Source organism: Plodia interpunctella, chromosome 11 (genome assembly GCF_027563975.2).
Source record: "Plodia interpunctella isolate USDA-ARS_2022_Savannah chromosome 11, ilPloInte3.2, whole genome shotgun sequence".
Taxonomy (NCBI): Eukaryota; Metazoa; Arthropoda; class Insecta; order Lepidoptera; family Pyralidae; genus Plodia; species Plodia interpunctella.
Window position 1 is genome coordinate 10,276,468 of NC_071304.1, and position 273,438 is coordinate 10,549,905.

The following is a 273,438-nucleotide window of genomic DNA, read 5'->3' on the forward strand; positions in this document are numbered from 1 at the left end:
ACATTGCAGTGTGGTTGTCGTTGCGTCACAATGCGCAACGTGATTGGTTCGCTGCCTCTCACTTCGAATCGACTCGATGATGAGAAGTGAAATGCAAACCCGCACTAAGCCCACAGCTTCAAACTGTCGCCGAACTCAGACACATGCCGATATTGCCTATTGGAATAAATTCGTCCTCCTAATTTTTAATATATATATAAGACCTATATTTGTTAATTGACGTCCTTGGAGAAAAGGCTGCGGTGAAGTTTGTTGCGCCGCTTCTTCTTCACCTGCGCTTTGGAAGCCGGCAGTAGACTTAGTTTAAGTAATTTTTGACGTCAATAAGTGATGTATATCATCCTAAATTGAATAAAAAAATTTGAATTTGAATTTGGAACGAGTGATTTAATTTACCGCAATAAAAACGAGCAATGTATACCGAATCCGGCAAAGTTTGGAAAACTCTTCGTCGACAGTGTGGAGCCGACATTAGCAGTGACCGACCTCCACACAAACCTGATAAGAATTAAATGATCTAAATCTGTGACCATATATGTGGCCGTCAATGAAACGATCACGTTGTTTTTGTCACGTAATGTGACCTGTCGTTTCATTGAACACTATATCTAACTGTGGAAACTATTGTACATATCGTATAAGAATGACTATATGTATAAGCGAGCACAAAAGCGAGTTCAAAATCGAAGATTTCGCCACGACCCTGAAATCTGGCAGGATATAATGGTTTATTCAAAAATTTAAGCTTCACAGGCATTTATACACTTCAAATTTTAAATGACACAGGGTTGGACTGTACCATTAAGTCGTGGGTACACAACGGGCGCGGCAGCACGCACGCGTCGTCGACTCAGGCGCTGGTAATTTCAACCATGGTATTTCCGTCCACAACGTTCCCCGGCCTTACGTCATGTCAGAAATACTATCTAAAATTTGGTTCTAGTCGAAAATTGGATCGTGTTATCAAATAATATTTTTTAATAATCACAATAATTAGCCTTCTGTTACCGAGCTTAACTCAAGTTTCGAATGAAAATATTTCCTAAATATATCTGAGCTGGTCGTGCCTATTAGCAAAGGTCTCCTCCAACTGCCTCCATTGATCTCAGTCCGAAGCCACTCTTAGGTCAAATCAAATCATTTATTCAGAAATTAGGCCTTCTCAGGCACTTTTTCATGTCATATTCTAGACTAGCTTTTGTTAGCGACTTCGCCCGCGTAATTTTCCCACTGGAATAGTTATTTTTCCGGGATGAAAGATACCATATGTCATTCTGCGTAGATACTTCAAATTACATGTAAGTATGCAAAATTTCAAGAATATTGATTGAGCGTGAAGAGGTAACAAAGAAACAAACAAACTTACTTTCGCAATTATAATATTAGTTAAATTACTTAAATTATATTTACCAAAGTTACAAACTACTAGCATTTCAGAACGACCACTGCTGAGAAGAAATGGCGAAAGAAACTCATCTAAACAGTGTTGGTCCCTATCATGCCAGAAGCAGTTCACAACAGTACTTGAAAATTTTAGAAAAAAGCTTTTAATATACATAAGTTTATGTATATCATTGGTTATGTCCCAATTTTAAACTTAGTTCGTCTCTCCACCGTGTTACAGGACTTACATCGCTTTCTTTAACCAACTCTGGGATACCAGAGATACCATTTTTAATAATCCTTCATGTTAAATAGATACGTACCTATATTATATGAAATAGCATATAGGAGCAAAAACTGATTAAATATATATTTCTGTCATAGCATTATGTACTTGACAACGTAAAATAATTTTGGCTCTTTTTTGTTACCAGGCGTTAACTGAAAACTTTTTTCAGAAGAAAATTAATCTCATTAACTAAATTAAAAAAAAACCTTAAACTTAATTGTATATAAAAGAAGATTAATTGTAATAATAATATATATATATGTATAATAAATTTAAAAACAAATGAGAATATTTAAAGATTTTAGACAACTAGATATTTTTTTGTTCACAAATGTAAAAAAAAAAATAAAAATAAAAGAAAGAAACTTAGGAACTTAGAGGTAGATAAATGAATATCTAGAAGAGCACAATTATAATACCTATTACTGCACAATTGCAAATACATTATGCAAATAAAAATATTCAAAAATATTAGGTATAATTATAATAAATTTAACAATTAAATGTTTCGAGGAAACTGCCGAGTTATTGATAGTGAAATTGAAATATTTTCCCTGTATTTAACTATATTTTATTGGCATTTAATCGTTTTAAAAATCGATAAAATCCATTTTATCCTGTTCTGTCCATTTCGACGATTTTATCTTGCCACTAGTGGACCGCTCTGACACTCCGCTCCGCTCCGCTCGGCTCCGCTCTTCCTCGCAAATCACACTATCTATCAAAAAAACCTGCATCAAAATCTGTTGCTTAGTTTTAGAGATCAAAGCATACATAGGAACAGACAGGCAACCGGGAAGCGACTTTGTTGTATACTATGTAGATGACGCTTTGAGAAATCTCTGTTTAATTATGTGGCTGCTACTGTTGCACTTGATCCCTGTGAAAACTTTGGAAAAAATGTAAACTTTTCCAAATTGTACCTAAACTTAGTTTCATTGTGGTTTTAAGTAATTAAAATTTTTTAGAATCACACAATGTCAACTAGTTTATAAATTTAAAAATAATATGGCGGTTCGAAAGAGTTTTAAATATTGCCAGCGTAAATATAGATATTATAGATAGTCTTTCTTTGATTTGATATTTTGGGAGGAAATATAATTTGCAAATAGTTCCACTTTACTATTATAATTAATTGTTACTTTTGCGTGGATGAAGCCACGAATGACATAACAGCTATTTACATCCTTACATGTCATAAAAAGAAGTCTGAGGGGTCTATCTGTCTGTCTGTATAAACTCAAAAACTACATGATGGATTATTGTACGGTTTTCACCAAACGACCTGTGATTCCTGAGGGATGTTTGGTTGTATATTTTTTTATGGTTTTACCCGAATGAAGCCGGGACCGGTCGCTAGACTAAATATAAAAATAACATATTAGATGATATATATTATTACACAGTAAATTGATTATTCAAAACAATGTATACTATTAAAATGTATAGATTTTCCGAGTATATAAATAACATAGTTATCATGAGGAAAACATAATTTTCAAGCAAATTTAAAAACACAATTATCCATATAAACTATAATTATAATTAATATAACGAGAAATTAATAATAATTTATTTAATTAGAGCAAAATGAGCAAATACTGTTCCTGGCAGGAGGAGCGAATTCAAGAAGTGCTGGCTTGTCAAGGATGTTGAGCATCATGGCCAGATAATTACAAGTGCAGTCGAATAATTAGGAAGCATCCTAGGCTCCGACGCTCAACGGCTGAGGGAGTAATAGGGAAAACGTTCAACGAGCGATGAGAGCCAAAATTATAATTCAAAATCTCGAAATATTTCTCGAAAGAAACTAATTTAAACAGCGTTGATCGGTATCATGCATGCTATTGTTTCTTACACATATTTTTTGTTATAGTATGAATGACAAAGTACCTACATAAAGTACATGGTCAAATGGTTAATTCTTTAATTCGTTAATTATTCATTTCATATTTTAGATTTTATAAAAAAAGAATGTTGTAATGTTTCAAGTCAACTGAATTACATCTAAATAAAAAAGGGAAATATTTTTATTTCTTATCTAGTTTTAGACTTTCCTTTTAATTTATCTGTTCAGAAAAGCTGTATTAATTTTATCAATAAATTAATACTAATTGAATTGTGGATTAGCAAGAAACTTTACATTTTGTTCAGGTGAAGTTTTAATTAATTTACACATTTAAACAGAAACCTTGTTTTTTAATAAGAACATTATGCCACACTATAAGTACTACCTAGGAGGATATAGCTTCCAGATATTACATAATGTTTGACAATAAAACTATTCAATTTTAAATATACAAATGCGTTGCGTTGCGCAGTCCCGAAAGGAACTCGGTGATAAAAATAACAATGACCTATATGCGACTCGATTCGCGCTAATCGCCGCATCGATATACTCGATATGATAAGCTATTGTGTGCCCTAATGTACAGCGAGTTCCGAACGCATCTTGTAAACAAACGAAGTATGCCCGTGTTTATCTCTTTGGCGATAGTCATAAGGCGAGTGGGCCGCGGCAACGTCATTCCGCCGCGAACCTCCGGCCGCGTCGCACGCCGCCATGATAGACCACCCGCGCGCCTACGAGCAAAACATGTGCGATATGTATCTCTCCTCGACCTCCCCCGAACCCGTCCGCCTCGCCGACTTCGAAGTGTTCAAAAAGGGAACCTTCATCTACGGAAACTACTACTCAAATCCCACCTACGATGCGTATACAGAGCCAGAGATCGAGAACACCACAAACGTATACCACAACTTGGTCACCCACCGGGAGTGGAACAGAGATGACTGGAGATACAAAGTCGTCGTCGAATGGAACCATCACGACACCATCTCCTGGCTGATCGAGACCGTGCAGTTTGCTGGAATAAGTGAATATGACGTTCCATTTGACAACTTCAGGATTCCCGGCATCGTGCTCAGAGGATTAAAAAGAGAAGACATTATACAGAAGATGTTGACACCCAGTGTTGAAACGTTGAAAAGCCGGCAAATAGCTGATGAAGTTTTCAACAAACTCCAGATTCGTCTCAATGAGGAAATGATGAGGGAGTCGTCTCTCTTTAGATATGCTGAAGGCGATCCCTATCAGCATTCCGAAGCAGTTCAAGTGCTTGACCTAGATTCTTTGGACCACAAGCATAGATTCCCTTCTGACTACAGACCTAATGATGGTAATTTATTAATAGCCGCTTGCGATTCCAGCGACGACGCTGAAGATGCATTCCCTGGTTCCGACACGGCGTCTCCTGGTTATGGAAGTGACAGATCTTTGGATGATGATGACAAGCGCAAACAGTTCAAAAGACCGCCGGGCAGGCCAAAAGGCAGTGGGAGGAAGGTCTGCAAGCGTCCGCGCAGCGTTTCCGTTCCAGAATTTCTGCGGAATCTGCTACTGGACCCGGACTACTGCCCGTCTATCATCAAATGGGAAGACCACTCATTGGGAAAATTTAGGTGAGTTAATTTTGAATTTCAATCCTAAACAGTCAGCCGAGCTAGCATCATTATTGAATTTTTTAATTAAAATGTTCCGTATATCTATCTAGGAATGGTTTTCTAGGATTTAAACTCAACCGCATCTATATGTCAATTAAAATTATTTAATAACAAACTAGACCTTGAGTCGGTGCAAAAAACAGCGTCGTGACTGGTCCATTCGTTCGTCTCATCTCGTATATAGCTCATACGTTTATTTATCACGTCCGAGGCACGTGGTGGAGCACTCGCGGACAATAAGCCATTTTACTATTTGATACTTTTGAAGTAACTGCTTTTGTTAGTGCTCATACGATAAGTATAAACATCATCAGTGGTATTGAAGTGGAACCTTGACTGTTTTCTAAATGGGCAGTGGCCTAGCAAGTTGCCAATAAATAAGAACCATATCTGTGGTTCTTATATTACAAGCATAGATTCAAATTGTACTATTGTGACAAAAAAAATGCTCATTTTTCGTGTTCGTATAAATAATATCTGTGTGGGAGAAGTCTCTCTCTCACATAAGAGTGTTTATAATTTTTTTCCTTCCACCGCCATACAGCGTCGGAGCTGGGATCTACGTTCCCAAATTGGCATCCCTTATTTTTGATCTTTTGTCATCTCATTAAGTTAATTTTGTGAACTTACTTTACGAAAAATATATTAGAAATAGCTGTTCTGGTTATAATTATTATATATTTAATTATATCCCTTTGAAATGTATCAGATAACCAGTTTAAGCTCGCAGCTTGGACCCAAGGTAATTAACGGTAGTTATTAAAATCAGATTACTCCTGACACGGCGATCAGACATCAGTCTAGCTGCAATTATATTGATTGTGCATCGTTATGGCCCGCCTGATTATCTCCAAGGCTGTATGTAATTAACAGGTAGTAATAATACCTACGTTTTTATTGCTGATGATCATTTGAATATATATAAGAAGAAATCCCTGAAACAGGTCAACAAGAGTAAATGCAAAAATACCTTCATTTAAAAAAAACTGATCTAGTTATTTACATTACATATTACAAAAAGAAAATACATATTATATTTAATTTCGTCTGAACATCATTTGTATAAATCGTCTAGATAAAGAAAGTCATAAATTAAAGTTGTATTATGAGGTCTTTAAAATGTAAACAACCAAATGTCATTATTGATTCCGCTAAGAATCTTAACAGACACTAATCTAAATCCAAGTTTAACTGTTGATTTAACCTATCGAAATCCTAGACACTTATTTAATACTTATTTAACCTAGGTTCCAAAATATTTCACAATTACAATAGATAATGAGAGGATGTGTTAAATTAGCTCAAAAGATTGTTGCTTAGTCATTTGTGTTTTTTGATAAAACGATCTCATTTCCTGAAGAAGTGATAATGGTTTTCCTTCCATGACCTACATCAAGTATTTCATCAAGTCTCACAACAATGCATTCAGGAAAAGTGTCTTCACATGCTACTCTTTTTGCAATACTTAATTTATAAGTAACTTAGAAAAAAATTGCCAGTTTTGTTATCTTTGTTGTTGAAAAGGTTTTTTAATATTATAATCAACTTTATCATTCGTATCATTATCGGATAATATACAGAAAATGTTTCTAACTCCAGAATATCATAATGATGTATTCACTTATTAGCTTCACGTGAAAATGTTTTCTTTATTTTGCAAAAATGATCATATACTATTTGTTGTCTTTTTCAAAAATTGGGCAACATCATCGTTGACCATGGCTGTTTGAGTAGTTGTTCAAGTTCCAAAGTGCATTTCGCAAAGAATTTCAATTAAGTTATCAACAAGTCGTGTGTTGGGTCCGCGAGTTCCTGCAACAATGGTGATAATTGCCACAGACAGGTCGAAGTCCATTTCTGCCACTACATCATTGTAAATATCTCTTATTTCTAGACTACTTGAAGAACTTAATTCTAGACCAATACATTTTTTTACTGGGACAACCATTTCATAGCTCATCTTCTGTCATGTCCTTGCTTCCCCTCCTCCTGCATCATAGAAGCCTTAATAAGTTCAATGACAAGGCGAATATGGTGGCTACTTAGTAGTCTACATTTTCGATAATTAATTTAACAATTTGTTTACTTTTTCGATTAAAAAAGAAGAATCTGAAAACCAATCTTCTATTATTACTATCAATTTCATCTACATGAATGATACCTAATGATCGCGATGATTTGTAATAAAAAATGTCTTATTTCGAAGGTTATCACATAAAATCATTACATTGTCGCATGACATTACATTAAATCATTCATTTGAACTAAAGATTTATTCGTTTCATTAAATACTTTATTTAGCATCAATAGAGACATAACTCTTCTAAAAATATTGGAAACGTGACGGAGACACGTGTTTCTAGCACGTTACTTCAGTTTAAGGAATTTTTAATATCTATCTTCGCCATCACGTGAATGTGTACTGATTTTCTTATTGTAGTCAATAACTTATATTATAGCAATTGAATCTGTAAATCCAAATATATAGTTAAAAGAGTTAAATAGTTGACAATTGTCAACAAAAACGTAAACAAAGATTACATCAACCGTCTAGTTTCCTGTTCAAATCCCAAAGTTATCGTGTATGCTAATGACTGTGACGATTCTCTTTCGACCATAAACCTTACTCTAGAGTTTTTATCACCTTAACCTTGCCTTTACAGTTTCGTCTACGACCTTGCGTTACCACGCTCAAATACAACAACAATGTAACTCTTATCTCCTGTATCATAAGGTTTATTATCTTCAATTACTTTGCAGACAAGTTCAAGATTTTTGGTAGGTGTGTCTACATCTACAACATTTATGAGAGATGACTATAGTTTAATTGAAATGTCTTCAGCTATTGTTAATTCAGTATTTTACTTAATTTAACCTATTTGTAATATTTTAAAGTAAATAAATAACAATGTATCATCCAAGGCAAGGACGTACGTAAAATAGTGTTTTGTTACAACAAAAAAATGTGACAAAATTTGCCATTCACAACAGATTCCTTGAACATCTCCCCCAAACTTAAATCAAAGGCAACAAATTAAAATGTATCATAAATCAGCTTCTATAAAAATGTTACAGTCTACCTACCAGTTTCCTTTTTACCTTATGGGTACTACCGTCCCCAACCCAAAAAAACTTTTACGCCTAAATGGCGCGAGAATGAGTGATATAAAGTTCAATTTGTATCGAATTTTGAAAGGAATCAAATTAAAAAGAAGAACACCTAAAGGGACTGATCAGATGCCCCGAATGACCTCAAAATACTTGTCAGTAAGCATATTGATTTGCAGACCGTACCTGTTTGCTCATGCAGTTTTTGCCACAAGTCTGACGGCGAACCGGTTGCGAATCGTTATGTTAATAATATTGTTACTAGGACATTATACACTGATACTACTAGAATTTTTATAGGCGTGTAATTTACCTAAAAAACCAATGTATTAACACGTCAGATGACGTTTATCGACAGCCATTTTAATTATTATAACTATGTGATTGAAAGCTATAAGCAACTAATAGGGATTGGACTAAAATGTGTTATGAAAACAGCAAAAATATTATCATATTACCTATATAACTTCATAGATAAGATAATAATAAAGTGGATTTGATGTGGATAGTAATTTTTTGCCAAATTCATCATGTTAAAAGCGGCAAAGGCAGCACAATCTGAAGGAGGCCAATGTGTTCCACTGCCGCCAAACTTAGTCCATTCTTTGTTGGCAGGCAGGCGTCCATAGGGTTCGGTAACCACTTACCACCAGATGGGCCGCATATGTTTGCTTGCCTGGTAGCAAAAAAAACGCTAAAGTAATATTTTCTTGTAGTATTTATCAAGTCTCTACTGTTACTAGTACACTAAGTTTTTTGATAGAAAAATGCAATAATAAATCATAAGGTATTCTTCATAATTAGACACGAAGTCGAAAGATCCTTAAATTTCCCAACAAGTCATAGAATGACGCCATCCACGGCAGACAGTGTTCTTTGTGATACAGTTAACGGGGAAATCCTAGCTTTGTTTATACGCAGTTTCTGCATTCACAGAAAATCACAATCGAAAAAGTTCAGTCAAACGCATCGATCGATATATGAAGTGTAAGCAACAATTTATGATATACTGTTTCGTGTAAATCCTTTTTCCCAGACCTACGCCATCTTGATAGCGACTTAACGTATCGTCACAACATCAAAAATTATGACTTTTAATCAATATAACAAAAATGCGGGCAAATCCGGTTGATGACATTCTAAAACTGGTTTTTAATATCAATAAGTTTTTTATGTGTTAAATTGAACAGGTTTCGCAAGACGGGTTTGCTTGTATTTTCTGGGCTCGGCTGCGATTGTATACGGGTCATTGAATATTTATCAATTTCGTGTGTAAGTGTGTGTTTATTGGTTTTCAAATTCAACGAACAGTATCGCAGTCGTATGCCAACTACACAAGTATGAAATCTAAGTATCGAAACTCTCATTACATATATTACAAGTTTTATTCAATTTCACTTGTTCCGATTTTTTGCTTGTCTGTCTGTAAATCCTGCAAGTTAGATTTCTTCTACTTCCTGTTATCCCGCAGAGTTGAAATTTCCAACGTCTCTTCAGTTTTCAGTTGCATTATTATGATAAGCATGGCCTGATGGTGCACCCAGGGTCGGCTTGCTAAGAGGGAACTCGTCAACCGTTTACAGCACGAACATAGGTTTTTGTTAGGCGTTAAATGCCACAAGATCTCTCTGACGACTGTAAAAGCTTGTGGCCAAAATGACATTTTTGTAAAAAATATAATTATAATTAATAGTTAGTCCAAAAGTGAATCTGTCAGCTAGTATAGTATATATGAAATCTTTTGAAGGCGAAAATTTATCCTACTTCTACCTTTTTATACCATTTAGGATACTTTTTTAGACCTGAATTATCTATTCCAGAGAGGTAATTTGAGAGCCCCCTACCGTCATATAGGTACTTCATCTGTCTAATACTTCGTTGTTATTGTGGAATGAAACGAATGTTTTAAAAGTACACTTCCTCATAAAATTATAATAACTTTGAAGAATAGTATCAGTTTTTTATTATTATATGGGCCATTCTTAAATTTTATCGTAAAATTTGACGAATCTTCCCAAACATATCAAATTATGAATCAATTATGAATTCTTTGCCGTCTCGATCATGAATTATACTAGAATATTATACGAGCCACATCACTTTTTGCTCGACCTCGTATTTTTTTGCTTCCAAAGATAATAACCATCGTGAGTAGTTTTGCCTAAAATTCGTTTTGTTGTAGTTTTTTGTGAGGCGAAGGTATTAAATGATTTTAGTGTCTGGATCTGAGACTCTCCAATCGCAACCGTAGTAACATTACATTACAGTGTACAGTTGTACAGTACATATCATAAAAGTAATAAATCCACTTTTGTTGAAATACTCTAATTAGTCTATCAAATAATCGTTACAACCTAAAGAAAATCAAAATTTACTTAAACTTCTTCGTGACAGATTACTTTCAAAAATTTCTAAAATCTAATTCAGAAGCTCCACTTGTTATGAACGTTTATAAACAAAAGCAAAGCTATTTTTTATCAGAAGTTGTATAGTGTAATATACTGGTTTACTGGTATCTAACGCGTGACCTTCCAAAGGCGCATAAAGTACATAGAGTCAACATCTTTTGTTCTACGACTTTTGTCTAAACGTATTAAATACAAAAAAAATCCTTTTTTTTATTAGTTTTAATGTCGTTTCTATAAAACGTTAACTCTATGTTCGATTTCGCTACATAACGCTACTGTCTGGTGTTGCTCTGCTATTATATAGTGTTAAGATGTGTAGAATCGCAAATTAGATTTTTTTTATATGAAAAACAAACTATCACGGAAAGTAGTAGAATAAAAGTTGCTTGTTTTGATGTACCCGAGTAGTCTTTAGGAGGTTATGCGTTTGATACGAGTAACCCTGTATATTTAATACATGAAGTGCACACAAATGTTGAGGTCACAGTCCTCGCCAACTTGTAGCAACCAAAATTGTCGTCACAGTTTCTTTTCAGAAGCTGTTCTATTATAGCTATATATAGTTATAATATACTTTTAGTTATTGTGTGGAGATAAAAATACAAAAGAACTGAACTAAAATTAAATTATTTTTTTTTGCATCACATGTTTTAGACGCTAAGTAATAAAGCGCCATTTCTAACTTGTACCAACCAATTTATCGTCGCTTTTTTCAGAAGCTGTACAGTATAATATACTTATAGTTATGTAGGGGCTGAGGGAGCAACTAGGGCGCCCCCCCGCCCTTGCACCGACTAGTATAGATTTTTTCTTTCTTCCGGGGTTGCTACGCATCATTGACCACGAAATGATGAAGATGTGGATATTGTTCGCTCTAAAATTACTAAAAGTATAAATGTGTACGATATTAAATAAATAAATAAATATATTAGGACAAACCACACAGATTGAGCTAGCCCCAAAGTAAGTTCGAAACTTGTGTTATGGGATACTAACTCAACGGTACTATATTTTATAACAAATACATATATAGATAAACATCCAAGACCCAAGAAAAAAATCGTTTTCCATCATGATCCGACCGGGTATCGAACCCTCTCGGTTTAGTGGCAAGAACTTTACCACTGCGCCACCAAGGTCGTTATTAGTTAGGTTTGTTGGTGAGAAGTATCGTTTATATGAGGAGAATGTCTCAGCCGTTGTCGTTTCTAAAAGCATGCTTTTATAAGTTAATACAAAAAAATGTACTTATTATTTTGAAAATATATTTTCACAAACATTATTACCTTGGACTAATACAGAGAACTCTTCTATATATTTTAATAAATATAATTATAAATTTTCCATATACTACATCATAAGCAAAATTAACTTAACTTAGGGAATTATGTATATTAAAATGTACTATTGTATATAATATAGCTACGCATATCACACGCATTTAAACTAGACGCGCAAAAGTGTTCTCAAGTCAGATTTATCATCATGTTATATATTTTCAAATCGATATTTTCCATTTGCTAAATAAATAATTCCAAAGTGTAACGAGACCTTGTATTGTGAATCAAGAATTTTTTTCTTGTGAATAAATAAGAATTTGTTGAGCGAAGATTTTTTTTTAGAAAATAAATAACACATATCTCCTTATATTTGTGATCGGGGGTTGCCACGCGCCCAAGGCCGGGCTTCCCGGGCTACACGTGGCTCACAGCTTGTTTATTCTGAGAAACATTTTTCTTTTTACAGTTAATTCGTCTATACTTAACGTAATTTCGATCGTATTATATTTAATAGCATTAGGGTTATTAATTTTCATGTTTTATTTCATTATTGGAAAATTTATTAGAAAAAAAAACAGGTACTTTATTTGCTACCAACGCGAAGCTCTACTTCTGAAGGGATCGCTGGATTCTCAATACTATATGTATTCGCATAGTGATCGAGATCAATTGAAAAAACTAACATGTATTATTAGATAGCTTATGTGAAAGGTACTTTATGTTACATCAGCACATTTCTTGACCTTATCCCACTCATGTGGGGTCGGCACAGTATGTAAGTTCCTTCCATTTTGTTCTGTCATATGCCATATCCATTGATACTCTTTTCCTGTTCATACTATCCTTGACACACTCCATCCATTTCTTCTTAGGTCTTCCTCTACTCCTGGAACCCTTTACTTCCATCTTCAATGCCCTTTCAGTGTCGTGATTTTCATCTCTTCTTAAAATATGCCCGTACCTTTAACATAGGAAAATTACCTTAATTTTTAGTTTACATAGGTACTTATTCTGTTGTTGAATTTTAAAGGCTTTACTGCTTTACTATCCTTACAAATTATAAAAGTCCTTTGCCGCGCCTGTCTGTCTGTTTGCCATGAACTCAAAAACAACTGCACGGATTATCATACAGTCTTCACCAATATAAGTAAGACTGGCTTTTGCCCGCGGCTTTGTTCGCGTGAATTTCAGTTCTTAAATTGAATGTAAATTTAAATTTCAGTTATTCTTTTATCGCGTATTCTAAGACTTGTAAAATTTATTTATTAATATGATTCAAATTCGTATTCACATTTGTACACTTCTCACACAAGATCACGTGATAATGAATTCTCGAAAACTACTCAGCTCATGAAGATGAGGCAGGATTGTGACTAGAAGTGTACAAATGTGAATACGAATTTAAATCATAGTAATAAATAAATTTTACCAGTCTTAGAATACGCGATAAAATATAACTGACATTTTTATTCGAGTGAGTATTTTTCGCTTTTGTATATATATAGAACATAGAAGTTTAGTGTCAATTAGAACAGTGCGGCCGCAGCGGCGGAAACGCTCTGAGTATCTCCCGCCACCATATCTTGAAAGGAAAAAATTATAATAACTCTAAATTATCAAGATAAGTTTCATCAAAGATTAACAACAAAATAACAAGGAAAAAATAATATTATATCAGTTTTCTTTTCCTTATTTATGTAATTAAATAATTTAGTTTTTCCAAATCCAATAGTAAATTATGATTGATGCATGAAAATGAAACGCGAAAATTTCAGGGTACAGGACGGCGATGATGCCTCACTTAATATTAATGCCATATTAATCAGTCGGTAAAAAATAATATCATTAATAAAAGACATTGTTGTGAATAGCGAAAATTACCCATAAATAGTGAAACATGTAGGCTAGGTTTTTCTTTTATCACCAATTTGTATATACTCATATTTTTTGTTAATATTTTTTTCTTTCTTTCTTTAAAAATAAGTGATTTTAAATATGTAGCGGCCCATGTCGGCCATCTTTGACGCCTGTAATATACCTATTTGGAATGCGCACGGAATTAGTAGGTACTGTTGTACGAAGTACTTACTAAATCCATGGGAATGCGATATTCATAAAAATAATGCCTCATCCAATCGCGAAACTTACCAAAAACAACGATCAAATAGGCCGAGTGAGAAAAAGATGCAATAACCCGGCCTGTTGCCATGGCGACGCTCCCGGGAAGCTAGCAGTCACGTGTCGCGGGAACTTGTTTCCGCTTTTCGCGTTTTTCTTGCCCCCTTTCCACGCATTTTTTCCCCCACCGGGCGCGCCCCCCTCCCCCCAACAGCTCGTGTACGCGACTTAATTGCGCCTGTGAGTGTGGTCCAGAGAAATTAGAACGCGATTAGTTTGGGACAGATTCCGCTTTAGTTCATCTTTTTCGTCATATTTTGGAGGTTGAAATTTAATGACGTAATTTTATGGATATCACATTGTTATGCAAATCAAATGCGATGCGCAATTTGAATCGATGTTTCGATATCTTTATACAACCATAACACCTAAATCTTCCTCAAGAATCTATTGATGAAAACCGTACAAAAATCTGTCCGATACTGATATTAACGATAGACAGACGCGATAGGTGGACTTCTTTTTATAATATATATAAGGATATACGTAAACTAATAAATATTTGCATTTTAAAATCATAAAACGATAGTCTTATAATACGCTAGGTATTTTTGTTTTTTAACTAGATATTAGTCCAAAATGAAATTAAAACAAAATATTTAAATGTGGACGATCATCGGCATATTGCGTCCTTGCTCAGCCAATGAACGATAAGTACAAGCTTGTTTATTGTGTCCAATTAGTAGTGTTATTATTATTGAAGTGTTGGGAAACGCTAATTAAAACCGTACAATCTGACATATTCGTGTATAGTTTCATTCCACCTACGTGTTACTGTACAAATTCCATATTTATTACAAAATGGTGTTAAATTGGTGTCAACAATCCGTTAATTTATGACAATAATAATTGCGGTTCGGGTTTTTTAATAATGTATAATTGATAAAGTATGTACCTATGTTTCCTCCTAAACTTTTGTTTACCATTCACCAATATTATCGCTGGGTAAGTCATAAACATAATTATGTTTTGTGCAATAGTATTATCTTCCTTAAATATTAGCTGAATAAAATCGTACTTTCTAGCTATTTAGTTATAATTTAGCCCGTTCCAGCGTCGCTCTTATAAAAAGATAATAAATTATACACCTATACCTCTGGAATCACACTATCTATTGTTGAGAACCGCATCAAAATCCATGCATCAGTTTTTGAGTTGAATTTGAAGAAATGTTCACTCTGAAACCGTTCGCTACTCTGCGCGGATCTTGCACCAAGCCGCTGTAACATTTCTTTTTCGTAAAAATCTATTTATAACTAGAGCGGCCTCGTGGTGCTACACGTGTCTTAAGTTCCCGGGATAAGGTCGACATTCGCTTGGCGTGTACATTACATACTTATACATTTTTTGCACATAGTGGCTCTATTATATTGATTACTAAGCCCTCCATCCGGACCGTCTTTTGTGAGATTCTTCTTAGCTTGCTTTTGTTTTCAGCGCGTTTAGTTTGCGCTAGTCTTGTGAATGGAACTCTCGCTAATTTTCCTCCACATTATAACAATTCTAAGACACAACTTTGTTTTTACGTATTTGGGTCAATGACTGGCTGTTTCTTTTTTTTTTACATATTTTTCATTAGATTTTGGCAAAATCTCTGTACTGCTACCTACCTATGTCTGTATAAGTATACTAGCTATTACAACAACAAATCTTGGCAAGTAAATTATTGCGATGATCATTAATACACAGTACTCAACTCTTTATTCTTTATAGATATTTCTTCTTTCTCTTATCCGCGGCTTCGCCCGCGTGAATCTGCGAAAGCGGAACAGACGATTTTCATACAAACTTTCAGCCCCTATTCCAGTCATTTAGGGGTTGATTTTTGAAAAAAAGTAGCCTATATTTGCATGGAGTTCTTTAACTACACGCGGAACAGACAGACCTTTCGCATTAATAATATTACGACCCTTAGGGGCGCAGCAATTGAAGAGGGGCTGACTTGTTCATTATTAAGTAATATTGATTATCATTAATCGTTTCAATGATTACTGATTTTTTTCAGTCCACAGACACCGATCTTTTAAACATAAGTGTTATAAATATTTACATATTTCACTACATATCCTTACAAACAGACTTCAACACGTTTTATATAATCTGTGCTAAAATGACGCAACTCAACCATAAAACCAGCAGTTCGGTCCGACCTTGCTTACCATTCAGGTACTTGTGTAGACAAAAACAATTCTATGAAACAAATATGTGTTTCAAGAAACAATAAACATGATATATTAGATGCCAATTTATAACTTTCTTTTGTATATAAGAATTTACTAGGTCACTAGACTAAAAATAAAAAATTAAGTTTTTTTTTAAATTCATATATACAGTTAGAGAGAGAATAAATAAAATAAAAAAATATAAAAAATAAAAAAGCCCTTTATTTCTACTACCATGTTGTTTTACATCAAATTAATGCTGGGTCAGTTGAATCTCTTCACGAGAGTCCGTTTTCTTCTTTCTTGTCGAAATTTGATTTTTAAATTCAAATATCACTTCGTTCAAATATAACTATCGAAGTTCGTCATCTTTTTATTTTAAACGTCTTTTTATTTATTTATTTATTTATATGTCAAAATTATTTTTTTTTAGGTAGTAGCAAAGCTTTCCAATCGTTTCTTATTCTGGCTTTCTGCATCCAGTCTTTCCCCACCCTCTTGCCGAAAATATCTCTCCATCTCATTTTGGGTCTTCCTCTGCTTCTTTTGCTATCTCTTGGTATCCACTCTGTCACTTTTTTAGTCAGTCGAGAATTATCCATCCTGCATATATATGGCCAATCCATTTTTTAGAGAGAGAATAGAACCTATTTAATAGTTATAATTTGCAAAACGTGGTTAGATCTCTGTGACAGATGACAAATAGTTTGAAAATAATACGTCCGTCTCTGTCGCTCACATTTCGAATACATCTGTTCATTATGCTGTCACAGGAAAAAAACCTAAACTTTTTGAATATCTTTCTTATATTTCTAAAATGACTGATGTTTAAAAATTACCTATGTAATTATTGTTAACATGTGTACAGTCAACAGCGCATCGGTATGGCGCTGCGGTAATGGCGGCGAGTTTGTAATGAATTGGGTAGGATCATGTGCTGTTGACCTATACTTAATTTTCTCGCATATTTTAAGAGGATAACGCTCATCACATATGGTACAATGACCCAACGGCATGATATATAATTTTACATAGTGTGTTGTACAGTCAAATAAATGTTAAGTTTTACATAAACCTCCTACAGTGGTAATAGTAGCGTGGATATTATGTAATATTTTAATTCTAACCGCGAATGTCATAATGTCATATCCGTTGTAATCAAGAATTCTAAAATTCAAGGCAAAAATAATACGTCGTCTTATATATTTGTCTTATATATTGTATTTGGTATCTAAAAACTAAAGATTATTTTTTTCGAAATATATTCATATATACTATTACACTATAAGGAATTATCCTCAAAAATATTCTCACGTTTCGTCTTAAGTCTCAAGTAAGTCATAACCAGAAACAACCATTAAGACAACCATAGATATTACAATACATTTTTCCGATTGCATCGATTAAACAAATCGATAAAATTTTCCTTATAGTAACTAGTAGCTCGTGCCACAGATTATACAATACTTCCAGTACTCGTGCGGAGTCTAAGTATCTGTAGAACGCTCCTCTAATTTATCTCAAACGTTCTTTTAACATCCGATGAATTAACACGATATACCTAATATCATATTCATTTGGGCAACCTTGCTTATTGACACGAAAATCAAGTGACTAATTGAAAGTTTGCACGTTGGGAAGCCCCGATCCCACTAACACGTACATATATACACATAGACATGCACGTAATCATCTCACGCACACAACAACGAGTATTACTCGCAGATTCGCACTGCATGGCTACTGGCAAGTTAAAAAATATTTTTATTTATAAAAAATATTAGGTATCCAAATTTAAAATTATGAAAATGGAGAGGGCGTCGCTGCTGTCGAATAAATTCGGTAAGAAAATGACTTTGCAAGTATTTTACAAATTTAACCACTGCTGCGTCGAGTAGTATTGTTTCTCAGTATGCTTTTTTAGAAACATTTAAAAGCCTTGTTCTTGTAGGTGAAGCACTATATTTTATTACTTATTGAGTCACGTATCGCTAATTATGTTCTAAAAGCTATACTAATGATAAGAAACAACCCAGTACAAACGCTCCACCAGGACCAATTTGTAAAAAATAACGTTTAATTAAAGAGAGTTATCAATTTTCTCAAATTGTATTATCATTCCATTATTTTGTATGCTCACGGTGGATGTATTTAGTTTTTGTATTTTAGCTTAAGTTAGTATATATTTTATACTTTTTATACCAATTAAGCATATTTCTATACATTTTTTTTGACATTTCATGTGTGTTTTTTTAACATTATACTGTAACCTAATGAAGCTTGCGAACATTAAACATTTATTAATACATCTTTAGATATAAAATGCACAATAAAGTTAATAATAAGTTTTGAATGCATGTCATATTCCATACAATTAAAACGTTAAATATATATATATATATATATATATGAGCATTATTGTTTACGATGATGTAATAGCAGGAAATAAATGATACAATTATCTAGTTGCAATGTTGCATACCGTTAACCACGCGGCAAGTATTAAAGACTAATATTGCACGGTTTTTCCGCAAAAAGTCAGATTTTTCATCGTAACTGCGACTGGTTTTACGCACACACTGACCGAGCGGCGCGTGCGCCGGTTTTTGCAATCTAAAGGCGTGTTCACAAGTTTAAATTGGACTCGGTCTATGTCATGGCGGTTCTCAGAATAAATAACACAATTATGTTTTAAACACGTGTTACAAAACATGTGCCTTGCGGTTGTCTTCACAAGAAGACAAGATCAGATGGTGAGCCAATCACGATAATGCTAGAGTTGGTGATTTGTTTGCTAATTCATAATTATTTTAACGGGAATATTTATCTATTCCTACATTGTCATTATTCATAATTCCAAATTTGTCAGAAATATGAAACTGCTTATCATAATATAGTCTTTAATAACGGCTCTTAGTGTTCTTTCGTCTTTCCTAGATAATAGAACACAGAGAGTAGAAATTAACAAAACAACTTCCGATAGTGCACCTGTTCACATAGGCGTACCTCAAGGCTCCATTATCGGTCCTTTTTTATTTTTGGTTTATATAAACGACCTCCCATGCCTTGCCCAACATTTATGCGAAGTAGTTCTATTTGCGGAATTCCTTATTATTGAAAGTCGATAGAAAAAGTGAAAACTATAACTTTATAAGTAATAGCATGTCGGTAGTGCTTAACTGGTTTACAACCAACAACTTAGCTCTAAATACAGAGAAGACAAAATGTATTAAATTCTCTCTCTTAAATAACTCGCACAATGTTATACCTTTAACAGTAAATGGTAAAGCTCTAGAATGGGTACATAGTACTAAGTTCCTGGGCATCACTGTGGACGACAAATTAAAGTGGGATAAACATATTGAAATCACGGCTTTTGCAGTGAGAAGGATCAGACAGTGTACGAACAATAGATACAGCTAAACTTGTGTATTTCAGCTACTTTCATGGCATTATGTCCTACGGACTATTAGTTTGGGGTAACGCAGCTGAGATTGGAAAATTTTGTATTACAGAAAAGAGCTATTCGTTTTATTTATGGATTAAAACCTCGAGATTCTCTTCAAGAACTCTTCAAATAAATTAACATCCTCACTTTTGTATCTCAGTATATCTTTGATGTGCTTATTTTTGTTAAATTTAATTTACATTTATATAAAAAATTAAATGAAGTAAATAGTGTAAACACTCGAAATAAGCACAAACTTTGTATGAACAGATTCTGGCTTAAAAAGGTTCGGCGGTCTTTCGTTGGTCAAAGTGTAAAATTATTCAATAAACTCTCTGCAGAGGCTATTAATCTGCCAATGAAAAAATTTAAAACTTACGTTAAGAAAAATTTAATGGATAAAGCGTATTACACAATTAACGCCTATTTGACTGATAAAAACGCTTGGATCCTCCCGACAACTTTGCCACTCCACACATGATCTCCTAATTTTTATTTTAATGTTTTTTATTATTTTATTCATATTTTTTATTTTTATTATAATAATTCATATATTGTGACATTAAAATTTTATTTGTAAAACATGTACGTGATTTGTGATCTTCAAGTGTCTGAATTATACTTCTATTTCGACGAAGAAAATTTGTAATTATGAAGTCATGGGAATCGAGTGTGTCATGCTCACTCAAATGGTCAATCTGGTGGTGGCGTCGTGAGCCGGGTCGTGAGGTTCCCTCTATTATGGTTGAGCTACGCGATGGCTGTCCCATGCGTCAACTCGTGAACGGGTGCTGCCAGAGGGAACTGTTCATCTCGTTTCTCATATATTTTTATGTAAGTTCATTGTGTGTCACATCGATATATATGTATGTATATATATATATATATATATATATATATATATATATATTATAATCAGCACTCGGATCACAATCATAACCGTTCGTTTTGATATACTTTTTGACTATGTACATTAATTACTTTTATTTATTATTAGAAAAAAAAAACATTGTAAGAAACAATAATAGTAAGCCGATCTGGCATGATAGGGACCAACACCTGTTCAAATGAGTTTCTTTCGGCATTTCTTCTCAGCAGTGGTCGTTCCGAAATGCCAGTAGTTTGTAGCTTGTGAGAAATAACTATAAATATAAAAATTGACGAGAAAAAGTGCCTGTGAAGGTCTAATTTCTGAATAAATGATTTGAATTTGAATTTTAAAAACAAATAATCAAAATATTCATCTGAATTGGAAAAAACATAAATGCTTTCTAATATATCTTTGTTCAGCTGTATTATAATGAATTTTAATAAATCTATAAACATATTATCTCTTATCGTCTGTTCGTAGATAAGACTAGTCTCGCTAGCAACGATATAATCTGAACGCTATATATTATGTGTATAAATATTTATATTTTACCTGTTTAATCTAAAGATCCTAAAGTGATATGATTATACAGATATACATTTAAATCATTGTTCGCATTACATTGTATACAATATAAAATCCTGCTAACTATATACTTAGCAGGATTGTATATACAAGTGCAAACAATACACAAGGAATATTACGAATACACGTAGACAAGATATTATTATCACGACGGCTGATCAAAGTCGAAAACTTTGAGAAGTAATTTTCTGTTTTTTTTTTATTTACAACAACAACTACTCACAACTATCATTACAGAACAATCCTTATGCGATAGCGAAGACTTAAAACTGTTTAATTATTGAAAATATACGTTTATTATTACGATGTCATACTCGTATCACAAATAATGACACTCTTGCGAATTCAATCTGAGTAGAATATAAAAAAATATTCACCCTATCAAAGGTTTAATATACAATACATATAAAGTAAAATTCATAATTCCTTTGTGAAATGTAATATAGTATTATAGAGCGACTCCAGATTTCATTGACAATTTTTACGTTTTCCTTTTTCTGTTTTGCCTTACGGAGTCCAAAAAGCAATAAAACACACTTATTACAGATTAAAATCTTAAAAAGGATAGCTCTTATAAGCGTGCAAGTAACCGAAAGCTAATGACCTATAACATCGCCATCTCTTATTTTCTTAAGCTAATTGTGGCGGGGGTTTGGAGAGGGGAGGAGGGGTGGGGGGACACGAGTAACCCACCCCCATTTTATTTACTACGCTACACGTGCCGGCTGTCGAGTTTTTCTCCGAAATTCAGAAAAACCATTCCAAGAGCCAAGGATGTTCGCCCAGCGAGAACTTTTATAGAACCGCTTTGTGATGGAGAAAATAATTTTCGTTATTTTGTTACTTCGTCTAACGATTGTGGCTCAAATCAAATGTCTTTGTATACATTTGGTTATAGGTACATGCACAACAGCCATACATACAGACTAGTTTCATAAAATACACTAAATATTGTTGATATATTGATACCGTAATTCTGTAATCTGGAAAACGATAATCTAATGTGTCTCCTGTACTGGATATTGTAAAAGTTAATCAAGGGAAAGGGAACTGAAGATTCTTTGTAGCGATTTAATAAGGTCAGTTGCTATCATCGTCATCATCATCTCAGCCGCTTTCTACGTCAACCTTCTCTATAAGGAGTCATATCATTAATTTAGCTGCTATTTATCTCAATTTCACCAAGAACCATAAAGCTAAATGTGGTCACAAGTTGGGGCTCTATATACCCCGTAGTAGATAAAAACGTGACAATGTATCTGTATCAATACAGATAGTCATTTAGTAATAGTCATTTATAGTAGAACCGCCTAAATGAGTCCTCGCCCGCGGAGTACAAGGGGCGCGGGGGTACGACGACAAAGGGGACCGAGAGAGGTGCGGGCGGCGGGCGCATTCTTGTAAAAACTCAGTTCGCTCGCTACGCGGTTAGCGATCACACGTGTTGACAGTTGCGGACGCCTTGTGAAAGTTATACATGAGATTACATTCTCAAGATGAGTCGAAATGTTTTCGGACATAGAATTAATAGTCAGTGCAAACAAATGGCGTTTAACGTATATGAATATTTTAGAAAAAAGAAACTCGACCCAAATTCTGATGAATATAAACAAGATATACCTTTAAATAAAACTGTAGCAGAAGTTACTGGATTATCAGAAAAGACTGTATCTAGAATTGTACAACAAGGGAAAGCATTAAATGACAACGAGAGATTTAAATCACCAAGAAAACCAAAACAGGTTCGTAGAAAAAGAGTAGAAATAGACGATTTCACAAAAGGAGTGGTAAGAAGAAAAGTCACTCAGTTTTACACAATTTTCAAAAAAATACCTACTCTGAAAACTTTGAACGCTGTACTTAGAGAAGAGAATATATTACACTGCGGCAGGGAATATTTAAGGCTATTATTACATGATCTAGGTTTTAAATTTAAGAAATGCGGATCTAAAAGGAAACTCCTTATCGAACAGCCAAATATCACATCGTGGAGGTGGAAATACCTAAATACTATTAAAAAATATCGTAGAGAAAGAAGACATATTTTATACCTTGACGAAACTTATGTAAACGCGTCTCATAACGTTTCAAAATGTTGGCAATCAAAGGATGAACTTGGCGTTCTATCTCATATTGGTAAAGGGGACCGTTTGATCATCGTACATTGTGGAGGTCAAATTGGATTTGTAGACGGAGCCCTTGTGATATTCAAATCCAAATGTAAAACAGGTGATTATCACGATTCTATGAATTTCGCAAATTTCAGTAAATGGATAAATGAAAAGCTCATGCCTAATATACCGCAAAATTCTGTCATAGTAATGGACAACGCAGCTTATCATTCGGTTCGAGAAGAGAAAAAGCCAACTATGGCTTCTACCAAGCCAACTATGCAAGAATGGCTACGACGACATAACGTGCCTTTTGATGAAAAACTTAGAAAAGATGACTTATATAAATTAATTAAAAGCCATTTCACAGAAGATATTTACAAAATTGACGAGGTATTGAAAAGAAACGGACACGAAGTATTGCGTTTGCCTCCATATCACCCAGACCTGAACCCCATTGAGTTGGTCTGGGGTGATATCAAAGGACAATTAGCACAAAAAAGTATCGACTCTAATTTGGACCAGAAAAAAGAAATATTAGAGAGATTATTTGCTGAATATCCCAAAGAGAAATGGGAGAATTGTGTTAAACACGTGATTAAAATCGAAGACGAATATTGCAAACATGATGGAGCACTAGATGAAGTTGTTGATTTTATTATTAATGTGCAAGACGATTCTGATGATTCTGATGATGGCTGTTTCGAAAGTGAAGAATCAAGTTCCAGTGATACTGATATTATGGACATAAGTGATTGATTTATAATTTTGATAAATTTTGCATAAATAAATATTACATACATAACTTTATTACCTTTTTTTTACCTACATATCATACCTATATATCATAAAATCACATTTTTATCGAATTGTTTTGTATGAAAAATAAAAATTTGAAAATAACAATAATCGAAAAATGCTTATGCTATTTAATTCATGTACGTGGTCTCGTTGATACCATGGAGATATGGGATAACAAAAGGAACACGTTGTATAGTTTACAGTTGTTTCATTCAAATTTTGTATAGCCATTATTAATTTTTTAATAAAAATCTTCACCTGTTTGCCGCTAACCACTATGACTTCACATATCTCAAGAAATGTCCAGTAACATTTCGCCTCTTGTATTACACGCTACGCTCGACCGCCGCCCGCACCTCTTTCGTTCCCCTTCGTCGTCGTACCCCCGCGCCCCTTGTACTCCGCGGGCGAGGACTCATTTAGGCGGTTCTACTATAGTACCTATCTATATGTAGGTATAATAAAATAATCTTCACCTAGAAGAATTAAAGTAAGCAATAAGTTATAATTGCTGCTAAAATAACCCTTAACTTTATTGAAATAAGTTTTTTGCAAGAATGTAATTTTTGACACAAACTTTTATTGTTGTCAAAGATATTGTTTCATTTGACACATGACAAAAATAAACTTGCAGTAAAATGTTGAGGAGTTCCCTCGTTAGGAGCCGATCCTGGGTGCACAGTCAAGATATGCATATAATAATAGTGTATTGTTATGAAAACTGAAGAGACTTTCAACTCTGTAGAACAAGCGTAAGTAGGTGAAATTTAACTTACAAGATTATATAGATAGAATAAAAGTTTGTTTATAATTAGCGAATTTAATAAATCGTATGGAAGCGCCCTTATAAAAACCGACCAAGTTTAAAATACCGTTTATCATAGTCATAGCAATTATAATGTCTACCTGTTGCGCTCGGTCGCGTACGAGTGAGCGAGATAGCTTGAGGATAACGTGAAACTAAATTGTATCGCGCCAAACACACTTATCTTATCGTCACATCGAGTGACGTTGTGTGACGAATTTATAATAAGATTTATTCATATATATCCAATTTGAATCGATTGATTCCTTCCATCTTCTACGTCACTAGTTTTATATGGGAAGATTCCAAATCACTTCTCTGAAATGATCTGTTGTTGTTTTTGTATCATACTGTTACTGTTTTGTATCATACTGATTTTATTACAATTACTTAGGTTTTTGATTTAAAAAATGAAAATAATTGTTAGTGGACTGTTCTGTTTCTAATAATTGACGATACCTTTTTATATCCTTACAAAAAGAAGTCATATCTTCTAGTCTCTCTATTTGTACGAACACGATAAACTCACAACCGGACGGATTTTAGTACGGTTTTCGCCAATATATATTTCGATTCCTTCACATTTATTACCTATGTTTTTCCCCGAGCGAAGCCGGGACGGGCCGCTTGTTAATACATCGTATTGTGATACCAACAGTTATACATTTTGATATGTTATTTTGACATATAGGTGGGTCATGGCCCAAACTCCTTATGCATCCGCAAGGAAGGCCAGCAGTGGGGGCGTTTAAATGGCTGTTGATTATTTATTGATGTTGATGGGTGGCAAGGGATTAGGGATTTCCACTTGACACAGTCCTAACTAATATTATAAATGCGAAAGTAAGTTTGTTTATTTGTTACCTTATAACGCTCTATCTACTCAATCAATCTTCTTGAAATTTTGCATAGGTACATATAGTTTAAAGTACTAAGAAGGACATAGGACCATGCCTTTCATCCCGGAAAAACAACTGAAGCGACAGCGGGCCGCGGGCAAAACCTAGTCCTATATAAATAATACTTTATGTCAATAAATATAGACAATAATTTATTAATTCACTTTCCGATATACCTACTTATATAGAGGTAAATTACTTAGAATGTCATAAAATCATATTGCATACATTATTATGGTGGTCAAACAAAGATGATATCAAGTGCGGTCGGCCTTGCATCAAGGATGCAGTGCTCTGCTCATTCACAGAGCGGAGGAATCGCAGTCGGGAAAGTTATTCAACGCAGCTTTCGAACGATTGAATGTTTATTCATCAGTGGGACGACTGCCAGTTTTTGCTTTATAAAATTCAGTCTGTGTCATGTTTTATGAATACGTGAACTTAGTTACGAAATTCATGTGAGAAATCGCGCTTTTAACTATATATTATTACAATTAACATTTTTAAGCAATATTTAAATCTACTTAATGATATAATATAATAGAAAACAAGGTATATAAAGAAATTAACTTCATATATATACAACATTATAATTAACTTCATATATATTATACTATGGAACCATAAGGTCGGGGCAGCCGGTAACCTCGACAGGATTTCAGAAAAAAATCCACCATTTTAACATAATATTTTTTTATTTGCTTCGTCTCAAAAAGCAAGAAGCGATGTGACGTACAAAACTCAAACGCTGGTTCTTTTTTATGTTGTCCAATTTGAATAATTAAAAAAACAGGTCTGCTTGCGTGCTATCCTGATGTCAAACGTTACAAATCGGACAAAAAAAAACTATATTAACACACCTTGGTACAAAGGTCGTCTACATGGATACGTCTCACTCTCGTCTATTTAAGCCAACTGTGGCAAAAGATCCTAGGCCACGAAGTAGGCGCGCATGTAACACCCCTGGTATTTAAGGAGTTGATTGTCTGTGGTGACCACCAGTTTCTTTCAGGCCGCATGCTTATTTGCTTGGTAGAATAATAAAATAATAAAACAACTGTGCACAGATTTACAAGCATATGTTTTTATGTGTGCAATTATGATAACTACAAATAAGATCAGTCTTTTGAATTCACGTCTTAAATTGGCAAGTAAACAAAACAAAACGTCCAATCTTGTACAGCACCGTTCTTGCAATTCAAATCTGGAATCCTAAAAAAGTTGGGCGTCAGAAAAGAAAAAAGCTTTTTTGCCAACAGAAGTTGTGGAAAGATTGCGCGTGTGTTTGTTTATTCGTTATTTCTGAGAATACCTGGGAAACATAAAGCCAACACACTGTGAATTTTAAAAGCAAACCGCAACTCGCTACCGCTGGATTTTCAACTCTATTTTAATACTCATTAATTTCAAAATACAGTGACTTGTATTTGCCCCGATATTAAGGTATGCAGTTTCGGTGCCAATTTCAGAAGTGTGTGAGAGGATGATGTCAAACTGGCGGGGTTTTCGGAAATTGCAACATTTTGGAAATGTTGACAACATTTTTTTTTAATCTTCTATATATTGAATGCTCTATGGCAAACTAAAAGTTTAATATTTATAAGCAAACTAAAATTTGCATAAATTAAAAGTAGGGGCCACACCTACGTTGCTAGAGGTACTACATACTGAATTTTACAAGAAATCCATTTTTCTTGATACATCGCAAAATATTTGATTTACTATATCTCATGGACTGGATAAATTTTATGTACTTTATTTGCAAGCATACCATACAATTCAATTTTAAAATTCTTAAGGATAGAATTTTGTACATGTTAAAATGCAAATCCTACTCATTGTTCATGAGAAAAACGTGTAAAGATCAACTGATAGCCCAGTTTTTGTCCACACAGACGTAAACAACTCGGGCCTGTCCCTGACGAGGTTCGGCAAAAAACAGGTTTAGCTCACGTGACCACATTTGCGATGTTGATGCTTATACCATACACAATAAATTGACTACGTTTCACATAATTATTATTTTGAAGTGGAAACTTCTTTAGCGGCGTTGTGCACTTTTTGTGATGGTTAAAAAATATTAAACTCGCGTCAGGACACGTGACCCTGATCGAAAATTCGTAAGATGTCAAAAATGCACAACGTTAATATTCAAGTTTTCTCTTCAGCCGGCACTCCCGGAGTGCAACCCGGTTTTTTTATACTACTAAGCAGGCAAACAGGCATGCGGCACACCAGATGGTAAGTGGTTACCTATCAGCCTATCAACGCCTGCAACATCAGGTGCGTCACACGCGCGTTACCTACGTTGTGGCCTAGAATCTTTTGCCACAGCACCCTGTAATCACACCGCCTCTCTCACCCTTCAAACCGGAACACAACGATGCAAGCGCTGCTGTTAGGCTGAAATAGATGAGAGCGAGGTACCCATGCAGACGACCTTTGCAACAAGCTCTATCTCAAAAACATTTAAATAACTGACTATAAGAAATCCCTTCACGGACGCTGCCTGTATGTTATTCTTTAATTCCTGCCCATATTTGTATTATAAGTACAGTCTGCCACAGAGAAATCTGACCCCCTAAGAGATGGTGTTCAAATCGCGTGGGGGTTAGATTTCTCCGTGGCAGACTGTACATAGAAACTATGGACAAAAATTATATTGTGTCTGCCATTTGCCCGACCGGGCGATGTAGGAATGAATAGAAGAAGAAAGAAAGTCGTCGTTAAACAAAAATACTTAACAATAACCCCTTTGAATTATAGTGAAAATGTCTAGCATCTCCACACCTAGACCGCGGAGCTCAACACATAAGTCTTTAATGCTGCCGACCGCTCCGTTGCGACGACGCAGTACGTAGCAGCTCCGTTTTTCTATAGGTTTTGACACTGACGTGCGGTCATACGTCGGAATTCCATAAAATCGTGTTCTGTGTTTATTGGACGACGGAGCGCAACGTAACAATGTGGCCAGGCTCAAAGTTCCTTGACTTTAGTCTATTATGTACGCGGGCACTTTACCAAAATGACCGTACGTGGATTGTTTGTGAGTTATGTTCTAGCAGATAAACACACGCTGCTTCGTATTCTAGGCAGGTCTGTAGAATGAATGTTACGTGTTCTTGAATTATTGTAAGTACGAGTAGAAATCAAGTTTATAATTTATTTGAAGTTAGTTGAGCGGTTTCTTTTTCACATGAGCTTTGGAAGTAAATACTAAACTTAGTTTTTTAACGTCAATAATTGATGTACCTATGTCCTAAGTTGAATAAATAATGTTTTGTCAATCAAGATTGTAAAAGAAAATTTGTTGTTGTTTCACGACAAGATCACTGCTAATTGGTGAACAGAACGAAAACCCCGTCGAGTTTAAAACATAATTTTGATATTTAAACAAGTTTTTATAAACCTGATCATTAAAACTAACCTTCAAAATTTTTATCTCCACTGTCCATTTTACTGTTCGTGGGCGTAATTTACGTTCGTTATCGGCGTTAATCCCTCGACCTTCGAAATCCGGTTCTGTCTTGGCAGTTGTCGTCACGCGAATTCGGGAGCTGTGGCAGGTCTGACCAAAGGTCGCTGGAGTGGTCGAAAAACTTTGAGTAGGATCCTTATCATTTTGGTTGTAATGCGGAAAAGTTGAAGCTACTCGGAAAATGATCTCCCAAGAAGAGACGCACGTGACAGAAAAGGTGATGAATATTTGCGAATGGATTGAGGTATAAAAGATGGACGGATTGTTTCGGGAACGATACGAAAGTTTTAAAGGTGAATGAGGGGATGACGATAGAGAACGATGGAAAGAACTCCACCGATAAGATCATTGTTCATTAATGTTGAATAAAAATTTGGATATGACATGAAATATACAGTTGTGGTAGAAGACAGACATAACGTGCCGATACCATAAAAAATGGGCGTAAAGAACAAGCAAGGAGGCATATCACTATCTGTCATGATAGCGCTCTCCTAGTTACTTCTTAAGTTATAAAGAACTAACTATTTACTACTTTTGCTAACTATTATAACTGACTATTTAGGTTTCGGAGTCCAGGGCCCGGTTTTCCATTATTTCTTCTCAGCACCATAAATATTTCGAATAGGGACCAATGCAGTCGAACCAAAAGGGAAACAGAGTTTGCAATGATTTCATACATTCACATTTCATGTCAATTTATTCTAATCATCGATCTAATAAACGAAACTTTCCAAGAATTTTTGTTACTTTTCTACAATAATTAAAGTATTGAATACTTATGAAAATATTAGTATACTTTTTGCCGCAAACCGCATGTAAACAAATTTAAGTAAACAATAAAGTCCTCAAACTTTTTGAAACCATGGACCCCACAGCAAGGACATTAGGGAGGTGCCTACCTGCAACAGGTTTCTGAGATACACACATACAACACAACATACAATATGCGAAATGCGTCACGCACGAAGGTTCAACCAACTTGCGCGAAACAAACACGTTTTGTTACAATATTTTGACAGTCACACATACATATACATTATTATAAAGTAATAAACTGGCATTTTTTTCACCAGTCTGTTTCATCAAAATCTGCTCTTAAATTTTGTTTATTTATGTTTAAAAAATACCCATCGCTCGTTGGCTCAGCTTGTGGAAATGAAATTAACATTGTAACTACATATAGTCAAGAAAGATAGAGAGACAAGAATATACAGACAAGAAAGATAATTCCGAGTACAAAATTGTATTTTTTTTTTCAAGAAAATAAATTAATCAAATCCAACATCATTTGTTTTATCGAGTTAGTTTAATTGAGTCGATTCGTGTCCAGCGTGCGCCGACACGTGATTATATTTATGAAGAAGATTTCTAATTAAAAATGATCTTAACCCGATCATAACTAAGCTAGTATATTTACTGCACTGCCATGGTCACTGAAGCACTTAATTCTAATTATTATAAGGCCGAAGCAATAGCCTGTCTCATGAAACAGCGCGAGGTTCTGGTCTCGTGTTTCTTCATTTTATGATGTTACTAGCCAAGCCTAAGTTTTCCGACTAATTCTTAACTTTTACCTATGTACATTAGATACAATGATCTTTATTTTATTTGGCAATGCTGCTAGCCTTCTGGGCACATTACCTCAAGGCAACGAATAGCCGGGACTGGCATTTTTGTAAATATTTAATTTGTAAGTTTTTAATATAACTTCAATTTAGTTCGTCTTAATTTTATTTATTTAGTTTTATTATGTTTATAACACTCTACTCGAATATTCTGAAATTTTTCTCATCTCAATTGATTCAGTAAAACAATAAACCCTACAGCTACTTTTAAATCATAAACGCGAAAGTTCGTGATGGCGACAGAACTATATATTCATTCACGCAAAATTTACTATATTAATTTGGAAGAACACTTTATGATTTCTGGATTTAGCACATTTAAAGGTCTGTACAGCACACCGACTTTGTGTCTGGTCTATCCTAAACATTAGTTAAAAGAAACGAAACTTTAATGAAACAAAAAAATATCAAAGCGACGCGCATTATAACTGGCTGTGGGCTTACTCTCGAAATCAATCTCAATCTCAATTTAGTCTCAATGCAATTCCAATCACAATTTTGTTTGTTACTCTTGAAGTCATTACTATTGCGATTGTATTGGCATTGGGATTGTCTCGTAATTGTCGATTCCACTGTACGTCAACATGACATCAACCTGTCAGCCACGGAAATAGAACAAATGAATGAACGAAAACTTTAATAAAAATTATAAAATTTAAGTAATTTTAAAGAAAATTATTTATATTCAGAGGTATTTACTTTTATCAAAAATGCTTATTTCTTACTAATAACATATTTTTTAGACAAGAATGATCAAATTAAATTTTTGAATCGGCTTATTTGGCTGTATGAGTTTATTCCTGTGTCTCAACATGTGTAGAGTTTACAAAAAAAAGTCATAACATAAAACAACCAGCCGACGGCCGGTTACACTTACTTATTAAACCTATACAAAAAGAAATAAATCAATCAGCTGAAGCTGAAAATCCATATTGTGTTTTAAGTGCTCGGCGCTCTTAAGTTTGTGGGACGAAGTTACCAAAAATGAAGTTTAAAGTTGCTACAATATTCACGGCACAACAACGTTGTTTCTTCTTTGTTTACACTCCGAAATTAAGGTACGTATTTTTATTAGTATGTATGTTGTGAATGTTTATTATTAACTAGCGATTTAATGTTGTAAAAGTGATCTTAAAGTAGAATAATATGCTGGGCTAAGGTTAGCTAGCAATGAAATACTTGAGTAAAGTTAAATATCTATCAATATTAGTCATGTACTAAATCATAATTATTTCCTTTTCATGGTTTAGTATTGGGCAGAAAAGAAGTCTGCCTTGAAGAAGCTGTGCAACGGGCTCAGTCCATGAGGCGCACTGGCGGTAGCTTAGATATGGTGCTAGGGCTGTCACTACTTTTTATTTATTTGTGGCAGTCAGTGGCAGTCATGGGTGGTGGGTGACTCTCTTGCCACAGGTACCAGGGGAATAGCTGTAGACCCCTTTCCACAAAGTAATGTGAGTAAAATAAAAAATTACATTATATTTGTTTATTCATTATAGTATTGGTCTTTCTTATGCCAAAAGGGCTTGAATTTATTTGTAACAAATGTTTATTTAAATTTAAAAAAATACATAAATTATAATAATGATCCGCTGAATACATTCAACATTGAAATAAAAGTTAAAGGAAAAAATTATAGTAAAATAACAGTAAAAAACAAATAATTCATTTTGCACACAATTGTAATATACATCTAATTCAGTTATGTGATATATAATAACTTCCTTTCTTTTGCAGTCTCGCCCTTCTAAATTAATAGACCTGCCATCCACATCACAGGCTGCCACTGAAACCCTGGAAATAGAGCAAGAAATTCATATTCATAATCCACAGCCTCCTGTGGAGGCAGGGCTGCAGGTAGAACACAGCGAGCAGCAAGGTGAAAAAAGTTTTGTAGGCATTATATGATTCCATACTAATATTTATGAAGTTTTGTGTAGATTTTTAAATGTTATTTAAATAATAATTTATTAATTATTACAAATTATATTAGTGTTCTCTGTATTTTAGGTCAATAAAGATTATAAACAATAAATATATTTTTTAAATAATGATTGTTTTTATACTTCCTGTGAGGATATTCCCAACCAAATATTACTCATTATCACACACCACATGCTGCCCACAATTGTCGCACAAGATTTGCTCTAGCTTCTATACCCCTTTGCAGCTCTATAGAAGCTCCATCTCTTTCTTGTAGTGCAGGTTCTACATCAACAGTTAGGTCTGTATGTTATTAGGGTTCTCATCATCTTCCACTATTAAATGTGCCCGGTTACACATATTGTGGAGCATGCAGCAAGTGTTTATAATTTTTGTTGCTACAACAGGGTAATAATGTAACACTCTATATATTATGTGTTTATGCAGAACACTCGGGCTGTTTAATGCTGCACTCACATCCCTCAATGCTCGAGATAATGATTGCTGTGACATGGGAGTACCTAGTATCCCGCCAGTCGCAAAGAATGAAAGTGCTATTAGTATCTGTAAACCAAAACCAATTTATTAAACACAGGTTCTTTTGTGTTTCAGTATCACAAACAAACACATAATTTCAAACAAAATTACCTTGTATTTTTTACTGATATCATTTCTCGTTTTTGTAGTTTGCATCAAGGGTTCAAATTCTTAGCACAATCCATAAAAAAATGCCTTGGTGACACAATAATTTCGCTTAAACTCGTCGTCAGTCATAGCAAGGGTTTTATCGGCGTATCGAGCATTCCTACGCAAATTACGAGTTTCTCGCGAATCCTTCCTATAGACATCACTAAGAATTACGCTTTGCAACACCAAACGAACCATTTTATGCACTTTTTCACAGCTAAAATGTTAACTCAATTCTAACAAAGTTACTCTTTCGCTATTGTTACAATATCCAATAACAACACAATTTCAACGCAATATGGAGCTGTCAAAGTGGCTTCAAGAGTAACGATCTCAAGTTCCAAAACTCAATCCCAATGAAATTTAGTTCATTCAATATCCGCACCAATGTGGCGCTAGTGTTAAATTCAAGAGTGCCAAATGACGTTTCTTGCATTGAGATTGGGATCGTATATTGGGATTGTGATTCGAGAGTAAGCCTCCTGGTCTCACAATTCCGTACGAACAACACACGGAACATTTTTAAAATGCGAATCAGTTTACAGGCGTAATTAAGAGATCTTATGAGAATTATCAAGACATAATACAATTTGTTGCTATATTTACACAAATAACCATTACTATAATTGCAAATATAGTTAACTAATACAGTTGTCCATTAGAACGCTTGACGTAATCATCTAATTAACCTTTGTCTAAGTTCGATCCTCCTCTTTTGTTTTTATTTTTGTTATTTTTTCTTTCTTATCTTTACTTCTTACTATGTTTAGGACAATGACAATAGAAATCATTAGGTGCGTGATGAAAGACGTGCAAATTTAGGTGCCTTGTACGAAATTAAACAATAACTAGGATATATCACAAAACATTCTAAAATATTTCCGCAACCTTTCCATGCGAAATATTTCCACTAAAAGTTTAACAGAAATGAACAAGAGTCAATTTCTCCATAATATTCGGTCCACGCACCAGCGCCAACGCATCCTTGGCCCGCTGCAGCAAGGTCGGCAGCCTTGCGCGCACGCAGCCGGCATCCAAATATCTGAATCACAGCTTTATAGTTCACGCTGAAGGTTAATGGTATGCTGACAACGTAGGTTCAGAGGTTAATGAAGCCGCCATTGTTTCAGATGATATAATTGGGGTTTTAGATAACGCGAGTGAAGATGATATAGAGATACACATTTTACCTGATCTTTTTTCATGGATAGGCTTAATTTTGTTATTTCATTCATCATTAATGGACGTTATTTTATAATGGAGTATGACGCTAATAAATGTACAAGTTAAATCTGTATTGTCATCAAAGAATATATAAGAATATAATCTAATTAAGAAGATGTTGGAAATATAGCCGATGTGATTAATAATCATTCGTATAAAACTATAACTGTGAGAAATTCGTGCTAATAAGTAGTCCCTATAACCATACCTAGCGTTTATAGTATTCTAAAAATATTCTTCAATATGTACATTAAACATCCAGTTTGTAAATACAAACGATTGTCGATAGTAGCAGAGAAAATAGCGTGGCTGAATCACTATTGTATAATCAGGGTTTTCATGACGGAAGCACAACAAATAGTAACGATTAACTTTGTTCAAACGACCTATTGAAAAGAAGAGCTGTTGCAATCAGCCGGGATGGCGTAGCGCTCATAGAAAAAAACGCAATTATGACAAATCTAGATGCAAAAAGTCTAGAGCATAACACGCTAGATATCGACCCTGATAGTGCTGAACCTGAGGTTGTTTATGGAATGAATAAACAAGCATTTGTGTTTTATGAACTTCATTGCATAAGCCGTAAATTATGACAAATGTTGTGTTTCCTTTTTAAAATTTCTTCTGTTCACATAGTAAATGCAAGCAGTGGTGGTCTAAAACATGAGACATTCGGTGGAGATCGGTGGGGAAGGTACCAAGGTCAAATCCTACTCCCGCACATTAATTTGTTTACTAGATCTGACTTAAGAAAACATTGTGAGGAATTCTGCAAATACATAGTGGAATGTTGTTGTTGTTGTTGACTGCATTTTAGTTCAGTGTGTTAATACAGATACACTGAACTTAAATGCAGTTTTTACTGGATGGCATTAGTCGTAAACGTCGTCATTAAAGACTTCATAAAATCTAACACCAGTGTTAGTAAAATTCTGGATAAGAAGAATGCAACTTGCCGATTTACTATTTGGTATTATTTACAGCTACAGTATTTGTTATTAATAGTTTTCTTACCATATCAGTTACTGTGTAAATTAATATCGACCTCAATTTAAATTCGATTTACCGCAGACTCTAGGGTCATTACTGTCATAGTGATTTTAAATGCGTGGGCGTGAATATCCTCCGGCGTAGGGTTTTCAAAATATCCGTTAGAAAATCTACTGACCAACATCAACTTCAAAATCATTCAATCTAATCCATCTTTTATTTAAATCACAAAGAATATTTTGAATTTTATTGACGTTTTTTAGCATAACTTTTGTTTTTCATTTTTTATTTCCTAATCACAGAATTCCAATCTTAAGCACATCTTTTGTCAGTTATTAAGTCTTTGTTATTGTCATCCAAGGCTTCAGAGCTCATAAGGGAAAATTTAGCTAATCTTATTTACTTAGTTGTGAACCCTGCATAAATACTACAATTCCTGTTCATTTGTATAATACCGACGTGTGGTCTCACTTCGCCAATTATTGCAACAAGACAGCCTTGACTTGTACCACAATTATCTGGACACTTTGCATCGGAACTTGACACCGTTGAATCACGCAACTTATGCTTCACTTCCATAACGGCTGCGTACCTTTAATAGCTACCAACAATGTTATAACTCCGGTTGAACTTGGCTTCTTTATTGTTATGTCCATGCGTGGTGTGCGTGCATGTCCATCCTTCAATGCGTGATGGCTTAAGATTTTTTATGTTATAAAAACTGAAACCCGCTTGCAAGTCTGATCACAAATTTGTCTGGTCCGGTATGGACGTCGCTATTGTGGAATAATATGACTTTGCCAACGCACTTTTCAATGATTCGCAGTCATCCAAAGAGGATTTTTGCCTGAGATACTTTTTTTTTTTCGATTTTCTGCTCAGCGACGCTTCTTGCCAGTCGATATAAATTCGACATTAGGAAAGCTTCTAGATCTTTTAGCACTTCATCTATCCATACTAGGTATTGTATTTGTGAAGAATATTTTGACTGCTTTTGAAGTTGTATCATTTTGAAGTGTAATGAATGAAATTGAGTAGACAAATGGAAACATCACCGCAAGCAATGCCATTCCTAAGAAAGCCGTTGCATGTGTCCTTAATAATAATAAGTCGTAATGACTGCTCAGTGCTGTCTGGTTTTGGACATATAGAGATAATAATAAATAAGATATGGTCTAGGTAATAAATAAGGATGTCTTATAGTAATATTATTGAAGGCTTCTCCTTCAATGTCATGTCCTTTATAAAAACTGTCTCGTTAAAGAAAGGTGTAAAACGTGTTTATTATTCAAAACGATAAAACTAAATAAATTATTATTCATAATTCTCTTATATTAAACCCTCAATTTGTTTACAATTGTGGTAATTGATCGATGCAGATTCAATAAAAATTTAATATGCATTATAAAATGATTGTAAAATAAAACAATAATTGAAGTTTTATAGACAATTAATATATTTAACAGCTATTTTACGTAACTATCTCGTCATCATTATCAATGTTTGTCATCATTTTGTTATTAATAATATATAAATACAATTATTTTTCAATTAATGAAACTGTATGTTTAACTTAAAACTTTCTAAAATATTATTTTGGAACGTCTCTTTGTCCTATTCTTTGTTTGTTACGTTTAATACTGAAAATTACCTTCTCAAAAGAGCGAAATACTATACTGAAAAAAATTAATTTTTTATGGTCAAAATTGTATCAAAAATCTTAAGAAGGACTAAGTTACACTGATCAATGGGCAATCTTCTTTCAGTTCTTCTAGTCGTTCACTCTTGACAGACTCGCTTACCATTATTGTTTTTTGTATAAATAGATAAACATTGGGAAACTTCTTGAAGGATTGCATTCAGTTTAAAAAAATATATTGTTATATAATTAATTGTGTAATTTTTAGTCAATAAATTTAAGTACTTGTCTCTTAAGCTGTCGAGTTATCCTCATATTATTGATTTCATATACGAACATAAATATTCTGGTCAGACCTCACTCTTGGCATCGGTTATCGCTGATGCTGTATTTTATTAATGATCTTCAATGGCTTAGTGGTTGACATTGCATAATTATACTTCTTAATCGTCTTACTTATTGCCCATAGCATCTGCATACTAAATAAGATAATTTAAATTAATTGAATGTAACACATCAATCTTCTCATAATATATGTGCATGTAACATCATATTTAGAAAATGTAAGAAGTGTACGCACTTAATTTTACAATGTCTCGTAGACATTAGTGATGACCGTTATATCAATTGTCACGTGTAAAAAATGAAAATTTATCACAAACAATAACAATAAATTTATATCGACTAGTGTAACCACATGAGATAGAAGATTTTCATACAACTTCCTGGCTCAAATTGGCTAATCTTGCAGATTGGGCTAGGCACGTGATGAGGGACAGAAAACGTCAGGGCTCTGTGTGCTTTCTTCTCATGTATTTCTAATACACACATCTCTTTCGTGTATCTATCTATAATCGAATTGGAAGGTATAACGGGTATATAGTATTCTTTATCCACAATTTCAACTGTAAATTTCAATCACACCAGACCATGGAATTAGCAAGTACTACGTACTAAATCCATGCACCAGCCACATTGTCATGTTAGAACTCTTTGAAATCAAAAAAAACAGTACATTTTTATCTCAAATCCTTTAAAGCACCCGGAATTTTTTAGGTTCATTTTTATTTAAGTAAACTATAGACAACATTGTAGGTACCTATCACTGGCATTTGCGTCAATGCCTTTGTCACAAAGTGCTGTACGGTTCTTTTGAATCATATCTGTGGTTTTAATGAAAATAATTTAGACTGTGTCCATCCAGTTAGTCATGTAGGACAATGTGGGTTGATTCAGAATGAAAGTCATAGTTTTACGTAATCGCTCATTCATGTTCTGTTATTGGACTATTAAGGGCATTTGTACTAATGATTATGGTTTTATGAAATTAAGATATTTCTAACAAATTATAACAAATTCCATTGCCATTTCAACAAGTATCACTTCTCTCTTGTTTCTATTTGTTAAAAAAAGCACCCTTATACTATTTTTTATCATGTAATCTAATGATATTTTTAAAATGATTTTAATAAATGATTTTTTATTTTTTTATTAATCCATATAATGTAAATTGATAAACCTCCCCATGAGACAGCTGACTGCGTTTTACCCCTGGATAACTATAAATCCTACATAAGGTGTTACATTATACAATGTCCCTTATACATTTTACCTCTTGCGCCTCCGCAATAACTATTCTAGGTATACCAATAAAACGTTTATTTTCTACCTTCATTTGTAATTCTTTAAGAGAAAGATTTATTCATGTATATTTACTAGTAATTGATCGTTTGTAATCATGAGAAACTTTCAGAAAAAAATTTCTTCGCACGTTACTAAACCAAAATTCCGTCTCTTTCCAGGTTCGTGAAGCCTGACGAAGTCGCGAAACTCTGGGGAAAACTGAAGCAGAACGACAACATGACCTTCGAGAAGTTCAGCCGAGCCATGAGGTACCACTACAGACAGTCAGTCCTCGTCTCCGTGCCCTCGGCCAGACTCGTTTACCAGTTCGGCCACAAGGGGCCCGACATCACCACCACCAATCCTAACTTCTCCAAAGTTAAATCGGAGAACATCGAACAACTGACGTATTCCTAGTTAAATTTTAAGGCTTAGGTTAGAATTGTTAAATCGATGCTCAGTGTACGGTTAAGTCAAGTATTATAGGCAATTTCGAACGTTGAGGCGACGTTGGTAGGATCGCTCGTTGTGAGTTTTGGAAGTTCCTTTTCGCGGTTTCTACCAGTGTTTGGGTGTGTGGTGTCACCAGAAGACATGCCACTAGTTTGACCTGACTCTTCAGCTACAGCACACTTTTCGCGAGGTTATTTGTAGATGTCATTGTTGTCTTTTTGTTTTTTTTTTTGTGGCATTTGTACTTTCCTGGAGATTTTTGAAAGTCATCAAACTAGTGTATGTACAGTCCGTCGTTAATCGACGTGGTCGTTACGATATCGTTTAATATATTAATATTTATGGGATAACAGAATGTACACCAATTTACCGGTGGGCAACGTCGACCCATGTACCATTTAGATGGTTATAATAAATAGATAGGTGTTTTCTGAAATGTTATGGATGTGATTAGTTCTGACAGGCTCAAATTGATGTATCTAAGGTTGTATTGCATTGTTATTGCATGTGGTATGTTACCCCACATGTGACCCACAACGGGGCACGGCTCTCCCCACACGACTCCGTTGTTGGGTCACATGTTGTACTCCGTCAATTAACGGTTGTAAACCCTTGTTAAAGTGTCCATATTACTTTATAAGTGACTTTTAATGTATTTTTTAGAATTTTTGTCTCGACGAGTTTTCTTGGATTGCCCCGGTCCGATGCTTCGAATTTTTGATAGAGTTTTAATATTTTCATTGTTACCATTATTATATTAAAAAACTTAGTCTAATAACTCCAAACATTCCATTTTAATTTATAAATCAATAAGTTATTATAATTAGATTTAACGAAGTTGCCATATGTATTCAGCGTTTGTTAAATGTACTTAAAAATCGAATTTCCTCATCAGTCATTGTCATTGTACTCATCTTCATTAATTTTATATACTTCTATGTATTAGATTTAAGTGTTGTGGGAAACGACAAGTATTGTTATCTCCAATCTCAGTGTTGATTAAAATAATTATAAAATAAAAAGGCGCATTGGTGCAATGTTTAAAATTTTTGACATAAAGATCTGTAGGCCAAAGATTAAGTTCGACAAATTCGTTTTTAAGATTTTACGGATAAAGACATAATAATTTTTGACAATTTTAACGTAGGATTAAGTTGACGTCTCTCAGGCATTTGCTGTGATGTAAAATAAAAGTTGGTCGATTTCTGTATATAGTTTCTTATTCTGTTAGGTGATGTAAGATTATGTTTTATTCTTTTGTTATACATCTTTAGTTTTCCATAATTTTGATGCATTTTATAGATAATCTGAAATTAACCACTGTTTTTAATTTTTTGGACCAACTCGAGGTCACATTATATTATTTGACAAAAGGAATAATTCCATTGAATGATATTTCGTCTTTTCTAAATATTATTCCAGTTTGCAGTATTTTTATATTTGTTAATATTAAAATTGAAGGTACATATTTTTACGCCAAATGACTTGCAGACGGTTATAACGATGATGTTTCTGAAAATAAGATATTTTTTAAAGACGTACATTTAATAAAGGAAAAATGCAATGGTATCAATAGTACAACTATATGAACGAAATGGAATTTTGTAATGTTTAATAATCAACAATTTATATATTATGCAATAACATAATACGTAGATTGTGCCGTGAAGATACGACCTTTGACGTCCTTGGAGAAAAGGCTGCGGTGAAGTTTGTTGCGCCGCTTCTTCTTCACCTGCGCTTTGGAAGTCGGCAGTAGACTTAGTTTAAGTAATTTTTTTTCGACGTCAATAAGTTTTGTATCTTCTTCTCCTTATTTAAGAGCTACGCTCTTGTCGGTGGATTATACGCCACACCTCTCTATTCTCGGCTTTGCTTTTAAGGTCTCGATACGAAACAACGCCTGTCTTCTCTTTCAGTTGGCTTAGCATAGCTTTTCCTCGGTCAATGTAATGGAGTCATGTATATCGTCCTAAATTGAATAAAGAATTCTGAAGAAGATATTTTTTTCAAGACATTTTGTTCCGTTAATAAAATACACAATAATCTAAGCCGGCTGTCTCTGTACTGGTGAATGGTTCTTAAAGTTTAATACCGCGTTGAAATTAAGAGATAAGTATTTAATGGCACAATCTATATATATATTTTATATCTGAAAAGTTCAGTACAAAACTGTGTCTTAATATACAACGATAAAAAATATATACGTAAGTATCTAAAATACGTAAAACCATTTTAATCTGAATAAATGGAAATTTCTATAATGTAATTTTATTATTATTATTATTATTCTGAATTTATTCGATATTCCAATTTGTGTGTATTTATAAGATTAGATAAATTGTATCAATAAATTATTAGTCAAGTTTAATGACAATATATTAGGTATTGAACGATTGAATTCATTTTCACTTGTTTCAAATCTTCTTAGCGTGTCGACTCGGCGAATCACGTCACTGAATACGCCTCCGATACAACATCATAATTTGTTTCTTAATGAACTCACAATCCAAAAGAAACAATATATATTATTAATTTTCTCCACATATGGATCTATTTAAAAATATTAAATGAATTAAAAATTACAAAGGGGTACGAATTATATAAGTAGTTATATACATATGTATATATATTTACAAAAATCCGGAACCGTTATTTGTGCTCAATTTAGGTTACTACCGTGGAGTAATTAATATAATTATTTGTATAATTTTCCGTATATATGAGTAATGGCTTATTACATACTTATAATAATTTGTATTTATCCCTAATCGATCGTTCAAATTTGTCCTTATTTAACATTATTAGACATTTTTGAAGTGAAAACTTCTTTAGCAGCGTCGTGGACTTTTTGTGATGAGTAAAAAATGTTAAACTCGCGTCAGGACACGTGACCCTGATCGAAAATTCGTAAGACGTCAAAAATGCACAACGTTAATATTCAAGTTTTCACTTCAGCCGGCACTCCCGCAGTGCAACCCGTTTTTTTTTACCATTTACTTAGTTACCGAATGACGTCTGTTATATATAATTTGTATAATATATAGGTACTACCAATTTATGAATATTTGGTGGCCATTTTATGTACAGTTGAATTTTTTTGATTTATTTTTCTAATAGTCTTAAGATATTTGTTGTTACTGCATGTGCAATTTGAAGTTATGATTTCCGAAATAATTATGTCAGTAAGAGAGAAATATACGATTTATGAATGTGAGCGATGTTTTTTTATTTGTATTTTTTTCAATCTCCACTTTAAATTTAACAGCGAGAACAGGCAACAGTTTCGTTAAACCTATAATAAGTCAAAATGGCTTTATTTATTTATACTGGACAATATGATTGCCGAAATATGTGTTAATCATATTTTGACAATATGTGACAAACAGAGAATAAAAAGAAACCGACGCAATAATAAAAGTCACTTAAATAATTATCCTTCCGTCGAATAACTCAAGTAGGCTTCACACTATCGCCGATCATTGCGTGTTCATGAACATAGTTTGTATGAGAGCTGTTACTTAAAGCAATGAAAAACCAGCAATGTATGCTGAATCCGCTAACGTTAGGCAAACTGTTCGTGGATAGTGTGGAGGCCAGCATTAAAATAAGTCACATTTCAAACAAAATTCCAGATTACATAAGTACAGAGATAGATGCACAGACACACAGATGGACGTCTGTCCATCTGTCTGTTGAGTTTAGAACCCTAAAAAAATAAGTTAGCGGCTGGAAAAATATGCAAAATAGTTACACTAGAGCCATCTACCATGATCTAAGGGAAAAAAGATTTGCAAAATGCGCCATCTATTGCCACTTCTTCTAATCTATGGCTTTGCGTTTGATATGCTTAAAGAGACTTTGTAGTTAAAACATTGACTACTAGATGGCAGCTATCCGACACACCATAGCTAAACTCAAAGAATCCGAAACGATTTTCCGACAGTTGCTTCGTCTACGAACATTTCGCCGACAGAATGTTTCGACATCGGGCGTTTGAACGACAGAACCCTTAATCTATGAACGATTCGCCGACAGAATGTCTCCTCTATTCTGTCGGCGAATCGTTCAACAGATGTCGAAACATTCTATCGACGATACGTTCACAGACGAAGCAATTGTCGGAGACAGGCGTTAGAACGATTTGTGACAGGCGTTTGAATTGTCGGAGAACCGTTTCAGATTCAAACTCAAATACCAGCCGGTATTTGACCATCGCGGACCAATGGAAGATTCGGTATACATTGTTGGTTTGTAATGACAAATCGCTAAATAAAAGCACTCATATAAACTACGCAATGCATGAAGCATTCACGATGGCATCTGTCCGAGTTCGGCGGTAGTATGGTACCGAAACCGCCAAAGTTCGGCATACTGTTCGACAATCTGAAGCCGGCATTAATTGAAAGTATCACCTACGTCAACCAAATTTCACAAAAAATTACCCATCCGTTTGAGCGCGAAGAAGCAACTACTTATAAACTTTCACCTTTATAATATTAGCAGAAAATAGGTAGATTTCATGAAAATCGGTACGAACAGTCTAACCGTGAAAGCGTAACTGACAAATAGATCATTTGCACTAATAAAATCCGCGACTCCGCCCGTTGTAACAAAGAGGTAACATAAGGTAACGGAGCCTTGTCGACTTGATTTTCTGGAATAATATTATACTCAAAAACTCAACTGGTCAATTGAGTGATTGTCGATTACATTCGTCACAAACATACAAGAACTTTCGTCTTCATAATATTTGTACAGCACTATAGACAATAATACTTCAATCCATAGAGTTATATCGTTTAGATTTATTAGTGGAACTAAGCGGAGAATAATTTAATGTGAAAAACCTAATCTTTCTAAACATTATTACGCTATAACACCACGCTCGTAAGTAATATCATCTCAATTCGCTCTTCCGCGAACTACCTAATTCAACGTTTACGATCTAGACGAACGATTAGCTGCATCACGTCATGATGACTAGGTGACTGCTTACCGTCATTACTGTCATATCACGCGCCGCGGGCGCCGTGCGTCACCCGCGGTCATTGCCAGGGAGAGGCTTTTATGTGACGATGTCTTAATATAATGTAGTAATCTATACTACTATTACAAAGAGGTGAACGTTTATGAGTTTGTATGTTTGAGGCGGAATATCTCCGAAAGTACCGAACCGATTTTAAAAATTCTTTCACCATTACAGTATCCAAGATTGCTATGGGCTATGTTTTGTCTCAAAATTCCCACGGGAGCGAAGCCCCGGGCAACACCTAGTATTTAATATAGTCTTCTTCTACTTAAGCTGACGTCTGTTCATCTTCCGTCTGATCGAGATCGTTTTTTTTTATTTACTGAATCAGTGTCGCCTATTTAAATTGAGGCACGACAATTCTAAGAAACATCTTTGCCTTGAACTTTACAAATTAGAATTCAAAGAAAATATTTCAATTCAATCATTAAGTTATTCAGTAACTGATTGAAAAAAATCGTGGATGTTGGTGTGACTCTAGCCGGGGATAGTTTTCTTCATATTCACATCTGCTACAAAAGAGTTGACTGTATCCAGACGGCTGGACACACATTGTTTCAAATATAGCTAAGAACAATCTCGACGAAATTCTCTTTCAAATAAAAAAAAAACTAAATCAAAATCAGTTCCGCCATGTAGCTACTACGACGCAAATATACACAGACACATTCAGTCGTCGAGGCTTAAAAGAATATAATAGAACAGATCCAGATAATTTTCATCTCGAAATTCTTAACTTTTATTCTTATACCTACTTCATTCACTACTATTACAAAGATTAAATTAAAAATTAAATCTTCGTAATAGTAGTGAATGAATTGGGTATCCCTATGAAGTACATTACGTGTAACCAATTTTTCCACTCGACTGTTTACTTCCCTTGATCAGACATGATAATCCACGTGGGATCCAGCTGGTATATATCATATCTACATATTTTCTTATTCCCACAGCCTTCTGTATTGGTAAACATTATATACGTGAGAACATCGAGAAAGAAATAAAGTTGTCGATTCTCACCGATCTTAGATCCACTGTTTTGTTATGGTAATTTGGAAGAAACCTCGTTTGTGAAACGCCACTCGTCAAATAAAGCCAGATCTGTATGAAAGCTAAGTACAATGTATTTTCTCTTTCCAAAGATATCTATTTCTAATATCTACTAATAAATTCAATCTTAAAAAACAATCTCACACCTTTGTGTCTGTGCTGCAGCACTATTTAATGGCAATCCTTCAGAAATAGTGACAGTGGATAATGTTCTACCTTGGTCTTAATGTTCGCAAAGGATTTTTAAGGAAAAACTAAATCAATTAGATAACAAAAGCGTGAGAAACCATTCCATTGTCCATCTCATCGGGATGATGTAACTTACTGTGAAATTTTACATTTACTAATTTATAAAGAAATTCGCTGCATTAATATTCTCGAGCTAAACTCGCGAGAGATGAGCTAGACTAATATACACGATCTGATACGACGTGATCGTCTGCCGCAGTTGTTTTGCTGTTTAGACATGTCAATTCTGCTCTGAAGGCCAAGAGTTCCAATATCAGGAGTTGTATTACTATAGGTAGATCTCAGTTTGATTTGTCAACTGCCTACTCTAAGAATTATTAAAGCAGTAGCAAATTTGCAACTCATTGATATTGATAAAATAAAATCTATAAACATTTAAAGTTGATTGAAAAGTTGAAAAAATAAAATAAAATTATAAATACCAACTTTTCCAATTAAACACATTTAAGGTGGCTATGGAACAAACACTGCTTTTGTTGCTAAGACATTATTTAATCGTGACGTCACGTTGGAGTATCATTTAGTATGAAGCGTTTGGACGAAAATGTGTGATATAATTTTGTCATATCTTTGAAAGTATTGTCATTACCACAGTAATATATTTCATTGGTGTTTCTAATAAGTAGTCATAAAAAAAAATTGTCATCTACCCTATTCATTCCCGTTTAATTATAGCTAACAATATCGATTTTCCTACAGATAGGTTTTTACTTTCGGGCGGAAGGTGCAAGGTTACCGCGCTTCCGTGTAACCGCCAATTTGCCGTGAAATGGCGCCGAAAGCCGTGACAACAAAATGGCGGACGCACGTTCAGGTGCCCACATTCACACTCGTGACTCGCGAAATTGTGTATTGCAGGAATTGCGCCTATTTAAATTGAAAAATACGAGATTGGCACGGAAATTAAGCAGGATTGACACTGCAAAAGTTTAGACACTTTAGTAATAAAAAATAAATTTAATGTTCAGTTTAAATAATTACCTAAGTAAGCTAGTTGAGGACATTTTTCGAAAAAATCTGTTTGCTATCTTTTTAAGGATGTTTATAGCACCTAAGTACATTATAATTTTTTAGTCGTGTATTTTTATAAACAATAATGACAAAAATAAATTGGAATCGAACGGGAATTGAACTCACTCCCTTGTCTACCCGGCCGGGACAGTGCTCTTATTGTGTGATCTTGTTGTGTATTACCACAGATTATACAAGACTTCCAATCATCATCATCATCATTTTCAGCCTCTTTGTGACCACTGCTCAGCACAGGCTTCTCCACCCTCCTCTGTCCTGTGCCTCTCATCCATATAACCTGCGACTTCCATTATATCGTCCGCCCATCTCATCACATGTCGTCAGACACCTCTCTCAGCCCTGGGCCACCATTCAGTCAGCACTTTTTACTCCACCTGCCATCACGCTGACGTGCCAGTTGTCGTGCCCAGTTCCACTTCAGGTTCATGACCGCGTCTCCAACGTCCCGAACGCTGTCGGATACCTTCCAATACCTTAGCTATTCTAGCCATAGAGTAAATTGTAGTCTATTGACTACAAAAAATGTGTTTCATACAGGTACAACAAGCAATCGTTATATAATTTATCTCAGCAATGGTTTGTTATTTTAAAATTACTTTAACCATATAATATGGTTCACAACAAGTTATTATATTGCTAAAAATATTTGTCCCATCACGCCTTTGCAATCAGAGTATTTAACCTGTCATCATAACAAAAGACCGGTCATTTTCCGAAACCACCGGTGATTATACAAATTATGTTGTCAACAAAAAGCACCATTCGATGCGCCGCAATCGCTTCCTTTACAAAAACTACCCGATACGACACTTGTACTGAAATTGAATTATGTCAATTATCGGTTTAGAATGTCTGGGTCTGGAAGCGATCGAAACAGAATATAAGCAATATAAGCCGCTCCTCGTAGGTTAGCTTACAACCTGTCGCTATTGAATCTCTATTCCACCAATAATTTCGCCATACAAACTAATGTTGTAGTATCGCAATTCTTGGCTCTGTCTGCCCCGCAAGGGATAATGACGTGATACTGTAAATCTCTACCACTATTTAGTACGATAAATAGATCTATTTTTATCTTTGTTAAAAACAATTGTCTTATTCCACATGTAAATCCGAAGATAGTTTTTCCTCTTCCTTTTACGAATAATATTCCAATCATAATATTTGTCTCATGTACTGCTCAGCTGCTGCAAATGCATTTCAATCCATATATATCCAAGGTCATTACGATAAACGTCAAAAGGTTCTTAATCTGAGGTTGCTTTCAAAGGTCATTGAAAAGTTGACAACCATCGGGTCACTGTCACCAGATCAATGCCAAAATTACATAATATCAAAGACATTGTGGATTAAACACAGCTCGAATGCGTGAGGGAATCGGACATTCGCTGCAGCCTTTATGTCCGTGACGCAGCAGACTCCAGGAGTGCTTGTCTTCTCTGATATGTCCACGACCACGACTTCAGTGTGAAACAAATGTCTGGCTATAATCTTCCGCTTAGCTCCATCAGAAGGGGTAAAGCTAAAAAGTGCAGGCTTAATTTTTGAAAATAATATTGAGATGAAAAAATTCTGGAATCGAGCAGAAATTGAACCCGCGCCCCGTCTATCCGGGACAGTGCTCTTGACCACTGAGCTATCGAGACCATGCCAGTTCGACTGAATTAATTCATCTCTTTTCGTCTTACGCCGACGTACAGTATTTTCATTAGAGAGTAGGTATTCTACTAATCAACATACCTTGTTACAAGCAAGAAATTTTGTTTTTTTAAAATACTCAAGCATTTATTTAAATTGATTTGTTATACATGTAACACATTATTTTTATTTTTTTTTTTAATTTAATTTAAAAAACATTTATTTTTGCTGGCTTGATGTCGTCAAAGATACGAGCTAATAGTCTTACAACTAGAGATCCCGACGACCGTGCGAATTGGGGATGATATTGAGAGATTCAATGAACATTAATAAATTTTTACTAGACCCTTTTCTGTGGCATGTTATTATTCTCGCAACGCATCTGAGAATAAATAAACAACAATATTCCGAGAGAGGGGATGTAGCCTCCACACAATCGCCAAACTCTGATAGATGCCGACACGAATGCATGAACATTGCGTTTTTTGTATGAGTGCTTTTATTTACAGCAATGAAAAGTCAGCAATTTATACCGAATATGCCAAAGATTGGCTAACTGTTCGAGGATAGTGTGGAGCCAGCATTTCATATACAATTTAAAATCCCTTAATAGCCTTCTAAAGTCCAATCCATGCTTATATAAATGCGAAAGTATATCTGTCACGCTTTTACGTCTGAACCACTGGGATTTGGATGAAAATTGGAATAGACAATAGTTAACGTACCCCGGAGTCAAAAATAGATTACCGCAGGCGAAGCCGCGGGTAACAGATAGTTATTAAACTCTTCGACAGTGCAAGAAGTATCGACTGTCATAACCTGGAAGAAGATACTTTCTGGCCTCGGTTGTTTATATCAACAAACTCTCTTGTTTCTCTTTGTGTCTCTGTTTAGATTGCAGCAATGTCGTGTCACAGCGCTGACCTGGTCATCATCAGTGTTTGTAAACAACACGTCAATACCTTGGCTAATTAAACCGATAAATAATTCAGTAAAAATTACATTGAAAAAGCCTCAATTACAAAGTTGCTTGAATCATCTCAGCGCATTCGCTATATTGGCACCGAAAATTTACAACAAAATTCCAAATCAATATAAAAGCTTAAACTTAAATCTATTTGAAAAACACCTCAAGTCTTTATTAACTGATAAATGTTATTATACTTTAAATGATTTCTTTAATGATATACTCAGATAGAAATTAGAGCTAGTATATTTTTTTTTTATTTGTAGTGCATAGCACGCTTCTCTTTATTTATTTATATTCGCATATAAGTTTAATTCATAGTAACATAATTTGTATTCATGTTTTTGGCAAATAAATATTTTCTTTCTATTATAGTAAAAAGTGACGGACTGACGGTTTCCAAACGGCTGAACATAAGCAAACAAACAAATAGCTAAGAATACTTTCGAAATTCAACCATATTACGGTCCAATAGAGTTCCACACACAGGGTTCCTTGACATGCGGTGCATTTTTTAAAACTTTTATTCTGTTGGTAGGTATAGAATAAATAAAAATAATGCTTCAACCTAACGATTTAAAAAAAAAAAAATTGATTTCAGAAGATGACCATTTTACTATATCTATTCCTCTTGAATGTCAAGATTTTCTTTTTATATTCGTCATTCAGCTCATTAAAAATGGATGTATTCAATGATGTAATTATAATCATTATGTCATAGTGTCCAATAACCTTGATTCAACGTTAGTTAACTTTATTGAACTTTATAGTATTATGTAAAGCTGTGACGTAAAAGTAGCAAGTATAATGATAAAATATAATAGTTAGGTTTGTAGGTAAGTACCTAAGATTTGATATAACTGAAAGTAACAAAATAAAACGATTATAATCAACACATTCCAAACCCAACCAGTTTTGCTCTCTGTTACTGAAACGATCCGGCCGCAACTAGATGACTATTTCAACAAATTCGACAGAGCCCGGATAGCTCAGTCGGTAGAGCATTGGACTTTTAATCCAAGGGTCCAGGGTTCAAGTCCCTGTTCGGGCGGCTCTGTTTTTTATTTTTTTCTTTTTATTTACGTTGGTTTATTTAATATAATCGCATATTACTTTATAATTACATAAAAAAACATTTTAGTAGTTTATTTATAACACTGTACTATCAAAATAATGTCAATTATTTGTCTTGGCAGTTATTATAGTACACACGTAATCTTTTTATAAGTTACTACCTTATTATTATTATTATTTTTATAAATTAGATGAATAATTTATTTTTTCACAAACGTGGCTTGAAATGGTACTAATTTTAAAAATAAGTAATTAATAATAATAATCAACTGTTGTACGAATACTATATTTGCTATTACATTTTGACAGGCGTAGTTAGTGGTGTCGCAAGTTTAATATACTGGAACTGTTACAAATTTTCGTATTGTCATACTAGACCTTATAACTGAAGTAACTGATTGGTGTTGAATGTTATTTATGTTTACCTACTTATACGTAATAATGACACCGACTCAATTCATACTTGGATGAAACTAATTAAAATCATGACTTACAACTCAAAAATTCTGACAAAATGTCGTATTTATAGTATGGACTGTAAATCGGTATATGTGTTTTATAAATAAGTAAATAATTATTATTAAGTAATGAAATCGCGTTTATAAAAAAAAAACAAATCTCGTAATTTCTTTGGAGAATCACGAGTTTCTTTCAGTTTGAGGCGACCGCGCGATAGAAACCTTATTCATAGGCAAGTAAAAAATTAACATCAATAAAATGTATGCAAGTAAATTTAAATAAAATTCCGCAATTTAAAGAAATTTTAATTTGAAAACCTATCACAACATTTCAAACAAAATTACGGCCTAAGCATTACTGAAAATTGTTATGACAAAGTCAGGTCTCATCACCCTTCCACTCCAGGCAGCCGCCAGCCACCGCACGAGCCGGCCGCGTTGCCTCAGTGCGCCGCTACTACCGCTGTCGACCGCACCTCCCCGCGAAACTGCGACACCGCAATCTACCACTAACATGTCCCGCGCTTCAGTTTACAAAACAATCCTAAAGTGACCATGACGAAATACAAGCTGAACAACACGGTACGCTCGTCTTCCGAGGTGACTTTAACGTCTTATTTAACGGGCAGCATGGAATCTAAGGACGATAAGTTGCAGATAGATTTGGACTGTCAAAATGACAATATGAACACGGAGACGAACAGGAACTTGGCGGTCAAGTCGTGTCACGTATGTCCACATTCGTGCGAGTTTCTGGATAACACGGGCAAGTTGGCGGCGAGTTTGGCGAAACGCGAGTGCGATAGGTTCGGGCTTAATGAACTGAAAGTTGAGGGCTTGGAAAAGAATGTGTGTCTATGCGAAAAGTACAACGGGGCGTGTAAGTTGTGCCCCAAGCTGTCGCCGGCCCCGAGTGTCGGGCTGGACGGCAAGGAGTCCTGTCTGGCCTGCCATGGGAACAACGGCAGCACATTTTTAAGTGAGTAATATTTGTTTATGTAAGCACACATGATAAACTAGACAGTATAAAAACATACGAGCATCGGCCTAATAACAATACCAGCGATTGCGACCATCGATGTCTGCGACAGTACAAATATGTAGATACATAAATGCGGTTCGACTCAACTCATAGGCAAGTTCGAGACAACGTCCTTGTTTGAATCTATATTTTCAAACAAGGACAATTGTCAAGGACAAATTGTCAGCTAAGTTTTGTTTTTATTTTCTTATTAATTTGGGTTATCAATAAATATTTCTAACTCATTCAAGCATCAACAATATAATTATTAATCTTATCACAAAAACTTTCATTAAACTAGAACAGAATAAAATTTTATAATTTTTGAAAGACCCGCTGTAAAAGATTTCAACGAATCGCTAGGTATGTCAAAATTTAATAATATTATAGCTTCTAAACAATTTCGAATCATTATTTTAACAACATCCCAATCGGAAATTAGGAAATGGAAGATTACAAACGTGAAAAATCGGCGACACTCCTTCCTGTTACTTAATATCCAACCCACACATACGAGTATACTGATAAAAAAAATTGTCTAGCTAAAACCTTCCCACATCGTCTGCACCGTATGCAAATTTAATTCAATATTTCGCTGACCAGCAATCACTCCCAGTGTGCATGTAATCCTACCAACCCCACTATACTATAAACACAGAGATGGGTGTGTGCCCGGGCATATACCTACTGGGCACAGATATTTCACCCCAACATAAAAATAATCTCTGTTAAACCACGTTTGTGACAAATTGTGAGTATTTGTTAGTATGAAACCTGACACTAAGAAACATCATTATTCTTTCCTGGTTGGGAACGCAGCGCCGGACGGGTGATCCGCCCTCCCTCTCTGGGACCATTTCACCCACTAACCCAAGACCCCTGTGTCTTTGAGATCATCCTCAGACAAGCAAAGCTAACTGGAGAATAAGCATGGCCCTCGGCTTCGGAGTTAAGACTGATTTGTATTCCTATGCTTTATTTTTGAAATTGTTAGACAATTTTTTCCATAACTATCCCAAGTACCCACATTCATAAAACTTATGTGCGCATGACCGGGTCCAAAATAAGACGAACCGATATTATATTTATCCAGTTTCGATCGATTTAATTATTTAGCCCGTTCAGGTACTCACGGAGCCAAGTGACAATTAATTCTGTGACACGAATCATAGATATCACAAATGAATAGCAACCCCTCAAATAGGGGCGCGAATATAAGACGTCACATCGGAATTGAGTAATACTTACGTCATCGTTTCAAGGTCGCGCGACCCTTCATAACCCTTTTGAGCGACCCCAAACAAGGACCCCAAATCAGGAGCGTAGCTATCCCCAAATCAACTGTACCAACAATACGGGCCACAGAATGGACACTCATGTTGAGTGCTATATATGGTTTGAGGAGAAGGGATTCCCTTAGAGATTTACCTTAGATAACAACTTGTCGTTAATTAATCCACACTTTTTGTTCCAACGTATGTATTAAAAAATACGAATATATTTTTTTATAATACAGATAGTATCATGATTTTATCACTGAACCAAGAGTTACTGACATGTTTGTAGCTGTATATTTGGCCAAATGTTATTCAGAAGCATCAAAAAAGATGTCTTTAACTAATAATAAAATAAAATAAAATAAAAATAAGAAAAAGTGAAAGAAAAACAAAAAAAGGGTTTGATTTTTTAACTATATATTTCTCAGGAGCATTAATTGTAAGTAATATTATAAATGTGAAAATTTGGATGTGAATGAGCATATACAGCTATAATTTAATCTGGAATAGCACACAGCTTCTCCCAAAATTCCCTCAGGAGAAAACCCCTCGTGCGCAACTTATGGGTTTATAAAATCACTAACATTACAAAATCAACTTTTTTGGAATGCAATTTTTGTTCATGTCTTTTGGAGGCCCCCAATACGTTTTGGTACAAGGCTGGTCTAAGGTACGTTACGCTACCACGCTATCTTCTATTGACGACCGTCACCTGGCGGCCAATGATCGTGAAATGCAAGGCGATAGGTCGCCATATTTTGGCATTCGTACCGCCAAATATACTCGTGCGCGAATCTCGAAAAATTGTTGCGCAAGAGTTTATGAGGAAAGAAAGAGAAAATTCGCGATTCTCGAACGAACACGTAGGTATTTGTTGTGCAATAGTTATATTATTTTTTCTAAAATTTCGTGTCATACAAAACATTGGAAACAACTTTTAAGTAATAATTATAATAATTATAAATCACTAGCTTTGCCTGTGGCTTCGCTCGCATGATTTTCCCACGAGAACAATTAGGTATTTTTCCAGGATGAAAGAATACTCTATGTCCTTCTTCGTACTTCAAACTACATGTCTGCAACATTTCAAAAAGATTGGTTGAGTAGATACAATCTTACTTTCGCATTTATAATATGTATTAGGAATAATCTATTAATTAGGATTCGCTTACGAATAATTAAGCCAATTTTTTGATGTAAGTATGTTTGGTTTCATTCTAGGACTTCAGCACCAAATTGAAACATTATTTGTGCGTATATAGAGCCACATGTGCGGTGGTGGTGTAATGGTTAAGACGCCCGTGGATCGAAAGGTCCCAGGTTCAAATTCTACTCGTGCCACATGAGTTTGTATACCAATCTGACTCATGTATATTAATTTTCATCGACCACCACTTGCTTCTGGTGAAGGAAAACATCGTGAAGAAACCTGCACACTGGTTGATTCTTATTAACTTGTGTGTGAAATGGAGAAGGCAATGGCAAACCACTCCATTAATAATGCCAAGAAAGTTGTTGTATGTGTTTCATTCCACGTAATAACCACGACCCTTAGCCATGAGGAAATACGACTATGAAGAATATAGCCACATTCATTAAACGAAATTACGATAAATGTATTTAAAACTAGCAATCCGTCCCGGCTTCGCTCGGGTAAAACAATAACAAATTATACACCTAAACCTTCCTCAGGAATAAATAAATAAATATATAAAGACAAATCTAACAGATTGAGCTAGCCCCAAAGTAAGTTCGAGACTTGTGTTATGGGATACTAACTCAAGGATACTATATTTTATAATAAATACATATATAGATAAACATCCAAGACCCGGGCCAATCAGAAAAAGATCATTTTCCATCGTGATTCGACCGGTGATCGAACCCGGGACCTCTCGGTTCAGAGACAAGCACTTTACCACTGCGCCACAAAGGTCGTCACTATCACTAAATTCATCACTATCTATTGCTGAAAACCGTACAAAAATAAATCCAGTACTTTTTAAATGTATACCGTTCAAACAGATTAGAGGCGACAGGGACACATCTTTTATAATACATACTTATGGATATAAGTTATAAAAAATTAATTATCAATATTTTTTTTATTGTAACTGACACTATTTACTTTGTTCATGTTATTTTTTTAAACTTATTTTTTAAATTTAATTATGCATTACGTCTATACATGTCGTAAATCATATTTGATTTCACGCTCTGAACAATATATTACATGACTCACTGGTAGACACAGCCCATGAAGACAAGCACTATTCGAATTATGTGGACGTATGTAATACGATACTATTTATATGACGAAAGCAAATGTACAACCAGTAACACACACACACGTCAAGTTGGCGTCAACCACACGTCGAGTTAGAGATGAATTTACTTGGTAGAATATAGTCAGTGTGCTGTTTCTTGATGTGCTGATGTCTGTACTAACTATCCGTGTATAAACAATAGTTAATGTTCTATTTTATTTATTATATTTTAATTACATATATAATACAGTATGTAGTGTAAACAGAACTGTAATGAAGAAGCAAGGGTTACTGCAAACCAACCAAACCACATCGGCACGGTTAACCCCGGCGATTAAAAGTCTACTTAACGACGACCTATCGCCGATATCAGGCAAATACGGCTCACGAATACATGACCATTGCATAGTTTGCATGAAAGCTTTTATTTACCGCATTGAAAAACCAGCACTGTATATAGCCGATGGCATAATCAAAATTTCCTACCGGAATCTCATAATTTAATTTCTAGAAAAAAAAACTCTGATGAAAAGGGCGAAAGAAATCCTTCCCTTCTATCTAATCTAGCATCTAATATGCGTACATTGTGCAATAAATGTTTATACCGTCCCTATCATTCACCTGAGCGTTTTCACGGCCGGATTAGAATCTTTATTTTCCACTTCGTATTTCAACAGCCAATCTAGCTACATTTAGTGTTGCCATTTCTGCATGGGCCAGACAATACAATCCTGGTTCATAAGGAAATCAAAATCAAATAATTTTTATTTGCTGTAAAAGTTGTTACAATATTTAGAGAAGTATTCCTCCCATAGCAGTAATTCAAATAGCTCCTTGTTCTATTATTCCACTTATTATATGTACAAAAAATAAAAGGTCTCCTGTAATATTTCCGCGAAATTTTCGCACTATACTCTCTTACGTGAGCGCAGTGGTGATCTCATTGCTGGTATTGATCTGCATATACATCTGTCATTTGACTAAAATAAATCTGTGCCCATGACATATGACCATTCGCTCTATTGGCGCTAAAATTTTAAAATTCGTTGACCTTAAACTAATATACCAGTTATGCGATATAAACCTGTCTGAACTTGGTTCGTAAAATTAGAGTAGGTAATTTTGACACTGCAGATATATGAGCAAATTTAACGAAGAAAGTAACATATAGCGAACACAATAGTTACAGAAAAAGAAAACTAAGAAAGAGATGAATGGACTGTCGGGAGTATGACAGCAAATATAAACTTAAGGAGAGAGAAAACATATTGCGGTGACCACAAATGATGAGAAATATCTAGACAGGGGATAAGTAACATGAGCAGATTTGTATGATGAAAAGAATTTGGTTTCCAAAAAGAATCTATGTCATCAAAAATATTTATTTTTATTTTACATATATTTATATTTACATTAGGATCATGGGATGTCCGCCGTCGCTATCACTATTTATATTTTGTATTTCCTTGTGTTTTTATGCAATAAAGTTGTATCAAACAAACAAACAAACTTTCAAATCGAGTCTCGGGTGAAACCCATCACTTTCTACGGGTCGAGAGGGTCAATAATATAATCAGCAACCATCGACCTTCCTCGCGATCACGTGTGTCACGTGTGTCCGTGTGACTCTCCGCACATTATGTACTTGTGGCAATCGCCTCTTCCTGGGACATCCAGACACAGTTTTCCTTAGATCTCGATCGCGATTCTGCTAAGAGTAAAGTCATAATCATATCCCAATGGTGTTTAAATAGTAATCTTTCTTAACATTAATTGCTATAAACACTACTATTGAAGCCATTGAGACACGATTTTAATTTAACGTCAGCAGAATTGACACCCAGTTGAGTGTGTATGTGACTACTTGTTACTAGACAGCTGTAGGTCATAAAAGTCATATCAAATGCCTTTAGGCGACTTGAATAAAGTCGGACACCAGTGTAAGTGACAAACTTCATAAAGCAATTGTCAGCATCGCAGGAAAAGCCAGATAAGGATACAATTTATTGTTTATAAAACTGCACATTGAATTAGACAATATTTATCGTTATACAAAACTTGGCTTATCATGATATGTTCAATTTTCTTTTGAAATTCTTTTGAAAGAAATGTCACATTGATTTTATAATAATAATTCGTGGAAATAGGTCGTTTATGACAACAACTTTCGCCGATTCGCGTTCGCAAACATCCATCAAGCTAATTTAAATAAATAAATAGAAAATCGTTGTCGAAGAATTTTCGAAACACGACACACGAACTCGTTTTGTTTTGTGAGCTTCCCCAAAACAGTAAAATCAAATGAATTAGCTATCATAATTTAGCATTCATAATACTTCCAACTGTAGTTAAAAATAATAAAATTTATAGTATACAATTCCAAAAAAATAAATAGATATGGCATTTACCAGTTTATTATAAAACCTGTCAAAGATAGCGATAAGATATTGTGATAATAATAAAGTAGTAATATTTTATTAGTACTTATAATTTTTTTTTTATAAAACGAGAGTCAATTTTAAGCGATTCATAAAGATGAATAAAAGGAAGTGGTTGTAATTTACATAATAAGCAGAATTATATATTTTACTAATTGCACATAATATTTAATTCAAATTATCGAAACCATTGGGCTGATTATTACGGAGTAGCCTCATCAGGTATAAAATGCCCTAACTTGTTCATGAGTACTCGTAGCTCCATCGCCCTGTGCGCTACTGCATCCAATCAGGGGTAGATAAACTTGACCTTCATATGGTAGTCAGTTAATTGAGGTCTGGGGGGCTACCATGAAACATAAGACGCGTCCACACGATCTCTCTTTTTTACACTATTTGCTCATGATATGGGTAGAAGAGGCGACATCTAGACGTTAGTAACGTGCAACGTGTTTGTGTGTTTCGTGGTAGGCCTCCAGGTTTATCTGCTCGTGACTGTATATTGTGTGTACACAAAAATCTTATTACACATGTATGATCGTTTGTGATCGAAGGGAGCATACACCGGTCACTGAGGCGAGTACGTACTTCTCTATTGTTTAAGAGATCTACTAATTTACTGAACGCTACCCAGCCCAGCTGTATAACAAACTACGTTGATCAATCTTCTTTGTCAAAGAATAAACAATGACCAGGCGACGTATATTTGTGAAGCACATCTCTCACCACACCATGGACTACAACGATCGTATCCGAGAGATCAGATACGCTGACATTAACTTTGTCGTGTTCATCTGAAGACACACCTCACATATATATTCTGAAGCCTAGTCAATATTTTTGAAACGCTTTCAAACATAGTCATGTTAATAATTGACGACCTCGGTGGCGCAGTGGTAAAGTGAGTGCTCCTGAACCGAGAGGTCCCGGGTTCGATCACCGGTCGGGTCATGATGGAAAATGATCTTTTTCTGATTGGCCCGGGTCTTGGATGTTTATCTATATATGTATTTGTTATAAAATATAGTATCGTTGAGTTAGTATCCCATAACACAAGTCTCGAACTTACTTTGGGGCTAGCTCAATCTGTGTGATTTGTCCTAATATATTTATTTATTTATTTATGTTGTCTACAAGCCATAGTTAGGATAGATTCACACCAAATGTTTAGTCCCTCCAAATCATATTGTAGTATTTGAAAAGTCATTTATGATAGTAAATAGTTTGGGAGAGACGGTATCACCTAAATTCTATTCATATCCTCTTAGGGTATCCCTTGCTGCACCAATGTTTTGATGGGTATGGGATCGGTGTTGAGACGTATATGAATGCCTGATAAAGATTAAGATCCCGACGCTCAACGGCTGACTGAAGAAACAACCGGAAATGCGCTGAGATAAGAGAAATACATTGAGAGAGTTCAACGTGGCCAAAAATCGGGCCAATTTGACTTCTCGTCGAAGGTCATCTCATAATCGACAAAGGCATACGTAATACGATTCCCATAGGATTTGGTCAAAAAGCCTGATAGTCATTGACGCTTTTTAAAGTAGATGGCACTACTTGTGCTTAAATATTAAAACGTATTTTTTAAATTGGTGGATAAACCCGCGTGATGCAGCTAGTTATTTTATAATTAACAAGGAAGACCAAGATTTTTTCAAATCAAACAACAAAAGGATGACCATTGCAATTGTCATGTCTTTTCTAATTAACTCCGGCTGTCATTATCTGTTATATTGATTAGGCTCAATCACGGTTCAATCACAGACCATCGATTATGGAAGCGTAAAAAACACAGATTTTTTAGAATTGTTAGTATTTATACATGAGATGTGTGGGGTCGAAGTGCAAATTTCACAGTTCATTTACATAAATATTCAGTTACAGCCAGCTGTAATGTAAATTGTAAATGCTTGGAACTAATACTTAAATATCTACACATCAAAAACTCCTACTCACAAATAAAACAAGATTTTTTTACATCTCACCCAACAGCTAGTTTTGAAGATTACACAATTAAACCGCCGTAAAAACAGTTTTCTTTTTTTTTCTTCATGTCCCATTGCTGGGCAAAGGATTCCATCCTGGGATGATTTTAAAATTTAAAATATCCACAATTACAATGACAAATTATAAATATATTTTTGTAGTAAATATTTATTTTATCTATGATAAATATAATTTAAATTATTTCCGACCATATCAATCCATAAACTATAGATGGGTACATCAATTAAATTTTTCTTGCAAGATCAATATTATATCCAGTTCCTATTTAGAGCACGGACCAAGAATTATTAGCATAGTGAAAGCGGACTGTGACACACGGCTTGCGTGTATCCGAGGGCTAGAAGTAGAAGTACAACTTGAATATTATTCATATCGCACGTCCTACATCCACTACATACATAGGTTGAAGATGACGTCTTCTTCCTTGCCCGTTCCCATTATTCGCCAGGACGTTCTTCTATCCTGGATTGTCTGTGTGCTGAGCGTTGTCCGTTCTACATCCATCTTGGAAAAAGTTTTCCTCCGCGTGGCCAGCCTCTCATTACCTTTCATTTTGCCTGTATCATCTGTATAATGTTTACGGTGAATGAAACCGGCCCACCAACAGTGTCCATCAATAAGGACGTCCTGAGGACGAAAAATAAAGTATTTTTGATATTGAACCTTAATAAAAACACCTTACAGCGGCGGCAATTAACATAAGGCCGGGAAATCGCGGTAACTAACTAATTAAAATGCAGCAAGCGACCGTCAGCTGTTGTCTTAACGTTACATAAACTGATTAATATTTACCACCAAAATATACGGTGTTTCGACACTCTTCTATACCGCTGTTTGGTGTGATAAAAAAACTGTTTATTCATAATCGCATGATTAAGAATAACTTAAAATTAACTAAGTAGGTATGAGTGAGTAAGATTTTTTTTATTTTTTTTGTTTTTACCACAAGTTTTTAATCAGTGTTTTAGATATTCAGGGACTAGAAAATCCGAATCTTGATTTTGCAGCCCATTTGAACAAACTTATGTGCCTGTTCTTTCCATGGCTCGACTGTTGTCTTGTCAACTGGCCCTGCTCTCGCTCCATAGAATACCTTATAAAGACCAATGACAAGGCAATTGCTGCAACTACTTACTGGTCTAAATTAATTTAATTTGTTCGCTATTTCGACTTGACAAGAACAAAAAAAAGACTAGAACAAGAGGGAAAAGGGCTGTGTTTATCTCTTGTTCTTGCAAATCTTTTTCGTCAGTCAAGATTGTCGAGTATCGTAAAACGTACGTACGTACGTGTAGTCAGGGAATAAGTTCAAATCAAATATTCACAGATACACGCAACACTGTCAAAACTAAACTTGTGATCAAACAATAACATAATAACACTGTATTATAAAGTGACTAATCAATAAGACAAAACAAAAACGCACTCGCGCTATGGTGCGAATTAATTCGTGGATGCGTTGCGGAAGTTACGCATCAGTTACCAACAAGTTTTTATCCATAGAAAACTAATACCAAGAAATTTGTTTTTTTTATTTCAATAATAAAACTGTTGTCAGATAAAATTGAAGGCAGACAACATGAGGTTTACAAGACTTCCATGTCACAGTACTAGTTGGTGTTGGTATATAAAAAAAAACTACCACACATGAGTTGATTGTCTTGATCTTGAGCCCTGGGACATAGATAAAATAATAATATCCTGGGACTTTATTTATAACTTCATCACAAAAAAAAATTAAAGGGCGGACTTAAAGCCTGACGCTTTTTCTACCAGTCAACCAAGAGGTGATGCATATTAGACTGAGTTCCTAGCGCTAATAGAACACTTAAAATTTGCGCACCGTAGCGCACTCATTTGTTCCTATACCACCAGACCAAGACAGGAGCCCGAATCTCATTTTCTCCAAATTTTAAGGTCCAACATAGATTCTGCTTCCACAGAAAATCACAATCGCAAGTTTAATCGATTCGAAATACATGTGAATTTTCCCAATCTTTGAAAATTTGGAAAAAAAATCAATGTAATAAGCTCGACTGCATGAGAATCATGGCTGTAATGAACACGTGGCCAGCTGACACGCTGTGTGACCACCACACGTGATGGTCACGCCAGGTTAACTGATCGAGTTTACGTGATGAAGTGACAAGTTTAAAGTTACATGCGTGTCCATTTCATGTTATTTTTGTATTGGCATATAATAGTTCAAAATAATTCAATTTAATTTTTAGCCATATTTTGGCAGATATAAAACCAAATATTATAAATACATTACAATATACATATATCTATCTCCTTTTCTTGTACATGCCAATACCTCTTTTTTTTTCATTTTTCTAAGAAATTTCTATAGAAATAAGTAGTACTTTCCTACATTGTTTCCTATTTTGTAAGTTTTATATTTACAGTGTTATGTTATGTACTTCAATAAATAAAACTCCCAGTTTAATTAGATCCTATTTAAATATTTTATTCTACAGTAAAACTTCACCACAAAAAGTGAACTTTTTTGTACCTACTGTTTCTGTTACAATCTTTTATCTATGGTTACAATTCAGTTATTGATGTTGCACAATTCCTTGTTTCTTACGTGTTCTTTTTCTACGGATCTCAACACACACTTGACCATTTTAATACCAAAACTACAGCTCATGACTTGAAATTTCTGAATGACAAAAAATATAATTGAAAATGACCATAAGTGCTTAATAAACAAATTTAAAATAGGCAGACCACGGAAGTGACACGCAAATGAGTTATTTTTTGCTTCCCTTCGAATTCTCTTAGGGTGGATTTCACCAGTTAACTTTGACGTTAGCTTTAATCTGCGCAGAAATACATAAAGTGCACCTGCACATTGTCTAAACGTCAGCGGCGCACAGGTTAAAGTCAACGACGACGTCAAACGTCAAAGTGACTTGTGCAACCCCACCCTCGTATAATTGCTTCAAAGGAGACTTGATACGGAGTTATATGCTGAGATCGACATGTCTGTCTACTGATAAGTCTGCACCATTAACGTTTTTCATCGCTGTGTGGCGCTGTCAATTTAAACCTCTCGTGAAATTATTTCAATTGAATATTGTTTCATTATTTAATAATTAAATGCTTATAATTAAAGCCTTGAAGCCTGAATATTTATAGATGTTGTATCTACAACAAATAGCTTCATCGAGACTTGGTTAGTTTTTTACAGAATGTTTCTAATAGGATGTGTTATATAAGACACATTAAGGGCCCCGTCACATTTTTATAAATTTCTCGCCCCACTGAATATGAGCCACTCCCCAATGTCCGAATATGATAGAATTTGGAAAACACCTTTAGTTCTGATGACCGTGCATAATTGTGATAAGCAAGACCTGATAATAAACCAGAATCGGCCCCCAACAACACACCTCTACGGTCAACAGCACGATAATTATTTTTTGCACGTAGCTTTAGTTCCGAAGACACTACATTGCAATAAGCAAGACCTGATGATGAACTAAAGATGCAGTTAATTGTTCACTGGGCACAGACGTTTTAATTTTTTTAATACCTAAATGAACAGCTGACGTCGGCTTATGTAATAATGATTCATGACATTATTCCGATTTTGTGTTGTAGGTGACGATACATTGTGAACAAAAACATATTTTCTGTATAAAAATGAGCAATTGTTTACAGAGTTTGTTATCAAACATATTATATTGTATTTCTTCCAAAAAAGCGAAGTCTGTGAAAGCGTTGCATGTTTCAAAAACCTTTTTACAATTATTTTATGACTAACTGTTGCTGGTGGCTTTACAGGCGAATTCAGTATCATGTACTTCAAACTACTTTCAAATAATTATTAAGTACAATGTCTATTTATGTATTACAAATCTATCAAGGATACTGAATAAGTTTCTGCCATCACAAATGTTCAAATCTGTGATTTTTTTACATGCTTATAATTCAACCAAAAGATATTTTTGAACGAATTTTTTTTAACTTCCTTTATTTACTAAACTATCCTATGCTAAGAAGAGCTTAATTTGAAGCACACATTAAACATAATTAACTTTTTGTCTATTAAACCACGAAAGAAAATCAATTAGCACTGAAAACCGGTGAAGCGTGTATTGCTTTTTCTCCCGATGCAGTTGCAGCACGATGACGCTCAACCAGGTCATCTATGGACAGCTATGGCACATCCAGGTCATAGGTTAGATACAAAAAACAACAATAAAAACAATGAGAGAAGGAAGACCCAGTTGGTTGGCTGCCTTGACGGCGCAATTAGAACTAAAAAAGATAATTAAGCAACTGCCTTTCCAACCGCGCTCAGGAAATTGAAATGGGTGAAAAAAATGCTAATCCTCAAATTGCTGGTCGACTAATATCTATTTGGAATTTCACAATTATAGAATGGGCTGTGCAAGAGACATTCCTTACCTCCTAAAACCATCAATGCATCCAAATGGCAGTTCAACACGAATTCCTCCAAGGATTGACAAAGACATCAATCAGTGTATCATCATTTTCTACGCTCATTTTTTTTTTGTGGTAAATAACATACCTAAAAGCTCTCTAATTAAATACATATGTCTGTATTGTAGGCTTATAAATAATTCCATCCACCATCTTATATCTTAACGACCTCGGTTGAGTTAGTATCCCATAACACAAGTCTCGGACTTACTTTGGGTCTAGCTCAATCTGTGCGAATTGTCGTAAAATATTTATTATTTATTTATTTATCTTCACTAACAGATATAGCCGAAAACGTTTTATGTGTAATTTAAATTTGAATCAAATTAATTTCTACATTAAACATGTTTTAAACATTTTTCGAGTATTATTTTTGTTGAGTCGTAATAGCTATTAAATATTCGACCAGTTAACCGCACTGTTGGTCTGTTTTTGGCCTCGTTTACGTTCTCCATAGTGCAGGATATAAGGCAGTTGTGATACAATATCAGATGCATAATATATTCTATGGCACCTCAGTCACAAAGTTGTGACCAGAAAAGCCCCACTTGTTTCGGTTTTAATGGCATCACTCTACCTTTTCGAAGTCTTTTGAGAGTTTATATTTTTCCAGCGATTTAGCAGCTTCTTTAGGTGAAGAATGAAGACCTATAACCTATAACCCTTTCTAGAAGCTTCTAACCTTTTCAATTTCATGTTATTAGTAAACCTAAGTATTGTTTGTCCTCGTCAATATAATTGTTTGTTAGTTCACGACAATTGCAGCCAGCGGGCCGTGACGCTGGCTGGCAGACACACAAGCCACATTGTAATTGCACAAGTAATACATTTGCCATGCAGTTTGTATTAGATGCAAGTTGATATTTCGAGATTATCAGTACAGGTTTCTAAAAATATAGGTGTATTTAACTTGTTTTGGTGAACACCTTCAAGACCCGAATGCTCCTGTGATGTCCTTGCTATTGCAGTTACTCTTGGAACGCGGTGACCACATGCCCTACTCCATAAAAAAAAAAGATAAAAGGAGTTTCATTATGATTACGTCGATACAAGTGTCTATCTAAGCAAATGTCTTAATTTCATCTTCATATGCTACTTTAAGTTTGGCTCATAAATATGGCTCATAATAAATTACTTGGCTCATAAATATGGTACGATGCTACTTAGAGCATCTTGTAAGCACTGATTCCTGACTGATCAGTATTGCCTGGAAAGCCCTTGTCAAAAGAGCTGCTGGTGCTCACGACCCTCAGCGTTGAGGAGATGACTACGATTATGATGACTAGAACCGTTCTGTCATTTGCTTTATTTTTCTTTAATTCACCAGGAATTATCCTGGTGAATATGAAGTATCTCATTAGATTTCTCGATGTATGAGACATAATAGTTAAAAGATAATAAATAGGCTGTATTGTATTTCTAGGTGTGAACTTTTTAATTGACTCTTGATCTGAACATAAACATGCTTGATCCTAATAGTTCAGTACATGTTAGTAAACATTGTGCCTATAAAATAAATTATTATGTCTAGTGTTGCTAGCCACTTGAAAAACAAACTTTAAATGCAAAATCAGAGTATTTCTGTTTCAAACATGACATTGAAATTAGTTATGTATTTACAGTCTTCCTTACGTACAGTCGACATTATTTTGGTTAAGTTGATATGTCGACAGTACATATTGCTGTTATGGCTGTTAAACTATTGATTTGTTACATGCAATTACAACGACAGAACATCCTATTGTATTTTTTGTCCAATCATTTTCTGACATCAAACATCATTATTATCAATCACTCACTCAATACAGATTGAGTTTATGGTAATTAAAAATTATTTTAATACAAACATAAATATCTTAAGCAGGTCAAAAAGGAAATAAAGTCCTCTGATAATAAATTACGTCGCAAAGAAGGACAAACCGATTTGCACATTACCTAGATAGTTAACTGAATAGAAATGTAAACGATTTATTAGTCATTAATTGTACTTAACTATTGCCACAATTGCAACGGATTTCAACCTCGGGAAAGACCGCTATTTCAAATAATTCAAGTATTAAAATCATCAATAAATAAATAAATAATAAATCAATTATCATTCCATTTGTTAATTAACATTTCTTGCGGTTAAGTTTGTCGTGTCGCTTCTTTTTCACTTGCGCTATGGAAGGCAGTAGACTTTGTATTAAGTAATTTTTGACGTCAATAAGTGATGTATATTATTATTATCCTAAGTTGATTAAGAAATTTGAATTTAATACTATATCAAAACACTAGCAAAGTGATCCACAAAAAGGTAAAAAAAGCAAACAAAAACCAAAGCAGAATTTTGTGTAAATAAAAGGTATCTATTTTAAAAGTACCTAAATATAATTCAAGCAAATTGAAACAAAAGTAGCCATGAAGATTCGTGCCGTCCACACATGCTCCGTTATCGATCAAAACACCGTTGTCATGTTAATGTCATGTTTCTACCAAACTTACAATAGACAGTCGGTGTTGCTCATTGTGGCTGATATAATGGCGTATTGTATCTTTTCCAGTCAGTCACAAGACCCACTGCAATCAGGATGTCAATTCTGATTATGTTAGCCATAATTGTAACAGCCAGACCTCACCTATGTGCTTGCTTATCTATGTCTTCAGTTTGGCAAAAATTTTCATAGTCGTAATTTATGACTATCCAATATAAAATGTGTAATATTATGTTCTTTCCTCGATGCACCACTTATCGGTTGACTGGTAGGAAAAACCTCCGGTTTTAACTCCGCCTTTACATGTTTTTTTTTATAATAAAGTTAAATAAATAAAATTTCCTTTAGCTAATCAACGGTTTGGATTTGATTGATTGAGGAAGTGCATTTTAAACAATTGTTGCTACTATTGTCGTAAATTATATAATCTTATCTATTACATGTCAATCACTACAGTAACTTTAAAGCAATTTAAGTAATCTGACCCCTATTCACAGCAGCTCTAATCCCAAACGTTATGGTATTCATTCCTTTTTCTGGGTCGCATAACTTGACAGTGATTTCTGCTTTTCATGTCAAATAATACTCGAGTACCTAATAATTCCATCACTTCATGAAATTCTAAAACAATTGTCAAAGTTGGAATTGGATTTTGTGAAAGCAAAATAAGCGAGTTATGAAGTTTTAAGTCAGGCTGACGGACTGAGAGCATCTGTATCTCACAAACTATATATAGTCATATATAGTTTGTGAGATACAGATGCTCTCAGTCCTAGTCCTATCTCGTCATTTGTGTGGATCTAAAAGGATCAATTAATCAAAGATGTCACCTTGTCACTACTATTATATCCTCTATGCAGAGAACAACTCGTTCGAGAAAGTAGTAGTACAAAGTAATAAACGTAAAATCAGTGCTGCGAAGGGCCACGTCGTCAGTTTCACAATCGTAAAAATTTCTCATGCGTCATTGCATTACACACCTATTTTAGTTTTGCGTATTCTCAATTCTAACTAAATATATATATTTTTTATATTACTCATTTCGAAAATGTTTTTTTCATTATTATAGTTCCCTTTCGCATTCGGAACCGTGACGCCATGAAGGCCGGGATAAGCGTAAAAAATTAACCTGAAAATTTTGAAGATTCGCCTTTGATTTTACATCCTGGCGCCTGCCTGACATTAACCGTCCTTGCAAATGCTATTGTTTACTATCAGCTGCCAAGACTATTTATCCCTTAGTCGCCTCGTACAACATCCACAACCACAAAGTATGGACTGGTCCTATTCTAGGGCCACTCGCCGCTATTATCAATGTATGTTATTATAATAGGCAATGGTAGCATAGCTAGCACAAGCGGACTTCAACACAATATGAAGAAAGTCGAGAGAAACTAGGTAACTCCAGTGCAGCATTGTCAATAGTTGTGGACAATGCAAAATCTCCCCGGTACTTAGTTTTTGAGTTTATCGTGTTCATACAGACAGACAGACGTAACAGGAGGACTTTTATAATACGTAAGGATTTTTAAACGTTAGTACTGTGTCTATCCTGAATTCAAGTATCTAACGATTAAGTAGTATTAGTATTAGAACAATTTATCTAATTCTAAAGATTTGATTGCTTGTTCTATTAGCTATAGACATGCAAACAGTTTACACAACGGTGTGCCACATACTTCTCTGTCACAGTCATCTGTGCAAATAACGTGGCACCTTCAGCAAGCATGGCAGGATCAACTTAAATATTAGACGATACTCATACCGCATTTTAGATAATCCAGTGTAACTCAACCTGATGTTGAGCCGCACTGATGTATAGACACTGCATGATTGTCGTTATGACTATGTTCTCCGAATCTTTCTACCTTCATCCCATTTTATTTAAGTTAGAATTTTCCTTGTATTATGACTCTTCATAGACGTATTCCTCTTGGCTAAGGGTCGTGATCATTTAGTGGTGTGAAAGAAACACAACGAAATTCTAGGCATTATTAAAGGATTGGTTTGCCATTGCCTTCTACAGTACAGGTTTTCTTATGATATTTTCCTTCAACGGAAGCGAGTGGTGGTATACAATATCGTAATTACCTATTGATAAACTTTTCTAATAATAATAATAATAATAATAATAATAATTAGCCACCCACGTCAATGTGTCAATCACGGCGACTGATTTGAGGGGCCCATCCAGTGAGCGGCGAGTCACCACCTGCCACTTTATAGTCAGTTATCATGATTATGACAGGTGTCCGAACTTTTTGCAATAGCCTATTTTAAGTTCATCCAAATATCATTCCATAGATCAGTACTTGTATCCATTATTCTGCAATGGTGCCGAAGCCTGCTCATGGGCATACCATTTCATTGGTATATCCGGGAGCGGGTCTTGGCGGGAGACCTACATAACATTAATACATTTGGTTACAAGCACTCACCTATGACGAAACAGAGGATTTATTTGTTGTGGTTTCCTAATTTAAAACTATTGTTATTATATTATATACGTAGGATGTATCGTACACGTGTACACTCCACAATTTTTATCATAAAGTGTTTTCTGACTTTTATTTACATTTAGACCTGTTTGCATAGTCCTTAATTTCATGGGTGAGACCTGGTGGCCCGTAATACAGGTTCTTCGGATACCTAGCACGGGCACCAGTTCTCCACAATCTCCTTGTTAATTGTATTGTGCTTGTACATATAAATTATGTTATATTTAAGTTGTTTTTTGTGGAGAAAAATAAAGATATTATTATTATTTTATGTTTTTATCACTTTAAGCTCTCAGCCGAGGCTGGCATTCTAATGATAGACACGGGCCATGACCAAGTGGCTATCATTTTTAGGGTAGATTAAGGGGGTCAGTCCGTGTGTGTGTAGTTGGTATTTATGTTGTAGGTGTCAGTGTCTGTAGAGTCCATAAACTTCCTAACTATTCGACAGGTATTAAGAATTGCTGCTTTCTGCATATTAATATATGTAAGGGGTTTGAGATTGAGTAGCTTGAGGGAATTATGCAAATGCTTGGGAATGACACCAGTTGTGGACAATACAATGGGAACTATGAAAACTTTATCTTGATTCCATATCCTATATATTTCATCTTTTAGGTCTGTGTATTTGTGAATTTTTTCTGTAATAGTTTTTGTGAGATTATGCGTATTCGGTACTGCTATGTCTATAAGGTATGTAGTTTTATTTAGTTTATCTTGTAGTACAATGTCAGGTCTGTTATAGTGTATGGTTCTATCGGTAAGGATGCTTCGATCATAATATAGTTTATGTGTATTGTTTTCTAGGACTGGCTTTGGTAAGTACTCATAGTAGGGTGTAGGCTTGTTTGTAGTTTGTAAAAGGTTATGTTTATGAGCAAGTTTTTGGTGTATGATGTTTGCAACTTGGTTGTGCCTGTGGGTGTAATCTGTTTGAGTAAGGTGAGGGCATGCTCCAGTTATGTGTTGTATGGTTTCTGAATGTATGTGGCATTTTCGGCATTTATCATCTCTAATATGTGCGTCCTTTATTATATATTTTTGGTAGTTTTTGGTGTTTATTACCTGATCTTGTATTGCAATTAAGAATCCTTCTGTTTCAGCAAATAGGGTGCCAACTTGTAACCATTTGTTTGAAGCCTCTAGGTCTATATGGGATTGTTGGAGGTCGTTTGGATGTCTACCGTGGAGTACTTTCCTTTTCCATTCGTCTATATTTTCATCCTCATAGTCGGTTCTACAGGGTTCTGTTTCTGTCTGTCTGTCAGTTAGGTTTAGTGGTGTGTACATTTTGTCGTTATTAATGATTGCACTGTGTATTTGGTTATGTTCGGCTTTTCTACTAAAGAATGTTTTAAGAGTTGTAATTTGCTTTTTCCAGAGAGCTTGAATATTAATAAGTCCACGACCACCATTTTTCCTTTTTATGACCATGCGTTCTATTGCTGACTTTGGGTGTAAATAATTATATTTCGTTAGGATAGTTCTAGTCATACGTTCTATTGTGATTATATTAGTTTTAGACCATTTTATAACTCCGAAAGAGTAAGTAAGGATAGGGATGCAAAAAGTGTTTATGGCTTTAATCATGTTTTTTCCTGTAAGCTGGCTTTTTGTTACTTTAATAATTCTTCTTCTGTACTCATTTTGTAGGGATCTTTTTATTTCACTATGATCTAGACCTCTTGATTGCACGTATCCCAAATATTTATAAACTTCATTGGGTTCCATTGCTGCTATTGACTCTGTCTCACTTATTGCATACCCCCCGGGTTGGGTTTTACCTTTAATTATATGTAATGTACGACATTTGTCAAGTCCGAATTTCATATTAATATCGTTGCTAAATTTTGCTGTGGTTTCTATTAATTTATCAATGTCTTTTTTTGTTTTAGCGTAAAGTTTAATATCATCCATATAAATTAAGTGATCAATATTAGTTTCTGTATTGTCATGTTTAAGAGAGTATCCAACACGGAGACCATTCAACAAATGAGACAGTGGATTAAGGGCAAGACAAAACCATAAGGGACTCAGTGAGTCCCCTTGATATATGCCTTTTTTGATGGTTATCTCCCTGCTTGTGACTTTAGAGTTTTGCGTGGTTAGACAAAGTGAAGTTTTCCAGTTCGGCATTATATTCTGTAAAAATAAAACTATTTTTGGGTCAATTTTATATATATTTAGGACACGTAGTAGCCAAGAGTGTGGGACACTATCAAAAGCTTTTTGATAGTCTATATACGCACAATGTAGGTTCCTTCTTTTTGCAGCAGCATGTTTATGAATTGTAGAGTCAATTATAAGTTGCTCTTTGCATCCCATGTGCCCTTTTCTACACCCTTTCTGTTCTTCAGATAAGATATTATTTTGTTCTAAGTGTGCATTGATCCTTGATGAGATAACTGATGTTAATATTTTATAGATAGTAGGAAGACAGGTTATAGGTCTATATTTTGATGGTTGTTTAGTGTGAGATCCTTTCGGTAACATGTATGTAATACCTTTTGTAACAAATTGGGGTATATTTTCCATACCTTGAAATATATTTGTAAAGGTTTTCGCTATTGGCCTATGCAAAACATGTAATTTTTTATACCAGAAGTTATGAATTTTATCGACACCAGGTGCTTTCCAGTTGTGTAAATGAACAGTGTTCTCTTTGATATCGCTTTCTGTAATGTCTCCGAGGCGCATTTCTTCTATTGTTTCCCATCTTCCTTCTTCTTTTATCATCCATTCCGCTTCCTTGTGTTGTGATTCCGTTTCCCAAATACCAGCCCAAAAGTTTTCTAACTCTTCTGTTGAAGGGATTTCTGTGCTACCATTGTTATCTTGCGAATTATTTTCTGCTTGTAGTTTCCTATAAAAATTCTTTTCATTTGTTGTGAACAATTTGTTATCATTTTTTCTTTTCAAAGATTTATTGTACCTTGCTAATCTTTTGGATTTGAGAGCTAATTTTTGCTTTAATGTATCTAAGTATTCTTCCGGTTTTTCGTTATTTTTATCATATTTGCTGTGGACCCTAAGCTTCTGAAATATTTCTTCTACTTTTTGTACTAATTTTCTAGATCTGTTATTATTGATATATTGAGTAACTCTACCTATGTCTGCTCTAATAGATTCTATATCCTTTTCCAACCTTACTTTCCACGATGGCTTTTTAATCTGTTTAATGTGTCTATGTACTCTTTCTTCAGTATCATTATTAATTTTAAATCCTAGTTCTTGAGATATTACGTACGCAGTGCAGTACACTAATGTGTGAATATCACTTAATTCTACTTCGTTTGATAAAAATCGGTTCAGTATATGTTCATTAAACAGGTTAAGTAACTGACTTAGTTTCTTGCTATATCTTAATTTTGGTAATTTTGGTCTGACTGTAGGATCTATACCTCTATATAGTAATAATGTGGTTTGTAACTTTTCGTACATTTGCTGGACAATAGGATCAGTGTTAATTTCGAGCTCATAGTCCAGGCATTCAACCTCGTTTTCAAGAAGAATATTAATATTTTCTGTCTGTGTAGACATGTTAGATGGTTGCGTGACTTGTGTAGGAACGTCTTCAGAGTTACCACGGTTAGCATTGGTATTATGTATGTGTGTTTGTAATACAGGGGCGTTTCTTGATGAAAGTGTGTGTATGGATAAAGGCACGATAGATGATGGTATATTAGGAGTATCTGTAGTATCATCTCTGTGTATTGTATGTATGGTAGAGTTGTTTTCATTATTTGATTCAATTTCTAATTTTGTTTGGACTTCTTTTTTCAGTTCGTTCAAAAAGCTTTCGGATAAGTATTTGTTCTTTATTATGGCCCTTCTTTGATCAGATATTCTTTGTTCTGACACGTTAATATCTGGATACCTGGCTAAGAAATGTTCATGTAGTTTTTTCCTGTAAATTGTCATGTCTGTCTCTAATTTTGTGATGTAGTAGTAAGTTCGCATGATAAAAATGTTAACTTCTGAGCTCCAACTCATGCGCACTCTTGGTTTCCCAGTTTTGGTGGACACGGGTAAAAGGGAGTTTTCCCCCCGCGCAACATCCAAAGCAGGAGGTTCCTGAACTAAATGATCACTAGGATCTTCATCCACAGAAGCTAGACTTGGGGTGTATGATATTGTACTAGGACTAAAAGGTTCTGTTATATCGGAAAGATTGGGTGAGATACTTCTATATATGTTGTATGTTCGTCTAGTACTTCTCCTAACAGAATTTACTTGTTCAGATATATTGTGAAAATTCTGTGGTTGATTGGGGTTTGATTGATCTACAACAGCTTGAGACTGGGTAGATAAGTTTTTATTTCTTTCGTTCTCCATGTGGTTCCCACGAGCAGCAAGGGATTGGAAGTCCACCACGGCAGAGCCCCGCATACCATGGCAAGGGTAATTGAAACTGGAGGTCCCCCGGTATCCAGAGTTCGCATACTTAGGACTATGCTCTCCCATAGCCATGCAGCCCTCGGCATATGCTGTTCTACCTTGGCTTGGATTGGTTTGGGACCGTTAGTTGAGGAAGAGGACTGTTAAATCCCCTCCCCGTAAGCCCCCCTCCCACGTCAAGGTGGCCCCTTAGGGGATTATTATTATTATTATTATTATGTTTCTCCTCTTTTGGAATTCACGGCACTAAGTCCGGTCCTTTGAGAGGCTTGCGTGGGGATATGGATCCAACACGTAGAGGCCCTTTGGAGAGTTTTGATGTTGTGTAGGTCTCCCGCCAAAACCCGCTCGCGGATATATCAATAAAATGATATGCCCATGAGCAGGTCTCGGCGGGAGTGTGAACTATTGCAGAATAATGGATAGAAGTACTGGTCTATAGAATGAAATTTGGATGAACTAAGAATGGGCTATTGCAAAGAGTTCGGTCACCTGCCATAATCATGATAACTGACTATTCAGTGGCAGGTGGTGACTCGCCGCTCACTGGATGGGCCCCTCAAATCAGTCGCCGCGATTGGTGACAAAGGGGCAACATTGGCGTGGGCGGCTAAGGGTGTAGAGAGGTGAGTCTGCGGGGCGCGAAATCATGGTGATCCAGTCAGACGCCCCCGGCGTTATGACATTTTACACTTCCACCCTTCGAGCATATAGCTCTCGCGACTCCACTCTGGCCGGCCGGTGAAGGCAAGCCAGAGGTAGGGGTCCTGTTACCTCTCGGTTTCCACTCCGACCTTGGGGAAGGAAGGCGGAGGTGAGGAACAGGGGCCTCCCCTGGGAGCACTCAGGTCCGTGGGGTCGCTACTCCCCAACAGCTCGCCACAAGCTGCCCTGCGGGCTTATTATTATTATTATTATTATTAAAACTCTCCAAAGGGCCTCTACGTGTTGGATCCATATCCCCACGCAAGCCTCTCAAAGGACCGGACTTAGTGCCATGAATTCCAAAAGAGGAGAAACATAATAATAATAATCTTTTATTCGACCAACTAGGATCATGGAACAGGAACAATTTATTAATTGTACGAAACCCACCTACGGCCTGCTCGACACAGCACAGCTTTGGTAGAGTTCCAGTCAATAAAATCTTACTGAGTTAGTGTTTGTGGTAGGCAGGCCGCAAGTTGCAAGACAACTGTTTGTCTGTCACAATCGGACATTGTCGCTAAAAGACTCATGTTTTGCTCATGCTAATAGTGTTTTTTTTACTACAAAATATATACTTTCCATTGTGTCTGTCTGTCTTGTATGACTTTACGTAAACTGAGTCGGTATTTAAGATTAAAATTATATACCTGTTTAATTTAGTTTATATATAACATACTAGCTTTTGTCTGCGCCTTCGCCCGCGTGAATTTCATAGCCAAAATCTCAGTAATTTTTTTATCGCGTACTCTGTAAGACTGGTGAACATATATGATTCAAATTCGCATTTTTTCTCATCTTTAGTTCAATTTTCTGTTTCCCGCTGCGTGTCTCGTCCCGCAAACTTGTCCAATCCCGCTTCCTGCTATGTAATGTAAAGTTGATATCCCTTACCGTTTCCTACATATTGTGTCATCATGTTTTTTGCAATGTGTCCCGTCCCGTTTCCCACTACGTGTCTCCTTCCCATTTCCCGCTCCGACTCCCACTCCCGCTTTCTACAACGCGTGCCGACCCATTTTCCATGACGTTTTACGACCCGGTTTTTTATTAACCACAAACGTAAATTAAAGATTTTTTTGTATTTACTATTACTGTTATTTACTACAAAAAGTAAGTGTGCCAATTTTCAGCTTTTTATCTTGAAAATTATATTACGTCTTATTATTATTATTTCCTACAGGACCCTCCTCATTCCGGGATGAAATCTCTATAGGATTTTAACCTGGGATTCCGAGGAATTTTTGATTCATAATTAGTTTTTCAATTATCCTACGGGAACCTGATCATTTACCGGGATGAAATGTATCTAAGATGTTAACCCGGTATATAAGGTACCTACATACCAAATTTCAAGCAAATCAGTCCAGTACATTTCGAGTGATGCACGTTCAGACAGACAGACAGACAGACAGACAGACAGACAGACAAACAAACAAAAATTTCCAGAATTATATTTTCGTCATCTATAACTAAGTATATTCCATGTATATGTAACTAAGTATATTCCATGAAGAATTTTAAATATTGTATAAACGACGGCTCGTGGTGCAGTGGACTGTAATTTATTGTAGTTTTTTCGGAGCCGGTTAAATAAATATACCGGGATTACTTGGGAGCACTTTTTATTGGCACTGGAGACAAAAAGGAAGAGGAGCATTTTTTAAAATGTGAGCGTAAATGTTGCTATAGTAAAATATAAAAATATTATTTAGTGTTGGGATTTCCAACAAATATCCAATGTACAAATTTGACCTCTCTTCATTTTATTATATGTATTGATTGATATACTTACTTAAAATAATGCTCTTTATAAAACATTAAAAAAGGACTTCTATGTTTGTGACTTACTTCTGTATGAAATCTTTCAACTTATTGTTATCTCATTCTCTCATCTCATTTCACTGGTTCATAACAGTACTTAACACTCAATTTCATTACTGGCAATATTCCCTCTTTGGATTGCCAAACACAAACGTTTAGTCAAAATATATATGTAATGAATATAATTTGTATTTAATTGTCCACAGATTCGAACGGCACATACCCGAGCGTGTTCCCGGGCAAGGCGGACAGCGAGGACGGCATCAAGTCCAGGAGCTGGCGCCGGGACGCGGCGCGCCGAGCCCGCGCCTGCTGCTCCGCCAAGACCCTGAAGCGAAGGGTGCCCATCCTCTCCTGGCTGCCCAAGTATTCCTTGAGGAGCGGGCTCGCGGATGCTATCGCTGGTAATACTTTTTGTACTTAATCTGAACGTTTTGCCGTATGTCTGCGTCATCGAGCATCGGAGCCTAGGGTTGATTTTCCATTTTCTCTTCCACATCACATAAATTAAATTTTTGTCAAACTGAAGCAAAATACATAATTTCAAATGTCTTCTTTATTAAATTTAATATTTATTTATTCATTATTCATAGTTAGTGTATATATTTAACTAAACCTTACTTTATAAAAACTAAAGTCGCTTTTATAAGGTGACCCGTTACAGCACACCCGTACCACATACATCGTGAAATCACTTATATACATACAGATATATGTAATGGGGCTCAAAACACTACATAGCATATATTTACTCAGCCCAATCTGAAATAAACGATTAAATTTATTAGATAAATTATAATTTGTAAGATTTATTTATTTGTTACGATTTAGGAAGACTTACAGCAGCTAAGTAACAAAACCATAGAAATAAGAGTAGTAGTAGGAAACACAGAGCCAATGAAAGTCTCCACCGGTAACCTATTAAGTAAGGTAAGATTGGAATACAAAACCTGGAATAGAAAAACTGGAGATCGAAAGTAAAAAAAAAAATATGTAAAAAAAAGTTTGCGGTTTCCGTAAGCGGCCATGAAATATCAACTATTTCAACTGCAGCAAAAACTATGTCAATGCAACTGATAAAGTTCGCTGAACCCAAATTTTTATTCCGTTTTATGTTGAATTAGTGTTGCCAAGTAGGAAACAAAAATTATGGTAATTTGAGTTCAATTTCCGTAGATATAGAAGCCAAAAATCTGTAGCAGGTAGACGAGTGGCCAAGCGTGACACAAACAGGTTTTGTAAGAAAATGTGTGGTCTAGAAAAAGGTAGGTAGTCTGTAACTACGTTTCGTAAAATGTGATGCAAAATAAGCGAAATTAAGTTATTAGATTTTGTGCGCTTTTTATCACTTTTCCCCTCTCCCAATGTCCATTTAGAAAATAAAAAAATATTTATGTGATATTGAACAAAAGCCCTATTCCACTGAACTCTCTTTCAAACGTTTCAAACTTAATCAAAATCGGAATCAGAAAGGGGACGCCTTTGCGCAGCAGTGAAACTTAATTGCTACTTAGAAAAACCCCATTAATTGACACCTCATGACTCGGCGTCATTTGCAATGTTTACAGATACTAAAAACAGAAATGCTAAAAGGTTTCTTAGTATCTGTTGTTAACACTTAAAAAAATCATTGTGTACATATTATATAAGGAAGAAGCTCATAGAGCTACATATCCCAAAATGGGATTCTTAAAATTATAATGATTGTCCTTGTCAACTAATGGTGTGCAATAAAATATTCGCTATTCGAGCTCGAAGACATCCATGAAGTGTAGAGTGCCTAAAAAAATATTCTGACTATTATGTAACAAACAATTGCTAGGAACATCTAGTTTTCCGACTTCCTCGTCTAAAAACTATTCTAAATGGGCACTTTAATGACTACATCCGGCCTGACGACCATTATACAAGAATGTAATGAAAAAAACTCATAATGTGACTACTTAAATCATTTTAAAATACGTACAATCCGTAGATTGATCTGTGTGTGAGTAAATGATAAAATAATACATCGCAACAAATAACAGATTATTATTTTATCATTTACTAGGGAAACTTCTTTTTTTCATGCCTCGCTCAGCAAAACACATGAGAAACGTGAAAAAAAATGCCTATATGTATTAATATTCGTCATCACATTCATTATCACATCATCAAAACCGATTCTAACGCCTCGATGAACACAAGATTCAACAATATGTGATCTAAAACATAGTTCCGTAAGTATACCCTTAAAATTTCTCCTGAAAATGTTCTCAGGCAATTTTCGGGACCAATCAAATATTCCTAGTCAGTACTCTCACATTTATAAGCACTAAATATAATTTCAAGAAGCTGTACTTTTGTGTCAGTATCACCGGCAACGTTCCTGTGATAGAGAGACGAAATATCATAAAACGGATCCCGCCTCGTCCTGGCGTAAGACTGTAGGAAGTGGGACGAAAAAACTGAGACATAAATCCAAAAGAAATAAATATTTTGTAATGTAGTTAAATATAATTTGTATTATGCAATTGTTAAATTGATATAGTAATTAATAAAAGCATTGGTTAGACTGAAAATGATGATAATGAAAGTTCTGTAAATGTTGTCCGCAGGGATCACAGTGGGCCTCACCGTGATACCCCAGGCCATAGCGTACGCGGGCGTGGCGGGCCTCCCTCCGCAGTATGGCCTGTACTCTTCCTTCATGGCCTGCTTTGTCTACACAGTCTTTGGGTCTGTAAAGGTAACTTTTTTACATAATACAAAATTTCATGTACAATGTCAATTAAAGACGATTGCCTATTGCCTGTGTCTTTAGCCAAAACTGAATAGCCAAAATTTGTTTGTCCATTTTATAGAACAAAACGGAGTGATTTCGTAATTTATTCCATCTACAATGTGATGATTTACCGTGCATTCCTTTAGTCGTATTCATCTCATGTGATGATTGCATTCCTTTAGTCGTATTTTACGTCAAAAGTAGATAAGAAACGATACTCAGCTCTGTTTATGCATGCATTGCGATAGAAGCGGGGATAGAAAGTGTATTTGCGCGTAACAACTCTGTAATCAGGAGTACTTCGAGACGTGTGGTTCCGACATAGAGAAAAGGAACTCTTGATAGCTGATGGTCTACGACAGTATTTCCACGAAAGCTTGACGTCAAGCAGGCGGCCAGTTGTAGCATCACAGCGGAATCTTCAAAATGTTAAGGTTTATTTTATCTGACCTCGCATAAACTCAAAAATGATTGGACCAATTTTGTTGTAATTTGGCACGCACATATATAGACGAAACATTCAGGAGTAACATTGCTACCTGAGCGTAGCCGGGACTGGTCGCTACTACTGTATAACGTGAACTAATGTACTGTACTGAAGTGCCATTCTAATTTCTAATTAAATTTTTAATTTAACTTTATATATTCGCAGGACTCAGCCATAGGCCCCACGGCCATAGCTGCCATCCTCACGCGGGAGAACCTGCACGGCCTGGGCCCCGAGTTCGCTGTGCTTTTGGCCTTCCTCTCCGGCTGCGTCGAACTCATCATGGGCATCTTACAGTTAGGTGCGTGCCGTGGAAATGATATGCATGGAAAACTTATGGTGGTCAAGCAAGCAAATGCATTTGTATTATTTGCTTCCACGCCATAAAAACGATTTTCGTGCTTCCAAATTTTCTACACATGTATTTTTTGGTGTATCTGTAATGCCAAATCTGGAGATATCGGATAAAAGTTTATCTGTGGTTCTACTACTTATTGTCAGATCATTTGATAGTCCATGTTCTAAACTCCGTTTGTTAGGTGGTAGGGTAATCTCAGGTAGGGTTGGAGTAGGAATAGGCAAAGGCAGACAGTTATATAATAATATAATTAATAAATAAAATACAGACCCTTCAAGGGTCTAAATAATTTAAGATATTTTATTATTACAGCGTACGTGTGGTATGTGCCGATATCGTTATGGTAATGCATGAGTCAAAATGTGATTTCAAAATATCAAGTGGAACAATAATTTAAAATTTTGAATTTAGACTGAAAGAAATAAAAATCATGCCAGCTCGCTCGCGATATGACTAAAGAGGTCATAATGCGTGGCGTTACACCTTAAAGATTTTTACCCCGGCTCTCACCAATTCTATCAACTTTTTGACAACAGTCAGTATTCTTCTACGTATATTAGTCATAGATCCTGTACAGCACACCAGTTATTTACTTTATTCAATTTTCCCTCCTCCTTTTTCCTCCTCCCTTTTCCCACTTTTCTCTCATCTGAGCGTTTTCCCGGTTTCTTCCTCGGCCGTTGAACGTCGGAGCCCACGGATGGCATTTCCCTCTTGCTGTTAAGTTAACTATACTAAGTTTTGAATAAGTAAATACAACGTAACGACATTTTCCAATCAAACATCAATAATATGGTTAGCCCCTCGACACGCGCCTCTCCGATAATCAGCTGCAATACGTTCGTTCCTTCTCCAATCGCTTGTTACATCTGAGTGTAGGTAATGCTCGTGCGTCATTGCTTGTCCATTACCTAGCTAGGTCAACGATTACCGCACTTCGTGCCTGTTTTTTGGTTGTTAATGATCGACCTGCGGGAATCAATTAGCAGTTTACTCGATTTTGGTACTAGCTATTTACATTATCAGTAAATGGTTATTGACGTAATAACATTAGCCCAAAGGAATTAACTAACTTTGCAGTAATAACTGGTAGTTTGTAGCTTTGGTAACCAATATGACGTGAAAAAATGCCTGGGAAGGTTAATTTCTGAATAAATGATTTGATTTTGTTTTATAAAATTCTACCACTAATGTCACGTTTTATTCAAGTCGCCTAAAGATATCTGATACGATTTTTACGACTATCTTCCGACGCATCATGTTCTTGCGACTATTGTGTAGGTATTAAGTAATTACATTAAAACATGAAAATCTTTGTTTTTTTCTAATTCATTCATTACAATGTTACTTCTTTATCTACATACCAGAAATTAGGAATCATTGGACTGGTAACAACATTCACCAGAGCTTTCGTTTTCGCTGGCTAAACATTACAATGACATCAGTGTCTAGGAATATTTAAGTCTAGTTTTCTTGCTACGAAGTCTGTTTTAATTAAATAAATTGCATCTGAATGTACAGACAGCAGCTTAATTACATTCTAATAGATACATTAGCCATTTCCACAGTGACAATGATGCTAATCCAGTGGTTAAGAGTGTCCGCCGGTGATCGAATGGTCCCAGGTTCGAATCCTGCATTGCTATAGGCTATATTTTATCTCAAAATTCCCACGGGAGCGAAGCCCCTGGCAACATATATAAATTTCGAATGTGACAGTTGTCGCTTACACAGTAGGAAAATACATTCTGGGGAAGTGTGTGTTGTTTTCTTTCATTGTGGCTCCACCAAGCAACCGTATTCAACAAAAATCATTCCGCAAAAATTTTAGTACCTATAACAAAAACTATTTTATGTAGAATACTTTTTGCCATAAAAACACATATGTTATGTCAGGAGTTAGATTAGTTTTTTCTTCTCAATTCGTTTGATTTCGATGAAGCGTTACCTTCACTTTAATTAAATTAGAAAATCTAGAAAATACTGCCTTTTGTTATTACAATGAGTTAAAATACCTACTCTGATTTTATAAATTAATTATAATTTACATTCACAACAGAAATTATACTAAATAAAAATACTTTTCGTTATTGAACAAGTACACTAAACAACCTGTAAGGAGTTACTATTACGATGGAAATTAATAATATAATGACAATACATAATTGTCAAAAATCTCAAAATCCGAGCGCATTTCCGTCATTCATGTGTGAAGAGGAGCATTGTAATTCTCCTGTCGTAACATCCCATTGGCAGGACATAATGCATGTCTGTCTGTAGCATGTTGAATGTCGCACACAACGGTCCACAATGGGCGGTGACCCTTGATCGGTAGCTACGAAAAATCAATTCGTTTCATCATTGTTTCGCTGTTCTTTTCACGCATTCTTTGTGTTTTCATTAAATTAAGAATATGCCATGTGAATGTACTACAGTAGGTACTTTTCGATTTTGCTTTTCAATCATGCCGAAATACAGCAGTGGCCGAGCCAATGCAACGAGCACCGACCATTTAGCCAGGCTACGAGTAAATACAAATACTATTCCACAAAGCTCGAGTTAGGGTGAGTTGCACCAGTCAACTTTAAGTTGACTTTAACCTGCGCGCCGCTGACGTTTAGACAAAATTGCGTACTTAGCAATTTCTGTGCAGGCTAAAGTCAACGTCAAAGTTGACTGATGCAAACCACAGTTAGTGTTCAAAGCTGGGAATCACCGCTTTCGGAATGCAAATACAATCATATAAAACACATAGGAAAGTGAGTCACACTGCGATAAAACGCTATATTTCTAATAGTTGTGATAACAATACATACATACGACATGCCTGTCTTATTTCAAAATAACGTTTATTTGAATACACATTTGGTAGGTACATGCTTTGTTAGATGATCTCATTCCTCGTTATTTATGCGAAAAACTAGTTAAAATTAACACATTAACACGACGTTACACAATAAGTGAGGCAAGTTACAAACACAAACTTTGTTACTTCAAAGTTCATTCAATTATACATAGGTACCTACATGTACCCACAGTTAGGTCAAGTCTAAAATCCATTTACATAATTCGAACGTAGGTAAATAATAAACAAGATTAATGAGAGAATGTCGGCAGATTCTAAAGTTAACTTGGGAAATAAAGTTAAATAAATGTATTTATTAATAAATTTATTTATGACAAAAACGTGTAAGAGAGAGACTAAACGCCTGAGGCTATTTCTACCAGTCAACCATAAATTTCATTTCGAGTGTGTTAATTGCTAACACTATTGTCAAATTATATTCAATTTGTCAGTAATTACGTGGAGGGAGACCGAAGAGTGTAAGACCTTGACTTTGGCCATCTCATGTTCTCGGAATGCGATCTAGAATCATGTCCAATGTCACGGATCTTGAACTAATTGTTACCTGACAGAGAAACGAGATAATCGGTCTGCGGGATGATTACTACAATTAGATCGTCCGTGTTCCACCCAGAAATCGACTCTAAATTTTAATTCCAATTAATTATTTTTAAAGGAATCTAAAGATAGTGAAAATTCGTTTTTAATGAATGTTTCTGCTCTTGTAAGTAATAATCTTTTACCATTACTTAGACAATGCCATCAATTCCAGCTTTTTTTTTCTTTTGCAATCTGGCTGGTGGTTTCATTCTTCTACATATATTATTCATTAATTTGTTGATTATTAATTTAGCACGAAAAAGTGGAAATAATTATGATTCTTTGTAATTTTGCTAGTATCAAAAATATGGGCATTTTAGGAATATTCCTCTGAAATAAACAATATATAGGATGCAAATATCCACCGAATACCTACTCATTTGCTTCTGCTTCCGACCTTGTAGCCTAATAATACCGATGGATACACACTGGAGGTTCCGGGTTCGATCGGAAAATAATCTTTATCAAATTGGCCTGGGTCTTAAACTATGTACAAAACACAAATAATTGAATACAATAGATACCTTAAAACCGGAAATAACCATCTAATTCAAGCAATCAGAGAACACGATAGAGCAAAAGATAAATATTCTATAGAGAAAGAGTCAAAAGAATTTAAAAAAGAGCTAGGACTACAAGGAGACGAACAATACACAGATAAAGAAATAAAAGCGGCTATTATTAGAAACAGAATTAATATAATATATTACAATCTAAACCCTTACATGGACAATTATATAAAACCGTATTAGAAAAAGAAAATATAGATAAAGAGACTTCATTTAAATGGCTCAAGAAGCAACCGGTATCCCCCATTCTTGAATCATCAATATACGCTATACAAGATCAAGCAGTAGTCACGCGACAACATGAAAGAGATGTACTCAAGAGACCCGTAGATGGTAAGTGCAGGGTATGCGGATCGAAAGACGAAACTGCACAGCACGTAGTAGCAGGTTGTGAGAAGCTAGCCGGCACTCACTACACCAAGAGACATAACAACCTTGTACAATATGTCCATTGGACAATACTGAAAAAACACGGTTTCGAATGTGACAAACTATGGTGGAAAGAACATCTACTGCAACCATAAGTAAAAGAAAACGACACTGCAAAAGTCTTGTGGGAAATGCCCATCCAAACTGACATCACTGTAACACACAATAGACCAGATATAGTATACATTAATAAGTTAACTAACCAAATATATCTCATTGACATTACCGTACCATCTGACTATAATATTGGAACCAAGGAAATTGAAAAACTTAGTAAATATCATTTATTACAAAAAGAAATAACCAGATTATGGAAAATGCCCACCCAAGTAATACCAACAGTAATAGGAACAACAGGTATAATAGCGAAAAGTTTACAAAGATATTGCAATTCCCTTGACTCCAAAATAGACATAAATATACTTCAGAAGCAGGCTGCAATTCACACCTCAATTATTATATCCAAAGTTCTGGGGAATAACGTTTATATAGAAGGGATCCCTGATATTCCCTCTCCTTGAGGGTCTCAAGGCGGGTTATCAGGCAAATAAAACCGACTTTAAGTTGAGACGAAAGCGTTTTCAACCATAAATAATATGTTTGAATTATTATCCTGTACGAGTCTCGAACTTACTTTGGAGCTAAGCTAACATAATCTGTGTGATTTGTCCCTATATATTTATTTATTATTCCAGGTTTCCTGATAGACTTTATCAGCGGGCCAGTGTCAGTAGGGTTCACGTCAGCCGCCGCCATCATCATCGCAACCACGCAGGTCAAGGACATCCTGGGGCTCAGCTTCCCTGGCGGCAAGTTTTTGCAGGTCAGTTGTTTATTCCATCTGACTTAAGTAGTACACGATATATGTATAATATAGTTTTAAAAGTTGATACTTAAGTATAGTTTAAAAAGTTACCTACACTTATGATTTTCACGTGCTTAATTGTGGAGTATACACACTTGAAAACTATCTATGGCAATATTTAATGTCGCCTTATTTCATTCCATCAATCCATGAACTGTAAAAGCATACATAATTCCATTCGTCGCACATTGATTACCCTCTGCGTCAGCCACGTGCACTCCAATAATTTCTATGGTTTTCGTCCAGTCACGATTCCGCACACGTGGCTTTAACTTGGTACCTTTAAATGTTAGATTCTTGTACCAGATACCAGTTATCTGCTCATCATTTTGTTCCAAGAACCACCGGAACAACATCTCATCTGTCAGATGTCCACGCCCTGACGTTTATCTCACTAACCATAAGTTAGATTCTAAGTATGTAACAGAAAATGATAGTGTGTCAGTCATGTTAACTGTATAGTTTACTCAATTAGGTGTTGTGGAAAATTTAATGTTTCCTCGGAATATTTTATGGCATAGATTATAATATGTTTTTTAGACATTCTTACCAAGATATATGGTAGCTCGAATCGCCATAGGAAGGTTTAGGGTAGATGTGTCCAGGTACTGGGGTATTATGTAATCTGTGGTCCAGGTAATAAAATGTAATTTTTATAAAATGTATGTTATGTTGCCTTATCATATTTTTTTAGGTTCGACTCTACTGGTAGTTATTACGGTACGGCTCCTTCTATCCTGGGGTTCTTACTCACATAGTTGTTAAAAGACCAGCTTTCAGATTTATTGTGCTGATAAGAAATTGGTGCTTGCTTCATTTTACTAGGTCAACGGGAAGTTCGCATTACATACCAACGACGTAAATGGTCATAACTTTCAATCTCGTTGACTTAATAAATAATAATAAATAAATAAATAAAATAAATAAATATAAAAAAATTTTGATCATGGAATTAGTAGGTACTCCGTACTTACTAAATCCGTGTTTTTGGTACAGTCAAAAAAGACCACACGTTGACACATCTCGTATTTAGTTAATATAAATTTAAACTTGATGTCTATAAGTGTTCTTCAGAAAAAGGGTCTAAAAATTGACAGAGTTCCATTTATACCTTTTGAAGTACGGAACCCTAAAATTAAGTAAACATTTTAAAAGGCTATTATCAAACCCCCGAATTGCAAGCAGTCCAGTTAGTGAGACCGGGCGGCCGCCGGCGAAGGCCGATAGAAAGTGAGCCGCAAGAACTGTCGTAAAAACCATCATCATCGCAAAAACTGAGCGCGATTCAATGCTAGGCCAATAAGTGGCACATTATTGTGGTTTGGTAATTAATTTTTGATTCTTCCAAATGTTTGTGTTTGGTAAAATCTTTTTGTTGGCGAGAAATATCAGTATAGTAGCAGGATCCTGTTATATTGGTAATGAATCACACGAGTCCAAAAGAGACTAGAGAAGAGAAGGCTTTGTGTCCATTCGTAGCATCCGTACATCGATTTAGAGTGGTCCTATTCCACTATCATCATAGATTTGGAGTGGCGGGACCACACGCCACTGTACACCACCATCGGTAACTCTTCGACCTGATTGTCCGCAGGTGTGGACGGGCATGTACGAGCACATCGGCGAGACTCGACTCTGGGACACCGTGCTCGGGATCTCCTGCATCGTGGTGCTGCTACTCCTCAGGGTCAGTCCATTTATTAGCTAATATACTGGGTGTATCAAACGCAATACCTCCTAAAGACTACTTGGGTACATCAAAACAAGCAACTTTTATTCTACAACTTTTCGTGATGCGTATTTTTTTTATATATAAAAAAATCTATCTTATTTGCGATTCTACACATCTTAACTCTATGTAATAGACAAGCAACACGAGGCAGTAACATAACAGTAGCGTTTTGTAGCGGAATCGTTTTATAGAAACGACATTAAAACTTTTTAAAAAAATGTATTCTTATTACGTTTAGACATAAGTCGTAGAACAAAAGATGTTAGACTCTATGTACCTTATGCGCCTTTGGAAGGTTATGCGTTAAATAGCAGTAACCCTGTATAATTGACAACACTCAACACCCTCTGTCGCGTCTGTCTATATGACTTGTGTACGCTCTCCACCAAAAACAGTGTGATTCCAGAGCAAGGTTCAGGTGTATCATTTATAACGATTTTACCAGAGCAAAGCCGGGACGGGCCGCTAGTACAATGTGAAAACGAAATATTAGGTAGGCTTTGCTCTAGCTGTGGATTCAAGTGGAATGAAAAGGAATTTCGGGATAAAATTACCCTTAATGTTATTCCAGGTCTTATTTTTAACCGTGTGTATCGATATACAAAACAATTCCTTGTAAAATAATTTATTACATTTCATAATTCACGTGCAGTCACTCGCGTGCCACTTACGGAGAGCGCCTCGTGCTCTCAATGAATGCAATCCATTAGGAAATTCTATCACTTTGTTTAATCCAATAATTAATAATTAAGTAACAGCCCAGTAAAACTGTTAAAGTGAGTGACAGTAAGTAATGACCATGAAAACTTTTTAGTTAGCATACATTTATCCTGCTAAAACTGGTTAACTGTCAGTTTAGAACTTAATTTCTTTCTGAATATGGGTCAAAAAAGGTTATGATGGTTAGTAGAGACTGCTTTGCAGAAAAAGCGTCGATCATGTGATTCAACTTTCGTCCATATAGGCATGTAATAGAATCGACTAAACTTTAGATCACCTCTGTGACGTAGAAGGTACATGAGTTCGAACCCTAGCGCAAATATTTTTACTTGTTTCCACGGATGTTTGTCTGCGAACTGCGTTTTTGCGTCTGCATACAAGATGTAGCCATGGTATATTGTCCATTTAAAACCTTCATCATATCTTGCCTCATCTACTATGGAATAATCACGACAGAAACATTAGTAACAATTGCAAACACAGGTGTTATGCACTTCCTCAGATGGCAGATAGTATTCTCTCGAGTATAATTTGCATTTCCTATAGAACGTTATCAAAGTGTTTATAGTCGTGACCATACGAAGTATTTATCTGTCATCTTGATGTGACTTCCGGAAAACTTGATGGAAAATGGTGTATTTTTAATGTTTATCATTACATTTGCTATAGTCCTATGTGTTTCAAAATTAACGTTAGGTATCTCCAACAAATCATTGTATAACAGAAGCTGAGCCATGCTTTTATTATTAGTAAGTTATTACTAAATTAAGTGTTATCTTGTAATATGTGTAAAATGTAATTAGTATGGTAATCAAGTGATTTATTATTAACTATCATTAGTATCCCATAAAAGTCTCGAAGTTTGGTGCTAACTCACTTTCTTTATATGACCTTTCTACATCAAAATAAATATAATAAATGTACCTGAGTACATCATCTCGACGCCTGTCCCTAGACATGTATATGTTTACCAACAAAGTTGTTGAATATTAACTAATGCGTTATAAGCTCGAATATACGAGTACTGTAGCTGAATCTCAAAAATGCTGATTAATTTTAAGCTGCTTCGTGCATATATAATCCATATCTGCGTAGGAACCCGACAGAATTGTCCTCATTTAGTGTCGTAGGCGTAATTCATAACTGTACTTACAATGGTTTCTTTTATAACTCATTTTAACACTAATATCCACATAATACTCGTATACTTATTGTGCACGACTGTTGTGCTTATTTCAGTCTTGAGATCAAGAATAGTTATGAAGTAATCAACAGGTGGGAACATTATTTATTTGTTATCAATTAACATAAAAATAAGCAATGCGTCACTTCGAGCATTCAACCGAGTTATTATAATATATAAAAAAACTTTTGAAACAAATGCATCTGCTAAATCTGTTTTATGTTGCATTCATACAATAAACAGCGTGTCAAAAGGGCCATCGAATGCGTCAGGGTTCGATCACATTAGCGTCAATGTTAATTCTTCTTTGCCACTTCTTCTTTCCTGCATTACTAAGTATGTCCGTTACGACACGTCAGTTTCCATTTTACTCAAATGCGGACCCTGTGCTCCGTTTCGTAGCTGTGTACGCAACCGTGTCACCCAACGCTTTGTTCCCTGGTCTTTTGGTTGATCAACAGGTATACCTACTTACCTACTACTTAGTACAAATATTGAATAGCAGTAGTTTGGTGGGTATTTCCTAGTGGAACTACTGTTAATGATTCCACTCACTCGTATTCAAATTTCACATGAAGTAACGAAGATGCCAACCAAAATGCGTTTTTATTCCAGAAAGTGAAAGACATAAATGTCCGCAGCAAGGAGGACTCTGTCTCCGGCCAACGCTGCTGGCGCGACGTGGCTGCGCACGCGCTGTGGTTCCTGTCCACCACCCGTAACATCACCGTGGTGCTGGTGTGCGCAGCGCTAGCTTACTACTTTGACACGCAGCAGCAGGCGCCCTTCGTGCTCACAGGTAACAGATCTTGACAGTGGCTAGAGTCCTCACGAATTTGTACGCCAAAGTCGACTCGTTGTAAGGAAGATTATGGTCACAGAGGATATCATAATTAGCTATAGTCTCCCAATCCCAATAGTGTAATTAAGTCGACACGAAAAAGAATAGAGTCAGAAATGAATATATTCATGTATTCTTGCTTTTCTTTTTTTATATATTGTTGAAGTAATTAGATTTCAGTCTAAATTTTTTCGCACCATTTTTAAACTACTCTCGTCATTAATAGCGAAGACCTGTTATTGGTAACGTTTTATTTAATCCAATTTTTATAGTGTTAAATAATTACCTACTGTAAGGTTTTCCGTAAAATAACTAAATAAATAAATATTTCTAGCGGTAGGTATTCGAACCCATTAAAACTCTAACTATAAACATAGAATACTTGAATAGCGATAGCAATAGAGAGTTCAACAATTGGCTCCAGGCAATGTAAAGGCCGGGCTGCCGCAACTAGCGCCGCCGCCGCTGTCGGCCACCGTCGGGAACCACACCTACACCTTCATGGAGATGACCTCCACGCTCGGCTCCGCCATCTTCGTGGTGCCACTGCTGTCTATCCTGGAGAACATTGCCCTCGCTAAAGTGTTTTGTAAGTGTATCTATAATTTGTAGTGACGAAATGTCTATGTATGTCCTCCTCCTGCACATAGTAGAGGATATCGATGAGGCAAATGCCAATTAAAATGGCTGCTGTAGTCAAAAACTGTATATACATACCAACTGTACATACCACTTCTTGAGAGACCTCAAAGAAATTACGATTTATGTACTGCATTTGTAAACAATATGATAAAAATGACGCCGTTGCTTATAAGATAATCGGTGTTGTTCATACAAAGAAAAAGTACCTACTTTAAATATGGGAGTAGGTAACTTTAAATAGATAATAAATAAGGTAACTTACTGAGTCTAATAATAATCCGAAAGCGAATCCAAAGATATTGACGAGACATATTAAGTTCGTTCTTCATTTCAGCTGAGGGCAAATACGTGGACGCGACTCAAGAAATGCTGGCGCTAGGGGTGTGCAACATCGCGTCTTCACTAGTGGATTCCATGCCGGTGTCAGGTGCCTTGTCCCGCGGTGCTGTGAACCACGCGTCAGGAGTGGCCACCACGGCTGGTGGGCTTTATACCGGAGCTCTGGTACTACTGTCGCTGCAGGTATGTCCTATCCATCAATCATGCTGTTACAAGTGTTCCGGTCTTTTTTGCAATGTGCCATTTTTTCTAAGTCCACAGAAAGACCGCTAAGAGGAATCCGGCTATAACTTGATAAATGAAAGAAAAATAAAGAATATTGAAAGTAAATATGAGAAACTTGTTAATATGATGCTAATATTGGACACAAACACGTACGAGAAAAAACAGAATATGTATAAAATCTGATTCTTGTTTCACCTAAAAGCCTTTGTAATAATAATAAAGAATTGAATTGAGAAGTTTTCTAACGGTTAATATTATTACAGTACTTCACGCCGTACTTCTTCTACATCCCGAAGGCGTCGCTGGCGGCAGTCATCATCGCAGCAGTCGTATTCATGATGGAGTTGCACGTCTTCAAACCTATCTGGAGGACTAAGAGTACGTCTAACATTTACTAACTAATACTGCGTATTTTCCTTGATAAGGAGCTCTATGACAGACGATATTATCGCTGACCAATTATTGCTGGATCTACCTAAAGATAGACTTCAATCTGTTGTCAGTTCTTATCTCGTCAATATGTGATGATGATGATGATAATATCAAAGGTTCACTATCAATGAACGCCATCTTGTCTGGTGGTAGTAGTGCGGCATAAGTGTGACGTTTAGTCTTTCTTTTTTGTGTCAACCTGAAGAAAGGCCATGGGATAAAGACGTGTGAATGTATTCCAGAACTGGACATAATTCCGGCGGTGGTGACGTTCGGCGCGTGCCTGCTGACGCGGCTGGAGCTCGGCATTGTGATCGGGATCGCCGTCAACCTGCTGTTCTTACTGTATGCCTCCGCCAGGCCCTGCGTCAAGGTCACCGAGGCAGTGGTACGTTGACGATCTGTTCGTAATGGTATAAATTAGACTAACGCACGGCTTTTCCCAATCATTAAGCGAATATGCTGAATAGACATCAAAGCGCTCTTATGATTTCAAATGGTTTTGCAAGCATATAAAGTTCTAGTACTTATTTTGGTATGGTTTGGCCTACAATAGGACCATTCCACATACTTCCATGGATGTTGAACGAGGCGTTTAACAAAGAACAAAACCTTGATAGCTGACAAGCAATAGCATTCCCAAGGAAGGTTGACGACTGACAGTGCGATCGGCTGTAAAAATTAGTGATTCTTCAAATTCTTATTTATATTATATAGGCTGCGGGAACCACTTCCCATCGTGACTGTTTCTTTGCTTAGTGAGTAGATAGTATAAAATTAACGCTTAGCGTTATAGTTTCGAATGCAACTGGGAAAACAAGAAGATGAAAAAGAGGTAGGCTCACGAGCTTCAAGATTCGAACATATTTTTTTTTCTTTTATTTATGTTTCGACATGAATCGATTGAAAGTGTACACGTATCTGTTGGCAGTCGTCAGACGGCATCGCGTACCTGGTGGCGACGGTGGACCGCGCGCTGGCGTTCCCGTCGGCGGAGTTTGTGCGACGCGCGCTGCGCAAGGCGGCCGACCGCCAACACAAGCCGCTCGTCATCGACGCCACGCACGTGCAGGCTGCCGACTTCACCGCCGCTAAGGTAATACTCTTTATTGCGACAGAGAGATATACAAAAGAAATAAAAACTAAATTAAAAAGATACAAAAACTTAAAGATATAAGAAACTTATATCCCCTATCGTCGTTAATAAAAATCAACCAGTCAACCTTTGACTACAAAAGCGTGTGCTCAAAGACAAGCTTTTTGTCGTCAGAGAATTCTTATTGCATTCAATTTGTGATATCATGTCCGTACAAGTAGGATCTCCTTACCTACTTGTACGTCTCGTCGAAACCAAACCTGTGAGCTCCATTTATTCATACTAATATTACAAATGGCTATCTGTCACGCTTTCACGGCTAAGCCGCTGGGCTAATATTGATGAAATAGATAAAGTTAGTTTAGACCCGGGGTCAAACAAAGGTGAAGGCGGAGCTGCGGCCAACAACTAATAATGTATACCGTTTTTAAACCGTTGCAGGGCATCAAATCCCTGATTGAAGACTTCCACGCGCGCGGTCAACCGCTGATTTTCTACAACGTGAAGCCTTCGCTAGCAGACGTGATCCAGGGAGTGAGACCCCGGGAATTCCTGCACTGCAGCTCCAGGGCCGACCTGGAGGTGCTCCTGCGGCATTCCTACCAGCGACACAAGCTGCCTACCATCATGTGTCAGTACCGTCAATTTATATTTTGCTGAGTTGCCATTACATTTTTATCTACTTCTTTTAATTATTAGCGAAAACTAAAAAAGTAATCGATGCAGATGCTTTGCAGCACTACACAAAGGTAGTAGTGTAGTCACAATCTTACACATGGAATTTTGTGGCCATTGTTATTGGTTTTGTTTGACTGATAAAATGCTTCACCTAGTGCTGCATAATTTGATTACCTTTCTTCAACAGATTTCTTTTTTGTTACCGAAACACTCCTAAAAACTTTCAAAGTTACAGGTTTCAGTAATCACCTCTCGTTCTGTGCATCAATATCTTGCTGTGTTAGTCTTGTACTAAAATATATGTCCTTGTTTCCACAGAGCGCGGCGCCGCGCGGACAGCGGCAATGAGGACAGTATTTATTGCTTGTATATATGTATCGGACAGACGGACGTATCGTAATATTATTTATATCTAGAATAACTAGCTTTATAGGTTGTGTGAGTTGAGAAAATAAAGTGTTGAGTAATTGTTTTGGGTTTGTTTTTTTTTTGTCAACTTTACTGAGTGGCAACATCTACAGCTGCTCATTATAACATCATTTTCATCAAATTCAAATCATTTATTCAGAAATTACACTTTCACAGGCACTTTTTCTGGTCATTTTTATATTTATAGTTATTTCTCACAAGCTACAAACTACTGGCATTTCGGAACGACCACTGCTAAGAAATGCCGAAAGAATCTCATTTGAACAGTGTTGGTCCCTATCATGCCAGATCGGCTTACCATTATTGTTTCTTAGATTGTTTTTTTTTTTCTAATCAATACATATAATAAAATTGAAGAAAGGTCAAATTTGTACATTGGATTTTTTTTTTCAATTCTTCATGGAATATACTTAGTTACTGATATAGATGACGAAAATATAGTTTGGGAAATTTTTATCTGCCTTTCTGTCTGAAGCGCATCACTCGAAATGTACTGGACCGATTTGCTTGAAATTTGGTATGTAGATACCTTATATACCGGGTTAACATCTTAGATACATTTCATCCCGGTAAATGGTCAGGTTCCCGTAGGATAATTGAAAAACTATGAATCAAAAATGCCTCAGAATCCCGGGTTAACATCTTATAGACATTACATCCCGGAAAATGAGGAAGGTCCTGTAGGAAAATTAGATACATTTCATCCCGGTAAATGATCAGGTTCCCGTAGGATAATTGAAAACTAATTATGAATCAAAAATTCCTCAGAATCCCGGGTTAACATCTTATAGATATTTCATCCCGGAAAATGAGGGTCCTGTAAGAAAATTAAAATAACAATCCACGGAGCCGATTTACTTTAAAATTTTGTAGAGAGGTGTAAACAGAATATAAACAAATTGTTATTATTCTGTTTACATATATAAACAAATCGATTAAAGTCTGACTGATAGATATAATGGGCGCAGTATGTATCAGTATAAAACTCTTCTGTTACTGAGTGACTGACTGGCTGACTGACTGACTGGCTGACTGACTGACTGACTGACAGACAACATACACCCGAAACAGGTGTATGTTGTGCCGCCCAGCAGGGCGGGAAGCTGAGATTTGGTATGTAGGTGAGCACTAAGAGAGGATTTTTGGAAATTCTACTCCGAAGGGGGTGAAAGGGGTGAAATCTGTAAATATGAAAGTTCTACACCGTTGAAGTTAGTGACTTGAAAATTTGGATTTTGGTTATTTACAACAAAGTAATGAATACGTGTTTCAGATTTTTCTGAAAATTAACCCTCTACCCCTTCATAAGGGGGGTGAAAGATTGTATGGGATTTAATACAATTTTCAAGATAAAAAGCAGAAAATTGGCACACTTACTTTTTGTAGCAAATAACAGTAATAGTAAATACCAAAAATGTTTTTACGTTTGTGGTTAATAAAAAACCGGGACGTAAAACGTCATGGAAAATGGGACGGCATGCGTTGCAGAAAGCGGGAGTGGGAGTAGGAGCGGGAAATGGGAAGAAGACACGCAGTGGGAAACAGGACGGGACACATTGTAAGACATGATGGCACAATATGTAGGAAACGGTACGGGATATCTACTTTACATTACATAGCAGGAAGCGATATTGAACAAGTTTGCGGGACGAGACACGCAGCGGGAAACAGAAAATTGAACTAAAGATGTGTTTACCAGACTTACAGAGTACGCGATAAAATTTCTGAGATTTTGCTATGAAATTCACGCGGGCGAAGCCGGGGCAAAAGCTAGTAATATATAAAAGTACATAATGTACATAGTCAAAAGGTATATCAAAACAGGTTATGATTGTGATCCGAGTGCTGATTATAATATATATATCGATGTGAAACAATTAACTTACATAAAAATATATGAAAAACGAGATGACCAGTTCCCTCTGGCAGCACCCGTTCACGAGTTGACGCATGGGACAGCCATCGCGTAGCTCAACCATAATAGAGGGAACCTCACGACCCGGCCCACGACGTTACCACCAGATTGACCATTTGAGTGAGCATGACACACTCGATTCCCATCGGTAGATGGGGCCAAAAATATCGAAATCGAAGGCCACATTAAGTTATATGTGGCGTGCTTATTGGTGGAACTGAGATTAAATAGAAGTTACCTATGAAAAGAATCTCCAGTTTATAACCCTTTCCCTTGATTGACTTTCACAAACTGCGCCAGAGAAGTAGCTGGCTAGGTTGAGAGACCGCCAGACAGCTAAACGTGCCTACTTATGTCCACCATTATATATTATTAAGCAAACTTTCAGCCCATCTGATGGGCAGTGGTCACCGCAGCCTATTACTATAGGAAAACAAAATAAAAAGTCATGTTAGAGATAATCAATTGTGTATTTACTTGATCGCCGGCATTCAATGCGCTGACTGAGCCTATCGCGCACACGCATACAAAACTTTTTGGTTATACTACTTACACTAAGATAGACTGGAATAAAGTTACAAGTACTTAGACTACGCACGCCAGGCTAACCTAGCACCTTTCACTCCGCGATTTGAGCACGATAAATTCATAAATTTTAACTAAATACAATAAAGGTTCTACGGAAAAGTGAGCTCGGTGGTTCTGTGAGCTCGACGTCGAGTGGACCGCTTTTTGACACTTTTTGGCAGTAGGTTTTGGGAACAATAATTTATTTATCCACCAAAGCAGTTTTCAAACTTAATTGTTTACTAAAAATGGTATGAAAACATTTTTTCTTGAGGAGTAACGTTGTTTTTTTGAACAGTAGATACATTTGAAACAAGATATACTCAACACTCTTTGTTATTATTAGTACAGTCTATGGATATAGACCGTTGAAAAAAATCTTTGCTAAATTTACTAAATTGTTTAGAAATCATTCCAAATTAAAAACTCTGCTTTGGGGACTTACAAAACATTTGTATCAAAACATCTTCAACGTAAATACAGACGGCGGCCACACTACGGCACCTAGAGGAAGACGGGCAGCGCATTCGTCGAGAGATCAGTGCCTGCCATGATCGCACAACATTCAGTCATTCGCCGACCCAGTAAGGTCGCTTTGTTTCACAATACCAGCACACAAACAAAACTATCAATTAAAGGGTTTTTAGCTCGCGGCAGCTGGCTCTTGAGACGTAAAAAGCTGTTAATTTGGACAACAGTAGCCTAATTTTAGTTGTTTTTACTCAAGATGATGTCCTTATCTCAAACGCCCTCTGGCGGCAGATAAAAACCCGAATCGTTACGAACGGTTACATCACATAAACGGCACGAAATTATGAAACGACCAAAACCAAATCGGCGAATCTCATGGCAGGCTTCACACTAGGCGGCGAGCGGCGCGCGGAATGTTGAGACAAAGGCAAAACGACGACACTAGCGCCACCGCTGAGATTCGCAACCACAATACATTCAAAACACTAACTACTACATATGACACTAAAATAAAAGTTTGCACTTCCCTCGAGTCAAAAGTTAAAATAATCGAGTAATAATCTAAGCTAATATAACGATGGTTCGCTAATAGAGTATTGGTTTGGCATACATCACGTGCGGACGTTGCGTTGCGCAAGACGCCGCAACTAAATTCTATAAATATAAATGCATTGAAATCTCGCTTACGTGATGTGTGAGTGAATAAACTCCTCCATTACATAATCTTCTAATACTGCCTCCATACTAGTATATAAATCGAAGAGACAGAATACGATATACTTAGCACATAGACACTAAAGGATTCACGGGTACTACAAAGTTCTGACCACCAAAAAAAAACTTATCATAAGTCGGTAAACAAGTAATAATATTTCGACTCTTCGCTAAATATTTAAATAAAAAAATTTGCATTAAACTTAAAATTCATAAATTTCATATAAAATTACACCCAACATTATTTGTTAGTCTCAGCTCTTGATACCCATTCGAGACTCGAATCCTCTTAATAATTATATGCTAACAAAATGGAATCCCGATATCGATATCAACAAACGTTTAACAAACGTATAAAATTGAAATCATTAAAGCCAACAATTCAACTAATCTTGAGCCGAGAGCGGATAAACAGAGACATACAAACACAGACAGTCGACATATGGCAGTTACCGTGGCCTGACTATTTACATATAGACTAACTTATAATATTCGTAGTATACTACATATAGAGGTTGTGACGCAGATCGTCACTTTCACTAAATGTCCTGTAAAAATCAATTGTCACAACTACTTGGCAAAACTACTTTTTTGTTTTTACTTAATGCAAAGATATATCCTGTATTTTTTTGGGAAATAAAACATAAAGTGACATTCTGCGCTACAACTCACATAGACGGTAAAGTAGACGATCACAGCGACACTGACGCCCTCTATGTAAAACTGAGGGCACCAATCGCCGCGCGGAGCCGCGAGAATCTAATGTGTGAGTAAAGTGAATTTGGTATTGTCTATGGACTTAGAGGCGGACGTTTGAATTCCTTTAGCAATACGTTTCAGACTAAATCTTACATAATTAGAATGGGTCCTATATGACATTATACGTAGTAATGGACACACCTCTAACACTGACTACATTGAAATATTGGTTACCGTACTTAATTATATCGTAATGTGCTATGAATGTTCACAAGTATTTTTAATGATCCCGACGTCTTATATAACACAATCGAGAATATTAAGAACTTTTAAATTCTAGAATTACGTCAGTTTCATTATATTAAAATGTTTATTAAACTAACTTAGGCCCTCGCCGCTCCGCGCAAGCGCGCGTATGTTTCCGACGCGCCATTCCAAACGATACACAAAATATATTCGCACTCTGACCTACAATACGATATCGTTACTATATTATAGGTTGCCTGAAGTTTCCAGCGCTGTTGCGCAACAAGTTGCGCGTCATGTTGCGCGCAAAGTTGCGGGGCGGCCTTATCAATACTTCACCAAGTCTTCGTCTAGCTCCGTGAGCGCCAGTTTACTGTCTATCACTGAAAATAAAATAAATTACTTGAGAAATAAGTAATTGTATAAAGCTTATAAATTCTAAAATAAATCTAGACAAAAATAAGTTGAAATTAAAAACTAACTCGCTGTCCCTCATCCTCCCCTTGTCGCTTCATACAACATGCACACCCGTTCATTATTATTTTATTTCTAACGAACGGGAAAAAATATAACATCAAAGTATCAGGATTTTAGACATTTTTATAACGCAGAAATTCTGTCAAAACCAGATCGAAAAGTCTAATATCTATGAGTCAACTTAACCACATAGTCTGGACTATGTGATTAATTACGTACTTTGGTCCGGGATAGTAGTATGGTGGGGGTCGCTCGTACTCAGTAGCCGGTCCGTGGTAGCGTGGGGGCCCTTCTTCCCAGTGCCTGCAATAGCCGTGCTGTTTTACCGACTCCGTGCCAACGCCAGTGCGTGTTACATAAACTTATAGATGAAACAGGAGAGAACTCTCCTAATAACTTTTTGTTGCATAAAACATATACTACCTCTCTCTTCCATCCGTCGCCGACTCTTGCGTGGTGATACATCATAAGTTATACCAACATGGTAATACATAAGGAAAAGAGATCGGACAAGAGAAAGAGATAGCTATATAAGTATGCACCTTAGTTCAAAAAGTTCTTAGGAGTGGTGTTCTTTATAGTTTTATCGTCCTCTCCAGTTTTATCTACAGCTTCATTACAACAAGATGAAACCGCCGGCGTCAATGATGTTCATAGTTTACATGCTCATCTTGACTTTTTAAAATACATTCTTTATCTTGAACCTATTTGTAAAAAACAAGATACATGAAAAGGTACGTTTACTATATATAACGTTGCATCTTCTATCGTTATATATTTGATAAAGAAAACACGTAATAAAACTACTTATTAAATGCTAAACTAAACAAATATGGATTTGTGAGGAAATAATCTATAACATAAATGGTTACTCATATTACACGATGGAAAAAATAATAAAGACAAATCACCTCTTGAAAAAAACCCACATCGAATTGTAAATATTTATTAAACTTGAGAACAGGCTTTAATTGAGTAACTGAAATCATATGAATAGTAGTAAATTTAATTTATGTTAGCTATACAAAAAGTGCGCCTAATGATATTAAGTGTTACCGTCGTCTGATTTTTAACGAGCCTAGTACTAGTAATCAAAACATTATAGTTTAGACTATTCGATCGAAAATTTTTCCTTAAAGTCTCAAGTTGCTTCCCCTTTACAGACGGTAAAGGGGAACCCTAGTGGTGAGTGGTGAAACCTTGCCGTGCGTATGGACCGCGTCACAACTATTGTTTTCGGGTTTTATTTATTCAACACGCTAGGCGGATCTTCCCGCTTTGACCGTGAAGGAATTACTTTTGTCTCAAGGTGCTTATGTTGTCAGATTTTTATGTCGGTGATAATGGACTGATATGAGGAGAAAATGGACCTAAATAAAAATACTGATGAATACTTACTTTGGCGCCATATCATTATATCTGCGCGCGTGGTGTGTGTCGAGAGGCGGCGCCACGGCCTCGCCGCCGGCCCTGGGCGCGGCGCCCCCCGCGGCGCCCCCCGCAGCGCCCCCCGCCCCGCCGCACGCCCCGCCCCGCCCCACCCCGCACCGCTCGCCTCGCGCGACCCGCTTGTCCATCTTGTAGGCGCTATAAAATACATTCGTTATTGTAATAATGCTTTTATTTCTCATGAGAAATGTCCTTTTCTCAAAGGTGATAAAAGACAGCCACGGCTGGATATAAAACCTCTCTCAAAGGCTTTCAGAATCAAAATAATTATTTCCTAGATATTTTAAATGGTGCTACAAATGTTATGGAGACACTTTTTAGAGGAGTCTTATTGAACTTCGAACTCCGTAAAAAGGTCATTAAAATATTTCAATACATATAAAGTATATTAGCAGTGATAAAGCTCCATGCATCACATGAGATATTTACGAATTATATAAGGAAAATATGTATGACTAAACTGTAATAACATACTCAATAGCTATTGCAACAGACCATTGACAACGTAAACGTCAGGTTTTCGAACCATAAGGATTTGTTAATATATTTCCAAATAGACATAATTATAACTATATAAAACTTTACATTGTATTCTTGTAAACACTTGACAACTTGCTTTTACTCTGTACAATAAGACATGCAAAAATAAATAATATATTTTAATTATTAATAAAGTTTAAACGACTAACTAAAACAATAAAATTTCTAAGCTGTCAGTCAAATATAGCTTCATGCACTTCCACCAACGCTTAGCACCTTACCATCAAGCGGAGATTTGCTAGGAAACCTATAGTGTGCATATAGCGTGCCTATACATTTCAAGAACTTACCTACGTCTTCAGTCATTTTCTACTCAACAACAAACAATCTTCGGATAGAGGCATGCAATGTTAAATAATAAGGACTGGTGACACGAGTAAAGGAATTGTAAAAAAAAGTTTATGTTCGTCCAGTTTCTAAGCTACAAAATGAGCTCAGTCGACAAACTAAAATATAAAATGAAGCCCCGACGTTATTGTGTAAAAATAATTTACTAGCTAACAAAGCAGTAAAACTATAATTTTATGATACTGTCATTTGATTATGATAAAATAAATTAAAATTTACTTTCCGCTTTCAGTTTATCGAAATGTTTGTACATTTTGGATGAACAAACTTTTAACAGATTCCAATGCGTGTTAGTTCAACTTATTAACGCGTCCTAGTAAATTTGCCATATAATTAATATGCATTATCCTCGTTACTCGTGTCCCTAAAATGCAGCCATGTTGACCGCCCTAAACAAAAAATACAAAACAACAACATGCAAAGGAAAGACGAAGCGTCTACTTATGGTTGGAGGTTACCACCAGCAGTGTCAGTGTTTTCGCCTGCTTCGTGTCACTCCGGCGAGCTTCTTCGGCAGGCTCGTACTACATGAGACCGAGTAACTCATACACAATAACTGACATATGGCACTTCAGAGACGTAGACGAGACACCATTCTTAAGAAATTATTCATCAAATGTATAAATAAAGTAGGGAAATATGGTCCTCTATGAACAGTATCTCGTCTAACTTTTTGGTATATAATTTACTAAAATATTTGAAACAATCATACAAAACAAAAATGTAGTAAATTAAGGTTATTTGTCTTTTAAATTTAGTACTAATCTGATTGTAAGTTGGTTAATTTGGCTGCGTTAATACGTTACTATATTTATTATGTATGTGACGTCTCCTTTTAAAATTATGATTATCTTACGTATTATGCAGATACAAATGTCAAACATTGGCCTTGCAATCTACAAAATATCAAATAACAATAATGTACACCACACCAATATATACGTCATCGATACAAAATACACTAATTTTGTTCTGATTATAGTTCATCAGCGTGCTTACTCTATTTCAATTCGCTTCAGTGCCAGTTGAAAAATTACATAGGTTAATATTTATACGTTTAAATATGGCACAAATAAATTGCGTTACATTGACGACGTTTGATATGGTTATAATATAGTATTATGCAGACTTACAATATCAATGTGTATATATGGTATACATCACATAAAGTAATTTATAACTTATTCGAAAAAAGCTTTTTGTGTTCTCCTTAACACGAACATTAATATTAATAAATGTAATATCAAAAATTTCAATAATACTCGTTCGCATCTATTCTAAACTAGTGCTGTATTTGGTAACAGCTTTTTTATAATTAACAACAATTTTGTTACAATAACTACATAAAAACTTCCAAATTGTATATTATTATCCCAAAAATTACCATTAATTAAATGAGACAAAAACGCCACAACATTTTTCCTTAATAATTACAATTTCAAATTCCTATCTATCATGGTAAGATTGGACTAATTTGAAAATGCATACAAATATCTACGTACAGTCAATATCAAAATACGAGATAAACTTGTTCAAAATTGTAAATACTCTCGGGTAAAACTCAGCTACAGTATGCGAATATATGAATATTATTATATCAAGTTGTACGAGAGTTGCGTTAGTGTATGCGGACAGAGGAACCATCGACAAATATTGGACAGACGACTAACAGGATTAAAGTAAATTTCTAGAGCTGTCGAATAATGGTTGACTTCAGTGGGTCTAACACGAATATTTGCAATAATATTTCCACAACAACAAGATGTTTATAGAAAATTAATACATAATGTATAATATTTTTTTAAGTTTTCTACTGATGCGGTGCTAGAAATATATATTAATTCATATTTGCAACATGTATGTCAATTGTAACTGACAAGACAAGCTTTATATTACATTAATATTTCTTTTACAGTCTAACAATAAAGGCCGATACATCGCTAAAATCTTTACTTTAATGTTAGTCGTCTCCAGAAATAGTCCAGTGATTGTCAAACTTAGTGAAAGTGCGAGGCACAAGCGTTTGCTGCATGGACGTCTTATGATCGTAAAGCGAAGCGACTGGAGGTAACATTGATTAATACGATAACTGTACCTAAGCTTAATATTATTCACACGTTGACTGCGACGCAGCCTGACTATGGCACAATGCCAATGCTTGTTTGGATTTACAAAACTGTATGTACTGTTAGCAAAATCACGCTAAGCGTGTATCGCTAAACACGCTAGGCATATTTTGACAGAATAAGCGTGTACTTGTGCTACTGAGTGGGTACTTTCAAGCGTTAATGTGGTTTATCATTTGAAACATTGACATCCTTGTCTTTTTGTATATTCCTTCCACTTATCCCGGTCAAAACTTAAGTCTATATTTAGACGACTTTAGAATACTTTTCCTTAATTGATAAACCACTTTAACAAGCAGAAATTATATTTCTGTGTTTAAATAGCATATATTTTTTGGATCGGCGAAGTTCTTCAAGAATGGTTGTACTGTACGTAAGTACAAAGTAAAGTGTAGTTTAGTATAGTATTACACAATATGTTAAAGGATATGGATATGTTGCAATGCCTTATTGGCACGGTTGGAAGACGTGCGCGTCTCACGCTGGGATGTGGCTTCCTCATATGAATAATTATATAAACATTCCAAACCGTATAAAAAAGTACAAAAATGATTCGTTTCAAACTAGTTTATAAAAATTAGCTTAAACGAAAGACACATTATTCTTTTATACCGTGGTGTCCCTATTTAAATAAATCGAGAAATTCATTTAAATACTAGTGATTCTTTGGAATCAGTTCCATGAAATCTTAGCACGAAATATCAAAAATTACATAATAATATGAATGTTACACAAAAATATTTTATCAAAAAAGAATTTGTTGCAAAAGTAACGCGAATGATATTTCTAATCATTTTGTCAAGTAACAAATCATCAGAACTACTCGGACTCATGTATGCCAGACTCGTTGTCTTCGTCCTTAGCGTCGAGCCTGGTCTTGAGATCGTCGATGAGCGCGGCGGTGGCGGCCGGCACCAAGGTGCACATGACCTCGCCGCCCACGCTCACCAGCAGCGCCGAGTCCGCGGCCGCGGCGGCCGGCGGCGAGGGCGAGGGCGAGGGCGCGGAGGGGGCGCTGCGCCCGCGCCACTCCGCGATCTTGCCCTCGATATCCAGCGTGCTCCTTTTCGAGCCGCTGAATGTGTATTAGTCAATATTGACTGTGTCCATTGACATTCGTAAAACCCTATCCGAACTGAATAAAAACTAAAATAAACCAACAGAAAAATAAGTGTCTGTCGCTAGGGGCGGCCATGCGGGTCTCCATGCAACCTCCACCGGATAAATAGTAAGTTAGGACATAATCGAGCTTATCTAGATGCATGCGGGCGCTAGAAGCCATGCGAAGCGGCGGCTACCGGAGCACTTACTTGGCAAGGGGTACGTTATCGCGGTCCGCGTACGCGTCATACAAATATTCGCTGGAACAGACAACACACGCTCAGTGAACCGCTCCACTCAATAATCAACAGGATTTGGAACTAAAAGAGCTAAGAGCAAAAATGGGACGGCATGTGTCAAGGATATAATCACATTACACAAGATGACAAGATTGGATTTGGGAAATACATTCTTGAGAGAAGATAGGCGCGCATGCCCAAAGAGGAAAAATAAATAGGACTGAAATTAAATAAAAATATAATATATACCAAGTAAATTAACATTTAATAACTACTCCTGCCTATTATATAGTAAGCGATAACTTTTGACGCTAAATATACGATGTCAGTCTGAAATATAACTATATTATAGTAATGGATACAGATGATTGAACAAACAAAAGATAAGTAAAAGAAAACATCGCTAAGTGCGCACAACATACAGGGATTTGCAAAGGAAATGGGGTCGACACTACATCAGTTTTCAAGGTGACTACACATCCAGACCAAAGGTTTGGCATATGTTTGTCATGCCTGCCTATGATCGGGCCATTGATATGAGCTAGTCTAGATGTAAAACCTTGAAATACGTGCAGTATGGGGCGCGGCTAGCGGCATGCCTACGGTTACGGACGGCCTAACAACGACTATATATGTCAATGTAAAAATTATAAATACAAGACAACACGGAACACCGAAATTGCGCGAGCTCATCGGGACACTAAGACTTTCTTCATTGTATAGGAACAAATTGATTATGACTTACGTTATAGTACGACAAAATTATTAAAAAAGAGTATTGTCTTGTTAATTGTTACCTAAATTATCAACAGTTCCATGTCAGTAATAGTTCAGTAGATTTTAAGGATCGACTTATATGGACAATCGTTTCTATCGTGTCAAAAAAATATTTAAAAGTAGTATCTATTCTGACGAATAAATAATTGTATGGAATTGAAATGAACTAACATTCCGATGAGCGCGCGATCGAGCGAACGAATGGCAGGCGCTACGGGCGATGAGGGCGCTGACGACTGATGCTCAAACTGGGACGATCTCTACTTCGTTCAGAAATTTGTCGAGAATACGTTAACGATTCGTTTAGAAATATCATTCCCATTAAGTGAGTATATTTTTTAACAAAGTATTACTCAATAATGGCCAAAACACGATAGTTGAATTGCAATATCATTGAGATATTTTTGGTCTTTTTTTACTTGAACATATTATTCATGGCAAAGTTTAAAACTTCAAATAGTAGGCACTCAGTACATACATTTGGTAAGAATAACAGACCTTGTCCCAAATATAAACAATTATAAAACAATATTTATCACATTCAATGTGTAGTGATCGTTGTGGTGTAGCATCAAATCGCCGGCGCCTGATTGGTTACCGTGCGAGGCGTAGGGTCACCGCCACCAGCCGCGCGCCGCGCACATCGGCTCATACTCGCTACTGCCGACAACACCCCGCGTTACAACCCTAGGTACACAGCCGATCGGATGATGGTGAATGATTCAACATAAAAAACAAATCAATGCGCGGTATGCTTCGTTTGCTAATTTACAGGAAAATTAACTTCTACAATCCCATGGAATTTAAATTTTGGCCTACAAAGTCAACTCTTTCATATGAGACATCTATTGTCAATGCATATCAGACTGTGGCGTTGCAAGGGTTGAACACAATATACAAGTGATTTGAACAAAAAATCTAACATAAGACTAATGAGAGGATCTTTTCAATGCCACAAAAATACACCACCATTAATTTTGTATAATTTTGACGAACCACCGTAAGGTACGACGGTGTAATGTGCAACAATGCCAAATAGTCAACATCATGGGCGTTTCTTGAAGCTTCTTAAGACCAATTGAAATATTAGACTGTTAACTCTTCGCCGCCGCGCTGCCCACGCTGTCAAGATAGGCGGTTAGAGCATTTTTGCTTAGCTGGGGTATTCAAAATGAGAATTTCGAAGATTATTCTTTTTGTTTTTCATGTGATTTTTCTAGCTTTGGTGAGTTGCTAACTGGATGTTCCACAAGTAACCATGTAGAGGGACAGGGAAAACACTTTCACAAATAATATGGCATAACCAATGTTTGAATACCCCATGCGGTAAATCATCTCGATAGTCATTAAATCAACTCTAAAATTGCACACAGTGGATAAACATCATAAAAAGGAAGGACTGGGACTACGCTTTCCATAGCGTAGTGGGTCCCATTCCACCTGTCATATTTGACATCTGTCAAACATCTGACAGGCGTGGTCTGGACGGTGGAGCATTCGATGCGGGATGGGGTGCGACAAACCCAAGACAGACACACCGATAATCAGATTAAATTAACGAAACACAGTTCCAAATTATAGAGAACGAAAAGTAAGAAAACAAATCAAATTAATTGAAAATGACACAAAAAAAATTGTACGCAATTGTCATTATAATAGTAGCAGTTTGAAATTCTATACCGACTGTTGAAACTATTTGCAGTGAGACACGGCGAACCAATCCCATTACGGTGTGCATGTATTGGGTCACAATGCCATGCTGTGATTGGTTCGCTGAGTATCGCAGCATTTCGACCATCACGGTCGGACTGCTGTGAGTCGAGCTGCTAGCTTAACTATACTATTGACAGATGCGTACAATAAACATAATGATGGCTGATGAATGATAATGTCTTAAAAGTGTTCACATTCTATACAATTTCTAAGAAAAGTACTGAAACTATCATGACTAGTCAATTAGTGACCTTTTCAATTAAACATATTGTGATAGTTTTATTTCCACTGCACCAGTCCCAGCCAGCGAGACCACATTAATTGAAAAATGAGCTTTAAATCATTATTTTTAGATACACTTTACATTAAGCCTGCCAGAGAGCAGTACGCTAATTTGTTGTAAACTACATCTACAGAGGTCATGTTTCAATGAACGTCACTGTGCGCAAAATTTGGATCATTGAAAATCTATCTTAGATAGTTTCAGAAATTTTCTTAGACTTTAATTTTCTTTTCACTATAATTCTCTTAATGGAATTGCCATAAAGTGAATGTAGGACTTTCAACCATCTATTTAAATACATAACTTGTCATCAGGAGAACCATAGAGTAATGTGGTGGTATAGAAAAACAACTGAAGCTGAAATCATTGCGTGCGCATTCTAAACTTGTGAGAATGTATTTGTGTTCAGTTTCAATTGTTTTAATATGACACGATTCGTAGTTAATAATTTGTGTAGTGTAACAAGAATTTAATCATGAGGCCTTAGCGCGGGATTTGAAATGGATTTGACAGGATTGTCTTTGCGTCACAATGCCGCAACGTGATTGGTTGCGTCTCGTAAAGATTCGATATTGAGAAGCGATTTACAAACACGCCTTTGTGTAGTGATCCCATATGTCTGTTTCTCGCTTTAGTTTTAACCACATCAGAACAGAAACTATTCAACATTGTGCTGAAATTCGATATTGATACATCCCCGTTGTTTTTATTTGGTTATTCATATCCCATTGTATGTGTGTGAGTTGGTGTAGTAGTGAAATAGTATAAGTACTTACGCCTCGACCAGGGGGCCGGGGTAGGGGTCGACCTGCAGATAGAGCCGCGCCAGCTTCGCGCTCACCAGCAGCAGCGGCACCAGCAGCAGCGCGCAGTACCCCACCGACAGCCAGAACCCGTTCTGGCGATCACACGATACAATCTCTATTTAACGCTTGTTTTAACGCAATGATAGGGTGGCTGTCGAACAAACATAGCTTTTTTTGCTAAGATATTACTCAATTGTGACCTTACGTTAGAGTATAATTAAATATTGAGCGTTTTAACGAGTCCAAAAATGTGTGATTTTATTTTTGTCATATCTTTGAAGTTGTCATCATCACAGTATTTTTTCAATGGTGTTTCGAACAGTCATCAAAATAAAAAAAATGTCTTCTACCTATTGCAGGTCATCTGACACTTCTTCTTCCACCTGTCCTAAGTCAGCACTCAGTCAGTGCTTTACTGCACCTACATTACACCGACGTGCCAGTTGTCCTGCCCAATTCCATTACAGATTCATGACTGTGCGTGACTACGACAGACACGGAACAAACTTATCTAACTATATTCCTGTAACCCGATGAGAGACGCAAATGGGCGTAAAAATACGAATGCTAATAGATAAGCTCATAATAATAGGTGTAACTGACGACAGGCCTGAGCAGCCGCACGCACACGGCGTCGGCGGTGCGGTTGTAGGCGGCGGACAGCGCCGCGCAGCGCCCGAGCAGCGACGGCGACATGAAGCTGTCCAGCGCCTCCATCGCGTTCTTGGCTACGAACTTCGTCACGGTCTCCACCAGCTGCAAACACATCCTTTTTTATTTATTTATAATAATAATATTAAGAAGGAAGGAAGGAAGGAAGCGGTGGTGGGGTAATGGTGAAGACGCCCGTCTGTGGATCGAATCCTACTTGTACCACTTGACTTTGTATACAAATCTGACTCATATATAGTAGTTTTCATCGACCACCACTTGCTTCCGGTGAAGGAAAACATCGTGAGGAAACCTGCACACTGGTTGATTATTATTAACTTGGGTATGAAATGGAGAAGGCAATGGCAAACCACTCCATTAATAATGCCAAGAAAGTTGTTGTGTGTGTTTCTTTCCACGTAATGACAACGACCCTCAGCCATGAAGAATACGACTATGAAGAGAATAATATTAAAGTTGCTCATAAAAAAATGCAACAAAACTCAACAATGAAATACTAGTCCTACGATTGTTTTGGATAAGATTTAGCTGATGGGAAATTATTAAATTGATTCACGTAAAATAAAATGTGTTATATCTATTCATAAACGAGTATTTATCGCATCTGACGGAGTGCAGCAATGAGCACCCACCTGCCTGACAGTCTCCTCGCCCTTCTCGTTGAGGAACTCCTCGGCCTGCGCGGTGGAGTGCAGCAGAGAGGACACCGCTTCCCTCAGCGACGTCTGGTTGAAGCGGAGTGTGTCGCGAAGCTTGTTGACTGTTTGCTGTTAGATCACAATTTATTGTGATACATACATTGTGTTACATACACAGAAGACTAGATAGACAAATAGCAGGCGCTAGCCGTCGGCGAAAACTTTTACCTAAAGTTATTTGAGAAGCACGATGAGTCAAAATAGACTATTCACGTTATCAATTCTGTTGATTGAAACTGAAATAGCTGTGAAGTATACAGGTTGACTTTTAATATATTGGCACTATTTTGATTACATGTTCAGTTATGATTCTGAACAACTTTTAGTATGGGGGTAACTCCGAAATCGCGAAAAAAAATTAACTGTTTTATACAAAATATAATACCTAACTTGTGGAAAATGTATGAATCAGCTTTTTTCTGTGATTTCGAAATTGCTTCCATACGAAAAGTTGTTCCGTACCATGGACCGAGCATGTAGATAAAATAATAGCAATGAATAAGAAATCACCCTATATAGCTATTACAGCTATATAGGGTATTCGTCATCTTATCCCTAAAATGTTCAGTGAGGATAAATGTGGAAAAGTTCGATATTATTTTCAAATGATCAAATTGCAAACAGCTATGTTGACGTAGTAGTATATAAGTACGTTGAGCGCGGCGGTGTGTCGCAGCATGGGCGTGACGATGTCCTGGTGCAGGTCGGCGAGCTGCGCGGCCGCGGCCCGCAGCTGCTGCGGCACCGCGCCGTAGCCCGCGCGCGCGTCCGCGCTCTGCGCCGCGCGCTGCAGCGTGCGCGCCAGCGCCGGCAGCTCCAGCGACGTCATGTTCGTCTCCAGCGCCGACAGGATCCTGGGTTAACCGTTACTCTATGATCATCGTGAACGACCTTTCTGGCGGCCTTTATGACGACGGCCAACGTTGTTTACATGAGTTTCTTTCGTCATTCTCGTTTTGTGTATTAAGAGTATTTGAAGCGGTCCCTAGACTCCGACGCTCGATGGCTAAGGAAAAAATTCGAAATACGCTCGAATAGGAAAGAGAAATATATGATTTCTTTTATCTCTCTCTCTCTCATTATTATTAATACTAAATAATACATGTGTACATCTCGATCATTTGAAAAATAATTTGATAGACAACGCAAAAACTGTATGTAGAAACTCAACATACGTCAATGCACAACTTACTAATGATACACAGCTTTGAGCAGTTGATAGAATAGAGTAAGATAGGATGTCACTGACTGACTGACTGACTGACTGACCGATCAAACTGGAAGTCTGAGAGGCCGCAGTCGGCCAGCAAGCGCAGCTTGCGCTTGGCGCTGTCCTTGAGGATGACGACGCGCGCGGTGGGGAACACGGGCGTGAGCTCGGCCGAGCGCAGCGCCAGCTCGAGCTCGATCTGCTCGCGCGTCGTCTGGCTCGAGTTCAGTATGCGCGACACTTGGAACATCTGACCGGAATTACATTATATCATTGAGTTGCGCATTTTCTCGCTCAAGTGTCATTCGCATCGCCTTATACATTGCATTTTTGTTTCTTTGCGCGGATCGAGAAGAATACTGTCATATAATCCGCCATTTAGTTTTTTTTTTTTTTGCTAGAAAATTCTGTCTACAGCGTGCGCACGTGTCCTGAGAAAACACAGTGGAATTTCGATTATAGTCATTCCACCTTATACTCAGGTTAACCCAAGTGATCATTTTTAACTTTTTAAATATTTTTTCATGTAAGTAGGCAGGCGATATTGTATATAGATGTTTGCTAGAGAAACAAAAGTATAAAAATGTTTCAAAAAATTAAATTTTATTGAATGTTTTCAAAAAGCTTTCGCTGTCGACACTAGAAGCTTTTCACTTACATCATAGAGTGTGTCGTTGCGGTGACAGCGCACGATGAGCGAACTGACGTTGAAGCCGGAACTCTCATTCGCCTTCGCCTTGAACACTTCTTGTTCGATGTTCACGAACTTGTCCACCAACTGGAAGATCTTGTTGTTCATCGGGTCGCTGGGGAGAATAAAAATACATAGTTTAAACCTTTGCACTGTAGTATGTGTTAAAAATCTGGCTAACAAAGAAAATATAAGTTGTTAAATATAAGTTTAGTTCGCTCCGTATATGGTGGATCGTCATGTACAGAGCGAACTAATCAAAGCAGCGGGCTAATATTTGTAAATAAATAGTGATATTTGTCTGCATGTCGGTGTGTTGTGCTCGTTTCTATATGTGTGTCCATCGGACGCATGATACAAAGCTTAGTGCTGTCAATTGAAACTAGTGAGCGAAACGATAGTCTTCCTTTCAACTGTATACTTAAAGAATATGTCGGTCGTGCTGCAGCACCAGCAGACAGACAGACAGACTCACCGCAGCGGGTCGCAGAGCGTGCGCTGCGCGCCGGCGCCCAACAAGAAGTACGCCACACAGAACACGCAGAACACGCCGCCCAGCAGGAACATCAGCACCATGCCACTGTGACAGACGGACAGGTTATGGTGGTTCTCAGAGAGTTTCATTACCACAGTACAGATTAATTATGTTAAAGTCAAGAGTAAAACTAATTGTCTTTGTTAAAATTTGAAAAGTTGTAATGACAGTGCGGCTGCAGCTTTCGAAACGCTCGGAAAACTAACCATTAATAAGATTCAGATCGTGCGATTCGCAACAACCGCCAGTGCTTACAATGCAAGATTGTCACAAAAAATTTAAGGACGTGTCTGGTTAATATTATTTTTTTAAAGTTACAATCCCCTATTTAGCTCCCAAGTCCCAACGCGAATGAGAAGCATCAGGAGCGGCCCCTCCTCCCCGCACAGTTGTTACCCAGTAAGTTCAGTATGACCCGAGTAACAGCGTTTGTTACAACAAATATTGTGAATAAATAAATATTTTAGGACAAATCACACAGATTGAGCTAGCCACAAAGTAAGTCTCGAAACTTGTGTTATGGGATACTAACTTAACGATACTACATATATGGATAAACATCCAAGACCCGGGCCAATCAGAAAAAGATAATTTTCCATTATAACCCAGCAAGTGTAAGTATAAGGCGAGTGAGTCACCAGTAGAGGCCGCGTGCGCCGGCGCCCTTGTTGCAGCAGTCGGAGGCGCCGTACACGTCCGGCCGCTTGCCGCACACGCCGCACAGCAGCCCCCACGCCACCACCAGCGTTATCTGCCGCACAACACGACAACAACTCTAACCCTTTTACGAACGTGGTCATACATATTTTAAGCTCGTAGTATGGCTAGTGGTTTCATTCTGTCAATGTTACATAGCCTTATTATATATTACTAGCGACTCGTCCCGGCTTCGCTTGGATTAAACCATAGTAAATTATACTACTTCCTCAGGAATCACACTATCTATTAAAAAAAACTAGCATCAAAATCGGTTGCGTAGTTTTAAAGGTCTAAACATACATAGGGGCAGACAGCGGGAAGCTATTTTATACTATGTAGTATAAAATAGCTTCCCGCTCTGTCTGCGGTTTTGACCACTAGACAATGTGATTTTTCAATGCATAGTGTTATTACCGGAACGCAGCCGAGCCCTGCGACTGCTCGGGGACATGCTCGATGCTCGTTAAACACAATGTCACAGATTTATTCAATCACTCCATAAGTGTATTTATCCCAAATGTATTGACCTATTTCAATACTATTAATTTCATTGTATAACGTGTTATTATTATCATGACTTTATTATACTAACATTTAATAATGATTTTGTAAAATATCTAACCAATTTGACATTGTAATCTAATCACAATTTCTAGTTTAATTTTGTGTTGACTAGCATGCAGGTGTTTTGGATGTTGTCTGTTAATCTTTATATGTCTATATATAAATAAATATTATCAGTAATAATACTATCCATTGAAAAATCACATTTTATATAATATACTTGAATCTTCTTCGGGCAAGGTTCATGGCTTCACTCGGGTAAAACTAATAAAGTATACAATAGGTATATTGTGAAGCCGGGGCCGGTCGCTAGTATTAAATAAAGCCTAATATAGTTTACTAGCTGCGTTCCGGAGTTTCACTCACGTGGGAATTTCCGGACAAAAAAGTTTTACTAAATTTCATGATAATGCCTTCAGTAGATTTTGTGTGAAAATGTAACAAACATACACATTACACATAGACACATTCATCCTCACAGTTTTTCGTATTTATAATATTATAGTAGGATTAAAATAGAGGAATATGTTTTAATGTCAGAAGCAGCAAAGAAGCGGTGGTGGTGTAATGGTTAAGACTTCCATCTGAGGATCGAAAACTCTCAGATTCGAATCCCACTCGTTCCACATGAGTTTGTACACCAATCTGACTCAGGTGTAGTTGATTATTAACTTGTGTTTGAAATTGAGAAGGTAATAAGTCGACCCTCAGACACAGTCACTGACCAGGAGCAGAGAGGAGGCGAGAGCGAGCCCCGCGTAGCGGCGATAGCGCGCGGCGGCGGCGGCGGCGGCGGCCGGCGCGGACACGCGCTGCTGCGCGCGCGCCAGCGCGCTGTCCGCCGCGCGCACGTGCCGCTCCACCGACCGCACCACCGACTCCAGGTCCTTATCTGGATATAATATGTGTATTCAATTCGTATATATTTTTCTTCATATTTGTTTCGGTTAGAATGCAAAAACTTCAATTTTCTTTCGCGGATCTATCGGAAAAAAACATCTATAAAAATATTCAATATCATTGCGCTTAAGTTTCCTATTTGTGAGTTTTACATTTACATTATTATGTTGAGTACAGTCAACAGCACATCAAGTTACCCTGCATGAACCTCAATGATGCGGTAGTAGCGGCACGTTTGCGTAGGTTAATAAGCTGTAGACTGTACATAAAGAATTATTAAAATTAAAGCAATCGAAATGAAAAATTAATTATAAAACTCAATCGTAAATCGACATTTTCACCCCCTTCACACATGTAAACACTCAAAATGTTCAAACATCAACTACATTTGTAGACCGTTAAGTATACAAGTACCGCCACCAAGCGGCAGTGTAACACTCACTGATGGAGGAGTAGACGCTGCGCGCGCGCGGCAGCTGCTGGTCGAGAGTGCGCTGTATGTTGGTCTGAATGTCGCGGAACACTCGCTGGCCCTCGGCCACCTCCTCCTTGATGTTGCTGTCGATCAGCGCCGTCACGTTGTTCAGCAGATCCGTCACGTCCGGCATCTAGTGACAGGCGGACATGAAACTTCTGCTAAATGTGACAATCCACGATAACGATCGAGAGAAAGTTTCATCTGTTAATATTTATAATACATGCGCATAAGATGTCGTAAACAACTGCCCTATATAGAGTGGGTTTATTACCTTCTCTCGTATAAGTCGCCTGCGTCGTTCGGGAGACAGACTGGTAGTGTAGATGAATACGATTGACAGAATATGGTGCTATAATCTTTTTTTCGCGCTTCTCACAAGCAATATGGAAAGTACATGGCATATTATAATCTACAGTTTTAATGCTCCAAACAATATTCTATTTTTGTACTGTGACGACACAACCAAGAGATTTGGCTGTGATTTTACGAGTTAACTACCTAATTGACGTCAACATTCCTTGGGAATGCTGTTGTTGCATAACAATTGCCTGTAAAGTTCGGATTTAGATCGTTCCTTCGAACATTGCCGAAGCAATTTATCGAAGTACTTTACCTATTTATGACATGTCTTCAAATGTAACAAAATTATACAAGAAGGATATAAACAATATGAAAGTTTTATGGCGCACAAAACAATATGATACTTACGGTGGGGAAGTACTTGTCAAGCATCTAGTCCAAGATGGCATGAAATGGCAGGGAATATTATTATTTGTAGCATTGACAGTCATTTACACAATATACATAATTATAAAGGATGGAAATAGATTGTCTAATACTCTAATAGACTAACCTACAGGGCAGCAGCTGTTCTCAAGTGTGAGGGAGACCTACTGCTCCAAAAGCATCTGGTGATGTTCCATGAAAATATTAGTTATAGCATTGTGATGCAATTTTCACTGTTAATATTTAGACGATTTATTATCGAAGATTTATACATACAAAACAGCATATTAGACAGTGCGAAGCCAGGTTAGGTAGCTAGTAAAAATAAGTTCTTTACAAAAATGTCATTTTTAACACAAGCTTTTATTGTTATCACAAATATATTGCACGCAAACTCAATGTGTGCCAAAACAATCATGTCCGTGCAGTAAACCATTGCGGAGTTCCCACATCTGTATCCTTATCATAATGCTCGTAATGCATTGTCATACAAACTAAAATTGTGTACAAAATTTTAACTCAATCGATTGAAGATCTACTTCAAATTTGAGTTGTAAGATTCCACCCGAGACACAGCAACATATATACAACATATATAGGCTGCGGTGAAGTTTGTTGCGCCGCTTCTTCTTTACTTGCGCTTTGGAAGCCGGCAGTAGACTTAGTTTAAGTAATTTTTTTGACGTCAATAAGTGATGTATATCATCCTAAATTGAATAAAGAATTTTGAATTTGAAATTTGAATTTAAATATTGCGAGTTAAATAAAAGCTTGTAAAAATATATGTCATTATGTAATGTAAAATATCACGATGGTGACGAGTGACAGGACTTGACAGGAGCTAGCTAGGTTCCCGTACCCGTACCTGGCTGTACTGTATGTCGGTGTTGAGCTCCCCGATGCGGTGCTTGCGCTGCAGGTTGACGCAGGCCGGCATATCGCAGCTCGCCAGCGTCTGCAGCAGGTTGCGCTTCACCTTGCGCAGCCCTGCCATCACATCACATCGTTATTGTATCGTAGGCTGCGGTCACCACTGACCATTGGAATCTCGTTTGCCGGCTTGGTAGTGTCAAATAAAGAAAATAATATTGTATGCACTCCCAAAACAATTGTTGTGAAGATCAAACTGATAAGTCTTTATTCGAACGTCAACGTCGTTCGCCCGAAAGAACCATATCATCGATGAAAGTAATGTGGAAAAAACTAAGCCATGAAGTCGGCAACAAGCGTATGACACCTGTCATAGGCTGCCGAGACCATTTTGCATCAGGTGATGTTGGTAGTACATTGCCTGTTTGGTAGTACATAAAAAGGAACACACAAACAATAATAATGCTAAGCCCTTCTGGCATGATAGGGACCAACATTGTTCAAATGAGTTTCTTTCGCCATTTCTTTTCAGCAGTGTCGTTCCGAAATGTGAGTAGTTTTTGGCTTGTGAGAAATAACTATTTAATATAAAAATTGACGAGAAAAAGCCTGTGAAGGTCTAATTTCTGAATAAATGATTTGAATTTGGAATCGACAGGAATGCAGACCCGAGTTGAGCTGGCCGGCCTGGAAGCGCAGCGTGGAGGTGGTCTGCTGCACAGAACGCAGCTCCGCCTGCACCGAGTCCAGCTGGTCCACCATCTGGGTCAGCGACGTCACAGCCGCGGCGTTGAACACTCCCAGCCGGCTCGGACCCTTCAGATTGATGCTGATGCCTGCATACACGATAACTTTGTACATCTTTTTTGTACATCTTTATGCTATTTTATATGTCTATAGTCTACTAGTTTTGGGCCGCGCTTCGCCCGCGTGAATTTCCTATTGGAACTTTTATTTTCCGCATAGTAGTAACAAGGAAACAAACCAACTTAGTTTCGTTTTTATATTAGAATCTAATCCTAACGATTAGAATTAACGTCAACCTGGTAATATTATAAATTGATGAATACGAGCTAACCTTAAACTACAGAGTTATAGGAATGTTCCACAACATGCTTCCCTCCTCTTTATCAAGAGTCGCAAGTATGCCATGTCGAATTTTCAATTGTGACTCATATGATCATTTATGTTGCAATTTAAAAAAAACAGTTCATAATTGGGAAAAACTCTCTTTTCTTTTTTACTATAGCCAAGATCCCTATTGTAAAATTATCGGCATCGTCCCTCGGGAAACATTCCTTGGTACACCATTAGAGTGTGTACAAAATTTCAGGTCAAACCTTGGAAGATGGCAGCGATGCCTTGCTGGCTGAAGTTGGAGAACTTGTTGATCTTGAGCTGGACGCCCATGGCGGTGGTGTTGAGCAGCTGGCGGAGCGTGCCCGTGCCGTTGTGCAGCTCGTCCGGCAGCGACGACACGCCGTCCTCCACCTGCTGCTCCGTCGCGAACGTGCACACCACGCCGAACCTGACCATGTACATTTACATCAAACTGGCTACACTTCGCGGTGTTACCCCCGTGTATTTTCCACGGGAACAGTCAGTTTTCCGGGATGAAAATTACCGCAATAAAAATACAGCAATGTATGCCGAATACGCCTTTTTTCTCTCCACTTCGCACGGAAATTGAAAATTAATAATCAATAATATACTTTAACTACTAAAATTTTAAAATCAATTCACTATTAAAAATTTTTATAATACCTATTTTGTACCTCACTGGTGGTTCCATAACTCTGAACCTGCGTTTATATTAAACCTCAAAGAGGTTATCGACGCTAGTCCAAACACTTACAGGAACATGGTGAGGAGAGCAATGAGCAGGATAGCCAGTACACCGCGGAGACAGGAGTCCTGCTTGCGGTCGAAGGGCCGCCGCCGCCGCCCCACGCGGCACATGTGGCAGCAACACCAGAACAAACTGGAAGCAATACACGTTTGTTTATCATATTATACCTTGCCATAACAACAAAGCTATCACAATTTATAAAGATACATATAATAATGCCATAGTTAACTGACAACTTCCCCAAAGCCTTCAGCCAAAGGATTCAGCAATGTATTTAGACCTCGGGCCACAGCAGCAAACATAAGAAAAGCGATTTACGCCAACTAAATACGAAAGTTATGTCACCTCTAGAACGTTTAGATGTTTTACGCTACTGAGCAGGGAAACAGGCATAAGGTCCAACTAATAGAAAATGGTCACTGCAACTAATGGAAGCCACATACTACAGCACCCGAGAAGGAATATTTAAACGCCCTTTTTGAAGAGCCTCATGCTTATTACTTCATACTTGAAATGGCTCATACTTGTTATAGAATAGTTTATAGTTTCTTTGTAGATTTATTCATAAAAACAATAACAATTGTGTTTGAAATTCATTACATTATTTAAATTACATTACATGATTAAATAAATTGTTGTAGTCACAACCACCGAAGATTTTTATTTTGACAAGGATCGCAACTAAACAGTCGCGGTTCTTGTTACAATTCAGTATAAAATCTCATGTAGGCGGGCAAGGGAATCGAAGGATGTGGCAAAATTGGCGTGTTCCGTCGCCGCTCTTCACATAATTCCGTTCATGTCCGGCGAAGCGAGGCATCAGCCGCAAGAGCGTTACATCAAAAAGCCCGTTGGTCCGTGAGAAACAAAAGACCAGTTAAATTATTCCCAAATTCTGGTGTGTCCATGCTAAGATACACCCACTGTTTTAGAGTGTATTCTGCTTTAGTAATTTCAGCAAGCAATGAAACCGCCATGTTGAATCTCCGCTGAGTCATATGCAAAAGGTTACACATGTTCGCTTGTGGTAAAACAAAATGACAAGATGATGATGTAATTTTTAGCAATATATCAATAGCGCTGGTGCACAATGAGCCTTAATTAAAAGTTTATAAAATATTGTCATAATGCTACTTAATAATTAGGATATACCCAAATACCATTGACGACCTCGGTGGCGCAGTGGTAAAGTGCTTGTCCCTAAACCGAGAGGTCCCGGGTTCGATCCCCGGTCTGATTGACCCGGGTCTTGGATGTTTATCTATATATGTATTTGTTATAAAATATAGTATCGTTGAATTAGTATCTCATAACACAAGTCTCGAACTTACTTTGGGGCTAGCTCAATCTGTGTGATTTGTCCTAATATATTTATTTAATTACAAAATAAAATATAATACATTTGCCCATTATACATACTATAAATATTACAGACGATCTGAATGTATCAGCTTAGATCAATTCGGAAGAATTCACATCGTACGTACCCGGCGATGGGCAGCATGAGGCCGAAAATAATGAAGAAGAAGACGAAGCTGATAGGCCCCAAGTAGTGCACCACTAGAGTCTGCCAGCTCACGTTAGGGTCGAACTCCACGTGCCCGTCCGAGATTGACACCAAACCTGGAACAAGATAAGACGAAAATCAATATGTGCATTGCTTTAATTCGATCTTTTTAATACTATAAAAACCACAGACTTATTAACCTCAATGAAAACAATCTCACAAGAACCATTACTTATTATCCTGACGGAGTGGATCTAACAGTGAGGCCCCTTGGGTACAGTGTCTATTACAGGCTGGTAATGGTGAAGAATTACTTGAAGTGTGTGTTTATAATCTATATTAGGGAGGTTACCGTTACCGTTAAGAATTTTAGATCAGCTATATATGTTTCTATCTAACCCTAGTAGAAACATAACAAATTAAATAAAAGCTTTTAAAATAGAAGCTAATAGAGTGTAAAGATTGTACTAATATTGTAGGGATATGATATTCGTGTGTCTATTTGAAAGCATAAATCATTGCACTACTGGTCGATTCAAAAAATAAAACATATGAGCTATCATATGTTTTATTTTTTATCCGCTTGAAATATCGAGTTCTGGATAGCCATCAACTCGATGTTTCAAGCGGAGCGAAGCCGCGGGACTGTTCCTATCCAAATGGTATTTCCAAAGATAATTAAATAAATGTTTATAATATTAGTTAACAGGTCCATACATTTAGATAACAATCATGTTTTTTCGGATGTACCCGTTTTTGCTTTGCGACGTGTTTATCAAAATGCGATAATTTCTTCTCTATAATATATTGCGACATATCTAAACATGATAAAGTTATCAGGATGCTCGAATAAATTACAATAAGAATTAAGAACAGTAACGGTTTCTAAACTGTGATGTTATACGATAGCGTCTTCAATTGCATCTCATCAAAGCGGGGACATGGTACTAGCTAACTAGCCCTCCCCACATCACACTGGATATTGAACCATACAACATAGACATAAGGTCAGTTATGGCAGCGACGAAACTAGGCTGTGCGGAGCAATAGTCTCGAGGCTGTTCAATTTGATCAATTGCCGACGTCGTGATCCACTTTCGGACGAACTCTGTCACTAGATAATAGCTCTTATTAACACGAATATGTTTTCTTAGTTGATAACAATTCTTGTAGAGTTGATACAGTTTAGTACACCCAGACTGATATGCCTCATATCAAGATAAAACGTCGTCGCTTTCTTCATATATGTATAGCTATATTTAAGAAAATTTGTATATGTATTGGTTTATTTAAGAAAAATGTAAATAGTATAATATAGTTTTATGATTTTACTCCTTTTTACACCTTTGTACAAATTCACCTTTGTACACTTCAGCAAAAAATTTAAGGGAAGGCTTCATATCCTGTGTAAAGACAGAAGTATTTAATTTACTTTTAAATTGTTGGTGCCGTTGATCAAACCAAAACACTGATTTGCATTTAGAAAATAGTTAAATACCTATATAAATTGACTAGTAAAATATCTATTATTACAGATTATACAAAGTTTGTCTGGAATAATTAATTGTGAAGATATAAATTAGTTTAGAAGCTTCGAAAATTTTACATTGTACTGACGAATACCTATGTACTTTACGTCACCAAGATCATTAAAATAAGAAACGATATTTCGGCATGTCTAATGTCGGCTCGTTGGTCTAGGGGTATGATTTTCGCTTAGGGTGCGAGAGGTCCCGGGTTCAAATCCCGGACGAGCCCAAATAACTTTTACTACATTTTATAATTTTTAATTACATTTTGATATTTATAATCACAGACTTACTTATAACATACGTTTATTTAAATATTATACCTTGTCGTCCATAAGTCCTAAACTTTGTGACGTTTTTTCGGCGGTCGATTTACTAGATAAAAACAATGGTTTAGTTAATTAAATAACGGTGCAGCGATGCGTAATGCGTGGTTCCGTACCAGATCGTTCGTGACCTTGGACCTTCGTTGGATAATTTATTTATTAGGCAACAGTCAACTCATGGGAATTTGCAATTCCCTTATCTTAATCTTTAACATAATTAACTAAATTAACAAACCTTTTAAAAATGTTTGCTATTATACCTACATAGTTTCATAACAGCAGGTGAACGTCTAGTGACGATATTAAAATGCTATTGATATATGTATGTAGGTAGTAAAGTAAAACTTCCGACGCATTGAACAATCCCGTATTAGGGTTAAGCATTAGCATTTTGCATGCCCTTGCATGATGATTGCTTATCATCAATCAAAATAAAAATCTATGCGCGGAAATGCATCCGTGTTCGCCACACTGGTGTTCTTCCGCAATGAATACAATTGGCTAAATCTGTAAGCACATCGGTAGCTCCACTCGGTTGAGGTGTAGCTAGGGTTATCAGAGGACAGTAATTTACCAGATAGTTCAGGAATTGTCACCCACTACTATGAGGCAAAAGGGGGAAAATTTAAATGTCATAAAGCTTAGAGCACTTCCAGTATATATTTTTTTCATCATCGGGTTGCTGTATGGGTCTAAAACGTGTGATTTCGTCAGGAATATTCGTTTCAGATCGGCACTTTGGGTTTTAAGAGGTAAGGAGGCCAAGGGAATCGAACAATACACACGTTACGTGAGATTGTTCAGGTCATGTGAATAATGCAGTTAGCTAATTAGAAGCTTGCTTTATTGCTCAATCAGAACAAAGAAAACAGAGCTGCCAGTCACGGGTGCACGTAAATAAATCCGAAATATTGTTAGGAACTGGGTAGGTTCTACTGCTACTTCTACGAGACGGGTATTCAAAAATACTATTCAAATATAAAGAAATTAAAATCAAAATGGCAAACTTTCCACGCGATACTAATAGAGGGAGGCTTTGTTTAGACAAAGGCGTGGATTTTTTTTTTTCTAATGTTGGCATTGAGACTTGCATGGTATTGCTTGAAAATGAATAATCGAATTTTAAATGCAGACATGATTTTGATTAACATCTGAAGTGATATTTAGAAAATAATAATACAATTTAAAAAATCTGTAATCGAGTGAGAATTGAACCCACGCCCCTGTCTAATCGGGACAGTGCTCTTTTTTGTGCCCGCTGTTTTTATTATTTAAAAAAATAGTTGGAAAAGCATATTATACGACACACGTACAACAAAAACCATTTACACCTGAAGTAATTTGCATGAATCACCTCGCATCAGGTTAAGAGGTTTGAGTGTGACAGTGGGCAATATAAATTAACACATGTTTTGGGAAATGCTTACCATTAGAGAAAGTCGAACGAGCAACTAACTATTGCAAATTGCCCTATCCGTGACAAAATCCAAACTATGCACCAGTGAAAGCATGAAGCATTATTGTAATGAACAATGGACTAAAAATGTTCAAATCATCATTTAGTAACTGAACAATAGGTGAATTTTGATTTTAAATTTTACAAATCGATTCAAATCTAATTTTGACTCTTGCTCTTAATTCACTTAGTTAATGATGTCATTTTCAATGTCGCAAAAATGACTTATAATTCAAAATTGCTTTCACAATTCGCCAAATTCAACTGACAATTTTATATCACCTAGCGGCAGTTGTAATTAAATATACCGCTATGTTGCATTGCGGGTAAGCCATTCATGCCGGGTCGCTATACGACGTCCGTTTCAATACTGCCTCCAATAGAAATCACCTTCCATGTACAGTCAACCAACTAAATTCACTGGAAATGGCCGTTGTAACTGTCGCATAGAGCTCCATGAAAGGCAACTTGACATGCAGATTGTTGTAAAAATACAGCAACATACCGATACATAAAGATTCTCGTCAAAAGGCTAGCGGCGGCGCCTGGCAGTCTATCCACAATACATTTTTGATCGTTTATATTTTACACGCAGACTATTGTCACAGTTTAGTTTAGACATACAGTTGTCCAACGTAGATATTTGAATAGACAAAACAGCAGCCAGCAACGTCTTGACTGGTACACCGATGTCAATCAATATCCCGTCTTATCTAGTTTACAATTTAGTAGAGTCATGTTTGTTTCGGAAAATAAATATTTTTGATATTTTTAGTCTATTAGCCCTGACCTGGCGTTTTATACAATCTTCATTGACACAAGTGAACCATGTACCCAGTACCAGCCCGTGCATTGTAGTCACACGCAAAAGTTTACTTTGACAGAGAACAGTCGGTCTAATTGCTTGAGAATGTTTTCCTAACAAATAAAGTTGTACCTACATACGATACAAAATTTCCATATACATATAACAACATTTGAGAGTCTTGGTCATTGGTCGGGGTCTATTTATCTAATTATTTACAAAATAAACAGATCAATACACTTGTCCATGCCCAGAACATATTGAAGAACTTCACGAAATAAATTACGCTTGATTCTGACGTTGGTTTTATGAAACTGATACATTTTAGATATGGGCGGAGGACACACGTCAGTTGCTTACACACTTACATGCCAGCTACCGGCACGTGTCGCTGTATTCAAATGCAAGTAGATGGCATGTCAACGTCTAAGTTGAAAGAACTTTGCACATGCTATTTATAGCTTGTAATAAATCATTAAAGGTAATGTTACAATAATTTGTAATTAACTTCGTTAAGATTTCCAGTCCTTACGTTGAGGGAGGATACCTTCATAGAGAAGAAAGAAAAGCAATATGTACTTCCCACAACGATAATAAGAAGAATGCACGTTAATACCATTCCAATGGAACTAGTCAGATAAAAAGTTGCATTAGTCCCAATGCTAGCTAGTAATTACAATAACCAGTCCATTAGGTGATTCGTTATTCTCAGAAATTACTACTTTTGGGGCCCGACGCCGCCCACATTATTATTAACCAGCTTTGACAGCGGACAGGTTTCGTCGACCCACTGCGCCACTTAGTCCACACTGTGTCCGGGAAACTTCTATATCGCATAAACATAGCATTTCAGCTAATGCAAACAAATATGCAGTCTATGCAAATTTCTGACTAGATAAGGTAGAAACTTTTTATTTATTCCGACGTTTGGTTCCACTGCTCCCGTGTATAACTATGGAACGAGGCGACTAATGGATATACAGCTGACAGGCCAATACTTATTCTCAAACAGTGGTTATGTTATGCAAAGGCGGTCGGTCGTAAAATTATGGCCAAATCTTCAACATCAATGTTTATTTTTTTACGCTGACCACGACGCTTATTGGGACGCTTTATGACACTGGCTTCAAAACCTCGTCACCGCATGGAATACAGAAAACACAATCTGTCTATATCAATAGATAGAAGACAGGCAGAGCCCTAGGCTCCGACATTCATCGGCTGAGAAAGAAACCGGGAAAACGCCCAGAGGAATGAGATGGTGGGTAGAGTAATAAATGTCGTACAGAATTAGGCTTCAGCAGGAAGAGCCTTGGCCGCAACGCTCCGCTGCGCGCTGGCAATGCCCATGTAAATATGTAATGTTTGTTACCAGTATTGCGACACAGTCGTTACCACGTGCAGCGCGGAACGGTTCCACTGGCCTGCCGAGGAGGCACTTGAACTTGACAATGCTAACGGATACATTTTTGCGAAGTCTAAAATGTTGTCTTCTGGAGGTAGGTGAGGTCTTCTTTCATTTATTGACTTGCCTGAATAATAAATAAAGACAACACATTGGGGTTAGCCTTATAAATCCCTTAATAGTCAAGCTATTTTTAGTTTTTGTGCATCTTTCAAACTCTGTGAAAACTTGATAATATGGGCAATACGTTGAGAATTTTGGCTGGTTACCAACAAAACCACAGTAACCGGGACGTGATTGCTTTCATAATAAGCGAGCGATGACTGCCATATGTTCGCATTATTGGTGCAGTAGTCAATTCGTTCTTGTTCCTTACCAAATCAAATGTCTTCCTTCTACAACTGTTTACTTATAAGACCCACATTAAATTGCCAATTAGGGTCTTTGGAGAAAAAGCTGCGCACGGTGAAGTTTGTAACGCCACTTCTTTATCTGCACTTTGGAATACGGCAGTAAATCTTGGATCGTTAGATAAATAAAGATGACCAACGAAGGGATCTTCTGCTTCTTCTCCTATTCTTATTGCTTCGATTTCTTCTTTCAGATATCAGATATTAATCAAGTCGTCTAAAGGCACTTTTCATGACATTTTCATCCTGCACCCGCAGTTCAGGGTAGGGCATGCAATACCGGAAAGTTATCAATACCGGAATTGATTTTTGGTACTAGAGACCTAATACCGGAATTCGGAATCCCCCATGTCTTACATGGAGAACACGAAGAATAATCCATAATATGATTAGTTTTGTAATATCGCCTTGATCTGCTTCTTGCGCATGTATCGTGCGCAATGGACATATATCTGGGCCGAACTGAGCAATAGCATGCACCGCTGTACCTCGCGCAATGATAACTCGTGAAGTCCAAAAACAAAAGAATAGTACTCGTATTACTTAAAATAATATTATTATTAAATTTAGGATTTTAATGGATATTCTGGCGACTGCATTTTATGTTTGTGTCCATCGCACCCGCGATACAAGCTTAGTGCTTAGTGTGGGCTGTTGAGTGTTGTCCATTTATTATTTACCTTTGTAAATCATCATCAAATTGTTCTATTTATATATCTCTAGCTTTCTTTAGTATGTTAATGGTTTTTTTTCAACAGGAACTTATATTTAACGTGAAATGACCCGCTGGCCCGTGTACAATTCATATTTCATCTTATATTAGCCCAATTTATTATAACTACAAAACAAAATATATTATAGCTAGTAGTTTGTAGCTTTGGTAAATATCATTTAATTTAGAATATGACGTAAAAGTAGGCCTGTGAAGGCCTAATTTATGAATAAATGGTTTGATTTTGATTTTAATATCGTTAACGTTGAGTATAAAAAAATTCATAATTTATTGCGCGTCACCATAAAATATTATACCATCAGTACTTACCATAGTAAATAAAATTTTTGTTCACAGGATTGGTGTTATGTGTTTCCCAATCGTAATCTTGTGTAGTGAAAACAGATCGGATAACAATTCTTAGTTTAATACTTAATTTCACCCATAATTATAGGTCCCACTTCACGTTTTAGGAGAGGCCTTAACAAAGAATAGTTTAGTTAGAAGAAAAGAAAGAAGAAGTTTTTTAAACATCTATGAAAAAATAAAAATGTAGAAATAGTAAAATTAAATACAAAAATAAATTGTTTCCCGTACCGGGAATCGAACCCGAGCCTCCTGGGTGAAAGCCAGGTATCCTAGCCACTAGACCATACGGGATGTGCCAATCATAATGAAATTAAGCATCACAATAACGTTTGATATCTAGCAATAAAACTGTTTGGTATCTAATATTTTATAGGCAATTGAAATTCAATGAGAAGCGCACCATTGCACTGTGAATTACTTTAAGGTATAACGAGACTATTGTGTCGGTAACTGCAAGGTCGTTGAACCTTTCAGCAGAATTCGTCCGCCTGTTGCTGAATCGGTGGGGAGAGGGGGGGGGGGGGGGGGGGAGTTCAGCGGGGTTGGAGCGGGGCATCCTTTGTGAGGTGCAGGGGATCGATATCTGCCGGCGCTACCAGACGCCGCTCATAGATGTAAACACACTAAATGATCAGAATCTTTATGTATGAATCTTTTCATAATGGTGTCAATTTGATCTGACAGTACGAGAGGTGCTAGTTATGTGTGAGCTGGACCCTAAGAAATTTCTTCAGAAAGCTATACTTCAGGAATAAACATACTAAAAATACCCGCCTCTAAGAGGGGAGCCGGAGTGGGGGAGGGGTTTAAAGTTCCCACTTGTGCGTTTTTCGCTGATATCTCTAAAACGATGCGTCATAGAGAAAAAGAACGATTCTTTATAACGAAAGGTAATACAATTTTCTACAAATTTTATCTTCAACACTTTTTCGAAATTCTGTCGTCGGTCTCGTTCAAGTCCTCTTGCAGGATGTGGGGTGTGGGGCAGTTGGGACAGAACAGCAGGTGAGCCATAGATTGAACAGCACCACAGCCACAAAGTTATTTCTAGTATAGTAATAATATTCATAGTCATATAATGGCTCACTCTGCTTATTCTTTCCACTCCAGGATACAAGGAAAAATCAATGCCCGGACCTCAGTAATGAGGATATTCAAATGGCTAGTGATTAATTAATTTACGCAGTAATAAGGAAAGAGCAAAACATCGCACAGCATTTCTCCGAATTCAGATATATATTTTTCTTTATTCAAACGAAGTAAATAAATAATTTCTTATCATACAATCCCAAATGGATGTATGCCTTTCACCTTTGCACACCAATTCGAATAGCACCCAACGGCTTTTTTAGAGCCCTGATTAATATTTATCACGTGCTACGGTAGTATTCGACGTAGGATTAAACGTGCTCACCTCCTGGAGAATTATACGAGCTAATTAGTGAAAGGTCTATTTGTTTGTATGAAAGAATCAAATAAAATTAACATTAGTACGCAAGAATTCCGCAATAGGATAAGACCCAGACCCCGCACAACAAGACGTTACATTATGTGAAGGAAGGACTCGATCTCGTGTTATACACAATACAATGAATTGTTTGCATGCGTATGTCAATACTACGAGGAAGTGATACGATACTGATGCAGATTGTTTTTACAGGTGCGGCGCTGCACCTGGGTGCCGATTCTGATAACGTGTCATAATCGCTTCTCAAAGGTTTTTCAATGGTACTACTTATTGCTGGAAATGAGTACCAGTCAGATGCGATTTAAAGCATCGATCTCCATTCTTCCTTATCATGATCGAACAATATTATATATCGTAGGATCTACGAATATAACTAAAACAGAATAAATTACTAAAATTTTTAAAAAATAGATTTTTTGAGTTTATTGTACATGTAGAAGGCAATGGCGACGGTAAAAGACGGAGGAAGGCAAATAATAAGACGGGAAGACGATATTAAATACACAGTAGAGCCACTAAGCAAATCAGAAGTTACAGTAAAAGATGGTTGATGAGGTCTATCTATCCCATGACACGCTGGTAGATAATATTAAAAAGACAAAGATCATATTATTAATGGCTGAGCATTCGACACAGGTAAACCACAGAGGGTACTCGTAATTAGCTTTAATGTGACTAAGCGAAAATAAGGTAAATAAACGTTATTAAATTAACTAAAGAACATAATGGCTGTCCAGCGTCGGTCATTAGCTCATTGCTAATAGTGTAACGAGGTGATAATAAACTACACAACGTTTGACCAACTGTCAAGGTTCAATCCTTAGACAAACACACAAAGCTCTAATATATATAAAGGGCAATAAAAAGGAACATCTTTAATTGCTGATTACTTATCTATATTATAGTCACCACGATCAGAGCTGTTGTAGCATTCTTACCTGAAAATAAAAGAAAATTGGTAAGAACAAGGACAAAATAATTAACATCAAGAAAACTTGTCTATTTTCGTTAGACAAGTTTTCTTTCGGGCGTTAGGAACCTTAGCAGAAATAAGATATACAATAAATTTAAATGCAACGCAGCACTCTCCGATGCTGAATACAACTGATTGGACCATAATCAAGAGTTGGTTCACGTGTTGGCAATGAAAGTGTTTTCACGCCTATATTCCCACGCCCATTTTGCCGAATGCTGGTTCCACAATGGCTGGGGCCATGCCATTGACGAACAATGTGGAAAGCGCAGGTAGGCGCACCGCACCTACAAAGTTTGTTACTGTAAGTTCTATTAGAAAACATGTGAAACTAGAAACTAGGATCTTTGTCTACAACGAATTGCCTTCGAATTATCGGATAATTTGACATGCTCCCAATTCCATGGTGATGGGTGGAATGGTAAGGCAGTTATAAGTTTGATCACACTTAATGTGAGTGAATGATTGTTGAAATGCGTTTTCCGCTTTTGTAGCAACTGCTGCAAATGAATTATATCTCTAAGGGGGACTGGTAGAGACCGTTTTAGCTATAAGTCCACGTTGTGCCTTTAATATGTTTATGTTGTATATTTCTCTTTTCTGGCATAGATATTATTTCTATTGTATTGTAGGAAAACTGCAACACACCCAGTGGGTGTTTAGTTGACTAGTGTGTATACTAATACGGCCACTCCATGTCAGTCGTAAAAGTCATGGCATAGTGTGTAGTACCTTACAACACTCGATAAAGATAGGTTAGGTTCATTCTAACAAAATGGCGCATGGCGACTCGTTACTGATGTGACGCGAGTTCGCAAATGGGAATGGAAAGCGGCTCTCAGGTAGGTACCTATATCGCGCCTCTCGATTTCCAATTAAAAAATTACTACAGTACCTGTACGTTCACACTTGAATATAAGTAATTGTTATACATAGAGTAGTAAGTAATTGTTATACCAGATTAATCTGCAAAGAATTAGTGGAATCCACTTGAATTTGACCTACATTACTCGTTTTTCGTTGCTTTGATACAACTCACATTAACATAACAGCCAGCAATGTATGATTCACTTCCAAGTGTGTAGCAGCCATAAGAAAATATGGAAATGCCGAATTTCCTAGCGGAGAACATACTAGGAATGGTATTCCTGGCATTTGCCATGAAATCTCACCTGATCCTATGTACCTAATAATAGTCATAGACGTGCGATGCGTGAACGATACGAAGAAGCTCAGGATATCTACTTCTCGGCCCACTGAGTCATATATGTCACTATAAATTGACCCTGTTCTACACGATTGTAGACTTTATGATTTACACATTAAGAGAGTATATAGCCTTTTCGAGGTTCAGACTAATCACGGTTTATCTTTAGAGATCCCTCTCCTGCCCGAGTCACTCACGATCCGCAAGTACCCAACAGAAATATTTACAAGGGTGGCTTGTTACCTAAAAGGGCATGCCAACCCAAGTGGAAGTATGGGCATCATACAAAAGATTTGGTTGAAAAAAAAACAAGCCACCGACCTGGAATATGTGTTGCAAAATTAGCATTCAATTCAACCACAACACGGGATGGGAATAATCAGGAGCAATCGTGGGTGTGAAACGACAGGTCACAGGACCCATCATGACAGCGAGGGGACAACGAGACAGCATAATCTGTAATGGAAAGTTTACGATACTAGCCGCGGTCCAGGGCTCCACTCCCGTGGAATTTTTGAGAACAACCAGGTGTTATTCCAGGGTTTATTCGACCCGTGTACTGCAGGCTAAGCATTATCGGGAAACAGTTCTCCCAACTTTGGTGGATTTGATATACCTACCTAACTACATTAGTGATTTTTCATTGTGGTACGAGCTCAACAAACTATGCAATGCTTTGCATTCGCGTCGACATCATCCCGAGTTCAAGGTCGGTGTGTAGACGACATACCACACATCGAAATTCACGCATCTTATAAACATGTGACATGGCGCTATGTGGTGTTTGAGGAAATTTTCTATGAACATGATACTAATGGTAAGGTGCGATAATAATATAATTTGTTCATTTCTATTTACTTTACAAAAATATAACAAAACTATTTGATTCACAAATCGGTTTCTTAAAAGTGGGGTGAACGCAATAAAGGGCTGTGTTTGAGGATTGTCTTTGAAATCAGGTGGGTGACTACAGAAGGGGTTTGCTGACATAGTTACCAAACTGAGGGGACGAAATGACTTTACACGAGTGGACGTCGGGATGCGTCCATAAATACGTAATTGACGGTCGAATTCCTCCAAGTACCTACCTACCTATCTTCTCTATTCCATTTATTGTCATCAGAATAAACAATCTGAAACAATTTCATTACTTCTTACCAGGTATGGTCTTGACTTAAATAACAATTATCGACATAACCAGCACTCAGCAAAAAATATGTCCTTTCTAAATCCCAAACAAAGTCTTTATTATGTCGAATACAAGGTCTTCTGGTCCATTCCATTCCATTTCTACTGCATACTGGTAGCAACGTTTCACTATGCTTGTTTTTCTAATTGCAACCGTGACACAGACAAGATTAGGTCGATATTCGATTGTGTCACAAACTGTGAGTCATTGGCTGAGCGAGACATTACGATCGTGGCGTAACTGTAGTTTAACTGTAACCCAATGAACCAGTTAGAATCGCACATCTCACCGCCATCTGGCTAAGCATTATTCAAACAGTATGCAGTAAGGTGGTATTAGATAAATAAACTGCTCCAGACGGATTAACAGTGTTATCCTAATAGACTCTCTTTCATTCTTTCTCTCCAAGCACGATCCAATTACAAGTAGCTTTCAGTCATAAATCACCGGTGTCCAGAATCTGCTTTAGTGCTTTTCCTTTTCGCACGATTTTAATTGTCCGTCCATCGGAATATATATATATATATATATATATATCATAGTATCCTTGACGACGACAAAAAGCCAGCGCTACATGGATTTGCCTTCTATCCAATAGATAAGACTTTTATCAATATAACGGCAAAACTTCTCCTTCATAAGTTTCCTTTCCGTTTACAGGGCAGAGTCGCCATGTGAGGTCGTAGTCAGGGAGGCAAACGTTCCGTTCGACCTTACATTTATTGCCTCCCAATTCAGGACATAACATACTAGGGGAAATAAGGTGGCACCACACGTCAAGTAATATTGGACTGCGTACATAACATCTGGAAACTGGATGTTTCCAGTCTCTAGATGTTATGTGCCATGAAAGGTAAGCATATGTTCTTCTCCGTCCTCCTAACTTTTAACTATTTGCATGGGAATCTTTAAGAAGATTAGATAACGGGTAACAAGCATACTTTTGTGTATATATAAAAATAGGATTAGTGCTCGTGAAGCAGAAAGAGCCTGTTGTGTAATGAGTTGGCCACACTTGGCTGTCATGGATTGTCATACATTGTGCAAGTGCGACCTAATTCGGAGCAGCTGCGCGACCATTTTAACGGGAGCCCAACCATTGCAACACCCACCACGCCACAACATAAGTTAATTCTCGAAGTTACAAACTACTAACACGCAAGATCAACCACTGCTGAGAAAAAATGTTAGAAAGTTTTTTGACGGCAAGGCAATCAATTTATTGGTAACATTCTTCAAATATATACAAATTCAAATAAGAATATTATAATCTATAGATACTTTCCTAATGTGAATTAAAACAGACTATATGGAGTAAGTATGACAGTAATATCCTGTGACGACACAATTTTGGAGTTACAAAGGATTGTTAATAGGTATACTATACATATAATGAGAATAAAAAATAATAAATCCCGTATTACAAACTATAAACTGATGAACCAAAGTGATATTTAATTATCGTGCTTAATTATTTCAATTCCTTCATGCATTTTTTACCCAGTAGTGAGGCCAATTATAAAGAACCTACTGTTAGAAGCAAGTTACGAAGATAGTACATTTATAATAAAAATTCTGAGTATACATATATGCTATTATTATCAACGGCCGGAAGATGTTATCATGGAGCATCTCGACCGTATTATTTGAATAGAATTACATTACTTTGGCCCATTGTTTGCATAACAACCTTATCTACAGAGCAGTCGTTTGTCATCATTATCACTTATCTGCAATTATAAAAACATAACACTATCGTAATATCTTTATTATTTCATCGTTTAATAAATCACGATGAGAAACAATACAACGACTGAGTCAAATGATAACATACATAGTATAGTCCTTTGACTTCATCGTTGTAGATGCTATATATATATAATATGTCTGTTTTTTAGTTACTTGTTTGTATAGTATATCATACTATTGAATAACAGCACATGAAACTACCCAAATTCATTGCCATTTCGCCCCAAATACGGCAGCGTCGGCAGCATAAACATCGTGTCTAATTTGACATGCGTTCAATTGTACCAAAATCTGACTAGCAGTAAGTATTCAAAGACATGCCGAATGCCAGAGAAACAGATACAAGTGGATTTGAAATAAATATCTAATAGTAGTTAATAAAGCGCCTATACACGCATGCGTTGAGACGCCTGCGTGTTGCGTTGTATGGTTGTAATCCCACAAAAGCGTGCAGCAGAGGAGTGCTGCAGATGAATTTCCCTTGGCCTTTCTGCAGTCGCAGTTACACAGTGCACGCATTGCACCGAGTAAAGAGGTCGGGTCGAGAGCGTCTGCAGTGCAGGTGCGACCTAGATCCCCGGCCCCTTGTCGCCCTGTAAACACTCCCAATTGGGCAGCCATGGCAACGCTTCACCATTTCTAAAGCCAGCAATAAACTATCAAACAGGGGGCTTAAGGGGGCTAAATGATCTAAACTGGATTGCATTAACTTATATGTATCGCAAATTAGTACCACTAGGCTATTTTAACACCAATGCTATTAATTTCTGGTTCCTAAATTGAACTGCGCTACGTTTGAATCGTTCCGTAAAAGTTGGCTTGCAGTTTGCCGAACATGGCGGACTCGAGGTACACTCATGAGATTTCCTTGCCGTAAGAAATAGCTCACTCATAAACCACGCAATGTACATTCATATCAATGGACAATTGCGTCGGCATCTGTCCGAGTTCAGCTATTGTGAGTAGGAGCCACATAATGCGCATCAAAATTTCCTAATACAGCCGGATCGAAAACCTAAATCTTATCAGATTTTAATCTTAAGGAATCTGACATGACTTTTACGAATACAGCAGTCAAGTCCCCATTAGTCGCATACACACAAGCGAACTAAATAAATAGACCACTAGTGTGCTGGTGTTCTCACGCTGTTTTCCTTCAAAGGAAGTAAGAGGTGTTCTACAATGTCAACTGCTTTCAACACATGAGTCCGATTATGAGTAGGAGTATGATTCAAACCTGTGACCTTTCCAGTGACAAGCAGCTAACTTGCCACTGGATTACCATTTCCGACCTAAATAAAAAAAATAAACGATACTTGAAAACAACGTAGCAAAGTGCGGGATGTTGACGACACGGTCATACAACTTAAAATTCAAATTCAAATCATTTATTCAGAAATTAGACAGGCACTTTTTCTCGTAATTTTTTATATTTATAGTTATTTCTCACAAGCTACAAACTACTAGCATTTCGGAACGACCACTGCTGAGAAGAAATGCCGAAAGAAACTCATTTTAACAGTGTTGGTCCCTATCATGCCAGATCGACTTACCATTTTTGTTTCTTACAATGTTTTTTTTTTTCTAATAATATATAAAAGTACATAATGTACATAGTCAAAAGGTATATAAAAACTTACGCCTTGGAAGTTGAAGCATTTCACTGACAACAAATTAAGGCGAATCGTTTAAGTAACCAGATTTCGAAAAAATGTGTATAGTATGTAGGTAGAGGAACAATGAAGTCGTAATCAAGGACATGAAGTGCTCAACTCTATTAATATCTCAAGTAAAAAATAATCAAGTTCAGTTTTCCAATTTGCATGCTTTTATCGCGTTTTAATCAACTATCCATGAACCATGAACAAAAATTTTGACGTCAAAAGAAAGCAAGTGCTCAGAAGTAAACGGGATCATCTCCGCATGTGGTAACGTCAGACTGACAGCTCTGAGTCAAATTTTAGAGTTCCGTTCCTCAAAAGGTAAAAATACCCTTATAGGATTACTTACGTTGTCCGTCTGTCTGTCTTTAGGTCAAGACCTTTTTCTCGAAATCGCTGGCGACATGAAACTAAATAAAATGTTTACTTATTATAGTTTAGTATGGCAAAAATCCAAGCAATAAGTATGCACTTAACCCAGTTTTACAGGTAATTTCAAAAGTTTATAAACAACTTCGCAACATCGTCGTTTAATAAGCGTTCACGAAGCCCATATTTGCTTACTTTATACGTGGAAAAATATTCTGCTGAAAACACATTCCCCAACGTAACGCCTGAAAAAGTACTAGGCGATCATGACTCGACAGCAGCCATAGTAGCACAGTAACTGTAGTCATTGTTATCAACAGGCGACGGTGGGGGAGAAGCGCGGGGGAGCGGTCTTCGTGACGCGTCGTTCGTTTGTTAACATCACGTTATCTTATCAGTGATGTTCGTTCGCGTCAGCTATTCGACGTTTATGTCGGCCTAGTACAAAAAGTGAAATTTCTTAATTGACCTCATTTTAATAAAAATCTATAACAATTGCGATTGCATTTCTCAAAACAGTTTACATAGCCTTATTAAATGGCTGTCTATTGTGAAGATACGTTGAATAACTAACGATTAACACATTATTTTTATTACACGATTTGCGGCTTCAAAAGCCGCATATCGATATTACCTATGTATGTACAGAATAATATTTTGGCACTTTAGATAACAATACAAATAATCAATATAACAATTTGGAGCAAAAAAGAAATCCCATGACACTTATAATTTCTGAATTTATACCTACATAAATTTGCGGTATTTTTTGTGCGGTTCATATAATTTAGGTGCACTTGCAATTGTCGGAGAACCATTTCAGACTCAAGTTTATTTTCTTCTTATTCTTAGTGTGTCGACGAGGCGAATCACATTAATGCAGACCAATAAGATGGCATTGAGTAAAGTAGGTGATACAGTCAAACTCAGTATGAGAGTCCTTGCTGAAGGAACACAATTACCACCATTAATGTTACGACGGAAACATTGATAACAAGGCGAGGTCAGCGACCGGCGGCGGACACCTACATAATCTTCGTACATGTTTGTTTGTATACTACGCCATGAGACTACTATTAATAACTACAACATTTCATTTCAATAGATCTACGTAAGAAAAAATAACTTCGTATAAAAACCAGTGTTCCGTCTAGAGCCCAGTCATTCATTGGTCGGCTGTGGGTGGTTGACCCCGATCACGGCAATTCATACTTGCGTCACTCAACCCATGCTTACATACTACATATTGCTTACAGACTTATTGCCCCACTGTACACTTACAGTAGGTACCTATGCACCGACCTGCATCAGAAATGGTGTATAAAACACGCTTAATTTCGCTACATAATCATACTCACTATGATTTTTTAATAGAAAAGATATGTATTGTGACGTTTGCCTAGAAGTGGTGCCAATTTTGTTTTGTTTGATAGAAATACTCACAATTTCAAAATAAAACATCTCTGACGTCTAGAGCAGCAACTAGGACTATAGGTACCTATTGACAAGTCGGGCCTGCTAAGCAAAACAAGGAGGAGACGCCTTAATGCCTAAATTGTGTGACAATACGGGGAGCTAAGACAGTAGATAGTAGAGAAGCGGTTGCACCACGGCTCTTCCCCAATCCGATCGGAAAACTACATAAGGAGCCCCTTTTGACTTCTGTGTACATTTCATTGTGTTGCTTTTTAAAAGTAATTACATCAGTCAAATCCTTCTCTATATTTGGTCCGTGGTTGGCCCATAATGCGCGGATTCGTGTCGCACGACTCGACCGATTTCATAAGCTCGGTCACTGCACTTTCACTGCACAGCTGCAATATTAAAAAATGCGAAATACTGCCGTTTCTAAATGTCTCTTTTATGAAAACCCTTTTCCTGGTTACAATCTTGGCTGTAACGCTCCGAATCCCGCCAAACTCCAGAAGATTTTACAAAGCTACGTCCCGTTAGCGTAAACCAGAAAATGATGTAGGGAACAAATGTCTAGTCTATAGCATTTCCACCTAGTCCTCGCAGAAGAGGAAAAACAAAAAAGTGCTGACATGATGTCATCCAGGATTATATGCAGGTTCTGTTTGAAGCGGTGGTGGTGTAACGGTTAAGACGCCCGACTGTGGATCGAAAGGTCCCAGGTTCGAATCCTACTCGTGCCACATGAGTTTGTATACCAATCTGACTCACGTATAGTAGTTTTCATCGACCACCCTTGCTTCCGGTGAAGGAAAACATCGTGAGGAAACCTGCAAACTGGTTGATTATTAACTTATGTGTAAATGGAGAAGGCAATGGCAAACCACGTAATGACCACGACCCTCAGCCATGAGGAATACGGCTATGAAGAAGAAGGTTCTGTTTGACAACCAAGGATGCCGAAGAAAGTAGTTTGAGGAAAATATCGAAAACTCTATTCAAAAGCAACCAGAGAACCATTCAGACACACACAAATTGACATTATCTGTTATATTATTATAATTTTTCTCCTCATACATTCGAAAAGTTTAAAACCATCTTCTTAACATCCATTTCATGTTTAAAGAATTTTGTACAGGAAGAACTAATGACAAGTGACTATGGACGAGATTTGGGATCTCAATGTAGGCAATTCATGCAAAATACCAAATTTCAGCTCCACTTTCCCTTCAATCCTCTCTGAAGGCATAGTAGTGTAGTGATTAAGAGTCTGTTTTCCTCATCTGCTGTCTACCACCATTTATACATTCATAGTAAGTAATATCTGGCAATGGCATACATTACAATTGTTTTTGTAGGTAAGGTATAAATTCATAAGACTAGAGGTGACTGCCTTTCTAATGAGACTGTATGGGTCAAGGTTGTAGCGGCTTGTTTATAAAGCCTGACCTCATCAACCGCATTTCATTTCATATGTTACCTATAATGTTCATTTGCAATCCTTACATATTATAAAACAAAGTCCTCTACCATGTCTATCTGTCTGTTCATGATAAACTCAAAAACTACTCCACAGATTTTCATTTGGTCTTCACCAATAGATAGTGTGATTCCTGAGGAAGGTTTGGTAGTATAATTTGTTGTTTTTACCTTAGCGAAGCTGGAACGGGCCACTAGTGATTAACACATTTTTGTAAGATCCAAAACAAGTCTAAGAAAATCATCACAGATATAAAAATTGTAACATATAATTTAACTTTGTGTTTGTATGTAAAGCACTGAACTACCTACCTTATTCAAAGAGGTGGTGGTGTAATGGTTAAGACGGGATCCAGCCTGTGGATCAAAAGATCCCAGGTTCGAATCGTTCTCGTGCCATATGAGTTTGTATACAAATCTGACTCATATATAGTAGTTTTCATCAACCACCACTTGCTTCCGGTGAAGGAAAACATCGTGAGGAAACCTGCACACTGGTTGACTATTATTAACTTGTGTATGAAATGGAGAAGGCAATGGCAAACCACTTCATTAATAATGCCAAGAAAGTTTTTATGTGAGTTTCCAGAATGAGTTCCACATAATGACCACGACCCTCACCCATGAGGAATACAACTATGAAGAAGGACCTACCTATAGTGGGAACAAACTTGTTTCACCAATTAAATATAATTATGAATTGAGTAGAATCAATAGGTCTGTAGAAATTCAAGGGTCCATCTTACCATTTTCAATAATTGTGTAAATAAAGGTATAAATTAATATTAGTAAAATGACTATATAGTCTTGACTATAGAAGTTTAAATGCTGTCTGAACTGCATCTATTGCATCAGCAGCCTGTCTTTGTTGCCCTTGTTACAACAAATCTAGTATTAATTTTTATACTACCACATAATATGTGTCACATTAGAAAAATAGACAACACAACATAATTGGGTAGATGACTGGTATAAGGATTTCCCAAAAATGTTTGTATGGAATCCTCTAAATGGCAATGAAAAAAAGTTGTGAGAGTACTAATGTAATCAATTTTTATTGGTGAAAGTGTTTGGAACTCCCAGCCCAATTGGCAATTGGTAGCCTCCGATCTTGGGCAGATGCTATAAAATGGACAATATACCTACCTTCTGGCAAAAAGTCGTCTTTCTTCACAACCGCATCTAAAACCAACGGCGTGATGTTGTACAGCATGCCCATCCCTTTCGGATCGAATGGTTGGTAAGACGGCAAGACAACTTGGTCCACCGGTGTCGAATTGTCGAAAAAGGATAAATTTGCCTTCTCCAGATATTCCGTTAAATTTGCCACTAGCTCGTCGCTCATATCTTGCAAGTTGTCAGCAGCGCCCGGCGCGCTGCATATCGCCGCCATCACCATGATAGCCGCTGCCATCCGCCCAGCATCAGCTTGAAATCTCATTTTGCCAAACATTACACAACACTTTATTCACAATTATATCTATACAAATCAGTATTACACAGCACGAAAACAGTTTATGTTAGATTCCAAAATAAGGGGAATTTGCAAATTATTAGGTAGGTAGGTATACACACACCCTACCCTGTCCATTTGAGGTCGATATTTCCTTGATGAATCTACGCCACAGAGCACTACGCACTTCTAATTTTATGACATAAATTTTGTTATGTTTCATCTATTTATTGTTTCTTTTATGTCATAATTACCAGTTTGCTTTGTTACGGAAATTTATAAAACAACATCGCGGCGGCAGCCATATCGTCAGCCGTCTCACTACACACTACTAACTTACTCTTACTACAACACAACACACACACAAACAAAACGAACGAACGAAACTGAACGAAACGAACGACTATAGGAGGAGGAAGGGGAGGAAGGTAGAGGTGGGAAAAAGTAAACACAAAACAGTGCTGCCTGTTCAAATATTTACATTACCCTAGACTTGTTGTCATTTTCCATCAAAATCAGATTATTCTAAAATCTCAATTTATTTAGTACTAGCTATTTAGCCGCGGCTTCGCCAGTATTTTCGTCATATTCAAAATAAGGGATTAGGGTAGTTGACTTGTCCATAGCGCAATTAAAATACACACAGCGCCATCTAGTAGTTATTTTTGTTGTAAAGTTTTATTTTATTAAATTAGCTTTTTAGCGCCACTTAAAATACACAACGCCATTTAGTATTTTTATATTTGGCGCCACTTAGAATATAGGTTTTTCGCAGACACCACGAGAACAATAGTTTTTTTCCGGGTTGAAAGGTTCCCTATGTCCTTCTCCATAAACTTCATTAAATATTATGCTAAATTTCAAGAAGATTGGATGAGTTGATAACGTCAGGAGTAAGTCTACTTTTTTAACGGGTTTTACCCGAGCGAAGCCGTGACGAGCATCTAGTGTCTTTATAATTCAAGTCTGCGTTAGGAGGGCGCTGCTTGTAGGTGTGCCGTGTGCCGCTATAATGGTAAATTGCCCAAAGTTGGCAACATACATTTGAAAAGACAGGAGTGTGGGACCATAGACATATACACACTTTGCAATTTTAAAAAATGTTGCATTGCTCCTCGCCAAATCACAGCTGTGTCTTGGCCTGCATTTATTTTGATTAGTGATTAATGCAGTGATTAGGAGAAAGTTCTATTTTTTGCGTGTGGGTAGACTGCGACTAGCTATGTTCCACGCGCCCTCCTTTTACCTTCTTCCTTACTGGCAGCGTGCACGTTAGTGTTGCCGAACTATCGATAATTTTACAATCGATAGTTTCAATCGAAAAGGTCATACTATCGATAGCTATTTTGGAGCAATACTATTGATATAAAGCAATATTATCGATAGTATCAATTGTATCGAACCGTAATGATGATTAAACAATCAAACTATTGATGGTATCGGCAGCATGTGTAATATCACAGAGCAATACTATCGATAGTATCGATGGTTAAATGTCGCAGTCCGGATAGGACCTTGTTATTTAGTAGCTCCACGCGCGGGGTCTTTCTAAATCTCCATAGATATTTTTCTAGAAAAAAGTGATTTGAATATTTTGACAGGATTCTGATATGAAAATAAAATAAGTGTTTAGGTAGTAGGCACCTATACCTATCTATGGATAGGTACTCAAAATCCCTGTGATGCAAAATTAAAAAGTGGGTTCGTAGTGCTTTTTACGAGTGTGTACTTGCAGAACACAATGTACCGCAATGAAAGCTGATACCGACGCGTGGTGGGCGGCCGCGCTGCTCGTGGCCGCCGCTCGCTGGCCCGCCGCCGCCGCCGCCGCTCCCAACCAAGCGCAGGAATACGATTGGTTCGACTGCGACTTCAATGACATAGACAACTTAGACTGCGTTTCTCTGATCACACAGAAAACGAACGAAATAGAAGATGAAATTAATGCCCATCCGCTGGACGATAATTTGACCGATAGTGTTCTTAATTTTAAGCTTGAAGATAACGATTTCTTCTTAATGTTTGTGTTAGCACTTAATTCAAAAGAGCCCCATATACATACTCGCAGAAAACGTTTCCCTTATAAATATTATCCACAATTAAATCGGAAACTTCCCATATACAACACTTCAGAAATATTTCCACCGAGAGATATGACTTTCGTGCCGAGATCTCGCATGATGAATTTCCTGTACAAGTCGGTGGCGCCAAGTATCGTCCAATTCACAGCTCCCATGCCGACCACAGCCGCTATGACACATGGTAGGTAGGTCTGTTATCTATTTAAAGGGAATTAATCAAGTACCTCTTTAGTATGCCAATTTAATATTTGGTAAGCAAAATAAAAATTTGATCTACAATATTGTAATAAAATTCGGGCGGCAATTCTTGTTTCGCAAACAATCATGATAATGCTCAACAATTTAGGTTCGGGGGCTCAGTGCCCCGTAGTGCCCCACGTAGCCCCCCGAAATAAAAGCTTCTGACTACACAAAGCGGAGCGAGCGAATTTGTGTCAATAAAGGCTGTCGTCGTCTCAGATATCGTGCAAGTTTAAGAGTTCTACCGTTGGGAGTCGACCCTGGTTGTGTATATTGACCTAATATAACCCAACAGACCTCATGAAGCTGCTGCTAGACTCTGTTAACCAAATGTCTCTGACCAAGTAATTATTTAGCTTTTCAGAATGATTTAAAATGCAGACCAATTACGATATATGTATGAGTTAAGCGGCTGATCAAAAACATATTCCGCTTTCTGAAATTCAAATTGCGAAACTGACCAATTGCTTAGCTGTTGACTAAACTAATCTAACTATATCTCTTTTTTAGTTTTTTCGGAAGTCTTAAATGTATCACTGTTAAACATGAAAATGAATCCTGTTTTCTTTTGCTGTTTGGCCTCACTTCTCTCCGGACCCGTCGCTTTCATCTTCATACTCCTAACGGTGCCCTTGTTGACGATCTTTTGCTGGTATGTAATAAAACCTAATAATATTATAATACAATTGAGTGCGCACACAACCTGACGTCCACTACCACCACGTCACAGATCACAGAGAAGTGCTGTCTTCTCTTAATAAAATTCCCCCAAAAGGCAGGTAAGTTAATTTGCAAGTTACATTTTTTTCTTTTTTGCAGGATGGCGGCGTGGCGTCGCCGGAGCCTCGCCCGGCGGACCTTCGACTATAAGTGCGATTGTTTCTTCAAGTACTTGTTCGCCTTTCTGTTGTTTGCAGCAATGGGGTTATACCTGTAGGTACTCTTGCTAATAATATGTATTTACACCACCTATTTCACCCCATGTGATTGTTAATGGATTTAATATGTCTTACTAACCATAATTTTAAATCTAGAATTTTAGTGTCTTGACTGTCAAAACCTAAAAAAAAATTAAGATAATGCACAACGCATAAAATACATCTGCGTTCGGAATAAGTATTCGCATGCAGATGCAGATGCGCAAATTTATGTGGATAATTCACAATTGCGTATGTGGTTGCTAATATCTGCAGCATAGCATGCCTGGTATCCTCCTTATGACGCGCCTTACGAAGGCACTTCATAAGGGGGAAGGAGGAAATCATAATTCGATGGGTATAAAACATTCGATCCCCGCCGATAATAACTATGTTATATTATACTTTAGATACGGCGTGTGGGGATTTATTGTGTCAGGGGAGCAACTGGAAACTGGTGTGCAAGACTTGTTTGTAGCCGTGTGTAACTTCACGAGGAGCTTCGCTGCTTATCTTCGCCGCGCAAAGGACGGTATATATGTGACCGGCATACCCGTTTATCAGAAAACGCAATTGAGTGCATTTACATCAGACTATTTTAAACTTCATTGTAAGTTTGTTTTAATATTTCAATCTGGATATAAGTAGATAGATAGTTATACGATGTTATGTTATGTGATTATTAAAATATTATTAAAATCCCAATCCCAACTAATATGGTTATAATTATATTATCTTTATTTATATATATAAAAGAACAAGCGTTTTTTACTAATCAATGCCCAAGCCTAAACCATAGAAGCTATAAACGCGAAATTTGGGCAGTAGCTTTAGGTTATTACGTAGTGCTCAGATAAGAAAGGAATTTTCAAAATTCTACCCCTAAAGGGGTAAAAATTGGGGGTATAGTTTGTATGAAAAATAACAAAAATCTTTGAATCTTTTGGCATAAATGCTATGCAACAAAAATAATACTACCTACCTTACTTCTTTGCGATGTACTTATATCAAGCAAGGCAGCGACTTCCTCCTTAAAACTAGTACTAAAACATAGTAATACTATTTTTGAAAAACCTGGTGGATCCCGCCATCTTGACTTGCCTACAAGATTACTATATGTAATCCTCACCATCTACGAATAAGTACCATTCCCATGAGGTTTACCATCGATCGACAAGCGGCCGGAATACTACGTTTTATGCAATAAAAGCACTGCCTAGATGGCGCTGCGTGTATTTTAAATGCGCTATGGATATTTTATTCAAAATATTCCAATCTCATTTTAATACGGAAAAAAATGTTCTCAACCGAATTCCGAAACCGCGGGTAAACGGCTAGTTGATTAAATAAATAAACATACTTACCTAAAAAATAAATGCTTTTCAGATAGACTATACCTAATTATGCTTTCCATATACCTACTGCTTTTATTATTTTTCAGGGTGGTGGAAATATTATACTGGGTGGAGTATGCCCTTTTTTGATTTCATAATTTATGGCAATCGTCGCGCTGCTATGAAATCTCTGGGCAACATCACGGGAGTACTGGAAGACGTGCAGCTCGACCTGGCATTAATGAAGGAACATACCTCCATGCTCTGGTCTTTGGCTAATGAACTCAATACAGGTTCCACCACCTTCTATGATCTACCTACACATCATATGAGACAAGACATTTAACCATTTGAAACGCTTAATGTTTATTGTCATAATCTCGATTGACAAACATCATTATTAGATACCTTCTATCTCAAAGGGCGTAACTATAGTAGGTCGGTTCATTTTGCAACCTCGATTTCCTTTTAGACGTTCCTTCGTTTACCGTTTCTTTCCCCTGTATTGAATCACGTTCCTTAGATGTCTCGTATATTTGCATAGAACTCCGTAACGTGAAGCGGACACTGCTGCAGTCGCTGACTAGTTGCGACGCCCCCGCTTGCCTCGACCTGCAGCGGATGCACCACTTTCTGGACATCGACACCGAGATTCGGCATGTTCAGGTATAAGCTACAAAGAAGAAGAGGCCGCCCCATAACAAGATGGTCGGACTATTTAGATATGACGGATAAAGTCTGGAGGAGTTACGCAATGGTCAGAGATAGATGACGAAGTAGAGGGGAGGCCTTTAGGAGAACCCAGGGTCACATCCAACCTGTCTGACGTTAACCCTTGACCTTGACGTTAACCCTGAATGCTATTGTTGAAACGAAGTAGGTAGCGCTGCGTTGCATGAACGGGGGTTGATTGTTTTTGGAGTATTATAAATTGTGTTTTATACGTGATGTATTGTTTATGTAGTGATGTAGATTCCAGACGTATGCTGCAGACGGTGCTGGACAATGTGACCGAGCTACGTGACCAGGGTCTGCACGATGACGTCACTGCTGGATTACGCTTCGACTTCTGGGACTTCAAATTAGACGTACCTAAAACACACTACTATAGAAGCGGTCATCAAGTATTAAATGCTCTATGTAAGTGAATGAATATAATTATTATCAGTCAGTATAATACAATGTCGAGCCGAAGGAAACACTGCCGTACCGTCCTTTTCAGAAACCATTTCGGCGTATTTTCGTTCCGCCTACACGAGAACCTTTGGATAGATTTATAACATCGAAATTATCATCTTCTAGTGAGCTATAAGCTTACACCAGAACCTCAAAATTTCAAACCTGTAGGTTATATATTTTCACAGTTAAGCAAAAGTTAAGCAAAGCGAGGTTTCACGATTTCGACACTTAAACTCACTGATCATCAAAATAGAATTGGTACTTCCCGTAAATCTAGAACGCTGAAATTGAAACTTTGGTGTTGATGTAGAAATTCCAGCATATGTGGTACAAAATGTCTTTCATCATGGACGAAATGGAGGATAAGTTTCCTTTTGAAATCTGAAGTGGCTTCTCATTTTAATTTATGGTGTTAACATAGCATATTCGATAGTTATGTTAGCAGTAACACCTATCTACAATATTGCATAGGCACACCTTATTTCGGCCATTGACCCGATACACAATTGACCAGTTATTTATTTACAGACAAGATGAATCAAATGTTCCTGAAAAGGATGTATTGGTGGGCCGAAAGCTTTTACCCAATACTGGAGGTACCAGATAAAATCAGAGCAATATTCATCACCCGCTATCTTCCGTATATCCAGTTCACGGTGGCCCTAATATCTTTTTTTCTAATAGTAAGACTAATTTTATACCTACTTCTGCTTCGAGATTATAAACACTGCATGCATTAAATACTTTGGATAATTTTCTCCATGTGTCAAAAACAATTATATGGAGCTTGTATAATGGGGACAAGTGACGCCGCAAATATTGGGGTCAAAAATACAATAATATATGCGCATGTAGTTGTTTTTATACGTCATAAATCGTCCTTTCATTCAATCAACGCGAATATAAAAATATACAAAGACATTTAATTTCATAAACATAAAGATCAACAATAACTCTTATGTTATATTGCTGCGGAACTCTTCATGGGCGAATCCGACTCGCAATTGGCCGCTTTACTCCTTTTGAAGCTGCGGAACCCTAAGAAAAGTCAATAAGAAGGAAATCGAAATACAGGTCCCTGTGGTGATGATCCTCGGCCTGCCCCATTGTTGCTACGGCTCGCGGCGCAGAGTGTACCGCGGTTTCACGTGGGCCAGTCTGCGCAGCAGTAGTTTTGGTTCGCGGCTCATATACTGGTGAGATATCTATTGTACGTATTTACAGAGTTCATTTTTTGGCAAATACATTAAAATGAATTCAAACTCGTAGGACTAGGAAGCCAACATCCTTTCCATTAAATATTAGCTTTAATTTAACAATTTGTTTTGATAATCAATAATGAGTTAGTTTGCAGGTCCATAGCGGCATCGTTACTGCCATTCTTGGTGTGCGGGCTGGGAGCGGCGGTGTTCTACTTGGCCAGCACGCTGCTCCAGCGCGTCATCTGTGAACCACTCGAGTAAGTTATGTTGGCGCCAAAAGCGCGCACACAAAACGAGCGGTTGATCTCCCGAGACATGATGGCAACTAACACGTCGCAAAGGACACCACAGAACTATATCGTGGTTAGACAGGACATACTTCACTCCGTACTTATGTCGTCAAATGCTCCATATAGTAACTTATATAATCTAAGGTGTATTAAATGCTGCACCCGCTAGCCGCTCCTTCGGTCGAGAGGTCTAGGGTCAAACATTGATCAGTTTTGTCTCCTCCGCGCCCTCAGGAAACCCACTCAAAGTATAATGTTCGATTTTATCTGGGACCGCTTCGTGGACATCGAGAAGTTAATCTTCGGAAGTAAAGCCAACTACAGTTATGGACTCAAGTTCAGCCGCGTCATCGAGCAGTTGAGGACTCCCAAAACGCCACTAGAGATATATAACGTACGTACCGATTATTGATGTAGAAATAGGCAATCACTAGTTTTGATAACTAAGTATCGATGTAATATAATATACAAAGTTGATGAAACTACCTACTCGCACTAGCCTACTGGGTACACTTGAACCAGATTGGAATCATAATTACCTACCAGTGTATTATTATTATGGATGGTATTAATAGAAAACGTATTATATATATTTACAAGTAGGTCATCCGAGTCTGATTTTCCTCAAGGAAAGAAGCGCCTTAAATAATCATAAAAAATACCTAGTTGATCGAGTCCTCTCTGTGCATAGGTGTTTCAAATCTACCGGCAGGCTGGAGAAGAAAAGCATCGGTTTATACACATCAGAAAACGTATAACGTGGACCACTGTTTGGATTGGTAGATTGAGGTAAGAAAGCGTTTGAGTGCGAGTTGAACTCGCGTGAACAGAGTCGTACAAATTTATAGAATTCTTATAGGTTTTCCTGTGATCTACAAGCAACGAACTAGGTATATTTTTTTAACGACTAATGATTAAAGCGCACAGTTGGTTCGCAACACTGTCATGACCACGGCAATATCGTCGACTCATAGTAGAACCCAACAAGTCGCGCAGTTGAAGCGTTTAAGACTGAATGCAGAATTACAATACAACCTCCGATGTGACACCATCGGAGCCTCGTGGTTCCGCGGGCAATACAGGTGCCTAGGTATAATAGAGGAGACTTGGTGGTAGAATACCATAATCTACCAGAAGGTAAAAACGATAAATAACCATAGCTACACAGAATATTTTAAAGATCGCTGTATTGAATTGGTGGTGAGCGGAGAGCTTGCGCTCATAGTTTTACAAGTTGCTAAAATAGCAGCTTATCTTACGAGTAGCTTTAGTCAACGGTTCTCCTTCCAGATCAGAGAGCGCCACCATAAGCGACGAAGGGGTGAGTGGGTATTCTCAGGAGAGCTGATGACAAGGGTGGTATATAGATATTCTAACCACCTTAGTTACAACAAACAAACTTTTGCATTTTTATTAGTTGGGATTAGTAAGAAATTTGCTGTGCATGCTTCTTATTGATTTTTGCATACCCATAGTCGGTGGAACGTGTGGGTCTAGCTTTTTTAACATCAATTTGCATTGTCATGTTTTTTGCAAATAAATGTATCTTTATTTCTTGAAATAGTTTTAAAAGTATTTCATATACTAGAAGTATTATAAAGGTGGTGAGTATGAGTTGGAGTATTACCCTAACACTTCTTACACTTCTTTCTCTTTCAAAAACCACCACTTCAAAATAATTCACTATCGTTCATTTGACAACGTCGAACATAATATTACAGGAAATCACTTGAAGAGATGTCAATTAGACAGGAGCCGCCCACGTCTATGATGGCGCTAAGCGACCTAGCCATGCGCAGCCTGCTGCGGCTTGTGGACATTCGCTTCTCGGACTTGGCTGTTGACAGGTATACCTTATGCCAGATATAGGTATATAGGTTAGGTATATTATAACGATACAGTTTGTAAAATTTTGGAGGATTCTGGATTTATTCGGGTCGGTCGGGGTCCTGTAGCCAACTCTGAATAGCCAACTGGAGAGTCGGTATATGAAGTTGTGCCTGTTAGTGGACCATTCTCAGACTGAGCATTCTCGATTCCGGAATGAGGATCCAGAGAAACGATTTTTCGCTGGCCGCTCGCCGACAGTTGGGTGCGCAATTGCTGGCTAGCCATCAGCGACAAGCTGCTCTGCTATCGCGCTCATAATCCCAAGGTTGGTCCTGTCACTGTCGAGCCGGTTGGCAACCGGACGAGAGGCCTACACAGGATTCCTTGGCGGTCGCCGGCGTGCCCGCGGTCTCCACGTTAGTTTTTCTTCCGCGCAACAGCACTGTGCCTTCTGTTGGGTGCTGACTGGTGCCTCGCACAACTACTACTCTTTGCATCGTTTTCCCTCTTGCCTTTTAAGGTAAACATGAATAAAATGGATTAGAAAGTTGAATAATCGTCAGCGCACTGGAAAGCCTTGTTTAGCTGGATGGTGAACTTGTTTTGTTAAAAAATGCGTTCGAAAACTGTCACTGAAGGCGAATCGGACATGGCGACTTAGCTGCCATACATTGCTGACAAGCAGAGGGAGCTGACAGGAACCACGGCTAAAAATATAAAATGCTCTATTAAAAACCTTTTTTTAGAATACCGTCCACGATGAAGAGTCATATGCAGCAGTTTACCAAAAAATCCCGCGAGATGGCGCTGTTGTCCGAGGCGCTGGAGCGCGCGGCGGACAGGCGCGGCTACGGCGCCGTGCCGGCCGAGCTGCGCGCCGCCGCCGCCGCGCTGCGGGACCTGCGTCTCAACATCGTCCTGCCCATGCTGCAGGAAGCGCGTGTGCTCAATGTGAGAATAACCATAGTTTATTGCACAAAGTACATTATCACGAACTAGCTGTTTACCCACGGTTTCGCCTGCGTAAAATTAATCCGGGAACAGGTTTTTTCAGTACCTATTAAAATGAAATTGGGATAGTTGGAAATGTGGAATAATATATCCATGGAGCAAATATAATACACGAGGCGCCATAAAGTGTTTAGGTATATTGCAAACGTATAAAGCGTATTATTTTGCAGCCCCTAAAATCCATTGTAGGTAGGTACCTACCCTTGAGAAGAAAAGTAATCGGACTGAAATAAATACGAATCTCGTTGAATACAAACATCATTCAGCATATCAAAATACAACTCTGTCGTGTTATATCAGAATACGATGACAGCGGTAACAATCAATACATATAATAAAACAGTAAAAAAATCCTGTACATTGAATAAATTTACATAAACACAAAATTAGGCGATAGAGTCATAGCAAAAGAGTAAAAATTTGAAAAAAAAATTCTGTCCGTTTGTCTGTATATCTGTATGTCTGTCTGTTTGTACACGCTAAACTTCGGAACTACTGGATAGATTTGAATGAAACTTTTGTTATGTAGGCCTAGGCGACATATAGGGTATAAATAATTTTGAAAACTGGATGTATACTGTTGATGTAGAGTCATAATGGTTTTTCAGTTCTGTATGTATAGTTATTTTCATGCTATGGTAACACACACACTCTAACCATCACAACAACTGAGGCAGAAACTGGGGGACTATAATTACTTACCCATATTAAACAATTTTGTTCTCCAACTAGAGCACAGCCAGTAGATTGCAAGTGTCGCTGCGTTTCAACCTCGGTAACACGACGCTGAAGCAAGTGATCGAGGACAACATTAGGGATATGGAGAATATGAAGATCATCGGCAACGACGATCATGAACACAAGGCTGCGAGATTTGTAATTGCTAAATTATATTTTACTAGCTTTTGCCACAGGAACATTTCATTGTTCATGGATCAATTGTTCTCCTTACTCGACTACCTACGTTGCAAATTTTCAAGAAGATTGGTGGAGTAGATAAAGCTTGAAGAGGTAACAAACAAACAAATTAAATATATGCGAACGACGAAATATCTACAAAGAATTAGTTGCCATGATGGATGGAAGCAGCGTCGCATAGGTACGGCCTGCGGCCTGTATTCGGCTCGTCCGTTTCAGCCTCCGAGCTGGCTGGGTGCGGTGCATATGTTCATGTAGGGTTTCACTAAAACCCGAAAGCAATTATAAGGATGATAAGCTTCAAAACTGAAGAAAGAAAGAAAAGAAAGAAAAATAGTTTATTTGGTACATAGTGACAATTAAAACTAAGTTGACAATACAATCCGGAATTAAAACATGCACCAAAGTGGCCCCCACCCAGCATGTGTCGTGGCTGGGCCGTGACGCTGGTTTTCTGCGGGTACCATACTTAAATTAAAAACTAAGTTTAAAACTTATAACTACGTAACTAGATTGTGGCACTACGCAACACTTGTGTTAAACTAAATTAAATTAGAATCAAATCGTAAATATAAAAATATTAATAATGAAGACTGGTTTGAAAAGTACATAGCAGCCAAATGCGACTTCGTCCGACTTTATGCGATTTTTCGCCATTAGTAAGGTAGACTATGTTAATCACAATAAAGCAGCGACCTCAGAATCCGATATCAGCTTTTGGGATGATTTTGGCATTAATGTATTGTTATACGAAGTAAAATGACATGGAAAAATTCAACTCTGTAGGAGTAATAGGTGAAATTGAACTTGCAAGATTAGAATAGGATATGGATATGGATGGACAATGAGCGAGACGAAAACTTGCATCCATTCATCTATACCTACTGCCCATCCTATTGATTGATATTTCCATCTCACTCCATCTGCGGTAATACTTAGAAATAGAGAAGCAGTCGTCCATTTAACAGGTACCTGAGCATTCACGCATGTAGGTACTTATGTATTTATTTGTTCACAGTGGATCCCGATCATGAACATTGCAGACTATTACGTGGACATCACAAGCGATTTCTTATTAGTTTACCGGAAATATTTTGAGAAATTTTTGCCCCAGGACAACCTTTTCATGATACATGAAGCAAAAATTCGATTAACACTATGTGAAAATTTTTATCTTCCAATGGTGAGTAATTGTCATCCCCTATTTATGATACTTGATAGACTGAGAAGTGACAGATACCGGAATCAACTTCAGTTGATTCCGATACTGTCACTTTTCTCAGTTCTACTGTCACTGTCACTTCTCAGTCTCAAGTATCTAGCTGTTTATTTTGAAAGACTACTCCTGTAGTCTTTCAAAATAAACAGCTAGTGCTCTTTCATTGAACAACTCTATTCAACCTTCTCTGAATTTGGTTGAATCATTAGAACACTCAATATTACGTTGTACAAATATGGTAGAATCTAAAACGCCGACGAGTCTCTGCTCAGACAAACCCCAAACTTGACAAATCAGAATCTAGACGTGAAGTATATGACTAGGTATTTAAGTATGTCGCGTATCTTGTAATTCACAAGGGAATCAAAACGTTAACTATATTATTTATTATTATTTATTTACACAATGTTTAAATTCCGTACATCGGTGGCCTTTGTACTCTAATAAGAAGGCTAGGCATACTATCTACATCAATAGGGTAGATGATATATGACAAGTTTTTCTTTTGATGACTATTCAAAATACCCTTAGAAACACCAGTGAACTTTCATTCTAAACGACATATAGAAATGACTCGAATTGTATGTCGAAATATATTCGACATAAAATTATAAAAAAGCTATGTTTATTTATTCGACAGCTACCTTGTTTATTATATGACTTGTTAAAAGTTGTTAACACAATTTGTTTTGTGTGACGGTTGAATTTATTTAGTAGTGTGTAATCACGTGGTATGCGTTTCAGCAAGGTCTTTGGGTCTGCATGGGGCTCTGCTGGCTGATGCTGCTGGTGATGATATGGTCGGGGCGCACGCTGGCGCGCATCTGCCTGCGCACCGACCCCTACCCCGGCGCGGCGGTGCAGCGGTCGGCACAGGCTTCAGCATATCATCATTTAGATATTGTTGTACTACAGAGGGAGGCCTATACCCAGCAGTCACGGAGGGCTGCAGATGATGACGATGGTCTTGTCTGTGTTTAAAATCATGTTATTGGTTGAAAAGCAGTTAATTATAAGTGTGACGTAATATTGCTGATACCGTCACAATTTTCGTCTTCGTGTTAGACGAATATTTGAATAAACCATTGCAAGGGCGTCGACACACAAAGATGAAGAAGCTATTTGGCGAAAACCTAAAAGCACCGAATGTTACTTGTACAACAAGATCAGTATAATCTAGCACCATAAACTTGTTTTTATATCCAGACATCATTTATAATGCTAGGCCTTTTAATGTTACATGTTTATGTATATTGGTTGAATTATGTACTTTAAAAGAATTTTAAATAATGTCATATGTAGGAGATTTATAAATGGTTTCGGAAACTTTAGTTGGTTTCATAATATAATTTTGATGCAGCGCGTACAAAGAAATAAAGCGGTTTGCGGAAAAGAATCGCAAGTTGCGCAGGCGCGGCAAGAGGACGAGTAACCTGTGCAGATTGTGCACGACAGCGTGCGACGACAACGAGCTGCCTCTCTCGAAGCGCAGAAGAGTGAGTCACTAGTCAAATACCCGTATTTGTATGGCTATGGCGTAACAACCTTGTAATGAAAATTAATATAATTTTCTTACTACATACATTATGTGAACACATGTATCTCCGGATTTGATGTGAATAATTCCACAAATTTATTTCACACTTAAAAATAGGAATTTATGAATATATATATATATATAAACAAATATTACATATATAACATCATACACAGATATTTCAGATTTACAAAATAAACACTGGCACTATAAGTAGAAGTTAGTCGATTGTTGTGGTTGTTGTGGACACACCGTACAGTTCATTTATACACAGACATTTTATATTCCAGTGTTAACTGAGCATCAGACAAGAAGATGAAACCCTGGCCTGCCTATGCACTTGTGGAAGCGTCTGCAATTTAAAAGTATTGTGATAATTGTATACAAAAATATGATTTTAATTGTTTTGTATGCTAATGTTGGTGTAGCACAAAATAAAAATTAGTTCAACTGCGTGGCTTGTTTCTTACACAATTTTTTTAATTTACTAAATACAAGATCTGTGAAAACCTCGAGATATACTGTCCACGGAGCACCCGCGAATACTTGTGTCAAACTAGTTGTTGACTTTCTTCCTTTTACTAATGACTGCTATTTAAGTAATCATGATATAAATCTGGGACTGTCATTCTAGATCTATGTATGCTTATTTTATATATGAATTCGTTATATATTTATTCTGAAACCTTTAACACTTTGATCCGTGGCGCTGACACAACGCTCGCTGACACAATGATCCTCAGTTAAAATGTATTTATTTATTTGCTATTTAGGAAGACTCACAGCTAAGTAACAAAAACATACAAATAAGAGTAGGAAACAGAGAGCCAATTGTAAGTCTCCACAGGTAACATAAGAATAAGAAATTGTGAAATCTAAGCAAAAGGACAGTATCACAAGAAAATACATTAGCCAGAAGTTATATATATACTAGAAACTGCATAGTAATTTTAAAGAAGGAAAAGAGTATTAAAAAGAAATAGTAATGAAAATACTAAGTAACCAATTAGCTCCTGTCAAAAAACTACTCTCATCTATCTAGATCATAAAAATAATCATTGGCTAATTCACGCCGTACCTTATTAATACTATCTGTGAATAAATCAAGCTCGAAGACATTGCTGCTTATTTACTAGACATTATCAGCTGCTCGCCACGCGAAAGAGTTACTCCGGTAATTTCTTGCTACATTAAGACCAAAGACAGTTTGTGACGGAGCGATCGCGTAGGTACATATAAATTAAAAAGACACAAAAGTTCGGGGCAGTCAATTTTATTGAAAAAAAAAAATTAAAATATAGATAATATCAGCTATTAACCTCCGTTTTTCCAAGGGTAGTAAGTGGTGCTTTCTACAGGCAACATCATACTTAAATTTAGTTTTGCATTGAAAATTAAGGAACCGAATGAATTTCATTTGAATTCGCTCCAAGCGTGAGATATATTTTGCATATTGGGGGTTTCAATAATACTTCGAACATAGGCACAATAAAGAACCTTTAAGGTTTTGACACTACTGAAATCACGGGAGACTCGCATAATAAAACCAAGGAGTTTGCTAGCTTTAGTAGTTATTATATTACTGTGGCTCTCAAATAATAACTTGGAATCACGGACTACTCCTAGATCTCTCACCTCCGAAACTTTAGCAACATATCGAAGAATGATTTCTACATCACACCAAGCCAACGAAAGTATTTGTATTATCATAATTCGTGATTTTGTTTCTTATTGATTACCAGTGTTGCGAATCTCGTGGGTAAATGGCAGTAGTCACCTCGATGTAGAGGAGTAACTAGGGTACTGTGACACGGCCAAAAACGTAATGACACTTCTTATCGACTCGATTCTGTGAATAACATTTAGGAAGACCAATAAGACGCCACAGTTGCAGCACAAATCAATATTTATATACTTTAACATAAACGTTATAACATCGGAAAGCACAGCCACTAATGTCTGGTAGCCCAAGGTGTCCATTCTGCTAAAGTAAAATCGTAACCTTATGTCAATAGCGTCTTGGTATCCGAATCATGGGAATCACTCTTTATGTAAAGTTTCGCTGACGAGTGGCGATTCTTGAAGTTGCTGAAGAAACGACGCTCGGGCCTTTGGCATGAAAGTACGCGGGATATTTTCAACGAAATTAATTGAGCAAGACCTATTGAAGAACTTTTGAAACACAATTACCACTTAATGTTCAGCAGAATCGAAACTCATAACTAATGTTCTATGTCACCAACTCCATGACGGCCAAATTTTCACTGAAAACAAAACATTTACGAAAAGATTAAAAAATCGACAAGTTATTATGAACACGCACTTACTACTTATAAAGAAGTCAGGGCACCATTTTGGTCACAGCACTGCTCTATAGCAACGAGCGTAGACGTCTCTTTCTTTATCAATCTGGAACAATGTCGTCAGTTGACGCACTTTATATCTACGCGATGTGTGACGACGAGATAGGTGTAATGATAACATTATTTTACCAACACCTGATCTACACCTGAGTGACAGAGGATACTTTTGATTTTATCCCACTCCTAATCGATATTCCTACGGGAGCAAACCCCCGGGACGCTATTTGTTTATTACACGTGCGTTGTGTTAAGGCCGCTATGTCTGAATAACTTGCGATACTTGCATGTGTTGTTACAACTGCGGTCGCACGCTTGCTCTAGCTCGGCAGACAGGTGTGCGGGCGGTGCAAGTTGCATGCGCGGGCGCAGTTCCCGCACAGACCGTGGTCGCGCTTCACGCCGCTGTGCCGCAACGCTTCCCGCTCATAGCACTTTAATTGGTCGTACGCGCTGCATCAAAAACTTCTGTCTCAACTCTCAACTGACCAAATGGATCAGATGTGGTCAAATGTGTCAGAACCCGATTGAAAACCCACACTAGTATTACAAATACGAAAGTCTGTTCCGCATTCACGTAGATATAGTATCCTATATCTACGTGAATGCGGAACAGAGGCATTGAAAAATAGATCTATTTTTCGATACCTCTGTATTCTCTATACCAAAAAAAAATTTTTGTGTTTATCTGTAATACTATAGATATATTTTGGTGCTTCGAAATCACTGACATGCGGTTAATATAGTATGATATGACTGTAGTAAACCTCATGGTGTGTTGTCATACTTCTTTGCTCGTCGATGGAAAATCTATAACGCTCTATTGGATGCTAAATATATTCTTGCCAGAACCGAGCCATTTCGGTGGCTTCATCGGAAGCTCAAGAAATCAGTTCGATTACACGTGTTTGGGCACTCGGGACAGGCGAGCAGATGAGCCATCGATTGTGGGGAGAAGCTACAATCGCACATGTTATGAGAATGATCAAGCATACCCCACCTAGCCAGCTTTGCACCGGCCCACTTGAGTGCGCGGTCTGTTTAGCGACTTTCAAGTGGGCCAGGGCTGATCATAGCCAGGTTGAAGTTCCTCTCGCAGGGCAACGCAATCTGGTACCTTGTGGCATCTCTCCCATGACTCGAGTCTGACGGTTTTGATGTCGGCCGGATGGTGATAAGACTAGAAGAAGAAAGCATCCAGAAGTCAGTAGGTACGGACCTGACTAGAGCTTCTCCGGGATAGAGGTCAGTGTGTAGGAACAGGCGCGCCAGGGCGCGGCTGACCAGCAGGATGGGCAGCAGCTGCAGGCAGCACCACGCCAGGCTGAGCCACATGCCGTGCTGAAACACGTTGGTGTTGTTAGCGGCATTATATTTAATAATCTATACTATTATTATAAAGAAGTAAGCATTTGTGAGTTTGTATGTTTGAGGTGAGTAATCCTCGAAACTACCGAACCGATTTCAAAAATTCTTTCACCATTTGAAAGGTACTCGTTAAGGCTACATTATTCAAGATTGCTATAGGCTATATTTTATCTCAAAAATTCCCACGGGAGATATAATATAATACTTTCTAATAAAATTCTTTACCTATTGTAGCGTAATTTGTTAAGATATTTTATTAGATTTCGCTAATTATTAAAATAAATTGATTAAAATGGTGGTGGAGCCAGTTTGTAGCCTCTTTCGCGGCAAAATTGAACGCTCACCGTGGGCACCATCACGTTGCCGCACAGGGTGCGCCTCACACGTTCCGAGTGTTCTAATAAAAAATCGCCATCGGGTAAACACCGCGTGATGTGGTTAGGGTACACGCTCAGCACCAAGCCCGCAAGGTCCCTCGCGGTCTGCCGCAGGCTCTGAGGCATCAAATACATATGTTAAAACGATAAGAACGATCGCAATATAAATATTCTCACAAAAATAATAGTTAACAATAATAATATATTAGGTAACTAGCGACCCACCCCGACTTCGCAAGGGTTCAATATTATGCATGTACTCGCAACAAAATCCGTCGTGTGGTTTTAAAAATCTAAGCATACATAGGGACAGACAGCGGGACGCGACTGTTTTATACTATGTAGTGATAGGACTAAGCAGGCATTTATTCGCAAAAGCCTTCGTTTTCCATAGTGTTATCACGGTTTATGTGCTAGAGCTCTGAAACAGCTTTCTAAACAAAAATTCATTGAAAATTTTCATTTTAATCTACAACATATTTTTATTACTAATAGGAGAACAAGTTTGATGTAACTGACTGTATTTACAAGGTTTCGTTCTCCGCCGTACGGACCCCTTAGTTTATTAGAGTCCTCTGGTACACGAGCGAGACTCCAAGTGAAAAGATTGATGAAACATTTTACCATTCCCTCATTGATGTTAGCTTGTACGTTGATGAACCGGTCCAGCTCGACAACGTCGCCGAGGTTCTCTATGATGGCCTGCTTCAGCGACGTGTGGCTCACGTTGAATCGATGCGACTCTTGCAATCTGCCGGCTGCGCTCTACTTGATCATCACATAAATCATTAGCACCACCATCAACTCATCCACATTGTATTATTTCTGTAGTAAAATGGCAATTCTGAAGTAAGTAGCCAGAGCGCGCGGTGTGCATACATTTTTTGGCCATTTATAACCAACTGGTTTGCCAAAACCCACTTTATGACTTTAGTCTCTACTTTTAACGCCACGCTCCCATGCTCTCCTGGCGGAACATGTAAGGTCACACAATCTATTTTTTACTTTCTACATCTACTCGTATCTGTACTTTGTTTCAAGTTAATAAATAATTCATTTATTTATTATTTGTTCTCCATAGCTCTTTGCGAATCTTTAGTTTGAACCATTGCTCTCTTCGACAAATTTTCAGTTTTGAGTACTGTGGGACACGTCATACAATCTATAGGTAGATAAGTATAGGCTAATAAAGTGCTTATTTTTTTTGGCGATTTAAAGTACTCTATGTAATGACCACCTGTAATAACTGCACAGAAATTTTTTCTGCTTTTTTATTTGTATAGTCTTAATAATAACCCGATTTCATTACCGAAATACTTTTTTTTTAATTTTGTCTGACTGTCATTTGTTCAGGCATTTTGCAAAGTTGCGGAGTATAACTTAGGTTTTATCTCGGAAATCCAACCCTAAGTGGGGGAAATGGGGGATTCAAGTTACATGAAACTTCGTAATTTTTAAAGTGATACTCATTTTTAATATTTGCATTTGTGGTTTAACTTATTGGATTTTGGAAATGCTTCCCTATGAGGGTGAAATAGCGGTTGCAAATTTGTGAATTAAATTGCATCCCTCTAAGCATTTTTACTAATAAAGCCGATAAAGGTAAAGGATAAAACTGAACATGTTCCTGGAAACGAGATATGACGCGGAAAATGGGACGAGATACGTACCGGGACACGCGAAAAACGTGTTGCACTCCGGGAGTGCCGGCAGAAGCGAAAACTTGAATTTTGAAGTCTTACGATTTTTCAATCAGGGTCACGTGTCCTGACGCGAGTTAAACATTTTTTTACCCATCACAAAAAGTGCACAACGCTAAAGAAGTTCAAAAATGGAATCAATAATGAACTAGAGACGATACGAAATTATCGTATCGTCTAAAGATAGATAGTCCACTTCGATTCATTTCTTGGAAAGGAAATTCAAGCGGGCGAATCGGCAATCAAAGCTAGTAATATCCTCGATAAACATTCATACATTGAGGGCATGTGCGCGTTGGAACATGGGCAGGACGATGTTCAGACGCAGGTCCTGCAGCGCGGCGGCGGCGGCGCGCAGCTCGGCCGGGATGGAGCCGGAGCCGCCGCTGGCCGTCACGCTGGCCGCCGCGCGCTCCAGCGCGTCAGACAACAACGCCATCTCGCGGGATTTTTTGGTAAACAGGTCCTTACTATTCTTCAACGCGTGCGGGATTCTAAAATAACCGATTTTTTATATGCTATACAATTAATAATTAATTGATTGTGATTAATTAATTTTTGGGTGACTTAATTTATTTGACTATTTCTGTATACCAGGAAGAGATAGACACTAAATAGGAAATAAGTACTAAGATGCTGAATATTTCAAAATGAAATAAATATCTTTCACAGGAGAGTTGAAAAGAAAGACAGTGTTACAGAAATTATTCTGTAACACTGTCTTTCTTTTATATTAATAAAAAAGGCTGAACTGTTCTACACTGCTATGACACGTGGCTTCTGTATAATAAAAAAAACGTTTTAGTAAATAAAAACAATAAAAAAGTTATTGCTGCACGTTCAGACCACAATGAAATGATTCTGAAAATATAAGTATGTCAATAATGTTTCGAAAATTATATCGGTGCTTTGTAGTCAGAAAATGTTATACCTTCTATATACTTCGGCAGATTCGGCATACATTACTGGTTTTTCCTTGTGGTAAATAAAAGCTGTTATACAAACTACGCAATGTTGGTTAATTTGCGTGGGCATCTGTTCGGCTACAGCACCTGTCGAGAGGCAAGTCCCAGAAGCGGGTGTCGGCGAGGCGCCGCAGATTCCGCCGGGCGCGCGCGCTCAGCGCCGACACGCCAGAGGGCAGCACGAGCCCTGTCTTCGACTGCATTTCTTTCAATGATTGCATCCATTGTTTAAAGAGCGGAAAGTGGGTTTTGTCTTCGCTAGTCCAACGGTCTATTTCAAATACCTGTATGTACACATAACAAAATAATATAAAAAATATCGATAGCGTATTAAAAAAAGATTATTATTGTAGTCTTCGTCATAAAATATTTACTCTGAAAACGTTAGGTTATAAGAAAGCCGTTCCGTTTAAAGTAGATATAACTACCTGATAGTAGTAGCGGCGATGAGTCGCAGTAGGATTCATAATTTGATGAATAATTTTGCTGAGTTTGAGTGGAGATCGGGCGTCGGCTTGCCTTCTGAAGATCGCCTGCTCGATGTCCACGTAGGGGTCCGCCAAGCGGAGCACCCAGCTGCCCAAGGGGTCCCTGCATGGGGACAAGACACGTCTAAGCCAGGAACCATGTTTTCTCTATATATTTTACTAAGTAAATATTGCCTCTTAGATATTGTTCCAAAGTCACAGAAAATACGTATTAATGAGAGATCAAAATTCAAAAGCTTGCATATATACATAAAACACAGTTACACATATAAACATAGTTTAAAACGCTGTATACATAGGTACATAAAATTGAATGCCTAATCTTTTAGGTATATTTAGGTCTTCTATAAGTCCACACTGTCCGCAGGTTGAATACTCGTATAGTTAGATATTATGTAGACAATGCCGGAAAAATCTGAACAGCTTTGTAATTGAAATAAGGCGTCCATTCATTGCACGAGGCGTTTACACAGGTTACAGAAGTGTCGGACTCGCGCAACAAGTGGATGCCACGGCGCTCACTCGAGCGGATCGCAGAGCGCGCGCTGCATCAGGAGGCCCAGGAAGAACACGAGCGCCGTTGTCAGCGCACATACCACGAACACCGCTATCGTCAACACCATCACACTGAAACAAAATATATTTACTTAGCTTAATTATTATAAAAATCATCTAATAACACGGATGCGGATCTCCATGATGTTAGGAGCATCCATAACCGAAGAGAAACTACCCCCCAAGGGAAACAGGCGCGATAATATGTAAGTATATGAATAACCACTGGCAACAAAGGGCATTGACAAGTCGTATACGTATACACATTCACAAAAATGTACTTAAAACACAATAGTAAGAATATTCTCAGCTGTTGTATAAAAAAACATTGCGCTCACGCGTATATCCATTGCGCACCGACGGCCTTGCTACGGAGGCGATACCCTGGATGCGTGGTGGGCCGCTCGCCCCAGAAGCCGTGGGGGAGACCGAACAGGAGCAGCACTGGTAACTGCAATTCATTAGATGCATAGCAATATACAGAATACATAAATAAAGAAGTAACTAACTACTGGTCGAAATATAATCAACCTACTACATTTTCAGTCGACTAAATGTTTATTTAGTCGACTGAAAATGTAGTATGTTCTCTAGTCGACGCGTATATTTGTTTTTTTAGCGATACAAAACTAGGAAGTTGGTGCTCATGCACACCGTATTATCCGGAGGCAACACTCGAAGAGACAACAATCGCAACAACGCTGATCAGACCTAGAATGAAAGACGAAATTTCACGCTTTAATTTCTATTGGAGGTTTTACGCTCTACGCTTTAATTTATATGGTATAGACAAGTTCCAAATTAACGTGAAATTTCCACTTTGCATATTGTACTGACGGAACATATTGTAGCTTGTACTGTAGTTAAACTTCTCACCGTCATCAGAGGGAACAACCAGGAATATATATAAAAACGTACACGCGGACGGTGATTGTTGGTTAATAATTCTCTGTATTTTTCGAAATTTTCTAATTTATCGTAGATTCCTTGAATCCAAAACCAATAGTTGCGTAGATAAGTATGACCCAATTTCCCTGTAAATTACAAAATGTGATTAAAAAGTATGTAGTTACCTTAATAAATAAATAAAATAAAAATTAATTTATTTCAGGTTACTATAGCTAAACCACATGGGTTTAGCCACCAATTCAATATCAAAATTATTGCTATTAATTTATAAATATAGCGTCAATAAATGAATTGTCAATTGAATAGGTGGTTAATTATGACATACATGAAGTTTCCAACGATTTGTTGTAGTATTTGAATCTGGCTTTAGCGTAGTGGTCGCCGACGCGCCGGAGCACTCGCAGCCCGGCGTCCACGTCCGCGCGCAGGCGCTGCTCGCGCAGCTCCGTCAAGTTCTGTAGCACCTTCGACATATCTGGCATCTACACAAACAACCACACGCCATGTGACCGTCAACTGCCAACAACTACTTCTTTAGGTTGGTCCAAAATCAAAATTGTTTATTAACTTAGGATGATTCAACTTAGTTTGAACAAGTAATACATCGCTTATTTGATGTCATAATCATTTACTTTATACTAAGTCTACTGTCGACTTCCAAAGCACAGGAATGAAGAATAAGCGGCGCAACAAACTTCACCGCAGCCATATCTTCAAAGACGTCAATTAACAAATGTGAGTCATATAATAAGTGGAAGAATGTACATATTGTACATATACGTCATTTTATTTAAATGTCTTTGCAAATTGAATAATAATTCTCGCCTGCACCTGCATTTGTGGGACGTCCGTGTTAAAATCTTGGACGTAATGTTTCCATTGCAGTTCGAGGCAGGCCGGCGCCTCGCACCTGGCCAGCGTCTGCAGCAGAGTGCGCTTCACATTACGAAGCTCTGTGCAAAACAAACGCAGCCATTTATTAATGATTATTATAGTCATAAAGTAGCTTATTGAACACTTCTACATAAGCGGGCAATCATGATGTATCTGCGAAGTATTGAGATGTTGGAAGCTTGGGTCAATCAAACGCTGCACTGACTACTTAGACCATTGAGCAACTATGTGTTCTTAACAGTGGTGTTGTAGTCGGATATTGTGTGGCAGATTTGACAGACCTGCGTTGAGTTGATTGGTCAGAAATCCAAGCGAATTGCCATGTTCCCTCACGTCGGTTAGGTCACGGTGCACGACGTCGAGCTGACGCGCAATGTCGGCCAGGGACGTCAATGGAGTCCGACGGCGATCCAACAATGTTGACATGGTTTCCTTATTATAGTATAACCAATGGACTGAAACATTATATTCATTATTACTTGTATCAAAAAAATCGCGCTTCAAACTCTGACAGTCTTGGTACAATTTATTTTATTTGGCACTAATGATCTATTCTAACAACGGAAATGATCCATACTTCCATCCGTACCTACCTATATCATACAATATATAAATAATAACCTAAAATATATCCATAGTACTTACCGTTGGGTAATATTGTAATTGCAAAAGTAAGTTTACGCTTTCACAGCTAAACCTCTCTGGGGCGGTTTTAGCAAAAGGTAAATGGATACAACACTCCAACGGGGCTGAAGATTTGTTTAAAAATAACCTACACGAGAGTTTTTGTCGTTATAAATAATAGTTAAGGTGAACCGTACGAACAAAAGATCTGTAGTCCCGCCACGGCAGGGGGGGCTCCGGCAGCGGCTCCGAAGGGCTCGCCCTGCGGATCGGCTCAATCCCAGTGCGATTTTGAAGGAAAGCATTGACGGACCTCGTGAGGTTGCAAATAGCCAAGCTCATATCCACCACGCCAACTTCCATTAGTTTCTCTGCCGCAGACAATTCCCACATGCCATATCTGTATTTAAATCACTTAGATAATTTTTAAACCATGTGGATAACTATCTTTAGTGGCTGTTTAATAACATACAGGGTCACTGGTATCAAACGCAAAACCTCCTAAAGACTACTCGGGTACATCAAAACAAGCAATTTTTATTCTACGACTTTACGTGATTCGTAGCTTTTTTTCATATAAAAAATACAATCTAATTTGCGATTCTACACATCTGAACTCTATATAATCTCTATATAATAGCCAAGCAACACGAGACAGTGCAGTAGCGTTATGTAGCAGAATCGAAGATAGAGTTAACGTTTTATATAAACGACATTAAAACTAAATAGAGGAAAATGTTTGTACTTATTACGTTTAGATAAAATTCGTAGAACAAAAAATGTTAGTCTCTATGCTTATGCGCCTTTGGAAGGTTATGCGTTAGATACCAGTAACCCAGTAAAATAATCTATCCTATAGGTACCTACTCCATAAACAAATAATGATCTCTTTTAGGTATAACACATAGGTAGTTTTCCCTCCCTCTCGGGCCTTGCGCGCCACAGCTTTTATAGCAAATAAGTTAGGTTGCGAACTAAAAAAGCTCATTCGTAAATGTCTTGTGTGACTACAGAAGGTTCATTCGAAAATGTCAATCCTTAGGGCCTCGCGAAATGTACCACGCTCACATAAAGTATCGATGTCACGCGGCGACTACTGGGAAATGAAACTCGTCCTTTGGCCTCCATTGGCTTGACTACCTGGTATATCTCCCAAGTTAATGTTTATATAGTAATGGATCTCTCTCTACTAGAACTGACAAATATCATCAAAATTAACGAAGCTCGTCTAAACAAACAAACATGCTGTTAACTGAATCCTACTGAGCAAACAGCTCGCGTGGTAGCCGCACGAGGCCTTTAGCTCGGTCGGTCAGAATGAGCCTCGCGAGGCTGTTCGCGAGGCTCATTCTGCTCGCTCGCAGAGGAACTGGCTATTAGTATGCGTACAAGTGTAGACTTAGCAATGTCACCAGTGCAATGGCAAGAATGATCTTGATGTAAGGGTCGCATTTGCGGTCGAAGGGCCGTCGAAACTTCGAATTCACAGTTTGCTTCAACGCCTCCCACCTGCAAACAGACAGGATTTACAGGCAGCCGTGGCGACCACTACCCAGGGACAGCCAATACAACTTTTCCAGTGTAAGTAGATACATTTAGTGATTACATACACAGCAACTATCAACAAGCTGGCAGTCGTCACGAGAGCGAGGATGAATGTGACGGGTCCTGAGAGGAGCGCGACCATGCAGTAGTAGCCCGTAGGATTCACTCTAACTTTGTATTTAGATATCTCGAAGATCTCTGAAACAACTGAACATAACAGCACGAATTTAATAATTAAAAAATAGTCAAAAATAACAGTCGAACAGCTCTCACTTTCGCATTGCATACATATATTTTGAAGTATGGAGGACATATGGCACCTTTCATCCCGGAAAAATAACTGTGCCCGTGGGAAATTTACGACGACGGATCATAGATATATAAAATCCATTCCGCTAGTTTGGGAACACTAAGTAACAATATACTCACTTTCGTATTTATACATCACTGGAGTCATAAAGTCCACGCGAACGAAGTCGCGGGCCTGATGCCCGCTAGAATAACATTTCAAATATTGAGAAAATTTTAAGTAGTGATTTAACAATATAAGAATGTCCAACCTTTAGACATATTTACAATGTCTATTGTTAGAAAATAATAACTAGTTAACTGGATACCCTGATGCACAAAATCTGGTTCCCTCGGGGCGACGGCCTCCAACACGTAAGGCGCCGCGGCGCGCAGAGCGCCGGCGCGGGCGACGCCGGCGCGGGCGTCGCCGTCCCTCGGCGGCAGGGGCTTTGAACTTTTGAACTTGGGGTACTCTCTCCATGGTATAAATTTCTCATATGTAAAAAATTTACTGCGGTAATTTGTACTTGGATCGCCATACTTTTGCAACATATCTAACAGATCCAACAGCTCGTTATAGGGGTCGACAATTTGCGCGAGATTCGAAATATTCAACCCCAGTAAACGGGTAATATTCTCCAGGAGATCTTCGCCATCCAGCCTGTATTCATGAAACGGTATGGGTCTGTCAAGCGAGTCGCAGGCCAGGGAATCGCAGCGCTGCGGCATGTGGTCGCGAGCGGCGGCGGCAGCGGCGGCGGCGGCGGGCCAGCGAGCGGCGGCCACGAGCAGCGCGGCCGCCCACCACGCGCCGGTATCAGCTTTCATTGCGGTACATTGTGTTCTGCAAGTACACACTCGTACAAAAGCACAGCGTCCTCTCTTTATTGTTTTTATAACACAGGAATTTTTAACAATAATAACTTGTGTCACCTGCTTGAGGTCTGTCAAAACAACCCAGTACGTAGTTTACATTCTCTTTGATTTGTAGGTTTTTAACTCTTATTTCTTTATTCGAGGATTAGAATACGGTACATCATAGATTTAGAAGGGTACCACACAATTTACTTGTGGCAAAAAGGGAGAACCCTTATAGTCTCGTCATGTCCGTCTGTCTGTTAAGTCACAGTCATTTTATTCGGTAAGCTGATAAACCGCTACTAAATTGTGCATGATTTTGAAAAATAAAATTATACAAAATTGAACAGTTTACGAAATATGGCATAATTTCAGTATTTACATATGTACCATTTAGGAATCTGTACAAAATGTTTCAAATATTGAATTAAACTTCAAACTTTTACATTATAGGGCATAGACCCTATATATACGGAAATTAACTGTAATCCTGTGGCATAATCACAGGATTACAGTTAATTTCCGAAAACAATCAGGTTTCTTACAAGAAAATTTAAGATAATCCGCTTTAAGTTGCGAGCTATGGTTATTTCGGGTTCTGAGCAATGTATCGTGATAACACCTACCTATATATACCACATTTTATGTTAGACTATACGCTATACCGCGTCAAATTCCATTTTTCGCGTGATGTGCGAACAAAAATACAGATAAATACAAAAATTAAAAAAAAAATGTTTTATCGTCTACTAACTTTAATTGCCCGTGTGTAAATTTGAAACATGATTCTTACAAAGTTACAAACTTTTGAGCTAATAACTCCTCCACCGACGTACATTAAGGTGCTGAAAAAAATTACTTCATACATGAACACGTGTATGGAGATTTTTTTACTTCCGACTCGTCGCGTCGATGACGAATTCGAATGATTTTTATCATTTGTTGTTTTACATGATTTACATTAATTTTAATAATGTCGGGGGTACACTCTTAAATTTATTTTACACAACTAAATAAAACCTCATATTTATTAATAAATTAAATATTTTATTGCCTCTCATAACTTATATACAATATTTAAACATTAAAGATCGTCGACGAAGGAATGTTCATTTCGATTGTCAGTACGTTTCACGGGGTAGTAGCGACGAGCAGCGCGGCGTCCTCCCGCGGCGCGGCGGGCGCGGCGGGCGCGGCGGACGCGGCGGGCGCGGCGTACGCGGCGGCGCTGGCGAGGCGCGGCCGCCGCGCTAGCAGCCGCGCCGGCGCGCCGCGCGCCCCGAACACCACCACCGTCCGCCCGCTCTCCGCCAGCGTCCCGCACAGACGATCCAACACCTGACACCCAATACGTTCATCTTTGTTACTAATATAGCCGTTGAGAAGCTATTCCCCCAGAGCTCTACTAGTACTCAGTCTATTGGGAAGAAAAGTTCGACGATTAAAACTACTCTGTAAAAGCACTTGGAATAGTCGAAATTTTTCTTTTTATATTACATACAGGACGGCAAGCGAGTGGGCCTAATGGTAAGTATATTTTTATTTATTTATTTAACTACATTTATATATTTGATTAAAATTGAATAATACGCAGGGCGCCAGACCTGAGCGCCGGTGTGGTCGACGAACGCGAGCCGACTGCAGTCGATGTACAGGGGCGAGTGCGCCGCCGCCCGCGCCGCCGCACGCGCCGCGAACCGCTCCGCGTTGAGGTACAGCAGCGCGCCCGGCGCCATCACCACGACGCCGCGCCCCTCTCCATACTGCTATTTCATAAAAATATATATTATTAACATTCTTTACCAATGACACAGTCGTTCAAGATCTTTACAGATTGTCCTCATTAAGACTACGAGCATACTCCATTATTTGCGCTTCGCCTTTCTCCGCCACGTTGGCGTCCGTGGACAAATCATCGCTAGCTGAACAAGTAGAAAATTTATGAAGTTTCAACGCACGACATCGCACAACGGAGCACAACGGGGCCACAGCGTGCTGCGAGCTCGCAACAAGGCATGGCATGGCTCTAACAGTATTACGCTCTACATATAGGTATAGGTATGACGCTTTGATCAACGGGCGACCTTAGCGGCGCAGTAGGCGGCGGGCGCGGGCGCGCGCGCGAGCGAGCGCAGCAGCAGCGCCAGGTCGGCCAGCACGCCGGCCGGCACGCTGAGCTCCACGCTGCACGCCACACCCACCGCGAACGTCACGCCCAGCACGAACAACTCCGAACGACTTTCGCGCCACAGGGTCCTCACTGTGTCAAAATCGATCTATAAACAAATATAAACCTAGTTTATATAAGTAGTGATGGAGATCATGTCCGGTCTTAGTTTCCAGCCGATTTCGGTCATGGTCAAATTCAACAATATGTGCTCGTCGAGCGAGTCTTATGGGTGAACGTTCTCATACATTGCGGGTCATACACCGTCATCGTAGTTGTATTGAGTTAGCGCAGGTGGTCGGGCTTTCAATTCGTTCGTTATAAGTAATAGATACATATAGTAACTAAATATACACAAGTGCTTCCAGAATAATATCACCCCGTGAGGACCGCACGCCACTCACCATAAACACGACTGCGCAGATGAGGACGGCGGAGAGACAGGCGGTGGGGATGAAGTAGAACCACTCCGTGAGGAATGCCAGCGCCAACAGCGTGATCGCGCCTGCAAACGGAAGTGATGATAACTACGACGGTTTTTAAGCTAAATAGATTTCCATGAATGCCCCGTCGACCACGTCGGAACAACTATATCAACATGTATTATATCTATTGTATATGTATATCAGTATTTCAGTAGTATCGAGCGATTATAGACAAAATTCAATTCGGTGGAGTGCAGGCAAATCATTCAACACTGTTTCTAAAATTCTTTTGATTGAGAGAATGACTTCAATGCCACTCCAGCAGGGTAGCAGGCAGCTGTATGGCATTTAAGTACTCTGATCACTAAATTGTTCTTTCTTTTCGAATTGAGTTTTTTTCTATAATTAAAATTTACCTACCTAGTACCTACTTTTATGCCAAGGTTGTAATTTAGCTAAATATTGATAGAGTTTATAATTTACAGAGTACATTTTAATTTTTCACACCTACCTATAATTGGCTCTAAAATGTTTATTTTGTAGGCTAAATCGTTAACATATATTAATAAAAAATGGTAAGCCCTTTTGGCATGATAGAGACCAACGCTGTTTAAACAGGTTTTTATGGCATTTCTTCTCAGCAGCGGTCGTTCCGAAATGCTAGTAGTTTGTAACTTTAGTAAAAAATTGGACGTGTAAAAATGCCGGTGAAGATCTAATTTCTGAATAAATGATTTGATGTCGGTCGGTCATCCGAATTGACAAAATAATATAAAATGCAATAAAATAAGGTGGCGAGGTGGAGAGTGTAGAGTGTAGAGTGTAGATAGAGTCACCGGAGTAGAGTCCGGCGGCGGGCGTGCGCACGCCGGACGCGTGCGAGACGGCGGAGCGCGTGAAGGCGCCGCACGCGGGCAGCGCGCGCACGAGCGACCCCGCCAGGTTGCACAGCCCCAGCGTCAGCATCTCCTGCGACGCGTCCACCGTCCCGCCCGTCGCTGCGCAACGTTACTCTACGTTACTACACTTTTTGGACTCAATCTAACGATTAACATGACATAGAACTAAGTAAATATAAATATGTATGGACCACTTGTGTTAGCCCCGAAGTAACTTCAAGACTTGTGTTACCTATAAGTTACTAACTCAACGATACTATATTTTATAATACATATGTATGTATATTATAGATAAACATGCAAGACTCAGGTCAATATAAAGTAGTTAATTTTCCACCTCGACCTGACCGAGGTTCGAACTCGAGTAAGCAGTCCGGCATGATGACCATTAGGTCACGGAGGTCGTCACTTTTATTTCATAAACCCAATAGCGCCAATGACTGTACTGGGTCGCAGTGGAGCCTCGATCGTTTCGTTAGTTTGTTACCGTCGTTATATTGCTGTGTGACGAGAACAGTTTCACAGATTTTTGATCAAAACTGAATCAACATTTCTGTTATTAGTTTCGAAGAGAAAAGTTAGGTAGCTACTTGTAACCGAAACTATAAAAAATGCTGGATCAACCTAGATTCAATTTCTACCCAGCTGAAGTTGTAAGTACGGTTGGGGGGCAGGCCGTGTCTAGTGAACACGAAGGCAAGCACACAGGCACTCAATGTGGGAACATATACTTATTTCTTTTATCTATGGTCGGAACCAAAGTTGGTATATGAAGCTGGTGATAGACTTTATGCTATGAGTTTGAACAAACGAGCGGATGGGTGATGTCCGAATCCCAACTTGCGTCCCTCTCTGGAGAGATTGTCTCTCGCACTCACTGAAGGCCTTAGCGATGGCGATGTTGGCGAGCACCATGACGAGCGGCACCATGACGACGCCGGCGCCGAGCGTGCGCACCATGTCCGTGAAGCCCAACGTGGAGTTGTTCACGGTCACGCTGAACGCCGGCAGCCGCAGCGACGGCAGCCCCGGTTTCACCACGCCTGCGCATTAGTAACAAAAAGTTCGCACGTGCTGATTCTTTTTTGGTGATTAGTTCAGTAGTAGACGAACAAACCTGAAATGCTATGCCCTATACCGAACTACAAACCGACTGGATATACAATAAAATGTATATAAGTACTCGTAGTTATTTAAATAACCAAATACAGTAATTTATATTAATTTTACGAGATTTGCTATTTTTAGGATTGAATTAGAAATCGTTTTTGACTCTCTTTTGACATCCGTTACGTCCTCTAATGTCACATTGTTATGAATTTATTTTAATCAATACCGAAAACGAAAATAAATACTAGATAAAAGATTTAATTGCATAGTACCTAAGTTATTATCATTTCACATGGCTGCCACAATTGACTAAAAAGAAAACGCAACTTGCCGGAAAGCTTGACGATGGGGTCGTCAGGGTCGTGCAGACAGTAGGCGAACACCGCGGCGGCCAGCACCACGAGCGCGTTGCGCGCGATGGACACCAGCCACAGCGACTTGCGCAGCACCGGCCTCTTCGGGCTGATCTTCACGTCCTTCAGTTTCTAAAAGCGAAACATTCTTCATCGAAGTGTGCATCATGAATGCAGCTTGCGAACCGTATTTGGTAAATTTTTGTTATAGAATACTAACGTAACTACTTAGTGGTAATTTTGTAGATGTTGATATCTGAGCAACTTACAGCGAGAAATAATCCCGCAGCCTCGTGGTCACACCATTTTGTCACCCCAGTATGACAAGTAGTTTATTTTACTCCTTGTTACACTATTCTAAAAAGGATCATGCTTGACCAATACTGAAGTGCCTAGTAATTCACAACCCTTCAAGCCAGGAGATAATAAAAACGAATAAACAACAACAGGATCGATCGGGCCTTGCGAGAACTGGGTAGTTAATATAGTTAGAATGCATATAAAATGTAACCCTGAGCAGAAGCAGCGCGACGCAGCAGACGAGGCCGAGCGCGAGGTCGGAGTAGCGCACGAGATGGAGGCGAGCGAGGATCTGCTCCGCATTCTCCCAGGGCGTCTCGGCCGCGAAGCGGAGCCCCAGCAGCCCCTTGATCTGCGACGACACTATGATCACCGCCGTGGCCGACGTGAACCCGCTCGTCACGCTCGGGGAGATCAGGTCCACCAGGCACCCTGATCACAACCACTCATTTTCTGAGACATCTATCAAATATTTTGTTTTCTTTTGTCGAAATCAACTGATGATAGTTTATAAAAAATATTAATAGATTGGTAAAATTGGTTTGGGACGACAGACGGTACTATTGAAGCATGTCACTTCATCATTCCGAATACCTAATCATTTAATACTAGGTCTTTAATCGGTTTGTCATGCACACATTTCCTCATGTTGCTGATATCAAGGTACACACCGAGCCGCAGCAACGCCATCAATAGGACCACGCAGCCGGAGAGGAAGGTCAGCAGCACAGCGAACTCGACGGGCAGACCGTGGCAAATCTGCAGCGTTAGCAGCGCCATGAGGCTCGTCGGTCCGATCGACACCTCCTTCACCGTGCCCAGGAAGGTGTACAGTATGGTGCCTACAAACAACACCTAACAATATTACACACAACCTGGTTTATATAAACCCTACTTACAGGAACTTAACGGTCGCTTTTCAGAGTAGATAGATATACTAAGTTATAAAATAATACATTATTCACTGAGGCAAAAATGTAACGGATTTGAACGTGGGTGACGTAGTCGAGGGCGTTAATCACCAGAGTTGAGAATCGTACTTTCTTGTAAGTGATATGTAATATTAAGATTTTTCTGCCAAAAGGTTATTTATTCCAGCTTGTGCACTTTCGTTAAATAGTTTCGTTGTTGCAAATTTCTGTTTTTTTTTTATTAAAAAAGAACAACATTTCAGGCCAGGCGGTCTTATTTAAGAGAAAGTACTTATAAATGTAGTGTACCTATGTAAAAGTGACCGGCGATGGAAGTCGGCATTTATATAGCCAGCAACAACTATTATGAGTTTTCTATTTTTGAAGTATTTTTTAAACAATTGTCACCGCTGTCATCGTATTCTGATATTGGATTTGCTGAATGACGTTTGTATCCGAGCGAGATTCGTATTTATTTCAGCCGAATTACTTTTCTTCTCATGGCTACAACGGATTTTCAAACAATATTTCTGCCCGCATTTTTCTTTCCACTTCACGTACTTTCACATCTAAGTTTAAATATGGAATAACTATGATTATTTGTAAGCGAGCAGGTGTCATATAAAGATTATATTCATTTATCTCAATACACATTGCGTTCCTGTTTTACATTGCTTCTTATCAATTTGTCAATTAAACATTATTGAATGAACTTATTAAAGTACCTACGTAAGTAGTTTATTTATGTAAATTACGTGCGATTGTTTTGTTATCACTGGTAAGTATAATTAATTGGAATTACTTTGCAGGCCGAGGTGAAAGCCCACACAATAATATATTTGCCGATTCTCAGTATAGAGGATAGATTTTGTTACGGAAAAATCCAGCAGATTGCGATGAGCTTGGTGGTGAGGAAGTTGGGGCCAAACATACCTTTCTCTTTGAGCGTTCCTTCCTCAGCCGTGAGCGTCGGGACCCAAGGTTTGCTTTCCTACATTTTCGTCTCCACTTCCCACAGTCGTCGGCATCTCTAGTTATCAGACCAAAGGCTCAGCATACCTATTGTCACTTAGTTTTCTATCTAACTCAGGTGAACAAAATAAAATCTCACGGCAACGGAGCTCCGCAGCGCGACAATTTAATTAGACATGGAGCTGACAGGAAGTCGAAGATGGTTCTGTAGTAGACAACAGCTCGGATTGGAACCTGGCATTAGATATATTTTATAACCCTTCTATAATTATCTGTGTTAATAGTAACACGCAGTGATGCTGGTGATGGTCGCTATGATGATTGACGGAAGGCGCAAGAATTTTATAGTAGTTTTCCAATATTATTTATTTAGCTTCACAAGTGCACATATAAACAGTGTTTCACATCTTTTTAAAGAAAACCCTGCTAGCGGCCATGCCTATTCGTAACATATTAGTACTAAATATAGGTCATATAGCGTATAATTTTATTCAAAAACAATATAAAACTTAACTTGAATAGTATAATTTTATCCAGATAGCGCTCTGGTGCATACGAAACTATGAAGGTATCAGTTTATTCTTTAGCAAAGGAATGGCTTAAATTTTATTTATTACATGTAATGGGATGGGCTGGACATGTTTGCCGCATGCCGCCGGAGAGTTGGGCCCGACCGGCTACTCTATAAGTACCAGAAGGGCATAGGGCGCAGAGGGAGAGCGAAAGAGATGGCAGGACGATGTTTATGGTTTCCTACGGTGGTGGTGGTTAGCCAGATAGGATCAGTGTGAATATGAACAAACCCATGAAGGCGGAGTAAAGGCCGTACTGGACGGGCAGGTCCGCGAGCGTGGCGTAGGCGATGCTCTGCGGCACCAGCATGAGCCCCAGCGTGACGCCGGCCACCGCGTCCGCCGCCGCCGCCAGCCGGTCGTAGCGCCGCGCCCACTCCAGCACCGGCAGCCGCCGCCGCGCCGCCGCCCGCCAGCCGCCGCCCGCGCCGCCGCTGTCCGCCAGCGAGCCCTCCTCCGCATCCGACCCCGCCTTCATCTGACACATCTCCATTTGCAACACCGCTTATATTTTACGAGAATACCCCCATTTATCTCCACTGTTAATAATGATGTACGATTTCTATACGTGTGATATATTCAACGTAGATCACCGTAATAGTTAAATATTTTAAGGGCTGATTTATCGTAGATAATTATGAAGTTAATGAGAGGAGCACCTGAAGACTAGATGTTCGCGGCGCGCCCGAGCGGAGACTGCGCCGAGACGCGCGTGGTTGCTGATAGCGGGCCACTGTGTACAAACGAGCTCTGTTTCCGCTGTTTGGACAGCGGTGTAGGTGTTGGGAATAGGAAATGGCGCAGCAGATTCCACCTGGTCCGCCATGTTCGGTAACTCGCAGCGGTCACGTGTGTTGAGCATCAACTTTACAGTTTTCAAAACATTCTTTTCATTGCCCGTCGTCAAAGACCTAAGCATTAAAACTTTCGGCATTATTTTCAGCAGTAGTCATCCCGAAATACTAATAGTGTGTAGCTTAAAAAACAATTATTATAATTTAGGATTGACATGAAAAAAATGGTTATATATATCAATAATCAGTCGTGACGTTTACATCCGCATGAATGCTTTGAGATACCATTTTCAATTATTATCTGTGACCAGCTCCATAGTGTGCAGTCTTGGGTTGAGCAATGAGCATGCGCGGTTAACTTTTTTTAAATCTACTGTTGAGCAAGCAAATAGGTATGCGGCCCGCATGAATGGAAGTGGTCACCGAAGCCTATGGCTGCTGCAACACCAGGGCTGTCACACGCACTTTGCACCTCTGAATGCCATTCCCACACATTTCTCAATTTAATTACAGCTTATCTATAAAATATGTATTGACATTAAATAAAACGAACGCATGAATATACCACAATTTTATTGTTATACATCACCGCTATAAATATATTAACTGCATATAATCGTGTAAATGCACCACAGTCCCGTGCGTTAGTGCTAACAGGCATAGACTATATAAACATAAAACGGCCAAGATCCGTGTTTCCGTTACAATAAACAAAAATTAAATTAATTATATATGAATTAGTTGTCCAATTTCATGATTTAGGTACTATTTCTTACATAGATACAAAATTAAATCGGTCTTAATACTGCTAAATAATTTGATACATTTTTGCATCTGTATTAAAAACAAAATCCCTTTGAATATAATAAAATAATACACAACCGAAAAGCGTAATAAAATACGAAAAGACCTACCCAAGGATCTAGTATAATAACAAATACAGTATGATACAAAGCGGCTAGTAAGCCGAACAAGCTCAGGTACTTACGCTAAATTTGGAGAAACACTAACATAGCAACATATACACAGCAGCCGCGAGCGTCACAGGACGCGACGCCCGCTGCAGGGTAACTACAGTTCGTTATCACAACGGGGGCTCTTTTATCCCGATTAGTTATAAATAAATTGAAGTCTGAATCGTAATACAAATGTCATCTTACAACTAAGGTCGGCGACAGGCGCAGCCCGACGTCTACTTCATGGCCTTCATTATCGAGTCTATCTGCTCGTCCACGCGCGGACTCACCCCCCTGTTCAAACGTAGCATGATATTATTAAATTTGTATTAATAATTTATCATATTACACTAGCTTGACCGCGCAGCTCCGCGCGTAGCTCCGGCCGCGTTTGTCATACACACTTTCACCCCAAATTCAGGTATCCAAATTCGAAATTTTTATTTGTATGCGTACTAAATTTCATCAAATTCTGTTAGAAATTTAGCTGTGAAGGCGTGGAAGACAGATATTAGTATGGATGTAACAGTGGTAATCTGTTTTTCATTGTAATAAGTTGCTAATGGTAAGCATCTGTCTCTATCTCATCCGAGCGATGTACCGGTTTCTTCTTTAGCCAAGTCCGGAGTCCAGGCTCCGCTTTCTAGTTGAAGCGCCTTCATCGTTTCAATTGCCGATGAAGGTATCACATAGTTGATATGTAACACAAGGTGAGAGTGACCTGAAGTCGGCGGGCGCGGGCCCGACCATGGCGATGATCTGCGGCACGTCGTGCGAGTGCGCCGCCAGCCGCGCCAGCGCCCGCACGCTGCGCCACAGGTGCTCCTCGCCCGGCGCCGACTGCAGCAGCTGCAGCAGCGCCAGCGCCAGCTCCGCGCACACCTCGTCGAACACCTGCAGCACCAGCCTCGCTACAGTCAATCTCGCTCGTGTTTCATAGCCGACCACTCTGAACCGAGTAGTGGAGGAAGAAAGACATCGTGAGGAAACCTGGCTTTTTTGACGTAACTGCAACTAATCCACAACGAAGGCGTGGAAATTCTGCATCGCCCTTGAACACCCAGATTGAAACACGTGACATCGGCCACAAAGATAATGCACATTACATTGTCTAGCCGTACACCCAGAAATGCACGCGATGTGCAACGAGTAGCAAGGGCGGCCGTTGTCGGGAAACCAAACAGATTGATAAGCCGTAGCCTCTAGTGTTGTCTTATATAGAGACAAACATAATATTGTTTTTGTAGTCTATTGCAACGTCCCACTGTTATTGCACAACTTAAAAAAATAAAAATATGTGGACTTAATGCCATACAGCATTTCCTGCAGTTCGAACCATGATATGATCAAAATCCTAGCTACTGTCAGTGACTACGAGATGACTTCAGTATTTCCAGTTCTGTAATCGCTTTATTCATATGAATGTATGTGAAAATATATTTACCCATTTTGCGAAATCACGTAAAAATATAAAAGTATCGTCGATTTTGGTATAGTCGACGAAACGCCAAATAGCTCTCCCAATTGTCTATATTGTTACCCTGACAGATCTGTTATTTTAAAAATTAAGAAGACAGACAGATAATGTAGGTAAAGAAATAAATATACGTAGTCGTTATCGATTACAGCAGGGTGCTGTTGTATCGTGCAGCACAATCGTTATCGTCATTACGTGTAACAGAACAAGATAACCAGTAGTTCCTACAGAGCGACTGCCCGAGCCGAGATCCGCGAGCAAACACGCCGCGCAAACACCCAAACTTTGGAATGTTATTTATAGTGCCGTCGCCGCGACACTGCTGTATTTATTACAGCTCTGAGTAAATTTGCTATTACTCAATAACGTCGCTCATTTCTGAGAATATCAGGACGTAAACGCGTGAAACTTGTCATTTCAGAGAAATATAAAATATTACTTTACGAGTTAGGAATACAATCCAATCAATATCCGGACCTGCTGACAGTCCGAACATTAATCATCATCATTTGTTTCAATGGTTTTTTTAAATATGTCACATATACTTTTAAATTAAAATCTATCCGAGACAGATCTCTAACCACCGAGCTATTGAGACCATGTCAGTAATTTATTTAATTCATAAGTTTCAACTATATCTGAGATTGAAAGCGACAAGCCGACAAGTAATTTCAGAACAGAAGTTGTTTTTTGTAATTATTTCATTTGACAGGCCTAACTTATAATCTAGTGCAGGTATCATCTTGTTTCGCAGAATTTGAGTAAATCCATGCGTAAGAAGTACCGGATAAGCTAAACCTCTAACAATGAACTTCCACAACCTCTAATCCCTCTACCTCCCTCTACCGAATCTACCTCCCTCTGTTCTTTGGAATCCCTTTGTTCAGTCTGAAGAACCTCGAAGACTCGTTCTCCGGGCATAGTGGTTCGCTATCGTACCTTGCTCTTGGCGAGGCGCGGTAGCCGGGCCCGCAGCGCGCGGCCGACGCTCCAGCGCTGCAACAAGCACAGCGCTGCAACAACAACCGCGTCCGCGCGCGACACACTCGTGTATAGACGATGAGGCTAACGCGACCGGCTTCGGATACTAGTCCTAACGGGTTGCCTTCATTCGACGCAAAGCAAAAATATCAAAGGTATGAATGTATATTACACTATCACATGTAATCTGTACAGGACACCGCCATATACGTTCATATATTTGATATTTTCGCATCGCATCGCTCTGCTTTGTCTCTATGAGGACTTAGAGTAAGGTCCATGTTCGAGACAAATTCGAAAGTTGAGTTTGCGTATGAGCGCAGGCTTTACGTTAATGCTAGCCGCAGTGACAGGAGCACTCGCCGGTGGAGCCGGTGAGGGAAGAAAAGATAACCGTCTCTATACGCCTGTTTTCCATTATTTGTACAATTCGAACTCAAAATTCCAAGAAATTATTAAAATGAAACTACGCCCGGTATTTCTCATTCGGGCGTCAGATACGATCAAACGATTTACTTTGTAGAATTATTTGAATTGATCATACAATATATCGTTACATTATGGATTCAAAATCTTGCTAGACAGAAAAATGGTAAATTGGAATATCGCATACAAATATCCAAGCATATTTTTGTATAGTATAAAATTAAAAATCATTGATTCATGTCATACACAAATTAATACATAATATACACTATAAATAAACGTATGTAATAGGAATCAAATAAAAATAAATATGTCGCCTTGGACGCAGTTGTGGAACACACATATTTTGGTAACAAAACAATTTATCAATGTTATTATAGGTGCGGAACAAATGAAACAAAGTAAATAGAAAAAAATATAACAAGGAAGAGGGTTTGTGACACGAGAGCAAACTAGATAGCGTCAACAGTTAGGAGATATGTATGATTCCGCACAGGGGCAGAAGCGTGGAGAAGCTAATGCTTGTATCAATACGGCCTTATATAATAATGTGTCGGGTTTCCCGCGACAGCGCCGTCGCATTGTACTGCATTATCTATTTACACACATACTAACTTTCATGAGCGACTTCGATGCTAGGTTGCTGCTGTTATTAAAGTTTCGTTTGCAGTTCTGACGTTTGTCTTGCCATACGCAATGCGCATTTCATTAATTTGCACAACTGCGCATAACACAATCGTCAAAATTGCATAATTGAATTCGAAAACGAACCGTTCTCATTGTCAGCGCATGTAGCGGCGATTCGCTGGCGTCGGCACCCACTAGCCATGACATGACGCAAGCAATAGCAAGGAAAAGAGTAATGCCGAAGCCGGTGACGCTTTGATTAGACATGTGAGGTCACGTCACGATCGAAAGCATGAGAGAGATCGATGTAGATGATGAACACGATATGTAAATATTACGACGAGCAACCTGTGCGTGGGCATAATACGTACAACGACACTACTCGTCTCTTCATAGTATAAAACAAAGTCGCTTCCTGCTGTCTGTCTCTATGTATGCTTATATCTTTAAAACTACGCAACGGATTTCGACGCAGGTTTTTTGTAATAAGAGTGGTTGAAGAGGAAAGTTGAGGTGTATGATTTATAATGTTTCACCTGAGCGAAACTGGGACGGGCCACAAATTAGTGATAAATAAACTGAATATATAACTATGAATACAACATTGATATTATTGACTTCGAAGATTTTAATAACCAGTACCCCACGCCTATCTTGTACCACGATCTTTATTAACAAAATTATTTGTTGTCTTGTCAGTTTGTAATGAGCCAGTGTCAATAAATATATGAGTACGACGGCCCGCGTGTTCCAGCAATCATTAAGTAGACGATTAGCAATTTGTTGGATAAAATATATCCTCGGACTGTAGACGGAAATCCATTCTTATCGAACGATCGAAGCTTATCTAACAATCTTCTATTCTTGAAATGAAGTTTGGACGGCTGTGCGATCGTTCCGGCAGGACGCGTTGGGAAGCAAGTTACCTATTTACGGATCTTCAGTACGAGGACGCTACGCCCAATAATACATAAATTAAGCCAGTTCTACAATTAGTCTTTTTATAGGTTTGTGTTTGGGATTAGTAATGATGAAGCTCTCAGGCCGATACCTGGAGCATCACGTCCGAGATTTTATTGGTTCCAGACACCGTAAAAATGGCCTTGGACGTGATTGGTGTGAAGTTTAAAAAACCTCAAATTGGCAGTAATCCAAATAGCTAAGGGCACGAAGAAGAGAGATGCGGTGAGAGTGCGATACTGACCACGGTCTTTACCTCCTTGGTGGCCACATTGTGCATGAGCGCGGTGCCCGCCTCGCGCAGCTCCGCCGCGTCGCTCAGCGCCGCGTGCACGCACACCTGCCACACGCATACACATACATATTTACGCTTTACTGGATTTTCACTGTTTATTCACAAAATCTGGCGCAAACCCATCTATAGTCGTTAGCAGTTGGGATTGCGACAACCTTTATGGAATATTGTCGCGTGACTCACAAGCCATCGTGTAGTTACCCTTCATCCCGTAGAGACCCAGTGGATAACGTCACTGGGTTTCTAGTAGGTAGTGGCGAATTTGGGTAAGTTTGATGTGCTGTCGAGTGTCCGCCGACTTTAGATTCAGATTCAGATTCAGATTCATTTATTGCAATGTCACAAGTGGAAATGTTAGGTGTTACATAGATAATAAGTAAGTACAGGTGACGCCCTGCAAGGGCACAGCAAACATTGGGGCAGCTAGATGCCATTTACTTAAATATTTAACATTGTTAATTGTCATGCATTAAATGATTAAAATTATTAAATTATTAAAAATGATTAAAATTAATAAAATGATTAAAATTAATAAAATGAAGGGGAGTCGAAGGTATCACTGATCGATTTGATCTTCAAAGAACTCTGCGATACTGTAATAGCATTTATCCAAAAGAAAAACCTTGAGATGGTTAGTAAATATGTGTGGTTTTTTAATATTTTTTATTTCATTTGGAATGTGGTTAAATATTTTTATTGCCATATGATGAGGACTAGATCCAATTAGTGCCATATTAGTAAGTGGAATTAATAATTTATTTAAATACCGATTGTTTCTTCTGTTGTGATTATCCCTATTAGTATATAATTCACTGTGTTTCCGTACAAATTTGCAGATTTCTAAAATGTAAATAGATGTCAGCGTTAATATTTTATGTTTTTTAAAGTATGGCCGGCAAGATGTCATTTCGTCTATATTTGTAAGAATTCGTATACATTTTTTTTGCAAAACAAATATGTCGTTTATGTCACAGCAGTTTCCCCACATGACTATCCCATATGACAATCTTGATTGCGCGTATGCATAGTATGCTGCAAGCGAAGTCTTAAAGTCGGTTACACGTTTTAAGTGGTTTAATGCATATATAAAAGATGATAACTTATTTTTTAATGTTCTTATATGGGGTTTCCAAGTCATATTAGTGTCTAAATCTATTCCTAGTAGTGTAGCTATGTCAACAAATTTTAATTTAGAATTATTAAATTCATATGTCATTTTTAACGCAGTTTTTTGTGAAGGTTTGAATTGTATTATTTTTGTTTTATTTAAATTTACTTCAAGATTATGATTATTTAGCCAATTTGTAATGTCAGTTAGAGTTGTATTCAAATTATTTTCTAGCTCTGCCGTATTTGGACAAGATAGCAAAACAGAGACGTCATCTGCAAAAAGAATACATTCGTTTTTGATGTTTTTAGGGAGGTCGTTATGGTTACATTAACATTACAGTCAGTATTATCTGCAGAGATTTGACTATCAGTGCATACTTGATTATTTTGTTCATTGTCTCGATGTTTTGACATAATTGGGGTGTTACTGTTTCCAACCTTAGGTTCTTTAGATCGGCAATAGTGGCATTTCCACTGTGTTTTATGCTCCTTTGCCATGGTACTATAAAAGCGTGTCTCTGAGACGTTAGCACAATCCAAGTCGAAATGTAGATTGCATAATTGGCACGTTAAATATCTCCTGTCCTGTATATCCTGTCGACAACCTGCACATTTTAACGCCATCTTGTGTGTTGCAGCGACAAGTTGTCTAGATCTTTAATAGTTTTGTATTTTAGTTCTGCTACTCGACGCTAGATGGCGTTGTTTATAAAAAAAAAAATATATTGCTAGGTCAAGTTCTCTGATTCATCAATATCTATTTTGAGGTTATGAATATATTATAAATTGGTACCTCGTAGTGATGAAGTAATTTCTTCAGTTGTAGTGGCTTCTGATGGCTCCCAAATGAAGATTTAAGGCACTTAGGGACGAGTAGCAAGGTCAAATAGACGTGTTTCAGAGTCAACTTCTCACTTTAATTATTTCGCATTTATTTCACTTAAACTGTATTTTTATTCGAAGATAACACTTCCATATGTACAAAGTAATTTAACTTTTAGTTTAAACTTGTATAAACAGGCACTGAACTTCGCGTAGTTTATTTACAAATATTTATATACGGAGCAATTGTTTACTAGGCAACTAGCGCCACCTATTCCATTCCCTTTATTCCGAAACATACATGTGTGAGGTACAATACGGACCTTGGTGGTGACGCGGATGTTGGAGAGCGGCTGTCCGTCCCGCTCCCACTCGCTGATGTACAGCAGCCACTCCGACGACGACACGTGCTCGCACAGGTTGCACATCTGCACGAGGTCAGAAACATTCAAACATTAGATAGGTATATGACTACACCTAGTGTAGGAAGTCAAATTTTTAATTATATCACAAAGCAAGAAGAAAATTTAGTTTACGTAAAAGTCACTCGTATTGTAAAATATATTTTCTTTTATCCTCGCATGTTTATGTATTTATATATTTTTGAAGAATCAACAGCATACAATCTTAATTCTAGACAAAAACAGTACATTACAAGAAGCCAATTATAGGTTCCCGTAGATAACATGATATTCTTATTTAGAAAAATTTTGATGTTATGTTCGGCATTTGGAATATTCAGTTGTGATTGTACATCCGGCTGCCGGTCGCCTGCTGGCATTAACTTAGTCTTTTGGAATCCCACTCTCATTCTCATCTTCACGTGTCACAGTTGGATAAGGGGTTGTGACCGCGAACGCCGGAGTTCAATCCTCTCAAGGTTATGTGTCCCTTAGTCGCCACGGAAGACACAGAATGATATAGATTGGTCATATTCTTCATTAAAACATTGACGTTTTTTTATTATTTCGGGTGAATAATGGAACGAATGTGGTGTTATCAGAATAGCTGATGTGAGCTCACAAAGAGTGTGATGGCGTGTTGCTCGGGCTGCGGCCGGCGGTCGATGTCGTGCGCGAAGTTGAGCAGCGCGTGGTGCCGCCGGTCCTGGTGCAGCAACAGCGACACGTCGTCACGCAGCGCGGCCGCCGCCAGGCAGCGCAGCGTCGCCACTCGCACTTCCGACGACAGCGCTGGGTCGTTCAGCAGCCGCGCTGGTAATTGTAATTCATTTATTTCAACTTTATCAAGTTAACAAATGGTGGACCCAGTGCCACACGGCATTCTCTGTCAGTCAGGACCAAATAGAAAATGACATTATAAAAATAAATTTATACACTAAGGTAACGATTCAAAAGAAATAGAACATTTACAAGTTTATGGAATATACAAAAAACATCGTTGCTTTTCAAATCGATCAATCAAGGACCTAGAAATTTTTTCCATGAGAAGAGAGCCAAATTACAAAATAATGTATGAGTAAACGAGTTTAATGTGTAACTCGCTAGCATGACACGAGCACTGACCGACGAAGCCGAGGAACTCGTCACCGAGCACCCAGCTGCCCTCGCCCTGCACGAGGTACTGCTGCAGCTCGTCCAGGCTCTGCTTCTCCTCCGCCGCCAGCTCCACGCCCGCCAGCGTCTGCGTCAGCTTCTCGAACTCCGCCGCGCCCTGCAACATTACGGTTCAACTTGGAACATGGCCACACACCTGGTGCAGGCTGCGGTCACTGCCCTACTTCGCATGTACCTCATGCCTTTTTACCTAACTTTCTTGTAAAATAGTAATTAATACACGAAAAATCTACTAGTTTCAATTTTTCTATCAAAATACAATCAATTACAGAAAATAGTAGATTATAAAATTAGCTTTAGTTTCGAAATCGGCCACGGAGCACGAACCCAAGGGTTGCCGGACCGAGACGTGAACACAAAGTTTGATATCGTTTACAGATACTGGGCTTGGCGTTGGCGCAGGATCAACTCGTCAATAATAGTGAACAGGGAGATTGCATTCCAATTAACACCACGTAACGACCGCTCGACTCCTGCATTTCATTTTAAGCGACTGTGAAAATAGAATAAATATGTATTTTACTGTTGTTTGTTTTGTTTATTTATTGTAGTAGATTTTTACAAGCTTTTATTTAACTTGCAATGCATGTTAAAGCTATCGCTATGTCTCGGGTGGAATCTTGCAACTCAAGTTTGAAGCAGATATCTTCAATCGATCGAGTTGAAATTTTGTACACATATTTAGGTTGGATGACAATGCATTATAATGATAAGCATGACTAGATGATGCACCCAGGAACGGCTACAGACGTGGGAACTCCTCAACGTTTTACTGCACGGACGTAATATTTTTGTCATATACAAAAAAAATGTAAACTCATGTTTTTGCAAATAAATAATCTTTGTCATATTGAATACAATAAGATATCTCTGACAACAATAAAAACTTGTGTATAAAATTGCATTTTTGTAAAAAACTAATTACATTAAAGTTTTTATACCGTGTTTCATGTAAATAAATAATTTCTATTTCTATTCTATTTCTATTTACTATAGTTACCAACAGATGAAGTCTTAAGTGTTGTGCTTCAGCGGATCGCGAGCGTTAACCCATTTTTAAAACGACCCAGATATATATAGAACCGCGTCACTTTTACGAGTGAGCGAGATGAAGCATTTATTGCATACTGCTTGCACCAGGAGGACTCTGTCAATATTACGTGCTTGTTTATGATACCACACGCGATAACTCATAATATCAGTTGTTAGATCTGTCATATATCTAGGTAATAATTCGCACCACACGGATTCCGCATCAACAAAAATATTTCTATGAAATGACATACATTTATTTAACATCTATATTTCGGCAACAACAAATCGGCTGCTAGATATATAGACATATTGATTACCAGAAAGAGAATACACTCTCTGAATAACTGACTTTTACGAAATAAGTAATATAGATTGATAACCAGCATGCAACATCTTTCTCAGCGTGGTGGGAGCGGGAGTTCTGCCGAGCTAAACCTCCGCTTGGCACAAAGTAGTTGATATCCGCAGCTCCGCCCGCGATATTCTATGTTTGACGCCTCGGGTCATTACCTACATCTATTCCAAAATTAATTCAAAATCGGCCCAAAGCTTTAGCCGTGAAAACGTGACAGAGAATTTGACAATTATAATATTAGTATGGATTACACTATCGAGTAGTGTAATCTGTACGTGAATTTGTAGTGTGTTGCATTTGCTTTCGATCATTAACATTACAAACCTAGAAAGTTCTGAAATTGTTTGTTGTCAACAACAGGTTATCATTCATGCAATAATAGGTGGGCGACTCCCACGGGACCACTACGTTCCAAGTTCTAATTCCACGAGGATGCGTCAACACGCCGTCACTGCAGCCATGCCGCCAAAACATAAAAATCATAAACAAACATACAACTCACAATTATTTTTAATCCACACTTGAAATTATTTTCATGAAATATATGTAATACAATATATTGTTGCGGGGAAAAACTAGTAATGTAATATTTTTATATCTGTGAGTATATATATGCATTTAGTTATGTTAAAAATAATCACTACATAGGAAGACCGAAAATCAATTGGGTCAGGTATACCTCTAACAGCGCTGCGTGCGTATGCACATTACAAACGTCTCGATCGCAACACAATCAGGTCAACAAACAAATATTATTCATTTTTAGAACATTTTTACCACACACGCACTTAAACACTGTACAAGTTACAATAATTATATTCGATCACAAATAGAAAATTGTTTTTTATCGTAAATATTGTATGTACAAGTTAACGAGTAAATATTTTCTCTATAATATTCGTCTGTTCATAGTGACAGCTAGTATGATATAAAATAGGTTATTGATAATAAAAAGAAAAGTGGTTATTGTCCTGTAAAAAGTTGTTTGTCATTTTGTACCAGAACTAATTTTAAGACAAATCATTGACTCGAAGATCAAGTGTTCGATCTGTTGATTAATAGTTGATTATATGATTGAGAAGTAAAGTACTCACATCGATGTCCTTGTAGACGATGGGTGGGTCCCTGGTGCGCCGGCGCAGCTCGTCCTGGCGCTCGTCGTCCAGCGCGGCCGCACTGGGCCCCGCGCGCGCCGCCAGCTCCGCGCCCAGCGACGTCTCCACAGCTTCCGCCATCTCTGACTCTGCAACACCACACTACGTCACTGACGCTTCAGCATCGCAGCCTCTCCGCCACTGCTGTGGAGATGGTGCTGGATCGGTGGCGTCTTATTGGTCTTTAGCGATATGATTCGAAGAGTCTCTAAGAAGATCTAAGTCAAAACTTTCACATTGGAACATGCGTCCAATATCTTCCCGCGACTCTGGCTACCACTTAACTACGTGCAATATTTATGTGTACAAATCACTGTTTATTAAGTTACTAATGAAATTAATTAAGACTTATGATGTAACTAGCCGCACATTAAACTACAAATCATTTTAAGTCACTTCAAAAATCTTTAGAGCTCGCACCTATTTAGTTTATGAGTATTCCCGATATGCCACCCACTACAAATTGAAAAAATCCAAAGCTAATTTGAAACGCTTATATGTCGTCACAATCTACACCGGCTGATTCAAAATCAAAATACTTGGATAAATAAAACTGTAGCACCACGTGGCGCCACACTAACCTAACTGACGAAACCGGGACGTCCGGAAATAGTTGTCAGACGAGGGCACTCCAGCGGGTCCTGCGTGTACGCACCTCTGCTGCGGTCGTCGGATCCGGGGTGCTGCGCGCGCGGCCGCGGCAGGAATGGCGGCCCGAGCGCGGCATTGGCGCGCCGCCAGCCGTCTCCAGACTATTCCTATATTTATATTCATACGTTGCGTGCCGCATGGAGCAGGATTCAATCCTGCACTCTGGTGTTTATCCTTGTCGTTCGCCAGTAAGTACTCGGGAGAGTGAGACCCAGTGTGGCCGGAAGCGCGTGAGGGCGTCAGGAGTGTGTGTGACCTATTAGCAGATCGTCTCTCCGAGCGCCGCGCTGGCGGTCAATCACCGCGGTACCGCAGCGGAACTTTTTCCTCAATTATTAGGGTTCCGGATTGATTACACGTTCAAATAAATATTACGTATTGATACCACACACAGACCCAACATATTACAACAAAAACATTGAAACGTTAGAGATGAATGAATTATGAAAGATATAAAAAATCTATACATAGTTACATGTTAGGTTTTTTTATATAAAAAAAGGAATTCTCTCTTTAAACTTGCTGGATATCTAATTGGTAGAAGATTGTAGTAAAAATATTAAGATTTTGTAAGAATCATTAATGCCATCAAAGTACGGAACCTTCAACAGCAAAGTGATATCACAGGCAGAGCGCGGCGCTTGTCAGGCTGCCAACTAAACTCGATCGAACTATCTCTGGAGATAGCTTTATCCCGAGCGCGCTATATCCGCTTTCTTTTGCCAGTTCTCGTTTCTCTTCGAGAAAATATTCTATTATTGATCATAGTACCTTCTTTGGTCTAAGTTCCTCTTATGATGATGAATATTCACCGCGACATAATAAATACTGCACTGGATCAATATATTGTGAATTATTGTAAATGATATAAGCAAGAAAATATAGAATGAAAATATAGTTAGAATGAAAATATTATTATTATGGCATTTAGGTATTCTCATATTTTTGAATTATCAGTTGAGCTCGAAAATAGACTGTCTCCACATAAAAACATCACCTCAACCCAATGCTCCGTTTTAACGCACTTTACCCGTAAAAGAGTAATAAACATTAATTAAAAACATTGTCACAGATTTCAGTCATATACTTATTAGTAGGGTTTATTGCGATATTAGATGTTAAAAGCGCGTGTTTATGGAATGTAGACTGACCGTCGCCGTTGCCTCCGCGCAGCTGTTTCTTCCTCTTCTTCTCTTTCTTCCTCTCCTTGCGCGCGAGCTTCTCCGCCAGCGTGCTACGCCGCTGCTCCAGCTCCGCCGACTGCACTCTACAACAACAACATGTTACTCAACCGCGCCAATCACAAAAACGCCAACTGGGAGACATCTGCCCCGAGATTGAAAATAGAGAGAGAGAGAGAGAGAGACGTGAGAGACAAGTAAGTAAGTAGATCACAAGTGAGATTACAGGCTAATGAAATTCTGCAGTGAAGCTTTTGTAAGAGACTTCGTTTGCGGGTAAAATTCCTTGTTTTCTGGTTCCCAGTGCCAGTAGGTATATTCGGCTGTGCGTTACAATGTCAGTCACTATGGTACAACTTTATATGTATTAATGGTCCTGAGAAATTCAGATTCACATTGGCGTCGACAAAATTGCACGTCTTTGGCACTTTCATATGTTGTCTTAGGCAAAAACGAACCCTTATAGAGGTCGTCCTTACTCATGTCTGTCTGTCCGTCCGTATAATGTCACAGCCACTTTTTTCCGAAACTATATACTGTTGAATCTCGGTAAGTAGATGTATTCCATGAAACGCATGAAGATTTTACACAAAAATAGAAAAAAAAAACAATAAATTTTGGGGTCCTCATACTTACAACTGAAACTAAAAAAAAATTTTTTTGTCAATCCCATATGTGAGGGGCATCTATGGATAGGTCTTCAAAAATGATATTGAGGTTTCAAATACAGTTTTTTAACTGAATAGTTTACGCGAGAGACACTTCCAAAGTGGTAAAATGTGTGTCCCCCTGTAACTTCTAGAATAAGAGAACATAAAACTCAAAAAATATATGATGGACATTACTATGTAAACTTCCACCGAAAATTGGTTTGAATGAGATCTAGCAAGTAGTATTTTATACGTCATAAATCGTAAACCACAATTTACCTTTCATGCAATCATCGCAAATACAAAATATACAAAAATCGATCAATAATAACTTTTATATTAAGTTACTTGCTGCTACGGAGCCCTGGGCGAGTCCGACTCGCACTTGGCCGCTTTTTTTCAATTTCTGTTCTCTACCCTACACATACAAATAGAAAGCACACCGGTTAACTGTAAATGCTGCTGATGAAGTGCTTACGTATTTTACAATAAATAACGAAATACAGCAGCATGTCATATTTTAATAGCTTATGGAACAGGTACGTTTTAGCATTTAGTATATAATGAAAGACATTTTGTACCACATATCCTGGAATCGGTACATCAAAAAGCACATCCAAAGTTATGTCAATGCAAAGATGGCTCCTCAATGCTCAAACATCTGGTGAGGAGCCAGATGTTCATCGACCGTTAATTTCAGCCCTTAGGCCGTGGCACAATTGCTCCGTTTTCCTTCGCCGTTTTGACATCCGTTGACGGCCAACGCCGATATCGTATGGAGATTCGACGGAAGTCGACGCATATCAAAACGTATGGAAAACAAAGTAGTACTTATAATGGAGTGGCAACGCGCTCCTCCGCGAAACACGAAATAACTGAGCTAAGAAATAAAATAGCAAGTTTATAATTGACGTTCTTTTATTTAACGGAATATATTGTTCAGAGGGCGCGCTGGGAGTCAGCCGGGCGGGCGACGGCGGCGGCGCAGCGCTCGCGCCGCAAGCAGCGCCGCGCGCAGCAGCGAGCTCGCCGCGCGCGCGCCGCGTCTGCGCACACACTCTGTACTGAGAAATACCTATTTTGTGCCTCCCTTTCCCTAATACGACCTGATGGTGAGTCCCAATTTGAAAACGTGTATCGAACGTGAAATGAAATCCGAGCGGCTTTGGGAACCCTTGAGCTAAATTAAACATCGCTCATGACCAACCCTGATTTATATAACCGAGCCGGCTTCCAGTGAGTGTGGATTCCATCGAGTGACTCGATAGACTGAACGATCGGCGCAATGATAATATACCCAGATGTCGTTCCGTTGGCAGTTGCGAAACGTTCTATTCTATAAAGGGATATCGATTAATTTCTCTTTCCAAAAGTCGATGTACTTATGACTAAAAAATGACCACAGTACACGTGGTATGCGGTTGCTGGAATCTAAAATTTACGCTAGCGCTGCCCAATATTTGGAAACGGAAAGTGAAAGAATTAAATATTTAACGACAACAAAAATATTTAAGTTTAAAATTATAACTCCCACGAATGCTTATGTCGCGTCAATTTATTTCTAACTCGGTACTTATTATTGCCGTTGTTTTGCCAGTCGCCATAAGGTCCCTTTTGATTTGGACGGCCACATATTACAATTATCTAGTATGTAAGATTTATTGAAGTATACATTATTTATACTTCAATAAATCATACAGATTTTACCAATTTGCTTTTAACGAAAATTTAAAGAATCGCTTGCCCTTTAGCGGCACAAAACAATTACGTCCTCGGACAATCAAATAAAATAAAAAGGCGGTGAGATATTAAAACTTAACCTGGCCTCTATTACCTGGCCTCCTCTATTTCGGAGTTGAGCGTGAGGTAGTCGGGGCTGTCCTGGCGGCTGTGGCGGACTCCGTTCGCGTACACCTGCCGCAGACATACCAACATATACATATAAGTACTTTTAGTTATATTCTCGGTACAAAAAAATATTATCTAGAGGTATATATACAATTATAAAATGCATCAAATATGCTTCGATGAAATAATGAAACCTGTTAATACTTGTACTTAACTTTTGCTCACAAAATTTCTCACAGGCATTTTCGACTTTCCCTATAGAGCTGTGCTCATGCTCACTCACCTGTCACGGCTGGCCGGGCAGCAGGCTGTGAGCTGTGCCCACGCTCACTCACCTGTCGCGGCTGGCCGGGCAGCAGGCTGTGAGCTGTGCCCACGCTCACTCACCTGTCGCGGCTGGCCGGGCAGCAGGCTGTGAGCTGTGCCCACGCTCACTCACCTGTCGCGGCTGGCCGGGCAGCAGGCTGTGAGCTGTGCCCACGCTCACTCACCTGTCGCGGCTGGCCGGGCAGCAGGCTGTGAGCTGTGCCCACGCTCACTCACCTGTCGCGGCTGGCCGGGCAGCAGGCTGTGAGCTGTGCCCACGCTCACTCACCTGTCGCGGCTGGCCGGGCAGCAGGCTGTGAGCTGTGCCCACGCTCACTCACCTGTCGCGGCTGGCCGGGCAGCAGGCTGTGAGCTGTGCCCACGCTCACTCACCTGTCGCGGCTGGCCGGGCAGCAGGCTGTGAGCTGTGCCCACGCTCACTCACCTGTCGCGGCTGGCCGGGCAGCAGGCTGTGAGCTGTGCCCACGCTCACTCACCTGTCGCGGCTGGCCGGGCAGCAGGCTGTGAGCTGTGCCCACGCTCACTCACCTGTCGCGGCTGGCCGGGCAGCAGGCTGTGAGCTGTGCCCACGCTCACTCACCTGTCGCGGCTGGCCGGGCAGCAGGCTGTGAGCTGTGCCCACGCTCACTCACCTGTCGCGGCTGGCCGGGCAGCAGGCTGTGAGCTGTGCCCACGCTCACTCACCTGTCGCGGCTGGCCGGGCAGCAGGCTGTGAGCTGTGCCCACGCTCACTCACCTGTCGCGGCTGGCCGGGCAGCAGGTTGTCGAGTACGGCACCCAGCGCCTGCCGCTGCGGTGCGGTCAGCACGGTGTCGGGTTGCCGCAGGATGTGTTTGGGCACATGCCCTCCGCACAGGAACTGCGCCACCTCCTCGCTGAAGTGGTTGCAGTTGTGCTCCAGCAGACGATACTCGGTGCCACTGAAACGAATTAAATTAAGCCGTAAGTCGCGTCTTCACCAAAATCTCGAATGCATAGTGTTACATGACTCCACCGAAGTAAAATTGCGCCGATTAGGATGGAGCTGGTGAAAAATAAATGAGCACTGCCAACTGGCGCCGCACTCGACTCGACTGCCTCATGGACACTTGCTGTTATGGATAAATTAAGAAAGTTTAAACAAATAAGTACATTAGTAGGCTAAGTTATATGTTTTGGCTCGAATACGGACAATAAAATCAGACAAATTTCGACATACGTGCAACTAATAATATGCAATTATTACAGAGAATTTCCAAGAAAGCCAGCCAGAATCATCCAGAACAAATTTGTACCTGAATGAATACCTGTTCGTTCATAATTTAAGGTAAATCACTCATCTACTAATGTAACTGTACATTGTAATAAATTGCGTCGTCAGTACTGGTGGAAATGTTTATCGCTGGTTATTTTAAAATCACATAGAATTCAAGCGCTGGAACTGACGGGATCATAATGACATTCGTGTCGCTGTTGTCACATGGGAGTGGAATACCACCGAGACAAGCTCACATTTCAAACTACATTTACTTGTACTCATTTATTATATGAAAGTAGATTGCCAAGCGTGCAGACGCTGACGCATGCAGAGTCAGCAAACACCGCAGACACCGCAGTCCGTGGACTGGACACTAGCTACCCCATAGTAGTAAATAATTATTTTTAACCGTATTTCACTATTTTAAATTATTGCAGTTGTGAAAAATTACGAAATCCTAATGGGCATGACAAAATTTACAAATCACAGAAACAAAGCAAAATGTAAAAAAGAAATTTAGTTGTCTAATATAGTAGCAATCACGTGACAATGTGATATCTGCGCCGACGCACGGAACTGCGGGTTTCTGGGAATTTGGTCTTTGAGTTTTATGCGCATTCCGCTGCGTGAAATAGCCAGATTACGTTGTCTCACAAAGCTATGAATATTTTTTGAACTCCTCACTAAATTTAGTATTTTTCACATTTCTGAAAGAGTGTCTCGATGAACGATCGAAAGTTATAAATATTAACGCGCAATATATACTGTGGGATTTGGAGGATGAACGAAAGGATATCCATTGTAAAACGCAACTTGGGTTAACTAACAGTGGGAGCCTCACTATAGACAACAAGACATACCATCTTGTATAACAATAGAAAAGGAAAGTCGCTAATTGAGCTCCTTAGAATTTTAGGTGCGTCAGGAATATGGCGCTTTGATAGGATCGTTTACGCGTCTTTGATACTATTGTGATTGTGACACATGTTCGTCTAGCATCGGACGAATTATAACAGAAACGGTTGGAAACGATTCAGATGGTAATGTCCAGTGCTGAAGACGGCCCGAGATCAAGGTATAGTCTGTAATCCCCACTGAAAGAAACAGCTCACTAATGAGAACTAAATCAAAATATTTTTAACAGGCCGTTGCTGAAAGCGCGATAGGTATTTAAAATAATGTGTACTGACGTGTAGGTGGTGGTGGCGAGCCCCTGCAGGTAGTCGGCGAACACCTGGAACGGCACGAAGGTCTGCCCCAGGCGCTCGGTCTGGTGCGGCGGACCCAGCTGCGTGCTGCCCTGCAAACACACGGTCACAACTACATTACCTGGGAACTATGACAAATATCATATTTTCATTGCTAAATATTTTTTGTAACTTTCTGCTGCTCTTCACGCCTATCTACCCAACCAATTGTCTTGAAATTTTACATACATCTTAGGGAGCTCGAAAAATTACTATTCCCGAGGGAAAATGACGCAAGCAAAAGCGCGTCATGAGTCAGAGTCATGCGAAACGCACACGCTTCGCTTGGTTCCTGTATGTAGGGTTTACAACAGATCAACGATATACACCTGTGGGTTGACAAGCGTCTAACGTAATGAAAAAATAGATGGGTCACAATGTGTTTGTGTACCGGAAGAAAAAGTCTCAGACGATCAGTTGTACACAGAAATGTGATAATAACAAATAAATATGGGGATAAATCATACAGATTGAGCTAGCTTCAAAGTAAGTTCGAGACTTGTGTTATGGGATACTAACTCAACTATACTATATTTTATAACAAATACATATATAGATAAACATCCAAGACCCGGGCCAATCAGAAAAAGATCATTTTCCAGCATGACCCGACCGGGGATCGAACCCTGGACCACTCGGCTCAGAGGCAAGCACTTTACCACTGCGCCATCGAGGTCAACAAAAAAATATGAAGAGAATTGTCGTCTTTAGGCGTCACATTCGAAATAGAGCTGATATGTCCATTATGTATACAACATTAATTTACTAAATTCTGTTAACTATTGGCTATTAAAAAAGCGACGTTTGTCGTTTCGTTTTTGATAGATATGTGGCGGGTTGAATGGTATGGAATGCCATATTTGGCGTCAAGCCTACCGTTTGTACATTTTTTTTTAATGTTGTCCAATGAAGTTTAAATGAATAGTGAAGACCTGTGGTGAAGACGCTCGTCTATGCGACAAAGGTCCGAGAGGGACCTCGCCCAATTACTTTAACAACAAAACTTAATTAGGAATTATTTAAAAAAGTGTGCTTTCTTAAGCTCTCTCTCTCTCTCACCTGAGCACCAGACGTTGAAAGTCCGAGCCCAGAGTCCGCTATCTTAAAAGCCATTTAGTGTAAATGACGTAACGTCCGCGTGGCAGCCCTGCCGCCGCGGTGCGCGCGCGATGCACTCGCGTATTTCGGTCGCCGCCCTGCACTCCGCACTGTCCGCTAATAATAACTGGGTCATCTCAACTTCCTCACTTCAAACGACTAGCATTCCTGCTACATCGTTTGTGTTTTTCGTTTTAATGTGATTTAGCCGCCCGCTGCAGTTTCAGTCGATTTCATGGGATATATCTTAGTCTTTCGTTTTCCCCATTTCTCGTGGCATCGTGCAGAGAATCAAACGTATATGAGATAGATAACGTAGATAGATGTCTTTATAACGCATTGTGCCTTCTCGTTTGTTTGTAATAACTTTATTGCACGAAAATAAGTACATCAATTAAAATTAATACAAGAACGATACGTATATAAACGGTGGACTTATCCCATGTACGGATCTTACAGTCAAACGGCGATAGGGACATGTCAACAGCAGGCAAGTTAGAAGTAATAATGTACAATATGAACGAAGATGATTATATGTATATAAAAAGAAAATAAACAAAATACAAATAAATAGAGTAAAATACAAACAAATGGTGTCTTTAGGCCCACAGTTTCCAGAAGTCAGTTGGAATAAATTCTCATCTACAGAACACAACATTAAAACAATAACAAACTCGCTACATAGCAAAGACATCACCGAGGCGCCTCGCGTCGAAATAGACTGTGTTTACAGCACGCGGACACCAGCGACACGACCAGCGGTGTAGAGCCCAGTTGGTGCGGAACGCTGAAGCATCGCGACTCAGGCTAAGCTCGTTGGAGCTACTGTGAAAAGATGATATCGAGACAGTGAAGGTCCGCCGCGACTGGCCGCACTCGGTGTAATCTTCCCAAAATAACGTGCGAAGGCGCGAACTATGCGTCGCGTGTTATGGATTTATTAATATTCGGCTAATATTACCGCTACATGCGCGATTTTATTTTAATATAATTGCTCTCACCGGCTTCGAAGGCGGCTGGCGGAAATATGCGCTATTTATTTTAACGATAATATTTTGTGTTCAGATTTTAAGTACAAACTGACTTCGGCCACAAAATTTATCTAAAACTTCAGGATAGGTATGCCACTTGGAATGTGAGCGATTGCTCGTGATTGTGAAATTATTTTTTTGTAATTTGTAAATTTCTTGGAACCATTTTAGGTAGCAATTCAAAAGTTTTCTTTCACCGCTGCTTTGATCCCATCGGTATCAAGCCAGCTGAATGTGGCATACACAGAAAGATATGACATTTGTTTACTACTTGACGTAAAATTTTGCTGTTGCGATTGTATCACAGATTCATGAAATATTTAGGACGACAGTCCATAAGAGTGTACACGCAGTTGGCACAATAATTATGCGTCGGGCCTCAATATAGGTACCTACGTCTTTTCTCCCAAATCGGTATTGAGACAAAAATTAACGTGTTTCTCGAGTTAGACAGCGATCCTTTGCTTCCACACGTTATGCCAACTCCCACTGTCGCCGAACTCACACATGCCGACGCGAATGCGTGAACATTGCGTAATTTGTATAAGTGCTGTTATTTACTGCAATGAAAAACCAGCAATGTATACCGAATCCGCCAAGTTTGGCAAACTGTTTGACGACAGTGTAGAGCCGGCATTACACATGTTGCATTGTACGGCGCAACACTACGCATGTCGCCTGCATGTGATATGAATTATGATACACATCGGTTGGCGGGCGAGTGCGCGCGCGCTGCCAACATATAGCTACCAACATATCGTCATGTCCCATACTCGGCATGATACGCCGGGCGTGGGATTACTGCCGCATTGTGATTACGATTCTTGCGCGACAATGATATCCTATGTGTTATTCCATATTATATTCTACCCCTGTACCAAATTTCATTACAATCTGTCCAACAGATTTGACGTGAAAGAGTAACAAACAAACATACATACACACATATCCTCACAAACTTTCACATTTATTATATACTTAGTAGGATTTAGGAATCAACGTATATAATTTTTATAGACAACTGAGTAATTTTTAAATATAATCCATACCAAGTTTCAACCCCTTATTTGTACCCTTTGGGGGTGAATTCTAATAAACCATGAAACACGTGTTCAATGAAATATTTTTAGTCTCAATTTATTTTTTTTTAATTCGATTTTAAGGCTTTTCCCATACACACTTTCAACCCCTATTTCGCCCCTTCAGGGATAAAACTTCAAAATCCCTTCTAGTGGGTGATCATATTATAAAAATAAACATCTTTTTAAGTTTCACGTTTCTACCATCAGCGGTTACGGCTGAGTGCGTCTATACCTCAGTCAACGGGACCTTCTCCTTTTACATATTAGAAGAAGATAGATAGATTCGCGTTTCCCCACTTTATTATATATTTTTCCATTGTTTGAACATTTATTTTTTCCGGAATGAAAGATTAATTATCGTCGTTATCAATGACACACGCTCGCACAAAGTGATGAAATTTCATTAAGGCTTCGGTAATTATATGCAAATCAGACTAACTACACAACCTAAATATTATGCAATACTACTTTTTGCCAATAGTCATGTAAATTATAAAACGAAGCATATAATATAAAATATATGAGATTATTACAGGTACATCTGTACCAGCTGCACTCCACATGTAGTCTTTACTAGTTGTACGCCGCGAACTTACACCTCGCGAACACAATACATTTTTACAAAATTGAGAATATTTCAAAAACGACTTGACCTATTTTGTTGCACACGAACTTAAACATACTATTGACAGACATCCTACAGGTACCTTTTAAATTTCAACAAAATCAGACTAACGGTTCGAAAGTTATCGCGTTACAAATATACATACAGACTTATATACATACATAGGTACATACAAAAAATGTATTTTTGCCCCAAGTGGATTTGTAGCCCAACTTACTGTGGGCCTCAGATAAGTGAGTAAAAGCTGCAGACAATTCTGAAAAAGTGTAAATTCTAAAGGACGTAACGAAAACATAACAAACATACATACCGGCGCGCAGCTGCTGATGCCGTGTCCGCCGTAGAAGAACTCGCGGTTGTAGACCACCACCGACGTGTGCCACACGCCCTCGATCTGCCGACCTGCCGCAACAGACTGCTTCAACCACATCGTCTACACCACTCCACGGCCCACTTTATTGTAAACCATCTGTCGCATCTGTCTGTCTGTATGAACGCGATAAACTCAAAACTACTGGACGGATTTTTGCAAGAATTTTACAAATAGAATGTGTAAATCCTAAGGAAGGTTTAAGTGTATAATTTATTATGGTTTTACTAGATCGAAGCCGGGACGGAGCGCTAGTAAACATAAGACCTACATTTATTAAATGACATCTTCTAAAAAACCTGAGGTATGATTTTATGCACCACTTCTTCTTCATCTGCACAAAGCGCAGATCAAAGTCCGCGGTAGACTTTTCAATAAACAAATTTGAATTTGATTCAATCAAGCCGATGAGCGCCGGTTTGGACACGAAATGTATACTACGCGCATTTGGTTACATCTTGATTTGTAAACGGGATCTCGTTTTGTTGAAACTTTCCCTACCGTAACTGCAGCCGTGGTCCTGAACGTGGAGCTACTACACTATGAAATTATGAATATTGTCGGGAAGCATCTGGCATGTGCGTCGTGTGAAAACAATCAGCAATGTTTTCGCGACCCACATTCGCCGCTGACTGACAATCGTCATCGAATGTGGTTCAAGGACTGTTGTGCTCCACTTGGCAACTAAACATAGCCTCGCAGCTCCCTCCACCACCTGCACCAGGGTCGTCTCCAGAGACCCACCACAGGCCACTTGAGCGCAGACCACAAATTCAAATTCAAAATTCTTTATTCAATTTAGGATGATATACATCACTTATTGACGTCAAAAAAATACTAAAACTAAGTCTACTGCCGGCTTCCAAAGCGCATATGAAGAAGAAGCGGCGCAACAAACTTCACCCCAGCCTTTTCTCCAAGGACGTCAATTAACAAATATAGGTCTTATACATATATTAAAAATTAGGAGGACGAATTTACATCATTATTAAAAATGACAAAATTTGAATGAATAAATAAATAAAATAAAAGTTGTATTTCCAATAAAATTAATGAAAATTGTCACATAAAAAAAAAACAGAAATCGTAAAACTAATAGAAATGCTGTCTGCTGTCCTTTACAACAAATAGTCACATTCTTAATTCGAATAATAGGTACAAATTCTGTGGTGCATATATAGCATCATACATAGCATCACATACACAATATTATTGACTATAGTCTTATGAATAGAAACATACCTAAAAGGAGGATCATACAAGCCATACTGTAGGTACAATGTTTCCCATACTGAATGTATTTTTGATGATTTACCAAAATTTGAGATAGAAAGCCGTTAATTAGACATCTGCCCTTACACTATTCCAGATTATTTAAATGAAAAATTAATCTTAGTTTAGTAAATTTGAAGCTGGTTTTTATTTGCAGCATGGGAATCACCTACATTCAATCATTAAAAACAAGAAGATAAAAATTAGATATTTTTTATTATTATAAAAATAATATAGCATGATTACACACTACCTACTACTTATTCTGATTATACAGATTCAGTAGGTATGTATATATATGTAGATAAATTACATAGCTGATTGTGATATGTCACAATAAATAAATAATAAATAAGTTGCATGTTGATCTCAATACCCTCCTCATAAAAATATTTGAGGAGTACAGGTAGATTGCTGATTAGATTAGGTATTAAAAATTATGATATTTTTAAAGTTAATGTTAATGGTTATTCATGGAAAGATCCTTCTAGACTAGTAAAATGTTAAATTTACAAAGAGATTATATGTTAAATATAAGTAGTTTAACAAAGACTCCTCTTTCCAGTTCAAAAATAGTTGTATATTAAATATCATTATTTTCCTTAATCAAATATTGTAGCTCATTGTATCTACAAACTCATTTAATCAGTCAAAAAATATACAAAGAGAATACAAACATACCTAATATGGCTGGTGACAACAAGGATGCCAGTCCATGTGTCAGGTCATAGATGTAGAGGTCCACCGGCATTCCTTCTTCTGAAGCCATTGTTGCTGCTGTGGAATCAACGATTCATGTTCAACTTCACATTTAATAATTTACCTGATTCATGTTCAGTACACATTTAATAAATTTGCTACCTATTTGATTTCCCTATTACATTCAGGTGCAATATTTCAAAAATTAAAATGGATACAATTAATTTATAAAACTTAATAAGTGGAATACAATAATGTGCGGGTATGAGTTGTGATTGCACTGATATCGGGCACTAGACCCGCGTCAAGCGTGCAGCGGTGCAGCGCGCGGTCGACACCTGTGTCGCGGGATAACAGAACACCTACACTGCGGCGCCCTGCCGTCCACCCGCGTTACACAACAGTTTTGCGAACTATTTATAAGATCAAATGTTAAGTACATTCGCCGTAGACACACTCACTTTACTTGAGGTAGTGCTTCAAACTTTGCGATTTTATTTGAAAAGTAAACTTAATTTATTATCATACTTGTATTTTATAAGCAGTAATTGATAGTAAAAAAGGTCCTCTGTGATCGATACCTAAGTGTTTATAAGGTAGGGTAGGTACTTACCTATCATATAAGCTTCAAATTTACAAAAGGCAACTATAGCAATATGATTGAAGTATGGTGTACTATTTGGTTATTCATAGTTAAAAATTAACAACGTTTTAACAACATTTTAAATAAATATGTTTTGAGCCTGTGGGAAATAAACTCTGATGATTGTTTAATTAGGTAGGTACATAAGTCAGTCATATGTTTCGTTTGTTTGTGTTCGTTTCACATTTCACCAGTCACCATCATGACATTTCAAATTTGAAATTTGATGTGTCAAATATTGACAATCACAGTCATGGCCTATGTTCTGAAATCTGAACTGAAACTTAAAAAAGAGTAAAAAAGGTAAATAACCCTGCAAATACATATTATATAGAACATTACTTCAATATAATGTTCTTATAACTGGTAGTATAGCCCAGTATAATAAGAAACTATTTAAATAACATAATAGGTCGTTTTGAATTATATATTGTAAGAAAAATGTTTGTTTGGTTTGATGTTTGAGTTTTTGAACTGGTGACACTTGTCAAAAAAAATTTCAACTTTCAAGTCCGAAAACGTCATGGTCGTGACAAGATATTGTTGGTGTTGTGCAGTTTTATTTTAGTTTAGAATAAAATGTCAGGATCCAAGAAAATGGTAGGTGATGAAATTCTCTTATTCAAAGAAGGAAGTTAAGAAAATTAGAACTTAGAAGCAAATACATGCTGTTCTCTCTTGTCTAATAAACCTGAGCTCACATACTTTCAATGATAACAACAACAATTTTTTTTCCATAATATTTTCACATTTACTTTACACGGTTAAAGTATCCATAGTTGATGATATACACACAAAGTTTTCCAAGCGGTCGATGAGCATAGCTAGTCGCAAACTATTGCGAAAAGCGAGCGATGACTTAGCGTTTTCGATGACCTCTCCTTGCAGTCGGCTCAGTATCGAGGTGATGTGTTGTTTGCAGACGCTGCGCGTGCAGTCGTCGGAAGGGACGGCGCGCGTGGAGCTGCAGCCGTCGGACGTGACGGCCGCGCTGTACGAGCGCGTGCACGAGGCGCTGCACCTCACCACGTTCGGGTTCGCGCTGCACCGCGACCGCGCGTGCCGCGAGGAGATCGTGTCCAGCAAGTCGCGGCGGCTCAGCGACTACGGCCTGCAGCACGGAGACATGCTCTACCTCAGCCCCGTCAACGGAGCTGTGCTCTTCGATCAGCCTACTACCAGTGCAGAGGTTTATACAGTTGTATTGTTGTTATTAATGTATGTTAAATTTTCATCAAAAGCCATATATACCTAGATGGCTATTTTTGCCACATTTCATTTTGAATTGGAAATCTATATGAGAATCCTTTTCGAGCTAGAAATTATATAATATGGAACTTTTCATTTTATCTACATTATTAATGCCAATTTCATGCCAAATTTCATGATTCTAGATCAACAGAAAGTACCCTGTAGGTTTTGAGTTTCCTGTGAAATTGCAAAATTTTCTACATAAAATTTTTTACAATGGTCATATATTTTGATTGTGTTGACTTTGATATTTTCAAAGCTTCAAGGAGACCTGGATATTTCGCGTAAATTTCAACTTATACACATATGCATTCCTGAGAAAAAGGGCCTTGACAGACGGATGGACAGACAGGCAACAAAAAGATCCTATAAGGGTTCCATATTTCCTTTTGAGGTAGAGAACCCTAATAGACAAGCAGAGCTTCAGATGTGATAAGGAACAATATTGTGAAATGAGTTTCATTTGACATTTCTTCACAGCACTGTTTGTTATGAAATTCCAGTAATTTGTGGCTTTATTAATGTAGCATAGTATGTTAAATTTGTTTATTATAGCATATATTATGTTAAATTTGATGTGAAAAAGGGCTTGTGGAATTCTAATATTTGAATGAATGCTTTGAATTTCTTGAGCAATATGATATGTTGTGGCAGGCAAATAACAAACCATTTGGGGAACCAGCAATGGAGGCAGGCCCTTCTAAAGCTGCCCCCGCGCCTGTGGTTCCGAAGCCTGTCATACAAGAAGATGAGGTGGACCTGGAACTATACAAGAGCTCTGGGAGCATTCACAGACAAAGAGATGACAAATTGTGAGTATATAAATATGGAGAATATATAAGAGTACTTATTATGCTTGCTTGTTTTGCCAAGTGTGGTAGTGCTAACAATTGCGTCAGAGATTTTATGTAAGTCCCCATAATCTTTCACTTCATACTTAAAATGTTCACTTTCACAAATTGGTGATAATTTGTGTTTTACATAAATTAATGTGTACATGATGTGACATATTTTATTATTTCCTTTTTATTACCGTCATTAAAAAAGCGACAGCCAATAACTATCATATATATATAATTCAATAGGCTATCATGAACAGATGTTCATGATAGTGTATATTTACATGATCTCTTTAGCCTAGTGGTCATCAGCTACACTGCTACACTGAAGATTCCAGTTTAATTTCCCGGTCAGGTCAAGATGGAAAATGTTATTTTTCTGATTGATCTGGGTGTTGGATGTTGGATATTATTTATTATAAAATATAATTGGTGAGTGAGCTAGTATCCCATAACACAAGTCTCATACTTGTTTTTGTACTTAAACTTTGGGACTGACTCAATCTGTACAATTTGTCCATATGTATGTTTATTATTAATTTATTTGTTTGTGTATATATTTTGTTATACCTTTGTTAATAAATTATCTTAATAATAGTCAAGACTACATCAAAATCCCTTGCACAGTTTAAAACAAGAAAGTTTAAGGCAAGGACGACTTCGTTATACTACGTAATGATATTGTTTGTTGTCAGATGTCGCCACAACCTGAAGGGGCGCTGCGTGCACTGCTCCCCGCTGGAGCCGTGGGACGAGGGCTACCTGAAGGAGCACAACATCAAGCACATGTCTTTCCACGCCTACTTGCGCAAGATCACCTCAGGACAATTCATATCATTAGATGAATTGTCCTTAAAGATTAAACCAGGTTATTATTGGTTAATCAATAATGTTTATATTTATTTGTAGAAGGTGAGACCTCCCTCGCTTCGCTCAATTATAAATGCGAAAGTTTGTGAGGATGTACGTACATATGTGTGTGTGTTTGTTACTCTTTCCTGCATATTTCCTTATCTAGTCCTTGTCGCCTCGTACAACATCCACGGGAGGATATGGAGTGGTCCTGCCAGGGTATCTGTCTTTGCACCATAAGCTGTTAACCACGAATTAACTGCAAAAAATTTTTGTGCCTATCTTTTGACGCTATGCTCTTATATAACCTGATACACAGTACAGGTTGTAATGTGTGCTCTGTATCAGATCGCGACTGGCGATGATCAATATTAGATAGTGCGGTACGATGTGTGTCAGGCTGCAAGGAGCACCCGCCGTGGCCGCGCGGCATCTGCAGCGCGTGCCAGCCGGGCGCGGTGACGCTGAACCGGCAGCGCTACCGGCACGTGGACAACGTGCTGGTGGAACACGCGGCGCTGGTGGAGCGCTTCCTGTCGTACTGGCGCGCCACCGGCCACCAGCGCGTCGGCTTCCTCTACGGCCGCTACGAGAGGCACCCCGACGTGCCGCTGGGTCAGTACATCATGCTTACGCTGCCATTTATATATCTGAAATAAAATACTAATATTTGCTTTTCAAAATATTAGCCGTGAAGGTCGATGCACTTTTGCATTCGACGAAACCAGTTTTTATAGCACTTAGCGCGGAAAACCCGTTAACTCCACCGTTTCACCCGAAGTTTGTGACAGCTTGCATTGTCGTGATGGAATCAGGCAAACATTGGCTTCAAAGTGTTTTTCCCACGAGCAACTTCTGTTAGGTTCGGCTCATGTTGGAAGGCTCAACCTGTTAATTGTTGCTTAGTTTCGGGGTCATAAGCAGAAATCCAAGATTTTTCACCTATGTAGATATTATAAATAGCTTTTGATGCACCACGATTGTATTTTTTTATCTATTATCAGGTTATATATAATAATCTTCTATATTTTGGACTCGATTTCTTATAAATTCAAATTCAAAATTCTTTATTCAATTTAGGATGATATACATCACTTATTGACGTCAAAAAAATTACTTAAACTAAGTCTACTGCCGGCATCCAAAGCGCAGGTGAAGAAGAAGCGGCGCAACAAACTTCACCGCAGCCTTTTCTCCAAGGACTTCATATAGTCATATATAGTAATCGAGTAACATTCGGTGACATAAGTTTGATGTGTCAGGCATCCGCGCGCGCGTGGCGGCGATCTACGAGCCGCCGCAGTCGTCGTCGCGCGACCACGTGTCGCTGGAGCACGACGCGCACGCGCACGCGCTGGACGCGCTCGCGCAGCGCCTCGGGCTGCGGCGCGTCGGCTGGATCTTCACCGACCTCGTGCCCGACGACGTCGCCAAGGGCACCGTCGCGCACATACGGTGACTGCACAGTGCACATTCTGTCTGACTGTCTTACGGACCCTTCCGAAAACATCTATTGCCGTAGACGATGTTGAAGATATCTGATTCCGAAAATGACAACATACTAAAAACAAAAAATCGATATATAGAAGCAATCTTTCACAATCACTTTTGTCAAGATAAACTAAAAGTTATTTGCTGGCTCACTGACGAGTTCTCTATGTGTCGACGTTAGTTGTAATCTGTACGTCCATGACGTGTGTGTCGGTTGCAGCGGGGTGGACAGCCACTTCCTGTCTGCGCAGGAGTGCGTGATGGCGGGCCACTTCCAGAACCAGCACCCGAACGCGTGCCGCCACGCCTCCAGCGGCTACTTCGGCTCCAAGTTCGTCACCGTCTGCGTCACCGGCGACAGCGCGCAGCAGGTGCACATGGAAGGCTACCAGGTAGACTATCGTAATCCGGTTGTACTCCGGAGTACGGAGAAGGACTTAGGTTACTACCATCCCGGAAAAAATACTGTTCTTGTGAGAAATTCACGTGACCAAAGCCGCGGGCAAAAGCTAATAACACATACTCGCATGGCAATGATCTGACGACTGAAGATGCTGAAGACCTTCGACTCTGTATCGATATCGCTTGATATGGAGTGGCGTGGTTGAAACGTGAATGTAATGTGGCGGGCGGCAGGTGTCGGGGCAGTGCCAGGCGCTGGTGCGCGACGGCGTGCTGCTGCCCACGCGCGACGCGCCCGACCTCGGCTACATCCGCGACTCCGGCGACGCGCAGTACGTGCCCGACGTCTACTACAAGGTCAGTCTCTACGCTACACTACACTACACTACATTACACTACACTACGCTACGCTACACTACACTATGCTACGCTACGCTACACTACACTACGCTACGCTACACTACACTACGCTACACTACACTACGCTACGCTACACTACATTACACTGCGCGTACTACACCATTTTATTTCCCAAAAACTACAGTGCTCGTTTGAGGTAACTTACAACGAATTCAGAGTGTCCACCTTCTGGAAAGGAGACAACAACTCAGGGTAGTCTGAGAGAGTCTGTGAAATCGAGGAATTAAAGAGAACATTGAGATTTTTTTAATGAAAAATATTCCCAGATAATTACGAAATTGCGACTTGTTTTTAGGCTGTAACTGAAACCCCAATAATAGTACACTTTGCATCGAAAAAAGAAAGAAACAGATTCGAGTGATACATATATACAACACAAGACCCCTAACGGAAATATTAGAATAAATAGTTCGTTGTTTATCGAGAAATGAAAGTCGCAGGTTCTAACGAGGGTGTATGTTGCGTTTAGTCGAGCGTCGCAGACATACGAGTAGTGCTTCATACGACACCTGCCTACGAAGATAATAAAAATTGAAAATAATAGAATAAAATACAATTACAACAACATCCATCAAATATTCACATTTGTTCGTATTTTAAAAAGTGGAATTATATTTTTTGACAATCTGCACTTATACTCATTGCTGTCAATATTGATGTAACACGACGGAATTAGGTTTGGACCTGTTTAATTGACGTTTATATGCAACGATGTTCACATTTATTTCGACCGTGTTATAAATAATTCCCAAGAGGAATTTGAAACACAAAGGACTTTCATACAATTTTTCAGGCCGGTTTTTGTTCGACTTCAATTATGTACTTTCACTTATAAATTCAAACATGGAATTTGATTCTTTCAAATCAGGTGTCGGACCATGCTTTTTGGACCTTAGCAGCGCATTTGATCTGGTGGATTATAAAATTCTTTGGAGCAAACTGCGCTCCTTTGGAGTTCTGGAAACAATTGTTCGGTTGTTGACGTACTGGTACGGAGGTCAGACTAATTTTGTAAAGTGGGGTGACACGACATCCAATTCCCACAGATTGGAATGCGGGGTGCGCCAGGGCGGGTTGACCTCTCCGGATCTTTTCAACGCGTATGTTGGTTGGCTGCCATATTGACGGTGTTTGCTTCAATAACCTGAGTTATGCGGACGACATGGTTCTCCTCAGCCCATCGATCAGTGGGCTCACCCAGTTGTGTCAGTTTGTGAGAGTTATGCTAAATCTCATGGGCTAAAATATAATGTAGCGAAAACAGAGATGCTCGTTTTCAGGGCGGGGAAGTGTTCGGAGAACGTCACCGAAGTTACATTGAATGGCTCAGTAGTTCGGGTTGTCGAACAGTTTAAGTATCTTGGTCATATTGTGACTGGAGATCGTAAAGATGATTTAGATATGGAGCGTGAGAGACGGGCATTGTCGGTTCGGTGTAACATGCTCGCGCGCCGTTTTGCTAGATGTAGTGGAGCAGTGAAGGAGACCCTCTTTAGAGCTTACTGCCAGTGCTTCTACACTTGCCAGTTATGGTATAATCATAAGAGGTCTTCCTTCAGCACCGTAAGAGTGCAGTATAATAATGCATACCGCATCCTTATGAAGCTTCCTCGCTACTGCAGCGCGTCGGGCATGTTCGCTAAGGGGAGAATGCCCGATTTCAGGAAGGTGACAGGAAGATGACAACAAACAGTGCGAAAAACATGATAGAACAATATGCAAGAAACCGTACGGGATACTTAATTGCAGAAAGCGGGATTGGACAAGTTGCGAGACGAAACGAGTGACTGAAATTTTACGTACAATTTTTGTTTTATTTTTAAGAAATGAAATCGCCGCGGGCAGATCTTACTCTAAATAATATTATGATTATTTCAGAGCTGAAACTTTACATTCTTGCTTTAAAAATATATAGCTTGTTCGAATTGAAAACAGAAGGCAACTTGTTTAATAAATACTTGTGTGTTGCACCAGTGTACCATTTAGCGATCCAAACACAATAACAAATTATAAAATAAACTCCTATCAATGGATACGATAAAAGAATGGCTAAATTGTAATTTAGTTCCAGCTTGATGTATACGAGTATTCTCTGTCTAAAGGAAATTTATGTTGACAATAGCTAGTTTAGAAATAAAACAAGAGCATGCTGCCATAGACATATTTATTTATCACGAATTCGCTTCGGACATGGTAATATGCGTGTACATATAACATTAACAAGCCCGGGCCCGGTCCGCTTCGCTTCTCTCCCCTCATAAACTATATCGAGAAACAAAACGCGCTACAATAACATGAATATAGTCAACGCGAGACAACATGCGTCGATGTATATAAACTCTGCTAATAGGGAAGTAAACTTAACGAGCACGACCGCGATCGAAGAACGAAGAGACGACAACGTTCAATAGTAAATATATTCGATATAAAGCAGGCACTGCTGACTCCGCTACCTAACTATCATCACAGTCTTAAACCCCGGGATTCGGTCATTCGTGCAATAACCTTCTTTCTCAACGCCACATTCGAGAGGTAACATTTGCTTGTAAATATATTATTCTACGACGAGTAAATATATCCGCTATACATATACGACACCGCGGCGATCGACAATCCGACTACAATATATAGGTACTATAAATATATCTATAACATTTATATTGACACACATACGATAAAACCTTATAACTTATAACTAGCCGCACGACGCGCGGGTCCCGGCGTGGATCCGCGCTATAACAAAAATATATTACTTTGTAATGAGACAATACCCAGTAGGCCCACACTGAAAACGATACCGATAGACGCGAAGAAACACCGACAAGCGCGAGCCGACGAACTTCGGAAATACGTGTAAATATTTCAAAATAGTCTCCCTACACGTATAAAAATATCTCACGTACACGCGAAATGGTTGGTCCGACGGATTGAAAATGTAAGGTACTAGAGTCGCGATAGAGATCAGATATGCACGGGCGAGATCTATGATATTCGCTAAGCACATTAGAAACGGCTCAGTTGAGCTTGCCGCAGCTGGAGATGAGGATAGTGGAGTGCGGCTTGCCGGCGGAGTCGCCGGTGCGCGACAGGCGGTCCACTAGCTCCAGCCCCTCCACCACGGTCGCGAAGATGGCCGTAAAGCCGCGCATCTCGCGCAGTACGATGCGGAACTGCGAGCCCACCAGCCCCAAGTTGTCGTGCCGCTTCTGCGAGCGCCGCATGCCCACCGCGCCGCGCACCGCCGCCAGCTTGGTGTCGTCCGGCATGAAGTAGCTCTCCTCGAACACGGAGCGCCCGCCACGCCCGTTGTTCAGCTCGAAGTCGCCCGTGATCACGCTCTCGTTCTCCCAGCACTGGAACACGGTACAGCCGCGGTACCCGAGCCCGAGCTCGCCCGTCGCTAGCACACTGAAGTTGCGCGCCATTCGCGGCGCCACGTCGCTGCGCACCTCGATCACCACGCGCCCGAACGCCGCGCCGTTCACCTCCAGGTTGAAGTAGAACAACGGAAACGCGCTCGGCGGCCGCGGCGGCGGACTGCAGGGAGACACGCCCGGCGTGTCGCTGGTGCTCGGCGAGGTCGCGTCCGCCTCGTCCGTGCCGGTGATGTCGACCGCAGCGCGCGCGTGCAGCTGCGCCGTGCAGTAATTGGCGAGAAACAGCAGCGGATCGCGCGCGTCCGGCGGCGGCGGATCGCCGAGCGCGCGGCGCAGCAGCTCTCGTTCCAGCGGGCCGCGTGCAGCGCGCACTAGCTCGTCTGCGCGCGCCTGCGCACTGGCGGCCGCGAGCCGCGCGCGCAGGCGTGAGCGCTCGTCGGCTGCGGACGTCGGCGAGGCGCCGGCGCCGCCGGGCTCGGGCGCGGCGGGTGCGGCCAGCTCGGTCTCGAGCCGCACCTTGAGCGCGGTGGCGGCGTCGAGCGCGCGCAGCAGCAGGTCGCGGCGGCGCGCGGCCAGGCGGGCGAGGTCGGCGCGCAACTCGCGGCAGTCGCGCGCCAGCAGCGCGCGTGCCTCGCTGGGCGGCCGCAGCGCGTGCGCATGCGCGGCGTGCGCGTCGCAGGCGCGGCAGGCGCGCACGCCGCACGCGCAGCACCACAGCGCGGGCAGCGCGTGCGCGCCGCAGACGCCGCCGCTGAGCCGACGCGCCAGCGCCAGCAGCGCGGCGTGCGTGGGGAGCGTGTCGACGCGCGCGGGCAGGTCGGTGCGCTTCCAGCAGTGCAGACAGGCGAGGTCGCGGCCGCGCGCTAGCACGTCGCGCACGCACGCCAGACAGAAGCTATGTTTGCACGCGAGCAGCTTGGGCGGCCGCTCTTCGTCGAACGTGCGCTTGCAGCACGCGCACACCACCAGCTCCTCGATCTCCCCCGCCATTGACCACTCCATCTGTTGATACAAGCCAACAGACACTTATCACTATTGTACTATGCAGTGGCCTATGTTTGGTGCAAGTCTGTCGCCTCCCCTTACACTACACTATCTTAAGACAAACCAAACCATATGAGTTGTAATAGGGAATATTACGCAAAGCTCGGCGCAGATGGCGTTACTGGTACAATTTCGGTAAACAATCATTGTAAATGGCGACAAAGAGCATAAATTTTCGATATTGTTGAAGATTTACGACCAAAAATACCTTCTTCGCAATCTTGGCGAGAGTTTAAAAGAAAAGAAGAATATTGTGGATTATTGAATAGGTTTCAGAAGATAAAGTATTAATACAAGGCCACCATGAGAAAACTGAGGTAATAGTACCTTTTTATTATATGGTCAACTGTGATGATGAACTGATAAACATGATTTTGACTGAAGGGTTTACCTGTATGAGTCCATATCTTCATAAGTCGTCAGGTGTGAAGTGTTCCGAGCATATTTTTGACCATTTAAGTACTGGATCTATCTTTTTTATGTTGGTGCATATTTTCTAGTGACTATTTCATCAATAACAAACTTATACAAAATATATGTAGGTATAAATCTTAGTCTATCGGTCTAGAAAAAAAGTTTTCTCGCGAAAACATAGGACAAAATAAAGATGTACAAGAGACTATAATATGGCTCTTTCATAATCGGCCCCATCGAGATATTTTCACATCTATCTGTTCTACTAATAAATCCATTGTATATGGAATATGTCAAAATAAGTGCTCACACTCCAGGTCATATATTATAGCCCATATGATCACCCAATACCTATTATTTGGTAGAATCAATTTTGAAATTTGATAGGTTTAGGTTAAGTTTTTGATTACTGACGTTGACACTTTTGTTTTTTTATTATATGGACTAAAGACGAACTTTTTACATCTGGCAAATCCGCTAAAATTGAGTTCAAGAGTTTTAATTTTCAATTGTAATGGCTGTACAGAACATTTTGAAACTTTTTTTGGCATTATTCCTTTCAGCAAAAAAAAATTAAAGCACTTTGAAATTTTTTATCGATTGCCCATTGCTACACTTAAATTATGTGTGTCATATGCCTAATTGAAACTTCGTCATGAAGTCTATCTATACGCTCTATACTTTGTGCTTGCCTAATCAGTGCATTCAGTTTGCTGTATTTAAGTTTGTTGTGGTTTAAAATGTGGGATGTGTATGTATAATCTTCGCGTATGATACTCCACTGAAATCGTGCGGTAACCACTTCCCATCAGACGGGCCTAGCGTTTGTTTACCAACATATAAAGAACATGTCGAGTAGTAGCTTGCGGCTCACTCACCTAGACTAGGCCCGGCCCAGCCGCCACATCGGGGAGGAACTAGTACCGAGGTCGGGTGCCGGCCTCGCCAGTCACATCGCCCGCCGATGCCCGACCACCAACACCACAAAATGAACTAAAACAAGGAAATCGATGTGGAATGCCACATCATTTTACGTTTTGTGTACACACGCCATGTTGTTTCTCGACTATGCGCCGTGCTTCACGTCGCTCGATCAACAGATTATTTCAGGACGACGTGACCTTGTCGAAGCGTGTGCGTTAGGAATCTCATTTCACACCAACTTTGTTAATGGATTCCTTGTTACTGTTCTGCATGATTAAATCAGGTCTTGTTTAGAGTCCCAGGATTAAATCCCAAAGGAATTTACTGATTTGCAAAACGCTATTCAAGGTGTATTAGCTTTAAAAATGTGATTGCTTTTGAAATACATATAATTTATATTCATACATACAATAACTCTAGCATAATAAGTAGATATTTACTTATGTTAGAGTATCATTGCACATCAACGTAGTTGTAACGTACATGTTATGTATAAACTTATTTCAAGATTTTTTTTGACGATTTCGCTTTTTGTCACATATTTAAAAAGAAGTTAAAAAAAATTGCGTAACGAATAGCGATGTATTTATTTTTCATCAACGTATGAAAATGTATGGCAAGTGTTATTGGGAGCCGCGCCGGTACGAGGTCACCGCGAGCGGCGGCGGAACACGCGCTAACTTCAGGCCGATTGTGACGTGACATTGTGATAGCGCGGGTCACTCACTGTTATCATATCGCTGTCAGCCGCCCTGCCGGCCGCCCGCACAAGGCTCCGACCATTATAAACAGATTGCCTACGATCATTATAAATAGAGTTTTACGATGGTTTGACAAATTAAGACTGATATTTTTTGTAAAATTAAAATTATTGTGCTGATTCGAATTTAGCATCAAGATGAAATGTGTTGTATTATAAGCATCTTATAAAATAATAAATGTTTATGTTGTATACTAATAGACGTATGATTTCGAGTAGCGCGGTGGGGGGTTATCCGACCGAGGCCCGCGCGACGCCGGTATCGATCGCGCCCGCCTTCGTGCCGGCTCGATTGAGTCTTGTGCGATATGGATGCGAGTCCACTCCACACCCGCCTAGGGCTTACTCCGTTTCGCTCCCGTTACATACTCGTACTATACGTTTATGCTCCTTGTTCTTATTGTGTTTATGCTCGAATAACATTTGACACCAGTGTTGTGTCAGATTTTATTCACAGTGATTTTCATTCAATTTCAAATTCACGGCTTTTTTTTCACAATTTCAAAAGTCACTTGACGAGTAAAAAGTACCGTAAATTGTGACCAATAAGAACAATATTCACGGTTCATTCACGGGTTCTCCACCCCGTTATCAATCTGTTCTATTCACTTTTTTGATTAAATAGCGAATGTCTTTAAAACCAATCTCTCAGTTTTTTTTATTTTTATTATTTACCAATCAAAAGTGCTAATGGTACCTATATTCTAATTTCTAATAACATATACACCATGAGGTTTGTCCCTTAGTTATTGTTATTTGTCTCACCTTTTGGCCACCTGGCTACAATAGTGGCTGAGGTGTTGGACACTTTACTTGGTAGGCACTTACTAAGTCACATACAATTATATGATGCACAGTTCGGGTTTAAGCCCGGATTATCAACAGAGAGTGCATTTTTTTTGATTCAAGGAAACTGTCCAATATTACCTACACATCCCGGGGGACTCCTATCTACGCAAGTTATTTAGATTTCAGCTTTCGATCTTGTTCGCTATGAAACTCTGTGGGAAAAATTTTACAATATTCTCTTGAAGTATTTCTTTACAATACTCCCTTGAATAAAGTTACACATTTTAAGTATCTAAAAACATGGATATACCTAGAAAGTTGTCTGTCCGATATAATATGTTTGCTCGAACTAACTAGAAAATTATTAGAAAAAGATGCGCGTCGCTGCAGTCTCGCTTGCGCTCCGACACCAACAGCATCCTCCCCGCGTTGGTTGATAGGCGCGACTCCCCAATGCTAGGGCGCTGAACTCGCTTGCATACAATATAAGTGGATACTAGCGTCTCGGCATTGGTTACATTTTAAAGTTATTTTGAATTAATTATTTTATTATTTGTTTTTAAGTGTATATGGATGTATTTCTGAAATATACTATTATTGTATACGGATGATATTATTATAGAAGGATACGCCGTATCTATAATTGAACTAAACACGTATTAATTTCCGAACTGTAACCTATACGTTGCGCCGTGTGACATACAGTAAAACTTTTGCACTAATGATTTACGTAATACGAATGCTAATTTACATAGGTTACGCGTACCAAGTCTATTTTATTTGCTGCTGTTTTCACAATGTGACACAATATTTACAGCTATGAACAAATATAATGTACTTATTTGGTAACAGTTGGCGAATACATTGACGATGCCATCTACCAATCAGAAATTCACTTTTCTGTGGAAATTAGACCTGATTGTTTCATGTAGTGCGGACGATCTCGGGTTTCAATCCTACTCAAGTCCACCTTGAGACGCAGTCCCGCTTCTGGTAAATGGAAAACTTCGCGAAGAAAGCTACAATCTGGTTTATGTTTTGTCTCGTAATGTGTGAAATATAGAACGCCTAGGAAAACTGCTGCGTTGATATCGATAAAAAAGTTATCGTGTTTGTTTCATTCTATAACGTTATTTAAGGCACACCAGTCACCATAACCATAACATTTTTAACAATATCTTTTATTTATTAGCTTAAACCAAAAAAGTAAAAACATAAGTGTATTATTTTATTAGAAGGTATTATAGTTTTCCATTACACAATGTAGTCACAATTTACTAAACCGAAGACAGTGGCCTCTAATGTCGTTAATCACTACGAATATGACTCTAGGAGAACATTCTCTCCTCTTTTTCTCAAGATCTCCTTTGATCGAGATATAGTAAACGATACCCAAGCCTTTCTACGGAGTAGAAATCAGTGGCGCGATATCGGTAATATACACTTCATAAGTAACTAGCTAAATATTTTTTTTTCATAGATATCAATCAGTGATTCATCTTGTGTTGTGCTTTTTACTGTTTGTGTCCATTGGGCGCATGGCACACAGGGCCATTAAGTGTTATGTTTACTTAATACGTGCCATGTCGGCAGGAGCGCGACGCGTACGGCAACGAGGTGGGCGTGTCCGCGAAGCGCGTGCCCGTGGCGTACCTGCTGGTGGACGTGCCGTGCGGCGTCGCGGCGGACGGAGCGCCGGCCGCCTTCAGCGCCGCCGCCCGCTTCCCGCCCGCCAACCGCGCGCTGCACCACCACGTGCAGACGCTCACGGAGCTGCACAACCACATACAGGCCGCGCCCAACTTTCTCGAGGTTACACTGCTTCTTTACCGTACCGATCATACTCACTTGGTCATGAACAAAATTGACATGAGTTCCTTACGTAGAGAGAAGTGCCTAACCTATGTAAATAAATGTCTTAAATAACGACAAGAAGGGTAACTTTAAGCATGTCTACGTAGTTTTTTTTCTACTGGTGTCAAGTTTTACTTTTGACTTTGCAGGCGATGTCGGACCTGCACGTGCTTCTGTACCTAGCTACGAACGACGCCCTCCCCCTCTCGCTGGACGAGCTGTCCCCGCTGCTGGACGCGGTCCGCACGCAGGACCTGCAGGCCGCCCTCGCCTGGAGGGCCACGCCCTCGGCCGCCACGCTGGAGCAGCTGGCCAGGCCCGAGCACAACCAGCAGCCGCACTCTGCTGACAGGTAATTGCACTGCGGAAGGGTCACGCCTTCGGCCGCTATATGTTATATAGCTATATATTATATACCAATACATAAAAAGTGGAGTAGATACGGGCTCTAGTATCATTTATTGCTTCAGCTCCCTGATTTGTCATGTATTTACAAAGTTCAGGTTAAAGAAAACTTTTTTGCATCTGTAGTGTTAATTGTGGGCATTTCAATTGAGCACGCATTGTGTGTTATATTTTGTACATAATTTACTATTTCAAGTGTTCTATGTTCTATTTTCATGACCCATTTTATATCGGGCATGACGAGTGCTATTCCTTCAAACGGGGCAGCGCCGAGCATGCTTAATTCTGGGGACAGTTCAACTCACCACGACCTATTTGGTTATAGTTAAGACATGTAATCTAGGTGTGAATAAAAAGAATGAATAAATTGTCATGTGACCATTGGGAGTTATCACCTGACGTGCGCGTGTCGGCTGTTGCAGCGCGGGCGTGTGGACGTGCCCGCTGTGCACGTTCCACAACGCGCGCGCGCGCGCCGCGTGCGAGATGTGCGCCATGCCCAGGTACGTGTTGCCCGCTTCCCGGATTATATTCAGTTTGTTCTTATGAAATTTGGTACACGGGTAGAAAATAACTTGGAATAAAACATGGGTACTTTTAATCCCGAAAACCAACGGGAGCGAAGCCCCGGGGCGCAGCTAGTTATAAATAAGATAGTAAGTTTGTTAGTTAGTTAAAGTTGTCCCGTGGGATTTGCGAAAAACCTGTATTATATTATAGGTGGCGCTAAATGCATGTTTTAATAACTTTGCAATAAAAACACAAGATGGCACTGTATATATTTTAAATGCGCTATGCATATTTTATTCCAGCTATCCCAATCCCATTTTAATACGAAGAAAAAACTATTCCCGGAGTCCTTTAAGCGGGCAAAGTCTATACATATTATATAACTGTAAGAGGGGCCAATGAATGAAAATATTTATTTCAGACTATGCACAATATACAATACAAGTCCGTATTATATTAGTAAGAGACTCAAACAACTATGTTAGTAAGAACTAAAATGCAGGTTGTTATTTTGGACATGTAAGGATGACCAGTACTTCAGAAATGGGCTATCCACCCTTTCCGACAACACCCTCAGGAGTGTGTTGGTACTGCACCTCACCCGTGACCACAAGGATGCAGCGCCAGTGCAGCACCAACAGACCCCTGAACCTGTTGTTATACTGGACCCAATTCTGTACATTAAATATAAATAAAAACATACTTCTAGGGGTCTTCATACAAGTAATAGAAGCCACAAATATAATTTTTGAAATTCCTATCTGTCTGTCGTTTGCTTTTCACACGAATACTACTAAACCGATTTGCTTGAAATTTGGTATGAAAATACCTTACATACCGGGCTACCATCTTAGATAAACTTTATCTCGGTATATTGTCGTAGGCTAATTAAAAAAAAAAACGACTGGATGGATTTACTTGGAATAATAACATTCTTTTGTTTCGTTGTCATTGTCAAGCACAGAACAGTCGTAAGAGCCGTACCGCCCACGCGCTTCGCTCGCTCGGTCGGATGTGTATATGTTTGTCATTCTTTCACGCAATATCTAGGTTTTGATTGTTATGAAATTTGGTACACATCAAATATTAACATTCGCAGTATTTCATATTCTTTAAAACACAATCATATTCTCTATATAAATCTCCATGTTTTCGATTCTCGCGACTTTTGGCAAGAACAATTCTTGCTTTCTAATATTTTTACAATATTATTTATTAAATAGCTTATATATATATGAGCCAACTTGAGATCTTAATTTGAGTGATGTCGACCTGATTGCAGGAACAACGCGATGTAAAGAGTTGGACGGGAGCTGAGCTCGTCGGCCGGGATAGTGAATCTAGCTTTACTTTATTTTTGTATCCGACGCTCGGCCGCGCCAGTTGACACCGACACCGCGGACCAGAGACGCTGCGAGGATGTGACTTGAAGAATAAATCCTGTGAAGAGTAATCATATTTTATTTTAGTCATAATAATGGTTGTTGGAACGAAGTTCCTTATCATGATTTAAATCTTTTTATCTGGAAATAAAAAGGTATAAAAATGTTTTTTGTTTCGCATCACATATAAAGGAACTTCGTTCCTTCCCGACCGCATGTTCGTTATTATTCGATGGAAGCTCTCAGTCAGCTTCTGATGTTTCCAACATTCACGTATTACGTCAAGACGATCTGCACGGCGTGAGTACGTATAGATTGGTTAGTATGGATATCAAATTTTACAAGGAAACTTACCGACCAATTTGTACATCCAGAGTCCGAGATCTAGGCGACGACGACCTCCGTGGCCGGACTGCAAATTTGTTAGGAAACATGAGGCCCTACATACACAACTGATAAATAGAAATAACATAATAGAGACCTTAAACATCCTAGAAAAACCAATCACTAAAATGAAACTAGTCTCAAACAGCCCCCATCATATGGCTATAAAAATATATAGCCATGTCCCGAATCATTTAAAAAATATAGAAAATATTCAATATTTGTAAAAATCTAAAAATATATACCTTATTAATAAAAGAAATTTTTGAGTTGTGAGTGATTTGTTCCTATATATTTATTTATTTAGGCGGCTCCTCAGACCAGATGTTCAGATTGAGGAGCCACTTTTACATTGATATATGTACCCTTGGATGTGTTGATGTACAAATTCCAGAATAAGTCGTACAAAATGTCTTTCATCATGTATGGGGGTTAAGTTTCCATTTAAAATCTGAAGTGGCTCTCAATCTATAGACGTACATGTACGTATACGTACCTGGCGCAATGGTCGCGCCCGTCCGCTCTCTGGAGGTCCTGGTTTCGGTTTTGTGTTAGTGTCCATCGGACCCGCGATACGAGCTTAGTGTGGGCCGTTAAGTCTAATCGTTATAAACACAATCCACTTAAAAATTCGTTCAGTATTAACCTTAACCTTTGGAGATGTTATGAACGAGATGTGCCTTATAAGATTAATTAGCCTAGCCTTTGTTTTATAATATGTAAGGATACATCACAAATAGTCGGCGGGAGGCGTCGCGGCGTCACTTGAATAAGATAGTGCTGTCTCACTCGCACACACCCTACATGAGCAACTGATAGACGACTGCCCAAGACACAAGAATACTGTAGCCTAACTAGACAATGAGCTCGCGTGCCAACGTTATAATCACCATCGGCAGCCCTTTGTATCCCACTGCCGGTTATAGGTCTCTCTCAATTTATGCCACTCACCCCTTCGATATCACCAATCAATATATGTAATCATAAATAATGAGCATTATCGAGGAAATCTTTGCAAAATATAAATGAAACCAGTTGTAACTCTTGCATACAACATTATTATTTGTATCATAAAACGATCCGTCTCGGCTCGGTTAAAACCATAATAAATTGTATGTACTCTTAATCCTTCCTCAGGAGTCACACTATGTTTTGGTCAAATCTGTATAAAAATCCGCCCATTACTTTTTGTACTTTATTGACTCTCGGAATATCCGATTCTTGAAATATTAGATTTTCAAAATAGCAGATTATGAATATAGGAAAAAGTTTATCACATTCTTACAGGCCGACGCGAAAGGGGGACTTTTGTGAACGTCACCCGACCCCCGTTCAGGCAAAATGTTCATGACATCTCTCTCCCTTTATACTTCTATTTAGTGGACTTATAACTATAAGGCAGACCAATCGTTGGAGATGAAACAAAATACACGAAGTGAGATTTTGTAAAAATATTTATTAATTATAATGTATTTACAATATTGTGTCTAAGCTGTCGGCGACGCTGAGCCGGCCGCGGTCGCGACGGTAGTAATACCGCTGCGACACCTTACTCTATTAGATCGGGCCAAATAGTTTTGCAGGAGAAACTACACTCATTTCCTCCTTGTTCGCGATAGACTTTTAATGATATTTTTCTGACGAAGAAGAAAGCAGTTCACCAAACAATACTGCAGCGACTTAAAAAGCAATTCATTAGTTAGGCTTTCTGAAAACATTTTGACCCACCCAGTATCTGTCAAAGCAGATTTAAAAAGATGAAGAATACAACAGCGCTTTAGTTGTTATTCGCGTGGAGATAACAGCGACAATAATAAAAATGTATTTATAAAAATTCAAATATCTTTTGACAGTCTGAAAATGTGCTAATTCTTAAAGGATCCGTAACCATTTCCTCCATTCTTGGAATATCGAAGCTATACACTCGTGTTTTATCTTACATTTATCTACGAGACAATTGGAATACAATACAACTGGCTGCCAGATGTCCTAGAGGACACAGTCGCCAGAAGACAAAACTATTTAACTGCTTTAACATCTATTTTGATGTTCAAAATGATTACACGGATCACAGTTTACTATAACTACACACCACCGTCACTTCACGCATATCCACGATATAACACGTTATGACAGCTCCTTGGCCAATAGAAAAGCAGGACCTATAATGTGATTGCCGTTTAGCCGTTTAGGCGCCGAATATCTAATGGAATTCAACATAATGGTCCAGAAGGATTCGAAAAATTTCTCATTACGGTGAATGGGTTTTCCATCATTACTAGAATCAAGATTTGGATTATTATAAGAAAAAAAAAATGCTTAACCAATTTAAATCAATAAAATATAACTCGTAATTTAAATGAATTTACTTAGGACTTAAGAGTGATGAGATGACTACATGATAAATATTGAATATTCTGCGCCTAAACAGCAATGCAAGCGTGTTCACGTCGGTGAAATATTTACGTTCTGACGTTGTATAGTCCGCACGCAGCTCGCGGCTGCCCTGCACCGCAATGTTTACAATCTGCTGAGTCGCTCGCTTGCTCATATCTCGATCTACACGTATATATCTCATTTACGTTAAAACTGCAAAAAAGTTTAGGGTATCTAATGGTGGATGTTACTCTGCCGTTAAAAGCAAGAAGTACAACATTTAGTAAAATCCTAAATGTGTTTTGGGCTCGGATTAATTGTAAACTGCATATATGTATAATAAAAAAAATGTGTGTGCCCGAATGTGCGCGAGCGCAGCGCCTGGAGGCCGCGAGCCGTGCTGAGCGTGCGCGACGCACACGTCGCTAATATATATCAATAATGCCTATATACATTTTTTTACAATTTGGAAATAAACCATTGGTACAATAAGTATTTAAAACTAATTACAGAAGAGACGGCGACCGGAAGCGCGAAAAATATTTTTGTCATGTTAAAATACCTAATTTTACAGGTTTTATGATAGGAATTGTACCTACATATTACATGATATAATAGTGACAAAATCTTCCTCTTCGTATGAAAAGTCTTAACTTTAATTAACTTAAAAAAAACAAAATCTTGTACTTATTCGAATATGAAATTCTATAACGCCCGGTCGCCAAACATCAATAATTCGATACGCAATTATTTACAGGGGCGCGCAGGTGTACTCTGTAAGGATATCAATTCACATATTACATATACATGTGAAAGGTCATGACTTAAATTTTCTGTGCGCTGTAAGATCATTGCTTCGTTCACCGAGGTAAAATCATGTAGGACATGGCCCACAATGAATGAGTGTTAGAAAATCTAGTACTTGCCATTTGGATGTGACTGTCTTTTATTTTTAAATCATGCATATTATTGCGTATTTATTGTAATTATTAGCAAATATCTTAATAACAATCTGTTTCAAAACTAACTATTTATGAGAGTACACCGGGGCCTAGACAGAGTTTCAACAAATAGTTCCTTCGCCGTGAATTTGGAAGTAAAACTCGTGATATGATCTTGTACTTCCCGCGGATTTCGGTCGAGCCTCGTCTTAATGTTTGATCAAGATATCGGCCAAGGAACAATTGTCGAAAGGCAGTAGACGGCGTGGTCGCGCTACTGGTCCTGCGGCGGCTGCGGCTGCGGCGACTGCGGCGGCGCGGCCGAGCGCATGGGCGGGAAGTGCTTGTGGTCGCGGAGGTCGAAGGGGCCGCGGGGGGGGCTCCCCTCCAGCGCCGCGCCCAGCTCCGCGCCGCGCGCGGACTCTGCGGGCGCGAGGGCGTCAGCTACGTCGAGGTCAAGTATACGACTTCTCAAATTCATCTCGACTTGTAAGCTATTAGTCTATTTGTGCACGAACAACACAGACAATGACCTAGTGCAAACTAAATCCGCAATTTATCAAAACGAGATGAAAATATGTTTCGTAAAATGAACCAGAGAAAAATCATTCAAGAGTCGTTGTCCGTTTTTTTTGTACGATAAATAAAACTTTCTTCGTACGAGTTTCGTGCAATTTGGGAGTGTGTCCCGGTAGGTGACGTCCGTCGCCGCTCGCGGTAGTTCGCTATCTCACTTGCACCATGTAAAAATATACGCATATGTAACGTTAGATAAACGAAATAAAATAAATGCTTATTGCATGAGTATTATTTTATTACTTGATTCTTATTATTAACAGTAAATTGCATCGTGCTAGTGATTAATCGGCCAGCCGCGAAAACAAATGAAGGTAGACGTCGGATCGCCAAGGCCCAGAAAGTTGTACTAGTTAAGAAATGTTTAATTCAGATGCTATTTGAATTGACATTGCGTAAAGATTCGATATCTAACTTCATCTGCGAAACGCGAGCGACGACGGAATGTGATGTTGCGAGAATGTAAAGCGTTAATCGTAACGATCGTTAATAGAAGAAATAATGGAGATTAAGGAATAAAAGCATAACCACAAAAATAATTAATCAAATCAATGTTTTATACAATCGTATGATCATTGGCAAATATCTGGTGAACAGATCGCGCCGGTCGTATCACTGTGAGCGATCGGTCGCGGGTCAAATAATAAACAGAAGCTAATAATGTAAAGCAGATAGAATGTAATAACAAAGCTAAGGGGAGGGCGCGGGCGCCGCGCGCGGCCACGAGACCGCGCGCCCGGCGCTCGCCGCCGCGCCCCCCACCCGTGGGCCCCACCCCCCGCACCTTAACACGTGCCACGTGGCGTGTCCACGCTGACTGTTTATAACGTACCCAATCTTTTTCCATTGTTACAACATTCTCCAATTTTATTTTAATTGTAATGTATTATTATTTATTTCCGGTCATTTTTATATTTGCTACCCTTAATTCATCATTTTGGTAGTAGTTCCTTATAATTATTTTCTCAATATAATCGCACAATCCGGTTTTACTATTTATGGTCAGACAAGTGTATAATTTTATTGCTATTTTAACAAAAGGATGCCGAATTATTACTTTTAAAATAAATAAATATACATATATATACAATACACAATAAAATTGGGATGGTAATGAGGTAGAGTGGTGTGTCGGTGGAGAGGAGGCGGGCGAGCGTGGAGTACCTGTGAGCGCGGAGTCCCGGCCGCGGAGGGCGCCCGCGTAACACCGGCCCGGCGCCGCTGCGGCCAAACAAACTGATGTACACTCACACACCACCTACCACTGCTCTATCACAGATATATACATACGTTATAATACAACAATTGGATATTGTCATTTGAAGGTTTTTAACTCGTTGCGATGTCAATGAAAAGTGACTATTGGTAAACCTTTGAAAATTAATTTAATAACTTGATTTTTGTATCAAATAATTAAAATAGTCAAGTAGCTACCGTTTGAAAACTTACATGGATAGAAATACTGGCTTTAGTTTTAATATAAAATAGAGTGTATAATCCGTTTGATCCCAACTGATCCCTATCTTTAACTGAAGGATTAAATGGATGGGAGAAGCTTCGGAGCGGAGACGGGAATGTCCGGCGGCGGCGGGCGCCGCGGCCGACAGCGGCCGGGCGTCGCGCCGCGGCCGATTTACTTTTTGGCGAACACAATCTTATAGACTATCTTTGGAATAAATCTTATTCTAACAGAATATTCATAAATATGGTGTGACTCGAGTCGTCGGTCTATCGTTATTTTGTAAGTAAAAAAGTTTCTTCTGAATTTATTAAAATGATTTTGACATATAATGCTTACAACAACTTATGACTATTTTGTCGAAGACGACTTGATTCACATCTAGTTTACCTGTTGTTTGCTTCAGGAAAGTGTCCTATAGTCAGCTTTGTCGCTCTTACAAGAAAACAGGCTTCCTACTAGCACAACGATCACTATGACCTGATTCTAACTTTACGCTGTTTAAATACATAAACGAAATAATTGCCGTTAATAATAAAGAAGAATCCAGCCGAGTGCGGCCGGACTCACGCGGAGAGCTTCTTGTAAGTAGTTGCCCATTTTCACCGACCGATTTCTGCGCAGGGGCTTTTGAGGAGTGTAGATTTTTACATTGAATATTTTAAGTAAATCCTTACTAGAATGGACATTGGACTTCCTAGCCTGTATAGATTAATAAATTGCAATTTTGAAATTTGTATCTGCACGCGCATCATGCGTAATCTACACGACCGTTTATTGAAATGTTTTGTGAAGGTATCTTACATACCGGATTAACATCTAAGATACCTCGAAAATTTCTGGAATTCCCATCGATTTACTTGAAATCTGGAGTATAACATCTTATATACTTTTTATCACGGAAAATTGTAGGAAAATCAAATAATAAACTTAATAGAACAACCAAACTATATAACAAGAATATACTATATAGCGCCTTGGCAAAAGTTGAACATTTTGACTATGTAGGTACTATGTTGTACTATTAGAAAAAAATATGTATAATAATAATGGTAAGCCCATCCGGCGTGATAGTGACCAACGCTGTTCAAATTAGTTTCTTTGACATTTCTTCTTAGCAGTGGTCGTTCCGAATTGCCAGTAGTTTGTAGCTTTTGAGAAATTACTATGTAATATAAAATTTGACGTGAGAAAGTACCTGTGAAGGTCTAATTTCTGAATAAATAATAATAATCTTTATTTCAGACCATGTCCATATCGTAATCATATATTAAATCGAGTGAAATTATAAATAAATGATTTCATGAATCTGATATGGAACCTGAGACTAGCACTATAGCTTATATCAATGATGGCAAAGGATTGTTTTTATGTCCACTTTATTACTTTTTCATCACAATCCTATGGATCGTTGAATCGTTGGCTTATCGGTCTTCACTAATGTAATTCGTTAAGTCGACGCGCTACGAAGAAGAACGCGAGTTAAGAGTTTTTGAGATCGGATGCATTAATTTGAGTTGGCATGGAAGATCTTCCCACTGGACAACACACGTACCTGCGTCGGGCGGCGGGCGCTCCAGCAGCCGATGCTCCCGCAGCAGCGCACACTGCCCGCCCTCGCCCACGTCCAGCGCGTACACGTACAGCACGCCGGCCGACGTGGCCACCAGCAGCCGCGGCGACTTCGACACGCTGCAACACACCCGTCCTTCTCTGAATTTTTCATCTACGCAATAGCGGAGCCTCACTTTTGCCTTAGGGAACAACCTTTTCTCGCAAGAGTGATCATATTTTTGTTCGTTAGTAAGACATTTTCATTAGTAAATTAATCTAATAACTGTCGCACTCGCTTCAGTGTGAGCGTACCTGGTGATGGCAGCCATGGCCCGCTTGGGCGCGGCGGGCAGTCGCGCGGCGGCGGCAGCGCGGCCCTGCGCTAGCACGCCCTGCACGTGCGCGGGCAGCAAACCCGCGCCCGCGCGCGCCGCCGACTGCAGCCAGCCCAGCCAGCCCTCGCCCTCCTCCGCCACCACCTCCGACTCCACCGCCTCCTGCCCGACAGCGACGACTTCTATTCTCATTTCTTATTTTATGCGAATCGAGCGCTACATAACTCTGATCAGTGATTCTAAGGAATACTGAATGTAATAATAAGTGTTCAATACGAAATGATACGAACGCGTAACATGCTAATAGTAGACTGCCTTTCCATCATCATTCTTAGCACAGCTGTGTGCATTAGCACGCATCCTTAGCACACAGCATTAGCACGCATCCTTAGCACACAGCATTAGCACGCATCCTTAGCACACAGCATTAGCACGAATCCTTAGCACACAGCATTAGCACGCATCCTTAGCACACAGCATTAGCACGCATCCTTAGCACACAGCATTAGCACGCATCCTTAGCACACAGCATTAATCCTTAGCACACAGCATTAGCACGCATCCTTAGCACACAGCATTAGCACGCATCCTTAGCACACAGCATTAGCACACATCCTTAGCACACAGCATTAGCACACATCCTTAGCACACAGCACTAGCACATATCCTTAGCACACAGCATTAGCACGCATCCTTAGCACACAGCATTAGCACGCATCCTTAGCACACAGCATTAGCACGAATCCTTAGCACACAGCATTAGCACGCATCCTTAGCACACAGCATTAGCACGCATCCTTAGCACACAGCATTAGCACGCATCCTTAGCACACAGCATTAGCACGAATCCTTAGCACACAGCATTAGCACGCATCCTTAGCACACAGCATTAGCACGCATCCTTAGCACACAGCATTAGCACGCATCCTTAGCACACAGCATTAGCACGAATCCTTAGCACACAGCATTAGCACGCATCCTTAGCACACAGCATTAGCACGCATCCTTAGCACACAGCATTAGCACGAATCCTTAGCACACAGCATTAGCACGCATCCTTAGCACACAGCATTAGCCCGCATCCTTAGCACACAGCATTAGCACGCATCCTTAGCACACAGCATTAGCACGAATCCTTAGCACACAGCATTAGCACGCATCCTTAGCACACAGCATTAGCACGCATCCTTAGCACACAGCATTAGCACGCATCCTTAGCACACAGCATTAGCACGAATCCTTAGCACACAGCATTAGCACGCATCCTTAGCACACAGCATTAGCACGCATCCTTAGCACACAGCATTAGCACACATCCTTAGCACACAGCATTAGCACACATCCTTAGCACACAGCACTAGCACATATCCTTAGCACACAGCATTAGCACGCATCCTTAGCACACAGCATTAGCACGCATCCTTAGCACACAGCATTAGCACGAATCCTTAGCACACAGCATTAGCACGCATCCTTAGCACACAGCATTAGCACGCATCCTTAGCACACAGCATTAGCACGCATCCTTAGCACACAGCATTAGCACGAATCCTTAGCACACAGCATTAGCACGCATCCTTAGCACACAGCATTAGCACGCATCCTTAGCACACAGCATTAGCACACATCCTTAGCACACAGCATTAGCACACATCCTTAGCACACAGCACTAGCACATATCCTTAGCACACAGCATTAGCACGCATCCTTAGCACACAGCATTAGCACGCATCCTTAGCACACAGCATTAGCACGCATACTTAGCACACAGCATTAGCACGCATCCTTAGAACACAGCACGCATCGCTTCGTACAAAAAACAAAGCTTAGTAGAACAAATCAATGTAATTGGTGGATTCAAAACCTATCCACAGCAACGTAGCTAAGCTATCTTTGGTGGAAAAGCAGCCTTACCCTTGATCTTGGTCCCTTTTTAATAGACGTTACCAAAATGCCAAAATATTTGGGGAAAGCCCTCAACAATAGTTTATGTCTGAAAGAATTTCATCCAAAATAGTAATAACGTATAATATTACAGTAGTAACGCACTTTTTATGATACGTCATTTTCATATTATCATGAATATCTCTTTTTCTCTATCGTAAATCGATCTAATCTCAAATCGATTTTCGGACATAAATTTGTTTATTATCATAGGCGGTGGTGGTGTCATTACACCACCACCGCCATTGTTAAGACCCCCGCCTGTGGATCGAAAGGTCCCAGGTTCGATCCTACTCGCGCCACATGAGTTTGTATATCAATCTGACTCATGTTTTTATCAACCGCCACTTGCTTCCGGTGAAGGAAAAACATTGTGAGGAAAACTGCACACTTGTTGATTATTAACTTGTGTGCAAACCACTTCATTAATAATTCCATGAAAGTTGTTACGTGTGTTTCATTCCATGTAATGACCATGAGCCTCAGTCATGAGGAATACGACCATGAATTTTGAGATTATCACAGGAACAGCAACAAAAAAATATTTGAAAATAAGTACGTATTTTTATTGTACACTAGCTGCGCCCCGGGGCTTCGCTCCCGTGGGAATTTCGGGATAAAAAGCATGTGTTATTCCAGGTTATTTTCTACCCGTGTACCAAGTTTCATAACAATCGATCCAATAGATAATGCGTGAAGAAGTAACAAACAAACTTATTATATATAACTTATATTTATTATATTTATAATATTAGTTGGGATTGAATTATTTAATATACTCAAGGTCTACATCGTTGTGTTCCGGTTCGAAGGGTGAGAGAGGCGGTGTGACTACATATTTGCTCTTATCGATATTTTTATCTTCGAAAAATTATAAAACGTGTCTGTACCAAGTAGCACCACTCAATATTTAGTAATTTCTACCACTTAATAATTTCTAATTAGTAACCTCTTTCTAATTAGTAAAATGAGATCCAAATCGTGAGTCATAATATCGTGAATGGTGACATAGATTGCCTAGCCAGTGTACCTGCAGCCGGAACACGTGCACGGTCTCGGTGTTGGAGGCGGCCGCCAGGTAGCCGCCGCACGCGCTGAACGACAGGCACGAGATGGACACGCAGCGCTTGACGCCGCGCCGGAACTCGTACAGCCTGCGACAGACGGGGTCTGAGTGGCGGGTCTGAGTCCGGGCGAGAGCTGAGCGAGGCGGTACTCACCTGGTGCGCTCGGGCACCGCGAACACGCGGATGACGGTGCCGCGCTCGGAGGCGGTGGCCAGCCGCCGCCCGCACATCGACCACGCCAGCGCCGCCAGCGGGCTGTCGTGCGCGCTGATCACACATTTCGCGTTCTACAATAGGATAGAGGACACATTGTAACCACAGCTATGGCAAGGAAACTAATAAGATAAATCGTAGATATATTTTTTTGGGAATCGAAAATCAAAGGTTTGTTTTTTTAACTAGAGCACAAATTGGAACCCAAATAAGAACAATACAAGTTTATTGGTGTGCTGCGCAAGTAGGCTAGACGAAGTGATGACGCGTTGAGATGTAGCACTGACCAGATGCACGGCGTCGAAGATCTGCACCTCGCCGACGGCGCTGGAGCCGGGGTAAGCGACGTAGCAATGTTCGACGCAGGGCGACAGCGCGCACAGCCCGCGCGGGTTGGGCGGCGTGTCGCGGATCGTGTGCAGGATCTTCATGTCGCGGATGTTGTGGATGTGCAGCGACTCCTCCAGGCACACGATCAGCCGCTGGAAACACACAAACACACGATCAGCCTGTGAAAATAATAAAACACCATAACATATTGCGAAAGCTCACAATGTCCTTGCAACAATTTGCATCCAATAGGTTGAGTTAGCAGTGAACTAGCTGTGCCCTTCGGAGTCAACGTGGCCGTCTTACACAGAAACCATTTAAACTACTTTTTGAGCTTTATTATGTTAGTAGAAATAACAGATTATAATTAAAAAGGAAGAATGCCTATTCTGAGGTAGTTAAGGTCCAATACAACAGTACCTGGTGATCCTATAGGATCACCCATGTGTTTATTTTTCGTCCGTCTGTCACAGCCAATTTGCTCCGAATCTACTGGACCAAATCAGGCACAATGTGGTAAGACGACGTAATCTTATGACCCAAATACAGACGTGCGGAGTGAATAAATACGAGGGCTGCCTTTCAAGTTTTGTCGTTTGCAAACCCGCAGCGATTATTAAAAAAGAAAACGTTAGCTATTCCTCCTTTTTGAATTTAGAATTCGAAAACAAAAGAATGTTTTGATTTTTGATTAGTCGAAATGTTTTATTATTATTATTTTTATTTCATGGCTCCATCGTTCGTCAAAACGATGATTTTGTCAAGGTTGAGATTGACACGGAATATAATAAGCGTCTGTTCAAAGGTGACAAGCCGGTTGTCAAAATGGAAATGTCAAAGGAAAATATGCGCGCGATAATTTTCTACAACTTTCAATGACGACCTCGGTGGCGCAGTGGTAAAGCGCTTGCCTCTGAACCGAGAGGTCCAGGGTTCGATCCCCGGTCGGGTCATGATGGAAAATGATCTTTTTCTGATTGGCCCGGGTCTTGGATGTTTATCTATATATGTATTTGTTATAAAATATAGTATCGTTGAGTTAGCATCCCATAACACAAGTCTCGAACTTACTTTGGGGCTAGCTCAATCTGTGTGATTTGTCCTAATATATTTATTTATTATTTATTAATTAATGGGGATTAACGGGACTTCAGTGCTTTGAGGAGATCACATCTGTATTTAGTGATGCAGCACTGTCTTAGGACTGTAGAACATTGGTATTTAGAATTTCAACGTGGGCACTGTAGTATCAGTGACAAGCCATGCGAAGGTCGTCCAAAAACCGCCATGCCACAAGAAAATGTCGACGCCATGCGGCAGCTAATCGTCGAAGATCGTCATGTGACATACTGTGAAATAGAGGCATCGGCACTGTTTGTTTGCCACAAGAAGTCATCACAGAATTTCGAAAAAACATTTCAAACACATTTTTAGATCACCCGCATTACAGTCATGACTTGAGCCCTAACGATTCTTTTTTACGTTCTCTAAAATTAAGCAGTCTTCGTGGTAAACGTTTTAGCTCACCCGAAGAAGCTGTCGACGCATACAAATCGGCCATTTTGACTACCCGCAATTCGGAGTGGAATGTTTTGAAAACTGGTTTGAACGCATGCAAAAGTGTATAAAATATCGCGGAGAGTTCTTTGAAAAACAATAAACGGTAATAATGTATTAAATTATCTTACTTTCTTCAAACGACATAACTTAAAAGGCAGCCCTCGTAAGGGTGATTTAGGGGGGGTAAAATATAGTTTTGTTATTATTAGTAAAATAAACAGTTTCGATGTAATTTTTCTTTGTTCTCTGCTCTAATGCAAAATTATTGGTTCGAGAAAAATTAGGTCTGATATATGGCTCTAGTGGTTTTAAATTTAATTATTTAGAGAAATTTTGGACAGCTGGCTTAGCGATTTTACGCCGGCTCCACACTGTCGTCGAACAGTTTGCTGCAGGTATACATTGCTGGTTTTTCATTGCGGTTAAATTTATTTCCATAACATTGTTTTTATAAATATTTAAAACATCGAAGATCTGGCACATCTGATATGGCATTCATAGAGATTAGCTAAACTGTATAATATAGTATATAAAGAAATTTTTTAATCTCTGATAATTTTGACTCCTTACCAATAATTGACAGCCACGCGAACGAATTCGGGGGCATCGGCTAGTTACTAATAAATGTTTTTTTGAACCATTGAACTGCAGGGACATTAATTATGTCGCGTTGCGACATATTGGCGCATTGTGACGCGGGTGATGATCGCGAACGGCCCATGGCAGGTCGCAAGTACTCACGGAGCGGTTGAGCTTGACGGCGAGGATGGTGTTGCTGTAGCTGTAGTTGCAGATCTCCGTGCCTTTCTTGTAGTGGCACACTATCAGCTTCCTGCAACCGACACAAGGCTGCTATGATCTTCTGTTTACAGGAAACGTTTATCTATGACTAGTCCTTGGCAACATTGGCACTATATTACAGAAGCTCATCAACCTCTGGCTCCAATGATATTGCATTTGCATTTTTGTGGCCACCATTTTCGGTTTTGTAAATTGTGGCAACTGTAGCCAATAGAAAACTAGTTACAATACTTTCTAATGAAAAAGTATTCGGTAAGAAATAAATGTTTTTTTTTTTTAATGTGACGATTGTGCACTATTAAATGGAAGTAGGTAGGTACATAGAATCTAGACTAAACATACCACCTAATTTGCCACAGCCATGTTAATGTGATAGTGGAGGATTTCAAACCTCTAAAGAATTTAAGGCAATATGACATTAATATTAGCTCCTTTTATATCACAGTCAATATAGTTATCAGAAGTACCTCATGGACGAAATTGTACTAATGAGTGTGGAGGAACAAGGATCTGCTCGGAGATCTGTAAGAATTTTCTATCTATCTCGAAGGGAAACAAGCGAATATTTATATGAAACAGTGCTTTGTTTGTTGATAGGTGATATGATGTAAATTTGCAAAGATTTATTTAATAACAAAACAAGCAGAGTACGGTATTGAACAAAAGAACTTTCGAAATGGAAAAATCATTATAGATGCTTATTGTCCGACAGATAGTACCGTGATAACGGAATTCACTCACCCATTTAATTCCAATTTCATTAACTTTTGGTTAAGTATTCTAATTTAAAATCCTATTAATGTAAATGACATGTAGGTTATGTCAAGATCATTAGAACATAATAGAATCATTTAGTAACGTGTGGTTTAAACTTTAATTGCTACAACGAAGACCAATAAAATGAAAAAAATATTTTTACTTAATACAACAAAAATGAGAACTTCATGAGCTCAATCAGTTTATAGAAAGTTTGACCTGCAAATAATAAAATGATACATCCTCAACATTGGATTAACCCGAGACTTTGCCTACCCCGCCCCCACGTACGTGTGCAGAGTGGCGTTTGGCAGCGGCCGGAGCGTGAACTTGGCCGTGGAGCCGTTACACAATCGTGACGTCACACGTGCGCCATCTGCCAAACTGCTTAACCCTGTTATGTCATTCCACGGTTATATATACTTTTACCATTTGCATTTAACGTTATTGTAGCGCTATTGCCGCGGCTTTTTAAAATGACGTCAATGACGCTAGACAATGCAATTTAATTCCATGCCGTGTAAACGACACACAAGTCTCTTGACTAACGCACGTTAAGAGCGATAAGCAGCGATGATGACGCCCTCACAAACGAAAGATTTTAATTGGTAAATTATTTAGTCACAGATAAGACATTTTACGACATATTTAAGTGCGTCACAGTGTGGCAATATGAATACATTGTTCTGCAAAAATGACAGAATATAGCAAAAACACTAACTCTCGAGCTGTCGTTCAATCGACGACCAGCCAACTTACCCACCTTCCCACTGAGTCTTCACACCAGTGTTAGGGTGGGGGAATAAATTCCCGACTTTAATGTCTGTTCTGAAATTAATTCAAATGTTCGCGAGTTACTTTCGTTACTGAATAGGTATAGAAAAAAGGTGATTTCATCATAGTTTCAGATCACGTTCGGATAGAGGTCACTGCATGGTGCGATGCGTCGCCTCGAGACGCCTACGCCGCGGGGCGACCCATGTTCTACGAGGACGACTCTAGACTTGTCATTACAGCCGATTTTTACAAACGTTTATTTAACTTGCAATGTACCTATGCGTCCCTATGTGTATGTGTATAATTATCAATAAAAAATATCAATTTTGAAGCAGATACACACATTTGAGTTTGCATTTCACTTCTCTCTGAATGTAATAACAACAATGTTTTGTGGACCTGGGCGCCTGTACTGTGACGATCGCGACCAGCGAGCTGCTGAACAGCCGGTCCACGAGGCAGGTGTCCTGCCCGGAGCGGCTCGCGTAGATTTCCTCGACGCCATCGTCCGGCGTCAGCGAGAACAGATGGTAGCCGTCGCTGCTGCCTGCTACTAGGGACCTGTTGACAATGTTACATTAATCATTTTCATTCTTCAATGGACGACATGCTAAGATTTGTGATAAATATGTGGAAAGAAACATAAATTAGTAGCTCTTTCCTCAATATTTCTAGATTTTGTTAGGCTTAAACTGTACTATATCAACTAGCTGTTGCTAGCAGCTCTGTGTATATATGCACACAGAGTTTTCATTTCAGTTGCTTCTTCTTCGAGAAGAAAAGATTTCAGTTACTTTCCAGTATCTCCGGGATTACTGCTCTGTTGAGGATAAGCATGAATGCAGGTAATTAATACGATGTTTCTGTATCAGATTAATTGGTAAAAATGGAATTAATCATAATTGTATCCAATTTCTTTATTATTGTATGTTTTATGCAAAAAAATTGCAAAGGCATAGGCACCATCTATTTTTAGTTAAGAAAATGAGTCTAAAGACATAATGCATCTATACCAAATTTAATCTAAATGGGCCTAGTGGTTTTGTTGTGAAATTTATAATATTAACATGGATTTCTCTGGAGACTATAAAATGACTCATTATTGTTTCGTGTCAAATCTAATTTTTTTTTATATAAATAGACTTGACAAGTGGATAGATATTTTTGTTTAAAATAAGTGCAATAATATCAATTAGGTGACATTATGAAGTGAATTGACAATAGAACTTCTATATCAACACTGCTTGATATAGACACATCAACTGCTGCAAAACTATTATTATTTGATAATTAAAATAATAAGTTGATGTATATTTGTCAGAAGGTGTTTGTTACACACACATTATGTATACAAACAGACACTTATTTGAATTCAGACTGCTTATCTGTTCGTAACTATTCACTTTAGAAACTAATATAGAAAATAGTATGCAAAAAACTATATTTAGATACTGCTAAAATCCCTGCCTTTAACACATTGTAGGTCCTTGTTCTAATAAACAAAAGGAAGATGAGAAAAATCATTATTTGTATTAATTCATGGTCACAACACTAGTGAAACACCTATTTACAGTACCTATGTAGCCATGATTTCAATGTCACAAAATTTTAACTGACAAACCTAGAGTTCTACACCACTTTCCATCTTGCAAAAATGAGTAGCCATTCTTTAAACTTGCATATAACACCCTAGACCTCATCTTTACCCATCAGCTTAATTTGAGATTAAATGTGCTCAAGTTATAAAAACAAAATCTACTAACTAACTATATATATGCATAAATATTAACATGAGCATAGTTGGGAACACAAACCATAAAAACATATGTTTTTCTTGAGCAACTTAGATAAATATAGTTGTATGAAACACATTTAATTGATTGGCTGAACTTTATTTGAAATCCCAAATGATAAAACAGCAGAACTGCAGGTATATTAATGCTATTGAAGAAACAACCATGAACCTCAAACTAAAATTATAGGCATATATTGCCAAAGTATGAAACAGATATTTTTGTATCTAACACAATTTAAGAGATGGATGGAAAAGACCAGAGATAGGGATACAAGCGAAGAAACTGGCCAGGCTTTTGCCTAGCAAAAAACACCTCCTTTGTAGTTTATTTATTCTTACTAACTTGATCAAGAAAATAAATAATTAGCTGGTAGTGGTATTATCACACACAAAAATTGCGATATAACACGTGGTCATAAGTGGGGCCTGCGCCCCAACCTAGCTCTGTACGAGTGCTAGCACTGCAGCCCCGCTGGACGATACAGTTACGCCAATGCTGGCAGTGACATATTGCATCACCGTGACACGACGGATAGCGCTCGCAGTCAAATTGACGATAATTCGTGACTGGCTGGATACGCTTTCGCAATCCGCGCCAAAGGAACCTTGAAGCTGTAGAGGTAACAGCTGTCCTTTCTGGAATACGAGCGCTCGGCTTACTCCATCACACAAAACGAAGCCTGACAATAGACTGGCGTTACTTACGTGCAGTCTTGATTGAATTGTACAAATATTCCTCCTGCATTAGTTCCCTCTGCGCTCTGCCCTGCTCCCAAACTCATTGGAACGTTCCAACGAAACAGATGTTTTAACTACTAAAATCTACACTCGACATGCACGCACTGCAATATGCACAATACACCTCGAAATATTAGTTTTTATAATATTATATCACTGTAATATTTGAAACTGAATAACAATAAAATCGTCACAATCACAAAAGCAAAATTTTGACACAAAGAACGACCTTGCTGTTGCTGGTAAAAACAAGCCCCCTCCCGCGCACAACAGTGAACACAACGCAAAACACAAAACACCAACACACACTGCACTGCGTTTGCTCGAGGTTTTGCTATGCATTGAATTGGCATCAGTGCTGCCAACTGCTAGATGTCCATGTACCCAGTTGCTAGCTATTTTCTAAAAAGTTAAGGCTAGTGAATAATAAAAAAAATACCAAATATTTATATAGGTACCTATCTAAAAATATTCATACATTAAATCAACTGCACTAGGGCTCTCTCGAAGGAATTTTGGAAGAAAAAGTACCCTTTATACTTTTTCGGGATATATTCTATACGTCTACCAAAACCAAAATCTGTCCCATCCATGGATTCAATAAGTACTTCGTTGTACGAAGTACCTACTAATTCCATGGTCCCATCTGTCTAAAAGCATAGATTTAGAAGGGACTCGGTCGGACTATCCAGAATTCATATGATTGTGTCAAATATAATCACTAGGACACCTAAAAATTGTATTTTTGCTATAAGGAGTATTACTGCACATTTATCCCGCCAGAGTACAGCACTATATGTTAGGTACACAAAAGCTGTGCCGCCTTTTGCTAATGTCGATTAAAACGTTTATTTTAGAGTACTTTATTAATGATTTCATTATGTAAGCATTCGTTCGAAAATATATAACAGTGTAGCACATGCGGGTGCAGAAATATTGGGAAAAATCGTTTTTCATAAGATAAAAACTCTTCGAAAACTATGGAATACGCCTCACGCTGTAAAATTTTCGAGCCAGTAAATGGTCGAAAAGAAGCTGGGAACACTTCACAGGTGAAGACTTATTAAAATATGGACTTCATATAGGTAAGATTTTCAGTCAAAATCAAGTTTATGACCACAGTTGAACAAATAATGCAGAACATAACCTAAAATAGTTTTCAGGATAGTCCACTAAATCCTTCCTTTTTCCTTTAAACTCGCACCACGATTGCGTATTAGTAGAAGGTATTTTTGGTCGTAAATCTGCAAAAATATTGAACATTGGCGCTTTTTGCCTCCATTGGCAATGTTCGTTTTACCCTAGTTGTACCAGTAGCGCCATATGCGCTGAGCTATGCGTAATATGCCCTATTCGTATATTATATTTTCACAAACGAATGTTTAAACAATGAAAGGATTAATAAAGTACTCTAAAATAAACGTTTTAAACGACATAGCAAAAGGCGGCAAAGCTTTTGTATACCTGCCATACCTACAGTGCTGTATTCTGGCGGAATAAATGTGCAGTAATACTTCCTATTCCATGCTGACAACACGCTTAAGTGTCAAAATCATCGTTTTGGCGAACGATGGAGCCATAACAATCACATTGACTATCATAACAAAAAAACTTAGAATTTGATAATGTCATTTTGTCAAAATAATCAAATCATGAAAACTGTAAATATGCAATTTCTATTAACATTAGTTTTCTCCCCATTTATAATTATATTGGCAAAATTATACAAAATAATAATATCTACTTATAATTTTTATTTACTTTATCCGTATGTGTACATACGGATAAAGTAAATATATATTTATATTTTAAGTTACACACTGATCCGTGTTTCATATATCAACATATTATATTCCGTGTCAATCTCAACCTTGACGTTGGCAAAATCATCGTTTTGGCGAACGATGGAGCCATGAAATTAAAAAAAAAAACTTCAAAACATTAACATAACCACAAAATGGAGAGAATTGTTTTGTTCACCTTCACATCACTACTCATGCGACCAGAAAGAAGTTAAGATTCCAGAAACAAAACAAACACGTGAATAGCAGTGTGCTTAGTACAGAAGTAAACTAAAGACTAAATTATGGGTCGAAAAATACCTGCAAAGAAACATCGCGGAGTCAAAGACCCACTTCAGCAACAAGCTAAGCGAGATCAAAAGTATGCAGTTTTGAATCGTGGTTGAATCAAAATGTTGCTCAGTTTGTGATCTTCAATAAATAATTGTTGTCTTAGATTGAAGTCCAAGATCAACGCGCCGCCCTCGGACCCCGACGCGCAGCCCGTGCCGCGCTCGTTGACGGAGCTGTTTTCGCGCCCCGTCCGCACCCCCACGAAGAAACTTAAACGGAAACTCGCACTAGTTCCTGCCGGTACGAACGGCTCAGCTGTTATTCTGCCGCGCCAAAATATGGTTAGATGTTCAAATAGGTTAGGGGGTTGATGGGGAGGACCCACTGTCCTAGATTTATAGCGTGAAGAGCGACACCGAGGTTTTTATAGTGGGTTTGAGCCCCACATATACTCGACAGAAGCATATTAGCATTTCAGGGGGGATTCTCTCAATTTTGATATTGGTATATTAATATTTCATGATATTATTTCAGATACTTGAATGATTTGATTTGATGATATTTTTAATGATTTTAATTCTGAAAAATAATAATTTATCTATATATTATGCATTTCCACAAATGGGGCGTGCTCCCACAACCTACTACCTACACCATATTTAAGTGCGGTAAAAGAAGTACACTTTTACTATATGAATTTTCACCTTTACAATTTAAGTTTCATTTCATATTTTTATACAACTGGGTTGCTGGGTTAGTCTTAAGTGTACGGCCAGCCTTATGTTCCTCTTTGAAAGGAGTGCCAACCTGTCCTGAATAAAGGGTTAGTAAGTCTACCTCATCACTGGATGAACCTTACCTGGATGGCCACATTTATGTTTCTCTTTGAAAGGTGTGAGAATGGGTCCTGAATAAGGGGTCTTGTTTCACCCACAGTTATTCCCTTTGGTCCCCAGGCAGGAGTAAGTTTTCTAAATACTTCTTTTAAGGCGCAGTTGAAATAGTTTGTTGTAGTAGTTAGTTAATAATGTGTCACCCTGTTTGCCACCTTTTCCATTTTATGCTCACATTTAATGAACAGGCTTGCCTTACAAATATCCTAATCTTAACTACATAACTATATTAATGTGAATGTAAATTTGTTTGTTACCTCTACAATCTTGTTGAAATTTTGCATACATATAGTTTGAAGTATGGAGAACGACATAGCATCCTGTAAAATTAATGCGAGCAAAGGCTAGTATGTATATAAAGAATGATTTGTATTTATAAATTTAATTTACGGAAATTGTGGCGATAGTTATATTAATTTGGTGTTTGTAATGACATAACTGTTTCTCCAGCTGCAACAATGGGCAAAAGCAACCCAATATCGCGTCTTCGTAAGCTGCCGGGAGAATCCGGCCGAGGCTTTACTATGCGGATCAACAGTGCAATCCGGGCTCTGCATGACTCTGATGAGGCACAGGAATATCCTGTAAGTATTCTTTACCTTCTGGACCCTTCATTCCATTTACTATACTTATAAGATTTTCCCTTTGAGTATAATTTTGTGATTTTTGACTACCTAAGAAGTATAAATATTAATTTAAGCAGAATGTCATTGTGAATTCATTGATACAGACTTGTAGTAAGGAAGTAATAAAATCATTTATTTGTAAACTCTCGCGCGGGGGAAGGGGGGAGCGTGCGTGTTAGCATGATCGTGCCTTATATTTTCAGTTGCTATAATGACTATCATAATGTACATGGCGGAACAACGCTTGTTTTGCGTTCTTGTTTCCCCGCGCTTTAGATGCATTGAATTTGTTGTCAAAACAGTTGGACCGTTTGGAGACACCCTGCACTATATTTGGTTAGCTGCGCTTTGGAAGTCTACAGTAGACTTAAGTTATTTTTTGACGTCAATAGATGATGTATATAATCCTAAATTGAATAAAGAATTTTGAAATATGTTGCAGCTAACAAATGTATTTAATTTTCACCACGTCCACATGGAATTTAAGATTAAACTTCAGATTTTCAATTGGACCTTCAACAACTAGAAATTTACAGAGTTTTTACATGTAGTAAAAGCTCTGTAAATTTCTTAAAGAGATAAAACGTATTTTAGCTTAAAGTATGTTTTAATTCTAAGAACAAATTGTCTTTGTTTGACTAATCACAATAACGTCTTCGATTATACCTACTATTTTTATATATACGTAATGTAAAATCTGTATATTCGTAAGTTAAATTTGGTCAAAGAAATAAGATATCTCATATATATTTTTTTCAAATATCTCCTGTTAAAAAGGCCTTATAGATAGTATTATTCTCTGATTACAGCAAGATCTGGAGGAGGAGGACGCTCGAGGATCGCGCATAGCGGCGCTGCGCGAGCGCCGGCAGCGGAGGCGCGGCCGGCCGCCGCCGCCGGCGCGCGACTCGCGCAAGGACAGGGTCAAACTCAAGAAGGCAGCCGCTGCCCAGGTAATGTTGTTGATCAGAGAAGTCAACTCTTTTGTAGTTTTTGTCAAAGTGTTTTGTAAATTTTAATTAAAAGTTTTTGTAGAAATTTTTCGGTCTCAGTTGGTTAGTACGGTGGTTACCTAAGTGAAGTCTTTTTATCTTCCATTTGCGTCCGGCCGCATCTAGGTCTAGCCAAAGGGTGAACAGGATACACAGGTAATGTCTATCTGCGACAGGCTGCTGTCTAAACCTAGGTATGGCCGCATTTCAGGGCTTAGACGTAACAAATACAAAGAATTGAAGAAGAATTGGATGCTTTAATTGAGTGTGCCTCTCGCGTTGTCAGGCGGCGCTGGCGGCGCAGCGCGAGCGGCCGCAGTACGAGCGCGTGCCCTTCGGCGCCGTCAGCGCGGCGCCCCCCGCGCTGCCGGCGCCCCGCGGCGCGCCCCACTCCGCGCCCCGGGTGAGTATAACATACAGTAAGGACACCGCCCCGCGTCTTCCTCGCTCAGTCTCAGGCTCAGCGGGATTTCATTTGTTTTGACTCCCGAGCACTAACGCGATGCGTTTCAATTACAACTTAGACTGAGCGTATGGCTACTCGCTATTAAAACTCGAATATCCCATTTGTGGTGTGGTTTAGACCCACTGTTTCATAAAACTTAATGCTTTCCTTATCAAATGGCTTGAAGCAACAAGAAGACTAGATGCGTACATTCATTTCAGTCAAGTACAACTTTGATGCATGTACTCGTATGTATGTTGAATGGTGCCGGCAGCCGGGGCGCCGCGAGCTGCTGCTGAACGAGCTGCTGCGGCCGGGGACGGGGTCGGGGGCTGCGGCGGGTGTGAGGGGGACGCGGGACGCGATTGCGGACGAGCGCGAGCGCGCGCGCCGCGACGCTGTGGCCGCCTACCGCGACCTCAAGAAACAAAAACGGAAACAGGCTCCTTGTATTTAGTTTATAGTATGTTAAGAAATAAATGTTGTTTTTTGTTAACCAGTTTTTATATTACTTTATATAGTATCACTTCGTTGTCCGTCTGTCAAGACTCTTCCCTAGAACATATAGAGGCATCTAATGATAATTTACATTATTTGACATAAATTTCTACTCGACATGTTATAATTTTTCTGTAAAAAAAAGTTAAAGTGTAGTTTGTTCGACCAAATTTTCTTGAAATTTTACATAAGTACATGTAGTTTGAAGTATGGTGAAGGACATAGGGTACCTTTCGTCCTGGGAAATTAACGCAGGCGAATCCGCGGGCAAAAGCTAATACTAAATGGTACCAATAACCTACAATTAAAATACACATTAAAATGTAAATACACTCTTACCTAATAACACCCTTTATTTATAAATTGATTATTACACACTTGAGGATCGGACTGCTTACGTAAATTTCTACAATGTTGCGTTTTATGGAAAGAATAAATCCATACTATCCATAATTCCGTATCCATACTATTTACATACAGTATTATAAGTGAAAAAATCTCAAATCATACCTCTGCTGGGCCGATTTTGATGAAATTTGGAATAGATGTAGTTAATGACCTGAGTAATAAAGGCTCCCGTGGGTGAAGTTATGGGCAACTGTTAGTATTTTATATAAAAAAAACGTAGTGTTGTTTAGTATTGTGTCAAGCATACTTTTCGACGTCAAAGATCAATGAAGAATACATTTTGAAAAACTCTTGTACATACGTATCTTGAGTCGTGGGTTCAGCGAGGAGGCCGCGTTCGGCTCCGATCCGCAACAACCGTCCCGCGTGCATGTTATGTCATTATCAATATTGATTTGCAATTCTATAAATAAAGGGAAAACCGGTCAATACGAATACAAATTTGTAAGATCCAGAAGCTTACAAGCGGTTCACCTCAAAAGGCAAAAGTGAAATCCTAGGCAATGGATAATAGAATGAAGAATGGAATTACCTATGTAATGGATAATTTTGACTTACAAGTTTGGTATTTTCACACTGATGACCCGAATACTTTAAATAATTTATAATTATATTTAACAAAGCTACAAAGTAGTAGCATTGCGGAACGACCGTGGCTAAGAAAAAAGGCCAAAAGAAGCTTATTTAAGAAGTGTTGGGCCTCGCATGCCACCAGGCTTTGTATATATTTTTAATAAAAAATAAATAGGTATACGCATTAGATTGACCAAACGAAACACTTTTCATAAGAGATCGAGCTGACCAGTTCCCCCGGCAGCACCCGTCAGGCCTTCGATAGAGAGGGCCTCGACGTCGCCACCGGTTTGCACACTTAAATCAGTGGATCGCAGGCGTTCCAGTACGGTAAGGTGGCTTTGAGGATAACGTAAGATCGCGGAATAGACGCAGACGGAATTGAATCAAGTTTCCTTAATCAGGAAGCAATTAAGACTAACTTATGAGATGTCACAATTCTTGGTCAATAATTCCTAATTCTTTTGTTACAATGTAAAGTCGTGAGAGTCACGTGACTCGCTTTCTGTGCCGTCATATACTGGACACATCAGACTCCAGGCAACTTACATTTTGACTGCTGATTTATTGCAACAGCGGTGGCTCCAACAATATCCTGAGAGTATTTACGGACCGGTGGAATAAAAAAAATATAATTTAAAATTATATGTATGTCTCAGGCATATTGTAGAATCACCATCAACCATTTTACATAAATGCATTATTATTATTGACTGTGATCTGAAATCACAAGTGAATAAAAGACCAGAGACACTAACATTTTTTACGTGTATGTAATATCAATATCATGTTATGGGCCAACTGATTAAAATAGGACGCTACCAAAAACACCCGCGCTAATAACTTGTGTGTATAATGATATAAATGAGTATAATAAAGTTATTATGCTCGTCATCTATCGGGCAAAATACATTTAAAACAGGTTGTATCACTATTATATAAACGACAAAACATGTGACAGAAACGATTTGCCGTAAAACTGACTTTACGTAGTCTTGTCTTTTCGCACCTACTCTTAGAGTGTTATTCCTAATGACACGCTTTCTCTGTAACATCAGTTCTTTATTAGGTACCGTAAAATAAACGGGTTTCCATATTATATACCAATTCATACCCCGAAAAAAAAACGTAAGTACTTAACTTTCTTCCCTCGAGGACTGTTTTTCCGTAAATGGGCCTCTCGTTTGGGCCCTTTCTGCGTGAGAGTCTGCGCTGCTGCTGCTGCGGCTATGTATACACTGCTCGGAAAATTGAGTTGACCATGTCCAGTGTTGTGCTGTAGTGTATGTTGAGATCCTGAGAGAACACACTTGCTCCTATTCCATCGGTGTAAACTCTCACTTCGTCCGAAGCTTCCTCATGTAATGTAAACTTAGGTAATTCTTATTATAACAAATCTCTCAAATCATTGCCCAACAGTCACATGACATATGATATGTCCAGGCAATATTATATATATATTGGTTTCAATTTACATCGGCCCGGCATTCTTAATGTTATCACAACAAACATAAATATAAAATAATTATACTTATGCATATTCCTTGTAAACGCTCGTGAAATTCACCCTTGTACTATACTATATGTTTTGAATTCCGCTGCGGGCTATTATTAAATTGTACCTACCATACACAGTAATCAATTTAATTATCCTGTTTTATAAATAAGTACAGTACTGATACAATGTTAATTTTATACATTTTATAAATTTATTTTTTATTGAAAATTAATGTCGGACACTAATGAAGCGGTACACGCCGCGTTCAAACCCTTATGAAATTCGCCCTCAATAGTTTGGATTGGATTGAAATGTAATAAAACTTATCAAGTGCGTGCCGGACGCAATGTTAGCATTCCGAAGGATTCGTAAAGATGCGTATTTTCTAACGATGGAGATTAGTTCGCAAGTATAAGTAGATAGAAAGGTATCTAACACCTTAATCAATTTTGTTACATGTAAATTAATTAGCATTCATAAAAATATCGGCACGTTACCGAACCTGTCAACAATCTTTTATTTTCCCTAATATTTTCGTCATTAATGTTATTATTCCTAGAGAAAAAATGTGAATGATTAATTAACAAAACAAAAGATTGTCTTTGTGTAGATTAGAAATGAATTAGACCACGTGTCGCAGCCGCGCCGTCGTCATTTGTTTTGCTCGTGCTCCTGCGCGGATCCGCTTTCCACAGATTACCATCTGAATTTTCCTCAAGTTTTAGTTAGTTTCCTCTTCTTTTTTCGCGGCATGAGCATATTGAGCATGAATGACGTATACATGCCATGCTCCCTAGAAGGCATGTAAGTAGTACATAACTCCAGCCTCTTCGTCGTCGTGATATGATGTTCCCTGTGAGTAGAGCAATGCGATGCGATGCGATGGGCTGATTGCTCCAAGAACCAATATTGGGTCTCAAAATGGTCTAGTTTCGGAATGAAAGATTGATATATGGATATCAGATCATTGTTTTACTTTTTTATATTATGACGTAGGCGGCAAACGAGCAAAGTGCAGCATTTTTACTGTTGATATTTTACATATTGACATTGAGTATCCCGCCCAGCGAGTCATATGATGGAAAGTGACACCGCTGCCTAGGGATATGCAACACTGGGAGCGTTGCTGGCTTTCAATTTCAAGACGTGTTTCGTGTTCTTGAGAACCGAGCGATTAAATTTTGCTAATAAGATTAACTTCTTGGAATGTGATGTTTGTTTCTTGAAATGGTAAAATTTAAAGAATAAACACATAATTTTATAAGATGTAATTTAGAAGGTGAGGGCATGAAGGCCTATTGACTGATATATATATATATATATATATATATATATATATATATATTGACTGATCCTAATTTGCTTAAAAAATGGCATGTCCTCTAAACCAAATAAGGGCAAAATACTTCAATGTATCTAGCGTTTTTATATCTATGGCAAAATATCACGTGAGTACATCACATGAATTAAATTGTAATGCTAACATAGAGAATATATATTATCTATGTTAGATCGCAATTCTGTCATTATATCTGCAGATTGAAGCGAGTGGAGCTCCTTCAAAGAGGCATTCCATGTCATCCATCAACCAGGACAGGTTGCCTCGAGATGTTAATGCGGTTGTCCAGTTGTGTCCTAGTTCGTCTCTAAACATAGATTTTAACTTGGGTTTCAATATCATCACTTAGTTACGGCCATTAAAATTACAATTTAATAATTCTTTGTTTTCACATTTTAATAACTAAACGGAAGTTGTGTAGGTTATTGTCATCTAAATTTATTATATCGGTCTTTAACTTTTTAATCTGCAACATAAATGATCAATCTGATCGACTGTAAACCAAGTGTTATTTATTTAATCTTAATTTTACAAATACAGCATTGTAATGGCAAAATAGGCAGGCATATTGCTGAAAGTATTACCTAACTGACAGTAAGCCACGTACTCCGAGGTTGTGCAATGTGCTCCCTGCCATGGTTGCCATGGTTTTGCGTTACGCTATGCTTATTTACCCTCCCCTACTAAAAGGAGAGGAGGATAAATTATTAGGTAACGGATAAATTGTTAGTTATGTACCTATGTTGTAAAAACCGCTGTGGGAAATCACCAGTTACTTGAGGAAAACCGTTTACACCCACTTCACACGCGTTTAAATCAAGAGTTTAGGCACTGTGATGTTAATGATTGATTTGATCAATTCATCAATACATATAATAAAACAATAGAAAAAAAAATCCTGTACATTGAATATATTTACATAAAAACAAAATTAGGTGATACACTTTAATCTCCAGAAGTACTGGACGGATTTGAATGAAACTTATTTTTGTTATATAACTATTAAGCCTGGGCATGGGCTGGCTGAATGATTTTGAAAACTGGAACACCTGATGGAGAACATTGATGGTCCAGACAAACTATAGGAAATATAAAATGACCAAAGATTGTTCGACCACGCGAACGAAGTGCGGGCATCAGCTAGTCATAAATAACAAGGTTTACAAACAAAAGTAAAGTTTCGTAAATTCAGGCAAAAATACGTCGATATTCATCACGGGGTGAGCGCGGTAGGAGCCAGCTATTGTTTCTGAAACATTCAATATGTTTACGCTTTATTTGAAAAAAAAAAACAGCAATATTAGCCGATAAGTACGACACGACGTGTGTTATCTTTCTACGACGATAAATTCCAGTCATCACCGAGAGTCCTTTACGTCAATCCAAGTTAGCTAATCCTGATAAGGTAAACATTGCATTGATGTGAAATTTCAACTTTTTGCGTGGTTCGTCTTGTAGCGCCTATATATATATTTATTTCTTCCTGCGTTTCCCTATTGCGATCGCCACCGGTTTTCCCGGAGTGAGATTTGACCACAAACGAGTCGGTTTTCTGCTCATATGTAATAAATTCACAATTCAAACGACCTTCAACGTTTTCGGGAAATCCTCACTCAACCCGACTCATTCGAGCGAGTCATCGATATAGATTTCTAAATCCTCTATTCTTAAGCAATTGGCCTATTTGTTTAATCCACCGCCATTTCTTACTGGTACGGTTCGCCGCTATACTACGGACGACAAGACTGGTGTCGCTGTGAGGAAAAATATCTTCTGTGTCAAACTGGTGTGATTAACTGGTGTGACAGCGAGTCGGCTCTCCAAGCTACCTATGTAAAGTGGTTGGTGGTGGTCCAGAGTATGTGGCTGCAAATAACAAAGGCAAAACAACGAATTTGTAAAGACTTAAGCTGTGGACGGTAACAACCTACGTAACACATTATAGGGAGGTAGGGACCTATTATTTTAAGATTTGTGATTAGATTTACGATTTATGACGTATAAAAAAAACTACTTACTAGATCTCGTTCAAACCAATTTTCGGTGTTTTCATATATTTTTTTGAGTTTTATCATTCTTTTATTTTAGAAATTACAGGGGGGGGGGACATTTTACCATTTTGGAAGTGTCTTTCGCGCAAACTATTCAGTTTAGAAAAAAATATATATTAGAAACCTCAATATAATTTTTGAAGACCTATCCATAGATACCCTACACCCACACGTAAGGGTTTAGAAAAAAGTTTTTTGAGTTTCAGTTCTAAGTATGGAGATCCCCAAAATTTGTTGATTTTATTTTCTATTTTTGTGTAAAATCTTAATGCGGTTCGCAGAATACAACTACTACTTACTACATACAATTATAAATACATATTATTACTATGTAAGTATTAATATGTATTTATAATTGTATGTTATTTCTAATTTCTATTTATATCTATTTTATGTATTTTTTGTTATTGTTATATATATTTATTTATTTAGATTTTACTTTTCCTAAGTATATTTATTTATTTTTCTTACAATTTATAGTCTTCTCTGTTCATGTTGTACGTTATAACTTCTGACTAGCCTGCTGCTGTATACACGTCCTCTCAACCTATCGCCGGTTCACTGTAAGAGATCCCTACATGGGATAAGTCCGCCGTTTTACAATATCTTTCTTGTATTAATTTTGATTAATGTGCTTATTTTCGTGCAATAAAGTTATTACAAACAAACAACTACTTACCAAGTTTTAACAGTGTTAAGTAGTTCTTATAGTTTCGGAAAATATTGGCTGTGACATACGGACGGACAGACGGACAGACAGACATAACGAACCTATAAATCTCGCTAAAAATTACCTTCCTTCCGTCTTGAAAAGTATAAAGCTGATCTCAATCTCTGTAAACTATAAAGTTGATGGTAAGTAAACAGTCAGTTCAATGCCTATACAAACTTCCTAGTCTAGCATTGAATCATCCACCTCGCTCACCTCAACTCATCGCTCTTGTCCGACGCTGCTAACAATATTGCACGAATAATAATTGCTGTTGTTTCAGTTATAATTGCTGGAAATGTTAAGATAACAAAGCAATTATGAAGGTGATTGCGAGGTAATGAGCAAGTTCGGCGCGCACGCGCACGCGATGTCACGCGCCTCCCACGTCCAGCACCTCCCGGGGCGATGAGCCGTGCCATTATGCCACACACTGATTTACAATCCCAGTGCTAACAATCTTCTGTGGCACTTCTTCTTATCGAGGGTGTAGCTAACCCTGGGGTCTGATTTTATTTAAGCCGTATAACTAAACTAACTGCACCTGACAAGATTTTTAGATTTCTCGAAAATGCATACCTACTGGAGAGCGAGAATTTGTCGGATGCGGGTGGATATTCTTTATTTATTTATTTATATTTAGGAAAACTTACCGCTAAATAACAAACAAATAGAAATGAAAGTAAAAAAACAGGAAACTAATTAAAAGTCTCCACAGATAGAAGAGAACTAAGAAATTGAAAAGATCAAGCAGAAGTTGTGTGGCACTAGATACACATTAGTAGTATACGTTATAAGGCAGATAGTATAGATGCGTCGAGAACTAAAGAAACATTAATATAAGTACAATTGGATCAAACTTTGCATTCGTTAGTTATTTTGCTACGCAATTACAAGAATGTTGGGATTTGTAGGTAATTCTTAAATATTACAAAACAAAGTCCCCTGTCGCGACTGGCTGTCCATCTGTTCGCGATAAACTCAAACTACTGGATGCGAATTTCACCTATAGATAGTATGATTCCTGAAGATGATTTAGGTGTAGATATAATTTATAATGTAAAACCCGACCGAAGCCTATTATTATTTGTTTCGAAACGGTTCTACTGATAGAAATGGCGTTAAGATTGTTTTTCACGCGTGGTTCCAACGGTGAGCTGTGTTGTTTCTGTGGCACGTGTCTTGGTCAGCGCGCCCCGCCAAGCGTCGTAGCGCTACCACGGGGCGGCTGGCTTGCACAGCGCACTCCCGCTACACGTACCTACTTACTGATCTCCACAAACTTGTTAAAAAAATTTTATGGGACTAAAAATATCTTCTGTCTGGACAACCGGTTCTAGCTTAATAAATAACTGACCGTAGCATAATAAAATATGTATGTAATATTCTACGTCGCCATTAAACCGGTGGACTGTTGACCTCCCCCCGACTGACCGCGGCGCGCCCAGCCGCTTACAATAAAACCGATAAGTATCATTGTGCTCAGCGGCGGACCTGGCACCAGCCTGGAGCCTGGGCGGCAATTAGTGAACAATGAATATATAGTGGCCAAATATCTATATTTCAATTCTTAATTTTATTCAATCATTGTAATTTATTAAAATAAATGTAAATTAATTTTACATAAAATAACACACGTTTTATGACACACATAAAATTTACACCAGTTAGATAAGTTTTTCTGCTACTTTAATCACAATTCCGCGTAGTTCACATTGAAAAAATAATCTAGAAACTGACATGTCGAGGTAGACTTGACAGGGGCAGCATGGATTGAAAAGCCTGTAGGAGCCGGCGAACACGTTTCTGCGTAAATACGCCACTAATATTATTAATTTGCACGCTGCGTGTCACATCACAGCATTCGGGTGTTATCTGTTAACGTCAATATATCGAGAGGAATTTTTTAAGGGCCGAGTACTATGCTTATCCGATAGCGGAAGATAAACTATTTTATTATTTATCTTATCGACAGATTAGTTCGTACTCAGTCAAGCGTCTGCGTACCTACCTATTGGTAAACATCTTGTTCTCTAGATACTTAAAAAGGTCTATCGCAATTTTTTTTGTCTTCAATGCCTTTTTTGATTTATTAATGAACTAGCTTTGGCCCGCGACTTCGCCCGCGTGAATTTCCCACGGGAACAATTATTTTTACGGGATAAAAGGTAAGAAGAAAGGCCTTGTGTCTTTTCCATACTTCAAACTACATGTACCTATGTAAAATTTCAAGAAGATTGGTTGAGTAGATAGCGCGTGAAGAGGTAACAAACAAACTTAGATACTAGTTAGGAAGTTAGGATACTTTCAACTTTCAATATCATTATCAAATTAGATGCAAAAGCCACTATTGTTTAAACGTTAATAACCAATTTTCTCTAGCACTTATCTAAAATTCCGCCAGAGATTCCAGACATATCGTGGCTACCATATTACACTCTCACACTTTGAACCTGCTCGTAACCGCTGAGTTCCTGTTGAACCGGGAATCTTTCTTCAAATCCAATTCAAATCATTTATTCAGAAATTAGACCTTCACAGGCACTTTTTCTCGTCAATTTTTATATTTATAGTTATTTCTCACAAGCTACAAACTACTGGCATTTCGGAACGACCACTGCTGAGAAGAAATGCCGAAAGAAACTCATTTGAACAGTGTTGGTCCCTATCATGCCAGATCGGCTTACCATTATTGTTTCTTACAATGTTTTTTTTCTAATAATGTATAAAAGTACATAATGTACATAGTCAAAAGGTATATCAAAACAGGTTATGATTGTGATCCGAGTGCTGATTATAAAAACTTCCGCGACGGAAAGATATTTTCAAGGGCAAGGGCCACAAAATCAGAAATGACGAATTTCAGAAAGGCAATGGAAGATCGTACTGTTTCTAAATTCGTCACCCGAAGTGGTTGAATATAAGGAACACCTTATATTGAAACATTTCGGTATTTACATTTATTATAGGTATTTACATTTCCGTAGCTATCGGGACCAGGGCTAAAGGCGTCAAAAAATTCATCCTTATATGGTCAACATTCCACCACATCGAATCTCTCGATTCGCGTCCTCTCTCCACTGTGAAGAGCACAGGGGATGGTTTGAAATTCCCTTCCGCATCGCTGTTTCCCCAGTCTTATAGATTTTCTAGGAGAGAGGGAATTTACATATTTTTGCGTATAACGTTTTTTTACCAATTGCGTAAACACTAAATACGTTAAACATATTGCGTTTTTCAATTTTGTAATACAAATTGAATGAACGAATCACCACGTGACCTGCAAGGACCAGACTCCCAATTTTATTTCCGATCTTACGTTCAATTTGGATATGGTTTAAATAGTATAATTTTTAAAGTATTAATCCAGTAGGTAGTTATAGGTACAGTAATGCCAAGAATTTCAAAATTTTATTTATCACATCATCATCAACAGCCATCGCTGCTGGGTACAATCCTACGTCACGGATGGACTGGGAGGCTGGGCCGTGGACGGGACCACGGGGAGCACGGACGAACACGGATTTTTGAGCATTTTTGATGACCGATCATTGTGAGGGTGTTCAACCGCCACTCCACGAGCGCGATAACCACTGCACCATTGAGCTTCCTAAATTTATTTACCTACTTACTAATATTATAAATGTAATACCTATCCTACTATACTACACTATACTACTATAGGTATATATATATATATATATATATATATATATATATATATATATATATATTCCTTTCCTACCTTTACCTTTTGACCATGTACTTTATTGTGTACTTACATTGTTATATTACTGATAAAAAATTATACATAAATTTATATTTAAAAAATGGTAAGCCCTTCTGGCATAATAGGGACCGACACTGTTTGAATGAGTTTCTTTCGGCATTTCTTCTCAGCAGTGGTCGTTCCGAAATGCTAGTACTTTGTAGCTTTGGTAAACATCATTTAATTTAGAATATGACGTGAAAAAGTGCCTGTGAAGGCCTAATTTCTGTAATAAATGATTTGATTTTGATTTGATTTACTAATATTATAAATGCGGGACTTTGTGAGGATGTGTGTATGTAATGTATGTGTGTTTGTAATTCTTTCACGCACTCTTTCATCTACTGTACCGATTGTTATGAAATTTGGTACACGAGTAGAATATAATCTGGAATAACACATAGGGTACTTTTTATCTAAATTTCCACGGGAGCCAAGCAACGGGGCACAGCTAGTTTTTAATATTTATAGATCTCTATTTGTAAAGCGACACCGAAACTCCATATACTTAGTGCATATCAAACGGGAATAAAATTGAAGAAATAAACAGGGTATTCTCTGAGACGAGGTTGGTTGGTGCGGAGCACCTTGAACTTGCCAGCGCCCCCTCCGCCCGTCGCCCGGCCCGCAACCCGCCTCAATTGGCAGCCGATAGCCATCACTTGATTGTTTATCTGTGATAGTCCACGCTCCGCCTAATGACACACCAATCATGTCCATTAACACCAGTTACATTGCAGGAACTACTTGCTCGAATATAGAGAACAAGCTTGGACGAGCTAGCTCCACATATTTTGGCCAGTCAAATTATTGCTATGGTTCAGGGTAAGTTGATTTAATACCTATCTACCTTCACGAACCGTATCTTTTGTTTCTGAAACAATCTTGACGTATTTTGTAAACTTTACAAAATGTTACATGTATAGGTGCTGATAGGCAATTAGTATATTTAATAAACAATTACCTTATGAAAAATAATAATGAGAAGACAAAAATCTGGAACCGAGCGGGCATTGAACCCACGCCTGTCTATCCGGGACAATGCTCTTATCGTAATGCTGAAATTATAATTAAAAATCAAGTGTGACATGTATAAAAAGCCATTTAAACTGACTATTATATTTGTCTAAGTCAGCGAGAGTCCAGGGTGTCGGGGTTTTGATGTATGATCACTTAGCATTATACATGTAATAGGTACTTTGAACGCCAAAAGGGGTGCTGGTGTTGCAACTGTAACGAAGCGCAGGGCCCGATTCAGTGGTGTGATTGTGTTGTCTCTGAACTGCCGGTCAATAGAGTTATAACAATGTAAGGCCCGGCATCATTGCGCTATGTGATTGTTCAAGCTCTTGTCATGTCGGCGCTCAGCTCTCGGAGTCCGTCAGATAGCCACTCGTGCAACTCGTTTATTCCCTTGTGAATATTCAAATAAAAGGAACTTAGATGTCCGTATCGAATGTGGCAACAAACGACAACATTTTCTCCAAAGACGTCGATTTACAAACAAAATGACGCAGCATGGAACACTGTGACGTACGGAACTGATTGGCAGCAGCTGTGCGGTCCTCGGACGCCGGCCGCCGCCAGGCCCGCTCGCGACACTCGCCGACACTTCGGTACTGCACTACAAAAGACATCAACGTCAGCACGTCCACCTGGACACCGCATTCCATCACTTTTTACTATTGACTTTTTATTTTAATCTTTATTTATTATCTTTTAAATCACTCCTTTGGCCATCTATTTTATTTTTTAATAACTTAATTTATCTAAATTATTTTGGGAATTACGTGTTTAGTGAAGACTTTGGAGAGGTTTACTTACTTATCTAAGTTGGATATGTATCCAAGTAATGCTTTGGTAAATAAATGTTAACCGTACTAGTAGCGTAACCAGTAAGAAGATTCTCATCAGGATGACGACCCGGTCTTCTATAATGACGATTCAGACGACGGTCACGAGCGTCAACAAAATCCATTAGCTTTGTGGTTCAAATCAGTCAGAGCGTTTGGCATTCGCATTTCCATTATTATATTATAAACAGGATTAGTCGCGATTATCAAGAGGAGCGTACCTAATGCGGGTTTCTCCATTCTCGCACCATTCTACTCGCAGAGTTCCGACGCCATTGCCGGCGCACACGCACTACGCGCGACATGCATGAGAAGACCACGCTGACGACTCGCGTGCGAAGGGTATTCCCTAGGAGTCACTGCTCTGCTACAGTTAGCAAACGAATATTCTGCGCGCGAGCATGACCATACACTTCCAGGATAAAAGGCTCAACATGACAAGATAACATACTCACTTTCATGCTCGACCTATTTATAGATCTTAGATAGGATTTTATTGTCACGATTAGATGTGTATAATAAACCACTAGATCGCAAACACTGCTCATAATATCTATTACTTATTACATCAGCCATCATCATTATCACTATATAGTATAAAAAAAAGTCGATGTATGCTAAAATCTTTAAAACTACGCAACGGATTTTGATGCTGGTTTTCTTTATATATAGTTTGATTCCTGAGGAAGGTTTAAGTGTATAATTTATTATGTTTTACCGAGCGAAGCAGGGACGGGCCGCTAGTTGAATATAATTTGAAAATTTTTGTTAACAATCTATATTCATATCTCATTTGGGTGATCCGAGAAGCGGGTGAGAAGCGCAACCCTCAATCGGGAAACTCAAGAACTTCCCCCTCGAGGCGGGGCGTGGATTGTGGCCACGAACAATTGGCCATTAGAAAAATATCGATAAAAAATAAAGTGCTACGATATTGTAATAGCTATAATTTTGCATCGACATCCATATTTCTAATATTATTTCGACCAGCCGTCTCAAGACGTGATGTTGATCACAATAATTGCTATAATTTCTTAGTGTTTTATCTTTTTTTAAATCACGTCAACTGCAAGTCAGAAATATGTTAAATTGTCCTCGTTATTGTTGTCTAGATAAATAATTAATGCTAAGTTTAATTAAAACCACGCCACTGTATTCGAGGAAAGAAAATGGGCGTTTTTCAGATGGTTCCGATTTCACAACTTTGATGACCGTGAATGAAAGGTAAGTACTTGCCGTAGGTACTTGCACGGTGTAATCACCTAATCAACACTCACTACGTACAGCTACAAAATTCTGGGGACGCCTAATAATAGCTATTTTTACACTTGTGTCGAAGAAATTTATTATTTGGCCTTGATAAAAGTGCTATGTACTTCATATTTATTAAATTCTTGGTATATATTAATTGGATTTAATACTGTTAATAAATTATGTATATCAAAATTACCACGGATACAATAATTAATGAAAACACTAATTGGCGAGAATAAATTTAAACACCTTGAGTCCCCTCCTCCGGCGACGCGACGTGACGGCGCGGTGCGGGGCGGGGCGCGGGGCGGTAATCAACAAACAAACACACATAAAGCACAGGTTTTATCGCACTGTGGTCTCCGAGTCACTCGTAAATCTCAGATCGAAATGTTTCCTCAACGTGTCGCAACCCGCTAATGTTTTCCATTTTCCCTATAACTTAAAACCGCGAAACTGCAACGTCACATGATGTGTACGTAAATGATATGATTCCGCCGCCTGATGTCTCATTTCAGGATCACACGATTCTAGTACGCAAATTGCTTACATTTTATACCTAAAACCTTATTTATTCGTACATGTTGCGATCGCGGGGTAGGTACCTACGGCACGATAGTGGTCGCACTGATTGGTACTCGCCCACGCATCATCCTTACAAGTATAAGAAAGTTTCATTACTATAGCAGTTTTGTAACTTCGCGGCCTCGCGTCATCTGCCTTAGTGTCCTCGGCAGGCTAGAAGGCCAGCCCGGGCTGTCTGCATTGTTTACACTAAACAAAATAAGTATAATTAAAACACATGAGAGGCTGAATAATATATAGGTATTATGTGACTTCAGGCTGAGTGATATCTATGGTACTATACAACTTAGGTACAACCACGCGAGCAACCACTTCTCTTTTTGTAAATAATGCGTTTTTTGTTTATTTCAATAGATCACAGCAAGTGAACTGCTTGAAGCAATCTTATCTATACTTCCTTACTAATATTATAATTGCGAAGTCTGCCTGTTCTGTCTGTTCCACTTTCACAGCTACACCACTGGGCCGATTTTGATTAAATAAATATTTATCGACCCAAGGTCAAACACACAACAGACAACGTACTGGTCAAACTACTGGGCATAGGAAGCTGAAATTTGGCATGTAGGTGATTTATTCAAGAGATGATTCTTGGAAACTCTACCCCGAAGGGGGTGAAATGGCTGGAAAACGTTTATATGAAAGTTCTAGTCCGTTGAAGTCAAAAATTTACATTTACAAGAAATTAATGTATACGGTTCAGATTTTTCTGTAAATTAACCCTCAACCCCTTCTAAAGGGGTGTGGAAGATTGTATGGGACTTAATACAATTTTATATTATAGATAAAAAGCTGAAAATTGATAAACATACTCGTCATCATTTTTCTTCTTCATCATTTTTGATGTGAAAATAACTTGTAATGTTAGGTAAACAGAATATGCGATAAAGGAATGACCGAGATTTTACTATGAAATGTACGCGGGCGAAGCCGCGGGCTAAAGCTAGGACGAGATAAGTTACCTGCGAAGTGAAGGTCTACTACAGTTTACGTATAAACCATTATCCTCTTCGAAGATTAATTCAAATTTTATGAACTGTAAAACAATATACAATTAATCTCATTATAAAGTTTACGGCCATGAACAAGCAGGGAACAATATAATATATATCATTTTTATTTCATCAGTAAATCCATGATCAATATTTTTTATTATATAACATAACTAGCGACCTGCCTTGACTTTGCACGCGACATTTATGTGTGTATATGATCACTATGTATATATAAACCTTTGGGAGTAAATTGTTTAAATTACACTGAAAACTGCATCAAAATTGCATTGCGTGGTTTAATGTCATACTTACAAACTTGTAACCCCTATTTCACTCTTATAGGGACACAGCTTCCAAAATTCAATTAGGCCATTCATATTTTTTACCAAGCAAATATTAAGTTTCGTGTGTCTCACTTTAATAATGACGGAGTTACAAACTTGCACCTCAGGGGCATTTCCCTCACTCAGGGGTGGATTCTAGAGAAAAAAACTACCTTACGAAAATTCCATCAAAATCGGATAAGCCCTTTCGAAGATTACTCGAACAAAGAGACAAACAAAAATTCTAAAAAGTGTTTAGGTAGTGGAAATGGGTATACTATGCAATTAAAAAAAGCAGTTATTTTAAAATTACAGACAGATAGGTACTTCAATTTATTTTTTTGTATGTATAGATGTATGTACAGTACAATAGTGATTCTGCCCAACGTTTATTTTTTATGTTGCTATTCGCTACATTCAGAATATGTTATTGTCTGATATTAGGGCTAGACTAGCCAGACATACGTAATACACGACGAATTAAAGTATATTCTTGTTTGATACGCGGACCCGGCGCACTCGCAATGTCATCATGAAGAAAGCGGAAGCCGCAAGGCAGACTGATTGCCGCAAGTTTGTAAGTGATAGGAATGGAACAATAGATCGCGGCCGGAACGCGGTGATGTCTGCGTGAAGTAATCCTCGTAATGCCGGCATTGTGTCGGTAATCCTTTGATTGCTGCTCCGGGGAGCCGCGCGCGTGCGACTGCAATCAAACAGCAATCTCGTGGGCGACCGTGTCAATATCAGATTATTGCACTGTTTTCGTCTTGCGGCGGCCTCGAGCCTTGTTTCAGCTTTGCAAATGCAAACAACACAGCATTTTATGTAAAACATTAATAATTACTTTTACTCTTAGGCGACTTTAATTACAATTAGGCGACACCCAGTCTGTTTATATGACTTCTATCATACTTAGCTCGATCACAAGCATCAACAATCATGTAAAGTGCCTTTGCTGTAGTTATTCTGAAGTCAAAGTAGTCACCGCAGTCGTTGTGAAAGCGCATAAATCTTATCTTTATCATACTAACCGTTGTATTGTATAAAGAACAATGAACCTGTCTCTAACTGGTCCGTTTCTTTAAGGTAATATAGTTTGGGCCACGAAATTAACATTATTTATTTTGTTTAAAAGTATTTCAGTCATTCGCAACGCAACAGGTGCAATGCAGCGTGCCGCAGACGATAAGGCCCGTCGACCACGTGTGCGCACGCGTTCCCACGATTTGTATCTCATATCCATTATTGTGAGTAGGTACGTGATACTTCGCAGTTTTATTTTGCAATAAAACAAAATAAATAGTGTTACAGAATTATCATGTAGTCAAAGACAAATTCTGACAATTTCTGACTCTGACTAGTACGGCTTGCACACAAATTCTGAAACGTCGTTACTTTTTATTCCCAGATTTATTTCTTCTGGTACCAAGTAGTTTCCTAGCTCGTCCGTAGCTAGTATGACAGTATAATTAAATTTCCATATTTGAGTGAGCGTCTACAATTTAAAACGTACAGGTACTTTTACCAAATTGTATTTACGTTGCAAGCACTGATATCTAGTAGAATACCATTTAGGCGAGAAATAGTAAATATAAATACTTTCTAAAGGCAGGATGTGTGTCGGTGGCAGGTGGGCCCGGTTTGTGACGTCACGCTGAGTCACCTGCGCATGGGCTCCATCAATGAGCGGCGCCCCCCGTCCCTCCACCCGTACTCCCCGGAGTCACATGACTCGCCGCGTCGCCCCTCCCGCTGCCGACCAGGTTTCCCCGCCGATGCACTATGCACCCGCTGCACGCGCGAGGTCGGCGACCGCCACCGCGTGCTCACCCGACCAACCTTGTAAATACCCTGAAGGGTAATTTTCATTGGATATATAAAGGATCTGAAGCAGAGAACTTGACGAATTTCGACGTACCAGCGTACAGCTCGATTCGTCTTTAATTTGTAATATTCAATTGAGATTCATTAAAGTATGTACTTTGTTTAGAACACAAGGCCGCGGCAACTGCTCTGAGTTAATAATATTTTGACAAAATAATTTGATGAAACCTTGCTCTCCGCACATTACCCCTGCATTGATCGGTCTCCCTGCGGCACTGCTAAAACTCCACATGCTTCAAATGTTGGTATGCTCGCTCGTCTGTTCATCTGAAGAAATGTAATTGACGTTGTGACCTACATACAGGATAGGGAAGGGTAATCGTAAAAGAAGAGTGGCGTATGCTCAACAGTAGGCAGAATAGGGATGAGATGATGATCGTCATTCGGACCTTTTATACAGAACAAAAGGAGCCAAGAAGGATTGTTGTATGATTGATGGAAAGAGTGCAATAGCGAGCATGTCCATCAGTTTAGGTTGTCTTCTCTCGGGTAGGTCGTGCGGTGCGTGAGCTGAGGTGCTCGGGGTTGCAGTTGCAGGACCTAACTCAGACAAACCACTCGGAGATTCGCGTCGGCCGACCCACATGTCAACTCGTGAACGGGCTTTTTTATATTCTGGCATGATAGGGAGACCAACACTGTGAGTTTCTTTTGGGCATCTTCTCAGCATTCTGAAATGTTGGTAGTTTGTAGCTTTGATAAATATCATATATGTGACAAAGTGCCTGTGAAGGTTAGACTTACCTACGTGGCACGTACGTATACTTACCTTCATGGCACGGTCTTAAATTAGTTTTTGTATAAATGCTTGGACTTTGCCTAATGAATAGTATTTAACACCTGAACATAAGTGAACGAGTCTCACGACAATAAGCCTTTACGTGATAACATCACGTTGTGTTGCCCATTTAATGATCCGCGTGTCATTAAAGTGAAATAACTGTAATAATAATGAACATGGCATGGGCACTAAAACTATAACTTATTTCAGTATTTGTTATTGTTATCTACACCATTGATAGGCATGTAACGTGACACGAGACTGTTATAAAATTATTAGGAAAATAGAAAAATAATTACATACCTACGTGCATCGTAAGTATTTACTTGCGATGGTAAATATAAATAAAAGTAAATACGCAAACATTATTTATCAAGATATGGTTTGAAATGAAACTATAACTAATTTCATGTAGTACTGGTACCTATGTACTTACTGTGTAGGTGAAAACGCTAGTACTATTGATTATACCGTGCCATAACCGTAACACAGAGTGCTATCAATATTCGAACACGACACATTCAAGTTTTAATACAATTTATAAACCAGTTTCACATTCCTAAATATATTAGCAATTTTTTTATGAAAAGAGGATTTGAATGAGGCCAATGATAAGACAATTGCTGTGACTACATGCTGATCTACATTTGTTAATTTGCATCATCATGAATTATATTTAACTTGTCAGTTATTTCGTCTGGAAAATAAGAAAAAGAAGATTAAAATATTATATCTAAGTATGGTACTTGCATATCTAACTACCTATAGAATTTTGAGCGGATTTCTGATTGGTCGAAACTACTCCATATTTAAGGGTTAAACCATAGCCTATTTCGTACGCGATGCCTAACTACGGAGTTTCTCGGCCTATCCGAGAGCAGCTCGCGAGCGCGCAGTCAGATCACGGCGGCCGACCGCCAGATGAATGCTTCATTTACCAGCGAGATGAGTTCAGATTTATTGCCGTAACATGAACGAGGCCACTGTCGGCTTATCTCGAGTGGTCGCGGTCGCCGTCCGGGCCTGCTCGCCAGCTCTGTACGAGATGGGACTGATCCACACTATGCTTGTGTTGCTATACTATATACATTATACGTACCCATAATGACATCTAAACTACATAAGTAGTACAAACTAATAGGGCCTCTGTTTGCGTTTGTTTACATTCGCTCCATTTTTCCATGTATGCACTTGCTTAGGAACTTAACTGTTTCAATAGTCTATATTGTAGTACATAATATAATTACCTGTAGTCCTATATCTATCTATACTATATAATCTATACCTATCTAATAATTTATTGTTTTCATTATTTTGTGAGTCGGTGCCCACTACATCATCCTTCCTCCTTCATAGGTTTTAGAGATTCCATCCGCGGAGTGATGTCTACTTATTATATATTGATTACATCTCACGTTGACCCTAACCTTGTCTTAGTTTAGGGCCTCAAGCTGTTGAGTTATCGATTATAGCGAGCTTTTCAAGTTTCAACACTACCGGCAGCGGCGCGGCGCCTCACGCGAGCTCACCATTTATTAATTATTTAAACGTATCGTATCACAAGCCAGATTTAGAACACAACTAGTTTACTACGTAACTTACATAATATTATATTTTTACTAGGCGGGAACTTTGTTTTAATTAGTTATAATTACTTTGAAAAATTATGATATTTCAAATGAATTGTGATACTTATACATATATTATGTCTAGTCACGAAGTTGAGGTGCGTGTTTGTTGTGACACTATCCCGTAGCTGCGCCTCGCACGTCCTCACCCTCGGCCGCCGCGCGCCGCCCGGGCCGTGACGCCGTGACGCAGCCGGCTGCGGAGGGGATGCTGCGCCCCGCGGCGCGCGCATTGGGGTTTCCCGCACCCCATCCGGTTTCTACCTGGAAACCTGCTTGTCCAGTAATATTTCATTTTTTTAATAGGTTTTTTGAGTTTTAATATGCCTGCAAAGAAAAAATATGTGGTGAGTAGAAATTATATATTTATAAGACAGAGTAAAATAAAATGCCCACACATACAAATATAACGCTACGTTATTATTTTCTGCTTTTGTTAATCTTTCTTACTTTTCATAATCTCATTAAACTTGAAATGTTGTCACATTTGTTGTTGTTCAGGTAGTCGGCTAAGGGCACATCTCGAGATTTAGATAAAAGCGACATTGGAAACATGGAAACACCAGTCTGTGATAGAGCGGACGATTGAGGAGCGCGGCAGTTCTCTCGTTGGTGTCGACGCGGCCGCACGCGTCTACTCGCGCTGTCGCCTTCCACCGGCTCTCTCCGCTCGCTCCCGCCCGGGCCACATGCAGCCCCGCAGCTGACCCCGCCACAACAAGACAGACCTCACGCACCCCCGCAGGTCAGTGAGGTCCTCACCAGTCACACCTGGGCCTTTTCCTAATGCTCCCGACCTGGAACAGCAGTGAAATGTCGACCGAGCTATAATTACATCTTTTAAAAATCTCAATCGCTGTCAAGTGTAAAGTCAAATCATAGTCGCGCGTCGGCAGGTAGGCAGTGCTTACCGCGAGTGGAGCTTCCTCTCCAGTGCACACAACATCACACCGTGTTTCCTAGTGTCCCAGTGAAATGTGAGTCATGGTCGCATTCTTTGTTATTATCGTTCTAACAATGCTACAACGAATTAGTTAATTGTTGTCGTTGCTGTATTTAAACATTTAAGCATCCCATCGTCGTTGACCCTCGTACAGGCTGGTGGCTGAGGATAACTGACATGCCGACTGTCTACTATAAGTAACTTGAACTTTTTGTCCTGTATGTTACCTATACACGATTCTAGATTCTAGGTACTACACTGTCAAGGTTACTTTCATAGGACGCTGTAATGGCAAAAATAGGATATTATTTACGTGCACTGTAAGAAGTTTAAAAGTTCTGCTGTCGGTCAGTTTTGTAAAAATAAGAAGATAACTGGACAGGATGCTAGTTTATTGATTCTGTTAATTAACAACATAATTTATATGCTAATTAGAAAAAGTGTCGATGAGGCAATGCATTATTAGGTTCTGGCCAGTAACTTCACAAAAGTCATGACACAGTTTGAAACATGTTTCAAATTTTATCAGTAAGTATCAGTAAGTATGTTTTATCTCTGCTAGAAGCACATATTTTACAACAATTTGAAGAATAATTGGCAATTGATGTCGTTAGATACAATATCCATCTATTTACAAACTATTAATTAGATTTACTGTTTTGTGGCGAATGAGCTCGATATCGGGAAAGATATACCTATCTACCTACCTACTGCACTGAATCACACGATCAATGAAAGCCTATGCGGAGCCAACACCATCGCGCTCGCAGTATTGTCCGCGGCTGTGCGTAAGATTCGGTCGACAGCTACCGCTCGGCATTCCAATGTCTAAACGAAATCCACTGGATCTTTGACAATCTATGAATATGAATCTGCTATGTTCGGTGTTTTTCCAGTCTATTGTACCTAATACATAAGACAACACGATTATGGAAATAAAAACCTCATAATAAACAAGAACGAAAAGATAAACGCGAAAGCATGAAATCTTTATGATAATATCAATCAGGTATCACTGCAATTTTAATTTTATATATTGTATCTCCTCTAATCGATAGCTCTCACCAAGGATTTGTGTTAGTAAAACCAATACTAATTACGACACGAACTGATTTGACGTAATTATGAAATTGCAAAAATGCTATTTTCGAGACAACATTTATTGTCACGTGTGACAAAAACTCATGTCCGTACAGTTGAGGAGATTCTTCGTCCCAAGCCGATCCTGCGTGCGCGCGAATTTACAGCAAATAAACTATTTTTTGATAGACACGCTAAGAACTTAGGGTTTATTATTATTGTTTCTCCTTTTAAAAATACACGGCACAAAGTTCGGTACTTTGAGAGGATCCAACACGTAGAGGCACTTTGGAGAGTTTTGATGTTGTGTAGGTCTCCCGCCAAAACCCGCTCGCGGATATACCAATAAAATGATATGCCCATGAGCAGGTCTCGGCGGGAGTGTGAACTATTGCAGAATGATGGATAGAAGTACTGATTTATGGAATGATATTTGGATGGACTTAGTATGGGCTATTGCAGAGTTCGGACAACCGCTATAATCATGATAACTGACTATAAAGTGGCAGGTGGTGACTCGCCGCTCACTGGATGGGCCCCTCAAATCAGTCACCGCTATTGGCGACAAAGGGGCAACATTGGAACATTGGCGTGGGCGGCTAAGGGTGTAGAGAGGTGAGTCTGCGGGGCGCGAAATTATTATGATCCAGTTAGACGCCCCCGGCGTTATGACATTGTACACTTCCACCCTTCCAGCATATACCTAGGTCTCGCGACTCCGCTCTGATCGGACGCTATTGCACTTCCCACCGTTCCTCCAATATCCACACAAGTTCACATTACCTATTTACCTAATAAGTTTCGACGTGAACGAAGGACAAATAAACAAACAAACATACTTTCTCATTTAAAATTAGTTTTGTGGTATTATATTGGACTAGTATGGATATGGAAGTAAGGATTAGATCTGAAAAATGCAATACAAAAATATTAGTAGGGTCTTAGGTACCTACTTAAAATTATTAGGAGTAGAAATTGCATGTCATATTGAAAAACGATCTCTTCCGTAGAAATTGATGACAATCAGAAAAACTTTTTTTATTTTCTTGACGTAATTGACTGTTATTTAGTAAGTAACCAAAATTGGAAAAATAAATTAATTCTAAAATGTACCAAAAAAGGTGATAAATGTCACAAACATACCTAACACTTGTAGTGTGTTCAACTACTTACAATGAATTTTAGTTTCATAGGTAGGTATTTTGTGTTGTCAACATATATAAATATTTTGAACGTAACGTGCCTACACGACATACTAAATAGTTTTCCTGTAATCTTTTTTATATTGAATTAAAAATCATTCTCACTTCACGGGTAGGGGAGGTACCCTAAAAATATGTTTTTTCACGATTTTATTTGACCACTTTGTCGACGTGATTAATGTGTATACATATTTCTTTTATCTATGGTGTATACCATACCAAATTACATCATTATAGTTCTCTATAAAAAACTATTAGTAAATAGTTTTTATTTAGGTATTTTATTTATTTATTCAAATTTTTTTTACCAAAATGGTACATGGGGCGGACTTCATGCTAAAAGCATTCTCTACCAGTCAACCTTCGGGAATAACTGAAAGATTATTCATAGCGATGAAATCGCAGATACACGCCCGTCCGAGGAAACTCCGCAGTCCACGACCCGCGGCCGTGACCTCCGAGCTTGAGTAGCTAGCGACCACATCTGATCAGTTTCCATTGTCTGCGGTAATGATCGATCTGTTACCTGCTGCCTGAAATAGACAGCGGAGAGAATTGGGGAGGTGGTGAAGCGGAACAAGAGCAAAGCTGCCGTCTCATTCTCATGCGATTTCTATGAATTACACTTTTTGTATTCTAGTTTTACTGAGTAAGGTAGATATGTCGTAACGCTATTGAGTGTAATTTAAATCGTTACTAATAATAATATGGGGAATATTATCATTAAGAATTTCGAAAAATTTTACGTACTTTATTTAGTTACTAGCTTTTGCCCGCGGCTTCGCCCGCGTGAATTTCATAGCAAAATCTCAGTAATTTTTTTATCACGTACTCAGTAAGACTGGTAAACATATATGATTCAAATTAGCATTTTTTCTCATCTTTAGTTCAATTTCCAATTTCCCGCTGCGTGTCTCGGCCTGCAAACTTCTCCAATCCCACTTCCTGCTACGTAATGTAAAGTTGATGTCCCGTACCGTTTCCTACATATTGTGTCATCATGTTTTTCGCAATGTGTCCCGTCCCGTTTCCCACTACGTGTCTCCTTCCCATTTACCGCTCCGACTCCCACTCCCGCTTTCTGCAACGCGTGCCGTCCCATTTTCCATGACGTATTACGTCCCGGTTTTTTATTAACCACAAATTAAATTAAACATTTTTTGTATTTACTATTACTGTTATTTACTACAAAAAGAAAGTGTGCCAATTTTCAGCTTTTTATCTTGAAAATTGTATTAAGTCCCATACAATTTTGACCCCCCTTTTAAAGGGGTTGAGGGTTAATTTTCAGAAAAATCTGAGACACGTATTCATTACTTTGTTGTAAACAACCAAAATCCAAATTTTCAAGTCACTAACTTCAACGGTGTAGAATTTTCATATTTACAGTTTTTCACTTTCACCCCCTTCGGAGTAGAATTTCCAAAAATCCTCTCTTAGTGCTCACCTACATTCACCTACATGCCAAATTTCAGCTTCCCGCCCAGCAGTTTCGGGTGTACGTTGTCTGTCAGTCAGTCTCTCAGTAACGGAAGAGTTTTATACTGATATATTGATACATACTGCGCTCACCCTCTTCTGTTCTCATCCTCTCTCACTACCCAAAGGCTGGCTGGAAGTTGAATGAATCATAAGGATTAATATGCTTGTGTAATAATAATTGTAAAAATGCACCTTTTCATTTACAATATCTTTTTACATATAAAATGCCTTATAGATACTTAATTATAAAAGTAGTATTGTGTCGCGGATATTTTTATTGATCTACTAAAAACCTATATTTTTGTAGTACATTGTGTGCATATGTAATCAATGGTAGGGTAGCGCATGAACGTAAAGATTTTCGGTAGCGCTCTTTTTTCGGATTTCTTTATAAATGTTGATTGATCTGGCTGAACTGAAAAATTCTAAATTGATCATTAATTGATCAAACTTTCAGCGATAAAAAAATTTTGTTTATATTCTGTTTTCTTACAACCTTTCTACAAAATTTTAAACTAAATCGGCTCCGTGGATTGTTATTTTAATTTTCCTACAGGACCCCCCTCATTTTCCAGGATGAAATGTCTATCAGGTGTTAACTCGGTATTCTGAGGCATTTTTGATTCATAATTTAGTTTTTCAATTATCCTACGGGAACCTGACCATTTACCGAAATGAAATGTATCTAAGATGTTAACCCGGTATATAAGGTACCTACATATCAAATTTCAAGCAAATCGGTCCAGTAGATTTCGAGTGATGCGCGTTCAGACAGACAGACAAAAATTTCCAAAACTATATTTTCGTCATCTATATCAGTAACTAAGTATATTCCATGAAGAATTAAAAAAAATATCCAATATACAAATTTGGCCTTTCTTCAATTTTATTATATGTATTGATGATGATGCCTATGTGCGTACACGTGTTTCAAACCAAAATATTTGGACTTTGGATAATGTGGTATAATCTTCGGGTGTAAAGTAAGTAGGTATACCTACCCACTGGCGAAGTACGCGCGCGCAGCGCACAATCCAAACACTGGTAGTTGGTACGAGTGTGTAGTGCTAATATCGCTGTCACAATCATCAAAAATATCGCTTCCTAATCGGGCCGTTGTTTGCGCAACTCCTTAATTGTTGACGCATTCCAGCTCTGAAGATGATCGACATGTCATTGGGACGATATAGTTTTGCCCTTTACCAAAATTTTATGTTATTTTATACTGAGTGTTTACTAGTTACTTACTTAAAATACAATATATCCGCTGCATTAGACTCACTAGACCGAAGAAACATGAAATCGTATTTTTCTCTAGCTATTATATAGCTATAGCTAGCTAGCTAATGATGTTTGTTTGCTGCAGGATGATCCCGCGCCGGAAACACAACGCGTCGTCAGGCTCGCTGCCGCCGCCCGACGACAAGCACGCCAGCAACGACTACATCTGTCAGTCTACACCTCTTATTCTTTATTTTGCTATTTTGTGTCATAACTAAACCCAAAATTGTTGTATTCTATAGAAAAGTAAAGTAAAAGTTGATTGATGATAAAAATATGGAATTTAAATTCTTATGGTAGTTACGGTAGTAAATAAAAACTGTATCTCGGTAATTACTACTGCCTGCCTCTCATTTTCGTAATTAATGTTTTGTTTCAGTATCAGACGCAGGTCCCCGCGAGGGCTGGCGTTCGGCGCTGAAACGAAAGTTCAACAAGAAGACCCTTCACAAGCGGCTGCCCGTCACCGCCTGGCTGCCGCAGTGAGTAGCTCAGTTCAATTCATTGACTTATCTCACCTCTGCGTACTATTAACGAACTTGTCGTCTTCAGATATGACTCCGAGAAGGCGATCGGTGATTTGATAGCGGGCATCACCGTGGGGCTGACTGTGATCCCGCAGTCGCTGGCGTACTCCAACATAGCAGGGCTGCCGCCGCAACACGGGATGTATGGCTCCTTCCTCGGCTGCTTCATCTACATCGTGCTGGGCGGCTGTCGCGCCGTCCCCGCTGGGCCCACCGCCATCGCGTCGCTACTAACGTGGCAGATCGCCGGCGGAGTGCTGGAGAAGGCCATCCTGCTCACACTGCTGGCCGGACTCGTCGAACTCCTCATGGGCGTCCTCGGGCTCGGTTTTCTCATCAACTTCGTGTCCGGACCCGTGTCATCCGGGTTCACTTCGGCCGTGGCGCTGATGATCGCCACGTCTCAGGTGAAGGACCTGTTTGCCATCTCGGTGACGGGCAGCACGTTCCTGCAGCAATGGATCTCCATCTTCAAGAATCTACACGACGCTGCGCTGTGGGACCCTGTGCTCGGCTTCATTTGCATCGCTCTCCTTCTGCTTATGAGGGTGAGGTCATCCACTTGTTTGCTCTGTTTTTTATGTTAAAAGGATATAACTTGAGTAGCCTTCATTTATTTTTTCGTTTCTTTATGATCCAGAAAATTGGAATGGTTAACTTTGGAAACGCAAACCCCGACGGACCCAGTACACGACAAAAAGTGATGACAAAATGCATGTGGATGGTGGGTACTTGTCGCAACGCCATCGTCGTTATCTGCAGCGGTGTGCTGGGCTTCTGGTTCGTCGCTAACCAAGGCGAGGCACCCTTCCGGCTCATGGGTGAGTTGAGTATCGATCACTCCTAACTTATGCAATAATTCTAATAGCTCGATCTTGACTGACCGTAATTTCTTTGTTCTATGCCTACTCCAGCCGACAATATACGTGGCGGTTAGTAGTCATGTAGTTCAGAGCACTATCATTATGTAGGAGTAGAGTAGAGTAGTTTCGCCGCACTCGTCATATTAGTGTTCATATCAGTCTAATCCAATCAAAAGTATCATCCAACAAATTGTCATTAGATTATAGATTTAGATATATCAACAAAGTTAAATATTCTGAACCTGAAATATAAACTTGGAAAACGTATAATGTGTAGATAAATGAATGTATGTTTATGATTGTCGTCGTCGTTCCTACATGACGGCAGCATTGAGGGGTGTGTTTGTTTGTTTGCTTGTAGGGAGCATCCCGTCGGGCGTGCCGTTGCCGCAACCGCCGCCGCTGAGTTACGTGCGCGAGGACAACTCCACGGCTGACTTCCTCGACATGATCTCGGAGCTGGGTTCGGGCATCATCGTGATCCCGCTGATCGTGCTGCTGGAGGACATCGCCATCTGCAAGGCGTTCAGCGACGGGCGCACCATCGACGCCACGCAGGAGATGATCGCGCTGGGCGTGGCTGGCATCGCCAACGCCTTCGTGCAGGCCTACCCCGGCGGCGGCTCGCTCGCGCGCTCCGTCGTCGCCAACGGCTCCGGCGTCAAGACCACCTTTAATGGACTGTACACAGGTAACACTCATCTCAATCATTTAACTCAGAAATTAATTAATTTACAAAGTTTCTCAACTCCCGGCTCTGTGTACCCCGTAAGGGAATAAAGACGCGACATTGTATCTATATATGCCATACTGCCATGACACTAGCATCCGCTTAATAATACTGCCAGGGGTTTTCCACTTGCAATCTTGCTATGTGTCAATTATAACCAAAAGGCACACAGTGTCCTATGTGTTTTATATAAAAACGAGTTGAGGGCGCTTTTAGGGTTACCGAGATATTTTTTCACCCATATTAATATGGTCCATGCCATAAATATGCAATTCAAAGCAATAATGGCAATAATGCGGAAGAGTGTGGCCTCCCCGTGCGGAGACAGGATACCCCAACAGCCTTCTCTTTGTAGATTGATGCCTAATTAAACAGTGGACCCCAGATTCATTTAAATAAGTTAGCAATATACTTATTCTTGAACATTGTTATCAAGTAAACTGTCTGTAGCTAGCTAGATTGTGTAAGATTTGCTGCCGGTTTTTTTTAATTGGGACCACAACAGTGTAGATAAGATTCTGATATAAATTTCCTGTACACAAGAAACAACATGAATAGAATATGCCAATATTGTGCCAGTGATATTAGTATTAAATTCTTAGTATTTGCCCGCGGCTATACTGAAGTATCCTGAACTTGAAACAAAGTATGTTTGCAGGTGTGATGGTGATCCTGGCGCTGCAGTTCTTCACGCAGTACTTCGAGTTCATCCCGAAGGCGGCGCTGGCGGCCGTCATCATCTCCGCCATTCTCTTCATGGTCGAGTACAACGTCATCAAGCCCATGTGGAGAGCTAAGAGTGAATTATTGCCTACTTATTTAATATTCTTTGATTGAAATTTTTGTGACGATATATTCTTGCTCTTTACGTTTATGTCTAATTATCTTAAATAATTGTTCCAGAACTGGATCTGATCCCGGGCATCGGCACGTTCGTGCTGTGCCTGACGCTGCCGCTGGAACTGGGCATCCTAACGGGCGTGGTGGTGAACATCATCTTCATCCTGTACCACGCGGCGCGGCCCAAGTTCTCCGTGGAGACGCTGCGCTCGGCGGCGGGCGTGGAGTACCTCATGATCACGCCCGACCGCTGCCTCATGTTCCCCAGCGTGGACTACGTGCGGCGGTTGGTGACCAAGTGCGCGGCGTCCTCGTCCGTGCCCGTGGTGATCGAGTGCACGCACATCTACAGCGCCGACTACACGGCCGCCAAGAGCATCGAGCAGCTCACTGCCGACTTCCACGCGCGCCGCCAGCCGCTCTACTTCTACAACGTGAAGCCCAGCGTTTGCTCCATCTTCGAGGCGGTGGCCAAGCCCGAGCACTTCGTGGTATTCTACGAGGACGAGGAGCTGGAGCGGCTGCTGGCGGCCGACGAGCGCGTGGAGCCGCGCAAACCGCCGCCCGGCCGCGCCTGAACTCCACGCTCCGACCGGAGAGATCACTATTTTATGAGATTCGTTTGACTGAGAGTGAGATATTTTGAAATTAATATTAACTTTTACTACTAGATTCCTTATGCAAATCGAATTAAATTATATGTCTATGTCGTAGTGACGAACTGTAAATATTAGATACTGTTTCGCGTGTGCTACGTATCATCGATGAGGTAGTTAGTCGATGTAAAACATCCTTGTTACTTAATAGAGATTCGTATATTTTAGTAGATATTTAGAGGGTGAGCTGATGGCTGTGCGAGCTGTGATCGGAGTCGAGTCGCTCCTCGGGGCCGGTCTGTGATTCTAATAAAGAATAGTTACGATATGAAGGTGCACATTGCACGAACACACAATAGCTACTATTTTCTCTTATTTACACGATGTATTCCCATGGAAATGGCTACTACTATGCTTTGTGATAGTGTAATCTAATGTTATGATAAAGCGCCATGACGAAGCCATCACCGCGCAGTCGCTACAAGCGTCCGCCACTGCAGCCTCATGTTGTCGTGAGACCGTCTGGTGGCTGTTGGATTTAAGAGACCTTATTCCTATTTTTCCTGCCTTTTGGAGTCTTCTCAAGATGAAGCCAAGTTCGCTGTAGTTTAGTCCATTAAAATGGACAAGGTAATTTATGAACAAAAAAACAATTCAAAGGTTTGAAAGCCTTTTGTAAACAAACTTTAGAAAATCATTCGTAACGACTGCGCGGTAGTGTTTGCTCGTTATGGTTTATCTATTATTTATTTATATACGACTAAAGTACAAGTAGTTAGGATGTTATCATGTTTTATTGTATTAAGACTTAAAGCTTTAAGTGGTGCCAGGTTACGTCGGTTGCGGCAGTCACACACAAACAAAATTAGTGATGTCACAAGCCGTGGCTCGCCGGACCTCGTACTAGATTTATCCATTATTTTGTGATCCTTGACTAATGTTAAAGAATTAAGTAGTAAATTTATGAAATAAAGCGATATATTTTGGAACTTCGTAGAAATAAATGATACTATTTTAGCTATAATATCAGAGTATGCATGTGGTGTGTTCGGTGAAGAGTGCATTCAAGTTCCAAGAACAAATTAAACTCTTTGAGAGTCCTATAAACTGTATTTTTATTTTCAGCAAACCTTTTTTAGGGTTTCTCGTACCTTAAACCTTGATCTTGTCCGTCCGTCTGTTTTCGTAGTAACAATAATGTATGGTGAATCTGCCCAAATTCGCTGAATTGTAACACGATAATGTGTATTTAAGTTTATCAATACGTTTTTACCTAACCTACCCTAATAATTATGTCAAGCAGAACTGAATTTACTTTCCCATTATTTTAATTATATCTAGATATTTAGAAACCAAAAAAATTTTTTCGCCCAAACGTATTTTTGGTGGTGGATACCGACCGACGAAAATACATAAACATGAATGCGTCAATTGATTCGCTTTAGGTTTTATTGTATCATTTTACTTGTATTTTATTATTAAGTAGCAGATAAGAACAATCAGAACAATTTTTGGTAAGTTGTCAAAATCATTAGAGACTAGATTTTGCCCGCGGCTTCGTCCGCGTAATTTTCCCACGGGAATAGTTGCTTTTCCGGGATGAAAGATATCCATAGATACTTCAAATTACATGTAAGTATGCAAAATTTCAAGAATATTGGTTGAGTAGGTTGAGCGTGAAGAGGTAACAAAAAACCAAACAAAATCGCAATCTATTAGTTAGGATTGGTATGAAAATCACGGATAAACAATTATAATACAGTAATGTGAATTTTGACAGAGGGCGTGTTTGTGAAAATGGCGGCATCAATCCTGCACTATAATAATAAGTAGGACAAAAAGTAGGAAAGCGGACCCTGGGCGCCGACGTTCTGTGGCGGTGGAAGGAACCGGGACAACGCTCAGATGAGAGAGAGAGAAGTCAAATACGTACCTACAAAAAATAGAACGATTTCAATAAATTGACTACTTAATTTACTTAGATCAGAAATGATTTATAAAAAAAAAACAGAAGGAAGTTGAGGTAGGTAATTATAATAGAAGTAGATTATTGTATTTCTTTTTCTCTTCCCCCGTGTCATTTACATATTGATATGTCGCAGCGTAAGATTAAAAGGAACAACTAGCGCCATCTGGTTTGTAGTTTAACTGATTTAATTCAAAAGACGATATGGTAACACTGACATGTGACAGTTTTTCTTTGGTAGAATGTAAATATTCATTTGTCAGTTCAGTTAGCGAAGGAATGAAATGAATGATTGAACCGTTTCATTCATTGGACAAGAGTGGGATTCAAATCTTGTTCGATGGGCGTTGTCTTCTTGAGATTGTCTTTGCACTGGCGCTGTCGTGCAGAGTAGTTGTGTCGTGTATCTTTGAGATAGTTAATTTTATAGTTAGTGTGTGCACACAGATAGTGGAGACGATAGTTATTGCTTTGAGATTATGGTGAAGTGGCTGTGAGGCTAGTGAGATAATACAGCGGTGTTACTTTGTTATGGATTCTATGTGATGATACGCAAGGTGGCTTTAAGGTCAGTGAGAGAACACGCGTGTGTTGTTCGTTGGTGTTTAATTGTGATTGGTTAGTTAGCACGGTGGGTCGTGGATCAGTAGACGTAACTGGCTGTCACGAACAGACCCGTGCGGGGCGGGGCACGGATCCTTGCCGTGGTAGGTAGGGTTTTGTCTATGTAGTATTTGAGAGTTAGTAATGGATGATGATAATCCGCGACTATCCTCGTGATCCATTTGTATTTTGAGGTGTAACTTGAGATAAGAGTTCTATTGCCTGTTCATTGGATACTGTGTGCATTATTTTAGAGAAATACCCTCATCCTGACAGTTAGCTAAATAGAAAGTAAGAAGCCCACTGAGTCGGCTATGTTATTATTATTGTTTGTGATTTAACCTGCGGTCTATCGTTTTTCCCTCCGTTTCTCCGTCACTTCGTCAGATATATGTTTCTAGCGGTTGTGGTTTAGTGATTGAGACGTCCGCCTGAGAGATGTATAGACATCGACCACCACTTGCTTCCGGTTAAGGAAAAACATCATTAGGAAACCTGCACACTGGTTGAGCAATAAGCCCGCCATTCATTGGTCCATATGTCGATGCCTTAGTTCATCATACATGCTCTTTCGTTTGCACGTATTAAAATTCTAGGAAAATCAGAGTGATACAGTTGTAAAATTTGATAATGTGTAGGAAACGAATGTAATAACCATCTGGTTGGTTGGTTGGTTGGTTGGTTGGTTGGTTGGTTGGTTGGTTGGTTGGTTGGTTGGTTGGTTGGTTGGTTGGTTGGTTGGTTGGTTGGTTGGTTGGTTGGTTGGTTGGTTGGTTGGTTGGTTGGTTGGTTGGTTGGTTGGTTGGTTGGTTGGTTGGTTGGTTGGTTGGTTGGTTGGTTGGTTGGTTGGTTGGTTGGTTGGTTGGTTGGTTGGTTGGTTGGTTGGTTGGTTGGTTGGTTGGTTGGTTGGTTGGTTGGTTGGTTGGTTGGTTGGTTGGTTGGTTGGTTGGTTGGTTGGTTGGTTGGTTGGTTGGTTGGTTGGTTGGTTGGTTGGTTGGTTGGTTGGTTGGTTGGTTGGTTGGTTGGTTGGTTGGTTGGTTGGTTGGTTGGTTGGTTGGTTGGTTGGTTGGTTGGTTGGTTGGTTGGTTGGTTGGTTGGTTGGTTGGTTGGTTGGTTGGTTGGTTGGTTGGTTGGTTGGTTGGTTGGTTGGTTGGTTGGTTGGTTGGTTGGTTGGTTGGTTGGTTGGTTGGTTGGTTGGTTGGTTGGTTGGTTGGTTGGTTGGTTGGTTGGTTGGTTGGTTGGTTGGTTGGTTGGTTGGTTGGTTGGTTGGTTGGTTGGTTGGTTGGTTGGTTGGTTGGTTGGTTGGTTGGTTGGTTGGTTGGTTGGTTGGTTGGTTGGTTGGTTGGTTGGTTGGTTGGTTGGTTGGTTGGTTGGTTGGTTGGTTGGTTGGTTGGTTGGTTGGTTGGTTGGTTGGTTGGTTGGTTGGTTGGTTGGTTGGTTGGTTGGTTGGTTGGTTGGTTGGTTGGTT

The 273,438-nt window shown here is 38.6% G+C and overlaps 12 protein-coding genes, 2 long non-coding RNA genes and 3 other non-coding genes across 37 annotated transcripts; 9 read left to right on the forward strand and 8 right to left on the reverse strand.

Annotated features, from left to right (window-relative positions):
• The first annotated feature begins 4,183 nt into the window (after nt 1–4,183).
• On the forward strand, nt 4,184–42,694 carry LOC128673405 (ETS-related transcription factor Elf-3-like). The gene is made up of 2 exons (XM_053751211.1): nt 4,184–5,134; nt 39,204–42,694. The coding sequence occupies exons 1-2, from the start codon at nt 4,236–4,238 to the stop codon at nt 39,439–39,441; spliced, it is 1,137 nt and encodes a 378-aa protein (XP_053607186.1). The 5' UTR covers nt 4,184–4,235; the 3' UTR covers nt 39,442–42,694.
• LOC128673406 (uncharacterized) lies at nt 31,656–32,815 on the forward strand. The gene is made up of 3 exons (XR_008405075.2): nt 31,656–31,996; nt 32,189–32,392; nt 32,676–32,815. It is a non-coding gene; the product is annotated as an uncharacterized LOC128673406 (long non-coding RNA).
• Nucleotides 32,585–34,030, reverse strand: LOC128673407 (uncharacterized). Its single transcript, XR_008405076.2, has 2 exons — nt 33,510–34,030; nt 32,585–33,425 (listed from the first exon to the last, which is right to left on the reverse strand). It is a non-coding gene; the product is annotated as an uncharacterized LOC128673407 (long non-coding RNA).
• A 7,729-nt stretch (nt 42,695–50,423) lies between the features above and the next one.
• On the forward strand, nt 50,424–50,496 carry TRNAK-UUU (transfer RNA lysine (anticodon UUU)). Its single transcript has one exon. It is a non-coding gene; the product is annotated as a tRNA-Lys (tRNA).
• An 879-nt stretch (nt 50,497–51,375) lies between these two features.
• On the forward strand, nt 51,376–93,625 carry LOC128673669 (sodium-independent sulfate anion transporter-like). Its single transcript, XM_053751675.2, has 14 exons — nt 51,376–51,956; nt 76,554–76,751; nt 78,945–79,075; nt 79,764–79,899; nt 85,095–85,222; nt 86,859–86,951; nt 89,515–89,698; nt 90,165–90,329; nt 90,717–90,904; nt 91,210–91,324; nt 91,621–91,766; nt 92,310–92,474; nt 92,916–93,105; nt 93,471–93,625. Coding segments are annotated over exons 1-14 (2,265 nt in total). The 5' UTR covers nt 51,376–51,532; the 3' UTR covers nt 93,473–93,625.
• Nucleotides 93,626–95,947: 2,322 nt separating this feature from the next.
• LOC128673418 (prominin-like protein) lies at nt 95,948–139,789 on the reverse strand. 5 transcript variants are annotated; one of them, XM_053751234.1, is made up of 21 exons: nt 139,118–139,788; nt 119,432–119,567; nt 117,951–118,076; nt 117,436–117,623; nt 116,764–116,931; nt 116,091–116,212; nt 115,208–115,231; nt 114,464–114,629; nt 113,847–114,013; nt 112,497–112,609; nt 111,799–111,903; nt 111,291–111,438; nt 110,692–110,882; nt 110,075–110,276; nt 109,357–109,491; nt 108,656–108,808; nt 108,023–108,144; nt 104,444–104,494; nt 100,069–100,257; nt 98,890–98,973; nt 95,948–98,576 (listed from the first exon to the last, which is right to left on the reverse strand). In XM_053751234.1, exons 1-21 carry the CDS (start codon nt 139,422–139,424, stop codon nt 98,564–98,566), a joined length of 2,910 nt encoding a protein of 969 aa, XP_053607209.1. In that variant the 5' UTR covers nt 139,425–139,788; the 3' UTR covers nt 95,948–98,563. The 5 variants fall into 5 exon arrangements, 4 of the variants coding, with proteins under 4 accessions (XP_053607209.1, XP_053607211.1, XP_053607210.1 ...); XM_053751236.1 differs by lacking the exon at nt 104,444–104,494; XM_053751235.2 differs by lacking the exon at nt 115,208–115,231 and having other exon boundaries at nt 139,118–139,786.
• Nucleotides 121,138–121,209, forward strand: TRNAP-AGG (transfer RNA proline (anticodon AGG)). Its single transcript has one exon. It is a non-coding gene; the product is annotated as a tRNA-Pro (tRNA).
• Nucleotides 126,683–126,754, reverse strand: TRNAE-UUC (transfer RNA glutamic acid (anticodon UUC)). The gene has a single exon. It is a non-coding gene; the product is annotated as a tRNA-Glu (tRNA).
• Nucleotides 139,790–140,968: 1,179 nt separating the features above from the next.
• On the forward strand, nt 140,969–153,637 carry LOC128673725 (uncharacterized). 3 transcript variants are annotated; one of them, XM_053751771.1, is made up of 19 exons: nt 140,969–141,686; nt 142,256–142,397; nt 142,565–142,678; nt 143,073–143,272; nt 144,104–144,289; nt 144,541–144,662; nt 144,989–145,136; nt 145,704–145,858; nt 146,250–146,371; nt 146,530–146,634; nt 146,902–147,061; nt 147,359–147,456; nt 148,389–148,514; nt 149,244–149,448; nt 150,241–150,384; nt 151,445–151,609; nt 152,390–152,511; nt 153,006–153,141; nt 153,473–153,637. In XM_053751771.1, exons 1-19 carry the CDS (start codon nt 141,176–141,178, stop codon nt 153,476–153,478), a joined length of 2,967 nt encoding a protein of 988 aa, XP_053607746.1. In that variant the 5' UTR covers nt 140,969–141,175; the 3' UTR covers nt 153,479–153,637. The 3 variants fall into 3 exon arrangements, with proteins under 3 accessions (XP_053607746.1, XP_053607747.1, XP_053607748.1); XM_053751773.1 differs by having other exon boundaries at nt 141,550–141,690; XM_053751772.1 differs by lacking the exon at nt 150,241–150,384.
• An 870-nt stretch (nt 153,638–154,507) lies between these two features.
• LOC128673726 (uncharacterized) lies at nt 154,508–166,219 on the reverse strand. Of its 4 annotated transcripts, none has more exons than XM_053751775.2 (18): nt 165,585–166,218; nt 165,033–165,165; nt 164,812–164,931; nt 163,620–163,822; nt 163,080–163,253; nt 162,736–162,857; nt 162,230–162,386; nt 161,872–162,029; nt 161,334–161,446; nt 160,963–161,067; nt 160,381–160,543; nt 160,040–160,236; nt 159,265–159,481; nt 157,912–158,052; nt 157,255–157,404; nt 156,762–156,883; nt 155,830–155,995; nt 154,508–155,446 (listed from the first exon to the last, which is right to left on the reverse strand). In XM_053751775.2, the coding sequence occupies exons 1-17, from the start codon at nt 166,084–166,086 to the stop codon at nt 155,863–155,865; spliced, it is 2,910 nt and encodes a 969-aa protein (XP_053607750.1). In that variant the 5' UTR covers nt 166,087–166,218; the 3' UTR covers nt 154,508–155,446; nt 155,830–155,862. The 4 variants fall into 4 exon arrangements, with proteins under 4 accessions (XP_053607750.1, XP_053607751.1, XP_053607749.1 ...); XM_053751776.2 differs by having other exon boundaries at nt 161,914–162,029; nt 165,033–165,174; XM_053751774.2 differs by having other exon boundaries at nt 165,033–165,174.
• A 1,028-nt stretch (nt 166,220–167,247) lies between these two features.
• LOC128673885 (sodium-independent sulfate anion transporter-like) lies at nt 167,248–175,065 on the reverse strand. Its single transcript, XM_053752038.2, has 10 exons — nt 174,057–175,065; nt 172,042–172,212; nt 171,582–171,802; nt 171,049–171,202; nt 170,486–170,650; nt 169,545–169,706; nt 168,688–168,788; nt 168,201–168,392; nt 167,721–167,882; nt 167,248–167,454 (listed from the first exon to the last, which is right to left on the reverse strand). The coding sequence occupies exons 1-10, from the start codon at nt 174,316–174,318 to the stop codon at nt 167,248–167,250; spliced, it is 1,797 nt and encodes a 598-aa protein (XP_053608013.1). The 5' UTR covers nt 174,319–175,065.
• Nucleotides 175,066–175,435: 370 nt separating this feature from the next.
• On the reverse strand, nt 175,436–200,543 carry LOC128673408 (uncharacterized protein). 5 transcript variants are annotated; one of them, XM_053751213.1, is made up of 15 exons: nt 200,326–200,543; nt 199,695–199,790; nt 197,682–197,773; nt 193,479–193,588; nt 191,788–191,971; nt 190,711–190,790; nt 188,197–188,312; nt 186,335–186,483; nt 183,800–183,947; nt 183,297–183,487; nt 182,597–182,701; nt 180,303–180,386; nt 177,992–178,048; nt 176,297–176,469; nt 175,436–175,869 (listed from the first exon to the last, which is right to left on the reverse strand). In XM_053751213.1, exons 1-15 carry the CDS (start codon nt 200,330–200,332, stop codon nt 175,812–175,814), a joined length of 1,650 nt encoding a protein of 549 aa, XP_053607188.1. In that variant the 5' UTR covers nt 200,333–200,543; the 3' UTR covers nt 175,436–175,811. The 5 variants fall into 5 exon arrangements, with proteins under 5 accessions (XP_053607188.1, XP_053607190.1, XP_053607189.1 ...); XM_053751215.2 differs by lacking the exon at nt 200,326–200,543 and adding an exon at nt 200,174–200,233; XM_053751214.1 differs by lacking the exon at nt 200,326–200,543 and adding an exon at nt 199,875–200,080.
• A 294-nt stretch (nt 200,544–200,837) lies between these two features.
• Npl4 (Nuclear protein localization 4) lies at nt 200,838–217,140 on the forward strand. Its single transcript, XM_053752122.1, has 12 exons — nt 200,838–200,955; nt 201,278–201,544; nt 202,261–202,418; nt 203,141–203,313; nt 203,697–203,912; nt 204,560–204,752; nt 205,009–205,180; nt 205,425–205,547; nt 214,512–214,730; nt 214,922–215,124; nt 215,600–215,680; nt 216,970–217,140. The coding sequence occupies exons 1-12, from the start codon at nt 200,935–200,937 to the stop codon at nt 216,983–216,985; spliced, it is 1,842 nt and encodes a 613-aa protein (XP_053608097.1). The 5' UTR covers nt 200,838–200,934; the 3' UTR covers nt 216,986–217,140.
• Nucleotides 207,758–211,712, reverse strand: LOC128673945 (uncharacterized protein). Its single transcript, XM_053752123.1, has 2 exons — nt 211,324–211,712; nt 207,758–209,989 (listed from the first exon to the last, which is right to left on the reverse strand). Exon 2 carries the CDS (start codon nt 209,987–209,989, stop codon nt 208,625–208,627), a length of 1,365 nt encoding a protein of 454 aa, XP_053608098.1. The 5' UTR covers nt 211,324–211,712; the 3' UTR covers nt 207,758–208,624.
• Nucleotides 217,141–218,889: 1,749 nt separating the features above from the next.
• On the reverse strand, nt 218,890–235,010 carry Atg18a (Autophagy-related 18a). 4 transcript variants are annotated; one of them, XM_053752125.2, is made up of 10 exons: nt 234,643–235,010; nt 232,542–232,703; nt 230,550–230,640; nt 228,206–228,400; nt 227,859–227,992; nt 227,669–227,792; nt 224,672–224,856; nt 224,361–224,497; nt 222,511–222,567; nt 218,890–221,193 (listed from the first exon to the last, which is right to left on the reverse strand). In XM_053752125.2, exons 1-10 carry the CDS (start codon nt 234,717–234,719, stop codon nt 221,045–221,047), a joined length of 1,311 nt encoding a protein of 436 aa, XP_053608100.1. In that variant the 5' UTR covers nt 234,720–235,010; the 3' UTR covers nt 218,890–221,044. The 4 variants fall into 4 exon arrangements, with proteins under 4 accessions (XP_053608100.1, XP_053608099.1, XP_053608102.1 ...); XM_053752124.2 differs by having other exon boundaries at nt 218,890–221,214; XM_053752127.2 differs by lacking the exon at nt 222,511–222,567.
• A 1,563-nt stretch (nt 235,011–236,573) lies between these two features.
• LOC128673824 (uncharacterized protein) lies at nt 236,574–240,202 on the forward strand. Of its 2 annotated transcripts, none has more exons than XM_053751944.1 (6): nt 236,574–236,838; nt 236,914–237,050; nt 238,094–238,227; nt 239,079–239,222; nt 239,548–239,664; nt 239,981–240,202. In XM_053751944.1, exons 1-6 carry the CDS (start codon nt 236,762–236,764, stop codon nt 240,161–240,163), a joined length of 792 nt encoding a protein of 263 aa, XP_053607919.1. In that variant the 5' UTR covers nt 236,574–236,761; the 3' UTR covers nt 240,164–240,202. The 2 variants fall into 2 exon arrangements, with proteins under 2 accessions (XP_053607919.1, XP_053607921.1); XM_053751946.1 differs by having other exon boundaries at nt 236,579–236,838; nt 239,928–240,202.
• Nucleotides 240,203–260,388: 20,186 nt separating this feature from the next.
• Esp (Epidermal stripes and patches) lies at nt 260,389–270,508 on the forward strand. Of its 4 annotated transcripts, XM_053751690.1 has the most exons (10): nt 260,389–260,602; nt 262,390–262,495; nt 265,931–266,013; nt 266,225–266,327; nt 266,398–266,920; nt 267,013–267,193; nt 267,287–267,304; nt 267,597–267,926; nt 268,624–268,764; nt 268,869–270,508. In XM_053751690.1, the coding sequence occupies exons 3-10, from the start codon at nt 265,932–265,934 to the stop codon at nt 269,381–269,383; spliced, it is 1,893 nt and encodes a 630-aa protein (XP_053607665.1). In that variant the 5' UTR covers nt 260,389–260,602; nt 262,390–262,495; nt 265,931; the 3' UTR covers nt 269,384–270,508. The 4 variants fall into 4 exon arrangements, with proteins under 4 accessions (XP_053607665.1, XP_053607664.1, XP_053607663.1 ...); XM_053751689.2 differs by lacking the exon at nt 262,390–262,495 and having other exon boundaries at nt 260,391–260,602; XM_053751688.2 differs by lacking the exons at nt 260,389–260,602; nt 262,390–262,495 and adding an exon at nt 260,675–260,834.
• The last annotated feature ends 2,930 nt before the right edge of the window (nt 270,509–273,438 follow it).

Coding starts and splice junctions, on each gene's coding strand:
- LOC128673405 (XM_053751211.1), top strand. CDS start 4,236: ATGATAGACCACCCGCGCGCCTACGAGCAAAACATGTGCGATATGTAT. Junction 5,135..39,203: donor CACTCATTGGGAAAATTTAG/GTGAGTTAATTT, acceptor GTCTCTTTCCAG/GTTCGTGAAGCCTGACGAAG.
- LOC128673669 (XM_053751675.2), top strand. CDS start 51,533: ATGACGAAATACAAGCTGAACAACACGGTACGCTCGTCTTCCGAGGTG. Junction 79,076..79,763: donor CAGTCTTTGGGTCTGTAAAG/GTAACTTTTTTA, acceptor ATATATTCGCAG/GACTCAGCCATAGGCCCCAC. Junction 91,325..91,620: donor ACCTATCTGGAGGACTAAGA/GTACGTCTAACA, acceptor AATGTATTCCAG/AACTGGACATAATTCCGGCG.
- LOC128673418 (XM_053751234.1), bottom strand. CDS start 139,424: ATGTTTGGCAAAATGAGATTTCAAGCTGATGCTGGGCGGATGGCAGCG. Junction 108,809..109,356: donor GCGAGGAGACTGTCAGGCAG/GTGGGTGCTCAT, acceptor ATGTGTTTGCAG/CTGGTGGAGACCGTGACGAA. Junction 98,974..100,068: donor TATAATGATATGGCGCCAAA/GTAAGTATTCAT, acceptor CGGCTATTGCAG/GCACTGGGAAGAAGGGCCCC.
- LOC128673725 (XM_053751771.1), top strand. CDS start 141,176: ATGAAAGCTGATACCGACGCGTGGTGGGCGGCCGCGCTGCTCGTGGCC. Junction 142,398..142,564: donor TTGTTGACGATCTTTTGCTG/GTATGTAATAAA, acceptor TCTTTTTTGCAG/GATGGCGGCGTGGCGTCGCC. Junction 147,062..147,358: donor CGCCACTAGAGATATATAAC/GTACGTACCGAT, acceptor CTCTGTGCATAG/GTGTTTCAAATCTACCGGCA.
- LOC128673726 (XM_053751774.2), bottom strand. CDS start 166,086: ATGAAAGCTGATACCGGCGCGTGGTGGGCGGCCGCGCTGCTCGTGGCC. Junction 165,175..165,584: donor ACCAGATTTTGTGCATCAGG/GTATCCAGTTAA, acceptor TGTTATGTTCAG/TTGTTTCAGAGATCTTCGAG. Junction 160,544..160,962: donor GCGCTCTGCGATCCGCTCGA/GTGAGCGCCGTG, acceptor GTCCCCATGCAG/GGACCCCTTGGGCAGCTGGG.
- LOC128673885 (XM_053752038.2), bottom strand. CDS start 174,318: ATGGAGATGTGTCAGATGAAGGCGGGGTCGGATGCGGAGGAGGGCTCG. Junction 168,789..169,544: donor CGCCGCCGGACTCTACTCCG/GTGACTCTATCT, acceptor TTCCGTTTGCAG/GCGCGATCACGCTGTTGGCG. Junction 167,883..168,200: donor CCGCCTACTGCGCCGCTAAG/GTCGCCCGTTGA, acceptor TTTATGAAATAG/CAGTATGGAGAGGGGCGCGG.
- LOC128673408 (XM_053751213.1), bottom strand. Junction 193,589..197,681: donor GCATCAGCAGCTGCGCGCCG/GTATGTATGTTT, acceptor GTGTGTTTGCAG/GGCAGCACGCAGCTGGGTCC. Junction 175,870..176,296: donor CCCGCGCCCGCCGACTTCAG/GTCACTCTCACC, acceptor ACGTTTGAACAG/GGGGGTGAGTCCGCGCGTGG.
- Npl4 (XM_053752122.1), top strand. CDS start 200,935: ATGTCAGGATCCAAGAAAATG. Junction 201,545..202,260: donor AGCCTACTACCAGTGCAGAG/GTTTATACAGTT, acceptor ATGTTGTGGCAG/GCAAATAACAAACCATTTGG. Junction 202,419..203,140: donor AGACAAAGAGATGACAAATT/GTGAGTATATAA, acceptor GTTTGTTGTCAG/ATGTCGCCACAACCTGAAGG.
- LOC128673945 (XM_053752123.1), bottom strand. CDS start 209,989: ATGGAGTGGTCAATGGCGGGGGAGATCGAGGAGCTGGTGGTGTGCGCG.
- Atg18a (XM_053752124.2), bottom strand. CDS start 234,719: ATGAGTTTGGGAGCAGGGCAGAGCGCAGAGGGAACTAATGCAGGAGGA. Junction 232,704..234,642: donor CAATTCAATCAAGACTGCAC/GTAAGTAACGCC, acceptor CATTGTCAACAG/GTCCCTAGTAGCAGGCAGCA. Junction 222,568..224,360: donor GCGCCCGCCGCCCGACGCAG/GTACGTGTGTTG, acceptor GTTTGGCCGCAG/CGGCGCCGGGCCGGTGTTAC.
- LOC128673824 (XM_053751944.1), top strand. CDS start 236,762: ATGGGTCGAAAAATACCTGCAAAGAAACATCGCGGAGTCAAAGACCCA. Junction 238,228..239,078: donor ATGAGGCACAGGAATATCCT/GTAAGTATTCTT, acceptor CTCTGATTACAG/CAAGATCTGGAGGAGGAGGA. Junction 239,665..239,980: donor CGCCCCACTCCGCGCCCCGG/GTGAGTATAACA, acceptor TGGTGCCGGCAG/CCGGGGCGCCGCGAGCTGCT.
- Esp (XM_053751688.2), top strand. Junction 266,328..266,397: donor GTCACCGCCTGGCTGCCGCA/GTGAGTAGCTCA, acceptor TGTCGTCTTCAG/ATATGACTCCGAGAAGGCGA. Junction 268,765..268,868: donor GCCCATGTGGAGAGCTAAGA/GTGAATTATTGC, acceptor TAATTGTTCCAG/AACTGGATCTGATCCCGGGC.